Source organism: Phyllobates terribilis, unplaced genomic scaffold, assembly GCF_046119375.1.
Source record: "Phyllobates terribilis strain yellow unplaced genomic scaffold, ASM4611937v1 Scaffold_1__5_contigs__length_1240528914, whole genome shotgun sequence".
NCBI classification, from domain to species: domain Eukaryota; kingdom Metazoa; phylum Chordata; class Amphibia; order Anura; family Dendrobatidae; genus Phyllobates; species Phyllobates terribilis.
The window spans coordinates 63,453,883-63,742,240 of NW_027362761.1; the positions used below are offsets into that span (position 1 = coordinate 63,453,883).

The 288,358-nt window shown below is 44.1% G+C and overlaps 2 protein-coding genes across 4 annotated transcripts; both read right to left on the reverse strand.

Moving 5' to 3' along the window:
- Positions 1–47,103: 47,103 nt before the first annotated feature.
- FBXO10 (F-box protein 10) lies at positions 47,104–216,925 on the reverse strand. Of its 3 annotated transcripts, none has more exons than XM_073651855.1 (12): positions 216,592–216,922; positions 183,094–183,186; positions 182,349–182,939; positions 176,749–177,603; positions 161,470–161,619; positions 157,801–157,937; positions 138,125–138,195; positions 103,682–103,834; positions 60,814–61,089; positions 54,786–55,096; positions 47,776–47,957; positions 47,104–47,466 (listed from the first exon to the last, which is right to left on the reverse strand). In XM_073651855.1, the coding sequence occupies exons 3-12, from the start codon at positions 182,931–182,933 to the stop codon at positions 47,289–47,291; spliced, it is 2,898 nt and encodes a 965-aa protein (XP_073507956.1). In that variant the 5' UTR covers positions 182,934–182,939; positions 183,094–183,186; positions 216,592–216,922; the 3' UTR covers positions 47,104–47,288. The 3 variants fall into 3 exon arrangements, with proteins under 3 accessions (XP_073507956.1, XP_073507963.1, XP_073507973.1); XM_073651862.1 differs by lacking the exon at positions 216,592–216,922 and adding an exon at positions 216,448–216,582; XM_073651872.1 differs by lacking the exon at positions 103,682–103,834 and having other exon boundaries at positions 216,592–216,925.
- Positions 216,926–257,320: 40,395 nt separating this feature from the next.
- Positions 257,321–257,951, reverse strand: TOMM5 (translocase of outer mitochondrial membrane 5). The gene is made up of 2 exons (XM_073651885.1): positions 257,701–257,951; positions 257,321–257,570 (listed from the first exon to the last, which is right to left on the reverse strand). Exons 1-2 carry the CDS (start codon positions 257,819–257,821, stop codon positions 257,536–257,538), a joined length of 156 nt encoding a protein of 51 aa, XP_073507986.1. The 5' UTR covers positions 257,822–257,951; the 3' UTR covers positions 257,321–257,535.
- Between the last annotated feature and the right edge of the window lie 30,407 nt (positions 257,952–288,358).

A 288,358-nucleotide genomic window follows, 5' to 3' on the forward strand; every position in this document is an offset into this window, starting at 1 on the left:
TCGCTAAGGCCTTTGTCAAGGAAATTGTCAGACTTCATGGCGTTCCTACTGACATTGTTTATGATAGGGGTCCTCAGTTCGTGGCTCGTTTTTGGCGTGCCTTTTGTGACAGGTTGGGAGTTCATTTGTCGTTCTCGTCCGGATATCATCCTGAATCTAATGGCCAGACAGAAAGGAAAAACCAGGATGTTGAGCAGTTCTTGCGTTGTTTTGTGGCAGACAATCAAGAGGGGTGGTCTGAGTTTCTGCCACTTGCTGAATTTGCTCTGAACAATCATACATCTTCTTCTGCTGGTTGTTCGCCTTTTTTTTTGTTGTTCTGGGAGACATCCGTCGTTTGGGTCGTTCTCCAAGTTGGGATCTGCCGTGCCTGAGGAGGAGAATTTTTCCGGTGATTTGGAGAGAGTTTGGACGGATGTGCGTGGTAATCTTCAGGAGGCCAACAGAAAATCTAAAGACTACTTTGATAGGAAACGACAGGAGGTTTTGTTTGCTGTTGGTGACATGGTTTGGTTGTCCTCTAGGAATCTGCGGTTGAGGATTCCTTCTAAGAAATTGGGTCCCAAGTTTGTAGGGCCCTTTAAGGTGCTTCAGGTTGTCAACCAATCTGCTGTTAGGTTGGAGGTTCCTACCTCCTGGAGAATTAATCCGGTATTTCATGTCTCTCTGTTGAAAAAAGCTGTTGTATCGGATTGTGACGCCTCTGCCTCTGTTCCTCCGGTGGTGGAGGACGGGGAATATGAAATTTCTCGCATCCTTAACTCTAGACAGTATAGAGGTAGTTTGCAGTATCTTGTGGCCTGGAAAGGTTTCGGACCCGAGGATAACTCTTGGGTGAGGTCGGATGATGTTTCCGCGTCCAGACTTATCAGAGCGTTTCACAGGAGATTTCCTGATAAGCCTAGTCCTAGGGGATCCGGAGGATCCTCTTAGAAGGGGGGGTACTGTTAGAACCTTGTTCTTAGGTTTTTTCCTTTGCTGGTCACATGACCTTGTTGGCCTATTTAATCCTGCTCCGCCCTTCTGGCTTTGCTGGACTTCATTGTTTAACTACTTTCTAGCTAGCCTGTGCTCTGTATCATACTCTGTTAGTTTGCTTGGTCTACGGACCTCTATGTTCTATATATTTTGTTTGTTCGTCTGTCTGCTACTATTTCTGTTAGGAGGTGTCCCATTTTCCTCCCAGTCCTTAGTACTTGTAGGGATTCCTTCCCCACATCTATAGGTCTCCGTACAGACTAGCTTAGGACTTTAGCAGGTCTGATCGCAGGATCAGGTCCCCTGTTACATCGTAGGGATTAAGCTGAGTTCTATCGTAGGGACAGATCTCCTCTCTTTCCTTAGCTCTGGTAGCAGAACATAACAGTCCTAGTATATATCACTCAATCACTTATATTCATCCCTGCTGTTATGGCTGAAATAGATCACTTTGTTACATGGTCAAATTTTAAAATCAATGCAGCGAAGTCTGAGGCCCTCGATGTCTCCCTCCCCAAATCCATACAGGATTCCATCCAGTCCAACTTTCCCTTTGCCTGGCCCTCACAGGGTATCAAATACTTAGGAATTCGTATTCATAGAGACCTCTCCCGTCTATGTTATCTTAATTTTGGGCCCTTTATTGAACAACTCCATACAGACCACGGTTGGCAAGTTAGAACTGTAAGATTCACTACGTGAACCACTGGTGTTTTGTGGAAAAGCACATGTACACTGTGTTCCAAATTATTATGCAAAAAGTGTTTAGGAGTGATAAGGTAAGAATTTTTTTGTTTGTCAGTTAAACTCATTGATGGTGATGTATGTCAGGGCTCTTTATATCACTGTAAGCAATTTCAGACACCTGTGCTAATTAGTTTGGCTGGTGTGTTCAATGAAAGGCAAGACTACTTAAGAAGGCTGTCCCACATTATTAAGCAGCCTACATTTTCTGCCAAAATGGGAAAGAAAAAGGATGTGTCGGCTGCTGAGAAGCAACAAATTGTGGAGTGTTTAGGTCAAGGCATGACTACAATCAACATTGCCAAGACACTTCATCCTGATCATCGCACAATCAAGAAGTATGTAGCTGATTCACAGTACACCCATGTGCGTGCTGATAAGGGAAAATTGAGGACTCTTTCCTACAGGCAATTGCGTCAGGTTAAAAGAGCAGCAGCAAAAAAGCCTTGTCATAGCAGCAGACAAGTTTTTGAAGCTGCTGGTGCCTCCAACGTCCCCCGAACAACAAGATGCAGGGTCCTTCAGAGGTTTGCAGCTGTGCGTAAGCCATCCTGTCGACCTCCTCTAGCCACTGTACACAAGCAGAAACGGCTCCAATGGGCCAAACAATACATGAAGACTGACTTCAAAACTGTTTTGTTCACTGATGAGTGCCGTGCAACGCTCGATGGTCCAGATGGATGGAGTGGAGGATGGCTGGTTGATGGACACCCCATGCAAACACGGCTACGGCGCCAACAAGGAGGAGGTGGAGTAATGTTTTGGGCTGGAATCATGGGGAGAGAGATTGTCGGCCCCTTTAGGATCCCTGAAGGGGTAAAGATGAACTCCATAATGTATGTGGAGTTTCTCCAACAGCACTTCCTGCCATGGTTCAAGAAGAAGAGCCGTGTATTCTGCAGCAAGATCATTTTCATGCATGATAATGCACCGTCTCATGCTGCACATAACACATCTGCATCTCTGGCTGATATGGGCATGAAAGGGGACAAACTTATGGTGTGACCCCCATGCTCCCCTGACCTCAACCCCATTGAGAACCTCTGGAGCATCATCAAAAGGAGTGTCTATGATGGCAGGAGGCAGTTCACCTCTAAGCAACAGCTCTGGGAGGGTATTCTGTCCTCATGCAAAACAATTGAAGCAGAAACCATCCAAAACCTGACAAATTCAATGGACGAGAGAGTTCAGAAGCTCCTTTCGAACAAGGGGTCCTATGTGCAAATGTAACATCACCTAGAATAAAGTTTTGAGTTGAAAACTGTTTGATTTCAGTTTGTAATAACCTGCTAATGCTTATAATTTCAAAAATGACCATTTTTTTGTTCTTTATTAAAATGAAAAGGTTGATCGAAGAGTGTGGGGGTTCTAAGAGTGTGGCAACCCAGTAGTCAGGATTATTTCGAATTCTGACAATCTGAGGGTCATGTTGCAGGTAGTGCAGCAATAAGGCACTCATGTGTCTTGCGCATCTAGGAGCCCCAAAATTATTTTCCGGGCTAGATGCAGCTAAAAAATATTATTAATTTGAAAGCTGGTGGAGCTTAGTATAGATGGCCTACTAGAATCAGTACTGCACACTGCTACAAGGCCCAAATAATTTTCCAGCCAAGATACAGATAAACATGATTAGTAATTTTAAATCTGGCGGAGTTTAGTATAGATGGCCTAATAGAATCAGTACTGCACACTGCTACAAGGCCCAAATAATTTTCCAGCCAAGATACAGATAAACATGATTAGTAATTTGAAAGCTTAAAACGGTTGGTGAGGTGATTTTAACAAATCATCAAGCTTTTACTCTCCCCAGGATGACACAGGGGTAGAAAAGTCGTTTCGGATCCATGATTTGTTCATCTTTATGAACGTGAGTCTGTCTACATTATCAGTGGAGAGCCGCGTGCGCTTATCTGTCAGCACACCACCAGCAGCGCTGAACACATGTTCAGACAGAACGCTGGCTGTGGGGCATGACAAGATCTCCAAGGTGTAAGTGGCGAGCTCCGGCCATTTATCCAGATTGGAAGCCCAAAAAGAGCAAGGGTCCAGTGACACAGTCATGGCTTCAATGTTTACTTGGAGATACTCCTGTACCATCGTATCTAGGCGTTGACTATGTGTCAGACTTCTTGTCTCCTCTGGCCTTGCAAAGGATGGGCTAAAAAAGTGGTGAAATTATTCCGCAAAATTGATGTTACCAGCAGATACTGTGTTTCTGTTACGTTTTGAGTGCTGAACACTCGACGGTCCCACGGTTGGCAAGTTGGAACTGTGAGATTCACTACGTGCACCACTAGTGTTTTGTGGAAAAGCACATGTAAGATTCTGCAACAGTCTCTGCTGATACTCCTGCATGCGTGCATCTCTTTCTATGGCAGGAATAATTTCTGCAAATTTACTTTTGTACCGGGGATCTAACAGTGTGGCAACCCAGTAGTCAGGATTATTTCTAATTCTCACAATTCGAGGGTCATGTTGCAGGTAGTGCAGCAAGAAGGCACTCATATGTCTTGCGCATCCAGGAGCACCAAGTCCCTGTTGTGTTGGTGGCGAGATAACAATCATGCTTCCTTCCTCTGCCCTCTCCCCCCAACCTCGCACAACAGAAATGTGATCAAGGTCTCCCTCATCTGATGAGTCTTTCATCAGTTCGTCCTCCACTTCTTCCTGGGCTCCTGCACTTTCCTCACTAGTTTGGCTGCTACCATGCGCCCTGGTAAAACCATCTCCCCCACCCTCACATGCCTGCCGCCTTGGTGCTGCCGACCGTCTGGACCTTGCAGATGTTAGTCCTTCCGCATACAACTCCTCCTCCTCTACTTCCTCCATCTCCTCTTGTGCCACCACCTGACTCCGAATTCTGTTTAACATGTGCTCCAGCATGTAAATCACCGGAATAGTCATGCTGATAATGGCATTGTCAGCACTAAACATCTTCGTCGCCATTTCAAAACTGTGCAGAAGGGTGCATAGGTCCCTGATCTGAGACCACTCCTCCAGCGTGATTTGCCCCACCTCTGGATCTCGTTGGCCCAGGCTATACGTCAGAACGTATTGCACCAGGGCTTGTCGGTGCTGCCACAGTCGCTGCAACATGTGCAGAGTTGAATTCCACCGGGTAGGCACATCGCATTTTAGCCGGTGAAGTGGCAGGCCCAACGACTTCTGTAGAGATGTAAGTCGCTGAGCTGCGGGATGCGAACGGCGGAAGTGAGCACACAGCGACCGTGCCCTCTGCAGAAGGCCATCTAGTCCGGGATAGTGGGCTAAAAATTGCTGGACAACCAGGTTCAACACGTGAGCCATACAAGGCACGTGTGTGACATTGCCCCGGCGAAGGGCCGCACCCAGGTTTGCAGCATTGTCGCACACGGCCTTCCCTGGTTTCAGGTCCAGTGGAGACAACCATTCATGAAACTGGTTCTCCAGAGCTGACCACAACTCCTCAGCTGTGTGACTCACATTTCCCAGACATTTCAAAGTAAAAACCGCCTGGTGACGTTGAGCCCTGCTGCCAGCATAGTAAGGAGGTGTGCAGGATCCCTTCTGCGCAGTTAGAAAGCTTGTGGCATGACCAGACAGGCTTTGGGTGCAGGTGGAGGACCGAGAGGAGGTTGAGGAGGCAGAAGCAGTGGAGGAACTTCGAGATAAAGAGGATTGACGCACAACTCGTGGGGACGGCAAGACTTGGACAGCAGCCCCTTGTCCTGCTATCACCATAGTTACCCAGTGCCCTGTCAGCGACATGTAACGCCCCTGTCCATGCCTTCTCGTCCAAGTGTCTGTGGTGAAATGCACCCTGTCACACAGAGTTTCTCAAAGAAGCGGTGATGTTGTGTGCGACATGCTGGTGGAGCGCAGGCACACCTTTCTTTGAGAAGTAGTGCCGACTGGGCATCTGGTACTGGGGCACTGCGACGGACATAAGGTCTCGAAAATCCTCTGTGTCCACCAGGCGGAAAGGCAGCATTTCTGTAGCCAAGATGTAGATGGTGAAATTCAACCTCTTAGCTTTCTCATGGCTAGGAGGAAATGGTCTTTTACTTGTCCACATCTGAGGGACCGAGGGCTGGCTGTTGTGCTTAGACGAGGTTGAGAAGGGTGTCCCCGGCAAACTGGCGGTCTGTGAGGAAGATGCAGGCGGACATGTTAGGTTGCCTTGATCCAAAGGTGGTGCTATCGATGTCGGACAGCGCTGAACACCAGCTGGTGTTTCCACCTCCATAGAAAATGATGACCTGCCAATCACGCTGGCTGTTGCGGGTAAAGAGGTGGCAGGTCTGCGTCCCAAAACAGGTGTGACTGCTGTCCCCCCAGTCACAGAGGATGAAGAAGCCGCGGATGCACAAGATGTGGCAGACGGTGGTTGGCCCGGCCGGCTAGGCCGCATTGTAGCACAGTGAGCTTCCCACTGCAACTTATGCTTCATATCCATGTGCCGGTTCATGCATGAAGTACTCAAACTATGTATTTCTTGGCCTCTGCTTAGCTTTTGCTGACAAATGTTACAGATAACACGAGTTGGGTCATCCATATTGATCTGAAAAAATGCCCAGGCTATGCAAGGCTTAGCACCCATGCGACCTGAAGAGCCACCACGACTTGTGGTCAGAGGCAGAGTTGTGTTTGAGGATGCAGTTGTTGACGTGCTTCCAGTACTACGTCTCTGTCCAGGAAGGCGCAACCTGACCTCGTCGTCACTAGCATCCTCCTCCACCTCCTCTGCTGACATCATCGACTTGCTGACTGTGGGTTGACAGTAAGTGGGATCTCCAACCTCGTCATCATCACCCTGTGTGTTATCAAACCCGTCGTCCTCAGAGCCAACCTCTTCCTGCCCTGACAAAAAACTAAAGTTGTCGCTCCAATCAGGTATTTGAGTCTCATCATCGTCTTCCTCATTGTCTCCACCAGCAGGAGTTACAGTTTGGGAACGAGGGTCTACATTATGGTCAGAACCTTCTAGATTCACAGAAGCTCTGGAGCCGACATCTGATTCCCAGGCTATAGTATGAGTAAACAGCTCTGCAGACTCAACAATCTGTTCTACCCCATACTCAGACGGGCAGCTGGAGACTTGGGAGCTGTGAGGAAGCAAGTGCGATTGGGGTGACACCTCTGAGGACTGGAGTATTTGTGATGTTGAAGTTGAGGTGGAGGAGAGCCCACTTAAAGGAGCACTTGATATCCTTTGAAGCACCTGCTGTTTTTGTGGCTCATCTTGAATTTGTAGCGATTGGCGTGGCCGTAAGAAAGAGATCTTATCACATTGTCCGCTAAAAGAAGTAGACATCTTAGTTTGGCTGGAAGATGGTCTTTCTTCTGCAGATGTTACTACCCCACGAACACAACCTTTTTTTCCCTTCCCAACACGTCTATTCCCCTTTCCACCAGCAGCAGGCCTTTTTCCACTCATTTTGGTGGTTAACTAATTGAGAACTCTGGAGTCGTTTGCACAAAAAACAATAGATGGGAACCGAGCAGAGCTGAGTGGCCAAACTGTGGTATTAGCCCAAAAGTATTGGCTGGCCTAGATGCAGATAAAAATTATTTTGAATTTGCAACCTGGTGGAGGTTAGTATAGATGGACTAATAGAACAAGTCCCACACACTGCTACAAGCCCAAGCCCAAATATTTTTTCAGAGCTAGATGCAGATAAAAATTATTTTGAATTTGCAACCTGGTGGAGGTTAGTATAGATGGACTAATAGAACAAGTCCCACACACTGCTACAAGCCGAAGCCAAAATATTTTTTCAGAGGTAGATGCAGATAAAAATTATTTTGAATTTGCAACCTGGTGGAGGTTAGTATAGATGGACTAATAGAACAAGTCCCACATACTGCTACAAGCCGAAGCCAAAAATTTTTCAGAGCTAGATGCAGATAAAAATTATTTTGAATTTGCAACCTGGTGGAGGTTAGTATAGATGGACTAATAGAACAAGTCCCACACACTGCTACAAGCCGAAGCCAAAATATTTTCAGAGCTAGACGCAGATAAAAATTATTTTGAATTTGCAACCTGGTGGAGGTTAGTATAGATGGACTAATAGAATGATGCTATGCCCAAAAGGTTTTACTTCACTAGGTGCAGCAAAAAAATTTGTATTCTATACACAGGTGGTGTAGCTTGCAACACAGATAGGCTACTCCTCTGACTAACACACACTGCAAGAGGCCCAAAAGGATTTGTTTTGCTAGATTTAACCAAATGCTGTGAAAAAAACTTGCACAGCACTGGCACAGACCTGCCTGGCAAAAAGTGATAGGAACTGATGTAACCTAGCCCTCAAAAGGACTGCAATTACAATTAGTCTTTACTCCCAACCTATCTATTTAAGAGCACAGACCTGCCTGATAAAAGTGATTGGAACTGATGTAACCTAGCCCTCAAAAGGACTGCAATTACAATTAGTCTTTACTCCCAACCTATCAATTTAAGTGCACAGACCTGCCTGACAAAAGTCGTAGGAAATGCTGGAACCTAGTCCTCAAAAGGACTGCAATCACAACTATTCCCTACTCCCAAGCTATCTGTAGATTTGTGCGAAAATTGGCTTGAAATTAACACTGAAAGTATAGCGCACACAGCAACAGCGGTGCCGTCTAACACGCAGCTGCAGCAGTGATAAAATGGTGGTGACGGGGAATATGGCTGGGTCTTATAGGGCATGGACATGTGACATACACTGCCAATGACACATGCCCTTGCTTGTGTGAAAAAAAGCACTTCGCTCCGTGTGTGCGCTGCTGATAGACTGACAGATTGCACCTCCCTACTGTAAATGCGGGAAAGAGAAAAAAAAATGGAGATCTTCATTATTTATGCAGAGATCCATCCCCTGCCCCTCCCCCCGCCCCGCTGTACACTCAAACTGCGTATTAACGTTAATTTTCAGCATTACTGAGAAAAAATCCAGTTATGATTTTGGGGCACGAACAGTTATCGAACATAACCTCGAACAGGTGAATTTTTTCAAATTGTTTGTGTTCGCCGAACGGCTCGAACACCGCCCAAAACAGCTCGAATTTGAGATTGGCGAACAGTTCGAGTCGAACACCGCTCATCTCTAGCAGTGACCATAATATGGTAAGTTTCAATGTAATATTTAATAAAACATTTCAAAGGGGAAATAAAAAAAACAACTGGACTTTAGGAAAGCTGATTACAACAAATTAATGGAAGAACGTAATTGTGTAGACTGGAACCATGTCATGGTACCTGGGGATATTGAACATAAATGGTACATGTTTAACGCACCACTCCAGCATTGTTTTTTTCAGCTCTGGATTGGCGCTTTAAATGTAACCACTGTCACGTTATGAGGTAATAACTCTGGAACACTTCAACAGATCCCACTGATTCTGTTTTTTTGTGTGGCATATTGTACTTCATGATAGTGGTAAAATTTATTTGCGATATGACTTGCGTTTATTTGTGAAAAAGACGGAAATTTGGCGAAAATGTAGCAATTTTTACATTTTTAATTTTTATGCCTTTAAATCAGAGTGATGTCACACAAAATACTTAATAAATAACATTTCCCACATGTTTATATGAGCACAATTTTGGAAACATAATTTTTTTTTTGTTAGGAAGTTATAAGGTTTAAAAGTTGACCAGCGATTTCTAATTTTTCCAAATTTACAAAACCATTATCTTTAGGACCACATCACATTTGAAGTGACGTTGAGGGGTCTATATGACAGAAAATACCCAAAAGTGACATCATTCTAAAAACTGCACCACTCAAAGTGCTCAAAACCACATTCAAGAAGTTTATTAACTCTTCACATGCTTCACAGGAATAAATGGAATGTAGAAGGAAAATATGAACATTTTACATAATTTGTCACAAATTTTACTTTAGACCCAAATTTTTCAATGTTAACAATGGTAACAGGAGAAAATAGACCCCAAAATTTGTGCGATTTCTCCTGAGCACACCGATACCCCCATCTGTGGGGGAAAACCACTCTTTGGGTGCACAGCAGACCTCGAAAGGGAAGAAGCACCATTTGACTTTTTGAATGTAAATAATTAGCGGCCCCTGATGTGCCTAAAAAGTGGAAACCCCCCAAATGTGACACGATTTTGGAAGCTAAACCCTTCATGGAACTTAGAGTGAGTATGGAAAGTATTCAGACCCCTTTAAATTTTTCACTCTTTGTTTCAATGCAGCCATTTGGTAAATTCTAAAAAGTTCATTTCTTTTTCTCATTAAACTACACTCTGCACCCCATCTTGACTGAAAAAAAACAGAAATGTAGAAATTTTTGCAAATTTATTAAATAAGAAAAACTGAAATATCAAATGGTCATAAGTATTCAGACCCTTTGCTCAGACACTCATATTTAAGTCACATGCTGTCCATTTCCTTGTGATTCTCCTTGAGATGCTTCTTCTCCTTCATTGGAGTCCAGCTGTGTTTAATTAAACTGATAGAACTTGATTTGGAAAGGCAACACCTGTCTATATAAGACCTCACAGCTCACAGTGCATGTCAGACCAGGGGTAAATGGAGAAAATAGACCTCACCATTTGTTGTGCCTCTTGAAGCTCATCAAGAGAATGCCAAGAGTGTGCAAAGCAGTCATCAAAGCAAGAGGTGGCTACTTTGAAGAACCTAGAATATAAGACATATTTTCAGTTGTTTCACACTTTTTTGTTAAGTATATAATTCCACATGTATTAATTCATAGTTTTGATGCCTTCAGTGTGAATATACAATTTTCAAAGTCATGAAAATACAGAAAAATCTTTAAATGAGAAGGTGTGTCTAAACTTTTGGTCTGTACTGTATATACTGCATTGGTCGGGAAGTCCTTCCCAACCATGACGTATATATACTGCAAATGTCGTGAAGGGGTTAATAAGACAAAAATAAACGGCATTCAAAATCTTGAAGGCTGAGAATACAGAAATAGCATTTGAAGAGTATGAAGATCGCAATAAGAAATGTAAACAAGAAATCAAGCTAGCAAAGTTAGCTACTGAAAAAAAATCACCAATGACATTAAAATAAATTCTCAAAAATTTTATAAATGCATCAATGCCAAAAAGAAAAAACGGATGGCATTGAGTCGATCCCTTAAAAGATTATAATAACAAGATAATTATAGATGACTAAGAAAAGGTTGAGATATTAAACAGCAACTTTTCATATATGTTCACCAAGGAACTGACTGTTCATTATTCGACAAGGCAAAAATCAAAGTTCACCACCTGATATAACTAGTATAACGCAAAAAGAAGTACGCCTGCGTCTGAGCAAATTAAAATTGACAATTCCATCGGGCCAGATGGCATTCATCCACGGATACTGAAGGAATTGAGCTCAGTAATTGACAGACCGATGTATCTCATCTTAGACTCTCTTGTAACCAGGTTGATGCCACAGGATTTGAGGATGGCTGATGTGGTACCGATATTTAAGAAAGGTAAAAAGATGGATCCAGGTAACTACCGTCCGGTAAGTCTGACATCAGTAGTGTGCAAAGTTTTTGAGGGCATTATAAGTGATGACCTGCAGAGTTATATTGCAGAGAATAATATAAATGACAACCGGCATGGACTGATGAAGAATAAGTCATGTCTAACCAACAAGTTGGGTTTCTATGAGGAGGTAAGTGCAAATCTGGATGTGGATAATGGAGCTGATGTAATTTATCTGGACTTTGCAAAGGCATTTGATACTGTACCACATAGCAGACTTATACTGAAGCTTAAGAAGCAGGGTCTAAGGGTAACTACAGGTGCTTCTCAGTAAATTAGACTAGCATCAAAAAGTAAATTTATTTCAGTTCTTCAATACAAAAAGTGAAACTCATATTATATAGTCATTACAGAGTGATCTATTTCAAGTGTTTATTTCTGTTAATGTTGATGATTATGGCTTACAGCCAATGAAAACACAAAAGTCATTATCTCAGTAAAGTAGAATAATTTACAAAAAACACCTGCAAAGACTTCCTAAGCGTTTAAAAAGTTCCCTTAGTTTGTTTCAGTTATCTCCACAATCATGGGGAAGACTGCTGACTTGACAGATGTCCAAAAGGCAGTCATTGACACACTCCACAAGGAAGGTAAGCCACAAAAGGTCATTGCTAAAGAAGCTGTCTGTTCACAAAGTGCTGTATCGAAGCATATTAATAGAAAGTTGAGTGGAAGGAAAAAGTGTGGTAGAAAAAGGTGCACAAGCAACCGGGATAACTGCAGCCTTGAAAGGATTGTTAAGAAATGGCCATTCAAACATTTGGGGGCGATTCACAAGAAGTAGACTGGTGCTGGAGTCATTGCTTCAAGAGCCACCACACACAGACGTATCCAGGACATGGGCCACAAGTGTCGCCTTCCTTGTGTCAAGCCACTCATGACCAATAGACAATGCCAGAAGCGTCTTACCTGGGCCAAGGAGAAAAAGACCTGGACTGTTGCTCAGTGGTTCAAGGTGGTGTTTTCAGATAAAAGTAAATTTTGCATTTCATTTGGAAATCAAGGTCCCAGAGTCTGGAGGAAGAGTGGAGAGGCACACAATCCAAGCTGCTTGAGGTCTAGTGTGAAGTTTCCACAATCAGTGATGGCTTGGGGAGCCATGTCATCTACTGGTGTAGGTCCACTGTGTTTTATCAAGACCAAAGTCAGCGCAGTCGTCTAGCAGGAAATTTTAGAGCCCTTCATGCTTCCCTCTGCTGACAAGCTTGTTGGAGATGGAAATTTCATTATCCAGCAGGACTTGGCACCTGTCCACACTGCCAAAAGTACCAATACCTGGTTTAAAAACAACAGTATCACTGTGCTTGATTGGCCAGCAAACTCGCCTGACCTTAACCCCATAGAGAATCTATTATAGAGAATTTATGGGGTATTGTCATGAGGAAGATGAGAGGCACCAGACCCAACAATGCAGACGAGCTGAAGGCTGCTATCAAAGCAACCTGGGCTTCTATAACACCTCAGCAGTTCCACAGGCTGATCGCCTCCATGCCACGCCACACTGATGCAGTAATTGTTGGAAAAGGAGCCCCAACCAAGTATTGAGTGCATTTACTGAGCACACATTTCAGTAGGCCAACATTTATGATGTTAAAATCATTTTTCAATCTGTTGTTATAAAGTATTCTAATTTACTGAGATAATGACTTTTGTGTTTTCATTGGCTGTAAGCCATAATCATCAACATTAACAGAAATAAACACTTGAAATAGATCACTCTGTTTGTAATGACTCCATATAATATGAGTTTTACTTTTTGTATTGAAGAACTAAAATAAATAAACTTTTTGATGATATTCTGATTTACTGAGAAGCACCTGTATATGCAGATGGGTAAGGAACTAGCTAAAAGACAGGAAACAGTCGTCGTAAATGGTACATTCTCTAAATGGGATATAGTCAGCAATGGAGTACTGCAAGGATCAGTACTAGGACTGACTCTTTTAAATCTCTTTATTAATGATCTTGTGGATGGGATTGAGAGTAAAGTGTCAGTCTTTGCTGATAACACCAAACTATGTAAGATATTAAAAATTGACCTTGATACTACAATATTACAAAATGATCTCAATAAGATGTCTGAATGGGCAAACACTTGACAAATGAGATTTAATGTAGATAAATGTAGAGTAATGCACCTAGGACGGAGCAATCCTATTGCTACATGTTAGAACCTTGCTCTTAGGTCTTTTTTCCTTTGCTGGTCACATGACCTTGTTGGCCTATTTAATCCTGCTCCGCCCTTCTGGCTTTGCTGGACTTCATTGTTTAACTACTTTCTAGCTAGCCTGTGCTCTGTATCTAACTCTGTTAGTTTGCTTGGTCTACGGACCTCTATGTTCTATATATTTTGTTTGTTCGTCTGTCTGCTACTATTTCTGTTAGGAGGTGTCCCATATTCCTCCCAGTCCTTAGTACTTGTAGGGATTCCTTCCCCACATCTATAGGTCTCCGTACAGACTAGCTTAGGACTTTAGCAGGTCTGATCGCAGGATCAGGTTCCCTGTTACATCGTAGGGATTCAGCTGAGTTCTATCGTAGGGACAGATCTCCTCTCTTTCCTTAGCTCTGGTAGCAGAACATAACAGTAAGTCCAGCCTGCAAATTCTCTAAGGAAAGATTTTTCTGTTCCATCATGGTGTCGGTTCAGGATTTGGCTCATCGCCTGCAGGGACTCTCTCTGGAGGTGGCCGAGCTCCGTCAGCACGTGAGTAGCTGTCCTGGAGCACATTTCTTGGAGCCTAAGGTATGTTTGCCGGATTTATTTTTTGGTGAACACCGAGAATTTTTTTCATTTAAAAATGCTTGCTTATTGTATTTTCGTTTGAGACCTAAGTCCTCTGGGGATGAATCCCAGCGCGTAGGGTTCATAATGTCACTTTTGCGCAAAGAGCCTCAGGAGTGGGCCTTTTCTTTGCAACCTAGTGATACATGCTTCAGATCAGTGGATAGTTTTTTTTCTGCTTTGGGACTATTATATGATGATCCTGACCGTGTCGCATCAGCTGAGACTGAGTTGAGACGTTTAAAACAAGGATCAGGTAATGTGGAAAAATATTGTACTCATTTCCGTCGTTGGTCTACTCAAACAGGGTGGAACGATTCTGCTCTGAAAAGTCTATTTCTTGCTGGGCTCAGTGAAAGGGTTAAAGACCTGCTAATTGCTTATCCTACACCTGAAGATTTGCAACAGGCTATGCAATTAGCTATACGGGTGGATAGAAGACTGCGTGCAAGGGTTAATGAGAGCAAATCCTCTGCTATGTCAGTTTCTGGTTATGAGAATGTGTGTACTAACAGTGGTGAACCGATGGAGATTGGATCGGTGGCACCTCGCTCTCAAGAAAAAGACCGTCGATTTTCTGAAGGCTTGTGTTTCTATTGCGGAAAATCTGGTCATTTGATTAAAGGCTGTGAGCTTCGTATGAAGAAAGAAAAAAAAAAGGTCAGTCACGCCCGTATTGCCTGTTTAAATTCCAAGGGTATATTTTTAGCTGCTTCCACGATTGCTCAGAAAAAATTAATGGAATTTCGGGTGTTTGTTGATTGCGGGTCTACTCTGAATGTAATTGATGGGGGATTCGTGGAAAGACTCAATTTAAAACCTGAACCTTTATCATCCCCCATTGCTGTGGTTTCTGTGGATGGTTCCCCTTTGAAGAATATTACTCTCAAGGTCTGTGAATTTCCTCTCACTATTAATGGTGTTCACCATGAGAAATTGGATTTGGTAGTGTTGAATAACTTGCCTTCTCCAGTAATATTGGGATTGCCCTGGTTAAAATTTCACAATCCTGTACTGGATTGGTCTACCAGTGAAATTAAATCCTGGAGCCATAAATGTTATGACAAGTGTTGTAACGGGCGTATTGCAGCTTTGGATAGGGGAGAATTGCCTGTTCCTATTCAGGATTTTTGGAGAGTTTTTTCTGAGAAGGAATCGCAGGTTTTGCCTCCCCATAGAGACTATGATTGTTCTATTGAATTTGTCCCTGGAGCGACTCTTCCTAAAAGTCGTTTATTTAACCTTACTATTCCTGAGAGGAAGGCTTTGGAGGAATACATACAGACAAGTTTGGCCGCCGGTCACATTAGGCCCTCTAAGTCTCCTGTGGCGGTTGGATTTTTTTTTGTAAAAAAAAAAAAGGACGGCGGTTTACGTCCTTGTCTGGATTTTCGTGAGATTAACAAAATTACTGTACGCAATCCTTACCCACTGCCATTGATTCCTGATCTGTTTAACCAGTTAATGGGGGCCAAGTGGTTCTCTAAAATTGACCTTAAGGGGGCATACAATCTGTTGCGCATGAAGGAGGGTGATGAATGGAAGACTGCTTTTAACACTCCTGTGGGTCATTTTGAGAATCTGGTTATGCCTTTTGGTCTTACTAATGCTCCTGCATTTTTTCAGAATCTGATTAATGACATCCTTAGACCTTTGATCGGTAAAAATGTGGTTGTGTATTTGGATGACATTTTGATTTATTCGCCAGATCTGGAGTCTCATTGGCGGAGCGTGCGTGAGGTATTACAGTTATTAATGGACAATTCGCTTTTTGCTAAGCTGGAGAAATGTGAGTTCGCTGTACAGAGAATTAGTTTTTTGGGCTACATTATCTCCAGCAAAGGTTTTGAGATGGATCCGGTTAAGGTTCAGGCTGTGCAGGAATGGCCTAGGCCTATTGGTTTGAAATCGATACAGAGGTTTTTGGGTTTCGCCAATTACTACAGAAAATTCATAAAAAAATTTTCTAGTATTGTCAAACCTCTGACTGATCTCACCAGGAAAGGTGCTGATGCGGTTCAGTGGTCTTCTGAGGCCATTGAAGCTTTTGTGTATCTCAAGGAGAGGTTCACCTCTGCTCCCATCCTTATGCAGCCTGATGTGACTAGGCCGTTTTTGGTTGAGGTTGATGCTTCCTCTGTGGGGGTTGGCGCAGTACTGTCTCAGGATAACGGGGATGGATTACATCCCTGTGCCTTTTTTTCAAAAAAATTTTCGGAGACTGAACTGAATTACGATATTGGTAATTGGGAATTATTGGCTATTAAACTCGCATTTGAACACTGGCGCCACTTCTTGGAAGGTGCGGAATTTCCCGTTCAGGTTCTTACGGATCATAAAAATCTGATATATCTTGATGCTGCCAAGCGCCTGAATGCCCGTCAGGCTAGGTGGGCACTGTTTTTCTCGCGGTTTAATTTCTCCGTTACTTACATCCCTGGTACTAAGAATGTTAAGGCGGATGCCTTGTCTCGCAGTTTTTCTCCCATAGTCGGTGCTGAGAAAGAGGAGAACATTTTACAAGAAGGTGTTGTGATAGCTGCTTTGGACTCCGTTTTGGAAAATGAGATTCTTAAAGCACAGGAGAATGCCCCTTCTAACACTCCTCATGGGAGGTTGTTTGTGCCTGGGACCTTTAGGAGAGATTTGTTTGTTGAGTGTCACGAATCTCGGTTGGCAGGTCATCCCGGAATCTCTGAGACCAAGAGACTGGTGGGTCGCAGTTTTTGGTGGCCTGGATGGCAGAAGGAAGTCATTAAGTGGGTGCGTCAATGTACTATATGTGCTAGATCTAAGTCCTCACATACTCCTGCTGCGGGGTTGCTTTGTCCTTTGGAGGTTCCCAGTGCTCCTTGGACACATTTGGCTATGGACTTTATAACTGACCTTCCCCCCTCTGAGGGTTTTACTGTCATCTGGGTGGTCGTGGACCGTTTTAGCAAGATGTGTCACTTGGTTCCTTTCGTCAAACTGCCCTGCGCTAAAACTCTCGCTAAGGCCTTTGTCAAGGAAATTGTCAGACTTCATGGCGTTCCTACTGACATTGTTTCTGATAGGGGTCCTCAGTTCGTGGCTCGTTTTTGGCGTGCCTTTTGTGATAGGTTGGGAGTTCATTTGTCGTTCTCGTCCGGATATCATCCTGAATCTAATGGCCAGACAGAAAGGAAAAACCAGGATGTTGAGCAGTTCTTGCGTTGTTTTGTGGCAGACAATCAAGAGGGGTGGTCTGAGTTTCTGCCACTTGCTGAATTTGCTCTGAACAATCATACATCTTCTTCTGCTGGTTGTTCGCCTTTTTTTTGTTGTTCTGGGAGACATCCGTCGTTTGGGTCGTTCTCCAAGTTGGGATCTGCCGTGCCTGAGGAGGAGAATTTTTCCGGTGATTTGGAGAGAGTTTGGACGGATGTGCGTGGTAATCTTCAGGAGGCCAACAGAAAATCTAAAGACTACTTTGATAGGAAACGACAGGAGGTTTTGTTCGCTGTTGGTGACATGGTTTGGTTGTCCTCTAGGAATCTGCGGTTGAGGATTCCTTCAAAGAAATTGGGTCCCAAGTTTGTAGGGCCCTTTAAGGTGCTTCAGGTTGTCAACCAATCTGCTGTTAGGTTGGAGGTTCCTACCTCCTGGAGAATTAATCCGGTATTTCATGTCTCTCTGTTGAAAAAAGCTGTTGTATCGGATTGTGACGCCTCTGCCTCTGTTCCTCCGGTGGTGGAGGACGGGGAATATGAAATTTCTCGCATCCTTAACTCTAGACGGTATAGAGGTAGTTTGCAGTATCTTGTGGCCTGGAAAGGTTTCGGTCCCGAGGATAACTCTTGGGTGAGGTCGGATGATGTTTCCGCGTCCAGACTTATCAGAGCGTTTCACAGGAGATTTCCTGATAAGCCTGGTCCTAGGGGATCCGGAGGATCCTCTTAGAAGGGGGGGTACTGTTAGAACCTTGCTCTTAGGTCTTTTTTCCTTTGCTGGTCACATGACCTTGTTGGCCTATTTAATCCTGCTCCGCCCTTCTGGCTTTGCTGGACTTCATTGTATATCTACTTTCTAGCTAGCCTGTGCTCTGTGTCTTGCTCTGTTAGTTTGCTTTGTCTACTGACCTCTATGTTCTATATATTTTGTTTGTTCGTCTGTCTGCTACTATTTCTGTTAGGAGGTGTCCCATATTCCGCCCAGTCCTTAGTACTTGTAGGGATTCCTTCCCCACATCTATAGGTCTCCGTACAGACTAGCTTAGGACTTTAGCAGGTCTGATCGCAGGATCAGGTTCCCTGTTACATCGTAGGGATTCAGCTGAGTTCTATCGTAGGGACAGATCTCCTCTCTTTCCTTAGCTCTGGTAGCAGAACATAACACTACATATACATTAAATGGGAGTATACTCGAGACTACAGAACAGGAGAAGAACTTGGGTATTCTGGTTACAAGTAAGCTGGGCAGCAGTACTCAATGTCAATCAGCAGGTGCAAAAGCAAACAAGATTTTAGGATTTAAGTTGTATAAAAAGAGACCTAAAATCCCGCAATCCCAACTTATTGTAACCCCTTTATAAATCTGGTGGGGCCATATTTAGAATATGTGATCCAGTTTTGGGCTTCATGTTTTAAAAAGGATATTCGAAAGTTAGAATAATTTCAAAGGCTGGCAACTACAGTTGAAACCTGAAGTTTACATACACTATATAAAAAGACACATATGCATGTTTTTCTCAATATCTGACATGAGATCATAATAAATCTTTTCCGTTTTAGGTCAATTAGGATTACCATAATTTTTAATATTTGCCAAATGACAGAATAATGAGAGAGAGAGAATGTTTTAAGGCTTTTTTTTATTACTTACTGCAAAGTCAAAAGTTTACATACACTAAGATTACTATGCCTTTAAACAATTCTGGACTGACCATATGATGATGTCATGTGTTTGGAAGCTTCTGATAGTTTTTTTTTTTGCCAACATCTGAGTTAATTAGAGACACACCTGTGGATGTATTTCAATGCAGACCTGAAACACACTGCTTCTTTGTGTAGCATCATGGGAAAGTCTAAAGAAATCAGCCAAGATATCAGGAAGAGAATTGTGGACTTGCACATGTCTGGCACATCCTTGGGTACAATTTCAAGATACTTGAAGGTGCCACGTTCATCTGTACAAACAATTACACGCAAGTACAAACAAGATGGAAATGTCCAGCCATCATACCGCTCAGAAAAGAGACCGGTTCTGTGTCCCAAAGATGAACGTGCTTTTGTCCAACATGTGCATATCAACCCAATTACGAAAGCAAAAGACCTTGTGAAGATGATGGCGGAAGCTGGAAATATTGTGCCAATATCCACAGTGAAACAAGTACTGTATCAACTTGGGCTGAAAGGCCACTCTGCCAGGAAGAGGCGATTACTCCAAAAGAAACCTAAAGTCAGATTAATGTTTCCAAATGCACACAGGAACAAAGACCTTAATTTCTGGAGACATGTCCTGTGGTCTGACAAAACTAAAATTGAACTTTTTGGGCATAATGACCATCGTTACGTTTGTAGGAAAAAGGGAGAAGCTTGGAAGCCTAAGAACACCATCCCAGTTGTGAAATACGGGGGTGGCAGCATGATGTTGTGGGGTTCTTTTGCTGGAGGAGGGACTGGTGAACTTCACAAAATAGATGGCATCATGAGAAAAGATTATGTGGCAATACTGAAGCAACAACTCAAGACATCTGCCAGGAAGTTAAAGCTTGGGCGGAAATGGGTCTTCCAAATGGACAATGACCCGAAGCTTACTGCCAAAATGGTAACAAAGTGACTTAAGGATAACAAAGTCAATGTTTTGGAGTGGCCATCACAAAGCCCTGATCTCAATTCTATTAAAAATTTATGGGCAAAGCTGAAAAGGCAGGTGCGAGCAAGGCGACCTACAAACCTGGATCAGTGACACCAGTTTTTTCAGGAGGAATGGGCCCAAATTCCGACCAACTATTGTGAGAAGCTTGTGGAAGGATATCCCAAACATTTGACCCAAGTCATTCAGTTTAAGGGCAATGGTACCAAATAGTAATGAAATGTATGTAAACTTTTGACTTTGCAGTAAGTAATAAAAATGTCTTAAAACATTCTCTCTCATTATTCTGGCATTTGGCAAATATGAAAAATTATGGTAATCCTAACTGACCTAGAACGGAAAAAGTTTATTGTGATTTCATGTCAGATATTGAGAAAAACATGCATATGTGTCTTTTTATATAGTGTATGTAAACTTCTGGTTTCCACTGTAGATCATTACAAGGGATGGAAGGCCTCTCCTATGAGGAGAGGTTGGAAAAGTTGGGCTTGTTTAGCTTAGATAAAAGACGCCTCAGAGGAGATTTCATTTATATGTACAGTACAGACCAAAAGTTTGGACACACCTTCTCATTTAAAGATTTTTCTGTATTTTCATGACTTTTAAAATTGTACATTCACACTGAAGGCATCAAAACTATGAATTAACACATGTGGAATTATATACTTAACAAAAAAGTGTGAAACAACTGAAAATATGTCTTATATTCTAGGTTCTTCAAAGTAGCCACCTTTTGCTTTGATGACTGCTTTGCAAACTCTTGGCATTCTCTTGATGAGCTTCAAGAGGTAGTCACCGGAAATGGTTTTCACTTCACAGGTGTGCCCTGTCAGGTTTAATAAGTGGGATTTCTTGCCTTATAAATGGGGTTGGGACCATCAGTTGTGTTGTGCAGAAGTCTAGTGCATACACAGCTGATAGTCCTACTGAATAGACTGTTAGCTGCTTTTTTCTTGCCATAATACAAATTCTAAGTAAAGAAAAACGAGTGGCCATCATTACTTGAAGAAATGATGGTCAGTCAGTCCGAAAAATTGGGCAAACTTTGAATGTGTCCCCAAGTGCAGTTGCAAAAACCATCAAGCGCTACAAAGAAACTGACTCACATGAGGACCGCCCCAGGAAAGGAAGTCCAAGAGTCACCTCTGCTTCTGAGGATAAGTTTATCCGAGTCACCAGCCTCATAAATCGCAGGTTAACAGCAGCTCAGATTAGAGACCAGGTCAATGCCACACAGAGTTCTAGCAGCAGACACATCTCTTCAACAATTGTTAAGAGGAGACTTTGTGCAGCAGGCCTTCATAGTAAAATAGCTGCTAGGAAACCACTGCTAAGAACAGGCAACAAGCAGATGAGACTTGTTTGGGCTAAAGAACACAAAGAATGGACATTAGACCAGTGGAAATCTGTGCTTTGGTCTGATGAGTCCAAACTTGAGATCTTTGGTTCCAACCACCGTGTCTTTGTGCGACGCAGAAAAGGTGAACGGATGGACTCTACATGCCTGGTTCCCACCGTGAAGCATGGAGGAGGAGGTGTGATGGTGTGGGGGTGCTTTGCTGGTGACACTGTTGGGGATTTATTCAAAATTGAAGGCATACTGAACCAGCATGGCTACCACAGCATCTTGCAGCGGCATGCTATTCCATCCGGTTTGCGTTTAGTTGAACCATCATTTATTTTTCAACAGGACAATGACCCCAAACACACCTCCAGGCTGTATAAGGGCTTTTTAACCAAGCAGGAGAGTGATGGGGTGCTACGCCAGACGACCTGGCCTCCACAGTCACAAGACCTGAAACCAATCGAGATGGTTTGGGGTGAGCTGGACCGCAGAGTGAAGGCAAAAGGGCCAACAAGTGCTAAGCATCTCTGGGAACTCCTTCAAGATTGCTGGAAGTCCATTTCCGGTGGCTACCTCTTGAAGCCCATCAAGAGAATGCCAAGAGTGTGCAAAGCAGTCATCAAAGCAAAAGGTGGCTACTTTGAAGAACCTAGAATATAAGACATATTTTCAGTTGTTTCACACTTTTTTAAGTATATAATTCCACGTGTGTTAATTCATAGTTTTGATGCCTTCAGTGTGAATGTACAATTTTCATAGTCATGAAAATACAGAAAAATCTTTAAATGAGAAGGTGTGTCCAAACTTTTGGTCTGTACTGTGTGTGTGTGTGTGTATGTATGCATGTATGTATGTGTATATATATATATATATATATATATATATATATATATATATATATATATATATATATAATGCTCAATAAAATAAAGGGAACACTTAAAGAACAGAATATAACTCCAAGTAAATCAAACTTCTGTGAAATCAAACTGTCCATTTAGGAAGCAACACTGATTGACAATCAATTTCACATGCTGTTGTGCAAATGGAATAGACAATAGATGGAAATTGTCAATTATCAAGACCCACTCAATAAAGGAGTGGTTCTTCAGGTGCGGACCACAGACCACATCTTAGTACCAATGCTTTCTGGCTGATGTTTTGGTCACTTTTGAATGTTGGTTGTGCTTTCACACTCGTGGTAGCATGAGACGGACTCTACAACCCACAGAAGTTGCTCAGGTAGTGCAGCTCATCCAGGATGGCACATCAACGCGAGCTGTGGCAAGAAGGTTTGCTGTGTCTGTCAGCGTCGTGTCCAAAGGCTGGAGGCGCTACCAGGAGACAGGCCAGTACACCAGGAGACGTGGAGGGGGCCATAGGAGGGCAATAACCTAGTAGCAGGACTGCTACCTCCGCCTTTGTGCAAGGGGGAACAGGAGGAGCACTGCCAGAGCCCTGCAAAATGACCTCCAGCCGGCCACAAATGTGCATATGTCTGCACAAACGGTTAGAAACCGACTCCATGAGGGTGGTATGAGGGCCTGACTTCCACAGATGAGGGTAGTGCTCACAGCCCAACACCATGCAGGACGCTTGGCATTTGCCACAGAACACCAGGATTGGCAAAGTCGCCACTGGCGCCCTATGCTCTTCACAGATGAAAGCCGGTTCACACTGAGCACATGTGACAGACGTGACAGAGTCTGGAGACGCCGTGGAGAGTGATCTGCTGCCTGCAACATCCTTCAGCATGACCCGTTTGGCAGTGGGTCAGTAATGGTGTGGGGTGGCATTCCTTTGGCGGGCCACACAGCACTCCATGTGCTCGCCAGCGGTTGCCTGACTTCCATTAGGTACCGAGATGAGATCCTCAGACCCCTTGTGAGATCATATGCTGGTGCGGTTGGCCCTGGGTTCCTCCTAATGCAAGACAATGCCAGACCTCACGTGGCTGGAGTGTGTCAGCAGTTCCTGCAAGATGAAGGCATTGAAGCTATGGACTGGCCCGTCCGTTCCCCAGACCTGAATCCGATTGAGCACATCTGGGACATCATGTCTCGCTCCATCCACCAACGTCACGTTGCACCACAGACTGTCCAGAAGTTGGCGGATGCCTTAGTCCAGGTCTGGGAGGAGATCCCACAGGAAACCATCCGCAACCTCATCAGGAGCATGCCCAGGCATTGTAGGGAGGTCATACAGGCACGTGGAGGCCACACAATACTGAGCCTCATTTTGACTTGTTTTAAGGACATTACATCAAAGTTGGATCAACCTATAGTGTGTTTTTCCACTTTAATTTTGAGGGTGACTCCAAATCCAGGCCTCCATTGGTTAATAAATTTGATTTCCATTGTTTGATTTTTTGTGATTTTGTTGTCAGCACATTCAACTTTGTACAGAACAAAGTATTCAATGAGAATATTTCATTCATTCAGATCTAGGATGTGTTATTTGAGTGTTCCCTTTATTTTTTTGAGCAGTGTATATATATCCCAACCTCTGATGATCCCCTGGGGCACCATTAACATTATCATCAAATGGAAAGAACATGGTTCCAAAACAAACCTGCCAAGAGAGGGCCACCCACCAAAACTCTCAGACCGGACAAGGAGGACATTAATCAGAGAGGCAGCACAGAGACTAAAAGTAACCCTGAACGAGCTGCAGAGTTCCCAAGCAGAGACTGGAATATCTGTCCATACTACCACAATAAGCTGTGCACTTCATAAAGGTGGTCTTTATGAAAAAGTCAGCAGAAAAAAGCCTTTACTTACACACAAAAATTGTAAGGCTCACATTGAGTTTGTCAAAAGACATGTGGGAGTCTCCCCAAATGTATGGAGGAAGGTTCTGTGGTCAGATGAGGCCAAAATGTAACTTTTTGGCCACCAAGGTAAACGCTATGTGTGGCTCCAAACCAACACAGCTCATCACCCCAAGAACACATCCCCTTGACTCGGACCAACTTTCCTGTCCCTGCTGCCAAAAAACATTCCCATCATCCCCAAAAACATCTCGAGTGTTGCTTTAGCAGTATGCTTTGGGTCATAGTCTTGTTCGAAGGTGACCTGCGTCCCAGTTTCAAATCACTGACAGACTGAAACAGGTTTTGCTCAGGAATATCCCTGTATTTCACACCATCCATCTTCCCCTAGACTAGGACCATTTTCCCTGTCCCTGCTGCCGAAAAACATTCCTACCACATGATGCTGCCACCACGTTTTACTGTGGGGATGTTTTTCGGCAGCAGGGACAGGGAAAATGGTCTGAGTGGAGGGGAAGATGGATGGTGTGAAATACAGGGATATTCTTGAGCAAAACCTGCTTCAGTCTGTCAGTGATTTGAGACTGGGATGGAGGTCCGCCTTCCAACAAGACAATGACCCAAAGCATACTGCTAAAGCAACATACTGGAGTGGTTTAAGGGGAAACGCGTAAATGTTTTGGAGTGGGCTAGTCAAAACCCAGACCTTAATCCAATTGAGAATCTGTGGTCAGACTTGAAGATTGCTGTTCACCAGAAGAACCATCTAACTTGAATGAGCTGCAGCAGTTTTGCCTTGAGGAATGGGCAACAATCCCAGAGGCAAGATGTGGAAAGCTCATAGAAACTTATCCAAAGTAACTTGCAGCTGTAATTGCTGCAAAAGGAGGCTCTACAAAGTACTGCTTTAGGGGGTGAATCATTATGTACACTGAAATTTTCAGTTATTTTGTCCCATTTCTTGTTTGCTTCACAAAAGAAGAAAACCAAATGATCACAGTTGTAGGCATGTTCTTTACATGAATTGATGCAAACTCTCAAAAAAAACAATGAAATTCCAGGTTGTGAGGCAGCAAAACAAGGTAGATGCTAAGGGAGTGAATACTTTTGCAAGCCACTGCAGTTCTGTGTTACATTCTGTTTTTATTTGATGTTATTTAATAATGTCTTTTCATAAATTAGAAGTAAAGCTTATTACTTTTATTGGCCTTTTATGCTTCAATTTTTTGCAGTTTTTTTTATTTTTTTTATAGGAGTTTAGTTCTCCAAGATGTTTGGATCAACTCCTCTGCCAAGTTCCTTCAATAACTCGTTGCTAGTGTGCTGAGAATTGATTCTGTTTTGAAAGCAAAGAAGGGCGGTCAGACTAAATATTGATTTGATTTAGATTTAGCTTTTTGTTCATTCACTTAGTATATTTTTTATCAATTAACAAAAGGCAGTTACCGTAACTTCTATTTTTTAAAGCATTCTTACTCAACATTTTGTCAACTCCTCCTAAAGATTTGCACATTTCTGTACTTAAAACACCACTCCAAGGTTTTGTTTTTTTGCATTGCAGTGCTGGAGTGGTGCTACCAATCTAATTTCCTGGCCATAGTAATATACTACTATACCAGCTGCCATGTGCATCTTTTATCCGAACCGCTCCAGCCGGTCTCCAGCAGTTTGTGACCTGCCAGATCACTCCAGGTTTGCTAGGTGAACTTGAAGACCGGGAGGTCACTTAAAAAGACGGACACCGCTGGATCAAAGGTCAAACGGCGTCCACAGTGTCTCCATCTGCCTCATGAGAGTGAATCTTTGGCCGAGGGTTCCATCTGAATCACATATTTCAGAGATTTACACAGAGACCCCATTGTAAGCGCTCAGCGTAATCTAAGTATACAGTAAAGGAAATAATTATTTGATCCCTTGCTGTTTTTGTAAGTTTGCCCACTGACAAAGACATGAACAGTCTATAATTTTAAGGGTAAGTTAATTTTAACATTGAGAGATAGAATATCCCCCCAAAAAATCAAGAAAATCACATTATTTAAATTCGATAATTTTTTTTGCATTTTGCAGTGAGAAATAAGTATTTGATCCCTCTGGCAAACAACACTTAATACTTGGTGGCAAAACCCTTGTAAGCAAGCACAGCAGTCAGACGTTGTTTGTAGTTGATGATGAGGTTTGCGCACACGTGAGGAGGAATTTTGGTCCACTCCTCTTTACAGATCATCTCTAAATCATTCAGATTTTGAGGCTGTCGTTTGGCAACTCAGAGCTTCAACTCCCTCCATAAGTTTTCTATGGGATTAAGGTCTGGAGACTGGCTAGGCCACTCCATGACCTTACTGTGCTGCTTTTTGAGCCACTCCTTTGTTGCCTTGGCTGTATTTTTTTGGGTAAATGTCTTGCTGGAAGACCCAGCCAAGACCCATCTTCAATGCTCTTACTGAGGAAAGGAGGTTGTTGGCCAAAATCTTGCGATACATGACCCCATCCATCTTCCCTTCAGTACGGTGCAGTCGTCATGTCCCCTTTGCAGAAAAGCACCCCCAAAGTATAATGTTTCCCCCACCATGCTTCACAGTTTGGACGATGTTCTTAGGGTTGTACTCATCCTTCTTCCTCCAAACACAGCGAGTTGAGTTAATGCCAAAGAGCTAAATTTTTGTCTCATCTGACCACAGCACCTTCTCCCAATAACTCACAGAATCATCCAGGTGTTCATTGGCAAACTTCAGACGGGCCTGCACATGTGCCTTCTTGAGCAGGGAGACCTTGGCGGGCACTGCAGGATTTTAAACCTTTATGGCGTAATGTGTTACCAATGGTTTTCTTGGTGACTGTGGTCCCAGCTGCCTTGAGATCATTAATAAGTTCCCCCGTGTAGTTTTAGGCTGATCTCTCACCTTCCTCATGATCAAGGATACCCCACAAGGTGAGATTTTGCATGGTGCCCCAGATCGCTGTCTATTGACAATCATTTTATATTTCTTCCATTTTCTTACTATTGCACCAACAGTTGTCTCCTTCTCACCCAGCGTCTTACTTATGGTTTTGTAGCCCATTCCAGCTTGGTGCAGGTCTATGATCTTGTCCCTGACATTCTTAGAAAGCTCTTTGGTCTTGCCCATGTTGTGGAGGTTAGAGCCTGACTGATTAATTGAGTCTGAGGACAGGAGTCTTTTATACAGGTGACTATGTAAGACAGCTGTCTTTAATGCAGGTAACGAGTTGATTAGGAGCGTCTAACTGGTCTGTAGGAGCCAGAACTCATAATGGTTTGTAGGGGATCAAATACTTATTTCACACTGCAAAATTCAAATAAATGTATCTAATTTATACAATGTGATTTTCTTGATTTTTTTTTTTGGGATATTCCATCTCTCAATGTTAAAATTAACCTACCCTTAAAATTATACACTGTTCATGTCTTTGTGAGTGGGCAAACTTACAAAAACAGCAAGGGGTCAAATAATTATTTCCTTCACTGTAAATGTGAGCTGAGCCTTACTGCGATCTTTGGGAGACAGAATGAACCTCTGCATAGGACACCGCTGAACAGATGCCAGACAGAGTCCAGAATAACTCTGCTGCCTCATTATAGTGAATGAACCTCGGGGGTTTCATCTGAATTACGTCATTCAGAGATTTAGATGGAAACCCCGATGTAAGGGCTCAGCGTAGAGAGCCGGATAAATGTGATCCCAAATGTTATGTAAAATGTTCTCAATAAAAGCTTCAACTCAATCCACAAAAAAGCAAGTTCCCACTCAGGTCCTTCATCTGTCAATGGAAATATATAGGGGGCTTCCACGTGACTGGTAGAACAAAGACTTTGGAAAAACGCTATGGCGCCTCGCCCCCAAAAGAAATCATGCAAATTCTGCGCTCTCAAATCCAAATGCCCCCCTCCCTTCTGAGCCCCAGAGTGCCTAAACTACAATTATCATCCACATATTTAGCATTTGGCATGTTTGTGACCACTATGTCTCCTACATGTGCCGTATACCATATTGCGCATGCGTACTACTTCATGAGAGACGCCGATGCCCTGCGTGACTCATTGCCAGCTGGTAATAATCTAGGTATTATTACTTCCATATATAATTGTATCAGGCCAACATTAATTACACATTTGCCCCTGAGGAAGCCACACTTGTGGTGATATGCATGGGGTCCGCTGCCCCCTCTACCTTATTACTGGCACAGGTTTTATATGAATGCATGGTCCATTATGGACTGTTTGACATCAGCTTTACAGTTCCTTGTCCTCTCAAGTTCTTAATCAACGGATTGCCATATTTATGTTTCACTTTATGTGTCACTCTTTATACAGTACAGACCAAAAGTTTGGACACACCTTCTCATTTAAAGATTTTTCTGTATTTTCATGACTATGAAAATTGTACATTCACACTGAAGGCATCAAAACTATGAATTAACACATGTGGAATTATATACTTAACAAAAAAGTGTGAAACAACTAAAAATATGTCTTATATTCTAGGTTCTTCAAAGTAGCCACCTTTTGCTTTGATGACTGCTTTGCACACTCTTGATGAGCTTCAAGAGGCAGTCACCCCCAGAGGGGTGTAATTTCCAAAATAAATAAATATTTTTATGAAAAAAAAAAGTACACATATTTGTTATTGCCGTGTCCAGAACAACCTGACCTATAAAACTGTCCCACTAGTTAACCCCTCCAGTGAACATCATAAAACAATACATAAAAAACTAGGCAAAAAACAATGCTTTATTATCATACCGCCAAACAAAAAGTGGAATAAAACGCCAATCTGAAATGGCACTCTCAAGTCCAGCAAAATCTGAACTCCAATATGGTGCTTCTACTCTTCTGAGCTTTGCACTGTGCTTCAGTACATGTCAGGGGTTCTTCAAATGTGACATGGCATCTGCAATCTATTCCAGCCAAAATTGCACTCCAGAATTCAATTGGTGCTCCTTCCCTTCTGAGCCTTGCCGGGTGCTCAAACAGTAGTTTCCACCACATATGGGGTATCGGCGTACTCGGGAGAAATTGCCCAACAAATTTTTGAGTCCATTTTCTCCTGTTACCCTTGTGAAAAAATAAAATTCGAGGTTAAATCTATATTTTTGTGGGAAAAATGTATTTTTTCATTTTCACGGCTCATGAATATAAAATTCTGTGAAGCACTTCCAGGTTCAAAGTGCTCATCACACCTCCTAGATAAATTCCTTGAGTGGTATAGTTTCCAACAAGGAGTCACTTGTGGGAGGTTTGCAAAGGAAGAGAACTAGTGGGCACATCCAAGCTATAGGGAGGATGGCTACCAGGGTCAGACTGGGGCACCGAGACACTGGAGAATTCTCCGGTGGGTCCAGGTCCTCGGCGGACCCCCAAGCAGGATGTACAGGGGGCCCGCTGGTTTCCAAGGATGCACATTCACTTGCAGTGTATTGCGATGCAGAAAGTCTGCACCGCAATAGTTTAACATGTCTGCCGACCTATCAGGGGCCTGCGGCTGACGTCAGTGCGCCCGTCGCAGGTGACACATAAAAGTGACCTCAATGGGTGCACTGACCGTGATGTCAGCTGCCAACCTCTGATTGGACATTTTAACTCGATCGCTCTGGATCTAAAGTGAGAGGATGCTGCGCGGCGCCAGGAGCGCAGGCAGGTAAGAAGATTTTTTTTATCTTTCTTTGTGGATGCGGCCAGGACCAGGAACATGGGGACCAGAGACATGGGGGCCAGGGCCCAGAGACACAGGGACATAGGGGCCAGGTACATGGAGCCTTAGACACGGGGGCCAGGGCCCAGAGACACAGGGACATAGGGGCCAGGTACATGGAGCCTTAGACATGGGGGCCAGGGCCCAGAGACACAGGGACATAGGGGCCAGGTACATGGAGCCTTAGACACGGGGGCCAGGGACCAGAGACATGGGACCAGGGACATGGGGGACAGTGACATGTCCCTGGCCCCCATGTCTCTGGTCCCTGGCCCCTTTGTCTCTGGTCCCTGTGTCTTTGGAGCTCATATCCCTAGCCCCCATGTCTCTGGTCCCTGGCCCACATGTCCTTGGTTCCCATGTCTCTGGTCCCTGGCCCCCGTGTCTCTAGTCCCCATGTCCCTGTCCCTCATGCCTCTGGTCCTTATGCCCCCATGACCATGGCCCCCATGTCTCTGATCCCCATGTCTGTGGTCCCCGGGCCCTCATGTCCCTGGCCACCATGCACAGAATTCCTCTGTAATTATATTAATTTAATTTCTTACACATAATCTTAATCTTATAAAGATGTATATATTCAGGATATCCCCTGGGTAAGAGACGGTAGATTTTCACTCTCCATAATTGAGCAATTCATTTTCTGGCCTGCAACAAGGTCTCATGTGAGAAGATGGAAATAGCTGCTGCTAAGTGGGGTCGGTCAAAAATGCCCAGTAAGCAGCATCCGGGGTCCAGTGGCACTAGGGTAGCCATGAGGTCATTTAGAAACTAAATAACTTTAATCCAGAAGGAATAGATATTTAAGTACTCTCAAGTACACTGCAAGCTGATGTTAATGTACTTTTATTTTTGGTTGGTTCACCCCTTTTAATGAATGAAATGGAGGAAGAGGAATTAAGACACCCTGCAGCTATTTTCCAGAGCATCTCAGAAAGTGGAATATTTATTATAGGTTTTATATTCTTACATAAAATCCTCAGTCTGATCAGAGATTTTATCCCGTTGAGTAATAAAAGTGAGCAGGCGTGTACAGTTAACATAGTAACGTAGGTTGAATAAAGACCTAAGTCCATCAAGTTCAACCTTATCAAACTAAAGATTGAAATCGACTTTTATTGGGGATGTGATCAGAGGACACTCTTGCTTGATGAGCTTAACCCCTTCACAACGGGGTCAATTTCTGTTTTTTTCCTCTTCTCATAGCCGTAACTCTTATTTTTCTATCCACATAGACATGAGGGCTTGTTTTTTGAAGGACGAGTTGTAGTTTTGAGAGACAATGTTTTATTGACTCCATTTTGGGATATATGTGACGTTTTGATCCCTTGTTACAGCATTTTTTGTGAAATTGCAGCAACCAGAAAAACGTAATTTTGACATTACATTTTTTTTTTTTATAGATCGGGTTAGTTATTTTTATATTTTGATAGATTGGACTTTTTTGAATGCGGTGATACCACATATGTGTATTTTTACTTTTTCTATTATAATTTTCAATGGGGGCTGATTTGAAATTTTTTTTTTTCATATTTTTTAAAACATTTTTTTCTTTACTTTTACTATTCTTCTTGGTCTTTTTAGGGGACTTGAAGATCAAATCATCTGATCACTTGTGCTATATACAGCCATGCCACAGCATGTAGTAAAAATCACGGTGTCCTTTGAAGCCCAACCACAGGCAGGGTTTCAGAGGGCCTCCGTAATGAAAAGCACTGGGGTGTTCATTAGACCTACGGCTGTCATAGCAATCATAGACAACCGCAATCACGTTAATGGCGCATGGAATGACGCGCCCACATGCCCATCACGTGTTAAATGCTGCTGCCAGACAACCCCTTGAAGTGATGTTTGTAATTCTTGATGTGCATCATATTACCAACATCTGCCCAATGTACTAGTGATTAAAACGTGTTTGCTGCATGTGTGCGATACATGCGCAGCGTATGTCTGATATGTGAGCAGTGTGTTTGCTGCATGTGTCAGATATGTGGGTGCGGTGTGCGCTGGGTATGTCTGAGTGATGTGTGCGTTTCATGTCTGATATGTGAGCAGTGTGTTTGCTGCATGTGTCAGATATGTGGGTGCGGTGTGCGCTGGGTATGTCTATGAGTGATGTGTGCGTTTCATGTCTGATATGTGAGCAGTGTGTGCGCTGCATGTGTCAGATATGTGGGTGCAGTGTGCGCTGGGTATGTCTGAGTGATGTGTGCGTTTCATGTCTGATATGTGAGCAGTGTGTTTGCTGCATGTGTCAGATATGTGGGTGCGGTGTGCGCTCGGTATGTCTATGAGTGATGTGTGCGTTTCATGTCTGATATGTGAGCAGTGTGTGCGCTGCATGTGTCAGATATGTGGGTGCAGTGTGCGCTGGGTATGTGAGTGATGTGTGCGTTTCATGTGTGATATGTGAGCAGTGTGTTTGCTGCATGTGTCTGATATGTGGGTGCGGTGTGCGCTGGGTATGTGAGTGATGTGTGCGTTTCATGTCTGATATGTGAGCAGTGTGTTTGCTGCATGTGTCAGATATGTGGGTGCGGTGTGCGCTGGGTATGTCTATGAGTGATGTGTGCGTTTCATGTGTGATATGTGAGCAGTGTGTTTGCTGCATGTGTCAGATATGTGGGTGCGGTGTGCGCTGGGTATGTCTATGAGTAATGTGTGCGTTTCATGTGTGATATGTGAGCAGTGTGTTTGCATGTGTCTGATATGTGTGCAGGGTCTGTGCCGTATATGTCTGATATGTGAGCAGTGTATTTGATAAGTGAGTGGTGTGGGTGTTGCCTGTGTCTGACATGTGAGCGATGCATGCGCTGCATGTGTCTGATATGTGAGCAGTGTGTATGCTGTATGTGTCGGATACGTGAGCCGTGTGTTTGCTGCATGTCTGATATGTGGGTGCTGTGTGCGCTGCATATGTCTTTGAGTGATGTGTGCGCTTCATGTGTCTGATATGTGAGCAGTTTGTGCGCTGTATGTCTCTGGTATGTGAGTGATGTGTGTGCTATATTTGTGTCTGATGTGAGTGATAGGTGTACCACTTAATAGAATAGGACCTGAAAAAGCAGCAGCTACGGAGCAATTCTATACATGAGTATAAATGATAATTTAATTATTTAGCCACCACTTGAGTACTATGCCATACTAGTGCGATCCACTAAGCAGCTTAAGTTTTATTGCTGCTCCCTAAATTAGAAAAATATGACAATGTGCAATGTGGCCCTCAGACTAAAAAGGTTGTGCACCCCTGCTCTAATAGCTGTGTCTACCAAGACTGGAAGTCAACCATATATTAGCATTTTTATTTTTACTATATACTTTAAATTAACATCTGGCAACAACAAGATCCATAAAATGCCACCATGATTGACTTAAAAAAATAAATAAAACTACAAACTAATGTAACTCCAGCCAAACGAAGATTTGTCCACATGATAAAAAGATGTGAAGCTTGGATGAAAATTAGTTCTACTTTACAGTGTTTGATCCAGTCCATTGTGTATTGAACTGTGGTGTTGCAATGACTAAAACCCTACAAAAGCATGTTTTTTTAACAAAAAAAATCCTTGAAGCTGAAAATCAGTTGATCTTCTAGCATTAAAAATATTCTAATAAACTGACAAAAGCAAATTTTTTATGCTTGTTATTTTTGAAACGGACATAAAAATAACACAAAAACAAGTGTATAAAATATAGCTTTAATGTATTTTCTCATTTTATATATATATAGTTTTCACAAATCTTTTTTCTTAAAAACAACATAGGCAAATGCTGTTCGTTTGACACAAGTCAAAGATATATCATGATTATAGAGGTTATAGACTTCAGTACAAAGGCTACATCAGATGAATGGAATGTATAATGCACAACACAGATGTTAGATTCTTCAGTAGACCCTTCCTTTCTGCACAAAGTTTCCTAAAATAGATATTTTAATCTCATGGTATGTGTTACAGTGGGTAAAGTTTTATTTTATTACTTTATGAAAACAGTAAGATAAAGCTGTATGAAAAATAGGGCTAGAGAGAGCAGCTAACCTTTAAATGGGGTTGTCCATTACTTTTCTACTTTTGACCTAAAAAAGAAAGTGGCTTCCCCACTACAAGGACATCAATGTAAGATCTGTGGGGGTCCGACACCCCCACTGATCAGCGGTTGTGGACTGTTTAGTGGCTGTTGCCGAAAACTGCAACTCAGCTTGTTTTGAAACAACTATGCTAATAACAATAGTAGACAGCCGCCCACCGCTCCTGTCCAGAAATCTCTGCATTATGGGCGTGCCTACATTTCTCGTGTTACTGTCAAACGCCAGTCACTAACATTTCGCTAGCCATACAGGCACAGCACAATTTACAATGCGTCCCACAGTATGAAGGGATGATTCGGAATGTACGGCACAGACTTGACCAGATGGAGTGAAGGAAATACCCACTGAAAACAAAATTATCAGCATGGTGAATGGTAACGGAGAGAAAAGCTGAAAAACTTTAAGAGGAGTATATTGGAAAGTTTGATAACTTTTAGAAGGTCGAGACCAACTTTGTTTATTCGGAATACCCAATTTAAATAGCGGCTCTGTCATGTATTCAACTTTTTGCTAAAATAGAAGGAAAAAAAAAACCATATTCATTTATTTTTATTTAAAGAGGTTATACAGGACAAATGTATTTTTTTTACTATGGGTCTAAGAACTAACAGGCAGATAGTTATTAACTACCTGCCCGTTGTGCACGGCGCCAATCTCTTCAGGCTCAGAGTAGTCACGGATTGCTCTTGCCGGCAACTTTGCGGCTTCTGCTGATATCACGTCGCTAGAGCAGCTGCTTCTCTTCCACTCTGCTCTGTTGACGGGGTGTGACTAGCGATGTCATGCTGACTGAAAGCTGGGTCCGAGCTGCGTAACTGCGGGAAGCCGGCTGTCAATTAGGATGACGCCAGCAGTCACGCCCCGTCGACAGATTAGCCCAGAAGAGGAAAAGCTGCTCTATTAACGTTGAGCAGCAATAGCAGGAGCAGTCCATGTAGAGGATTTCTGAAAATAGTTAAAGAGAACTTATCATCAGGATTACGCATATTTAAAATAAAGGTATAGCCATAATGGCGCTGCTATACTGATTCAATAGATACCTTCGGTGAAGAAATCCACAACTTGTTTGTTGTTTAATCATCATTAGAAGTTAGGGTTTCCTAAGCTTTTGGCGCATTAGGGCGGTACTGTGGTTAGAGTATTTGGCTCCGCCCCGGCCCCTCCGCTACCTCTGGTGTCTGTATCTTCTTCCTGTTTTAAATTTCGCGTCAGTGCCGTCCTAACCGTGGGTGGCACTTGCGGAGATCTCCCGACAGTCTTCAGCAAAATGATGGTGCATGAGCAGATTGAGCTGAGATCTGCGCAGGTGCCGTCATTTTCCTGAAGACTGCTTAGGAAACCAAAACTTCTAATGATGATTAAACATCAGGCTGCGGATTTCTTCACTGAAGGTATCTGTTCAATCAGTATAACAGCTCCATTATGGCCATACCTTTATTTTATTAAATAAAAATGAAAACGATTGGGTATGTGGCAGTTAGGTCCCTAAAATCAGATCTTGAGGATAGCATGGTACCTACAGACGATGTTTTGATTGTTTATATGCCGCATGTCCAATGCCAAGAAGCGATAAATATGTATGTCATTATTTTTCCCTTGTATAGGCATCTATTTCGTGCTTTACTGCCAATGATTTAATCAAATGTAACTTCCAAACATTGTGTAAATCCAGCCTTGCATAAAGTGGCAACCTTGACATAACATGTCTGGCGGATTCACCTACATATAGAAATGCCGAACAACGCTAAATGGCCTTTATTACCTTAAATATCCAGTAGGACTGCATGTAAAATTAAAGGTTAACTGTACCTTCAGGTAAATTTTTAAACCAACTATCCTTTTTGTGTACATGAGGACTAACACTATTTCTGGTCTTTGCATGACTGATATCATGCATTTTCACTAGTTTAACGTGCTCTCATCATTTATAATTGAGTCTAGCTGCAATTATGTCCCTCATACACATCACAAGAGTGATGGATTCCGGCTCTTCATATCTTAGCTAACAAACAAAAAAATAAAGTATGCAGCAGAGTAGGTGTAAAGCCAACTCTGGATGAGGTAAAAGACTGTCTCCCTCAGGCTCGTCTCACTCTACTCCTCCCCTCTCTATAGACTAACATAGGAGGTGTAACCCGACTCCTCACTGTGCTAGCAGTTCATCTGGTCTTGAACAAGAGGGATATTAGCTGTTTTTTCAAGAGTGGATGATGAGTCCAAGGAGGTGGGGACTCATAAGTGGAAAAAGATTAAGATTTCTCTGATAAGATTACAAAGTTTATGTTTGCCTGTACTAATGATTTATGAAAAATAGAGATCTGTTTTAATCTATTTAAAAAATATGGAGGGGGGGGGGGGGGGGTGCATGCCTCTAAGGACTTGATCCACCAGTTACCAAGTCAAAAAATAAAGGAGAGTGAGACACAGCACATCAAGTGACATGAACCTTTTATTCACCCATGCATTTCATTGGATGTGCTGCTTCACTTTCCATATTTTTTGACTATTGGTGAGTGTAGGATAAAGTCCTTAGAGGCGTGCACCCCCACTTTCAAACTGCCTGTGCTGCTGCCTTCCCTTTAACTAATCTGTCTTTATTTCAATGTAAAACCCCAATTCCCAAAAAGATGGGATTCTTTGTAGAATGTAATGAAAACAAGAATACAATGATTTGGAAATCTTTAATAGCAATATTTTATTCACAGCAGAACATAGAACACAGATCAGAAGTTGAAAGTTAGACATTTTTCCATTTCATTTGAAAAAAAAAAAAAATTTAAAAATTGATGGCAGCAAGACAGCTCAAAAAAGGTGGGACAGGGCCACATCTGCCATTATGCAGCATCCATTCTTCCTTTTACAACAGTCTGTAAACGTCTGGGAAGTGAGGAGACCAATTGTTGGAGTTTTGCAAGAGTAATATTGTCCTTGGAGGAACAGTTATCCATTTGGGAGTTTTTGCCCAGAGAAGAATGTGTTGATATATGGTTTCTTCTTTGCATGAAAGAGCTTTAACTTATATTTGTGCATTGCATGGTGATATCAGTTCTGTTTTAAGGTAGTGCCACCTGAGGGTCCCTTGTGCACATAGATTTCTCCAGAATCTCTTGATATTATGTACTATAGATGGTGGGATATTCAAAGGCTTTGTAATGTTATGTTACGGAACATTTTTCTTAAATTGTCCCACAATTTTCAGAGGCAGTTGTTCAGATTCATCAACCTCTGCCCATCTTTGCTTCTGAGAGACTCTGCCTCTCTAACATGTTCTTTAAATACACAGCATGTGACTTAGTAGAAATTTCACCCTCCAGCTGTTTATTTCACTAGTATCACTTATTCTTCCAGCTTTTTGTTAACCCTATCCCACCATTTTTGAGATCCTCAATTTCTAAAGGAGTGAATTTTTTCAAATGAAATGGAGAAAATGTCTAATTTTCAACTTCTGATATGTGTTCTGCTGTGAATTAAATATGGCTATTAGATTTCCAAATTATTGCATTCTTGTTTATTTACATTTTACATTGCATCCCAACTTTTTGGAATTGGAGGTTGTATTTTGATCTTTGAAATATCTTTTCTTCTTAGTTAATGTAAATTTCACAGCAATATTATATAATTTAAACCCACTTCTCCAAATTTATACTCTTACTGTAGAAATATTTAATAATTTCACTAGCATCAGAAAAACTAAAATTGTAACATTTCCTGATCATGTTGGGCTGAATATTCAAAATAGTTGAGGCTTTATAACAGCCATGGCTAATGTCATAACCGGTTATATTGGAGGTTTGGATTTGTCAGAGTATGGTTTCATCCGGATATGAGACATATTAGCTATAATGTATTTTCAAACACAGCCAGTATTGTATTCTTGAATATTCAGTGCTCCAGCTCAGAGACATACATATTTTTGACGTGAAACTAACTTTTTCATTATATCAGCAGGCCCAGCTCCAGGTTTTTGTGGGCCCTCAGTGAAAGAGTCTCGGGGGCCCCTTTAACACATACCAAGATTCATGATACACAGATACGGTACAACACAGGGTCCAGCCTGTCCCCTCATCCTTCACACATGCAGACATGCACACACACACAGTACGCAGACATGCACACACACACAGTACGCAGACATGCACACACACACAGTACGCAGACATGCACACTACGCAGACATGCACACACATACACACAGTACGCAGACATGCACACACATACACCACGCGGTACACAGACATGCGCACGCGCGGTGAGAAAGCTGGGAACAAGCCTCACTCACCTCCCCCCTTGTCTCCCGTCCAGCTCTTCCGGTATGTAGCTGCAGTACACAGACATGCATGCACACAATACGCACGCACACAATGCGCGGTGCGCAGATATGCGCACACGCGCTGGGGCAGCTGGCAACAAGCCTCACTCACCTCCCCCCGACATGTCTCCCGTCCAGTTCCTCTGGCATGTAGCTGTGGAGGGCACGCTGCTTGATGGCCGTCACTTAAACAGATATGGCCAGGCGCAGTGCACTGGGCTTCTGTGTCTGCTAGTAATGATGCGGCCCGGCCACGTCATTTTAAGCCGACACAACCGCACAGTGCACTGAGCGCGGCCATTAGTGATGAGCAAGTGTGCTCAGATAAGGGGTTAAAAAATAGGGGAAAAATAGGTTAGAGTTGCAGCAGCTGCATGTCGCGCGTCTGTTCGACAGCCGCAACACATACATGGATTGCCTAACAAACAGGCAATCCATGCATGTGTTGTGGCTGTCGAAACAGACGCGTGACATGCTGCTGCGGCAACTTGAACCTATTTTTATCGGTCGACCATGACAGCACCACGAGAGAGGGGATCCGCCCATCAAGGACAGGAAACCTACAGGCTTAAAATGGGCGTCCCTCTCGTTCGCCTCAGTTTGGTTTCCTGTTCTTGATGAAGGGAACCTATTTCCAGCTCGTGGAAAACCGGATGGCGACGACTGTCGAGCAGCACCCCTATCTGGGATCTGCAGCTCCAGCGTCTGCTATGTGGGTGCAACCCTATCTGGGAGTGGCACAGCATTCTTGCACCAGATAAGCAGGGGGTTGCGCCCCTATCTGGGGTGGCAGCCCTTTCATCATCTGCTTCAGCCAGGTTTGCGCCCCTTTCTGTGGAGGAGTCTGCCCCTGGACTGGTCCGGACTGCGCCCCTATCTGGGGTGGCAGAGCCCACCATCGCTCTGAAGACAGGCGGGTTGCGTGGGATGCCGTCCCCATCGACACCCAGCAGGCTGGATATCCGACGCTGCGCCCCGATCCAGGGTAGCAGGCCCGTTGATCTTGGCAGAGCCTACCTGGAGCGGCGGCGACTGGAGCTTCCCGGCGCAAGGCTCGTGCGGGCGCACACTTCCGCCTCCTCCTGTAAGTTGCAGCCCGATGACGTCACCGTGCGTCGGGGCGATCACGTGACCGGGACCCGGAAGTCCAGTCACGTGCACCTAATTGTAAGTGTGGTATTAACCGCGGCGAGGGGGCGCCAAGCGTCCCTGTGCAAAAGAAAAAAAAAAAAAAGGGGGAATGTATTCAATTAAAATCAGGTGGCTGAGGGGTGGAACAGGTGCTACTTAACTGGCCCAAGCACCACTGTTCAGGGCTTCCCAGCTTCGTTCTCCCTATCATGGAGTCCGATAATGAGCAGCAGTAGCAGCAAGTTCAGCAGCCGCCATATCCACCATCTCAGCGGCTGTTTGAGGAGCCCCAAAAAGTGCATCGCCCTCGTGTTACTGGTAACGCCCGGTCCTCAGGAAAGTGAGGTTCAGCGTCTAAGTCCAGTCATCACGGTTCCAGCAAGATGGACGAATCTGCAGCCTCCAGGGACGATCCCCGGGCTGAGAAGGGTCCTTCCTCCAAATCGGTACCAGCCCTTTTGAGCCACCTGGGTAAGTGATCTTCGAGAAAGTTCACTTAGTGATGGAGTATCCCTTCTCCCCTTCTATTTTTAATAGGGGAAGAAGTGTACCTCCAAGACCAAGCATGTTCAATGTGCATTGTGTAACACCGTCCTTCCCGACTCATATCCCAAAAAATTATGTCAGTCCTGTATAAATCATACGCTAGCAGAGGAGACCCCTAGCTTGACCTCAGGATTAAAAACCTTGGTCAGGTCTGAAATTGGTAAAATCCTCTCTAAAAAGACTAAAGTAAAGGTGGATACAGACCAGGAGATCTCCCCAGCCCCTGATGACTCTCTGTCGTCGGCTTATGATTTGGACTCGGACGACTCAGCCTCTTCATCATCCACTTCCTCAGATAGTGGTGCGGGTCAGCATTGTTTCCCACTTAATGGAGTTGATGGCTTGATTAAAGCAATTCGATCACCCATGGGTATTACAGAGGCCAGACCAGAAAAATCAGTCCAGGATGTAATGTTCAGGGGGCTGGGACAAAGAAAAAGAAGTTTTCCCTTTAACGATAAAATTCAGGACTTGATACGTAGAGAATGGAAAAGGCCAGAAAGAAAGGGTGTTTTTCCTCCGTTCTTTAAAAGAAAATACCCCTTTGAAGACTCAGCTTCTTCTTCCTGGGAGAAAGCCCAAAAAATAGATGTGGCTATATAGCTAAGGCATCTAAGCGATCCTCTCTCCCCTTTGACGATATGGGGGCTCTTAAGGACCCTTTGGATAGGAAAGCTGACACCTTTCTCTAAGGGACCTGGGAAACGTCTGCGGTGGCCTTAAAGCCAGCGGTTGCCGCTACTTGTACTGCCAGGTCCCTAATGATATGGTTGGACCAACTTGAATCCCATTTGAGAAATAACACCCCCAGGAAGGAGATTTTATCAAATATATCACTCCTACAGGGGGCAGCAGTCTTCCTGGCGGATGCCTCGGCGGACTCAGTCAGATTGGCAGCAAGGTCAGCCGCCATGTCCAACGCAGCCCGTACAGCCTTGTGGCTTAAATGTTGGCCAGGTGATATTCAAGCAAGAACGAGACTCTGTACTATTCCATGTGAAGGAGAGCATCTTTTTGGGCCTGTTCTGGACGAACTTCTGGATAAAGCCAGTGACAAAAAGAAAAGAAAGGTTTCCCTAGCTTGTCTGCCCACGCTTATAAACGTCCTTTCCATAGGAGAAGGTTTCTACGAAAAAGACCGCAGAAGGGTCACTAGAAGTGGGAAGACCGCAGACCGAAAGGTAGAGGGCTCCTATTTGGCTCTTCTCCTTCTAACCGGGGACCCCGGAAACCGAGTCAATGACTCGCAGCCCAGGTAGGGGGGAGGCTGTTGGGCTTCTTACCTGCCTGGACAAAAATTTCTGCTAGTAACTGGATCCTTGATCTGGTAGGTTCGGGTCTGAGGTTCACGTTTCGGCAGATTCCTCGTGGGAGATTCATCTTGACCCCAAACCGTCCCTCGGCATTAGAGCAGACGGCCCTACAAGTGGAAATCCTGAACGTGGTCCATAAAGCGGTCCTAGTGGAGATCCCGACAGCAGAAAAGGGGCTAGGATTCTACTCGCCTCTTTTCTTGATTTCTAAGCCTGATGGTTCTTTTAGGTGCATTATTAACCTTAAAGCCCTTAAGTTTTTGTTAGTTCCCACCTTTAAGATGGAATCCATTAAATCTACAATAAAGTTACTTTTTTCAGGCTGTTACATGGTAGTATTAGATCTAAAAGACGCCTATTACCATGTAGCTATACACATGGATTTCCAGAAAGACCTTAGGGTGGCTTTGATCATAGATGGAGAAATTAAGCACTTCCAGATTAGGGCCTTACCGTTCGGTCTGGCCATAGCCCCCAGGGTATTTACTAAGATTATAGCGGAAGTCATGGCTCATGTCAGGGAACATAATATTTTAATTATCCCTTACCTGGATGATTTCTTAATAGTTGGAGACTCAGCCTCCCAATGTTATAATCACCTAAAATTAGTATCCTCCATCTTAGAAAGTCTAGGCTGGATCCTAAATCTAGAGAAGTCCAGGGTTGTGCCTTCAAAAATACAGCAGTTCTTGGGTATTATGCTGGATTCAGACCTTCAAATAGGTTTCCTCCCGGAAGCCAAGAAACAAAAGGTTAAAATCCTGGTAGAGAAAGCATTATCAAACCCAGTCATGTCCCTTAGAGCTGCGATGTCCTTGTTGGGTACCCTGTCATCTTGCCTTCCCGGGGTTCTGTGGGCACAATACCACTCCAGGGTTCTACAGTGGGACGTCCTACATAATGAAGTTTTGTTAAATGGGCACTTAGGACGACGAATGTCCTTGTCACCCCAATCACTTGAATCCTTGTGGTGGTGGGTGAACGAGGCGAACCTGTCACGAGGAGTTCCCTGGGTATTTAGAGTCACTAAAATAATTGCAACAGATGCAAACTCCCGCGGGTGGGGGGTTGCCCAGGGGTCCTGGTCAGACACGGAAAAGGGCTTTTCCTCCAACGCTAAAGAACTGCTAGCAGTGGATAAAGCAATTAATCATTTCTTGCCTTTCCTTCATGATAAAAACGTTAAGATCCTTTCAGATAATAGGATAGCGGTAGCTTACATGAACCATCAGAGGGGTACACGTTCTGGATCACTGATGAGAGTGACGGATCGTCTTTTTCAGATTTCGGAATGCCATCTCCTTTCCTTAACGGCTCTCCACATCAAAGGAAAAGAAAACAAAGGCAGACTACTTAAGCTTTTCTATCTGAGGCAAGGCGAATGGGAACTAAAGCAGGACATTTTTTCCCAAATAGTCCGGAAGTGGGGGCTTCCGGTGGTAGATCTCTTCACAACAAGGCTAAATCGAAAGACAGAGCTCTTTTGCTCCCTAAATCCCAGAGAAAACCCCCTGGCAGTGGATGCTCTCCAAGTGACTTGGGATTTCAGTCTGGCCTATGCCTTCCCCCCACTGAATCTTCTTCCCTTGGTCCTAAGAAAGATCAGAGAGGACAAGGCGAGGGTCCTTCTGGTCACCCCCTTTTGGCCCAGGAGGCCCTGGTTCTCATGCCTGAGGAACATGTCAATCTCCGATCCTTGGGTCCTGCCCGAAATTCCGGATCTCCTCAGCCAGGGTCCAATAGTTCATCCTCAAGCCCCTGGCTTGACGGTGTGGAACTTGAGAGGTCTCTGTTAGAATGCAAAGGATTCTCCCAAAACCTAGTGGCTACATTAATGTGTAGTAGAAAACCTGTCACTACCAGGATTTACGCCAGAACTTGGAAGAAATTTTTATCGTTCTCTGGTTCTACAGTTGGTGAGGGGGTGCCAATTGGAAAAATCTTAGCGTTTTTACAGAAGGGCCTTGAGGTGGGGGTGGCAACAAGAACCCTTAAAGTCCAAGTCTCTGCCTTAGGTGCCCTATATAACTGTGACCTGGCAGGAAATGACTGGATTTCTCGCTTTATCAAAGCTGCGTTTAGATCCAGGCCTGTTATCAAAAGCAATTTAGCACCCTGGGATCTAAATTTAGTTCTCAAAGCATTATTTGGTTCACCCTTTGAATCAATAGATTCAGCATCCCTTAAGGCCATCTCCCTTAAAACAGCGCTTCTAATAGCTCCAACACCTGCTAGAAGGATTAGTGACATCCAGGCTCTGTCTTCAGCTTTACCTTTCGCTCAGATCCTGGACAATAGAATTATTTTTAAAACCGACCCAGCATATCTCCCTAAAGTAGCTTCCCGTTTCCATAGACTCCAAGAAATAATCCTACCCTCGTTCTGTCCTAATCCAAGTAACCAAAAAGAGGCAGAATTCCATACCTTAGATGTAAGAAGATGTGTGATTAAGTACCTGTCGGTCACCCAGACTTTCAGGAAAGATAGTTCCTTGTTTATCTCCTACCAAGGGGTTAGAAAAGGGCTTAAGGTTGCTAAGTCCACCATAGCTAGGTGGATCACGGAAGCTATTACTGTAGCCTATGTCTCCAGCGGGGAGGAAGCGCCACAGGGGTTGAAAGCTCACTCTACCCAAGCGGTGGCGACCTCGTGGGCGGAGAAGACGGGTGTCTCGATGGAAGACATATGTAAGGCTGCTACCTGGTCTTCTCCATCTACCTTCTATAGGCCCTATAGACTGGTTTTGGGCGTTTCATCTGACCTCACATTTGGAAGAAGGGTGCTCCAGGCTGTGGTCCCTCCCTAAACGTCTTCATCTCTGCAATTCTCTCGTGGTGCTGTCATGGTCGACCGATAGTCATAAGTTACTTACCGGTAACGGGATTTTTCGGCGACCATGACAGCACCCTTATATTCCCTCCCTTCACTTTATAGGAGCACTCCTCGTTTATTAATTATAATTTTCTCAATTAGTGGTGTTGTATAAAAATATTATTTTCATGACTGTTTACTATGTCTACTAACCTGGTGGTCCTCTCAATGCTCTGTAATCCAAACTGAGGCGAGAGAGAGGGCCGCCCCTTTTAACCCTGTAGGTTTCCTGTCCTTGGTGGGCGGATCCCCTCTCTCGTGGTGCTGTCATGGTCTCCGAAAAATCTCGTTGCCGGTAAGTAACTTATGACTTTTAAGCAAGCCGAAGATACTCGATTAGCACCCAAGCATGCTCGGATAACCCCTTAGCCAAGCCCGCTCGCTCATCACTAGCGGCCATGTCTGTTTAAGTGACGGCCATCAAGCAGCGGTGAACAACAAACAAGCGGCCATGCACAGCTGCTGGGGGAACGGCCCAGGCCCACTGCCCCCGGACCGGAAATGGATGCCGACGCGGTGTCCCCGACGGTGAGTGGGTCCCGGCACTTGCCTAGGTGCTGACGCCGGCCTTGTATATAAGGACTATAATGCTGATAATCTACATAAAACATGAAATCTCCAGTTAATCTATTAAAGTCACTCTTTTCACAAAGGAAATTTGAAATATAGTTGTATAGAGAAATATATATCTATACCGATTTATTGCAACTTGTCTGTGACATCAGACGTCATGATATGAAAGGTACCTGTAAATAAGTAAATTAGGTGGTGCCATACATTGAATACACAATTAGCATGCATATGTTCATTTGATCCATTAAAAGAAGGGACTAGCTACGACCACATATATGCGATGTGTGGGAGGGGGCCACTGAGTGGTCTTTTTGCACTAATTTTCCTCCCACACATCCCATATATGTGGTCGTACCTAGTCCCTTCTTTTAAAGGATCAAATAAAGTATTAATAATTTTACATTGTGGAAGCTGGATTTTCTTTACTTGCAAGTGTGTATCTGGCAGAGATGGTTCTCTGTGCTTCACTTCACGAATCAACTGGGACTATCAAGGGTGAGCTAAAATAACGGTCTTGTTATACATCTGCATATGTTCATGTCTTCCAAAAACAGTACCAACAAAACAAATTAGATATTATATTTGGCTTTTCATTTTTACCACCAAAAAAGTATTATACAAAAAATGTGACTCTATATGGCACATATGACTTTGTGATCAATATTATTTCCTGCCTGAGATCTTCTACAACTGGTATTGAGTATCAGTCCTGCAAATAAAATGGCCTTTGTACTTGTCATCTAGGGTACACGTAAACAACAACAACAACACTAGGATTATGTAGGTTTAATATAGCGAATGATGGGACTCCTGCCAAAATAAATGTACGATCATTGTATAAGGGCTTCAGAATAAATAGATTGTATCCAAATTTAGCTGGTCCATTACTATACTTCCTAGACATGGAAAAAGTGCTCATAAGTATCATATTTGTTGGTATCCAGCAAATTAAAGATGTTATTAAAGCCTGTAGGTGAATAATGCCGCCAGAAATGTATCATGAAAGGGTAGTAAGAATGCTGCATCTAACAGACTAGATGTACAGTACAGACCAAAAGTTTGGATACACCTTTTCATTTAAAAATGTTTCTGTATTTTCACGACTATGAAAATTGGACATTCACACTGAAGGCATCAAAACTATGAATTAACACATGTGGAATTATATACGTAACAAAAAAGTGTGAAACAACTGAAAATATGTCTTATATTCTAGGTTCTTCAAAGTAGCCACCTTTTGCTTTGATGACTGCTTTGCACACTCTTGGCATTCTCTTGATGAGCTTCAAGAGGTAGTCACCGGAAATGGTTTTCACTTCACAGGTGTGCCCTGTCAGGTTTAATAAGTGGGATTTCTTGCCTTATAAATGGGGTTGGGACCATCAGTTGTGTTGTGCATAAGTCAGGTGGATACACAGCTGATAGTCCTACTGAACAGACTGTTAGAATTTGTATTATGGCAAGAAAAAAGCAGCTAAGTAAAGAAAAACGAGTGGCCATCATTACTTTAAGAAATGAAGGTCAGTCAGTCCGAAAAATTGGGCAAACTTTGAAAAGTGTCCCCAAGTGCAGTTGCAAAAACCATCAAGCGCCACAAAGAAACTGGCTGACATGAGGACCGCCCCAGGAAAGGAAGACCAAGAGTCACCTCTGCTTCTGAGGATAAGTTTATCCGAGTCACCAGCCACAGAAATCGCAGGTTAACAGCAGCTCAGATTAGAGACCAGGTCAATGCCACACAGAGTTCTAGCAGCAGACACATCTCTACAACTACTGTTAAGAGGAGACTTTGTGCAGCAGGCCTTCGTGGTAAAATAGCTGCTAGGAAACCACTGCTAAGGACAGGCAACAAGCAGAAGAGACTTGTTTGGGCTAAAGAACACAAGGAATGGACATTAGACCAGTGGAAATCTGTGCTTTGGTCTGATGAGTCCAAATTTGAGATCTTTGGTTCCAACCACCGTGTCTTTGTGCGACGCAGAAAAGGTGAACGGATGGACTCTACATGCCTGGTTCCCACCGTGAAGCATGGAGGAGGAGGTGTGATGGTGTGGGGGTGCTTTGCTGGTGACACTGTTGGGGATTTATTCAAAATTGAAGGCATACTGAACCAGCATGGCTACCACAGTATCTTGCAGCGGCATGCTATTCCGTCTGGTTTGTGTTTAGTTGGACCATCATTTATTTTTCAACAGGACAATGACCCCAAACACACCTCCAGGCTGTGTAAGGGCTATCTGACCAAGAAGGAGAGTGATGGGGTGCTACGCCAGATGACCTGGCCTCCACAGTCACCAGACCTGAACCCAATCGAGATGGTTTGGGGTGAGCTGGACCGCAGAGTGAAGGCAAAAGGGCCAACAAGTGCTAAGCATCTCTGGGAACTCCTTCAAGATTGTTGGAAGACCATTTCCGGTGACTACCTCTTGAAGCTCATCAAGAGAATGCCAAGAGTGTGTAAAGCAGTCATCAAAGCAAAAGGTGGCTACTTTGAAGAACCTAGAATATAAGACATATTTTCAGTTGTTTCACACTTTTTTGTTAAGTATATAATTCCACATGTGTTAATTCATAGTTTTGATGCCTTCAGTGTGAATGTCCAATTTTCATAGTCATGAAAATACAGAAAAATCTTTAAATGAGAAGGTGTGTCCAAACTTTTGGTCTGTACTGTACTTTGGTAGGTCCTAGTGTCTTCCATCTAATCTAATGTCCTTATCGCAAATAGCTGATGAGATAGTAATGATGCATTGCTTTCCAGTGGTTACTGAAGTAAAACATGAGCATTTTCTAGTAGTCAAAGGATAGTACAGAAGATGCTGCCATTATTGTGACAACGTCCTTCCACTCTTGCTGCAAGCCTGGTTGTGACAGTAGCAACCCTCTGACTACTCTGAGTACTGGAGACGCCTCTTGTACATCCTTCAATATACGGCCTCGCAGGTGGGTTTTCTAACTTCCATGTAACGTCTGGCCTGCAAGAGATAAGAATTTCATGAATAAAACACAATGATGCTCATTCACATACTCTACAACTGCTCGGTACCACAGTTAATGCAATAAGTGGAGGATTAAAGTTGTACTCCCATCTCATCATTAGGATATATGCCATATACTTATCAGTTTGAGCTTGATGTCTAAAAACCCCAACAAATCCGTTGCTTTAACTTTTTTCCCGCACAGTGCTTGGCTAAGAGTATTGCAGTGCTGGTAAAAGTGTGAAACTAGTAATGCATCCTCTGAATCAAAAAACACATGATCACTTCAGGCACTAGAATACCTACTTTTTCTTGTAAGTGAGCAGCTTGTTATGTTGAACGATGCAGTCTTCATTGTTAGACACTTGTTGCAAGATGTTTTGTCCGGATTTTCCTTGAAATATGAGGTTTTCCTGTACAAGACTTTTGGTTTGGTCGAGGAGTGCAATGCCATAGTCATGAAGAGACTGAATCCTGTTTCTGGTCACCTAAATATAATATAGAGGCAAACTATTATCTTTACATTAGCATTCAAAATCTGCACACAAATATGAGCAGCGGTTCATTTTATGGAACTCCAGTTTGGAGGTGCGTGGGGTAATATATTAAAAACAGCAGAATCTGCTATGAAATTTGTTATCCATGTGTCTTACCAGCTGAGCTGCAGTGGCATCTATATACTTTACTGGGCAGCACACAAAAAATAGAAAAGACAGAAAAACAGACAGAACCAATGTTTTCTGAACATTTGATTAAATCCACTGAAGTACTTCTAAATACACTGTGTTCAGAATTATTAGGCAAATGCGTATTTTGATCACTTGATACTTTTTCTACATGTTGTCCTACTCCAAGCTGCATAGGCTTGAGAGCCAACTACTAATTAAGTAAATCTGGTGATGTGCATCTCTGTAATGAGGAGGGGTGTTGACTAATGACATCAACACCCTATATAAGGTGTGCTTAATTATTAGGCAACTTCCTTTCCTTTGGCAAAATGGGTCAGAAGAGAGATTTGACGGGCTCTGAAAAGTCCAAAATTGTGAGATGTCTTGTTGAGGGATGCAGCAGTCTTGAAATTTCCAAACTTTTGAAGCGTGATCACGGAACAATCAAGCGTTTCATGGAAAATAGCCAACAAGGTCGCAAGAAGCGTGTTGGCCAAAAAAGGCACAAAATAACTGCCCATGAATTGAGGAAAATCAAGCGTGAAGCTGCCAAGATGCCATTCGCCACCAGTTTTGCCATATTTCAGAGCTGCAACGTTACTGGAGTATCAAAAAGCACAAGGTGTGCGATACTCAGGGACATGGCCAAGGTAAGGAATGCTGAAAAACGACCACCTTTGAACAAGAAACCGAAGATAAAAGTTCAAGAATGGTTCAAGAAATATCTTAAGACTGATTTCTCAAAGGTTTTATGGACTGATGAAATGAGAGTGACTCTTGATGGGCCAGATGGATGGACCAGAGGCTGGATCAGTAAAGGGCAGAGAGCTCCACTCCGACTCAGAAGCCAGAAAGGTGGAGGTGGGGTCCTGGTATGGGCTGGTATCATCAAAGATGAACTTGTGGGACCTTTTCGGGTTGAGGATGGAGTGAAGCTCAACTCCCAGACCTACTGCCAGTTTCTGGAAGACAAGTTCTTCAAGCAGTGGTACAGGAAGAAGTCGGTAACGTTCAAGAAAAACATGATTTTCATGCAGGACAATGCGCCATCACATGCATCCAACTACTCCACAGCGTGGCTGGCCAGTAAAGGTCTAAAAGAAGAAAAAATAATGACATGGGCCCCTTGTTCACCTGATCTGAACCCCATAGAGAACCTATGGTCCATCATAAAATGTGAGATCTACAGGGAGGGAAAACAGTACACCTCTCTATACAGTGTCTGGTAGGCTGTGGTGGCTGCTGCACGCAATGTTGATCGAAAACAGATCAAGCAACTGACAGAATCTATGGATGGAAGGCTGTTGAGTGTCATCATAAAGAAAGGTGGCTATATTGATCACTAATTATTTTGGTTTTTGTTTTTGCATGTCAGAAATGTTTATTTCTAAATTTTGTGCACTGATACTGGTTTACCTGGTGAAAATAAACAAGTGAAATGGGATTATATTTGTTTTTTATTAAGTTGTCTAATAATTCGGGACAGTAATAGTTACCTGCACAAACAGATATCCTCCTAAGATAGCCAAATCTAAAAAAATCCCACTCCAACTTCCAAAAATATTAAGCTTGGATATTTATGAGTCTTTTGGGTTGATTGAGAACATAGTTGTTGATCAACAATAAAAATAATCCTCTAAAATACAATTTGCCTAATAATTCAGAACACAGTGTAATGGTATAACACATATGAAGCATCCACAAACGTCTGTCTCTATACAGGGGTTTAAAGGACTAACATACACCTGTCCAGGGGTATGGACTGCATTAAGGCATTATAAGGCTGTGTGCCCACTATGCGTTTTTTTAAGCATTTCCACAGCGGCAATTCCGCTGCAGAAACGCTTAAAATCCGCATGTGCTGTGCACATGCTGCGGAAATTTCCACTGCGGATTATCATTGCGGAAAAATAAGCAGCACTACCAATTATTTTGTGTAATCGCTGCGTTTTTGCCGCCATTGACTTGCACTGAATCGCATAATAGCCGTGCACATGCGGATATTAAGCGATTCAATGTGCGGATGGTACCAGGGTTTGGAGAAGAGGAGTCTCTCCTCCAGACGCGGGTACCATAGTAACTGTAAAAAAAAAAAAAATAATTAAAATAAAAAATATACCTTCTGATGGTCCCCGGTCTCCTCAGCGATGCGTCCTGGCTTCCCGGCAGCTCGCGATGGTTTAAAAAGGACCTGCCATGACGTCATTTAGTCATGTGGCGGGTCACGCGACCGCCGACGTCGGCGGTCGCGTGACCCGTCACATGACTAAATGATGTCATGGCAGGTCCTTTTACACAACCGCGAGACACCGGGAAGACCGGACGCACCGGAGAAAAGACAGGGGGCCATCAGAAGTTAAGTATAATATTTATTTTTTTACCATTCTTTTACAGTCCCACTATATAAATCCATGCCATTTGCATGGATTTATATAGTGTGACCAAGTTGTCAAGCACTTTTCCAAGTGATGCTAAAATCGCTTGGAAAGCGCTTGACAACCCGCATGCGAAATCGCATGATCAAAACGCTTCACATCCGCTTGTCCCTGGCAGGAAAAACGCATGTAAAATCCACATGCGTTTTTTTTGCCAGGGAGATGCAGAAACACTCAGGAAAATTCCAGAGCATTTCGGCATTGTGGGCACTTAGCCTAAAAGGTGTTTGAAATGGTCCAGTTGGACATGCTTGTCTGCACAGTGCAACTTTAGGGCCAATTTAGATGTCAGTGACCCTTCTTAGTCAGTGTCATGCATTTTTTTTTTTTTTTTTTACTCAGAGCTTGGTCAGTGTATAATTTTTTATCAAAGTTTCATCAATCTCTCTCCAATGAAAAAAAGTGTCTCATAGTAGTCTGTGAAAACAGCATCCTAGTGCTGTCCGATAAAGTTGGTGAGCTTGATCCGAGACTTGGATCAAAATTGGACATGTCTCCATGAGTTTGCGCTGACCACTCGGTCTGCAAACAATAAATGTGAACAGAAAAATAGAGACTCTTCAGACTATATTATAGATCCCCTCCTAATTAAATATGAACCTACAGCAACATAGAGGGAGCATGTGATCATGTATCCAAAAAAGATGGTTTATTTAAATTTATAAAATACATAAAGAAAGTCTATATTATAAATATTTTTTATATATACCCTGTGTGGTTATATCACATTTATCTTTTTTGTAGTGATCTGCCATCCACTTGGTATCAGATAGAAATCTGCAGGGGAATTTAGCATGTACGCTTAATTAGTTGACTTTTGATATTTATAGGGGTATGAGGTGGCTATTTAGCTGATGTACAGTCATGGCCAAAAGTATTGAGAATGAGACAAATAGTAATTTTTCCAAAGTTTACTGCTTCATTTTTTGTAATGGCAATTTGCATATACTCCTGAATGTCAAAGAGTGATCAGCTTAACAGCAATTACTGTACTTGCAAAGTCAATATTTGCCCAGAAAATGAACTTTAACCCCCAAAACACATTTTAACATCATTGCAGTCCTGCCTTAAAAGGAGCAGCTAACATCGTTTTAGTGATTGATCGCCAGCCCTGTCCTCATCAACACCCACACCTGTGTTAATGGATCAATCAGTCATGATTAAGTAAGAATGACATCACTGGACACTTTAAAAGGAGGCTGGTTCTTGGTATCATTGTTTCTCTTCAGTTAACCATGGTTGTCTCTAAAGAAACACGTGCAGCCATCATTGCACTGCACAAAAATGGCCTAACAGGGAAGAGTATCGCAGCTACAAAGATTGCACCTCAGTCAATAATCTATCGCATCATCAAGAACTTCAAGGAGAGAGCTTCCATTGTTGTCCAAAAGGCTCCAGGGCGCCCAAGAAAGACCAGCAAGCGCCAGGACCGTATCTTAAAACTGTTACAGCTGCGGGATCGGACTACCAGCAGTGCCGAGCTTGCTCAGGAATGGCAGCAGGCTGGTGTGAGTGCTTCTGCACGCACTGTGAGACGGAGACTCTTTGAGCAAGGGCTGGTTTCAAGGAGGGCAGCAAAGAAGCCACTTCTCTCCAGAAAAAACATCAGGGACCGACTGATATTCTGCAAAAGGTACAGGGAGTGGACTGCTGAGGACTGGGGCAAAGTCATTTTCTCTGATGAATCCCCTTTTCGATTGTTTGGGACATCTGGAAAACAGCTTATTCGGAGAAGAAGAGGTGAGCGCTACCACCAGTCTTGTCTCATGCCAACTGTAAAGCATCCTGAAACCATTCATGTGTGGGGTTGCTTCTCAGCCAAGGGAATCGGCTCACTCACCGTCTTGCCTAAAAACACAGCCATGAATAAAGAATGGTACCAGAATGTCCTCCAAGAGCAACTTCTCCCAACCGTCCAAGAGCAGTTTGGCGCCCAAAAATGCCTTTTCCAGCATGATGGAGCACCTTGCCATAAAGCAAAGGTGATAACAAAATGGCTCATGGAACAAAACATAGAGATTTTGGGTCCATGGCCTGGAAACTCCCCAGATCTTAATCCCATTGAGAACTTGTGGTCAATCATCAAGAGACGGGTGGACAAACAAAAACCAACAAATTCTGGCAAAATGCAAGCATTGATTATGCAAGAATGGACTGCTATCAGTCAGGATTTGGTCCGAAAGTTGATTGAGAGCATGCCAGGGAGAATTACAGAGGTCTTGAAGAAGAAGGGGCAACACTGCAAATATTGACTTGCTGCATTATCTCGTTCTGTCAATATAACCTATTGGTACTCATAATATGATTGCAATTATATTTCTGTATGTGATATAAACATCAGACAAACACTAATAAAAACCAGAGGCCAGCAGATCATGTGAAAATATAATTTTGGTGTCATTCTCAAAACTTTTGGCCATGACTGTACATATATGTCCTCCAGCTGCTGATGTGCTAGTGCACCTACTGCTTGTATACTCACCCTTCTACTTGTTTTTAATGTTTATGTGTATGTCCATTTAACTGAATAAAGGATTTATTTTTATTTATGGCTTATTGCTCCCCAAAGATATGATATAATGCTAGGTAATAATCAAAAAATGACCGCACAATATAGATGGTAGAACCCTTAAAGTGTCAATATGAAGGCTACAATATAGTATTTAAAGAGGGTCCAAAAGAATACCAAATTATTGTAAATAAAAATAACTGCTACATGTACAGAGAGGAAAATAAGTATTTGATACAGTGCCGATGCTGCAAGTTTTCCCACCTACAAAGAATTGAGAAGTCTGTAATTTTTGTAGATGGGAAAATCGACAGTTTATCAAATACTTATTTTCCCCACTGTATATAGCAAAAACCCTGCAAACAATTATAATGAACAGATATGTTGTATGTATAGTAAGTAGAACTGCCAGCTGATAAATCAAGTTTACACTAATTATGGGTTGCTACCAAACAAACTGGCTATATGTGTGTAATAAAGTCAAACACAGGGCTAAGCTAGAGATAACATGAATATATGTAACTACAAATATATTATTTACCTTTGGCCATAATCGGAGTGTGGGGCACTGATACACCTCGATGCGCGTTTCACAGCCGCCTGCGGTTTCATCAGGGCAGTTCTACCATCCACATTGTGCAGCCATTTTTTGATTACTACCTGGCATTATATCATATCTTTTTTTTTAATTATTATTATTATTAATTTATTCCATGTTGTGCTTTTTATGTCTTGTTTCTCATGTTATTTTTCCATTTTTGGATATAAGGAATTTGCTTTTCTTGTATTATATACTGCTATTTTCTTTATGTATATTATAAATTATCTTGTATAAATTTCAATATACAATCTTTTTTGGATACATGGTCACATGCTCCCTGTAGGTTCATAATAAACGTGAACAGACCCACAGAAGATAATAGGTATTACTTGTGAAAACTACGGATAGAACTACAAGAAAAAAAATGATGTCTGAGTCCTTAGACTCTATAAAGTTTACACTACCTATTGGTTGGGTCAGTTTTTTTGTCGCATTTTGGGTCACGCCTCTTTCATTGAAGAACCACAAACCCTTGCTGCTGACCTAGCCCCCTTGTTGAACAAGTAAGAAAAAGTAAAACAATGTAATGTAAAACATTTCTGAATAATCATGTGAGCAATTGCATGGATGAATTTTACAGACACTACATAAGGATGCAGCCTGTATCTGAAGTAGCAATCAGAAGCTACAAATACATGTATTCAGAATTCTAAAAGGATATGGAAAACTTTGGTTACAGACACTGCTGTTAGAAGAAGCTCTCTGATGGATTTCACTTTTTATTCATTCTGCATTCTACAATGCACAGAAATGCATAGAGGATGTAGAAGCCAAACTGTCCAAATTTCTTTATGAAACCCTAATGCAAAAACATATGCCTTTAAGAAAAAATAAATAAAAACCGTCCCCCAAACTAAAGGTGTTCACAACGTCTAAAAATCTCAGCAACAACCTATATCGAGTCCAGAATTTAATTGCTTCTCAGAGAACTGGCTGATCCCAAGTAGTGTTGAGCGAATTTGTTATCTGCGTGACAGCGTGGCAAATCAGGGATGTTCATGGGCGGAGCCGATTTTTTGGCGCGAACAAGCCGGATCCCCGAACACGAACCCGAAATTGAAATGCCGAACAAATTCGCTCAACACTAATCCCAAGGACTGTACCTTCATGTCAGCAGTCTGTATGAGCTGTAGGCCACAACCACGATTTCCTATGATATCATTCTCTGTGATGGTCCCATCCCCCTTGGAGATAATGCCGTGACTTCTGTTGTCATAAATGCCGTTTCCACGCAACTCCACTCTGCAGCCTGTTTCCACGTGGACACCACTCAGTCTGTTGCAAGAGATGCTGTTATTTCCAATGCGTACAAGCTGAGTGCTCTGAAATACTGCCACTCCACTGTCATGGTTGGCATGTACGGCATTAGCTATGATATTCAGTGCTTCACTGCTCTTAATGTAGAGCCCCGCAGCTGCAACAGAGAACAACACCGTTTACTAAAATTCAGGCAAAAAAGGAGAGAAGAAAATGCAACATTAGAGGCTATTACTGATTATGTCATACTCATGGCAAGTCGCTTTCAATCATGTGTTGTCCTACAAATAATGTAGTTTTTGTCTCTAGCCCTAGGCTGTGTTTAAAAAAGTGGATATAATTGTATCTCGTCTAGGCAGTGCTCTGTAGACTCTAGACTGATCAATTGTAGAAAACTACAATTAATTTCATCAGCAGCGCAAATGTACAGGTGTTTAGCTCACATACTGTAGAATTGCCTAAACTGCATATAATAGTATTCACTTATCAGGCTGAAACAGGACAGACTGTGCAGGGCTTGCTATATAAAATAGGAAACCCCTTTTAAAGAGGACCTGTAAATACCGTATATACTCGAGTATAAGCCAACCCGAATATAAGCCGAGGCACCTAATTTTACCACAAAAAACTGGAAAAACATATTGACTTGAGTATAAGCCTAGGGTGGGAAATGCAGCAGCTAGTGGTAAATTTCCTCATCCTGGTATGCAATGTCCACTCATCACCAATCCTTGTATGCATTGCCCACTCATCACCATTTCTGGTATGCATGGCCCCCTCATCACCAATCCTGGTATGCATGGCCCCCTCATCACCAATCCTGGTATGCATGGCCCCCTCATCCCAAACCTGGTATGCATTGCTCCCCTCAACCCAATCCTGGTATGCATGGCTCCATTCAACCCAATCCTGGTGTGCATGGCCCCCTCATCCTCAATCCTGGTATGCATGGCCCCATCATCCTCAATCCTGGTATGCATGGCTCCCCTCAACCCAATCCTGGTGTGCATGGCACCCCTCATCCCCAACCCTGGTGTGCATGGAACCCCTCATCCCCAACCCTGGTGTGCATGGAACCCCTCATCCCCAACCCTGGTGTGCATGGAACCCCTCATCCCCAACCCTGGTGTGCATGGAACCCCTCATCCCCAACCCTGGTGTGCATGGAACCCCTCATCCCCAACCCTGGTGTGCATGGAACCCCTCATCCCCAATCCTGGTATGCATGGCCCCCCTATCCTGGTATGCATGGCCCCCCATCACTGCACACATGAAAAAAATAAACACTTCTACTCACCTTCCTTCCCTCTGATCCAGCTCTGCATCCTGTTCTGCCAGCAGCTGATCTCAGCATGTGAGCAGATCATGACATCACTGCCATGCGCCCTCACACTCTGCTATCAGCTGTGGGGATATTCACTCCTCTCCACGCCGGGACTATGGGCGTGGAGAGGAGTGAATATTCATTCTCCTTAATAGCGCACACTGTTAGTCGCAGCCACAAGCTTCCTGCTGCGGCTCTGCAATCACGTGTGCAGCCGGCTACCACTACTGCCTGTGCCCCGCTCCACCGCCGCCCCCCCCCACCAACACTATCCACAGCCGGAATGTAAGTATATACTTGAGTATGAGCCGAGGGGAGCTTTTTCAGCATAAAAAATGTGCTGAAAAAGTCGGCTTATACACAAGTATATACGGTAGCTCAAAATGTGAATAGTTTTTGCTCTTATTTTATTCTTGCTTCTCACAATGATGTGTTTTGTTTTTGTAAATCTGCCATATCGCTCCAGAGATGGGGACTTTTTATTTAGTGCCAATTTTTATGGTCTTTAGCAAAAGGGCATGGATTACAGGATTAGTCGGGGGCGTGTCTTTAGGCTGCTCTGCCTTATTATCCTGTGAGCACCACCCCTTTGTAAAGACCATAAGGCTGTGTGCCCACTATGCATTTTTAAAGCATTTCCGCAGCGGCAATTCCGCTTAAAAAACGCTTGGTAGAAGGCCTGCCATGTCCCCCAATGATAATCCGCATGTGCTGTGCACATGCTGTGGAAATTTCCGCTGCGGATTATCATTGCGGAAAAATAAGCAGCACTACCAATTATTTTGTGGAAGCGCGGCGTTTTTGCCGCCATTGACTTGCATTGGAATGCATGGAATCCGCATCACTACATCTGCAGATGCGGAATCCATGTGATTCAATGTGCGGATAGTACCCGGGTTTGGAGAAGAGGAGACTCTCATCCGGACACGGGTACCATAGAACCTGTAAAAAAAGGAATAAAATAAAAAATATACATTATACTTACCTTCTGATGGCCCCCGGTGTCCTTAGCGATGCGTCTCGGCTTGCCGGCAGCTCGCGATGGTCTGAAAAGGACCTGTCATGACGTCATTTAGTCATGTGACGGGTCACGCAACTGCTGACGTCGGCAAGTCCCTTAGTGTACCGCGAGCCGCTGGCAAGCCAGGACGCATCGGATAAAGACACCGGCGGCCATCAGAAGGTAAGTATATATTTATTTTTTACCATTCTTTCGGTCACACTATATAAATCCATGCCGGTTGCATGGATTTATATAGTGTGACCAAGTTGTCAAGCACTTTCCAAGTGATGCTAAAATCGCCTGGAAAGCGCTTGTCAACCCGCATGCGGAAATGCATGTGAAGAACGCTTCACATCTGCATGTCCCTGGCAGGAAAAAAGCATGTACAATCCGCATGTACGATCCGCATGTGTTTTTTCTGCCAGGGAGATGCAGAAACGCTCAGGAAAAAATCCGGAGCATTTCTGCATCGTGGGCACATAGCCTAAAAATTAGCACCAAATAAAAAAGCCCCTATTTCTGGAAATGTATAGTGGATTTAAAAACAAACAAACAAACAAAGGGCCAAAAACTGCCCACTTCTGACCTGTCCTCTTTAAGAGTGTTTGTCTATATTTGTACAGTGACTAGTAACAAGGTAAGGTAGTGTCAAATGCTAATGAATTGTTTACTGGCTTATTATCCTGTGGTGTGAGTCTTTCCTATTGGACTACTTTTTAACTTGTACGAGAAATTTTACTAATCCAATCAGGGCCGGCGTCAGCACCCGGGCAAGTTGCCCGGGCCCTGAGCAGGCAGGGGGGGCCCACTCACCGTCGGGCACCCCGGCGCGCTATGGGACCCGTGAGCGGTGGTGCCGGTGTCAGCGCCCGCTGCCTCCCGCTGGCTCAGGGCCCCAGCACAATACTTACCTCTCCCCGTGCCTCCGCAGCAGCTCCGGTCTCTTCCGCGGCTGCTGCACTGTGACATCTCAGGTCAGAGGGTGCGTTGTCGTCTTTCCACCTCGCTCTCTCCTGAGTCGTCACAGCGCAGAGCGGGAAGATGCCGGCGCGGGTGAGGGGTCCGGAGCAGCGGCAGCAGGTGAGAAGTGAGGTGAGTATTTGATTTTTTATTTTTTTATATATGTATGGAGGCATGGGGCATTATATGGGGGTGTGACATCCTGCATGGGGCATTATATGGGGGGCGAACAAGTGACCTCCTGAATGGGGCATTATATGGGGAGGGGGAAGGTGACATCCTGCATGGGGCATTATATGGGGGGGGGGGGGGGAGGTGACATCCTGCATGGGGCAATTCCTGGGGGGGGGGGGGGGAGAGGTGACATCCTGCATGGAGCATTATATGGGGGGGGGGGGGGGAGAGGTGACATCCAGCATGGGGCATTATGTGGGGGCCAGTATTCTGTATGGAGCGTTATATGAGGACCAGTATCCTGAATGGAGTGTTATATGGGGACCAGTATCTTGTAGGGAGCGTTATATGGGGGCCAGTATTCTGTATGGAGTTTTATGAGGGGGCCAGTATCTTGTATGGAGCGTTATATGGGGACCAGTATCCTGTATGGAGCGTCATATGGGGACCAGTATCCTGTATGGAGCGTCATATGGGGACCAGTATCCTGTATGGAGCGTTATATGGGGACCAGTATCCTGTATGGAGCGTTATATGGGGACCAGTATCTTGTATGGAGCGTTATATGGGGGGCCAGTATTCTGTATGGAGCGTCATATGGGGACCAGTATCCTGTATGGAGCGTTATAAGGGGGCCAGTATCCTGTATGGAGCGTTATATGGGGACCAGTATCCTGTATGGAGCGTTATATGGGGTCCATTATTCTGTATGGAGCAATATATAGGGCCAATAATGCTGTATGGAGGACTATACCTTCCGGTCTGCACTGTGCGCTGCGAGGATTCTCCAGTTTCTGAGCCATTGTAGAATTTGCAATAGATATCGCTCATGTAATGTAAGAAGTGAAATCTTTGGCACTGTACTATATATATATACAGTACAGACCAAAAGTTTGGACACACCTTCTCATTTATAGATTTTTCTGTATTGTCATGACTATGAAAATTGTACATTCACACTGAAGGCATCAAAACTATGAATTAACATAGGGGTCATTGTCCTGTTGAAAAATAAAGGATGGTCCAACTAAACGCAAACCGGACGGAATAGCATGCCGCTGCAAGATGCTGTGGCAGCCATGCTGGTTCAGTATGCCTTCAATTTTGAATAAATCCCCAACAGTGTCACCAGCAAAGCACCCCCACACCATCACACCTCCTCCTCCATGCTTCATGGTGGGAACCAGGCATGTAGAGTCCATCCGTTCACCTTTTCTGCATCGCACAAAGACACGGTGGTTGGAACCAAAGATCTCAAATTTGGACTCATCAGACAAAAGCACAGATTTCCACTGGTCTAATGTCCATTCCTTGTGTTCTTTAGCCCAAACAAGACTCTTCTGCTTGTTGCCTGTCCTTAGCAGAGGTTTCCTAGCAGCTATTTTACCTGCTGAACAAAGTCTCCTCTTAACAGTTGTTGAAGAGATGTGTGGCATTGACCTGGTCTCTAATCTGAGCTGCTGTTAACCTGCGATTTCTGAGGCTGGTGACTCGGATAAACTTATCCTCAGAAGCAGAGGTGACTCTTGGTCTTCCTTTCCTGGGGTGGTCCTCATGTGAGCCAATTTCTTTGTAGCGCTTGATGGTTTTTGCAACTGCACTTGGGGACACTTTCAAAGTTTTTAAAATTTTTTGCACTGACTGACTTTCATTTCTTCAAGTAATGATGGCCACTCGTTTTTCTTTACTTAGCTGCTTTTTTCTTGCCATAATACAAATTCTAACAGTCTATTCAGTAGCACTATCAGTTGTGTATCCAACAGACTTCTGCACAACACAACTGATGGCCCCAACTCCATTTATAAGGCAAGAAATCCCACTTATTAAACCTGACAGGGCACACCTGTGAAGTGAAAACCATTTCCGGTGACTATCTCTTGAAGATCATCAAGAGAATGCCAAGAGTGTGCAAAGCAGTCATCAAAGCAAAAGGTGGCTACTTTGAAGAACCTAGAATATAAGACATATTTTCAGTTGTTTCACACTTTTTTGTTAAGTATATAATTCCACATGTGTTAATTCATAGTTTTGATGCCTTCAGTGTGAATGTACAATTTTCATAGTCATGAAAATACAGAAAAATCTTTAAATGAGAAGGTGTGTCCAAACTTTTGGTCTGTACTGTATATATTTCTCTGCGGTATCTGTGCATCATGAATCGTGGTATGTGTTAAAGGGGCCCACTGAGACTCTTTCGCCCGGGGCCCACAAAAACATGGAGCCGGCCCTGAATCTAATGGATAGTGCAAGATTTTGTAGTCTCTAAAGTCAGCAAGTCTTACACCACACTTACCTACCATGTAGGATAGAAGAAATATTTACCCTTTGCTTACTATACTTTTCAATAAATTGCTCTGAAAAATATGAACAACCGAAAAATCATTTACATTTATCTAGTCTCTTCCCACCTCACCTCCATTGTGGTTAATACTGTTGGACTCAACAAGTGCTACATTTATTGGCCTCCGTGATGAGAAGCGATCATCTTCACTATCCAAGTCATTTTCCCAGCTTGCTGCTTCCCCTTCATCATTAAAATTTTCATGTCCCGCCTGGTTAGCAGGATAGTCGCAGGCATCATCTTTCCGACAGAAAACAGCTACTCCATAAATGCTGTTGTGACCTATTTGGTTGCTAGTGATGTGAGGAAGGCTCGAAGACATAATCCACACTCCACAGCCTTTATTACCTAGAAAGCGTTAGAAAAAAAAACCATTTACATACACTACATCAACCACAATGAAGATTTTCATATAACTACTGCAATGTAGACTCATTTCTATGTAGTATATAAATGTGTATTTGTGCCTTTATGTATCATCCTTTTCACTTACCGTTTATGCTTTTAACATATAGCATCTTTTGCCCTGACCAATAAATGCATAGATATATACATTGTATGTACTGTATCTACTGAACAATGTATCCTCAGAGGTCATAACTCGTAATAATACATTTTTATAACCAATTCAACCTCTTAGCGGTTTCATTTGTACTCTTTCTAAATTACCAGCCAGCCAATATAGCAATTTCTAGTCCGATACCATTTAAAAGAAGATTTCTAAGGCTCAATGCCATTTTCGTCAAGCACCCTTTCTCGACTTCAAGTCATTGTTTTCCCACTGAAAAGGCACTCTTCTGCCTTCTTACATTACTTCACTCTTGCTCAATTACAACCTTTAAGGTTCTATTCTGGTAATAGGAGGTATGATAATACAATGCTAGAACAATTTTCCCGTGTTTTTCTAAACAGCTGCCTCTCTACTAGATGAAACTGTACATTCTGTTTCTGCACCAGCACTTGGGCTCTTTTCATCCAGGAAATATATTATGGTCATCATTCAACACCATGTGAGGTTTGCTTATCTGGTACAATTAGGCTTGTTCAGGGTGGCAGAGGACAACATAATGCAATCACTGTCTAGACAAAACGTAACCGGCTGAGAAGACTGCCTCAATGTTCATTATTCTTGTCTTCTCAGTAAGAAATTGGACATTAACTGTAGAAAAACAACATGGATCGCACATCTGAAAATCACACATTGATCCAATGCGGCTATCAATTTTTTTTCCAAAACTGAACTGAGGGTTTTAGTTGAACATTCTGATCAGACTGTATGAAGCCCACTACCACATCACAGTAAACCTCAGTGGGTCCCTAGCCTAAAAGGTGCGGCGCCATGTGCCAACCGCCGCCGGAACGACAGCACCCATGCTGCAAGGCAAAGTCCCTATGGCTCCAGGCCACCACACCCCAAGTGTTTTTAAATTAGCAGGAGACTGCAAGAGGGCTTCCGCTTATGTTTTGCTCTCAGCTTGCAGCCTGAGAACATGTGGAAGGTGAGTTTTTTTTCTACTTGGTGTTAGTGCTGTGTGGCGGCCATTGCTCTTGTGATGGTGTGGTCTGGATCCTTGGCCTTATAGTATACATGTCAAATTCCAGCCCGTGAGCCAAATCTGGCCCGCAGGGGGGTTACATTTGGCGCATGACACCAGAGCCGCCACCCCTATGTGGGGCCATTATTCTGTATGGAGGACTATGTGAACGCCATTATACTGTATTGAGGACTATGTGGGGCCTATTATTCTATATGTAGGACTATCGGTGGGGGCCTATTATACTGTATGGAGGACTGTGTGAGGCCCATTATTCTGTATGTAATACTATGGGGGGCCCATTATTCTGTATGAAGGACTGTGTGGGGCCATTATTCCGTACGGAGGACTATGTGAGGCCCATTATTCCGTATGTAGGACTATGGGGGGCCCATTATTCCGTATGTAGGACTATGGGGGGCCCATTATTCCGTATGTAGGACTATGGGGGGCCCATTATTCCGTATGTAGGACTATGGGGGGCCCATTATTCCGTATGTAGGACTATGGGGGGCCCATTATTCCGTATGTAGGACTATGGGGGGCCCATTATTCCGTATGTAGGACTATGGGGGGCCCATTATTCCGTATGTAGGACTATGGGGGGCCCATTATTCCGTACGTAGGACTATGGGGGCCCATTATTCCATATGTAGGACTATGGGGGGCCCATGATTCTGTATGGAGGACTATGCGAGGCCCATTATTCTGTATGGAGGACTATGCGGGGCCCATTATTCTGTATGGAGGACTATGCGGGACCTATTATTCTGTAAGGAGGACTATGCGGGGCCCATTATTCTGTATGGAGGACAATGCGGGGCCCATTATTCTGTATGGAGGACTATGTGGGGCCCCTTATACTGTGTACTGGTTGGCCCGCGACTTTCTCCAATTTTTTCATTTTGGCCCTCTGTGTATTTGAGTTGGACATCCCTGCTTTATAGCATGGGTGCTGTGGAGCACCAGGTGGCTCCCCCTGCTGGTGCGCCATCACTCTGGTGGTGCGCCGTCACTCTGGTGGTGGACGGCACATGTCGCAGCACATTTTAGGCTAGGGACCCACTGAAATCTTTGCTGTGATATGGTAGTGGGCTTCATACAGTCTGAACAGATTGTTAAACTAAGAACCTCATGTCCAGTTTTGTAAATTTTTGCCTAGCTGCATTAGATCAATGTATGATTTTCGGATGTACGGCCAGTGTCTTTTTTTCTATAGTTATGAAATATATTTACTGTTGATACTGTTACTATGTTTTTTTATTCAAACCAACTGGATATGCAATCTCTTAACAATAATATAATATATAATATTTTGATGTTTAAGATTTACTGGAGACCTATCACTCTTGTAATCCCTCCCTACTAGCGGACACCATAACCACTGTAGATGAAGTAGTAATGGGTTAAACAGTCTGCTGTCTATCTATAGGAAACCAAACAGCTTCTAATAGTGCTATTGATTTGCTATAAATAAACTGCTAAAATGTCATTTCCTAGAAAAAAAGGTGCTACACAAACATCTAGGCTTAAAAAGAGGTTCCATATAAAAAACAAAATTATTATGAAATGTGCCTAACATAATAAAAAACACCTTATAAGCTTAAATGGCTCAATTACCCAAAGTGCCTTGATTTTCAGATTTCTACTCCTGATTCTTACTGAAATGAGCCAGTTAGACAGCAGTCTTTATATATTTCACAGATGGTGCATTTGTCAGGGCACAGAACAGGGGTGGATGTCTGGACATTAAGGAATCATGGACAACAAGTACATTAGTAAGTTGTATTAAGGGACCAAGAAGCTGTCTGTCATTTGGAAATGGACAGGCGGGCATACTATACAGCACTTCATATGTAGTGCAATGCATTATGTGAGCGATTTATGGATTGCATGTTCAAGACCCCTTTAAATATTGTTAAAATAATTTTAATAAGTGCATAAAAAAATGTATCAGTGAACACTAACAGTGAAAATGAAAAAATGCTAGAATTGCTGTTTCTTTTTTTGCTTATCCTGCCTCCAAAAAACAGTATTAAATTAATAAAAAAAATAAAACGCTAGCTCCTGGGATGTGCTGACACAGAAACAATTTGTTTTGTCGAAAGCAAAAGTAGTAAAAAACTATATAAATTGGGTATTGCCATAATAGTACTAAACAGCAGTATAAAGTTCTGCCGAAATTGTTCCCCCCCAAAACATTTTTTTTAAAAATTCCTAGAAGTTCTACAATACATTCATTATATGTATTGTATGCGCTTGGTCTGCAATAAACAAGGTCAAGCTCATGTGCGTATTTTTTTAGTTACTAAAGATAGAAATAAATTTGGCCAAGCTGGCAGTTTTCAGCCCAACATATTAATTTGGTTAAGTCAGCTACTAAGGGAATATATCCTGCTGACTTAGTATAACACAGCTTTACGTCAACTGCAAACACGGCTAAGTACTTCACTTCAAACACTATAGGATTTATAAAACACATTAAATAGCATCGGTCCCATGACAGAACTTCAGAGTGCACTATTAAACCACTTTCTGCACATAATCTTTTCAAGAGTTTTCTATCAAAGTATTATCTGGACAAATTAAAGGAAACTAGACAGTAGGTTTTTACATATGGAAAAAGTAGTATGGCTGAATTAGTGCTTGTCCCTCTAGTACTTATTTTACTTGATGGACCTAGGTTTTTATTCAACCTACATTACTATGTTACTCTCTTATATAGCGCAATCATATTCTGCAGCGTATTGCAAACACTGTCATCACTGTCCCTATTGGGGCTCACAGTATAAATTCCCTATCAGTAGGTCTTTGGAGTCTGGCAGGAAACCCACATGAACATTGGAGAACATGCAATCTCCTTAAGCCCTTTCTGATGTGATCAGTAATAGTACGTCCTTGTGCCCTGGGCCTATTGGGCCAGGGACGTACTATTCTTGTACAGTACAGACCAAAAGTTTGGACACACCTTCTCATTTAAAGATTTTTCTGTATTTTCATGACTATGAAAATTGTACATTCACACTAAAGGCATCAAAACTATGAATTAACACATGTGGAATTATATACTTAACAAAAAAGTGTGAAATAGCTGAAAATATGTCTTATATTCTAGGTTCTTCAAAGTAGCCACCTTTTGCTTTGATGACTGCTTTACACACTCTTGGCATTCTCTTGATGAGCTTCAAGAGGTAGTCACCGGAAATGGTCTTCCAACAATCTTGAAGGAGTTCCCAGAGATGCTTAGCACTTGTTGTCCCTTTTGCCTTCACTCTGCGGTCCAGGTCACCCCAAACCATCTCAATTGGGTTCAGGTCTGGTGACTGTGGAGGCCAGGTCATCTGGCGTAGCACCCCATCACTCTCCTTCTTGGTCAAGTAGCTCTTACACAGCCTGGAGGTGTGTTTGGGGTCATTGTCCTGTTGAAAAGTAAATGATGGTCCAACTAAATGCAAACCGGATGGAATAGCATGCCGCTGCAAGATGCTGTGGTAGCCATGCAGGTTCAATATGCCTTCAATTTTGAATAAATCCCCAACAGCGTCACCAGCAAAGCACCCCCACACCATCACACCTCCTCCTCCATGCTTCACGGTGGGAACCAGGCATGTAGACTCCATCCATTCACCTTTTCTGTGTCGCAGAAAGACACGGTGGTTGGAACCAAAGAACTCAAATTTGGACTCATCAGACAAAAGCACAGATTTCCACTGGTCTAATGTCCATTCCTTGTGTTCTTTAGCCCAAACAAGTCTCTTCTGCTTGTTGCCTGTCCTTAGCAGTGGTTTCCTAGCAGCTATTTTACCATGAAGGCCGGCTGCACAAAGTCTCCTCTTAACAGTTGTTGAAGAGATGTGTCTGCTGCTAGAACTCTGTGTGGCATTGAACTGGTCTCTAATCTGAGCTGCTGTTAACCTGAGATTTCTCAGGCTGGTGACTCGGATAAACTTATCCTCAGAAGCAGAGGTGACTCTTGGTCTTCCTTTCCTGTGGCGGTCCTCATGTGAGCCAGTTTCTTTGTAGCGCTTGATGGTTTTTGCAACTGCACTTGGGGACACTTTCAAAGTTTGCCCAATTTTTCGCACTGACTGACCTTCATTTCTTAAAGTAATGATGGCCACTCATTTTTCTTTACTTAGCTGCTTTTTTCTTGCCATAATACAAATTCTAACAGTCTATTCAGTAGGACTATCAGCTGTGTATCCACCAGAGTTCTGCACAACACAACTGATGGTCCCAACCCCACTTATAAGGCAAGAAATCCCACTTATTAAACCTGACAGGGCACACCTGTGAAGTGAAAACCATTTCCGGTGACTACCCCTTGAAGCTCATCAAGAGAATGCCAAGAGTGTGCAAAGCAGTCATTAAAGCAAAAGGTGGCTACTTTGAAGGACCTAGAATATAAGACATATTTTCAGTTGTTTCACACTTTTTTGTTAAGTATATAATTCCACATGTGTTAATTCATAGTTTTGATGCCTTTAGTGTGAATGTACAATTTCCATAGTCAGGAAATTACAGAAAAATCTTTAAATGAGAAGGTGTGTCCAAACTTTTGGTCTGTACTGTATATCGTGATCGCGCCCGCACACAAGCGGTGCGATGGCCACCGGGTGTTAGCTCACCCGATGCTATGTGCTGGGACTGGTCCCGCACCGCTCCCAGCACATTAACCGCGATCGAACTTAATCTCAGCATTCCGGGAGCAAGAGGAGGCAAGCGTATTTACCTCTTCTCCGGCGTACAGCGATGTCTGAGCCGGTTTCCAGTGGTTGTCATGGTGATCTGGATGTCGTCATGACAACATTCGGGTCACCAGACAGCAAGAAGTTACTTTGATCATGCGCAGTGCGCGATCAAAGTAACTTCTCCCTCTGCAGCTCTCCTGAGCTATACAGGAGGTCAGAATGTAAAAAGTGAAAGTCCCATAGTGGGACAATGTGTAAAAGTAAGAAAAGTGTAAGAGAGTGAAAAAAAAAAATTGTAAAAATATAAAAAAAAAAAAAATGAAATAAAGAATCCAAAAAAATAATATTTATGGGTACAGTATTTTTATGAAAAAAACCCCCCCAAAACAATAAAAGTACACATGTGGTATCGCCACGTCGGAACAACCTGACCTATAAAACTGTCCCACTATTTAACCCTTTTAGTTAAAAAAATGCAATAAAATGCGACCAAAAAGACGAATGTAAATAAAAATGGTACCGCTGAAAACGTCATCTTGTCCCACAAAAAACAAGACGCCATACAGCTCCATCAGCCGAAAACTAAAAAAGTTATACCTCTCAGAATAAAGCGATACAAAAAAAATATTTTCCTATTAAATAGTTTTTATTGTGTAAAAGCGCCAAAACATAGAAAAACTATATAAATGCGGTACCGCTGTAAACGTACTGACCATAAGAATAACGCTACCTCATCAATTTTACCACACGTAGAACGGCATAAAAAAAAGCCCAAAAAAACAATTCCTGAATTGTTGGTTTCTGTTTATTCTGCCTCCCAAAAATCTGAGTAGAAAGTGATCTAAAAATGTCACATGCCCGAAAATGGTACCAATAAAAATGTCAAATTGTCCCGCAAAAAACAAGCCCTTACATGACTGTCGGCCGAAATATGGAGAAATTATAGCTTTCAAAATTTGCCGATGCAAAAACTAGTCTTTGCAACAAAAAAAAAAAAGCGTCTTTTAGTGTGTGACATCTGTCAGTCATAAAAACCCGATATGAATCTGGTATCGCTGTAATCGCACTGACCTGAAGAATAAAGTCGTCTAATCACTTATACCGCACGAGGAACGGCGTAAAAAATAAACTCAGGGGTTAGGGTTGGGCTAGGGTTAGGATTTTTTCAAAATTAAAGAAAAAAAAGAAAAAAAATTAAAGAAAAAAAAATGACGATGATATGGTTTTGAGCGCAAGTGCTCGCTACTTGAGTTTGCATCAGGGGGTGCTCGGGTATGCACCCAGTATCACGGGTGCTCGAGTGACATGCTCGAGTCTCTGCCCCATATGCTTCGTGGACAAAAAACCTCGCGGGGATTGCCTGACATGCACAAGCGTTCCCAGCATGTTCTTTTTTGGGTGTCTAACAACCGTGAAACATGCGGGGCGGGGACTCGAGCACCCGCGATACATGGTGCATACCAGAGTATCCGATGCAAACTCAAATAGCGAGCACTTGCGCTCAAGACTAATGACAACTTATTCAATATGATGACCTAATGTTATCAAATTCTGTGTCATACCCCTGGGTTCAAAATGTTCACTATACCCGTTGATAAAATCCTTGAGGGGTGTAGTTTCCAAAATGGTGTTACTCGTGGGGGGTTTCCACTGTTTAGGCACATCAGAGGCTCCCCAAATGGTACATGGCGTCTGCTAATTATTCAAGCAAATTTTACATTTAAAAAGTCAAAAGGCGCTCCTTCCCTTCCGAACCCTGCCACGCACCCAAACAGTAGTTTTCCCCCACATATAGGGTATCAGCTTACTCAGGAGAAATTGCACAACAAATTGCATGGTGCAATTTCTCCTGTTACCCTTATGAAAATGCAAAATTGGAGGCTGAAAAACATTTTTGTTGGAAAAATGTGAACATTTTATTTTTACGGCTCAATGTTATAAACTTCTGTGAAGCACCTGGGGGTTCGAGGTGCTCACCACACATCTAGATAAGTTCCCTAGTTTCCAAAATGATGTCACTTGTGGGGGGTTATCACTGTTTAGGCACATCAGGGGCTCCCCAAACGCAACATGGCATCCGCTAATTATCAAGCAAATTTTACATTCAAAAAGTCAAATGGCACTCCTTCCCTTCCGAACCCTGCCGTGCGCCGAAACAGTGGTTTTCCCACACATATGGGGTATCAGCGTGCTCAGGAGATATCGCACAACAAATTTTGTGGTCCATTTTTTCCTGATACCCTTGCGAAAATAAAAAAATTGGGGTCTAAAGTAACATTTTTGTGAAAAAAAGTTAAATATTAATTTTTTTCTTCCACATTCCAAAAATTCCTGTGAAGCACCTGAAGGGTTAATAAACTTCTTGAATGTGGTTTTGAGCACCTTGAGGGGTGCAGTTTTTAGAATGGTGTCACTTTGGGGTATTTCTTGTCATAAAGACCCCTCAAAGTCAGTTGAAATGTGATGTGGTCCCTAAAAAAATGGTTTTGTAAATTTTGTTGGAAAAATGAGAAAATCGCTGGTCAACTTTTAACCCTTATAACTTCCTAACAAAAAAAAATGTTGGTTCCAAAATTGTGCTGATGTGAAGTAGACATGTGGGAAATGTTATTTAGTAACTATTTTGTGTGACATATCTCTCGCATTTAAGGGCATGAACATTCAAAGTTTGAAAATTGCGAAATTTTCAACATTTTCACCAAATTTTCTATTTTTTCACAAATAAACGCAAGGGATATCGAAGAAATTTTATCACTAACATGAAGTACAATATGTCACGAAAAAACAATCTCAGAATCAGCGGGATCCGTTGAAGCGTTCCAGAGTAATTACCTCATAAAGTGACAGTGGTCAGAATCAGGCTCGGTCTGGCCTGGCGGGGCGCCGGGAAATTTCCCGGTGGGCCCCGGGCCCCTTGCAGAGGGAACAAGAGAATAAAAAAAAAATAAAAAAAAAAAGTGGTCGTGGGCCCTTTAAGGGCGCACGCACTTTCACCGACGCGATGCCCAGGACAGTAGCGGGAGGGGCCTCACCTGGGAGCAGGAGAGCAGGGGCTGCACTGCAGCGTCACACTCAGCAGACAGGGCCGTACGTCTGCTAAAAGTGACGTCACAGCGCGCCCTGCACTGCAGTCTCCCGCATTAGGGGCGCGTCTGTACACTGTATGGGCTGGAGATAAGCCAAGGTACTGTAATATTTGTGTTTGTATGGATTTTTATGTATATGCTGCCTGCATGTGTGTGTGTACAGTGTGTGTATATGCCTGTGTGTGTGTGTACAGTGTGTGTATATGCCTGTGTGTGTATATGCCTGCATGTGTGTGTATATGCATGCATGTGTGTGTACAGTGTGTGTATATGCCTGTTTGTATATGCCTGTGTGTGTACAGTGTGTGTATATGCCTGTGTGTACAGTGTGTGTACAGTGTGTGTATATGCCTGTGTGTGTATATGCCTGTGTGTACAGTGTGTGTGTATATGCCTGTGTGTACAGTGTGTGTATATGCCTGTGTGTACAGTGTGTGTATATATGCCTGTGTGTACAGTGTGTGTATATGCCTGTATGTGTACAGTGTGTGTATATGCCTGTGTGTGTACAGTATGTGTAGTGTGTGTATATGCCTGTGTGTACAGTGTGTGTATATGCCTGTGTGTGTACATGCCTGTGTGTACAGTATGTGTACAGTGTGTGTATATGCCTGTGTGTGTACAGTATGTGTACAGTGTGTGTATATGCCTGTGTGTACAGTGTGTGTATATGCCTGTGTGTGTACAGTATGTGTACAGTGTGTGTATATGCCTGTGTGTATATGCCTGTGTGTGTACAGTGTGTGTATATGCCTGTGTGTATATGCCTGTGTGTGTACAGTATGTGCCTGTGTGTGTACAGTGTTTATATGCCTGTGTGTGTGTATATGCCTGTGTGTGTACAGTGTGTATATGCCTGTGTGTGTGTGTACAGTGTGTGTATATGCCTGTGTGTGTACAGTGTGTGTATATGCCTGTGTGTGTGTACAGTGTGTGTACTGTGTGTGTATATGCCTGTGTGTGTGTACAGTGTGTGTATATGCCTGTGTGTGTGTACAGTGTGTGTATATGCCTGTGTGTGTACAGTGTGTGTATATGCCTGTGTGTATATGCCTGTGTGTGTGTACAGTGTGTGTATATGCCTGTGTGTGTGTAGTGTGTGTATATGCCTGTGTGTATATGCCTGTGTGTGTACAGTGTGTGTATATGCCTGTGTGTACAGTATGTGTACAGTGTGTGTATATGCCTGTGTGTACAGTATGTGCCTGTGTGTGTACAGTGTGTATATGCCTGTGTGTACAGTGTGTGTATATGCCTGTGTGTGTACAGTGTGTGTATATGCCTGTGTGTATATGCCTGTGTGTGTACAGTATGTGCCTGTGTGTGTAGTGTGTATATGCCTGTGTGTACAGTGTGTGTATATGCCTGTGTGTGTACAGTGTGTATATGCCTGTGTGTATATGCCTGTGTGTGTACAGTATGTGCCTGTGTGTACAGTGTGTATATGCCTGTGTGTGTACAGTGTGTATATGCCTGTGTGTGTGTGTACAGTGTGTGTATATGCCTGTGTGTGTACAGTGTGTGTATATGCCTGTGTGTGTACAGTGTGTGTACTGTGTGTGTATATGCCTGTGTGTGTGTACAGTGTGTGTATATGCCTGTGTGTGTACAGTGTGTGTATATGCCTGTGTGTATATGCCTGTGTGTGTGTACTGTGTGTGTATATGCCTGTGTGTGTGTACAGTGTGTGTATATGCCTGTGTGTGTGTACAGTGTGTGTATATGCCTGTGTGTGTACAGTGTGTATATGCCTGTGTGTGTGTACAGTGTGTGTATATGCCTGTGTGTATATGCCTGTGTGTGTGTACAGTGTGTGTATATGCCTGTGTGTGTACAGTGTGTGTATATGCCTGTGTGTGTACAGTATGTGTACAGTGTGTGTATATGCCTGTGTGTATATGCCTGTGTGTACAGTATGTGCCTGTGTGTGTGTACAGTGTGTATATGCCTGTGTGTGTACATTGTGTGTATATGCCTGTGTGTGTACATTGTGTGTATATGCCTGTGTGTGTACAGTGTGTGTATATGCCTGTGTGTGTACAGTGTGTGTATATGCCTGTGTGTACAGTGTGTGTACTGTGTGTGTATATGCCTGTGTGTGTGTACAGTGTGTGTATATGCCTGTGTGTGTATATGCCTGTGTGTGTATATGCCTGTGTGTATATGCCTGTGTGTGTGTACAGTGTGTGTATATGCCTGTGTGTGTGTACAGTGTGTGTATATGCCTGTGTGTATATGCCTGTGTGTGTGTACAGTGTGTGTATATGCCTGTGTGTGTGTACAGTGTGTGTATATGCCTGTGTGTATATGCCTGTGTGTGTGCAGTGTGTGTATATGCCTGTGTGTATATGCCTGTGTGTGTGTACAGTGCGTGTATATGCCTGTGTGTATATGCCTGTGTGTATATGCCTGTGTGTATATGCCTGTGTGTATATGCCTGTGTGTGTATATGCCTGTGTGTGTGTACAGTGTGTGTATATGCCTGTGTGTATATGCCTGTGTGTGTGTACAGTGCGTGTATATGCCTGTGTGTATATGCCTGTGTGTATATGCCTGTGTGTATATGCCTGTGTGTATATGCCTGTGTGTGTATATGCCTGTGTGTGTATATGCCTGTGTGTGTACAGTGTGTGTATATGCCTGTGTGTGTGTACAGTGTGTGTATATGCCTGTGTGTATATGCCTGTGTGTGTGTACAGTGTGTGTATATGCCTGTGTGTATATGCCTGTGTGTACAGTGTGTGTATATGCCTGTGTGTGTACAGTATGTGTACAGTGTGTGTATATGCCTGTGTGTATATGCCTGTGTGTACAGTATGTGCCTGTGTGTGTGTACAGTGTGTATATGCCTGTGTGTACAGTGTGTGTATATGCCTGTGTGTGTACATTGTGTGTATATGCCTGTGTGTGTACATTGTGTGTATATGCCTGTGTGTGTACAGTGTGTGTATATGCCTGTGTGTGTGTACAGTGTGTGTATATGCCTGTGTGTATATGCCTGTGTGTGTGTACAGTGTGTGTATATGCCTGTGTGTGTGTACAGTGTGTGTATATGCCTGTGTGTATATGCCTGTGTGTGTGCCTGTGTGTGTGCAGTGTGTGTATATGCCTGTGTGTATATGCCTGTGTGTGTGTACAGTGTGTGTATATGCCTGTGTGTGTGCCTGTGTGTGTACAGTGTGTATGTGCCTGTGTGTGTGTACAGTGTGTGTATACAGTGTGTGTTTATATGCCTGTGTGTGTGTGTATATGCCTGTGCGTGCGTGTGTGTGTGTATATATGCCTGTGTGTGTGTATATGCCTGTGTGTATATATGCCTGTATGTGTGTGTGTGTGTGTGTGTGTATATGCCTGTATGTGTGCGTGTGTGTATATGCCTGTGTGTCTATATGCCTGTGTGTGTCCATTGTGTATGCCTGTGTTCTTATGTGTCTTCACACGTGTGTTTGTGCTTCCCTGCGTGTCTGCATTTCTGTGTGTGCTTGCCTGTGTGTGTACGTGTCCCCATTTCTGTGAGTATGTGTATCTGCGTGTGTATATTAGGGCTCTTTCACATGTCCTGATATTTACAGGACTGGAGATATCCGTGTCCACCTGTGTGTCAGCCGTGTGACACATACTGGCGCTTGGGAATCAGTATACAGTTAGCGCTGTTCCCAAGAGCCGGGTGCTGAGCGCTGCCCTCATCATAGATCCCTGCAGGCGCTGTGATCAGCAGCAGCGGGGTCAATGATGAGAGTAGTAGTCTACTCCCGCCGTGTCCGTGTCCAACTATAAAAATAAGAATAAAATAAAAAAATCCTTATACTCACCTCTCCTAAGTGTCACCTGCTGTAATCCGTGCGAGCGCTCACGCCAAGGAGAATGACTCCTGCAGCGAGCTTGCTCCAGAGCTGCGCTTAGTGAATGACAGGGCACCGCTTGTTGAGCGCAGCTCCGGAGCCCACTCGCTGCAGGAGACATTCTCCTCGGCGTGAGCGCTCGCACGGATTACAGTGGGTGACACTTAGTAGAGGTTAGTATAAGGTTTTTTTTATTTTATTCTTTTTACAGTTGGACACAGCTTGTATAGACTATTACTCTCATCATTGACCCTGCTGGTACTGATCGCAGCGCCTGCAGGGATCTATGATGAGGGCAGCGCTCAGCGCTCTTCCCAAGCACCGGGTGCTAACTGTCATCAGTGTGCGGGACTTTTTGCGGTCTGGACAGCAGGTAAAAAACAGACATGCCAGCGTGTTTTGCCCACGGACACCACATGGTCTGTGGAAAGTGGAAACATACTGACATGTGAACATACGCATTCATGTGAATGGGTCTACGTGTGTCAGTGTCTCTGGTATGTGTGGAAACGGTCACAGCATGTACTGACGTGTGAAAGAGCCCTTAGTATGTGTCTGTGTGTGCTTGTTTTTGTGTGTGTAAGCGCGCTTCTGCATGTCTGTGTGCTCTTCCGAAGATTTATTATATTTGGAGAGAGATGGGAGAGAAATTCTAGGAGACAGAATGGGGAGATGTGTGAAGAAACAGTATGGTGAACTAGGGGAGGGGTGGGAATGGGTGCGGGAACAGAATGGGGAAAGGATGTATAAGACAGTATGGAGAGCGGGGGAATAGTGTGAGGAGACAGTATGGAGGGAGAAAAGTGTGAGGTGACACAGCACAGAGACTAGGTAGTGTGGGGGAAGGTATAGAGATGCGGCAGTATGGGGGAAACAGTGTGAGGGCACAGCAAGGAGGGAACAGTATGCTGAGGAGGGGGAGTGTGATGAAGGGGCACAGTATAGAGACTGGGCAGTATAGGGGGGACACAGTGTGAGAGGACAGTGTGAAGAGGGGGCCCAGTATGGTAAGGAGAGGACAGTGTGGAGAGCAGGTACCATAAGAGGGGTAGAGTGTATATCATGTTTTGTGCAGGGAGCATTGTAAGAGTTAGGTTTATTCAGGGGCTCAGTGTAGATATTTTTATTCAGGAGCATTATAATGACACTGCTATCTTTAAGGGCATCGTGTGGGGATGTGCTGCAGAAGACCGGAGAAGATGGAAGTCTGCAGAGACGAGCTGTGGATGAGAAAAGTCATCATGGAGACTGGACAAGAGGTAAGATACCTGGATGTAAATGTTCATTTGTGATCCTGCCTGCGTCTTATCAGTACTGTGGTTCCTGTATGGTCCGCAGTCTGATGATGATGACTGATAACTCCCAGTATCTCTATTGTTAATTACATACTGGGAGTTGTAGGTTTATGTGATACAAAGATATATGGGGCTGACCTGACATTACAAATGATGGTGGTTCAGATGATGTATTCATGTACTGATGAGTTTGTGCGCGTCTGCGTGTTTGTGCGCGTCTGCGTGTGTGTGCGCTTCTGCGTGTGTGTGCGCGTCTACGTATCTGGAATAATATGTATTTTGTAAGATGCGTGTATGTAAGAGTCCATTGTGGTGTGTAATAACATTCATATGCTTGAGGCACCTTTACTAAATCTATTAGGACTTGCTCACATGTGTTAGGGAATTCCATTTGTCTTTCCACATTTAGGAACAGACAAGTGAAATTTGCTAACCTTGTCATAACCATAGGGTTGTACTTGTATGGAGCGGGTTCAGGAGCTGAGCCTGCTCCATACCAGGCAGATGTCGGCTGTGTTACATAGCCGGTGTCTGCCTGTAACAGCAGTGATCAGAGCTCGCCTTGATTGCTGCTGTTTTGAGTATTTAAGTGCCCTTGTCAATCACTGACAGCGGCATTTAGATAGCACGATGGCCGGGGCATGCAGTCACCTGCTCCCTTCAGCCCCCTGTGACGCAGTTGCAGGTTGCTGGTGGGTTGCCAGTAGTGCTGAGTGAGCGTGGTCGGACAAGGTGTTATCTCAGCATGTTCGGGTGTTATCCAGGTATCTTGTAGTGCTCTGCTAATATGCTCGAGTCCCTGCGGTAACATGTTTTGCGGCGGTAGACAGAAGCAACACATGCAGTGATTACCTAACAAACAGGCAATTCCTGCATGTGTTGCGTCTGCCTGCAAAACATGCTACCCTGGGGACTCGAGCATATTAGCAGAACATTACAAGATACCTGGATAACACCCGAGCATGCTGGGATCACACCTTATCCGACCACGCTCGCTCAGCACTAGTTGCCAGGTGCTGCTGCCATGTTAGTCGTTCAATGAAGCTCAGCCTGGGGTTGGGCTCCATGGAAGTGTCACAATCCAGGTGCCGGACGTTATTGCAGCACGCTCACTTTGTAGTTCGCGGTGACTGTAATGTCTCCCTCCTTGCACCGACCTTATAACAGGAAGCGAGTGGCGACAGGGAGAATAAAACATAATTTTCTCTGTGTAGCCAACGCTTTTCCATTAAGCTGTCTAACCAGGCTTTAAACCCTATTTACCTGCAGATTACCCCTATATCTGCAGATAAATAGCGTTTTTCAAGGTGACAAGTTACCATTAAAGGGACTCTGGCAGTACGGAATGACTGTTCGAACAAAGTCCTGCCACTCAGTGCTTCACAGCGCGGCCAATCATGTAACTATAGTGCATTATAGAAAAGCATAACAAGTAATAAAACCGTTTATGGTGGGCTGTAGTGTGGGCCCCTAGAGTCAGTTCCCCTGGTGGGCCCTGGGCACCCCAGTACGACCCTGGTCAGAATTGTAAAATTTGGCCCGGTCATTAATGTGCAAACCACCCTCAGGGGTAAAGGGGTTAAAGATGTTGCTATTTGCGGACTTTGAACCAAGGACCCCAGTACTGTAAAGCAACAGTGCTAACCACTGAGCCATCGTGCTATGGAAAAATTTTACTTTTTTTTATATAGAGATGTAATGTTCCATTCATGAGATATCTAGCATGGAAGAAATTCTATTAGGCTTGAAGTGCACTTTGAACATGTCAAAGCACCTTGAAAAAGACTGCTTCTTCCATATACACTGACATGCCCCAAAGGCACTTACAGTCTGATTTGGATATATGGTAGCTTCTATGCTAAATTCTTCATGGCTAACTCATTATAAGGTATCATTTTTAGTGCCCTTTCAGCCAAATAACTACCGTATTTTGCGGATTATAAGATGCACCGGACCAAAAGATGGTGGGGTGGAAAATAATATATATATATTTTTTTAAATAAAATGGTGGTGTGTCTTATAGTTTATTTTAATGGTAGCTTAACTAGGGGGAAGGGGGGTGGTCTGCCTACGTGTGTGTATAGCCCAAGACCTGTCAATCCAGGGCAGAGGCGGGGACAAGCCATCTCAGTCCCTGGTGATTTTTAAATAATGTTGTTCTCTGAAATGCGTTTCAGAGTCACACATACCAGGCTGAGTTTATACAGCCATTGCCTGATTCACACTGCCCTCGGATAGGGCAGCATGTATCAGGTTCACTTTAATATTTTTACAACATTTTTGGTTTCAGATATATTTATCACTAGATATTTTGAGTACAAGAATTTAAAATGCTTTGTAGAGTGACTAGCGTGTATGTGGTGAGGACGTGTCTCCGGAGAGCTCCCGCTGCCCTCATCCTGTAAGGCACAGCCTGAGGCACAATTTCGAGGAGAAATGACTGGAGCCCAGTGGATGACTGTTTCTGGAGGCTCGACGAGCCTTTTCTGGGCTGCAACAATGGAGATGACCCGAAGCAGAAAGATCAGCAGGGAGGATGAAGCGGCGCCATCATACATCCAAGATGGCGCCCACACATTCTGTGGAACAGGGGAACAACATAATGTCCCCAAAAGGATCTAGATTTGTTGCATTAGTTTAAGAGGAGGATGTCCTTATGGCACAGCATCAAACTCCCAGGTGCACAATAATGTAGAGCCGATTTCCAATCATGCAGAGAGCACCCTTTGTGAAAAACCCTTAGGGGAACCCCCATCTCTAATGGATGTTTTGAACACTGTTAACAAATGTAATTCCACACTGGCCACGATAAGGCCAGGTAGGCTATGTTCAGGAGGCAATTCTGTTAGATGCGCAAAAAATGGCGGAGCGCGCAACTGCTGTAGAGGAGAGAGTTAGGGGATGCCCTTCCACCTATCCACAGAGACATTCAGAGTCACAAACAAGCAATTGCAGCTTTACTGGCCAAGACTGAGGATCTGGAAAATTGCCAAAGGCGTAACATTATCAGGCTGGTGGGTGTCCCTGAAGAGGTGGAATGGAGAGATCGGATAGCTTTCTTTGAAAAAGTGTCTGCTAGATACATTCGGCAAAGAGGTCCTCACTCCTCTGTTTGCAGTGGAAAGGACCCACAGGGTTCTCATGAGACTCGGCCCAATGGGCAGACCTTCTAGGCCTATCTTGCTTAAAATTCTACATTATTAAGACTGGGATATCATACTGAGGAAGGCAGAGGAGAAACAGGACATATCACTTGGAGAGCAGAGGGTATCCTATTTTTCAGACTTCTGTGTGTAAGTCCAGCGTAGAAGATCCCTGTACATAGACATTAAAAAAGGAATGAGGTCATTTGGGTTGCAATATTCCATGATTTACCCAGCAAAACCGAGTGATTGCGCTGGGTTCCACTTTTTTCTTTAAATCCCCTAAAGACGTTCTGAAACAGCTGGACTCTCATGAACGGCAGCTCCAACAGGAGGTTCGCAAGCTAAAAGGGGCTGAATTTATTTAAATTTTTGAGAGCATTGGTGGCTTGGTGACTTAAAATGTGTGGTGATTAAAGTCTTTCTAATGTGCTTTCTCCCTGACAGGTTCAATGTGAAAGTTGCGAGTAATAGTGTGTTGTGGTTAATGATGCATATATGCAAGCGATATGATTTATCTTTGCGAATAAGGACAAATTTATAGAGCACACAATCATTATTCAGGTAAAGGACTAGAGTTTAGCGTCCTACCACAAAAATGAATTAATAGCGCAATATCAAGCGGTGGAGTACTCCAAACACAATATATGAAGGAAAAGAAAAAAATGGAGTAGCAATAAACCACCAATAAATATAAAAATTCATAATTTATTGAAAAATATTATTAAAATGATTACCATCAATACATACACTACAGTTCAAAAGTTTGGGGTCATTTAGAAATTTCATTATTTTTGAAAGAAAAGCACATTTTTTTTTCAATGAAGCTAACATTAAATGAATCAGAAATATACTCTATACATTGTTAATGTGGTAAATGACTATTCTAGCTGCAAACGTCTTGTTTTTATTGCAATATCTACATAGGTGTATAGAGGCCCATTTCCAACAACCACCACTCCAGTGTTTTAATGGTACATTGTGTTTGCTAACTGTGTAAGAAGGCTAATGGATGTTTAGAAAACCCTAGAAAACCTTTGCACAAGTATGTTAGCCCAGCTGAAAATGATTTGGCTGATTTGAGAAGCTATAAAATTGACCTTCATTTGAGCTAGTTGAGAATCTGGAGCATTACATTTGTTTGTTCTATGAAACTCTCAAAATGGCCAGAAAAAGAGAACTTTCATGTGAAACTCGACAGTCTGTTCTTGTTCTTAGAAATGAAGGCTATTCCATGCGAGAAATTGCCAAGAAACTGAAGTTTTCGTACAACGGTGTGTACTACTCCCTTCAGAGGAGCGCACAAACAGGCTCTAACCAGAGTAGAAAGAGAAGTGGGAGTCCCCGCTGCACAACTGAGCAACAAGACAAGTACATTAGAGTCTCTAGTTTGAGAAATTGACGCCTCACAGCTCCTCAACTGGCAGCTTCATTAAATAGTACAAGCAAAACGCCAGTGTCAATGTCTACAGTGAAGAGGCGACTCCGGGATGCTGGCCTTCAGGGCAAAGTGGCAACAAAAAAGCCATATCTGAGACTGGCCAATAAAAGGAAAAGATTAATATGGGCAAAATAACACAGACATTGGACAGAGAAAGGTTTGAAAAAAGTTTTATGGACAGACGAATCAAAGTTTGAGGTGTTTGGATCACACACAAGAACATTTGTGAGACGCAGAACAACTGAAAAGATGCTGGAAGAGTGCCTGACGCCATCTGTTAAGCATGGTGGAGGTAATGTGATGGTCTGGTGTTGCTTTGGTGCTGGTAAAGTGGGAGATTTGTACAAGGTAAATGGGATTTTGAATAAAGAAGGCTATCACTCCATTTTGCAAAGCCATGCCATAACCTGTGGCCAGCGCTTGATTGGAGCCAATTTCATCCTACAACAGGACAATGACCCAAAGCACACCTCCAAGTTATGAATGAACTATTTAGAATACAAGCTGCTTGCTTCTTCCCCATCTGTAATGGAGTGGCCAGCGCAGTCACCAGATCTCAACCCCATTGAGCTGTTGTGGGAGCAGCTTGACCGTATGGTACGCAAAAAGTGCCCATCAAGCCAATCCAACTTGTGGGAGGGGCTTCAGGAAGCATGGGGTGAAATTTCTCAAGATTACCTCAGCAAATTAACAGCTAGAATGCCAAAGGTCTGCAATGCTGTAATTGCTGTAAAGGGAGCATTCTTTGACGAAAGCAAAGTTTGAAGGAGAAAATTATTCTTTCAAATAAAAATCATTATTTCTAACCTTGTCAATGTCTGGACTATATTTTCTATTCATTTTGCAACTCATTTGATAAATAATAGTATGAGTTTTTCATACTTTTTACATAATTGTCTGGGTGACCCCAAACTTTTGAACGGTAGTGTAGATATGTCAGATAATGAGGAACAAACAGTGGAGAGCGAAAGTTAGATCCAATATTGCAAACTACAGGGTGGACCATTCATATGGATACACCTAAATTAAATGGGAATGGTTGATATCAACTTCCTGTTTGTGGCACATTATTATATGGGAGGGGGAAAACTTTTCCAGATGGGTGGTGACCATGGCGGCAATTTTGAAGGTGGCCATTTTGGATCCAATTTTTTTTTTTTCAATGGGAAGAGGGTCATGTGACGCATCAAACTTATTGAGAATTTCATAAGAAAAACAATGGTGTGCTTGGTTTAACGTAACTTTATTCTTTCATGAGTTTTTTCCAAGTTTATGACCACTTATAAAATGTGTTCAAAGTGCTGCCCATTGTGTTGGATTGTCAATGCAACCCTCTTCTCCCACTCTTGACACACTGATAGCAACACCGCAGAAGAAATGCTAGCACATGCTTCCAGTATCCGTTGTTTCAGATGCTGCATATCTCGTATCTTGATGGTATGGTGTGGTATATGGGGCCATTCTTCATCAATGGAAATCTCAATGCCACTGGATATCTGAAATTGCTACATGATGATGTGTTGCCCTCTTTATGCACTGAAGATGGCACGTTCCCTAAGTTTTTCCAACAAGGTCCGAGCATTCCTACATGAATAGTTTCCTGGAAAGTTGATTGGTTGTCGTGGGCCAGTTGAATGGCCACCAAGGTCTCCTGATCTGACCCCCTTAGACTTTTATCTTTGGGGTCATCTGAAGGCAATTGTCTATGCTGTGAAGATACGACATGTGCAACATCTGAAACAACGGATACTGGAAGCATGTGCTAGCATTTCTTCTGTGGTGTTCCCATCAATGTGTCAAAGGTGGGAGAAGAGGGTTGCATTGACAATCCAACACAATGGGCAGCACTTTGAACACATTTTATAAGTGGTCATAAACTTGTAAAAAACTCATGAAAGAATAAAGTTACGTTAAAACCAAGCACACCATTGTTTTTCTTATGAAGTTCTAAGTTTGATGTGTTTTCCCATTGAAAAAAATAAAGTTGGATCCAAAATGGCCAACTTCAAAATGGCCGCCATGGTCCCCACCCATCTGGAAAAGTTTTATCCCTCCCATATACTAATCTGCCACAAACAGGAAGTTGATATCACCAACCATTCCCATTTAATTTAGGTGTATCCATATAAATGGCCCACCCTGTATACTGCAATGTGCAGCACCTACACAGCCAGTCTCAACATGACATGTAAAACAGAAAGTACTATAGCCATGAGTATGAGGTGAGGCAGAAGGAGTATTTTAAAAAATGGTATTGCTTACCCATGGTAGCGAGGGATCACTGAAGTGTTCAACTACTGGCCGAATTTTGTATAGACAATCAAAGTTGGGATTGTCTCAGTGAGGACACTACGCATTATCATTATAATGCAAACATTTTTGGATTGCTGCAAATTGTGTCCTTGTCATGGCCATACGGAATGTGTGCTGTAGAGAATATCAGTACTCCAGTATTGCCGAATCTCTGGTTTTCTGACTATGTCCATATGCAGCACAATGCCCCAAAATGTCATCATCTCTGCTGCATTTACAGGGGTCCATCTGGCGTATGAGGACGTGGGATTTTGGGTGAAAAATTGATGGGCACACAAATTTGTCTGAGCCACGATAAGATTTATTATTTCCTTTCTGAAAAACAATTTGATACTGCAGGCCTTACTGAAATTGACTTTTTCAAATTCAATTCCTTAGCGGCCAATGAAATCCAGAATAACAGGCTGATAATTTTTTTGGGGGGATTGTATGGGTGCAGCCCATATAGGATCGATTGCTAGATTGAGAAGAGCAAGAGAAATAGAAGAATGTGGGATCTTCCTCACTGTCTGAATCTGTGTCGGAGGCAAGGAAAGTGTATGACTCCTCTGGTGAATAGCGTCTTCTTGATGAATGGGCCATTTTTATTTTATTTTTCAAATCACTGGGGATGTGTGTGTAAGTGGTGCTTTTACATGTTTATTGTGTGGGGCTTGTGTAAGGGGTACTATTTATTATCAAAAGTAGAGAGGAAAAAAACCTAGAGAAGAAAAAAAGGAAAAATTTAGAAAAAACACATAAAAGAAGAAAATTAAAAGAAAAATTAGATGTAGAAAAAGAAAAGTTTGTATAAAATAAATTACAGTGACATTCACTACACTAATGCCCTATCTATAAATTTACCTGGTGCCAACTATTCTTTTTTTTTTGCAAAAGAAAACCGTACAACCGTATGTCACCAACACTGCAACGTACGCTCCCCTAATGCGCTAGTTAAGAAATTATCCAGCGATAATTTTTTTTTTATGCAAAAGAAATAAGGTACCTCTTGCTACCTATAAAATTACTCTGTAAGATTATTTTTTTCTCTGAAACAAAATCAAACACTGACATCCGCTACTCTAATGCGCTACCTTCACAGATCAGTCACACAGCAGCTAGCAGCACATAGCACAGGAGGCAGCAGACAGATCGCAGCACAGGAGATCAGGGGAAAGGAGATCGCAGCACAACGGGATATCACAGGAGGCAGGAGATCACTGCACAGGGGATATAGGAACAAGAGGCACAGCGCTGCACTGAATCGCAGGGGGGTATCACACTAGCCACCAATGAATCTCTATCCCAGCTACACAGGGGGGATCTCACAAACGCTCTGCACGCCAACACTGCACAGGGGATATAGGAACAAGAGGCACAGCGCTGCACTGAATCGCAGGGGGGTATCACACTAGCCACCAATGAATCTCTATCCCAGCTACACAGGGGGGATCTCACAAACGCTCTGCACGCCAACTCTGAGGTAAAGATGGCTTGCAGAGCAGTGATCGCTATTTTAGATTAACCCCTTTGGCGCTGAATGGTCAGAAACTATTGATCAGCCAATCAGCGCCAAAGAGGTTAATCAGGAGAGGTGACATCGTGACCACCCCATTGGTGATTGGTGCTGTGTCAGACAGCACCGATCACACCATGTCACTTTTTTTTTTCCAAACTTTATTGTCACATTGCTGTGATTGGCTGGTCAGAACTGACCAGCCAATTACAACGTTCGACGATGTGGGGGGGAGTGGGTGGTGGTAGAGACCCCTGGGGTGACGTGTAGGGATGGCCTGCTGTTAGAGACAGCAGCTATTTTAGCGCGGTGACCAGAAATACCAGCGTCGTAAATATACTGCGCTTTGAAGGAACACAGCTCCTGCAGCGCCGTGTATATATATGGCGCATGTCTGGAAGGGGTTAAATGGCAAAAATGCTAAAAGCCTTATGTCTTTCATGTATAATTCCTTGTTACTAAAAATCCTGGGAAACCCTATGGCTACAGTTAAATCTAGTTGGTGAGAGGCATACGGGACATATTACTTCAGGAGTGGGATGATATTTTATAGTCACCAGGGAAAATATTGATAAATACAGCTCAAAGCGGATCCCAAATATTTCTCATACACAGAGTACATAGAACTCCAAAAAGTACTATACAGGATGGGCCTCAGGACGGATGACTGTTGTCCATGTTGTAGGGAAGATGGTGTAGACTGGGTCCATATGTTCTGGTCCTGCTCCCATTTGGTTGGGTTGTGGGAGGATGTGGGTAGATTGATTTTTAGGTCTTTAAAATTCAAATATCTCTTAGCCCCAAAGTGTGTGTGTTGAGCTATGTGGTAGACATTGAGAATTCATTCCCACTACAACTGGCTATAGCTAAAATACTGTATCAAACCAGAAAGTCCATAGCTAAACACTGGTTGGCAAGAACTGCTCTATCAATGGAAGAGGTTGTGAGCTGCTTAAAGGCGTTGTCCGGTCAAAAGTGATAAGTCTGCACTCTGTGTGACTGCAGCCTTATGAATCCCCCCAGCGCAGGCACTGTGCTTTGTGGGGATTCGCCGGTATGAGACTCGGTAACCGAGGGTATGTATGTGTTATACATATCCCCGGGCAGAGGGCGTGGCCTCGCTCTCCATACACTTGTATTGAGGGAGGCCTCGCCTTCTAGTCGGACGTGCCCACTGGCCATCCACATCACTAGACAGGGGCGTTGCCTCGCTCCATACACATGGAAGCTGAATGGCCTCGGGTATGTATAACGTATACATAGCCTCTGGTCCCGGGTCTCATACCGGCGAATCCTCATAGTGCACATTGCCTGTACACAGAGTGACTGCAGACTTATCAGTTTTGACAGGACAATCCCTTTAAATGAGACCATTCTGATGGAAAAAAGATGTACATCAAAAGGGGGGCCATTGCGATATTTGGTAAACAGTGGGGGGACTGGTTTAAAATGGCCAGCAGTAGTTGAGGAGGTACTTGCAAGAGATGTCATATTTAACTTACTTATCCTTTAATAGTGACCTACTATTTCAGATATGAAACACCTTACTGTATGTGGGTTCAGATAGGTGTGAGGGAAGGTTGGGAGGGAATTGGGCATTGTATTCTTGTCATGAACAACGATGTATATAAAACTGTACTTAATTTCTTGTGATTTTATAAAATGATTATCTTTATCAACCGTTTTGTAAGTTGTAAAAATTTGCTCAATAAAAATATTTTCATTAAAAAAAATGCTTTGAAACTTTTTAACTATACTTTTATCAAGATACTACAGTGCTGGCCAAAAGTATTGGCACCCCTGCAATTCTGTCAGATAATACTCAGTTTCTTCATGAAAAAGATTGCAATCACAAATTCTTTGGTATTATTCTCTTCATTTAATTTGTCTTCAATGAAAAAAACAGAAAAAGAATTGTCCTAAAGCCAAATTGGATATAATTCCACACCAAACCTAAAAAAGGGGGTGGACAAAAGTATTGGCACCCTTTGAAAAATCATGTGATGCTTCTCTAATTCGTGTAATTAACAGCACCTGTAACTTACTTGTGGCACCTAACAGGTGTTGGCAATAACTAAATCACACTTGCAGCCAGTTAACATGGATTAAAGTTGACTCAACCTCTGTCCTGTGTCCTTGTGTGTACCACATTGAGCATGGAGAAAAGAAAGAAGACCAAAGAACTGTCTGAGGACTTGAGAAACCAAATTGTGAGGAAGCATGAGCAATCTCAAGGATACAAGTCCATCTCCAAAGACCTGAATGTTCCTGTGTCTTCCGTGCGCAGTGTCATCAAGAAGTTTAAAGCCCATGGCACTGTGGCTAACCTCCCTAGATGTGGACGGAAAAGAAAAATTGTTGAGAGATTTCAACGCAAGATTGTGCGGATGGTGGATAAAGAACCTCGACTAACATCCAAACAAGTTCAAGCTGCCCTGCAGTCCGAGGGTACAACAGTGTCAACCCGTACTATCCTTCGACGTCTGAATAAAAAGGGACTGTATGGTAGGATACCCAGGAAGACCCCACTTCTTACCCCGAGACATAAAAAAGCCAGGCTGGAGTTTGCCAAAACTTACCTGAGAAAGCGTAAAACGTTTTGGAAGAATGATCTCTGGTCAGATGAGACAAAAGTAGAGCTTTTTGGGAAAAAGCATCAACATAGAATGTACAGGAAAAAAAAAGAGGCATTCAAAGAAAAGAACACGGTCCCTACAGTCAAACATGGCGGAGGTTCCCTGATGTTTTGGGGTTGCTTTGCTGCCTCTGGCTCTGGACTGCTTGACCGTGTGTATGGTATTATGAAGTCTGAAGACTACCAACAAATTTTGCAGCGTAATGTAGGGCCCATTGTGAGAAAGCTGGGTCTCCCTCAGAGGTCATGGGTCTTCCAGCAGGACAATGACCCAAAACACACTTCCAAAATCACTATAAAATGGTTTTAGAGAAAGCACTGGAGACTTCTAAGGTGGCCAGCAATGAGTCCAGACCTAAATCCCATAGAACACCTGTGGAGAGATCTCAAAATGGCAGTTTGGAGAAGGCACCCTTCAAATATCAGGGACCTGGAGCAGTTTGCCAAAGAAGAATGGTCTACAATTCCAGCAGAGCATTGTAAGAAACTCATTGATGGTTACCGGAAGCGGTTGTTCACAGCTATTTTGGCTAAAGGTTGTGCAACCAAGTATTAGGCTGAGGGTGCCAATACTTTTGTCCGGCCCATTTTTGGAGTTTTGTGTGAAATGATCAATGATTTGATTCTTGCTTCATTCTCTTTTGTGTTTTTTCCTTGCAAGCAAATTAAATGAAGATAATAATACCAAAGAATTTGTGATTGCAATCATTTTCAGGAAGAAACTGAGTATTATCTGACAGAATTGCAGGGGTGCCAATACTTTTGGCCAGCACTGTATTACATTTATTTAAAAATAAATTTTCCAGCAGACATTACAAATAAAGCAAACTCTAAGGTTGTGTTATGACTAGTGTTGAGCGATACCTTCCGATATCAGGAAATATCGTATCGGATTGGATCGGGCCGATACCCAAAAAGTATCGGATATCGCCGATTCCGATACCGGAAACCAATGCAAGTCAATGGGACACAAATATCGGAATGAAAATAAACCCTTTCTTTCCTTGTAGGTTAATTCTACATGAAGGAAAACAACTAAGAATAATGTAGAATGACATGAAAAGCCGGCAATTCATCAGCGGCATACACCGGTACCCGACAATTTACAACAGAAAGAATAGAGCTTCACACATAGATTAGATAGATAGAAACATGTCAGTCACATATATATGAAGTACAGTGACAGTGTTGCTTACTGTACTTGTCATTTAGTGTAAAGGATTTATTAAAAAAAATATTAGTGTTTTCGTGCACCGTCTCTTTAAAAAAGCCGGCCGGCAATTCAGCATCTGTACCCGACAATTTATAACAGACAGAATAGAGCTTCACACATAGATTAGATAGATAGAAACATGTCAGTCACATATATAAGAAGTACAGTGACAGTGTTGCTTACAGAACTTGTCATTTAGTGTAAAGGATTTATTTAAAAAAATAATAGTGTTTTCATGCACCGTCTCTTTAAGAAAGCCGGCCGGCAATTCAGCAGTGGTACCCGACAATTTAGAATAGAAGGAATAGAGAATCACACATAGATTAGATAGATAGAAACATGTCAGTCACATATATATGAAGTACAGTGACAGTGTTGGTTACTGTACTTGTCATTTAGTGTTAAAATAAAGGATTTATTTAAAAAAAAATTGGCGTGGGGTTCCCCTTAATTTTAGGCTCTAGCGGAGGTTAAGCAGACAGCTGGGGCAAATGTTTGAAGCCTGGGAAGGGGGTAATACCCACGGAGCTTCCCAGGCTACTAATATCAGCCCCCAGCTGAATACCTAGCCTTTACTAGCTATTAAAATGGGGGACCCCCCCAAAAAAATGACGTGGGGTCCCCCCTAATTTAATAGCTAGCAAAGGCTAGGCAGACAGCTGGGGGCTGATATTAATAGCCCAGGAAGGGAGCCATGAATATTGGCCCCCTCCCAGGCTAGAAACACCAGCCGTCAGCCGCCCCAGAAATGGCGCATCCATAGGATGCGCCAATTCTGGCACTTAGCCTCGCTCTTCCACGCTGCCCTGGTGCGGTGGCAGGGGGTAATAGGGTTGGGGTTGATGTCAGCTTATAATGCCAGCTGACATCAAGCCCAGGTTAGTAATGGAGAGGCGTCTATAAGACACCCCCATTACTAACCCCATAGTCAAAGTTAAAAGAAAACACAAACACCCAGAATAAAGTCCTTTAATTGAAATAAAGACACAATTCTTTATTGTTCTAAATTAAACCATACTTACCATCACGCCCATTCCAGCTGAAGCCAACGATCTCCTGCAATAAAAGAAAAATAATAAAGCAACCTCATCCTTACCTTTCGATGGTTCCCAGGACAGCTCCAGCTCTGCTACATCGAGATGACAGGCTGGACCGCAGCAGAAAGCTGCCATCCAGCCTGTCATCCCGCAGACACTGAGAAGGCAGGCATGCTTGCGCTCCTCAGTGTCTCTCTGTGACGTCATCCAGATGAGCCGAGTTCATGTCCAATGAACTCAGCTCACCTCATGCACGTCACTGACAGCGTGGGAAAATTCTCCTGCACTCAGCGCTTCAGCGTGAGAATTCTCCCACGCTGTCAGTGACATACATGAGGTGAGGTCATGTCCAATGAACTCAGCTCACCTCATGCACGTCACTGACAGCGTGGGAAAATTCTCACGCTGAAGTGCTGAGTGCAGGAGAATTTTCCCACGCTGTCAGTGACGTACATGAAGTGAGCGGAGTTCATTGGACATGACCTCGGCTCATCTGGATGCCGTCACAGCCAGACACTGAGGAGTGGAAGTATGCCTGCGCTTCTCAGTGTCTGCGGGATGACAGGATGGATGGCAGCGTTCTGCTGCGGTCCAGCCTGTCATCTCGATGTAGCAGAGCTGAAGCTGTCGTGGGAGCCATGGAAAGGTAAGGATGAGGTTGCTTTATTATTTTACTTTTATTGCAGGAGATCGTTGGCTTCAGCTGGAATGGGCGTGGTGGTAAGTATGGTTTAATTTAGAACAATAAAGAATTGTGTGTTTATTTCAATTAAAGGACTTTTTTCTGGGTGTTGTGTTTTTTTAAATACTTTACTAGAAATTCATGGTGGTCATGTCTAATATTGGCGTGACCCCATGAATTTTGGGCTTAGGGCCAGCTGATAATGCCAAGCTGGCCTTAACCCCTTTATTACCCAGTGAGCCACCGCACCAGGGCCCTGGATGAGTTGGGTACAGCGCCAGAAGATGGCGCTTCTATGAACGCGCCATTTTCTGGGGCGGCTGCGGACTGCAATTTGCAGCGGGGGTGGCCCAGAAAGCTTGGGTCTCCCTGCGCTGCGGATTCCAGCCCCCAGCTGCCTAGTTGTATCTGGCTGGGCACAAAAATAGGGCGAAGCCCCACGCATTTTTTTTTAAAATTATTTCATGAAATTCATGGAATAATTAAGAAAAAAAGGGCTTCCCTATATTGTTGTGTCCAACCAGGTACAAATAGGCAGCTGGTGGTTGGGGGCAGCCCATTCCTGCCTGCTGTACCTGGCTGGACACAAATATAGTGCGAAGCCCCACGTCAATTTTTTTTTAATTATTTCATGAAATAATTTTTTTAAAAAAGGGCTTCCCTATATTGTTGTGTCCGGCCAGGTACAAATAGGCAGCTGGTGGTTGGGGGCAGCCTGTTCCTGCCTGCTGTACCTGGCTGGACACAAATATAGGGCGAAGCCCCACGTCAATTTTTTTTAAAATAAGTCCTTTATTTTAACACTAAATGACATTTGAGGAGTTAATAAAGATGCAGTCCCTAAATTATTATTTATTTTTTAATTAATTTTTCCCAAAACTTTTGACGTGGGCTTCGCCATATTTTTGTATGCCAGCCAGGTACAGCATCCAGCTTCTATGAACGCGCCATTTTCCGGGGTGGCTGCGCACTGCAATTTTCAGCGGGGGGAGGGGGGGGGGCAGAAAGCTTGGGCCTCCCTGCGCTGCAGATTCCATCCCCCAGCTGCCTAGTTGTACCTGGCTGGACACAAAAATAGGGAGAAGCTTCACGTATTTTTTTTTTTTAATTATTTCATGAAATTCATGAAATAATTAAGAAAAAAAGGGCTTCCCTATATTGTTGTGTCCAACCAGGTACAAATAGGCAGCTGGTGGTTGGGGGCAGCCCGTTCCTGCCTGCTGTACCTGGCTGGACACAAATATAGTGCGAAGCCCCACGTCAATTTTTTTTAAATCATTTCAGGAAATTCATGAAATAATTTAAAAAAATTGATGTGGGGCTTCGCCCTATATTTGTGTCCAGTCAGGTACAGCAGGCAGGAACGGGCTGCCCCCAACCACCAGCAGCCTATTTGTACCTAGCCGGACACAACAATATAGGGAAGCCCTTTTTTTCTGAATTATTCCATGAATTTCATGAATTTAAAAAAAAAAAAACGTGGAGCTTCGCCCTATTTTTGTGTCCAGCCAGGTACAACTAGGCAGCTGGGGGCTGGAATCTGCAGCGCAGGGAGGCCCAAGCTTTCTGGGCCCCACCCGCTGCAAATTGCAGTCCGCAGCCGCCCCGGAAAATGGCGCGTTCATAGAAGCGCCATCTTCTGGCGCTGTACCCAACTCATCCAGGGCCCTGATGCGGTGGCTCACTGGGTAATAAAGGGGTTAAGGCCAGCTTGGCATTATCAGCTGGCCCTAAGCCCGAAATTCATGGGGTCACGCCAATATTAGACATGACCACCATGAATTTCTAGTAAAGTATTTAAAAAAAACACAAACACCCAGAAAAAAGTCCTTTAATTGAAATAAACACACAATTCTTTATTGTTCTAAATTAAACCATACTTACCATCACGCCCATTCCAGCTGAAGCCAACGATCTCCTGCAATAAAAGAAAAATAATAAAGCAACCTCATCCTTACCTTTCCATGGCTCCCACGACGGCTCCAGCTCTGCTACATCGAGATGACAGGCTGGACCGCAGCAGAACGCTGCCATCCAGCCTGTCATCCCGCAGACACTGAGAAGCGCAGGCATACTTCCACTCCTCAGTGTCTGGCTGTGACGGCATCCAGATGAGCCGACAATGAACTCGGCTCACCTCATGTACGTCACTGACAGCGTGGGAGAATTCTCCTGCACTCAGCGCTTCAGCGTGAGAATTTTCCCACGCTGTCAGTGACGTGCATGAGGTGAGGTCATGTCCCATGAACTCGGCGCACCTCATGCACGTCACTGACAGCGTGGGAGAATTCTCACGCTGAAGCGCTGAGTGCAGGAGAATTTTCCCACGCTGTCAGTGACGTGCATGAGGTGAGCTGAGTTCATTGGACATGACCTCGGCTCATCTGGATGACGTCACAGAAAGACACTGAGGAGCGCAAGCATGCCTGCGCTTCTCAGTGTCCGCGGGATGACAGGCTGGATGGCAGCGTTCTGCTGCGGTCCAGCCTGTCATCTCGATGTAGCAGAGCTGAAGCTGTCCTGGGAACCATGGAAAGGTAAGGATGAGGTTGCTTTATTATTTTACTTTTATTGCAGGAGATCGTTGGCTTCAGCTGGAATGGGTGTGGCGGTAAGTATGGTTTAATTTAGAACAATAAAGAATTGTGTCTTTATTTCAATTAAAGGACTTTTTTCTGGGTGTTTGTGTTTTTTTTAAATACTTTACTAGAAATTCATGGCGGTCATGTCTAATATTGGCGTGACCCCATGAATTTCGGGCTTAGGGCCAGCTGATAATGCCAAGCTGGCCTTAACCCCTTTATTACCCAGTGAGCCACCGCACCAGGGCCCTGGATGAGTTGGGTACAGCGCCAGAAGATGGCGCTTCTATGAACGCGCCATTTTCCGGGGCGGCTGCGGACTGCAATTTGCAGCGGGTGGGACCCAGAAAGCTTGGGTCTCCCTGCGCTGCAGATTCCAGCCCCCAGCTGCCTAGTTGTACCTGGCTGGACACAAAAATAGGGCGAAGCGCCACACATTTTTTTTTTTAATTATTTCATGAAATTCATGGAATAATTAAGAAAAAAAGGGCTTCCCTATATTGTTGTGTCCGGCTAGGTACAAATAGGCAGCTGGTGGTTGGGGGCAGCCCGTTCCTGCCTGCTGTACCTGGCTGGACACAATTATAGGGCGAAGCCCCACATAATTTTTTTTTAATTATTTCATGAATTTCCTGAAATAATTAAAAAAAAATTGACGTGGGGCTTCACACTATATTTGTGTCCAGCCAGGTACAGCAGGCAGGAACGGGCTGCCCCCAACCACCAGCTGCCTATTTGTACCTAGCCGGACACAACAATATAGGGAAGCCCTTTTTTTCTTAATTATTCCATGAATTTCATGAAATAATTAAAAAAAAAAAACGTGGAGCTTCTCCCTATTTTTGTGTCCAGCCAGGTACAACTAGGCAGCTGGGGGATGGAATCTGCAGCGCAGGGAGGCCCAAGCTTTTTGCCCTCCCCCCCCCCGCTGAAAATTGCAGTCCGCGGCCGCCCCGGAAAATGGCGCGTTCATAGAAGCTGGATGCTGTACCTGGCTGGCATACAAAAATATGGCGAAGCCCACGTCAAAAGTTTTGGGAAAAATTTATTAAAAAATAAATAATAATTTAGGGACTGCATCTTTATTAAGTCCTCAAATGTCATTTAGTGTTAAAATAAAGGATTTATTTAAAAAAAAAATGGCGTGGGATCCCCCATAATTTTAGTCTCTAGCGGAGGTTAAGCAGACGGCTGGGGCAGATGTTTGAAGCCTGGGAAGGGGGTAAAACCCACGGAGCTTCCCAGGCTACTAATATCAGCCCCCAGCTGAATACCTAGCCTTTACTAGCTATTAAAATGGGGGACCCCCCAAAAAAAAATGACGTGGGGTCCCCTCTATTTTAATAGCTAGCAAAGGCTAGGCAGACAGCTGGGGGCTGATATTAATAGCTCAGGAAGGGTGCCATGAATATTGGCCCCCTCCCAGGCTAGAAACACCAGCCGTCAGCCGCCCCAGAAATGGCGCATCCATAGGATGCGCCAATTCTGGCACTTAGCCTCGCTCTTCCACGCTGCCCTGGTGCGGTGGCAGGGGGTAATAGTGGTGGGGTTCATGTCAGCGCCAGCTGCCATGAAGCCCAGGTTAGTAATGATGGCCGTCTATATGACACCCCCATTACTAACCTACAAAGTGTTAAAAAGAAAAAACACACTACACCCAGAAAAAAATAATTTATTTGAAATAAAACACCATTTTATTTAATTCTTAGTTTACTAAAAAAAAATAGTTACCTGTCCACGTTCCTGCGCTGATCTCCCATGCACAGCTGTCACATCTGGAGATGGTGACAGCTGTGCATGGCTGCTGTAAGCTCACGCTGCCGGGAACACGTCCGCTCCCGGCAGCGGGAGCCACTGACTGAGGTCACCGGAGTGCATTCAGGCAGCGCAGCTCCGGAGACCTCCTTTACGGCAGTGCTGTACCGTGGGAATTTCTCACGATACAGCAGTGCCGTAAAGGAGCTAACCGGAGCAGCGCTGCCTGAACTCCGGTGAACCCTTACGGCCCCGTCATTCTAGCGGCGGCAGCGGTTCAGAGCGGTCACATTCTATGTGGCTGCTCTGAACTGGAGATCTTCGTGGGACACTCGTGGACTACTACGGAGGGGTAAGGATAAGGTTGTGGTTTATTATTTTATATTTTATTACAGGAGATCGATGGCTTCGGGGAATTAGGTGTCTAGGTGAGTATAGGTGTAGTTTTTTATTTTTTACTTTATTTTAGGTGGCGATCGGCGGGGACAGGTAATGTATGAACTAATTTCTTTTAGGTAACCACTGGCCACCAATGACATGTATTTAACATTTATTGGGGCACAGTAGGGCAATTTATATAGCAGGATCAGGCTGATGGGAACTACTGCTCCCATCGAGCTGATCCTGCTGGCAGGAGTGGACGGGGGACAGACATAGGCCGATGGGAGTAGTAGTGTCACATCGGCCTATGTCTGCCTGCACGCACACACACCCGCACACACACCCGCACACACACACCCCGCACACACACACACCCCGCGCACACACACACCCCGCACACACACACACACCCCGCACACACACACACCCCGCACACACTAATCATGACGGGTCGGGAGGTGAGGCTGACCTGTGCGGCCGTGGGAAAGTTGATGTGAGTTCATGCAGTCAAGCATGAACTCACATGAACCCTCTGAGGGCACCGCGGCTAATTCAAATGAACAGCTGATCGGCATCACCTGATACCTCAGCTGTTCATTTGAAATAACCGGCGGGAAAGCGCAGCACAGAACGGGAAAGCCGGCGGTGAAGTCTTTTCACTGCCGGCTTCCCCGCCCGGGTCCTTCGCTCCTTGGTGCTGCGCTCCCCGCCCGGTCCTAATTTACGATCGGGATGGGAGGTGGCGAGGGGAGCGGAGGATCGGGGTGGGAGGCTGCGGGGAAGCAGTATGGGGCTGCGTGATTGTTTAAAAGCCGGCGGCTTTTTACCGCGCGCCGGCTTTTAAACAATCAGGAGAATTCTCCCACGCTGGGATGGCATTCTGATGACAAGCTGGATCGCAGCTGAGCGCTGCCATCCAGCTTGTCATCCTTCAGAGACACTGCAGAGCGCAGGCATTATGGGAACTTCCGATTCCGGTATTCGATATTATAAAAGTATCGGAATTAAGTATCGGAATTCCGATACAGTGAATATCGGCCGATACCCGATATTTCAGTATCGGAATGCTCAACACTAGTTATGACATTGTTTTTACATTTATGGGAAAGTGTTTGTTCTCATACGGTGTAGCCATGTCATGATTTTGCGCCGGCATTTTTCTGTGATTTTGGAGAATCACAGAATGAATACATAACAAATACTTGTGAATTTGCCCTAAGAGCAACAAAAAGCATTGACAGGTTCGCTTGTGTAAACTAACTTTCATCTGTAGTAACTGCAGCATGCACAGTATTTATATGTACTATAAACCTAAAGTGCCTGCCATCCATTAGTTGCAGCAGCTCATAATAACATTAGTAAACATTAAATTAGAAAACTAAAAGACAGGTATGTTTTTAAAGTGTTAGTATGGCAAAATCCCAGTTCAATAAACAGCATAAAAAAATTAAAAATGTGCAGTTTTTCCAGCACTCCATCATTACATGTAATTGTGAGTACACGCTTAGGGTGCTTTCACCGTTCGGTGGCCCCATTAGGGCTTATGTCCGAACCCCACCAGATTCGGATGTATGAGCCGACGGAGCCATAGACTATAATGGTGCTGACAGAGTTGTGCATGATTTTCGGGTCTATACGCTTACTGGAGGCAGTGTCCTGAACGGGCCGCACTCTGCTGGGCCTGTAGTGCATCTGGGATTAGAAGATCTCAGAGATTAGCTAAGTACAAGTCCTCTTTGAACTCTACAGGGCCATTCATGAGTTACACAGGTTTATGGCTTCCTGTGGTATGGAAGGGGTTAAGAGTTCCTTGTTGTAACTCTGCTGAGTTTTTCTATTGGCTCTTGTGTCAGCTGATGCTTGTTGGAACTACGCCCCTTTCATTATTTAAATTTGCTACTGACTTTCTCACATGTCAGCTATAGAATTACTATTCTGTTACCGACTGCTCTGTAGAAGGTGTTCTTGGAGAAACTGTTGTGCTTCTTTGAAGTTTGTGGATTTCCATTTGTTTGTGTGTTTTACCATGTCGGTCTCATTCCCTGTGTCGTCTTTCCCGTAGCAGTAAGACTAGTATGTCGCACCATTGCTGGCACCCCTGCATGGTATCCCCTTCTCGCTCCATGTAGGGACGCTGGCTTACTCACCACCCCAGCCCTCAGCGCGGTCCCCCGATGTGCTCCTGCCTCCGGTCACTTCCTGGTATGCACGCCGCACTGTGTCTCGGCGACGTGCCTAGTGTGCACGCTCCCCTGTTCTTAAAGAAACTGTTGTCTTTCTTTGAAGTTTGTGGATCTCCATTTGTTTGTGTGTTTTTCCATCTGCCTCATTCCCTGTGTTGTCTTTACCGTAATAGTAAGACTAGTGTCTTACTCTCCTGCACACTAGCCAGGGCATAGGCACATGATGGCGAAAGGGAAGGAAGAGGGCAGGGGAGGGGTGCTAGACACGTCTAGGGCGATCGGGAGCGCAGGTTTCAGCATAAGGTGAGTGTTGAGGGGTCACCATCTTCCCCCTCTCCTTATCGCAGGGCTTTCCTTTACCAGCTTCCTCACCCCCTCCTGCTGTGTTGCACACTGGGCATCGCCCTTCCCTGGCATGACAGTCGGACACTCAGAAGTAGTAAACTGCATCTTAGTGTGCACCTCCATTAGGCATACATGCTCAAAAACGATGCACGGCAGAGCGCACGTTCATTCTGTCAGCATCATTATAGTCTATGGCCCTGTTGGCACATACGTCCAAATCCTGTTTTGCGGGGGAGTTAGGACATAAGCCACAACGGTGCCACCGAACTCAGAGACACATCAGTCTAATGTTGAATAATGTCTAATCCATGCAACATTTCGAAAAAAGGTGTCAACTATTATTATTAGCGAAGTGGGCAATGTGTATTCAATCAAGATAGCAAAGGAAGAAGATCTACATGAACAACTACATTAGACACCAAGTACCTCAAATCTACACTTTAAGAATTGCCACCTGAAAGGTTCAGAGATGGTCTTTCAACAAATCGCCAAGTACCAGTGTCATCTTCAACAGTAAAAAGAGGACTGCTACATAGTGTCTGAGTTGTCTTAATCAAAGTAAATGTACTCAGGAGGAGAGTTTGATGCCTATAGTGGATGTAATAGTTACAGAGTAAAGGTTGAAAAAAAAAGACAAAATGTTTATCAAGTTCATCCGAAAGGCATGGCGTATAGGCACTGTCACACTGGAGAATTTTGGGTCCACCATGCTTACATGATACTAGCTGCGGAGTCTGCACTTAAACATTGAGAGATAGAATATCCAAAAAAAAAAAGCACATTAAAGGTAATGGAGTGGCCTACCCAGTCTGCAGACCTTAATCCCATAGAAAACTTATGGAGGGAGTTGAAGCTCTGAGTTGCGAAGTGACAGCCTCAATAGCTGAATGATTTAGAGATGATCTGCGAAGAGGAGTGGACCAAAATTCCTCCTGACATGTGTGCAACCCTCATCATCAACTACAAAAAACATCTGACTGCTGTGCTTGCCAACAAGGGTTTTGCCACCAAGTATTAAGTGTTGTTTGCCAGAGGAATCAAATACTTATTTCTCACTGCAAAATGCAAATAAATTTATCTAATTTATACAATGTGATTTTCTTGATTTTTTTGGATATTCTATCTCTCAATGTTAAAATTAACCTACCCTTAAAATTATAGACTATTCATGTCTTTGTCAGTAGGCAAAATTACAAAAACAGCAAGGGATCAAATACCGTATATACTAGTGTATAAGCCGAGTAACCTAATTTTACCACAAAAAACTTGGAAAACTTATTGACTAGAGTATAAGCCTAGGGTGGGAAATGCAGCAGCTACTGGTAAATTTCCCCATCCTGGTAAGTATTGGCCCCTCATCCCCCAATCCTGGTATGTATGGCACCCCTCATCCCCCAATCCTGGTATGTATGGCACCCCTCAATCCTGGCATATATGGCACCCCTCATCCCCCAATCCTGGTATGTATGGCATCCCTCATCCCCCAATCCTGGTATGTATGGCATCCCTCATCCCCCAATCCTGGTATGCGTGGCCTCCTCATCCCCTAATCCTGGTATGCGTGGCCCCCTCATCCCCTAATCCCGGTTTGCGTGGCCTCCTCATCCCCTAATCCTGGTATGCATGGCCCCATCACAGCACACACACAAAAAAAAAAAAACTTCTTATACTCACCTTCCTTCCTCAGCGCTGCGTCCTGTCTGCCAGCAGCTCATGTCAGCATCTGAAGCACAGCGCGTGCTCTCAGACACTGATGTGAGCTGCTGCTGCTGGCACATTCACTCATCTCCACGCCGGGACCATGTGCATGGAGAGGAGCGAATATGCATTTTAAGTAGCGGGCAATGTCAGGAGCCGCGGCTCAGCGCTCCTCCGTGCCCGCTACTAAATCATGGTACCCTTAACTCAATATTTTATACAACATTTTAAGGAAACCACTGCAAACGATTTCTGTAACTTTCAATGAGACTTTTGCACCTGTCCACAGATATTTTGGCCCACTACTTACGAGCAAACTGCTCCAGCTGTCTCAGGTTTGAAGGGTGTCTTTTCCAGACAGCATGTTTTAGCTCTTTGCACAAATGTTCAACAGGATTTAGAACAGGATTCTTAGAAGGCCACTTCACAATAGTCCAATACTTTGTTCTTAGCCATTCTTGGATGCTTTTAACTGTATGTTTTGGCTCATTATCCTGTTGGATGAGGCATCACCTGCAACTCAGACCAGGCTTTTTGACACTGGGCAGTACATTTGGCACCAGAATGCCTTAATAGTCTTGAGATTTCATTGTACCCTGCACAGATTCAAGACTCCATCTGCCAGATGCAGCCCCGAAACACAACTGAGCCTCCTCCAAGTTTCACAGTAGGTACAATGTGTTTTTCTTTGTATGGTTCATTTTTGCATCTATGAACATGGAGCAGATGTGACTTGTCAAAAGGCACCAGTTTGCCTCATCTGTCCTTAGGATATTCTCCCAGAAGCTTTTTGGCAAATTGCAGTCTAGCTTTCAACAGAGGTTTCCTCCTCGGTCGTTTTCCACAAAGTCCATTTTCACCAAGACAGCGATGGATGGTGTGATCTGACACTGATGTTCCTTGACCTTGGAGTTCATCTTTAATCTCTTTGGAAGTTGTTCTGGGCTCTTTGGTTACCATTCCTATTATGAGTCTCTTCAAATTTATCATCAATTTTCCTCTTGCAAACACATCCAGGGAGGCTAGCTACAGCCACATAGACCTTAAACTTCTGAATATGTGCAACTGCAGTAACAGGCACATCAAGCTGTTAGCAGATGGTTTTATAACCTTTACCTTTAACATGTTTGTGTATAATTTTCATTCTAATCTCCTGAGACAACTACTTAGCTTTCTTTGGTCAGTGCTTAGCATTGTACGCACCATGATACCAAACAGAACAATTACTACTTTTTACTCTTTAAATAGGCAGGCTGACTGAATACAAGTTTGTAGACACAAGTGATGCCTATTATAGGACGCACCTTAGTTTAACATGTTCATATGGTCAAATTATTTAAATTTTTTTTCCAAGGGTATCATTATTTTTATCCAGGCCATTTTCATTAGTTTGATTTTTATTTTTTTCCTGCTGGACCACAATTCAAAAGCAATGTTGATTTTCATTAGCTGACATTCAGTAAATTTAAATTGAAAATTACTTTTGTCAGTTTGAAGTTATTTCAGTTACAATTGTAGGTTTTTCTTACTTTAATAGAAGGGTACCAACAATTTTGTCCCTGTCTGTATATAGAATATATTATGACGACATTGCATTACATCACATGCAAGCGAAATCGGCAGTTAACATCCTGTTTACACAGGCCAACATAATACTATGCATACAGAACGATCGTTAATACGGATACGCACACTAATTACTACATTATACAGATAAAATTTATGTTATATATACGTAAATATCAGGCACAAACACAATGAACATATGCTAGACACATGTCACATACATGCCTGAAACACACTGACACATGCCACATAGGCGCCAGTCAGACACTAGATATAGTCAGTATAGTCTTTAAACATTAAAAACATGACACCTATCATTACATTTTGCCCTTAGCGCTGCTCAAATAAGCTCCACCACTTCTCAGCTAGTCTTCATGCATCTGTGTCACTAAGCCACGCACCCTTTTGTATTGACTACCTGTGTTATACATTCCCATTTCACATGTTTTCACTATAGTGCCCGCCACTACATTTAACATGGACCTCCCTCCCCTTCTGTGCTCTTGTCCAGCTGATATCTGCCCCTTCCCTTATGCCTACATTACCCATAACTAACTGAGGGCACCCTCCCAAAATTAGCCACTCTCAGTAAGTGTGAGGGTGACAGTATGCATCTCATTAGAGGTAATATAAGTAGTGGGTGGAGAGGGTCTCAGTCACTCCTAACTTAATGATGGCCTCTTTCAACATCACTCATATAAACTCTAACTCAATATGTCCTCCCCCCACACTTTCCGCCAGCAATTAGACAGTGGGATTGGGATATCTTTCTACGTATTGACATTATGATGCAATAACAGGGACTTTTTTTTATTTTTTTTTTATCTCCCACTGATCCTTGTGCAGCAGTGCAGTCCACAGATCACACCATATTTGAAAGAGAGGAATATTATGTCTATTAAGACTGAGGAGGTAGAGCCGGAGGGCAAAAACAACCCTAACTCTGCTTGGCTGTTCTGCTGTCCGTGTCAGGCTGAATAACCGCAGCAGCGCCACCCTCCAGGTTTTACAACCTGGGAAAGAATGGCGATAGTAATCAGATGACCGGAGCAGGTCTGAAGTGAGCAGCAGCAGGTTTTATAACTGCAGCACTGCTTTCCCAGGTTGTCCGGAGAAGAACAATGAGCAGCAAGTGAGCTGCTGCCATACTGTAGTGCCGGCCAGTGGTGATGATCCTCCTATGGGCCAGTCCGATGCAGAGTATAGGTACATCCGTACTACATAATCAACTCTGCTCTGAAAGAGCACGTTTTTCCTTCCGATCCCAAGTGTTGATTGACTGGATCAACATTCAGAACAAGAATTTTACATAAATATTTATGTTCTTTTTTTTTTAATAAAAAAAAAAAAAGTGTCTAATTCTTTTTTTGAAACCATCAACAGTTCCCAATGTAACCAGCGTCTGAGGTAGGCTGTTCCACAGATTAATAGTTCTCATGATAGTAAAGAAGCCACGTCTCCTCTGGAGATTGAACCATTTTTTCTCTAGATGAAGAGAATTCGAGTTCCTAATTGTCTTTTGAGGTGATTTTACATGAAACCGCTTTTGACTATATTTTTGTATGGGCCATTTATGTATTAGTACAAGTTAATCATGTACCCCCTTAAACGTCTCTTCTCAAGACTTAATAAATGCAATTCTTCCTCATAACCAAGATTCCTCATACCCTTTATCAGTTTTGTGGCTCTACTTTGTACTTTTTCTGCCTCCATGCCACCCTTTCTATGAATTGGTTCCCAGGAAAAAACTGCATATTCCAGATAAGGTTGCACTAACGCTTTGTAAAGTGGTAGTATCAGGGCCTTGTTCAGCAGGTTCATACCTCTTAATACATGACCATGTTATGCTGGTCTTAGAAGCCGCTCATTATCATTGAATGCTGTTATTTAGTGTGCGATCCAAAAATACACTTGCTTGTAGCTAAAAGTACAGTTCTCTACAAGTGACTCTCCTAGTTTTACTTCTCCTAGAACATATGATGCTGGCACATTATTAGTACCCAGTTGCATAAATTCACATATATACAGTACAGACCAAAAGTTTGGACACACCATCTCATTTAAAGATTTTTCTGTATTTTCATGACTATGAAAATTGTACATTCACACTGAAGTAACTCCAAGTAAATCAAACTTCAGAGAAATCAAACTGTCCACTTAGGAAGCAACACTGATTGACAATCAATTTCACATGCTGTTGTGCAAATGGAATAGACAATAGATGGAAATTATTGCCAATTATCAAGACACCCTCAATAAAGGAGTGGTTCTGCAGGTGGGGACCACAGACCACATCTGAGTGCCAATGCTTTCTGGCTGATGTTTTGGTCACTTTTGAATGTTGGTTGTGCTTTCACACTCGTGGTAGCATGAGACGGACTCTACAACCCACAGAAGTTGCTCAGGTAGTGCAGCTCATCCAGGATAGCACATTAATGCGAGCTGTGGCAAGAAGGTTTTCTGTGTCTGTCAGCGTAGTGTCTACAGGCTGGAGGCGCTACCAGGAGACAGGCCAGTACACCAGGAGACGTGGAGGGGGCCGTAGGAGGGCAACAACCCAGCAGCAGGACCGCTACCTCCGCCTTTGTGCAAGGAGGAACACTGCCAGAGCCTTGCAAAATGACCTCCAGCAGGCCACAAATGTGCATGTGTCTGCACAAACGGTTAGAAACCGACTCCATGAGGGTGGTATGAGGGCCCAACGTCCACAGATGGGGGTTGTGCTCACAGCCCAACACCGTGCAGGATGCTTGGCATTTGCCACAGAACACCAGGATTGGCAAAGTCACCACTGGCGCCCTGTGCTCTTCACAGATGGAAGCAGGTTCACACTGAGCACATGTGACAGATGTGACAGAGTCTGGAGACACCGTTGAGAGCGATCTGCCTGCAACATCCTTCAGCATGACCAGTTTGGCAGTGGGTCAGTAATGGTGTGGGGTGGCATTTCTTTGGAGGGCCGCACAGCCCTCCATGTGCTCGCCAGAGGTAGCCTGACCGCCATTAGGTACCGAGATGAGATCCTCAGACCCCTTGTGAGACCATATGCTGGTGCGGTTGGTCCTGGGTTCCTCCTAATGCAGGACAATGCCAGACCTCATGTGGCTGGAGTGTGTCAGCAGTTCCTGCAAGATGAAGGCATTGAAGCTATGGACTGGCCCGCCTGTTCCCCAGACCTGAATTTGATTGAGCACATCTGGGACATCATGTCTCGCTCCATCCACCACAGACTGTCCAGGAGTTGGCGAATGCTTTAGTCCAGGTCTAGGAGGAGATCCCACAGGAGACCATCCGCAATCTCATCAGGAGTATGCCCAGGCGTTGTAGGGAGGTCATACAGGCACGTGGAGGCCACACACAATACTGAGCCTCATTTTGACTTGTTTTAAGGACATTACATCAAAGTTGGATCAGCCTGTAGTGTGTTTTTCCACTTTAATTTTGGGGGTGACTCCAAATCCAGGCCTCCATTGGTTAATACATTTGATTTCCATTGATTATTTTTGTGTGATTTTGTTGTCAGCACATTCAACTTTGTACAGAACAAAGTATTCAATGACAATATTTAATTCCTTCAGATCTAGGATGTGTTATTTGAGTGTTCCCTTTATTTTTTTGAGCAGTATATATAGAGCCTTTAGACATTATGAGGCTGGTATCCTTATTTAGGAAAGGAATGTCAGAATGGATGTGTGATGTTAAAATGATCATTTTAAGAGAATAAGGAGAGACAGAGAGAGCTCACAAGTTAAAATATATTCAAATCACTGGCCACCTAGCCTAATGGACAAGGTTATTTCAACATAGCTCCTCCCTGCTGCTGCTCAGATCAAGCTGCGGCATCAGGCTGGGAGGACGGATAGGGAACAGGCTGGGGACTCAAATGCTGTCTTACTCTTTAGCTGGTCTCAGACTGCTCATTTTAATATAAGGATTATACAGCCATTCTGAAATGGATTTTCAAAGTACTGTGCATCATGTTGCAGTCATTACAAAATCTAGAACATGTCAGATATGTTTACCATATATAGTGTTTCCTTCAATAAGACCTTTGCCTCGTTCTCCCACAACCACTCCATCAGAATAGCCACAGCATATAAGGTTACTTCTAAGAACTGGGTCACCACCTCTTCGAATGTCCACACCACCCCACTGATTTTCACGGATGACATTTTCTGTCAAAGAAAAAAAACAACAACATTTCTTTGGAATGAGGGCGTAACATTGTAAGGCCGTGCACAGATGTCTGTATTTTATGGTTCCTTGATGAACTACAATGCCCGGACTGACTGTTGGTCTACTAACATGACGTAAGAGTTTCATAGGAACTCATGAGGTTGTAATTTCAAGTTAGAAGACTGGTAATCAGTCCAGACATTGCAGTCAGTATACAATCCATGAATTGTGCCTTTCTGAACGTGTCTTGAAGGCAATAAGTATACTTTTAAGAAACTTTGTAAGGATACCCAACATACAACTTTGTATTTTAACAATAGATAGTTTCATGGCAATAAGAGCAAAATAGTAAGGATTGTTGAGGTTGTAACATGGCACGGATTAGGTAAGGAAGGCAGGGCACCTGTAACATCATTTGGTATCAGGGCTGCCACCAGGAATTTCAGGGCCCCATACTGGCAAAATTTTCGGGCCCCCTTGAGACTTCGCCCAGGCTCCACCCTAGCTCCGTCTCCACCTCTGCTCTCACCCCTACCTCTTAGAAAAACTCCACTTCTGCACCACATCCTCACCAATCACACACGAATAGTTCTCATTGAACACCAGATCACATACATAGCCAGCAGCTTTTGTTTTGGCCAAAAGATATTTTAAGCCTCCACCACGACAAGGAGACTCTTCTGGCCGGGCCCTACTCTACTCTAACCTATTAAACAATTGTTAAAATATCCAATACTCTTTAGGAATATTTTTACTTATTTTTCTTTAAGGGAATGTGTCACGTACATTTTTTAAAATGACCAATAATATCACATACAAGAGAAAAAATACCGTCACGCCATGACTGGACCACATATTACCACCACATAATGAAAGAATAATACCACATACAAGGAATACCGCCACACCATAACCAGACAACATATTACCATCACACAGTGACCCAATAATACCACATACAAGGAACAAATACCCCCACACCATGGCCAGACCACATATTACCACCACATAGTAACCAAATAATACCACATTCAAGGGAGAAATACTGCCACACCATGACCAGATTACATGTTACCACCACATAGTAACCGAATAATACCACATACAAGGAGCAAATACCACCACACCATTTCCAGATCACATATTACCACCACATAGTAACTGAATAATACCATATACAAGGAACAAATACCGCCACACCATCATAAGACCACATATTACCACACATAGTGACCTAATATTACAATACTGATCATTAATAAAAAAAACACAATACTAATATTACCATAAGTGCCATTATACACAGCTCTGTATATAGTGTCAGTGTACAGGTAATACAGGGATCACCAGTGAGATTATACAAAGGAGCTCTGTACATAGTGTATAGTGTACAGGTATTACAGTGAACATCAGTGATATTTTACACAGGAGCTCTGTGTATAGTGTACAGGTAATACAGTGAACACCAGTGATATCATACACAGGAGCTCTGTACATATTATATAGTGTATAGTGTCAGTGTACAGGTAATAAAGGGATCACCAGTGACATATACAGGAGCTCTGTATATGGTGTACAGGTAATACAGTGAACACTAGTGATATCATACATAGGAGCTCTGTACATATTATATAGTGTATAGTGTCAGTGTAAAGGTAATAAAGGGATCACCAGTGACATTATACACTGGAGCTCTCTATATAGTGTAAGTGTACAGTTAACACACTGACTCACCAGTGACGTCTCTAGTAGAAGTCCTTCATCTTCGCTTTTCTTCTTCATCCAGCGCAGACTGCCATCACTCCTTCCAGCCAGGACTCGTCTCTGCATAAAATAACAGTTATCTAGAGCACATTCCTCACTTTTTCCCTTTCTACTCAGCTGAAAACAGACGTGTACCCACCATTAATATATCATTAGTTATTATGCAACCCACCATTCCAAATATAAATTGCCACCACTAACTATAAATAGCCACTTTCCCCACCTAATATATAAATTAGTTAGCACCCATACTCTTTCCACCAATTCAATCAGTCACACTCCTGCAACCTCAACGCCCTCACTCTGTACATCATTTGCAGTCCCCCTCCCCCTCACTCCATCATTTGCAGTCCCCCTCACTCCATCAGTCCCCCGTTCACCCCTCACTCCATCATTTGTAGTCCCTCGTTCCCCCCTCACTCCATCATTTGCAGCCCCCCACCCCATCATTTGCAGCTCCCCCTCACCTCCCCTTCGCACCATCATTTGCAGTTCCTTGTCCCCCCCTCACTCCATCATTTGCATCCCCCTTACCCCATCATTTGCAGTTCCTTGTCCCCCCTCACTCCATCATTTGCAGATCCCCCTCGCTCCATCAATTGCAGTCCCTCATCCCACTCTCATTCCATCATTTGCATCCCCCTTCTGCCATCATTTGCAGTCCTCCCTCGCCCCACAATTTACGCCCCCCCCCCTCACTCCATCACTTACAGCCCCCTACTCACTCCATCACTTACAGCCCTCCCTCACCTATTTAATTAATTTTAGAAAGAAAAAGGAAAAAAAAAAGTTTGATCATACTTACTATCACCTGCAGGCGCAGCTTGGCTTGTGGTGTCCGACTCCTGGCAACGGCGCTAGGTGCTTTCCCGGAGCTCCTTCATACTTCTCCAGACTTCTGGTCAGGTGACGACGGCCAGCCGAAAGCGGCTCCCCGGCGCTGGGCACTTTGTTACAGCATTGGGCCCGGTGAGCAGAAGCACAAGGGCCCTCCCCTCTATACTGCTGCTCACCGGGCCCCATACAGAAGTAAGGGCAGTAATGCCCTGATGGCGGCCCTGTTTGGTATCAGTGACGACATATAGGTTCTTTATTTTATTATAAGAAGCATAAGGTAAGAACTGAAATGTAGAATCAATGGATATGCAAACTACATTGGCATTATTTCAGCTCACGATTCATAAAAATTCACTAACAGGAAGTGGAAATGATGTTACTCAGTTCTCCAATACCCTCCAATTATAGGGAGTCTGTCAGCACAAAATGACTGTTCAAACCAAGCACAGGCATTTGGTACACCTTGGACAAGGTCAAACAGTTCCCTGCACCTCCCCACCTACTTGTTTTATATTTATGTTCCCTCTGCTCTGGGTCCTGTAAACCCAGAGCTCTCAATCAAGGAAGAGGGATCAAATATAGTTAAAAAACAAAGTGGGAAGGTTCACTGAAGTGGATGGCCACTCCAAGGGTGCTCTGAGAGCCTAAGCTTGAACAGTCATTTCGTGCTGAGAGACTCACTTTAACCCCATTACGGTCAATGACGGGGATAACTTGTCATGGCTGGATGCTAGTTCACACACCAGGACGGGTTACCCCTGTCATGACTTTGAACTGTCACTGCGTGTAAACACACAGTGACAATTCATTGCCGACAGCTGTCACGGACAGCTGAGCGGCAATGGAAGAGGTGCCCATGCCGGCGGTCCCCGCACCCAGATCGGTCAGTCAATCTGACTGACTGATCACAGCATGATCGCGCAGGAGAAGCTGAAATATCAGCGTCTCCTGCCCGATCACAGCAGCAGCTCAGCGCTGCCAGTGGCTGAGCTTCTGCACGAAACAACCCCTGGCTGTTAACCCCCTAGATGCCGCGATCGCAGCATTCAGGAGGCAGGAGGAGGGACGCGAGCTCCCTCTGCCTTCAGATAAGCGCCCTCGCGACATCATCGTGGGGGCCCGACCGTTGCCATGGTGACCTGGGGTCGTCATGACGACCCCCGGGTCACCAAGCTGCTTCTGAGACCATGCTTAGAGCATGGTCTCAGAAGTATTCTACACAGGTACAATGTACTTCAATCTAGTGCATTGCAATACATTATACCTGTGGAAAAAGTGAAAGTCCCATAGTGAAACTAAGTTAGAAAGTTTTAAAAAAAAAACTAAAAAAAATTTTCTTTAAAAATCTAAAAAAAAAAAATTGGTAAAAAATAAAATATATGTAAAAAACGAAACAAAAAAAAGCACACATATTTGGTGTCGTCTGGAACGACCCGATCCATAAACATGTCACACTAGTTACACCTTTCAGTGAACAACGTAAAAAAAAACAAAAAAAAACAAACAAAAAAAAACACAGGGGAAACTAGGTCTTTTCATCATACTGCTGGAAAAAAGTGGAGTAAAATGCAATCAAAAAGACGGATGTAAATAAAAATGGTACCACTGAAAATGTCATCTTGTCCCGCAAAAATCAAGCTGCCATACAGCTACATCAGCTGAAAAATTAAAAAGTTACAGCTCTCAGTATACAGCAATGCAAAGATAATTTTTTTTTCTATTAAAAGTTTATGTAAAAGCGCAAAAAAAAGAAAAAAATTACATAAATGTGGTATCGCTGTAATCGTACTGACCCGAAGAATAAAGCTGCCTTATCAATTTTACCACACAAGTAACAACAAAAAAAATTTTTTTGTTCATTCTGCTTCCCCAAAAATCAGAACAACAAGCGATCAAAAAACGTAATGTACCCAAAAATGATACCAATAAAAACGTCAACTTGTCTTGCAAAAATCAAGCCCTTACATGACTGTCGGCCCGAAATATGGAAAAATTATAGCTCTCAAAATATGGCGATGCAAAAACTGTGTCACAGCAGCCAAACATATATAAATATATAAATCTGGTATCTGTGTAATCACACTGACCCGAAGAACAAAGTCTCCTAATCAGTTATACCACATGAGGAACGGCGTAAAAAATAAATAAAACCAATTCTTAACCTGCTGTTGATTTATTAATTTTGCCTCCCTAAGATTGTAGTATTGCACAGCTCACATTTATCCTGCGCTCTGCGCTGAGCGCTTACACCGGGGTTCCCATGTAGAGATTCCCTATAATGAGGCAGATGGAGGCACTGTGGACGCCGTCTGACCTATGATCCGGTGGTGTCCATCTTTTTAGGCACAGATAAAAGTGCGGTCAGCCACAGTTTTGTGCACCTCTGAAAAGAAGGACAACGCTGAACAGAGGCCAGACGGAGTCCAGAGTAGCTCTGCTGTTTCATCTCATTATAGTGAATGGATTCCTTGGGGCTTTCATCTGAATCACGTCATTCGGAGATTTCGATGGAAACTCCAAAGTAAGTGCTTAGAGTAGAGCGCTGGATAAATGTGATCCCAAATGTTATGTAAAATGTTCCCAATAAAAGCTTCACATCAAAAGCCCCACTCAGGTCTGTCATTTGTTAATGGAAATATAGGGGGCTTCCACGTTACTGGTAGTACAAAAGCTCTGGAAAAGCAAAATAGCTCCTCGCCCCCCCAAAAGAAATTCAGCAAATTCTGCACTCCCAAATCCAAATCCCCCCTCCCTTCTGAGCACCACATTGTGTCTAAACTATATTTAGCGTCCACATGTTTGGCAGGGGTATGATTTCCAAAATGGGGTCACTTGAGGGGGGATTCTGCTCTTCTAGCACTTAGGGGCTCTGTATATGGATTCCGCAAACTATTTTAGGAAAATCTGCGCTCTAGCAGGCAAATAGCGCTCCGTCCCTCCAGAGTCTCACCGTGTGGCTAAGCAGTACTGTACAGCCACATGTGGGGTATTGCCATGTTCAGCAGAAATTGTTTGACACATTTTGGTGCCATTTCTTTTTACCAATTTCCCCATGTGAAAATGTAAAATCTTGGGCTAAAACAAAATATTTGTGGTAAAAATGTAATTATTTTTTCTTCACTGCCCAATGGTATAAAATTCTGGGACACATCTGTGGTGTCAATATGATCACTGCACCCTTAGTTGAATTCATTGAGAGGTGTAGTTTGTAAAATGGGGTCACTTTTGGGGGATTCTGCTGTTTTGGCACCTAAGGGGCTCTGCCAATGTGATATGGCATCCTCAAACCATTCCGGCAAAATTTGGATTCCAATATGGTGCTTCTTCTCTTCTGAGCTTTGCACTGTGCCTCAAAAGTAGTTTTCGACCACACATGGTGTATTGGCGAACTCGGGAGAAATTGCACAACAACTTTTGAGATCAATTTTCTCCTGCTACCCTTGTGAAAATAAAAAATTTGGGACTAAAAGATCATTTTTGTGGAAAAAAATAGATTTTTTATTTTCACAGCTCTACGTTATAAACTTCTGTGAAGCACCTGGGAGTTCAAGGTGTTCAGCAGACATCTAAATAGGTTTCTTGAGGGGTCTAGTTTGCAAAACGGGGTCACTTGTGGTATGTTTCCACTGTTTAGGCACATCAGGGGCACTCCAAACGCAACATGGCGTCCGCTCTCGATTCCAGCCTATTTTGCATTCAAAAAGTCAAACGGTGCTCCTTGCCATCCGAGCCCTGTCGTGCACCCAAACAGTGGTTTTCCCTCACATATGGGGTATTGGAGTACTCAGGAGAAATTGTACAACAAATTTTGAGGTCCATTTTCTCCTGCTACCCTTGTGAAAATAAAAAAAAATTGGGACTAAAAGATCATTTTTGTGGGAAAAAATTGATTTTTTATATTAACAGCTCTACATTATAAACTTTTGTGAAGCACCAGGGGGTTCAATGTGTTCACCACACATCTAAATATGTTCCTTGAGGGGTCTAGTTTCCAAAATGGGGTCATTTGTGGGGGGTTTAAACTGTTTAGGCACATCAGGGGCTCTCCAAACGCAACATAGCGTCCCCTTTCGATTCCAGACAATTTTGTGTTCAAAAAGTCAAACAGTGCTCCTTCCCTTTCAAGCCCTGCCGTGCGCCCAAACAATGGTATTTCCCCACATATCACATATCGGTATACTCCTGAGAAATTGCACAACAAATTTGGGAAAGTTAAATGTTCATTTTTTCCTTCCACATTGCTTCAGTTCCTGTGAAACACCTGAAGGTTTAATAAAACTTCTTCAATGTGGTTTTGAGCACCTTGAGTAGTGCAGTTTTTTGAATGGTGTCACTTTTGGGTATTTTCTGTCATATAAATCCTTTAAAGTCACTTCAAATGTGATGTGGTCCCTAAAAAAAATAATTTTGAAAATTTTGTTGGTCAACTTTTAACCCTTATAAACGTTCTAATAAAAAAAATTATATTTCAAAAAGTGAAATGATGTAAAGTAGACATGTGGGAAATGTTAGTTAACTATTTTGTGTGACATATCTCTCTGATTTAAGGGCATAAAAATTAAAATTTTGAAAATTATAAAATTTTCAAAATTCTTGCCAAATTTCCAATTTTTTCACAAACGCAAGTCTTATCAAAAAACTTTTACCACTATCCTGAAGTACAATATGTCATGAAAAAACATTCTCAGAATCAGCGGGATCCATTAAGGCGTTCCAGAGTAATTACCTCATAAAGTGACAGTGGTCAAATTTAAAAAATAAGGCCTGGTCATTAACCTACAAAGCAGCTCGGTCCGTAAGAGGTTAAAAGGAAAATACGCTTTTGGTGTTTTTCCTTTTCTACATATTTTATTGGCTGGTAAAATAGAACAGATGTAAAAAAAAATGCAATCTGTGGTTTAATCACATTAAAAATTATTAAAATGATGTCCCAAATGGTCATTAATAAGTGTTGAGCGAGTATGTTCTATTAACCCTTTCGTCGAGTATGCTCGGGCCGAGCTCCGAGTATTTATAGCTGCTCGGTGATATGGTTGAATTGCTCCCGTGTGCATGATTTGCAACTGTTTGACAGCTTTACTACATGTGAGGAATGTCTATTTCTTACACATTCCTCACATGTAATAAAGCTGTCAAACAGTTGCAAATCATGCACACGGGAGCAATTCAACCATATCACCGAGCAGCTGTAAATACTCGGAGCTCGGCCCGACCATACTCAGAACAGAACATACTCGCTCAACACTAGTTGTAATAATGAGTATGTGCAGGAAAAATGTTATTTTTCTAAGGATGCCATTCATGTTCCACCTGTCCTTTAAAAATACATTTAGAAGAGAATAATGTTCCTGAGGGCTTTGAGAACAAGTATCCAGCTGAATGTTACTGACCTACTTACTGCTAAAGTAATCTGCAACAAGCTATATGATGGGAAGCTGGTATCAAACCACTAGGCCTGCCTACTCTTGTTACGAGCCGATTGTTGTGCCTGTACTGCTGGTGCAGTCTTCTCTGCAGAGAATACACGCTCGCCATCCCAGTAATTTGCTACATTTAAAGTATGGCTTGTTTTCAGAGAATCCAGTCAAGGCTGCTAGATCAGAAAAGCTTGCATGAATCAGTCTACAACAATAAAGCCTTGCTAACAAGAGACTTAAACATCACACATGTCATTCTAGGGCTTAGAATAAATTCCTGTGCTGCAGCTACTCAGACGTGAAGAATTCTTACAGATGTAATGGGAGCTTTTCCCTGAGTACAGGAATTGGCATCTCATTTAGAAAAGCAATTATACTAAGATGGAGGATCAAATTTCCCATGAAATCCAGTTAGCTGCTGCACTGGTACATTGTCACCAATGGAAAGCTGGTGTTAATAAGAATATAGATATTAGTGAAAGTTATTCTATCTAAATACATAAATAAGGGGTGTCAAACTCATTTTCAACGAGGGCCATGTCCACATTATGGTTGCCTTCAATGGGTCAATTGTAATTGTAAGGATTCATCCAGATGTCCATGCAACATGGTACGAGCACGGACTGCAATGCACAGACTGGCCAGGGGCTATAAGAGAGCTGTACCTGCATAGTAGGGCTAAGAGAGCTGTCATTGGGTAGTCGTGCTATAAGAGCAGTACCTGCATAGTAGGGCTAAGAGAGAGGTACCTGGGTAGTAGGGCTAAAAGCGCTGACCCTGGGTAGTAAGGCTAAGAGCTGTGCCAGACCTCAGAGTTCAAGATGGACTGCTCTCTATGTCAAATACTGGCTTTGTCTGCTCTGATTCAAAGATGGAACAACACATTTTGGCTGAGTGCGTTCACACAGTGTGTGCTGGCTGAGTGCGTTCACACAGTGTGTGCTGGCTAAGTGCGTTCACACAGTGTGTGCTGGCTGAGTGCGTTCACACAGTGTGTGCTGGCTGAGTGCGTTCACAGAGTTCACTTTTTGTGATAGCTGAGTTCTATCACTGCGATCGCCGTTTGTGCAGGCCAACTGCTATCACTGCGTTCACCATTTGTGCAGGCTTACTGATATCACTGAAATCACAGTTTGTTGCAGGCTGACTGAGATAACTGCGCTCACCATTTGTGCAGGCTGACTGAGATAACTGCACGCATTGTTCACTCATAAAGATGGCCCTCACTACTTGTGCTGGCGCCACCCTCTATGGTAAGTGTTGGCTGCATCATGTAAGATTCCAAGATCGCATCAGCTCCAAGTGTCGACTCTGCCCCCTCTGCTAAGCACTGGCAGTGTCATGGTAGAAGGCAGTCAGTACTTGGTAGAGGGGGTGGAGCTGGCACAGGGGGCGGGTGCCATCTTAGATTTTGAGCTATGGTGCACATTTCAACACTGCTCTGACTGGCTCTCCGTATGGGGGAAAGTGGAGATCCAGTCCTTCTGTGTGTCCTGACCTCGCGGGCCACAGAGAATGACATGGCGGTCACCTTCTGTGACATTTATGGCATAATAAAAGTATATACCATAGACAAAGTACAACTTCTAATTACAGGACTCTTATCTCCAAAAATCAATACTTTAATGGTATGTTCAAACTGAATTTTTTTACGAGGATTTTGAAAGATTCTGCTCCTAAATCCATATTTAAAACAGTGTCAAATACTTTTCCTATTAAAATCAGTCGGAAACTTATTCAGTGTTTCTTTTCACGTTAATTTTGAACATTTCACAGTAAAACTAATAGGAAGCTTATTCAAACAGTATATGAAGCTTTTTTTTATGTGGCTTTGCAGTAAAATCCGCTTCTAAATCCTCGTAAAAAAAACTGTGGCTACTGCCCCCGCCACGTTGCATGTACATAGTGAACCATTAGAACTTGCCTGTCTCTGCTCCTCAGCTGCTTGCCACTACTCTTCTGTGTGTGGCTGCCCACAAATAGTTAAAGAGGTTGTCCGGGCTTTTTACATATTTAATGTGTGTATCTAGGCTGCAGAATGCTGACAATTTGCAATATACTCACTGTCAGCATTCTGCCCCATTGCCTAGCAACCACTCTTTGGGTGTGAGCAGCTCCTCTAGAATCAAAAGAGAGGTGCTCACATGCCAGTCTAGAGTTTTCCTGTCTGGAAGAGACTGGACGTAACATCACAACATACACCATGCCCCCAGTCTCTGCCAGACCTTCAGTGTCCTGATGATATGAGATGACCACTGACTCAGCCCACTTTGCCTGTATTGGTGAGGGGCCAACACTTTCAGACATGACTGTATATATGACAGGAAGTTGTATAGGATGGGACAGGAGAATGGAGCAGGAAGGAGAGACCTAGTGTGGGCAGGGGGCAACAGGGAAGAAGCAGGGAAAATTATGTGTTAGGGAGCAGTAACCTTGTAAGCCCTGTTAAACATCTAGAGAAAAGTTTTATTATTATAAGTTTTCCGTATTTAAAAGGACATGTTGTGGGAGGGGCTTATTGGAAAAGGGATGGGGCTTAGCATTCAATATCACAGTAGGGATGTCTTAACTGTCAAGAAGGCAGGAACTGCAGTGTAATCTAATTGGTAAGTGGCATGTGTGAGTGACCCTCATCTAGTGGGCGAGTGACATGTATCTGTGTGAGTGAGTGACATGTGAATTCCTTTTGCTGTCAGTGATGGTCCCTGCTAAATGGGATGAATCATAATGTAGGCACACCTAAATAGATACCACTATTTAATAGGTGTGTGCTAATTTGTGACCATCAAAGCCACATGGTAGTGCTGGTCTGAAAGTAGCTCCTGCCAATTAAAGGGGTTGTATCAACTTTGGTAGTTATCCACTATCCATGAATGTGGCAGTGGCGTGCCACAGTATATGTCACTTTTTTATTTGATCAAAGTTGGGAGGTATGGGGTGGTTGGGAATTGGATGTTTTGCAACTAGTAGTTCGCCCCCAGGTACATTTCGTCCCCAGCATTTGGCCCCCAGGATGTTTTGCCCCCGCACATCTCACCCCCACACATATCACCCCAGTTTGAAACGCCCGGGGGCGAAACGTGCGGGGGCGAACAGATGGGGCGAACTGCTGGGGGCAAAACTTCCTATAACAGGGGAGGTCCCTTTTCCTCTCCATGGTGCAGGCCTGGGGATCGCATGCATGTCAGCACTGTGTGATGGCGTGAGACAGCTGATTAGACCAAGATGTGCAATCATCTGTTATTATCAGTGTAATTGTATCTTAGGTGTCCTGCCTGTATGCATGTCTTAGTAATAAGGTATCACAAATAACCGGTTTGTGTCTCTTAGTTTCTGGACGCCTTCTGCCTTCTCTGCAGGAGGTCTCTATCACTTCCATAGTTCACCACAATTATAAAGATGTGTTCCTCGTTACCTTTTTTTTTTAACAAATAGCATGTAAATAAATAAATATGTATACACACATACATATGTTAGAAATTCGGGTGCTGTCTATATATTATATACATACACACACACACACACACACACACACACACATACACATACACATACACATACACATACACATACACATACACATACACATACACATACACATACACATACACATACACTTTCAAACATGTACGGGGCAGGCAGCACGGTGGCTCAGTGGTTAGCACTTCAGCCTTGCAGCGCTGGGGTCCTGGGTTCTAATGCCACCAGACAACATCTGCAAGGAGTTTGTATGTTCTCCCCGTGTTTGTACGGGTTTCCTCCGGGTTCTCCAGTTTCCTCCCACACTCCAAAATCATACTGATAGCGAATCTAAATTGTGAGCCCCAACGGGGACAGTGCCCATAATGTCTGTAAAGCACTGTGGAATTAATGCCGCTATATAAGTAAGCAAAATAAATAACACACACATATATGTAAATATATTTTTCCACGCTATTTGTTAAAAAAGAAGTAGAGTTAGAAACTTTTTAACTGTTTTGGGTGTGTGATACCGTATTTTTCGGACCATAAGACGCATCTAGGTTTTAAAGGTGGAAACTAGGGAAAAAAAATATGAAGCAAAAAATGTGGTAAAATATTTAACCATTATCCTTTTGCCTTTGAGAACTATAACTCCCAACATGTCCTGCAGCTCCTATGGCATGCTGGGAATTATAGTTCACCACGGGAGTGGTACATTGCTTTTATTTACTCTTACTTTTCTTACATTAGAACTTAGTACTGCTTGCCTTTTAACAGCTTCTCCAAGTACAACTCCGGTTGTCTCTGTCGTCGCTCTAAACAGGAGGAAGTGAGCGGTCTTCCGTCCAGATCACGAGCAGCAGTAACGTATTGAAGAGGCAGGATAAAGGGGACTGCACGTTGTGCTGTTCTGTGCTACCTCTTTATTACATTACTGCAACTCGCGAGCTGGGCAGGAGACCACCCACTTCCTCCTGTCTAGGGCGGCAGCAGTGAATTCATGGCTGCTGAAGACAACAGTGGCACGACTGAGGCGTTGACAGACCTACTGTTGCCGGCTCCTGTGACCCTGCTCCACTGCCGACGTCCCCCCTCCCCACAGCAAGCCAGGCTACATTCGGACTTTAAGATGCACCCCCATATTTGGGGGTAAAAAAAAGTGTGTCTTATAGTTATAATACCCATGAGAGATGATTATATATATTACAAGTACTGCAAGCAGTATCCGCTTATTTGAGGCCGACACCAAAGCGCTGTTGACCATGATTTTTTGCCTGCTTCAAATACAGTGGAGAACATAAGTATTTGATACACTGCTGATTTTGCAAATTTTCCCACCTAGAAAGAATGGAGAGGTCTGTACTTTTTATCGTAGGTACAATTCAACTGTGAGAGACAGAATCTTGAAAAAAATTCCAGAAAATCACATTACAGGTTTTTACATAATTAATTTACATTTTATTGCATAAAATAAGTATTTGATACAATAGAAAAAACAGAGCTTAATATTTGGTACAGAAACTTTTGTTTGCAATTACAGAGGTCAGACGTTTCCTGTAGTTCTTGACCAAGTTTGCACACACTGCAGCAGGGATTTTGGCCCACTCCTCCATACAGATCTTCTCCAGATCTTTAGGGTTTTGGGGCTGTCGCTGGGAAACATTGAGTATCAGCTCCCTCCAAAGATTTTCTATTGAGTTCAGGTCTGGAGACTGGCTAGGCCACTCCAGGACCTTGAAATGATTCTTACGGAGCCACTCCTCATTTGCCATGGCTGTGTGTTTCAGGTCATTGTCTTGCTGGAAGACCCAGCCACAACCTATCTTCAATGCTCATACTGAGGGAAGAAGGTTGTTGGCCAAAATCTAGTGATACATAACCCCATCCTATCCTCCCTTCAATAAGGTGCAGTCGTCCTGTCCCCTTTGCAGAAAAGCACCCCCAAAGTATGATGTTTCTCCCAACATGCTTCACGGTTGGGACAGTGTTCTTGGGGTTGTACTCATCCTTCTTCCTTCAAACATGGTGAGCGGAGTTTATACCAAAAACTTCTATTTTGGTCTCATCTGACCACATGACCTTCTCCCATGCCTCCCCTGGATCATCCAGATGGTCATTGCGATCTTCAAACGAGCCTGGACATGTGCTGGCGTGAGCAGGGGGACCCTGCGTGCCCTGCAGGATTTTAATCCAGGACGGCGTAGTGTGTTACTAACGGTAATGTTTGAGACTGTGGTCCCAGCTCTCTTCAGGTCATTGACCAGGTCCTCTCAAGTAGTTCTGGGTTGATTCCTGACCTTTCTCAGAATCATCCTTAGCCCATAAGGTGAGATCTTGCATGATGCCCCAGACCGAGGAAGATTGACAGTCATCTTGTGTTTCTTCCATTTTCTAATAATTGTGCCAACATTTGTTGCCTTCTCACCAAGCTGCTTGCCTATTGTCCTGTAGACCATCCCAGCCTTGTGCAGGTATACAATTTTGTCCCTGGTGTCTTTAGACAGCTGTTTGGTCTTGGCCATGGTGGAGAGGTTGGAGTGTGATTGATTGAGTGTGAAGACAGGTTTCTTTTATACAGGTAATGAGTTCAAACAGGTGCAATTAATACAGTCAATGAGTACAGAGTAGGAGGGCTTCTTAAATAAAAATTAACAGGCCTGTGAGAGCCAGAATTCTTGCTGGTTGGTAGGTGATCAAATACTTATTTCATGTAATAAAATGCAATTTAATTATTTAAAAATCATAAAATGTGATTTTCTGTTTTTTTATTTTTAGATTCTGTCTCTCACAGTTGAAGTGTACGTACGATAAAAATTACAGACCTCTGAATTCTTTGTAGGTGGGAAAACTTGCAAAATCGTCAGTGTATTAAATACTCATTTTCCTCACTGTGTGTATAATATACAGTACAGACCAAAAGTTTGGACACACCTTCTCATTTAAAGATTTTTCTGTATTTTCATGACTATGAAAATTATACATTCACACTGAAGGCATCAAAACTATGAATTAACACATGTGGAATTATATACTTAACAAAAAAGTGTGAAACAACTGAAAATATGTCTTATATTCTAGGTTCTTCAAAGTAGCCACCTTTTGCTTTGATGACTGCTTTGCACACTCTTGGCATTCTCTTGATGAGCTTCAAGAGGTAGTCACCGGAAATGGTCTTCCAACAATCTTGAAGGAGTTCCCAGAGATGCTTAGCACTTGTTGGCCCTTTTTCTTTCACTCTGCAGTCCAGTTCACCCCAAACCATCTCGATTGGGTTCAGGTCTGGTGACTGTGGAGGCCAGGTCATCTGGCGTAGCACCCCATCACTCTCCTTATTGGTGAATAGCCCTTACACAGCCTGGAGGTGTGTTTGGGGTCATTGTCCTGTTGAAAAATAAATGATGGTCCAACTAAACCCAAACCGGATGGAATGGCATGCTGCTGCAAGATGCTGTGGTAGCCATGCTGGTTCAGTATGCCTTCAATTTTGAATAAGTCCCCAACAGTGTCACCCACAAAGCACCCCCACACCATCACACCTCCTCCTCCATGCTTCACGGTGGGAACCAGGCATGTAGAGTCCATCCGTTCACCTTTTCTGCGTCGCACAAAGACACGGTGGTTGGAACCAAAGATCTCAAATTTGGACTCATCAGACCAAAGCACAAATTTCCACTGGTCTAATGTCCATTCCTTGTGTTCTTTAGCCCAAACAAGTTGCTTCTGCTTGTTGCCTGTCCTTAGCAGTGGTTTCCTAGCAGCTATTTTACCATGAAGGCCTGCTGCACAAAGTCTCCTTTTAACAGTAGTTGTAGAGATGTGTCTGCTGCTAGAACTCTGTGTGGCATTGACCTGATCTCTAATCTGAGCTGCTGTTAACCTGCGATTTCTGACGCTGGTGACTCTGATAAACTTATCCTCAGAAGCAGAGGTGACTCTTGGTCTTCCTTTCCTGGGGCGGTCCTCATGTGAGCCAGTTTCTTTGTAGCGCTTGATGGTTTTTGCAACTGCACTTGGGGACACTTTCAAAGTTTTCCCAATTTTTCGGACTGACTGACCTTCATTTCTTAAAGTAATGATGGCCACTCGTTTTTCTTTACTTAGCTGCTTTTTTCTTGCCATAATACAAATTCTAACAGTCTGTTCAGTAGGACTATCAGCTGTGTATCCACCTGACTTCTGCACAACACAACTGATGGTCCCAACCCCATTTATAAGGCAAGAAATCCCACTTATTAAACCTGACAGGGCACACCTGTGAAGTGAAAACCATTTCCGGTAACTACCTCTTGAAGCTCATCAAGAGAATGCCAAGAGTGTGCAAAGCAGTCATCAAAGCAAAAGGTGGCTACTTTGAAGAACCTAGAATATAAGACATATTTTCAGTTGTTTCACACTTTTTTGTTAAGTATATAATTCCACATGTGTTAATTCATAGTTTTGATGCCTTCAATGTGAATGTACAATTTTCATAGTCATGAAAATACAGAAAAATCTTTAAATGAGAAGGTGTGTCCAAACTTTTGGTCTGTACTGTATATATTGTAGTGCGGCGGTGTTCACACTGTGCGGTAATGAGGCAGTGACCCAAGGAAAGTCCAACTTAAACATCTTTATTTGCCAAAAACTCACAACTCAAATACAAAAGGTGTCCTCCGAATCTTAGCCGGGATAGCCACAAAGTCCGTGTAAACCTGTTGCCGTGGGAGAGCGCCGCGCCATGTCACTTAGAGTGTATCAGATATGTTGCCTTCACAGGCTTCACACAGGTTGCAGAGCTTCCTGCTCTGCTGCTAGAAATCCCAACATTGACACACCCAAACCTTTTCTGCAGTTTTTTAAATGGAATCTGTGGCCATGAGCCACTTGTAAGACCTGGCTGGAGGGAGTAAACTGCCCCACTGCAACCTGTAGATCACTCCCAAAATAAAAGCCCATGCCGGGTTTTCATAAATCCAACTTAGACAAACAGTTTGACCAAGTCCAAAACTTTACTTTTATTTTGCACTGCAACCACAGCTGTTCCCGTGATTGCAATGTACTCCAGCGGGTTAAATATGCCTCTATGCATACTGACATGGATGCAGGACTGGTCCTGTGAATCTGTTCATTCAATTATATTTTGCCATATCATAGGCTGTGCAGCACAAAATCACTATATACTGCTATGACAATACATGGCATAAAGTAAGTGAGTAGGGTCACAATGTAACTCGTAGGGTACTTCAACAAGCAACTTGCAAAATTTAGGACAACTCTAAATTAACTGCATTACCACCTCTCAGGCAGTCGACAACCTTTTAGGTATCCTATGAACATCAGAATTTAGATGCAATTGTTTAGTATAGTATTTACCGGTCAACTTTTCGACAGTTTCTGACTCCCTTTTCCCATTTTCTTCCCCGCCTTTCCTGTATCCTTCCCTTTTTCTTCCTCCCCTAACCCTGTTATTCTGTTTATACCTTCATCCCAACTACTTATATTTCTTTGTCCTACTCTCCCAACCTTGTTATATTACGGTTAATTATTATTAAAATTATTATTACTTTTTTTTTACAGTTATGTATGAAAATGTATTTAGTTATTGTTAAACCTAATAAAAAAATATTAAAAACAACAACTTGCAAAAAGTTCAAGCTTCTTTTTTTCAAAAATTCCTTTTCACAGTACCTCAGGGGTTGCATTGTGACCCCATCCACCTGCATCATGCTATGTGACCTTTGTTGAGTCCAAAATGTTGTGTGGCCCCAGTATAGTATACGTTCATACATACATACCGACATACATACATGATCTGTTATCTTGTATATCATTACGTTTGCTGATATACACTACCGTTCAAAAGTTTGGGGTCATTTAGAAATTTCATTATTTTTTAAAGAAAAGCACATTTTTTTTCAATGAAGCTAATATTAAATGAATCAGAAATACACTCTATACATTGATAATGTGGCAAATGACTATTCTAGCTGCAAATGTCTTGTTTTTATTGCAATATCTACATAGGTGTGACGCGCCCCTTGGGCCGTGTGTGTGGGAGAATACCCGGAGTCGGGTCTCTGTGTAAAGCTGGGGGTTGTAGTCTCCGTGGCGGCGACCCGGTCCCGAGGCTCAGGGTGGTCAAACAAGTGGCAGATCTGTTTACTTGGTTTTGGAATGTTTAAGTGTCCGACTACGCCACCCGTGGATTGCGGTCACTGAGAACCGCCGCTGCGGGCAGACCGCTGAGGCTGATGTTGTGTGCGCAGCAGGGGGTAGTATAACTCCCCACGGGAGGAGTATAGCCTCAGGGCAGTGAGTGCAGATGGTGGGGGTGATGGTGCGCGGGAGCAACAGTAATGACTCAGAGTCCAGTGATGCAGTCCAGGGTCTTTACTCACAGTTTTACACTCCAAGCCACTTCTGCAGGTAATGGCTGCCCACGTCGTGCTGTGCTCACCAGGTGAGGGGCTCGGCCAACTCCCAGGTACCTTTGGAATGCTTTTCAGGACCCCCTTCGTGTGTCCTTTCTCTGGCCTGTTGTACCCCACAATTGACCACATTTCTGTCCTGCTGCCTCGGGCCTTGGCGGGCAAACGTATGTTCCGTTTCCCTGGGTCCTATATGGTGCCATCCTAATGGGTGTAGTGAGGGGCCGTGCACGTACAATGTCACGGCCTCCGGTTACTAGCTGAGGGTAGTTGCTCTCCTCCATTAGATGAGGGATCCGGTTCCCTTTCTTGGCCTGACCCCCCTACTCTGGTAGCGGCGGGCGTGCGGTGGCGGCTGGCCGGTCCGCACCCCTGGGGTCCCTTCACTCCACTGCTGGAGCCTCCTCCGTTCCTCTCCTCTCCTTTCTTCTCCTCCAGGCTCAGGCCTTAAGACTTGGCCTGCCTGCGGAGCAGAGCCCATGCAGAGCCTCTGCTCCCAGCCTCCTTCTCTCTCTGCTCTCTCTGACTGAACTGAACCCTGATCTAAGATGGTGCACCTTATATATCTCTCTCATCAGTGCACCCAGGATCTACTCTCCCCACCCACACACTACCGGGTTCCCCCTTTCTAGGTGTTCCCTCCCCCCACTCCAGCCAGGGACAGGGGCAGTTGTGCTCACTCTTGGGAGCATTGTCGCCCTGTCCCCCGGAAATGTGGTGTAGTGCATGTGGGTGTTAGGGTCCTGAGCCACACTCCATCCTTACCTGGAAGTGAGACATCACACCTCTGGGTGAGATGCAATAACTCTGTAGCAACCGAACCCTCGGGGCGCTACAGGTGTATAGAGGCCCATTTCCAACAACCACCACTCCAGTGTTTTAATGGTACATTGTGTTTGCTAACTGTGTAAGAAGGCTAATGGATGTTTAGAAAACCCTTGCACAAGTATGTCAGCCCAGCTGAAAATGGTTTGGCTGATTTGAGAAGCTATAAAATTGACCTTCCTTTGAGCTAGTTGAGAATCTGGAGCATTACATTTGTTTGTTCTATGAAACTCTCAAAATGGCCAGAAAGAGAGAACTTTCATGTGAAACTCGACAGTCTATTCTTGTTCTTAGAAATGCAGTCTATTCCATGCGAGAAATTGCCAAGAAACTGAAGATTTCCTACAACGGTGTGTACTACTCCCTTCAGAGTAGAGCACAAACAGGCTCTAACCAGAGTAGAAAGAGAAGTGGGAGGCCCCGCTGCACAACTGAGCAACAACACAAGTACATTAGAGTCTCTAGCTTGAGAAATTGACGCCTCACAGCTCCTCACCTGGCAGCTTCATTAAATAGTACATGCAAAACGCCAGTGTCAACGTCTACAGTGAAGAGGCGACTCCGGGATGCTGGCCTTCAGGGCAAAGTGGCAAAGAAAAAGCCATATCTGAGACTGGCTAATAAAAGGAAAAGATTAATATGGGCAAAAGAACACAGACATTGGACAGAGAAAGATTGGAAAAAAGTTTTATGGACAGACGAATCAAAGTTTGAGGTGTTTGGATTACACAGAAGAACATTTGTGAGACGCAGAACAACTGAAAAGATGCTGGAAGAGTGCCGGACGCCATCTGTCAAGCATGGTGGAGGTAATGTGATGGTCTGGGGTTGCTTTTCAAAATGGGAAATTTTCAAAACAGTCCTACATAGTCACTGTAGAAGGTACATACCTTATGGGAATAAAAGGGCTAGGAATAGGAGGAAGCCAATGTGGCTAAATAAGGAAGTCAAGAGGGCAATGAAAAACAAAAAAAGGGCTTTCGGTAAACTTAAACAAGAAGGCAGCGAGGAAGCGCTAATATCTTATAGGGAAAAAAACAAAATCTGTAAGAAACAAATAAGAATAGCAAAAGAGGAGACAGAGAGACTAATTGCCAAGGAAAGTAAAACGAATCCCAAACTGTTCTTTAACTATATAAACAGTAAAAGGATTAAAACTGATGGCGTTGGCCCATTGAAAAATAACCTGGGTAAAATCATAGAGGGCGATGAGGGTAAAGCAAACCTACTCAATAGCTTCTTCTCCACTGTTTTCACAAAAGAAAACAATTTACCGGAGGAAATGCAGAGTGATAAAGTAAACCCTCCGCTAAATATCACCCACCTAACCCAGGAGGAAGTTCAGAAACGCCTAAATAATATCAAAATAGACAAGTCACCAGGCCCAGATGACATACACCCCCGGGTACTAAAAGAATTAAGTAATGTGATAGACAGGCCGCTGTATCTTATATTCAAGCACTCTTTATGGACAGGGACTGTCCCACTAGACTGGCGCCAAGCAAATGTGGTACCAATATTCAAAAAGGGGTCTAAAAGTGACCCTGGGAACTATAGACCAGTCAGCTTAACGTCTGTTGTGGGTAAATTGTTTGAAGGATTTCTTAGAGATGCTATTGTAGAATATCTTAATGATAATAACTGTCTAACTCCATATCAACATGGATTCATGAGGGATCGCTCCTGCCAAACAAACCTGATCGCCTTCTACGAGGAGGTGAGCTCACAGCTGGACCGGGGAGAGTCAGTGGATGTTGTATACCTTGACTTCTCCAAAGCGTTTGATACCGTGCCACACAAAAGGTTGGTATATAAAATGAGAATGCTTGGTCTGGGGGATAATGTGTGCAAGTGGGTAAATAGCTGGCTGAGTGATAGAAAGCAGAGGGTGGTTATCAATGGCGTAAGCTCAGGGTGTGTCAGGGTTACTAGCGGGGTGCCTCAAGGGTCTGTCTTGGGCCCTATATTATTTAATATATTTATTAATGATCTAGTGGAAGGGTTGCATAGTAAAATAGCAATATTTGTAGATGATACTAAACTTTGTAAAGTAGTTAATACAGATGAGGACAGGGCACAGCTACAGGAGGATTTAGATAAATTGGGGAGTTGGGCTAAAAAATGGCAAATGGTGTTCAATGCCGATAAATGTAAGGTCATGCACATGGGAAAGAAAAACAGCAGTCACCCATACATATTAAATGGGAAACCGTTGGGGAAATCTGACATGGAGAAGGACCTGGGCGTCTTGGTTAATAGCAAATTAAATTGGAGTGCCCAGTGTCAGGCAGCAGCTGCGAAGGCAAATAGAGTCATGGCATGCATCAGAAGAGGAATAGGGGCATATGATGAGAACATTGTTCTTCCTCTGTATAAAGCGCTGGTAAGGCCGCACTTAGAATATTGTGCACAGTTCTGGGCTCCGGTGCTCAGGAAAGACATATTGGAGCTAGAGAGGGTACAAAGGAGGGCGACTAAGGTAATAAAGGGAATGGAGGGACTAGAATACCCAGAGAGGTTGTCAAAATTAGGCCTATTTACATTGGAAAAGAGAAGGCTTAGGGGAGACCTCCTAAACATGTATAAATACATCAGGGGGCAGTACAGAGATCTCTCCCATGACCTGTTTATACCAAGGATGGTGACAAAGACGAGGGGGCACACTATGCGTCTGGAGGAAAGGAGGTTCCTGCACCAGCATAGAAGGGGATTCTTTACGGTCAGAGCCGTGAGACTCTGGAACTCTCTGGGAGAGGAAGTGGTGATGTCCCACTCACTTAATGAGTTCAAGAGAGGCCTGGACGCCTTTCTTGAGAACAATAAAATTACATCTTATGCTTAGTTAATTAATCCATGGATTTAATCTGACTGCCAGATTGGTGTCGGGAAGTGAATTTTTCCTCAATGATGTAAATTGGCCTATACCGCATGGTTTTTTGTTGCCTTCCCCTGGATCAACGCTGCGGAATAGCTGCAGTGCACAAGAAATAGGCTGAACTGGATGGACGCTTGTCTTTTTTCGGCCTTATAAACTATGTAACTATGCTTTGATGCTGGTAAAGTGGGAGATTTGTACAAGGTAAATGGGATTTTGAATAAGGAAGGCTATCACTCCATTTTGCAATGCCATGCCATACCCTGTGGATAGCGCTTGATTGGAGCCAATTTCATCCTACAACAGGACAATGACCCCAAGCACACCTCCAAATTATGCATGAACTATTTAGGGAAGAAGCAGGCAGCTGGTATTCTATCTGTTATGGAGTGGCCAGCGCAGTCACCAGATCTCAATCCCATTGAGCTGTTGTGGGAGCAGCTTGACCGTATGGTACGCAAAAAGTGCCCATCAAGCCAATCCAACTTGTAGGAGGGGCTTCAGGAAGCATGGGGTGAAATTTCTCAAGATTACCTCAGCAAATTAACAGCTAGAATGCCAGAGGTCTGCAATGCTGGAATTGCTGCAAAAGGAGCATTCATTGACGCAAGCAAAGTTTGAAGGAGAAAATTATTCTTTTAAATAAAAATCATTATTTCTAACCTTGTCCATGTCTGGACTATATTTTCTAATCATTTTGCAACTCATTTGATAAATAAAAGTTTTCATGGAAAACACAAAATTGTCTGGGTGACCCCAAACTTTTGAACGGTAGTGTACATATGTAAATACACATATGTATAGTGAGATGTACTGTTTATAGAACTTGCTTTACATATACAGTGGGGGAAATAAGTATTTGATCCCTTGCTGTTTTTGTAAGTTTGCCCACTGACAAAGACAAGAACAGTCTATAATTTTAAGGGTAGGTTCATTTTAACATTGAGAGATAGAATATCAAAAAAAAAAAAAAAAATCAAGAAAATCACATTGTATGAATTAGATACATTTTTTTGCATTTTGCAGTGAGAGATAAGTATTTGATTCCTCTGGCAAACAACACTTAATACTTGGTGGCAAAACCCTTGTTGGCACAGCAGTCACACGTTGTTTGTAGCTGATGAGGGTTGCGCACATGTCAGGAGGAATTTTGGTCCACTCCTCTTTCCAGATCATCTCTAAATCATTCAGATATTGAGCCTGTCGCTTGGCAACTCGGAGCTTCACCTCCCTCCATAAGTTTTCTATGGGATTAAGGTCTGGAGACGGTCTAGGCCACTCCATGACATTAATGTGCTTCTTTTTGAGCCACTCATTTGTTGCCTTGGCTGTATGTTTTGGGTCATTGTCTTGCTGGAAGACCCAGCCACGACCCATTTTTAATGTCCTGGCGGAGGGAAGGAGGTTGTCACTCAGGATTTTACGGTACATGGCTCCATCCATTCTCCCATTGATGCGGTGAAGTAGTCCTGTGCCCTTAGCAGAGAAACACCCCCAAAACATAATGTATCCACCTCCATGCTTGACAGTGGGGATGGTGTTCTTTGGGTCATAGGCAGCATTTCTCTTCCTCCAAACACGGCAAGTTGAGTTAATGCCAAAGAGCTCAATTTTTGTCTCATCTGACCACAGCACCTTCTCCCAATAACTCACAGAATCATCCAGTTGTTCATTGGCAAACCTCAGACGGGCCTGCACATGTGCCTTCTTGAGCAGGGGGACCTTGCGGGCACTGCAGGATTTTAAACCTTTAAGGCGTAATGTGTTACCATTGGTTTTCTTGGTGACTGTGGTCCCAGATGCCTTGAGATCATTAACAAGTTCCCCACGTGTAGTTTTAGGCTGATCTCTCACCTTCCTCATGATCAAGTTTACCCCACGAGGTGAGATTTTGCATGGTGCCCCAGATCAATGTCGATTGACAGTCATTTTGTATTTCTTCAATTTTCTTACTCTTGCAGTTGTCTCCTTCTCACTCAGCGTCTTACTTATGGTTTTGCAGCCCATTCCAGCTTGGTGCAGGTCTATGATCTTGTCCCTGACATCCTTAAAAAGCTCTTTGGTCTTGCCCATGTTGTGGAGGTTAGAGCCTGACTGAGTAATTGAGTCTGTGGACAGGAGTCTTTCATACAGGTGACCATGTAAGACAGCTGTCTTTAATGCAGGTAACGAGTTGATTAGGAGCGTCTAACTGGTCTATAGGAGCCAGAACTCATAATGGTTTGTAGGGTATCAAATACTTATTTCTCACTGCAAAATGCAAATAAATTTATCTAATTTATACAATGTGATTTTCTTGATTTTTTGGGGGATATTCTATCTCTCAATGTTAAGATTAACCTACCCTTAAAATTATAGACTGTTCATGTCTTTGTCAGTGGGCAAACTTACAAAAACAGCAAGGGATCAAATAATTATTTCCTTCACTGTACATATGTGTGTGTATTGACATATGTATATCAGCGTATGTAATGATAGGAGATCAAAGATTACATATAAACTGTAGGTACTGTATATATGTAATGTATATATGTACGTATATAGCGTTAATGTGGGGGACATGCAACAGTTTTATTAGAATTCTAGATGGAAATGTGAGGCGGAGGCAATAGATGTTGCACTTTCCAGGATCACTGCTCTATTACTTCCAATGCTCGAATGAATGACAGAGGTCTGTGCTGGGGCTGATTAGTAACAACCAATGAGTGTGCAGTGGGCGGGCAGGTGGGTGGTGCTGGACACTTAGGCAGGGTGGTGCTAGCTCTGGCTGTGAGGACAGTGAAATGCATCATGGGTTTGGTTGGAAAAAAGCCCAGGAACTTGCCTAACCAAGAGCAGAGCATGTAAATAAACTGCATGCAGGAAAAAAAGTTAAATTCTGGAGTAAAGAAAGGTAGAAACAAAACACTACATTTATTGGGGTGATGTATAATACAGCACAGATTAGTTTAAAAAAAATTTGGATTTCGGGGTCGGACAACCTCTTTAAAGGGAATCTGTCACCCCTTTGGAGTTATCAGACCTCTACTATGGCCATACAGGTTATAGAAAAGTAAATCTATACATACCTGTATGGCCCATAGCAGAGGTCTGATTACAGAGAAAAGCGCTTTTCTCTGCATTCTATTTTGTACAGGCTTGGCGTCCGGGGGATGGGAAGTAATCCCCGGCTATGTGGTTATTATTCCCCCAAATCCCGGCCTATATGCTTAATTATCATATTTCCCCCTCCCCTGCACATCACAGGACCCTGTGACTGCACTGTGCTCCCTGACTTCCCGGGCATGCGCAAAGTGCCGCTAACATGGATGTTAAAAGGTTTAAAATGTAATCAGAAATATTTCATTTTTTCCAAGGAAATTTACAAAATGTAGTTTTATAGGGACCTATTCAGTTTTGAAGTGACATTGGGGAACCTATATATTGGAAAACCCAAAGAAGTTATACCATTTTAACCACTTCGCGCCAGAGCCTGTTTTTGCCTTCGTGACCGGGCCAATTTTTTCAATTCTGACCACTGTCACTTTATGAGGTAATTACTCTGGAACGCTTCAACGGATCCCCCTGATTCTGAGAATGTTTTTTTGTGACATATTGTACTTCAAGACAGTGGTAAAATTTATTCGATATCACTTGCGTTTATTTGTGAAAAAAATCGGAAATTTGGCGAAAATTTAGAAAATTTTGCAATTTTCATGCCCTTAAATCAGAGCGATATGTCACACAAAATAGTTAATAAATAACATTTCCCACATGTCTACTTCACATCAGCACAATTTTGGAACCAAAATTTTTGTTAGGGAGCTATAAGGGTTCAAAGTTGACCAGCGATTTCACATTTTTACAACAAAATTTACAAAACCATTTTTTTAGGGACCACATCTTATTTGAAGTGACTTTGAGGAGCCTTTATGACAGAAAATACCCAAAAGTGATACCATTCTAAAAACTGCACCCCTCAAGGTGCTCAAAACCACATTCAAGAAGTTTATTAACCCTTCAGGTGCTTCACAGGAATTTTTGGAATGTGGAAGAAAACAATGAACATTTAACTTTTTTTCACAAAACTGCTACTTTAACCTCAAATTTTTAATTTTCACAAGGGCAGCCAAAAAAAATGGACCCCAAAATGTGTTGTGCAATTTCTCCTGAGCACGCTGATACCCCATATGTGGTGCAAAGCCACTGTTTGGGCGCACGGCATGGCTTGGAATGTAAGGAGCGCCATTTGACTTTTGGAATGGAAATTTGACTGGAATCGATAGCGGATGCCATGTTGCATTTGGAGAGCCCCAGAGGTGCCTAAACAGAGGAAACCCCCAACAAGTGACCCCATTTTGGAAACTAGACCCCTTAAGGAACTTATCTAGATGTGTGGTGAGCACCTTGAACCCCCAGGGGCTTCACAGAATTTTATAATGTTGAAGTGTGAAAATAAAAAAACACATTTTTAACACAAAACTGCTACTTTAGCCTCAAATTTTTAATTTTCACAAGGGCAGCCAGAAAAAATGGACCCCAAAATGTGTTGTGCAATTTCTCCTGAGCACGCTGATACCCCATATGTGGTGCAAAGCCACTGTTTGGGCGCACGGCATGGCTCGGAAGGTAAGGAGCGCCATTTGACTTTTGGAATGGAAATTTGACTGGAATGGATAGCGGACGCCATGTTGCATTTGGAGAGCCCCTGAGGTGCCTAAACAGAGGAAACCCACAACAAGTGACCGATTTTTACAATCTACTCCTCTGTATAAATTAATCTAGTGGTGGGAAAATAAGTAGATAGGTAAATGGTCACTAAACCCATAGATGAATTCCCACAGAGGTGTCATTTCCATAATGGGGTCACTTCAGGGGGGATTATGCTGTTCTGGCACTTTTCAGAGTACCAGAGCTAAAGAATCCCCCCTGAAGTGACCCCATTTTGGAAATGACACCCCTCTGGGAATTCATCTATGGGTTTAGAGACCATTTTAACTCAATGGATGATTTCCAGAAACAAGCACGCAATGGAAGGTTTAGATTCTGGAGAATCCCCCCCTGGAAATTAAGTGAGCTCTACTCGAATGTGTCATTCACTAAATGAACCAAATGTTTGAATGACAAATTGGGATACATTTTTACAGTTTAAAAACGTGGTTCTGTGTGGAAGATTTTAAAGCAGTCAGTGACGCATAAGGCTGGCAATGATGGGCATTGTGGGCAATAGTAGCAGTATCACGCCTCATTCCTCTCTTAGTACATACACGACATCTTTTCTGGGGGTTCCTTCTTGTTTCCGTTGCTGGAATAAGTGCAATAAAATGTCGCTCAGTGAGTCTTTTCACATCCTCAGATTCTAATGGATGAGCGGGGCTAACACTTTGAAAGACAAGATTTTCAATTACCTTTTCTTGATAATCAAGAAAAGGATCTGAATTTCCTGCTTTTTTGTACAACACAAAAGAATTGTATGTGGCCACCTGAAACAAATAAATAACCAACTTTTTATACCAGGTATAGGACTTTCTTGATACCTGGTATGGCTGTAGAACCTGGTCTGCAAGGTCCACACCCCCCATGTGTTTGTTGTAGTCAATGACTGACACAGGTTTTTGCTTCGCAGTTGTGGATCCTAGTTCTACAGTGGCCCTTGTGGCATCTGTGTGGATCGAGCTGAGGACAAAAATATCCCTCTTATCCCTATATTTCAGGGCAAGCAGCTCTCCGTTGCGTACAGCCCCTGACTGCCCCTTTTGAAACTTTTGGTTGACCAATGGTTGTGGAAACCCCTGACTGTTTTTACGGATGGTCCCACAAGCCCCGATGTTGTGTTCAACCAGACTTTTAAATAGGGGTATGCTGGTGTAATAATTGTCCACATATAGATTGTAGCCTTTTTGAAAAAATGGACTTATCCGCTCCCAAACAATTTTTCCAGATGTCCCCAGATAAGTAGGGCATCCTGGTGGGTTTAGTTGGCTATCTTTCCCCTCATATATGCGAAAAGCGGATGTGTATCCGGTTGAACTTTCGCACATTTTATAGATCTTTATTCCAAACCTTGCCCTTTTAGATGGGATAAATTGCTTGAGGTGCAGTCTTCCTTTGAATTTTACAAGGGACTCATCTATAGAAATATTTTGTGTTGGGGTGTAGAGGCTTAAGAATTTTTCTGACAAATTTTCAATGATGGGTCTAATTTTATATAACCTGTCATGTTCTGGGGCATTTCTGGGCAGGCATTGACTATTGTCATTAAAATGCCAAAACCGCATGAGCATTTCATAACGGGTCCTAGGCAGAACGACTGAAAACATAGGGGTGGCTTGAACAGGGTGGTTGGACCAGTAGGATCGAATGCTCGTTTTTTTAACAAGCCCCATGGCAAATGTAAGTCCTAAAATTTTTTTTATTTCCGGGACATTAGTTGGTGTCCATAAATTTGCCCTAGCATAGTAAGATCGGGGATTTTGGCTTATGAATTGGGATGCATATAAATTTGTTTGCACGACAATATGCTCTAGCAAGCTGTCTGTAAAAAACAAAATAAAAAAATGAATTGGTCCAAAAATCTTCCACCTCCACATTTATACCAGGAATGGCGTTGAAATCAGGGCTGAATGGAGCAGCCGAATCCGAAGCCTCCCATCTGGGAAATGCTAGATCATGTGGCAAAACCCCTTGTACACTGGCGTGTGCCAATTCACTGGTAGCAGGGACAGCGCTTGTACTGGGCAGTGTTCCCTGATTTGGAGACGTTTCTCCAGTAGCGCTATTTGCCCCTATTGCTGTACTGGTCCTTGGGCTTGAGGATGGAACAGAATCACTGCTCATTTCTGAGCTCTCAGTGTCACCGCTACTAAAGCCCTCAAAATCCATATCTCCATCTGAGATTGCCCTGTCATCACTATCAGAACACAGCAGGGCATACACCTCTTCTGCAGTATAAGTCTGACGGGCCATTTTATTTTTAGATTTTTTGACTGGACTGAACAGACCGGACTGAAAGGACGGAACCGGACTGGACTGAACGGAAAGGACTGACTGACCTGACAGGACTGACTGACCTGACAGGACTGACTGACCTGACAGGACTGACTGATCTGACAGGACGGACTGACTGATCTGACAGGACGGACTGACTGACCTGACAGGACTGACTGACTGACCTGACAGGACTGACTGACTGACCTGACAGGACTGACTGACTGACCTGACAGGACTGACTGACTGACCTGACAGGACTGACTGACCTGACAGGACTGACTGACCTGACAGGACTGACCTGACTTGACAGGACTGACCTGACTTGACAGGACTGACCTGACCTGACAGGACTGACCTGACCTGACCTGACAGGACTGACCTGACTGACAGGACTGACCTGACTGACAGGACTGACCTGACTGACAGGACTCACTGACTGACAGGACTCACTGACTGACAGGACTCACTGACTGACAGGACTCACTGACTGACAGGACTCACTGACTGACAGGACTCACTGACTGACAGGACTCACTGACTGACTGATCTGACAGGACTGACTGATCTGACAGGACTGACTGATCTGACAGGACTGACTGATCTGACAGGACTGACTGATCTGACAGGACTGACTGGACTGATCTGACAGGACTGACTGGACTGATCTGACAGGACTGACTGGACTGATCTGACAGGACTGACTGGACTGATCTGACAGGACTGACTGGACTGATCTGACAGGACTGACTGGACTGATCTGACAGGACTGACTGATCTGACAGGACTGACTGATCTGACAGGACTGACAGGACTGACTGATCTGACAGGACTGACTCACTGATCTGACAGGACTGACTCACTGATCTGACAGGACTGACTCACTGATCTGACAGGACTGACTCACTGATCTGACAGGACTGACTGACTGACCTGACAGACTCACTAACCCTAGCTCTTACTTTCTTTTTTATTTTATTTTTTTCACTTTTACTGTGGCAAGGCTGACAGCTCTTGTCACAGTGTTTCTCCTCTGCTCTCTCACTGAGATCGGAGGAGAAACAATGTATTTATCAGGCAGATCGCCCGGGAAAGTTTGTTGCTAAAACAAACTTCCCTGGTGAGCTCTCTGATTGGCTCAGGTCTCGATGATGTCAGCGTCACACCAGCCAATCAGGTCTCGATGATGTCAGAGGTCACAGCACCGGGATCCCCGCCGCTGGCAGGTATGTGGGGGGTCCCGATCGCCGACCACCGGCTGTCACTATCTTTTAAATGCCGCGATCGCTATGGATCGCGGCATCTAGAAGATAGGAACAGGTTAACATCATGGGGACCTGATCCAACCGCTCTGAACCAGTACCGCAGCGCTAGCAGGACCCTGGGGGTCCTGAGCGCTGCGGGACCACCCACCGTTTTTAAACGTCGGCGCTGCACAGAGCCCAGGCAGCGCCTGTCAACATATTCAAAACTGCTGTCATGTAGTTTATTAACCCTTCAGGATCTTTTCAGGAATTAACACAAAAGGAAATGAAAATTGTTATTTTTACATTAAAATATTGCTAACATCCAAAAAGGGCACTATAGCTGGCAGAGTCTAAGGCTGTTACTTGGCCTTGGATAGCACAGGCAACCATAAGGACCAAAAAAAAATTTAATCTCAGGATGATGATGTAAAGAGGGAGCCCTCATGTACTGTTACAGATATACAGGTGCATCTCACTAAATTAGAATATCATCAAAAAGTTAATTTATTTCAGTTCTTCAATACAAAAAGTGAAACTCATATTATATAGAGTCATTACAAAGTGATCTATTTCAAGTGTTTATTTCTGCTAATGTTGATGATTATGGCTTACAGCCAATGATAACACAAAAGTCATTATCTCAGTAAATTAGAATTAACAAAAACACCTGCGAAGGCTTCCTAAGCGTTTAAAAGGGTCCCTTAGTCTGTTTCAGTAGGCTCCACAATCATGGGGAAGACTGCTGACTTGACAGATGTCCAGAAGGCAGTCATTGACACACTCCACAAGGTCCCAGAGTTCTAATTTTCATTTGGAAATCAAGGTCCCAGAGTCTGGAGGAAGAGTGGAGAGGCACACAATCCAAGCTGCTTGAGGTCTAGTGTGAAGTTTCCACAATCCGTGATGGTTTGGGGAGCCATGTCATCTGCTGGTGTAGGTCCACTGTGTTTTATCAAGACCAAAGTCAGCACAGCCATCTACCAGGAAATTTTAGAGCACTTCATGCTTCCCTCTGCCGACAAGCTTTTTGGAGATGGAAATTTCATTCTCCAGCAGGACTTGGCACCTGTCCACACTGCCAAAAGTACCAATAACTGGTTTAAAAACAACAGTATCACTGTGCTTGATTGGCCAGTAAACTCATCTGACCTTAACCCCATAGAGAATCTATGGGGGATTGTCAAGAGGAAGATGAGACACCAGACCCAACAATGCAGACGAGCTGAAGGCTGCTATCAAAGCAATCTGGGCTTCCATAACACCTCAGCAGCGCCACAGGCTGATCACCTCCATGCCACGCCGCATTGATGCAAAAGGAGTCCCGACCAAGTATTGAGTGCATTTACTGAACATACATTTCAGTAGGCCAACATTTTGGATTTTAAAAACATTTTTCAAGCTGTTGTTATAAAGTATTCTAATTTACTGAGATAATGACTTTTGTGTCTTCATTGGCTGTAAGCCATAATCATCAACATTAACAGAAATAAACACTTGAAATAGATCACTCTGTTTGTAATGACTCTATATAATATATGAATTTCACTTTTTGTATTGAAGAACTGAAATAAATTAACTTTTTGATGATATTCTAATTTAGTGAGATGCACCTGTATATGCCATTGTCATGATTGACAGCAGCATCTGAAAAGTTAAACGGCAATGGTTGGTGCGAACACTGATCTTGGCTAATGTAGCACAGTGTCAGCTATATTGTACAGCTGACAGCTGCTGCGTTTTCACCCAATTTTTTAAGTAAATATATTTCTAAAGGTGCTATTCACAGGAAATTCTCACCAGATGTACGTAACAACCCATCCAATCCACACAGGTAAAGAAATCAAACCATAGATGTCTATAAATTAAGTTGTGTGTAATAATGAGAAATGACACAGGGAAAAAGTATTGAACATATGAAGAGAGGTGCAAAAAGCTATGGAAAGTCATGACACCAGCTGAAATCTATCAGTAATTAGAAAGCAATGCTGCCACTTAGTGAAAAATAATATCAGCTGTTTCAACTGATGGCCTATAAAAAGGTGTCTCATTACTAAGGTAGCACACAAGAAACATCTCATGATGGGTAAAACTAGTGAGCAGTTTTTAAGACCTTCACAACCTTATTGCTGCAAAACATACTGATGGCATTAGTTACAGAAGAATTTCTAAACTACTGAAAGTTCAAGTTAGCACTGTTGGGGACATTATCCGGAAGTGGAAAGAACATAATTTCACCATAAATCAGCCACAACCAGGTGCTCCTGGCAAGGTTTGAGACAGATGAGTGAAAAGGACCAGCCAAGGACCACCTGTGGAGAGCTACAGAAAAAAATAGAATCAGCAAGTACAATTGTTTTAAAGAAAACTATAAGTAATGCACTCAACGTAAATGGCCTGTATGCACGCTCACCACACAAGACTCCATTGCTGAACAAAAAGCATGTTGAAGCATGTTTACAGTTTGCTCAACAACATTTAGACAAGCCTGTGAAATACTGGGAGAATACAGTCACTCTTTGGATGCCATAATACACACCAAGTTTGGAGGCCAAAAGGCAATCCATATCACCCAAAATACACCATACCAACAGTGAAGTTTGGAGGTGGGAACATGATGGTGTGGGGCTGTTTTTCAACACAAGGCACTGGCAAACTTCATATAATTGAAGAATGGAGAAATAAACCGAGACATTTCTTGATAAAAAACTGCTGTCATCTACCAGATGAAGATGAAATGAGGGTGGACATTTCAGGAAGACAATGATCCCAAACACACAGCAAAGGAAACTTTCAATTGTTTTCAGAATAAGAAAATAAAGCCGCTAGAATGGCCCAGCCAATCACAAGACCTGAATCCAATAGAAAATTTATGGATGGAACTAAAGCTCAGAGTAAATAGAAGAAGCCCACAAAACATTCAGGATTTGAAGAGTGTGTGAAAGAATGGGCCAAAAATCACACCTGAGCAATGCATGCGACTAGTTTCTCCATACAGGAGGCGTCTTGAAGCTTTCATCACCAACAAAGGCTTTTTTACAAAGTATTAATTAAATTTCAGTAAGCGTGTTCAATACTTTTTCCCTGTGTCATTTCTTATTATTACGCGTAACCTAATTTATGGAGATTTATGGTTTGATCTCTTTGCCTGTGTGGATTGGATTGGTTGTTATCGACATCTGTTGAGAATTTCATGTCAATAGCATTTGAAGAAATATATTTACTTAGAAAATTGGTGACATTTGCAATACTTATTTGACCTGCTGTATTTGGTATCACTGCGTCTGTAAAATTCTGATCTATCAAAATATAAAATAAATTAATTTGATTGATAAATGGTGTAACGGAAAAAAAAAGCCAGAATTAAGGCTTTTTTGGCCGCCGCAACATTGCAATAAAATGCGATCAAAACACTGTATCTACCCAAAATGGTGTCTGTAAAAATGGCAGTTCAGGGTGCAAAAAATAAGCCTTCACACAGCCCCATATCTCGAAAATTTAAAACATTATGGGTCTCGGAAAATGGTGACACAAGCAAAAAAAATTTTTTTTTTTTTTAAAGTTTCCAAATTTCTTTCACCACTTATTAAATAATAAAAAAACAAGGAACTATACATGTTTGGTATTTGTGTAATAGTACTGACATGGAAAATCATATTGCCAGGTCAGTTCAGTTTTACCGTATTAGAACATGGTAAATAAAAAACCCAAAACACAATTGTGGAATTGCACTTTTTTTGCAATTTCAACACACTTTGAATTTTTTTTCCTGCTTTCCAGTGCATCGCATGATAAAATGAATGGTGTGATCTCGCAAAAAACAAGCCCTCATACGGTTATGTGCACTGAAAAATAAAAAAAATTATAACTCTTGGAAGAAGGGGAGGGAAAAAACGGAGAAAAAGCAAGAGAAAAAAAAAACCCCCGGTAAATAGCCCGGCCATGAAGGGGTTAATAATGTAAAATAAAACAGATGCCTAATTCTACTCAGCAATGGATATATGTGTTGGTCATTGAGCACTTAAAGATGTATTGGGTAGCACCAATGAGAGTGCATCTGTAACACGATGTTGTGCTCCAGCCATAACTGGCAGGATTACAGATATACTGCCAGGATTTTAGTTATACCTTAGAAGCTGCTGAATTCCAGCATATAAGGGGTTTGACAAAGGCAAAACTTCACCTCTGCCAGATCAATGGCACAATCACAAGATGTTAATGGGGTACCATTCTATAGCATATTATAAAGTATCTGCACCCCAAAATGCTGCCAATAAAAACTACAAGTCATCCTGCAAAACCATAACACTTCTAGGGCTACATTGAATGAAAAAGAAAGGCTCTTGAAATGCATCCAAAATCACACAAAACCGAAAAACAGGCCTTAAAAGGCCAAAAATAGGTTGGTCGTGTATTCATATGAAAAACATAATGTTATCAAAAGCAGTCAATAGGCTAGCTATGTATAACTCATATATTCAATACTGCATACCTGTGATTTGACCTCTTCCATTTTCATTCACGGCAATGCCAGCAGCCAGGCCTTGAAAGATATGGTTACCACTGTCAACAAAAAAATATGTATTCAAATTAGGATGCATACAATGTATAGTCCACATACCCTAAAAGCACATGTTAGAGAGTCCTACATTATGTTATTTGTTTACAGGAATTGTTGAGGTCCAACAAATTTCCAATGCATTTCAATGGTACAATCATTTAATTCAAGATGCATGAAAAGAATGATTAAAGTCTGGCAGGTATTAATAGAAAGTCATAAAGCAATTTACTGACCATCCCAGTTCATGCTGCTTGACTAATAGAGCAGAAATCTCAATTACAATTTTGGAAACAAACAGTTTCAAGATGGTGTAAATAATAAATTAAACCTCATGAATACAAATTTTTGACAGCATTCTTTTAAGAGTAAATCAAGGTGTCCTTTTAAAACTCAGATGTACATAGTTAAACCTAAAGTGAAAGAGGACAAACACACAATATACATGTAAACATATATATGCCTCTATATAGGATTTACAGATATTATATTATATATACATAGGGCAGCTCGGTGGCTCAGTGGTTAGCACTGCAGCCTTGCAGCGCTGGGGTCCTGGGTTCAAATCCCACTAAGGACAACATCTGCGAGGAGTTTGTATGTTCTCCCTGTGTTTGTGTGGGTTTCCTCCAGGTTCTCCGGTTTCCTCCCACACTCCAAAGACATACTGATAGGGAATCTAGATTGTGAGCCCCATTGCAGACAGTGCCGATAATGTCTGTAAAGAGCTGTGGAATTAATGCCGCTATATAAGTGAGTAAAATAAATAAATAAATACATATTGTGCATCTGGTTTTAAAAATGAAGCGATTATCTCATAAATTGGCCAATTCATATGAGACTAGAAGCTGCGATTATCTGATCACCTGTGTTACACATAGGCGCTCATAGAATCCCAGCGATGACAATCACAGGGGTCTCCTGCAGACCCTAGGTTGTCATCCCAACCCATCGACGACCCGCGGTCATGTGACACGGGCGCCGATGGGCAGGACTTATGACCTCCTTCTGCCGCAGCCATGTTAAATGCCGCTGTCAAAGACTGAGATTGACAGCTGCATTTAATAGGTTAACAGCCGCGGGTGGATGGCGATTCCACCTGTGGCGGTTAGGGGCACATGACAGCTGTATAGATCAGCTGTCATGTCCCCGGAAAGGTGCAGGTTCATCGCCGGAGCCCACACCAAAGGGAGAGACACGACATGTGCCGTACATGTATGGCACATGTCAAGAACCAGGATGCGGATTTCTTCCCTAAAGGTATCTATTCAAATCAGTATAAAAGCGCCATTAAGGTCATACCTTTATTTTAACATACTAAATCGTGATGACAGGTTCCTTTTAACTCCTTGAGCTCCTAATGTCACTTCTGAATTGTACAGGGCACAGGAAGAATTGCAGAGAATACTACCTTGGAGGTCCTTTCCTTCAGCTTGTAGCCAAATTTTTTTCAATTATTTTTAAGGATCCTTTATCTACCACTTATTCTGTCATTGGTTCCACAAGAGCTGGATCATCACCAAACCCGAGCAGTAAATTATCAACCAGTTCCACCACATGCCAAACCCTGGCACCAGAAAGACTGGAAACTATTCAGTCTTGGCAACAATTTATTCTCGAGAATAGAATCCCCTACCAAGCAGTCTTAGAGCTCTTTCACACGTCAGTATCTCTGGTACGAGTGGTGACAGTTTCCCCACGTACCGGAGACACTGACAGATGGAGACCCATTCAAATTAATGGGTCTGTGTACACATCAGTGTGTTTTTGCGGACCGTATGTCCGTGTGCTCCACACAGAGACAAGTCCGTTTTTTGCGGACACATGGTCCACAAAACGTACCACACGGATGACATGTACTGGCGCCTGGGAATCGCGCTGTTCCCAATCGCCGGTGCTGAACGCTGTCCTCATAATGGTTCCCTGCCGGCACTGTGATCAGCATCAGTAGGGACCATGATGAGGGTGGTAGTAGTAGTGTACTCTCAGTGGCCCCAGCTGTAAGAATAGAATAATAAAATCCTTATACTCACCTCTCCTAGGTGTCCCCCACTGTCATCCATGAGAAAGCTGCAGAGAAGCCGAGAGAATGAGCGGCTCCGGAGCTGCAGCTCAGGAGTGGTGCCCTGTTACTCACTGAGCGCAGCTCCAGAGCCGCTCATTCTCCCTGACTCCTCTGCAGCAGCGGTCGCATGGATGACAGCGGGGGACACCTAGGAGAGGTGAGTATAAGGATTTTATTGTTTTCTTCTAAATTTTACAGGTGGGGACACTGAGAATACACTACTACTACCCTCATCATGGTCCCTGCTGGTGCTGATCACAGCGCCAGCAGGGAACCATGATGATGGCAGCGTTCAGCACCGGCGCCTGGGAACAGCGCTACCTGTAGAACTTGATTCCCAGGCGCCCGTCCGTGTGATCCAGTACACGGATGTCACACGTAAAACACACACGGACATCTCCAGTACCGGAAATATCCGGACGTGTGAAACCGGCCTTACCCTTACCTACATTACCATCCCCCTGCTACTAATTGGGCTGTTTTCCCAGCTGTTAGGAAGAGCAGAATCCAATACAGTTGCCATGTCTGAAAATGACACACTTGCATTATAACCCAAAGTGGCAATTTTGTTTGGGAGTGCAGAAACAGGAACAGCCTTCTTTCCTTTCTTACATTAACCCAGTGATTTGCCTGTTCCTCCTGACACTTCTCTACTCCCCACGTCTACCCAACTAATTGCTTGCTCAGTTGAAAAGTATGCTCCTCTTAAACCGCACCTGTCAGCGAGATTGTGCTCAGTAAACTACATACACGGTCAGGTGGGTGACATAACACTGATTAAAATGAGACCTTGGTTGATGAAATCCTTCCTGTGGTTCTTTTGTAATCTTTACTTTCAGTTTGGAGAAAATGATATGCTCGTGGTTCGGGGCGGCCTGTGGGGTGGGCTCTATCTGGTACTCTGCTTACATATTCATCTGTATGCTCTTATGACAGCTCACTATACCTTCATTTACCTGCCTCCTATTTTACCCAATGCATCTAGTAGTGCGGGGCTAGGTAAAATAGGAGGCAGGTCAGTGAAGGCACAGTGACCTAGTGACCTGTTATAAGAGCATACAGATGAATATGTAAGCAGAGCACCAGATAGAGCCTCCCCACAGGCCGCCCCGGAGCAGGAGCATATCATTATCTCCAAACTGAAAAGAAAGATTACACAAGAACCACAGGACGGATTTAATCAACCAAGGTATCATAAAAAGTCAGTGTAATGTTGCCCAACTGACAGTGTATGTAATTACTGAGCACAATCCTGCTGACAGGTGCGCTTGTTAAGTCAACAAGTCAGGAGGACCAGAGCGCGGAAGTGGAAGACGAGCTGGTGGATGATGGAGTCACTGACCAAACCTGGGAAAGTGCCATGCAGAACGAGGCCAGTAGCGTAGAGGGGGAGGGATCCGCAGCACTGCAACTGGCAGGAAGGAGCAGTGGGGTGGCCAGAGGGAGAACGCGGGCAACTGTTCCCCAGAGCACCCACATGCGTCAAGTTCCCAGGCCAAGGGTTAGGTGTTACCCAGTTTGGCACTTTTTTAAAGAAACCAGGGGTGAGGAACCTTTTTTCTGCCAAAGGACCATTCGGTGGTCGTACAACATCAACTTAAAATGTATCTATATTTGGTCAAATGTTTAATTATTCACCCCTAATGTAATGGTTTCTCTTTGGCGAAACGTGTAATGTTAGGTGGTATTGATGATGTTGATTCTCACAACTGCTATTCCAGATTTGTGTCGGTCTCGAGCGCAGTCAACTGTTTAAGATAAGTTTTGTAAAGAACTCGCAGCAGTAAATTGATCCACATACATAAGTATACTGCTTTGCATATCTACTTAAAGAGTGGAAATTCATCACGTTACATTTATGGAACTTAAGCTGTGAGAGGTCAGCAGTATATATCACATAGGAGACTTGACACTGCTGTAATCATCACATAGGGTAACCTGGGGCTGCTAAATATACACATCACATAGGAGACACTGGAACTGCTGTATATACATCACATAAGAAACACAGACTGCTGTATACACATCCCATAGGTGACACGGAGACTGCAGTATTCATCACATAGGAGACACAGACTGCTTTATATACATCACATAGGATACACTGGGGGATTGATGCATATACAGTACAGACCAAAAGTTTGGACACACCTTCTCATTTAAAGATTTTTCTGTATTTTCATGACTATGAAAATTGTACATTCACACTGAAGGCATCAAAACTATGAATTAACACATGTGGAATTATATACTTAACAAAAAAGTGTGAAACAACTGAAAATATGTCTTATATTCTAGGTTCTTCAAAGTAGCCACCTTTTGCTTTGATGACTGCTTTGCACACTCTTGGCATTCTCTTGATGAGCTTCAAGAGGTAGTCACCGGAAATGGTCTTCAATTCACAGGTGTGCCCTGTCAGGTTTAATAAGTGGGATTTCTTGCCTTATAAATGGGGTTGGGACCATCAGTTGTGTTGTGCAGAAGTCAGGTGGATACACAGCTGATAGTCCTACTGAGTAGACTGTTAGAATTTGTATTATGGCAAGAAAAAAGCAGCTAAGTAAAGGAAAACGAGTGGCCATCGTTACTTTAAGAAATGAAGGTCAGTCAGTCCGAAAAATATGGAAAACTTTGAAAGTGTCCCCAAGTGCAGCTGCAAAAACCATCAAGCGCTACAAAGAAACTGGCTCACATGAGCACCGCCCCAGGAAAGGAAGACCAAACTAACCATCACATGGGAGACGCTGAGTCTGCTGTCTTCAGTGGGACGGGAGTCTGCCCAAAGAGTACGTACTGATGCTGGCATTGGCCAGCATCAGGACATAATACTTCATTGCATGCTATGCAGCAATCTGTAATGGACGCTACATATGGGCTGAGTAAAGGGCCGGCAAATCGTGACTGCCAACCTGAACACTGCGGTCCCCGGGAATCCGCCCGGGGTCCGGAGAAAAGAACAGAATCTGCCTGCGGGCCTGAAGTTCCCCACCCCTGCTCTAGATGCAGTAAAAATGCTTGACTATATGGAGTGGCCCGTCCTAATAGCTGTACTAGAAAAGTATGGAATAGGACCAAATTTTGTCCAATGAAAAATGATTGCTTGGTTATGCCAAGAAGTCGAGGATTTCAATTAATAAGCCATTATCTGATCAAATTCTCCTCTTAAGAGGTACAACACAGGTCTATCCTCTCTTCCCGTTTGCTTTAGTGATTGAACCTGTATCTATACTTATCTAAGGCAAGATAGGTTCACTGGGATTCTTGCATGTGGGAGGAAGAATAGAAATTCACTATATGAAGATGACCTAATGTTGTACCTGTCAGATATACAAAAGGACAGGCACCATAACCTTCAGCTTGTAGACAAATTCAGGCTCTGTTAATTGGATACAATCAACAAGAATGTGCTCAGATGAGGAGGAATTGGGTAACATTGAGTCCTGTGAAATGGTAGAAAAGGCTCATCCTTTAAATATTTAGGTCTTCTCATGCTACATTTATTATTAGGGTGCTTTTACACTGTGTTCAGGCACCCGTTCAGTAGCTCCGTTGAAGCTTACGTCTGAACCCGCAGCAAAACAAGATTCAGGGGAATGCACAGCTGGGGCCATAGACTATAATGGGGACGGCAGAGCGAATGTGTGCTCTACCGTGCATCATTTTTGGGCGTGTACACCTACTGGAGGCGGACACTCAGACACAGTCTACTACGTCCGAGTGTCCGCCTCCCGGCATAAGCCCGAATCTCATTTTGCTGTGGGTTCGGATGTAAGCACCAATGGAGCCACTGTGGGTGCCTTAACGCAGTTTGAAAGCACCCTTATGTATCATATTCAAACAGCTGTGTAATTTGTTACCGTATTTTGCGGATTATAAGACGCATCGGTTTACAAAACGCACCCCAAAGTTTGGGGAGGAGAATAGGAAAAAAAAAGTCTTTTTTATAAACCGATGCGTGTTATAACCAGCTTACCTTGGGGGGCTGAGGCGTTGGTGAAGCGTAGTCCCAGGTGGCAGGGTCGAGGCAGGATGGGGTATTCGGAAACGGGAGTCGGGAGATTGCTGCTGCCGGAACTCCCATTTTCCCAACGTCCACCGCATAGAAGAGTATGGAAGGTGCGGGGCTCCGGCTTTTACAACATGCCAGCAGAGCCCCAGCACCACCGAACACCTCCTACTACAAGCATGTGGCCCGCAGCCATCTCCCGACTCCTGCCTCTGTCGGGAGGCAGAAACTTCCGGCAGCAGCAACCCTGGGACCATGCTCCACCAACGCCGGTAAGCAAGTTCGGATTATAAGACGCACCCCCATTTTCCTCCCAAATATGGGGGGAAAAGTGAGACTTATAAGCTGAAAAATACGGTAATTGAATTGGTATTTTGTTATATTGGGAGAAAAATGGAAAACCTTCCCTTTTCCTTCATTATGGGGTTTGTGTGAGGGGTGGAGTCTTTCTGTTCCTGATGTCAGGGCTGTGGAGTCAGAGTCGGTGTCCATTTTGGTGGAGTCGGTATAAAATGGACCGACTCCAACTCCTAAAACATATAATTAATTGGGTACAGTAGTTCAATGCATTTTCTGGGGAATAGTTATGTCATAAGAATTTGGAAAAGATATGAAATGTCCTATAAATGTCTGTCCTATTCCTGATCTAAGAGTCTAGACTTTTAGCTGAGATGAATCTGTGCTACAGTAAATTTATCACTTAAACATGAGCCATGTATGAGGGAGTCGGAGTTGAAGTCAGTGTCATGGAAACTGAGGAGTCTGAGTTGGAGGTTTGGCTTACCGACTCCACAGCTCAGCCTGATATACAAGGTTACTTATTGGCCTTGCAGCTTTGGAACTGGTGATGTTCAGAGGATAGCCCGATAATACAGGATGTCTTACAATCTGGTTTCCGCTCCTTACACTTTACTGAAACTGCCCTTATTGAAGTCTCTAATGATCTACTAACAGTTAAATCTGATGGTCACTACTCCCTACTGATTCTCCTGGATCTGTCTGCGGCATTCAACACTGTGGATCACCAGCTCCCTCTCACTATGCTCCAATCAATCGGCCTCAAGGATACTGCGCTCTCTTGGTTCTCATCCTACCTCTGACTGCTCCTTCACTGTATCTTTTGCTGGCTCCTCTTCCTCTTACTGTGGGGGTTCCCCAGGGTTCAGTCCTACGCCAATTCTTCTTCTCCTTATATGCTGCCCCTATTGGACAAACTATCAGTAGATTCGGTTTTCAGTACCATTTATATGCTGAGGACAACCAATTATACACAGTCTCCTGACATCACCCCTGCATTTCTACAAAATACCAGTGCTTGTCTTTCCGTTGTCTCTAACATTATGTCCTCCATCTATTTAAGACTGAATCTGTCAAAAACTGAACTCCTTACGTTTCCTCCCTGTACTAACCTACCTATGCCCGATATGGTCATTTCCTTGTGTGGTTCCACCATTATTCCCCAGCAACATGCTCGCTGTCTTGGGGTCATATTGGATTCAGATTTTTCATTCACCTCTTACATCCGATCACTCGCTTGATTCACCTACACCTCAAAAACATCTCTAGAATTAAACCTTTTCTTACCTTTGACTCTGCAAAACTCTTTCTATTGCTCTTCTTCATGCTCGTCTGGACTATTGCAACTCTCTACTGATCGGTCTCCCTCTTTCTAAACCCTCTCCTCGCCAATCCATGCTGAATGCAGCTGCCAGGTTCATATTCCTTCCAACCGCTACACCAATGCCTCTAAGCTGTGCCAGTCATTGCACTGGGTGCCCATCCGCTACAGAGTCTAATATAAAGTTATCACTCTCATCCAGAAAGCTCTCCACAGTTCAGCACATTCCTACCTTTCCTCCCTCGTCTCAGTCTACCATCCTACCAGTGCCCTCCATTCTGCTAATGATCCAAGACTATCATCTTCAATAATCCAAATCTCCCACTCCCACAAGACTTCTCACGTACTGCGCCAATTTTTGGAATGCACTACCCAGGACAATTCGATTAATTCCCAATACCCACAGTTTTAAGCATGGCCAAAAAACTTTTCTTTAGACTGGCTTATCGCCTCATCTCACTTATCAAACTATTCCTGTTTTGCCCTTACAAAATTTTCTTCCAAATCAGGACCTTTGTAGCATCTGTTCAAACACCCTCCATGCACTTAATAGCCCTCTGTGTCTGTACTTGTACAAATACTGGCAGGAGACTGGTTCATGTAGCGTTATTTGAATATCTATTAAATCGATGGCTGGACCATAAAATATAAGCACTTTTTACCATTCACCTTTCGTGTCTCCCCTATTTCTAAAGACTGTAAGCTTGTAAGCAGGGCCCTCACTCCTCTTGGAATCTGTTGAATTATGTGTTGTTCTGTAATGTCTTTATTGTCTGTACAAGTCCCCTCTAAAATGTAAAGTGCAGCGGCATATGTTGGCGCTATAGAAATAAAAATTATTATTATTACCTGTACTATCTTCGCCTTCTATCACTGAGGCCTGCTACATCCTGCTGTATATTGGTATTGTGACCAGGTATTGGTCAGCAAGTAGGCTAGTTTTTCTCTAATATTTTTGTATTTGATGTTCTTTTCTGTGAATTACTCTCTTAATATCTCTTTCTATCACAATTAAATTGTAAAGGCACACACTGTATTTGATGTTTAGAATGTGAAATTTACTTTGAAGGCTCAAGTAACACATCAGAAGACAGACTGCTAATAATTATAATTGCTTTTATAAAGCAATGATGCTATGCACAATGCTGGACTGTCCCATCCTTCCTCCACCCCCACATTTCTGTGGCGGAGAAGACCCAATTACAAGGCATTATACATTGCTATATGCTTTGGCCTTTCAATGTAGAATTAATCCTAATCATTTGTTTGTGTTTTTATCGTCTTGAAGAGAACATTTGTATACAGTGGTATTATGTATTTACTTAATGGCACAGTCTAGAAATATGGAAATGCAAATATATTATAGCATTTCTCCAAAGAAAAATAGCAAAGAAGTTTTGCATCCTATGGAGATTGAACCTTTTGTTCTCCAGACTGTGGGAGTGCCCTCTTGTCTTTTGAGGGAATCTAACATGAACAGCTTTTGACCTTATTTTTGTATGGGCCAATTTTGGGATTTATAAATATCTCTGGTGCTTCTTGCATCATCTAACAGTTCTCTGCAACTTGATTTCAATAAAGCCTGGATGGAAGGAAATGCCGCCGAGATGGCAGATGACACCCGTTTCAACAGTTGGTCTATGCTCTACCTGCTCGCTGTGTGCACTCTTTTAAAATGTGCACTGACAGTTCGCTCTCTTGCCGGGTTGTCACTTATCAGAGCCTGTGAGGGAGCGCACTGTCACAGCGCATTCAAATGAATATAGCGTTGTCAGCAGGGAGCTCATATTTAACATGGTTCGGAATTGACAACTGATACATGTTCAATAGAGCAGAACAACCCCTAAAACGGATGTCCCTGATAACGCTTCGTTCCAGGATGGGGAAAACAGCTACAGCAGTGACTGGAGCCCTGGCCCCCTGACAAGGTCCTGTTGGAGTATTCCAGCATTCACTAGGGATAAGCAAACAAAACACGATCAAAATGAAACAAAAAAAAAAAAAAGCTTTTTGGAGATACGGAATGGTATCTAAAAGTGGATATTGCTGGTACCCCTGAGTAAATTGAAAATTTAAAAAGGTGATTTTCTCTTGTTCCTAGTTAGGATCTTGCAGTGGGTAAAGTAAGACAGGCTGGTGGACGTTTTCTGTGTAAATGCATACTGCTTTATAGTATGGAATGACTTCATACAGTTGTAAATGTGTGATGTTGCTTGTTCTTATGAAAAGAGAATATTTGATACTGTCATTTTTCCATTGTTGATCTTTTAATAAACAGCAATACTGTACATGTGAAAATGAACTATGGCTTACAAAGTATGTTACTTTTCTTGTATCCTCTTTATGTTGTATATTGTTTGAAGAAAAGAAAAAAAAAGAAGAAAAGATAGCAAACCATCTGACTACTAAAAAGAAAGCTGTCAAAAAAACTAAAAACACCACAACAGCTACAGCAACCAAACAGCTCTTCAGACTCACTTTGAATTGATGAATTACATTTTTCAAAAAAGACAACAGAGGATGCTAAAGTTTGTGAGCAACACATTGTTCAGCAGATAACTGATTGAGTCTACAGATGGTTATACACATGAAATAGTTGTGGGCTGAAAGTTCATTAAGTAGTCAGATAGATCTGATCACTTCCCATTACAAAAGAGTACTTGGCAAAGCACTAATGTGTTTCAATGGGGAGAGAGGATAAATCTATTGCCAGACACCTCTGGCAGCGGTTTATCTGCCCTGAAAACAAAAGGGATAGAGAGCCCGGAAGCCCCGAAACACATTAGATGTATGAGGGCTTTAATGGTGTCCGACATTCTGTGCCTTTGGGCTCCTAATATGTAAATTTGGTACTAGTAATAAGCCATAATGTATGTTGAAAGTACATGGTCAGTATCCAATTTTTAGGACAGTTTATTTACACTGCTATTGACAATATATTTGTATCCTGGCTGTTGAAATTGTCCTCTATAAAATAAGCAGATCACATACAGGTGCATTTCACTAAATTAGAATATCATCAAAAAGTTAATTTATTTCAGTTCTTCAATACAAAAAGTGAAACTCATTATATAGAGTCATTACAGAGTGATCTATTTCAAGTGTTTATTTTTGTTAATGTTGATGATTATGGCTTACAGCCAATGAAAACACAAGTCATAATCTCAGTAAATTAGAATACTTTATAACAACAGCTTGAAAAATGATTTTAAAACCCAAAATGTTGGCCTACTGAAATGTATGTTCAGTAAATGCCCTCAATACTTGGTTGGGGCTCCTTTTGCATCAATGCAGCGTGGCATGGAGGTGATCAGCCTGTGGCACTGCTGATGTGTTATGGAAGCCCAGGTTGCTTTGATAGCAGCCTTCAGCTCGTCTGCATTGTTGGATCTGGTGTCTCTCATCTTCCCCTTAACAATACCCCATAGATTCTCTATAATAGATTCTCTATGGGGTTAAGGTCAGGCGAGTTTGCTGGCCAATCAAGCACAGTGATACTGCTGTTTGCAAACCAGGTATTGGTACTTTTGGCAGTGTGGACAGGTGCCAAGTAGTGCTGGAGAATAAAATTACCATCTCCAAAAAGCTTGTCAGCAGAGGGAAGCATGAAGTGCTCTAAAATTTCCTGGTAGACGACTGCGCTGACTTTGGTCTTGATAAAACACAGTGGATCTACACCAGCAGATGACATGGCTCCCCATCACTGATTGTGGAAACGTCACACTAGACCTCAAGCAGCTTGGATTGTGTGCCTCTCCACTCTTCCTCCCGACTCTGGGACCTTGATTTCCAAATGAAAATTGGAACTCTGGGACCTTGTGGAGTGTGTCAATGACTGCCTTCTGGACATCTGTCAAGTCAGCAGTCTTCCTCATGACTGTGGAGCCCACTGAAACAGACTAATGGACCTTTGTAAATGCTTAGGAAGCCTTTGCAGGTGTTTTTTGTTAGTTATTGTAATTTACTGAGATAATGACTTTTGTGTTTTCATTGGCTGTAAGCCATAGTCATCAACATTCACAGAAATAAACACTTGAAATAGATCACTCTGTGTGTAATGACTCTATAGGAGTTTCACTTTTTGTACTGAAAACTGAAATAAATTAACTTTTTGATGATATTCTAATTTAGTGAGATGCACCTGTATATTGGCATAACCAGGATCAGTTCAGTCCTACAGGCTGCCTATCAAAAAATCCGGTTTCCACATTCCAAGCAGTGTTCTCAAATGTGCAGTGTGTCTGGGCTGTGGAAATAACATCTTATATGATTGCTATGGAAACGTGCAACATCATAGCATCTCGAATTTAGTTTGACATTCAAGTGGAGCAGGCACCAGGGAAATACTCTGATCTTTGTCTTTCTGTGTACCTGTAATTAAAGTGAATCTGTTGGATCAATCCTCCTAAGCAGTCTATAAGCAGTCTATATCTATAGGAAGCTGAATAAAATGATACCTTGATATATCTACGATCCAATATCTTGTGCAGAGAAATCCAAGTTTTTCTTAAAGGGAACCTGTCAGCAGGATTTTGCTAAGTAAACTACAGGCAGTGTCATGTTGGGGTTGCTGCACTGATTAATATGATACCTGAGGTGAAGAAATACGTCTTGTTGTTCTTATGTAATCTGCGTCTGCAGTTATGAGTTAATGATATACTTGTGCTCAGGGGCGGGACTGTAGGCAGGGTCTTTTCTTGTTGCTATGGAGATCTATGGGCCAGACATAGATCTCCCTGAGAATCTGCCTCCACGGCTTATTTAACATGAAATGGGAAGTTACCAGTGTGAGACGTAGATAAGAAGAGCATACTGTCAGTTATTACATGTCTCGCACTGGTAACGCCTCTTTTCATTTAGAATAAGCTTTGGAGGCAGATTATAAAGGAGATCTATGTCCAGCCCATAGTTCTTAACAGCTTATTTACATATTAAGAAAAATGTGGATTTCTCTGGAAAAAGACATTGAATTGCAGATATCAAGGTGTCATTTTATTCAACTTCCTATGATCTGTATGCCCATATGGACGGCTTAGGAGGGTTGATCCTACTGACAGTTTCCCTTTAAAGATAACTGCTGATAAAAGTCACTATTAGATCATTAGGCTGTTATTTGTAGCATATATACACTGCTCAAAAAAATAAAGGGAACACTCAAATAACACATCCTAGATCTGAATGAATGAAATATTCTCATTGAATACTTTGTTCTGTACAAAGTTGAATGTGCTGACAACAAAATCACAAAAATCATCAATGGAAATCAAATTTATTAACCAATGGAGGCCTTGATTTGGAGTCACCCCCAAAACTAAAGTGGAAAAACACATTACAGACTGATCCAACTTTGATGTAATGTCCTTAAAACAAGTCAAAATGAGGCTCAGTATTGTGTGTGGCCTCCACGTGCCTGTATGACCTCCCTACAACGCCTGGGCATGCTCCTGATGAGGTTGCGGATGGTCTCCTGTGGGATCTCCTCCCCGACCTGCACTAAAGCATCCGCCAACTCCTGGACAGTCTGTGGTGCAACGTGACGTTGGTGGATGGAGCGAGACATGATGTCCCAGATGTGCTCAGTCGGATTCAGGTCTGGGGAACGGGCGGGCCAGGCCATAGCTTCAATGCCTTCATCTTGCAGGAACTGCTGACACACTCCAGCCACGAGGTCTGGCATTATCCTGCATTAGGAGGAACCCAGGGCCAACCGCACCAGCATATGGTCTCACAAGGGGTCTGAGGATCTCATCTCGGTACCTAATGGCAGTCAGGCTACCTCTGGCGAGCACATGGAGGGCTGTGCAGCCCTCCAAAGAAATGCCACCCCGCACCATTACTGACCCACTGCCAAACTGGTCATGCTGAAGGATGTTGCAGGCAGCAGAATGTTCTCCACGGTGTCTCCAGACTCTGTCATGTCTGTTATATGTGCTCAGTGTGAACCTGCTTTCATCTGTGAAGAGCACAGGGCGCTAGTGGCGACTTTGCCAATCCTGGTGTTCTGTGGCAAATGCAAAGCGTCCTGCACGGTGTTGGGCTGTGAGCACAACCCCCATCTGTGGATGTCGGGCCTTCATACCACAGTCATGGAGTCGGTTTCTAACCGTTTGTGCAGACACATGCACATTTGTGGCCTGCTGGAGGTTATATTGCAGGGATCTGGCAGTACTCCTCCTATTCCTCCTTGCACAAAGGCGGAGGTAGTGGTCCTGCTGTTGGGTTGTTGCCCTCCTATGGCCCCCTCCACATCTCCTGGTGTACTGGCCTGTCTCTTGATAGCGCCTCAAGCCTCTGGACACTATGCTGACAGAAACAGCAAACCTTCTTGCCACAGCTCGCATTGATGTGCCATCCTGGATGAGCTTCACTACCTGAGCAACTTCTGTGGGTTGTAGAGTCCGTCTCATGCTACCACGAGTGTGAAAGCACAACCAACATTCAAAAGTGACCAAAACATCTGCCAGAAAGCATTGGTACGGAGATGTGGTCTGTGGTCCCCACCTGCAGAACCACTCCTTTGAGTGTGTCTTGATAATTGCCAATAATTTCCATCTATTGTTTATTCCATTTGCACAACAGCATGTGAAATTGATTGTCAATCAGTGTTGCTTCCTAAGTGGACAGCTTGATTTCACAGAAGTTTGATTTACTTGGAGTTATATTCTGTTCTTTAAGTGTTCCCTTTATTTTTTTGAGCAGTGTATATAAACTAATGCAAGAACAATACAGATTTCCTACTTATCCCTGAACCCAAAGGAAGGACAAAAGGAAATAAAAACAATATTTTGCTGTCCAGATTGTTGGACTTGCATTTTAAATGTGATTTTCTCTCAGAAAGAACATTAATTTCTTGCATTTTTTTAAAGGCCCTCTGAAAAATGAAATGTAGAATCTGATACATTTCTATGGGCAACTACTCCCCTTTTCCTTTCTACTTCTGATACATTTCCCCTATGTATCTCATAATCTGTACGGAGTAGATCATGTGCAAGCTTGGCCACCACTTAATACTCTATCTCCTATTAGCGGCTGGCCATATTAGAGACAGTGGATGGAACAATGATAGCTCATAAATTTTATTTGTGGCAAAACCTTTAAAAAGGAGTGCGACAATCTTGAAAGTAAAGTGGTGGCTTTGTCTTGTTATAGATTACTGAATACTGGATTCTGCACTACATAGCAGAATAAGAATGTATTTGAGACTTATCTGCTGTATCCATCTAGAGTATTATTTCTGCTATGATAATCCTAATGATCTAAAAAAATGATAATTGGTTTTATTTTGGTAGTATATTAGATTTATTTTAACGTTTTGTTCCTTTGGCAGAAGGGCATTAATGATCACATGCTCTGACATGTTTACCAGTATAAGACAGATCACCTTCCTTTGTAACTTGGTACCGTCTTGAATGAAGTTTTAATTAAAAAGTCGTTACAGCTTAAAGTAAAGGGCATATTCTCTTTCAAAGGCATTGGCAGAGTAAAGATGAAGGCTTCCCATCGACACTGGAGTTTCTTATTTCAGTGACAATGAGTTCTGCTGGGCACCACTGGTGCAGTAATTGCCAATACCCACCACAATGGCATAATAAGTAGAGCACTCATTTCTGAATTAGTGCACTGCTTAACATAGGACCTGAAGCACATTCAGTGTATCGCAAATATATCACAAATGCAGCTGCTAATAAGAAAAGCAAGCACGCCTTCAAACAATTTGTTTTTCATGCTCGGCAATGCCTCAATAAAAGGCCAGTCTATTATAATAATGGAGTATGATAAATTAATCTGCTTATAATGAGCCAGAAATATCATGTTTAATTTACAGGTGATAAATTATAGATACACAGGGGTCAGTAGCCACAATAGCTTCCTTTTTGATAAGTAAATCTGCTTTTATATGTACCATGTTCTACATTTACGACCAAGATCTATCCAAAACAGCATCACCTGTCGTATACCGTGTTGACCTTCAAGAAGACGGAGTGTCTCCACTGAAATGTGTGTACGTTGAAGGACTTATAATTCACAAGAAGGCGCATCTACTTTTAAAAGACCCATCACTTGATATAACAGCAGTAGGAATATGCTCCTAAAGCATAGTAATGCTTTTCTCTCTCTCTAAATCAAGGTTTTACACTCTCGTATGTGGAAGATCAAGGTTACAAAACATCTGCATCTATAGTTGTGTACAAACATTTGCTTAACAGCTAAATGTTCATATCATCAAAACGGAATAAACAATAAAACTAAACACTGGTGATCCACCCACATAATATGTAGCTTTCTTTCTTTACTTTTGATATTATCTTCAGCTATTCTCTAGAGGAACATCCAGCTTGTACTATTTGCCAAAGCACCTTACACGGTTCATTAGATTACAACATACTACAGCAACAGAGTCTCACCGGTATTAGTACATCATTTATAAATAGCCTGTATGAAGAAAACAACTTTATACTAACATTCAAGCTGACAAATCATTTTATCTATAACACTATAATAAAATATGCACACTACTCTAAAGAAAATGTTGCTACAGTCACTCTGCGTGCCATAGATGTAGCGCTGTATTATAGAGTTACCCTCCCTACAAGTAATGAGCCTTAATTCAACCCATTTATAATTAAGCCAAAATCAGCTCGCCTGCTTTTCACTCATGAGGGGTAAAAACCTTGACACAGTGTTTGCAGACTGAGTGTCTGGTTTGGCTTCTTATCTTAAGTCATGTGGCAAGGCTCGTTAAAGGGTCCATATTGATGTTTAGGATTGCTACCTCCATCAGGTGACACTAGAGTTCCTGTTCCTTCTCTCTGAAGAGGCTTTTCGCACATTTAAGTTCTCAGAACAGCTTTGCATGGCCTATAACCCTTCTTACACCGACTTGGGAATCTACAAAATAAGAAACTTTACCCCTTAAACCCGCTGTTAGAGGTCTGTCACCAAGCCAAATTAAATCTCATGCTTTGCACTGATGAGGGTCAAACAACCAAAAAAACGTGTCCGCAAAAGGAGTTTCTGGTTTGGCTTCTTATCCTAAGTTATGTGGAAAGGATCTTAAAAGGGTCCATATTGACTTATAGGATTGCTACCTCTAATAGGTGGCACTAGAGTTCCTGCCCTCTTTGTTGCTGAGGAGTCTATTTGCATAAATAAGTTTAAGACATACTTCTGGAAAGTGTGTTTATAGCTAGCATTCCTGACATTCTCTTGTTCTGGCCTCTACTATTGGAGGAGAACACACCTAGTCATTACACAAGCACATAGATATACTGTGCAAAAATGTGAATTTATTTCCATTAAATGTGTTCAAGATTGCTTCGGAAAAAAGAGCAAAGTAGCTCATAGTAGCCAAATCAGAGACCAGTCTGTAGACTGTACAGTTTTGGAGTTTTTGACCCTCATCATTACAGAAAAGGTACTGCTTGGCTCAATGAGAAGCTTTAGATGTAGCTCAAGAGGGATACTGCCTCTGAATAAGTCTCCATACAGAGTTGGGTCTCTTTACGGAGCGCCAGTATTCCTCCTTAGCTGTGTCTGAGACCTCTCCTTCAAACAAAATAAAAGAGCTGGTTATATTGACACAATAGGCTGCAAAACGGAAGCGCTATACTGGATATCTCCTATGTTTCTTCTCAAACATAGGCAATTGCGGAAAAGTTTCTAAAGCACAACAGAGGCAGCAAAATCATCTTTCCTTTTTATTTGCATCACAGTTTTTTAAAAAGGTGAAATTATATTAAAACATAATTAAAAAATATTATTCTAAATATAATTAAAATATTCCTGATTGGCTATAAAACATTAAGGATTAGGATTAATAACTATTTCTAAAGCACTGCACTGCATGGAGTGTTAAAGTCCAGCTGAAATACTGATGTCATGACTACAGAACACGACTACTGCAGCCAGTCATTGGACTCAGTGATCTCATGTTGACTACATCGGCCTGACCACTGAGCCCATTGACTGGCGGCAGTAGTCATGTTCTGCCGTCTTTATATCAAAGCTGCAGCTATGTCAATAAATACTGGGGGCAGCGATGGCGAGGCAGCACTACCACAGAGGGTAAGTAAGGCTCATTTTGTTACTGTAAAATAGAGGAGGCCTGTGCACTATAAAAAAGCCTGAACAAAACCATTTAACTACTGTCCATACAAGTTTTCACAACTTTATTCTGCTCCAATTTTCACAAATTTATTATTGTTTGAACAAACACTAAAAGTGTATTCACATGACCATATAGAGGACTTACTCTACTGTCTGGATTACGGCTACAATTACCAACCTGACAGCGGGTCTACTGACCTGAACGAACAGCTTTATAGGCAAATATGATGATCTTATTAGGAAACCAGTGGTCAAGATTGTGGCTGTAACCGAATGTAAAATATTACAACCAAATCATCATGAGAAACTAGCCCACCTGGAGTAAAATAATAAAAGATCAACAAATTTCATCTGAAAAATCCTAATATCCCTCTCCCAAAGTATCTATCGCTCAAGCTACTGATGCAATTGCTGTAAGTAAGCTAACTTATATCAAAATAAAAGATAAGGACTACAGTTCTAAAGCAATGGACAATCTTCATTGCATACTCTTGGTCAATGAATTATCAGTACCTTCCATTCATCTTACATTATTACAGTTTTCTTTTTTCATTGGTCAGACTTATCTGATCTTCATTTGCCCAATTTGGTCAAATTGTGCAAATCGGGCAAGATAATCTAAAAGTACACCTGGCATGTTGGAAATGGTATCTGATCTGCAGGCAGGATGTTATAGGGCAGTAGGAACTGAGTAGATTGATATACATTTTTGTGGGGAGAGTTTAATTAAAACCTACACTTTGTTCCTTGAAATCCATGGTGTTTCTTTGCACACAAGTCCTTGTGAATGATTGATAGACTGACCTGTATGACACAGCACAGAGATAGCTGTCAATCACTAGTAAGACCGCCCACTTGACTTATATGCATACAAATCCCAGGGATTTCAATGAATAAAATACAAGTTATGCTGAATCTTTTCCCACAAACCCTCATATCATTATATTTAGCTTCTCCATCTCTATTCCATATGGTCCACAGCATGTACATGACAGGTTCCTTTAAGGCCTGGACTCTAGTGGATTGTCAATATTTACTAATAAGCACGTTACTTAAACTTAACACAATTAATAAATGTAAATTTTTGTTCACATGTCACTGTAAGATGATACTACTTCACTATAAATATCACATATACAAGATGAGACAAAAAAAAAACAAAAAGCATAGAAAAAAAAAAGCGTAGTCTCTGGAAATAAACATTTATCACAGGGATACTCCAAAGTTGGATAAACGTACAGCTGATATAAGAGGTATATAAATCCTAGTTAAAATTCCAGGTTTATGCATGTTAAATTGTCATACCAAGAAGAATTGTAGAACTTTCTGCACTTTGATGTCACCCAAGTCCATTGAGAAACAAACCAAAATAATTTTAAGGGGGGAAATAAATATAACAAAACTATAAATAAATATGGTGGCAGAAGTGTGATAACCCCCTTATAATTGGATAAGTGGCTGTGTTCAGAATTAGCCAATGTTAAATAGTGCCATAATTTAAAGTAATTCTCATTAGCCCCATATAAGGTTTAGCTGTTCTAGTAAGTTTTTACTGCCATTTCCTTAATTGCATTTCAGTTTGTTTTTCAATTGAATTGTACAGATTATGGGCGACATCAACGATGGAAAATGTTCCGAAATGATTCTTCTTTCATTGCAAAAACCTGGCATTTTAACCGGGGTGTGTAGACATTTTATATCCGCTGTAGCTAGCTCCGTCTTCTTCAGAGCATGTTTGTGAAATGAATGTTGTAAGCACCCACGAAATACAGTCAAAGAAACAGAAAGACCATAATGAGACCTTAAGAACATACCTCACCACAGGGTTCCCATTGTACAATATATAAATGCCAGCTTCTTTATTCCCATAGATCTGATTGCTGCGGATGCTCCCTTTCCCGTTGCCTAGGACAACTATGCCAGAGCGGAGGCCACTGTGTATCCTGTTACACTGCCAGTAACATTATGTTCAAGAAGGTAAAGAAAACACAAAACATGAATTATTGCCATCATATACCTCATACTGCTACAGAACACACTGTGCACTTCACCAGATAATCCACTTCAATGGGAACAGATGATACTAGTTCCTGCTGGTTCAGTTTCTTACCTTACATAGCCTATGTGTGGTAGGTTTGCCATCTGCATTATATTAACTCTGGATTGTGACATTTTGGTGTAGTAATTATCATATATTTAAGTTTGGACATATTTGTGAATGGTCGTCACCTAAATATCTCATCAGTTATACAATCACACAATTTCTGTTAACCTCTGCCTGCCCTTTGCCATACATATGTGTACATACACAGCATAATAGGCAGCTTGTCTGAAGAATAACAACAGACAGGCATAACACACTGCACTACTTAATGAGTAACTAGACTTTTAAGGAACTTTTTAGAATAAGCTGTCCTGTGTGTACATGAGAAATAACACTTTTTTGTCCATTACATGACTTGTATCCTGCATGTTCACCAGTTTCCCCTCTGCTGGCTCTCTTAGTTTGTAATTGACTCTGAGCTGGTTGGAGTAGACAAACTGCTATGATCTCTACCATACACAGCACACAGAGGAATTCCTGCTCTTCAAGATCACAGAGATGCAGCAGTAAATTACACAGCAGTTCTTGAGAAGTGTAGATGTGAATCCAGCCCTGGTGTAAGGCAAGACTTGCTAGAAAGCTCAGCACAATTATTCTGCATCTCACACTGCTACTCACTCCTCCATAGAGCATAATCGGATGTATAAATGGACAAATCACTGTGCTGGAAGTCTTTCTGGTCTTTGGAAAGACGGACAGGAGCAGATTTTCAGAATGGATGATAATTTCAGATGCCAGGAGGCAGAGGAACAAGTGGCTCATATGTGGAGAAAAGGAGATTTCTCTGATAAGATATATTATAAAGTTTTATATTCAACTACACCATTGATTTATGCAAAGTTTGTGATCAACGGATGTCGTGTTAAAATTCCTTTGTGGAACTAAATGAATATTGTAGAAAAAAAAGGGGTAAATAGCCCTCAAAAACCTATATGGTATCGCCAGAATCATAACAACCCATCCAATGAAACAATAGGTTATTTATATCGTACATTATGCTCCATAAAAAAAAAAAAAAAAAGATACAAAGCAATAGCTGTCTCCCCAAAAATGAAATAAAAAATTATCAAAAAGTCATTTGCAACCAGAAATAATACCAATGAGAAAAAACCTGATCAAACTCACTTGTTTACTTCTACGCCGCTCCAGCAACACCATTTTAGTCGTCCTGTAGTGACTACTATTCGTATGCAATCGCTACACACAGTTAGGGTATGTGCACACGATCAGTGTTCACTGCGGATTGGACGCAGCGCAAGTGCACTGAGTGTAACCCGCAGCGGCCAGATGTTACAGCATAGTGGATGGGATTTATACAAATTCCATGTCCACTATATGTCTGCGGATCACATGCGGCGCGTCTTTCCAGACCGCAGCCTGTCAATTTCTCCGGCGGGTCCGCATGCGGGCTTTCCCCATAGACCTAATCTCTATGGGGAAAGTCTGCATGTGAGGAAAAAAAAAAAAGAGGCTGGCGCTCATTTGCATAATTTCTCCGCAGTCGGCTCCGGACACACCCTTACTGGTTTCAGCATTCTCTCTCTTACTATGATACATCAGAGCTTGGTACAGTGCTCCGGATAGCCCCCTTTATGGCTAATTGTCTCTTCAGAGAGGAAGAGAACTCGAACTCTAGGGCCACCTACAGAAAGTAGCAATCCTAATAGTCAATACCGACTCTCCGAAACCGGCTGCATCCTTAAGAGGTTAAAAATTGACAACGCAAAGAATATTGACAAAAATAGCACTACAGCATCAATTTCCTGGTAGCTCATTTAATGCCTCTAATTTTCTGCTATTATTGTATGTCCTGGATTTTTTACTAATATAAATACTGTGTCTCCTGAACACTTCCAGGTACCTATGAAAAGGTATTCCTCCGCTTAGAACTCCTTGTAACAAAACTGCGTCACTGTGACGTCCATTGGCATATATTCATGATTCTTCCATCATACAACCAGGGCTGTGCAGTCGGTGTCCATTTTGGTGGAGTCGGGGTTGGTGTAAAATGGACCAAAGCCGACTCCTAAAATATATAATAAATTGGTACAGAAGTACAATGCAGGATGTGCTGTAAATGTTTTCATAAGAATTTGGGAAAGTTATGAAATGTCCTATAAATGTCTGTTCTATTCCTGATCTAAGGATCTCTGCTTTTAGGTGAGATGAATCTGTGCTGCACTTTATGTACACGCTGAGTAGTGAGGCAGGGCTGTGGAGTCGGAGGTGGAGTCGAAGGTTTGGCTTACCCACTCCACAGCCCTGAACACCACTGCAGACAAAATGCTTTAGCAGTCACAGTATTCAGAGAACAGCAAAACAAAAATCCTTTGCTGAAAAATAAAGCCTGCCTACAACAAAATAGCGTCAAAGTACTGGGGTCTGCTAGAGAACGTCAACTCCTAAGGCAACTGTCAAGGAAACCAACTACAAGCAGATAATGGTGAGATATGAAACATGGTAGCAGATGCCACGTAGGGCCGTGGGCACAATGCTATGAAGAAAATTGAACTTAGATTGTTAATATCTGTGCTATATTATCTGTCAAATGTACAGCTACAGGCAAACATGACTGTATGAACAATGCAGTCACTCCTTTATTTCTCAAAATGCATTGTTCTTGAAACTATGTGGGTGAGTTATATGCTACCCAAGCCTTCAACGAGAACCTATCAGTCGCTTCATGCTGCTCAATTCATGGGCAGCATGAATTAGAGGCTAGCTGCACGGTTGCAGCCAGGTAGGCTTTTCTCTTTGAAGATCCGGCAGGGGACAATAGGCAGACAAAAAAACTAGTGAAGCGACTCATCAGTCTGGCTTCTCCCTGCACTGGTTTAGGTGATGGTGGGGGGGGGGAACCTGTCAATCACCTGGAGTGTCGAGGAGAGAGACCATCCTGGACTGCACCAAATTAGTTTTGTATCTCCCTTTAGTCCCTAGCTGGCTCTTTAAACTATGTTTTCTCTGAAACACTGCAGCACTTAAGAGAAAAACATAAGTGGCTGCAAACATGCATGGTTTGGGCAGCATGAATTGACTGACAGCTTCCCTTTAAAGTCTCCCCCTCTCTGACTTTTCACTATAGTAGGTCATCAGGAGATAGCAAGAGCAAGACACAGTGAGCTATGAAGTTCAAAAATTGCAGGCTTGCTCAATTCACTTGTATTTAGCCAAGTACGTCTAGTCATAATGTAGACATGCAGGCACCGGATTATCCTGACAGTGTACAGTGAGCACGCTATGAGAACTCAGAAGTCTGCAGCCACACAAAGTGACTGAAGACTTCTAGCAAAAGACCGGACAATCTCTTTAACCTCTACCCACATGAGAGTCTAGTACTGCTTTTAACACACACACATTTATGTGTAATTTCACATACCAGTATAACAGGATTGGCTCCTTTGCGGATATCCACTCCTGCTTCTGTGTTGGAATGGATGTTGTTGTCAGCTATGAGACCTCCTGCTGCTAGACGCAGAAAGACTCCTGATGCTTTACAGTGGTAAACGTCATTCCTCAACATAACAATCTGGAAGGGGAAATATGAAAAAGTGCTGATTGAACCTTCAAAGGGTTGTCAACTTTATCTTTGTGCTCACAAGCATGTTGGGGACTTGATTCTAGGACATTTACTATTATATAAGTATTACAGGTTCTCTGTAGCAATAAAAGAAAAATCATCTCACTCACAGAACAAGGATCCCTCAGCGCAGATAAGGCCTTGCAGTACGACAAGAGTTCACATGCAGGAAACATGTAGAAATCCAGCAAAGGGGTCCTTAAAATAACATCTTTATTGAAGATTTATTAAAAACCCAATATGTAATAGCATAAGTGTTTCTGACACAACGGCCTTAATCATGGCATACATAGTTCACACTGAACTCTTCAGCTATATGTCATGTCCTGCAGGGCTGTTTGGTAAACCACACCTATTACCGTTGGGGTATGTGCACACGGTCCAGATTTGCTGCGGTTTTACACTGCGTTTTTATGCAGCATCAAAATCGCAGTGGCCAGATGTTACAGCATAGCGGATGGGATTTCTAGAAATCTCATGCCCACTATGCGTTTTTGTGCTCCTGCGGATCACCCACAGAAACTGACATGAGGCGAGTCTTTCCAGACCGCAGCATGTCAATTTCTCTTGCGGGTCCGCATGCAGATTTTCCCCATAGACTTGCATTAGATGAGGAAAATCCGCGTGCGGAAAAACCGCATGTGTGCTTCAATAGCGTTTCCGCAGCGGAAATGCACACAAAAACGCTACATGATGATCAATAACATTTATTTAAAAAACCCTATTCTCTGAAACTCTGCAAATTTCAACATGAAGACATGAAAAATGCATGCATAAAAAAAGCATAAAAAATCTGGACCGTGTGCACATAGCCTTGGAAAGCTAATTAACCCTTTATTCACCAGATTGTTATCTCCTAGTGATCACTCGCAAGAGCACATTCAAACAAATCATGCGTGTACAATGACTTATAAACACTGTCACCCATGCAAAATTGCAATATTCAATAATATGCACAATACACACAGCATTAAAACAAGATAAAGAATGTAAATGTAAAAAATATACAAATATATAATAGAATATACAAAATACATACAAAAAACTGCAGTCCCCTGGCTACTCGTAATGGTGTAGGATGTCATGCCCGACGGTACGCTGGTTTGGAGCATGTAGATCCTCCAGGTCTCTCTATTAAAGGGGTTGTCTGGTCCAAAAAAATAAGTCTGCAACTACTCTGTGTGACTGCAGACTTATGAATCCCCCCAGAGCAGGCACTGTGCGCTGCGGGGGTTTACCGGTTTCTGACCCGGGACCAAGTCTAGTGACGCAGACAGCCAGTTTGTGTGACAGAAAGTGTATGGAGAGTGAGGCCACGCCCACTGCCTGGGAGTATGTATAACACATACAGTGGTGGCCAAAAGTATTGGCACCCCTGCAATTCTGTCAGATAATACTCAGTTTCTTCCTGAAAATGATTGCAATCACAAATTCTTTGGTATTATTATCTTCATTTAATTTGCTTGCAAGGAAAAGACACAAAAGAGAATTAAGCAAAAATCAAATCATTGATCATTTCACACAAAACTCCAAAAATGGGCCAGACAAAAGTATTGGCACCCTCAGCCTAATACTTGGTTGCACAACCTTTAGCCAAAATAACTGCGAACAACCGCTTCCGGTAACCATCAATGAGTTTCTTACAATGCTCTGCTGGAATTGTAGACCATTCTTCTTTGGCAAACTGCTCCAGGTCCCTGATATTTGAAGGGTGCCTTCTCCAAACTGCCATTTTGAGATCTCTCCACAGGTGTTCTATGGGATTCAGGTCTGGACTCATTGCTGGCCACCTTAGAAGTCTCCAGTGCTTTCTCTAAAACCATTTTATAGTGCTTTTGGAAGTGTGTTTTGGGTCATTGTCCTGCTGGAAGACCCATGACCTCTGAGGGAGACCCAGCTTTCTCACACTGGGCCCTACATTATGCTGCAAAATTTGTTGGTAGTCTTCAGACTAAAAGCTCTACTTTTGTCTTATCTGACCAGAGAACATTCTTCCAAAACGTTTTAGGCTCTCAGGTAAGTTTTGGCAAACTCCAGCCTGGCTTTTTCATGTCCTGGGGTAAGAAGTGGGGTCTTCCTGGTTATCCTACCATACAGTCCCTTTTCATTCAGACGTCAACGGATAGTACGGGTTGACACTGTTGTACCCTCGGACTGCAGGGCAGCTTGAACTTGTTTGGATGTTAGTCGAGGTTCTTTATCCACCATCCGCACAATCTTGCGCAGAAATCGCTCGTCAATTTTTCTTTTCCGTCCACATCTAAGGAGGTTAGCCACAGTGCCATGGGCTTTACACTTCTTGATGACACTGCGCACGGAAGACACAGGAACATTCAGGTCTTTGGAGAAGGACTTGTAGCCTTGAGATTGCTCATGCTTCCTCACAATTTGGTTTCTCAAGTCCTCAGACAGTTCTTTGGTCTTCTTTCTTTTCTCCATGCTCAATGTGGTACACACAAGGACACAGGACAGAGGTTGAGTCAACTTTAATCCATGTTAACTGGCTGCAAGTGTGATTTAGTTATTGCCAACACCTGTTAGGTGCCACAGGTAAGTTACAGGTGCTGTTAATTACACGAATTAGAGAAGCATCACATGATTTTTCAAACAGTGCCAATACTTTTGTCCACCCCCTTTTTTAGGTTTGGTGTGGAATTGTATCCAATTTGGCTTTAGGACAATTCTTTTTGCATTTTTTCATTGAAGACAAATTAAATGAAGATAATAATACCAAAGAATTTGTGATTGCAATCATTTTCAGGAAGAAACTGAGTATTATCTGACAGAATTTCAGGGGTGCCAATACTTTTGGCCACCACTGTACATATCCTCCGGGCCCTGGTCTGAAACAGGCGAATACCCACAAAGCGCAGTGCCTACGCTGGGGAGATTCATAAGTCTCCAGTCACACAGAGTGACTGTAGATTTATCGATTTGCACTGGACAACCCCTTTAAAATCAACTTTCTCTTATGATCACCTCCTCTAACTGGTCTGTACACTTTTACTATACCTATTATTTTAAAAAGAGTCTGTGTTGCCTTCATGATGATAATCTACAAAATGCTTTGAAGCTGCAGAGTTTTTCAACCATAACTTATTATTAGCATCTGATATATGTCTTCTTGTATGGATGTTTAAAGAACCTGTTGCACAACCTACATATTGCAGGTTGCAACTGGTACATGCCATCAAATAAACCACGAAAGTGATGTTGCAATTAATGTACAGTGGGTACGGAAAGTATTCAGACCCCTTTAAATTTTTCACTCTTTGTTTCATTGCAGCCATTTGGTAAATTCTAAAAAGTTAATTTTTTTTCTCATTAAAGTACACTCTGCACCCCATCTTGACTGAAAAAAACAGAAATGTAGAAATGTTTGCAAATTTATTAAAAAAGAAAACTGAAATATCACATGGTCATAAGTATTCAGACCCTTTGCTCAGTATTGAGTAGAAGCACGCTTTTGAGCTAGTACAGCCATGAGTCTTCTTGGGAATGATGTAACAAGTTTTTCACATCTGGATTTGGGGATCCTCTGCCATTCTTCCTTGCAGATCCTCTCCAGTTCTGTCAGGTTGGATGGTGAACGTTGGTGGACTGCCATTTTCAGGTCTCTCCAGAGATGCTCAATTGGGTTTAGGTCAGGGCTCTCGCTAGGCCAGTCAAGAATGGTCACAGAGTTGTTCTGAAGCCACTCCTTTGTTATTTTAGCTGTGTGCTTAGGGTCATTGTCTTGTTGGAAGGTGAACCTTTGGCCAAGTCTGAGTTCCAGAGCACACTTGAAGAGGTTTTCATCCAGGATATCTCTGTACTTGGCCGCATTCATGTTTCCTTCAATTGCAACCAGTCGTCCTGTCCCTGCAGCTGAAAAACACGCCCATAGCATGATGCTGCCACCACGTTTCACTGTTGGGATTGTATTGGGCAGGTGATGAGCAGTGCCTGGTTTTCTCCACACGTATCGCTTAGAATGATCACCAAAAAGTTCTATCTTCATATCATCAGACCAGAGAATCTTATTTCTCATAGTCTGGGAGCCCTTCACGTGTTTTTGAGCAAACTCTATGCGGGCTTTCATATGTCTTGCACTGAGGAGAGGCTTCCGTCAGGTCACTCTGCCATAAAGGCTCGACTAGTGGAGGGCTGCAGTGATAGTTGACTTTGTGGAACTTTCTCCCATCTCCCTACTGCATCTCTGGAGCTCAGCCACAGTGATCTTGAGGTTCTTCTTTACCTCTCTCACCGAGGCTCTTTTGCTACGCTTGCTCGGTTTGGCTGGATGGCCAGGTCTAGGAAGACTTCTGGTGGTCCCAAAGTTCTTCCATTTAAGAATTATGGAGGCCACTGTGCTCTTAGGAACCTTGAGTAATGCAGAAATTGTTTTGTAACCTTGGCCAGATCTGTGCCTTGCCACAATTCTGTCTCTGAGTTCCTTGGGCAGTTCCTTTGAGCTCATGATTCTCATTTGGTCTGACATACACTGTGAGCTGTGAAGTCTTATATAGAAAGGTGTGTGCCTCTCCAAACCAAGTCCTATCAGTTTAATTAAACACAGCTGGACTCCAATGAAGGAGTAGAACCATCTCAAGGAGGATCACAAGGAAATGGACAGCATGTGACTTAAATATGAGCAAAGGGTCTGAATACTTATGACCATGTGATCTCTTTTTTAATAAACTTAGAAAAAGTTCTACATTTCTGTTTTTTTCAGTCAAGATGGGGTGCAGAGTGTACTTTAATGAGAAAAAAAATGAACTTTTTAGAATTTACCAAATGGCTGCAATGAAACAAAGAGTGAAAAATTTAAAGGGGTCTGAATACTTTTCGGACCCACTGTATGTTTTGATTTTATACTCTTTGTTTGTAACCATAGAAATGAATTTATTAAAAAAATTGCAGCATGTACATCTAGCATGTCCACATTTATGAACACAAACAGGCGGTAACCATACTTGCAGATTTGGATTATTTGTAGTAAATAACGTTGGAGAGAGGATACTTCCAAGTGTTGGCACTCTTGGCTACATAGTTTACAGGCAATTTTAATACAGTATTCAGCTTTTTATCTTGCAATAGCATGGGAATATTTATTTTTAGGATGTTTTTAAATTATGTAAACGCCTTAGTATAGCCGGTAGCAAACTTAATAGCTTTCTTGATTCCATCTATACAATAATTCTTGTCTTTTAATATGTCGGATCTATCTAGAATATTTACTACTGCATCTGCCCTGTTTAGCATCCATATTGGATACAGTCTTTTACGTAAATTATTGCACAAACACCCAGATTCCCATTTCCACTTATTAGTTATTAGGATCAGAAGTATTCCTTTTGATTCTAATAAATTCGCCTACAGGCACTTTTGACTACATGGGAAGGATGATGAAGTTGCTAGTAAAGTGGAGTAGGTATCTGTATCTTTTACATAGGTGGAGACTGATATACCATGTATTGGATGACCCGTTAAGGTGATATCTAAATAGTCAATATTGTTTATTTGTGCATTGTTGTAAAAAGATGAAGACCGCACTCCATTTTAAAAAATTAGAAAAAGTGATTTAATAGCCCATTGGGGCTTCAGCAACGATTCGGCTCCAAGTATGAGCCTTTCTCAAGCTAAGTAAGGAGGAAAATTTGCATACGACCTTACAAGTAATCCCTGAACATCTGCAATATTTTCCCTTTAGGAATAATAAAGCTCACGTAGCGATTGAGTTTAATCACTATGAAGCCCCAAACTAACCTGTACATTCCAGCTTAAAGGAGTTGTCTGGGTACAGAGTATTGATTACTTAATCGCCTGGATAGCCCCACCCATATATGACACCTAGCACCAACATCAAACATCTGTTATTGGCTCCAATGGCTGCCAGATGTAAACACTTAGAATGGATCTAGAAAGCAAAGCTCCATTCATTGTGTACAGTCATGGCCAAAAGTTTTGAGAATGACACCAAAATTATATTTTCACATGATCTGCTGGCCTCTGGTTTTTATTAGTGTTTGTCTGATGTTTATATCACATACAGAAATATAATTGCAATCATATTATGAGTACCAATAGGTTATATTGACAGTTAGAATGAGTTAATGCAGCAAGTCAATATTTGCAGTGTTGCCCCTTCTTCTTCAAGACCTCTGTAATTCTCCCTGGCATGCTCTCAATCAACTTTTGGACCAAATCCTGACTGATAGCAGTCCATTCTTGCATAATCAATGCTTGCATTTTGCCAGAATTTGTTGGTTTCTGTTTGTCCACCCGTCTCTTGATGATTGACCACAAGTTCTCAATGGGATTAAGATCTGGGGAGTTTCCAGGCCATGGACCCAAAATCTCTATGTTTTGTTCCATGAGCCATTTAGTTATCACCTTTGCTTTATGGCAAGGTGCTCCATCATGCTGGAAAAGGCATTGTTGGGCGCCAAACTGCTCTTGGACGGTTGGGAGAAGTTGCTCTTGGAGGACATTCTGGTACCATTCTTCATTCATGGCTGTGTTTTTAGGCAAGACTGTGAGTGAGCCGATTCCCTTGGCTGAGAAGCAACCCCACACATGAATGGTTTCAGGATGCTTTACAGTTGGCATGAGACAAGACTGGTGGTAGCGCTCACCTCTTCTTCTCCGAATAAGCTGTTTTCCAGATGTCCCAAACAATCGAAAAGGGGATTCATCAGAGAAAATGACTTTGCCCCAGTCCTCAGCAGTCCACTCCCTGTACCTTTTGCAGAATATCAGTCGGTCCCTGATGTTTTTTCTGGAGAGAAGTGGCTTCTTTGCTGCCCTCCTTGAAACCAGCCCTTGCTCAAAGAGTCTCCGCCTCACAGTGCGTGCAGAAGCACTCACACCAGCCTGCTGCCATTCCTGAGTAAGCTCGGCACTGCTGGTAGTCCGATCCCGCAGCTCTAACAGTTTTAAGATACGGTCCTGGCGCTTGCTGGTCTTTCTTGGGCGCCCTGGAGCCTTTTTGACAACAATGGAAGCTCTCTCCTTGAAGTTCTTGATGATGCGATAGATTGTTGACCGAGGTGCAATCTTTGTAGCTGCGATACTCTTCCCTGTTAGGCCATTTTTGTGCAGTGCAATGATGGCTGCACGTGTTTCTTTAGAGACAACCATGGTTAACTGAAGAGAAACAATGATACCAAGAACCAGCCTCCTTTTAAAGTGTCCAGTGATGTCATTCTTACTTAATCATGACTGATTGATCGCCAGCCCTGTCCTCATCAACACCCACACCTGTGTTAATGGATCAATCACTAAAACGATGTTAGCTGCTCCTTTTAAGGCAGGACTGCAATGATGTTAAAATGTGTTTTGGGGGTTAAAGTTCATTTTCTGGGCAAATATTGACTTTGCAAGTACAGTAATTGCTGTTAAGCTGATCACTCTTTGATAGTGTTGAGCGATACCTTCCGATATCAGGAAATATCGTATCGGATTGGATCGGACCGATACCCAAAAAGTATCGGATATCGCCGATTCCGATACCGGAAACCAATGCAAGTCAATGGGACACTAATATCGGAATGAAAATAAACCCTTTCTTTCCTTGTAGGTTAATTCTACATGAAGTAAAACAACTAAGAATAATGTAGAATGTATTATGCGAAAAGCGGGCAATTCATCAGCGCATACACCGGTACCCGACAATTTACAACAGAAAGAATAGAGCTTCACACATAGATTAGATAGATAGAAACATGTCAGTCACATATATATGAAGTACAGTGACAGTGTTGGTTACTGTACTTGTCATTTAGTGTAAAGGATTTATTTAAAAAAATAATAGTGTTTTCATGCACCGTCTCTTTAAGAAAGCCGGCCGGCAATTCAGCATCTGTACCCGACAATTTAGAATAGAAGGAATAGAGAATCATACATAGATTAGATAGATAGAAACATGTCAGTCACAAATATATGAAGTACAGTGACAGTGTTGATTACTGTACTTGTCATTTAGTGTTAAAATAAAGGATTTATTAAAAAAAATTGGCGTGGGGTTCCCCTTAATTTTAGTCTCTAGCGGAGGTTAAGCAGACGGCTGGGGCAGATGTTTGAAGCCTGGGAAGGGGGTAATACCCACGGAGCTTCCCAGGCTACTAATATCAGCCCCCAGCTGAATACATAGCCTTTACTAGCTATTAAAATGGGGGACCCCCCAAAAAAAATGACGTGGGGTCCCCCCTAATTTAATAGCTAGCAAAGGCTAGGCAGACAGCTGGGGGCTGATATTAATAGCCCAGGAAGGGAGCCATGAATACTGGCCCCCTCCCAGGCTAGAAACACCAGCCGTCAGCCGTCCCAGAAATGGCGCATCCGCCAATTCTAGCACTTAGCCTCGCTCTTCCCACTGCCCTGTAGCGGTGGCAGTGGGGTAATAGGGCTGGGGTTGATGTCAGCTTATAATGCCAGCTGACATCAAGCCCAGGTTAGTAATGGAGAGGCGTCTATAAGACACCCCCATTACTAACCCCATAGTGAAAGTTAAAAAAAACACAAACACCCAGAATAAAGTCCTTTAATTGAAATAAACACACAATTCTTTATTGTTCTAAATTAAACCATACTTACCATCACGCCCATTCCAGCTGAAGCCAACGATCTCCTGCAATAAAAGAAAAATAATAAAGCAACCTCATCCTTACCTTTCCATGGTTCCCACGATGGCTCCAGCTCTGCTACATCGAGATGACAAGCTGGACCGCAGGAGAAAGCTGCCATCCAGCCTATCATCCCGCGGACACTGAGAAGCGCAGGCATGCTTGCGCTCCTCAGTGTCTCTCTGTGACGGCATCCAGATGAGCCGACAATGAACTCGGCTCACCTCATGCACGTCACTGACAGCGTGGGAGAATTCTCCTGCACTCAGCGCTTCAGCGTGAGAATTTTCCCACGCTGTCAGTGACATGCATGAGGTGAGGTCATGTCCAATGAACTCAGCTCACCTCATGCACGTCACTGACAGCGTGGGAGAATTCTCACGCTGAAGCGCTGAGTGCAGGAGAATTCTCCCACGCTGTCAATGACGTGCATGAGGTGAGCCGAGTTCATTGGACATGACCTCACCTCATGCACGTCACTGACAGCGTGGGAAAATTCTCCTGCACTCAGCGCTTCAGCGTGAGAATTTTCCCACGCTGTCAGTGACGTGCATGAGGTGAGCCGAGTTCATTGGACATGACCTCGGCTCATCTGGATGCCGTCACAGAGAGACACTGAGGAGCGCAAGCATGCCTGCGCTTCTCAGTGTCTGCGGGATGACAGGCTGGATGGCAGCGTTCTGCTGCGGTCCAGCCTGTCATCTCGATGTAGCAGAGCTGAAGCTGTCGTGGGAACCATGGAAAGGTAAGGATGATGTTGGTTTATTATTTTTCTTTTATTGCAGGAGATCGTTGGCTTCAGCTGGAATGGGCGTGATGGTAAGTATAGTTTAATTTAGAACAATAAAGAATTGTGTCTTTATTTCAATTAAAGGACTTTATTCTGGGTGTTGTGTTTTTTTTTTAAATACTTTACTAGAAATTCATGGTGGTCATGTCTAATATTGGCGTGACCCCATGAATTTCGGGCTTAGGGCCAGCTGATAATGCCAAGCTGGCCTTAACCCCTTTATTACCCAGTGAGCCACCGCACCAGGGCCCTGGATGAGTTGGGTACAGCGCCAGAAGATGGCGCTTCTATGAACGCGCCATTTTCCGGGGCGGCTGCGGACTGCAATTTGCAGCGGGTGGGGCCCAGAAAGCTTGGGCCTCCCTGCGCTGCGGATTCCAGCCCCCAGCTGCCTAGTTGTACCTGGCTGGACACAAAAATAGGGCGAAGCTCCACGTCAAAATTTTTGGGAAAAATTAATTAAAAAAGAAATAATAATTTAGGGACTGCATCTTTATTAACTCCTCAAATGTCATTTAGTGTTAAAATAAAGGATTTATTTAAAAAAAAAATTGGCGTGGGATCCCCCATAATTTAAGGCTCTAGCGGAGGTTAAGCAGACAGCTGGGGCCGATGTTTGAAGCCTGGGAAGTGGGTAATACCCACGGAGCTCCCCAGGCTACTAATATCAGCCCCCAGCTGAATACCTAGCCTTTACTAGCTATTAAAATGGGGGACCCCCCCCAAAAAATGACGTGGGGTCCCCCCTATTTTAATAGCTAGCAAAGGCTAGGCAGACAGCTGGGGGCTGATATTAATAGCCCAGGAAGGGTGCCATGAATATTGGCCCCCTCCCAGGCTAGAAACACCAGCCGTCAACCGCCCCAGAAATGGCGCATCCATAGGATGCGCCAATTCAGGCACTTAGCCTCGCTCTTCCACGCTGCCCTGGTGCGGTGGCAGGGGGTAATAGGGTTGGGGTTCATGTCAGCGCCAGCTGCCATGAAGCCCAGGTTAGTAATGATGGGCGTCTATAAGACACCCCCATTACTAACCTACAAAGTGTTAAAAAGAAAAAACACACTACACCCATAAAAAAATAATTTATTTGAAATAAAACACACAATTTTATTTAATTCTTAGTTTACTAAAAAAAAAAAAATAGTTACCTGTCCACGTTCCTGCGCTGATCTCCCATGCACAGCTGTCACATCTGGAGATGGTGACAGCTGTGCATGGCTGCTGTAAGCTCACACTGCCGGGAACACGTCCGCTCCCGGCAGCAGGAGCCACTGACTGAGGTCACCGGAGTGCATTCAGGCAGCGCAGCTCCGGAGACCTCCTTTACGGCACTGCTGTACCGTGGGAATTTCTCACGATACAGCAGGGCCGTAAAGGAGCTGACCGGAGCTGCGCTGCCTGAACTCCGGTGAACCCGCTTATGCAGTGACGGGGCTGCTTTACGGCCCCGGCATTCTAGCGGCGGCAGCGGTTCAGAGCGGTCACATTCTATGTGGCTGCTCTGAACTGGAGATCATCGTGGGACACTCGTGGACTACTACGGAGGGGTAAGGATAAGGTTGTGGTTTATTATTTTATATTTTATTACAGGAGATCGATGGCTTCGGGGAATTAGGTGTCTAGGTGAGTATAGGTGTAGTTTTTTATTTTTTACTTTATTTTAGGTGGCGATCGGCGGGGACAGGTAATGTATGAACTAATTTATTGTAGGCAACCACTGGCCACCAATGACATGTACTTAAAATTTATTGGGGACACAGTAGGGCAATTTAAATAGCAGGATCAGGCTGATGGGAACTACTGCTCCCATCGAGCTGATCCTGCTGGCAGGAGTGGACGGGGGACAGACATAGGCCGATGGGAGTAGTAGTGTCACATCGGCCTATGTCTGCCTGCACGCACACACCCGCAGACATCGCACAGACACCGCGCGCACCCGCACACACATCGCACAGACATCGCGCACACCTGCAGACATCGCACAGACACCCCGCACACACTCGCTGACACCCACACACACACCAATCATGACGGGCTGATGGTCTGGGAGGTGAGGCTGACCTGTGCGGCCGTGGGAAAGTTCATGTGAGTTCATGCAATGCAGTCAAGCATGAACTCACATGAACCCTCCGAGGGCACCGCGGCTACTTCAAATGAACAGCTGATCGGCATCACCTGATACCTCAGCTGTTCATTTGAAATAACCGGCGGGAAAGCGCAGCACAGAACGGGAAAGCCGGCGGTGAAGTCTTTTCACTGCCGGCTTCCCCGCCCGGGTCTTTCGCTCCCCGCTCCTTGGTGCTGTGCTCCCCGCCCGGTCCTAACTTACGATCGGGATGGGAGGTGGCGAGAGGAGCGGAGGATCGAGATGGGAGGCTGCCGGGAAGCAGTATGGGGCCGTGTGATTGTTTAAAAGCCGGCGGCTTTTTACCGCCCGCCGGCTTTTAAACAATCAGGAAAATTCTCCCACGCTGGGATGGCATTCTGATGACAGGCTGGATCTCAGCTGAGCGCTGCCACCCAGCTTGTCATCCTTCAGAGACACTGCAGAGCGCAGGCATTATGGGAACTTCCGATTCCGGTATTCGATATTGTAAAAGTATCGGAATTAAGTATCGGAATTCCGATACCGCGAATATCGGCCGATACCCGATATTTCAGTATCGGAATGCTCAACACTACTCTTTGACATTCAGGAGTATATGCAAATTGCCATTACAAAAAATGAAGCAGTAAACTTTGGAAAAATTACTATTTGTCTCATTCTCAATACTTTTGGCCATGACTGTAGAGGCCGCTGATGGGATATGCTTAAGATAGGAGTTGTGGTAGAGTACCTGTCAGCAGTCGCTACACAATGAACGGAGCTGTGCTTTACAGATTTGCTCAAAGCACAGTGGCTCAGTGGTTAGCACGGCAGCCTTGCAGCACTAATGTTCTGGGTTCAAATCCCACCAAGGACAACATCTGCAAGGAGTTTGTATGTTCTCCCCGTATTTGTGTGACTTTCCTCCGGTTTTCGCCCACACTCCAAAGACATATTGATAGTGAATTTAGATTAAGATCCCCAATGGGGACAGTGATAATACCTGTAAAGCGCTACAGAATATGATGGTGCTAAATAATCAAAGAATAATAAATAATGTGTTTACATCTGACGGAGTAGATAACAGCTGATTGATGGGGGTGTTGCAACTCCACCAATCTGATATTAATGACTTATCCCACGGAGAGGTCACTAATAGGTTGTGCCCGAAAAACCTCATTAATTCTGCTGATCCTGCACATAATGCAATCTGTCCCTATGTTAATACATATATTGCATATACAGTACAGACCAAAAGTTTGGACACACCTTCTCATTTAAAGATTTTTCTGTATTTTCATGACTATGAAAATTGTACATTCACACTGAAGGCATCAAAACTATGAATTAACACACGTGGAATTATATACTTAACAAAAAAGTGTGAAACAACTGAAAATATGTCTTATATTCTAGGTTCTTCAAAGTAGCCACCTTTTGCTTTGATGACTGCTTTGCACACTCTTGGCATTTTCTTGATGAGCTTCAAGAGGTAGTCACCGGAAATGGTCTTCCAAAAATCTTGAAGGAGTTCCCAGAGATGCTCAGCACTTGTTGGCCCTTTTGCCTTCACTCTGCGGTCCAGCTCACCCCAAACCATCTCGATTGGGTTCAGGTCTGGTGACTGTGGAGGCCAGGTCATCTGGCGTAGCACCCCATCACTCTCCTTCTTGGTCAAATAGCCCTTACACAGCCTGGAGGTGTGTTTGGGGTCATTGTCCTGTTGAAAAATAAATGATGGTCCAACTAAACGCAAACCGGATGGAATAGCATGCCGCTGCAAGATGCTGTGGTAGCCATGCTGGTTCAGTATGCCTTCAATTTTGAATAAATCCCCAACAGTGTCACCAGCAAAGCACCCCCACACCATCACACCTCCTCCTCCATGCTTCACGGTGGGAACCAGGCATGTAGAGTCCACCCGTTCACCTTTTCTGCATCGCACAAAGACACGGTTGTTGGAACCAAAGATCTCATATTTGGACTCATCAGACCAAAGCACAGATTTCCACTGGTCTAATGTCCATTCCTTGTGTTCTTTAGCCCAAACAAGTCTCTTCTGCTTGCTGCCTGTCCTTAGCAGTGGTTTCCTAGCAGCTATTTTACCATGAAGGCCTGCTGCACAAAGTCTCCTCTTAGCAGTTGTTGTAGAGATGTGTGTGCTGCTAGAACTCTGTGTGGCATTGACCTGGTCTCTAATCTGAGCTGCTGTTGACCTGTGATTTCTGAGGCTGGTGACTCGGATAAACTTATCCTCAGAAGCAGAGGTGACTCTTGGTCTTCCTTTCCTGGGGCGGTCCTCATGTAAGCCAGTTTCTTTGTAGCGCTTGATGGTTTTTGCAACTGCACTTGGGGACACTTTCAAAGTTTGCCCAATTTTTCGCACTGACTGACCTTCATTTCTTAAAGTAATGATGGCCACTCGTTTTTCTTTACTTAGAATTTGTATTATGGCAAGAAAAAAGCAGCTAACAGTCTATTCAGTAGGACTATCAGCTGTGTATCCACCAGACTTCTGCACAACACAACTGATGGTCCCAACCTCATTTATAAGCCAAGCAATCCCACTTATTAAACCTGACAGGGCACACCTGTGAAGTGAAAACCATTTCCGGTGACTACCTCTTGAAGATCATCAAGAGAATGCCAAGAGTGTGCAAAGCAGTCATCAAAGGAAAAGGTGGCTACTTTGAAGAACCTAGAATATAAGACATATTTTCAGTTGTTTCACACTTTTTTGTTAAGCATATAATTCCACATGTGTTAATTCATAGTTTTAATGCCTTCAATGTGAATGTACAATTTTCATAGTCATGAAAATACAGAAAAATCTTTAAATGAGAAGGTGTGTCCAAACTTTTGGTCTGTACTGTATAATGTTATATTATACGTATAACAGCAGTGGTACTGGGATGAGGGCTGTGGATATTTTCTAAGGAATATCTTGTTTTAAGGGCTCATTCATACATCCATTTTTCACATGTGTTCTATGTTTTCCACTGATAGAACACGTACCCATTATAGTATTTGGAATGGTCTGTATTTTTTGGGTGATGGTGTCTGCAAAAAATAAATAAATAAATAACGGAAACATGTCCATGTTTTGATCAGGTCAAAATTACCCATACAAGTTTATAATTCCATGAAAAAAAAGAAATAAATAAATCACTGGATTGTATAGGGTAGAAGAAGCTGTACAATTCTTATTTTTCTTGGCATATGAGAAAACGAATGATGAGATACACAGATGAAATTCTGATCCGAAACATTGATGAAAATTGGATTGTGTTGTTACGTACAAATAAAAATCACCGATGTCTGAATGAGGCCTATTTGTTTCATAATGCAAGCGTTAACAGAAAATGTATTCCATTCCCAGCACATGCAGTTGCATTTACCATTATGGTCTCATGACCACCTGTAGTATCTGAGCCGCACACCTGGGCTTGTTCAGCCTTTCCATGGGGACATGTGCACATCCAATACTAGTTATGGGGATTATTTTTTTGGTCTACTTTTTGGCACTAAAATGTCCTTTTATGTATTATGCATGGTCATTTCACCTTAATTCCAAAAATTAACATCAGTCCACTTACCTTGCTATTTTGAATGCACCTTACTGCATAGGTCAGGTCCCTAAATATACAACCTTCCAGTCTTGCTTGTCCCTGTGAGCAAATAAAGATGCCACCTTTACCATCTCTAAAAAGGCACTTCCATACAAGACATCCTTGAACTGAGTTGGCAATGGTTTGCAATTCCTTGTCCTTTTGTAGCTCTTGGTGCAAACTTTTCAAGGCCATGTCATTCTGCAGAGCGAGGAGCCCATTAGTCTGTGGCCTGCAGTGTAGAGATTTTGCTAGCATGTGACTCAGTCCATGAGAATGATATGACAATTTGTACAGTGACTGGTCATCGTCTTCGTTCTCACTGATTGTGCTCAATTCACTGTCACTATAATCTGTATCCAGAGTCATGGCCTCTCCATCCTTGCCCATGTAAAAGTTTCCATTCAGTTCGTTTTCCTTGTCATTCGTGTGATCCTCTAATATTTGGGATTTTGATTGAGGATGCGAGTGGCTTTGGTCTCCATTAACTAAGATCTCACATGTCCTCATTTTTGCACCGGGCGACCCAACAGCTGAATAATCAGTATTCCCAGGCAGAGAAGACTCAGAAGCCATGTATAGCATAGCCCTTGACTTGGCAGAGGCAGAGAGATGCTTACAAGCCCAGTTTTTGTCAGAAGTGGGTGATCCCTCCACAGTCACAGAGGCATTTTCACTGTTGACAAATTCACACTTCTCAAGCACACTAAGTGCCACGTTGTGGAAATGTATGCTGGACTGGTTAAAAGTGCAAAATTTAATCTGGCATGTTCCGGGAGCGTGGATCTGTAGTTGCCCATTCTCAAAGTTGCAGTTGTCAAACTGGACATAACCAATCGACGTCTAGTGAAAGAAAAGAAGAGAAACAATGCACTTTATTTATAGGTTTACATTACTGAAAAAAAGGTGGTCAAACAGTATGCATAAGCCGTATCTTAAAAGTACCCGGCAATGACTGAAGGGTTGTTAGCTCTAGAATAGGAGACCTCAATCTTGCCTTCCACTTTTTCCTCCCCAAAAATGCCATTGGATTCCAGCAGAAGGAGGAATGCCATTTCTTTTGGGATGTTGAATTTGGAAATAGAAAAGTCTTTAGAGAAAAATGCCAGAAAAAAACAAACATCACACCCAAAGCACATGCTAGAAAAGAAACACAAGCTAGAAAAACAAAAGAAAAAAAATGCCCTAAAGCAAATCATGTGTCATGAGATATTTATATATTCTCACAGCAAGGATCATACTTAAGGGTGAAGAAAAATGCTAAATTTGGCAAGTACGCTTAGTATGACTGGCCTTTATCTAGTGGAGTATGAATCAATAAATGATCATTGTGGAGTTAGGCAGTTAGATGGCTTTTGTGTGGGTATGAGGGAACCGTGGATGTTCAGGTTCAGCCGAACTGTAGAAAAAAAAGTTTGGTTCAGGTACCAGAACGGTCCCAGAACTTCATCCCAATCCCAATTCAAGTCAATGGGGGGCACAAACAGCTGGCAGTTCCCACGCGGTCCTCTGAAGTAAAAGCGTGGGAAATATATCGGCTCTGACTGATGGTAAACTTACTGTAGTCACACAGAGGACAGCGTGGGAACTAGCGGCTGTGACGTCAGTAAGGTTACCCCTGGTCAAAACCGCTGTTTCCCACGCTGTCAAACAGCGGGTCTGACCGGTGGTAAAGTGTAACCTTACTGACGTTAGCGCCAGTCACAGCCACTGCTGGGTATTGCGGACGGCTGTGAGACCCAGCAGTGTCTGCTGCAGTTAGTGCCTATGAAGCTCTGTTGGACGGGGCTCGTCGTGGGGCTTTGTCCGGCCCCTCCCACTTGCCCTGGTGCATTGGCAAATGGGGCAATATTTTGGGGTTGATGTCAGCCTGTGAATTGACAGCTGACATGAAGGCCAGAGGTTAGTAATGGGGCGGTGTCTATCAGACATCCCCATTACTAACCTGGTAATTGAATAGTTAAAAAAACGATGAAGTCTCGTCTTGAAAACTTTCGACGGACATCGTAAGAAATTACACTCTTGGATTACAGTTGGAATTTCCTGGATTTCTTTTTAATTAATAAATTGGTAAACGAGGGAGTGGGGGCAGTCTTTATTCAAATAAAAAACACACAGACTCACAGGAAAAACAATATTTTAACTATTCACTTAACGGGATAGTATTGGGGGTGTCTGATAGACACCTCCCCATAACTAATCTGGGCTTGATGTCAGCAGTCAATTCACAGCTGACTTCAACGCCAAAATATTACCCTGTTTGCCAAAGCACCAATGCAAGCGGGAAGAGCCGGGCAAAGCGCCAGAATTGGCGCATCTAACGGATGCGCCTTTTCTGGGGCAGCTGCGAAAGGCCCAATAACTATGGGCCTTCACAGCCTGAGAATACCAGCCCCCAGCTGTCTGCTTTTCCTCGGCTGGTTATCAAAAATGGAGGGGACCACCACAACGTTTTTTTTAATTTATTTAAATAATTGAAAATAAACAACGTGGGTGCCCCTTTATTTTTGATAACCGACCAAGATATAGCAGACAGCTGAGGGCTGCAGCTGTCTGCTTACCTCACACTGATGCACCCTGAGCCTGCAGCACAGCTTGAATTTCTTTGGAACTTGATTGGGGCTGCTTATCCACCATCCAGACTATCCTGCGTTACAACCTTTCATCAATTTGACTCTGCAGGCCATGTCCAGGGAGATTAGCTACAGGGACATGGGTTGTAAACTTCTTGATAATGTTGCGTACTGTAGACAAAGGAACATCAAGCTCTCTGGAGATGGACTTGTAACCTTGACATTGTTGATATTTTTCAACAATTTTTGTTCTCAAGTCCTCAGACAGTTCTCTTCTCCTCTTTCTGTTTTCCATGCTTAGTGTGGCACACACAGACACACAAAACAAAGATTGAGTCAACTTCTCCCCTTTTTATCTGGTTTCAGGTGTGATTTTCATATTACCCACACCTATTTCTTGCCACAGGTGAGATTGAACGAGCATCACACCTTGGAAAGGTGCCAACAACTTTGTCCGGCCTATTTTTGGGGTTTTGTGTAAAATTATGTCCAATTTGCCTTTTTTTTCTCTGTTTTTTTGTGTGTTGTTCCAATACAGACAAAGGAAATAAACCTGTGTATAATAAAACATATGTGTAATTGCTGTACTTTTCTGGGAGGAGTACTTCATTTTCTGGAACAATTTCAAGGGTGCCAACACATTCGACCATGACTGTATACTACAGTTTTTTCTACTGCATAGAATTACTGTTAGGCTGTGTGCCCACAATGTGGATTTAATGCGTTTGGGGGCAGCATTTCCGCCGTGGAAACGCATTAAAATCGCTTGGTAAGAGGTCTGCGGAAATTTCCGCTGCGGATTATCATTGCGGAAAAATCCGCAGCACAACCAATTTGGGAGCGATTTCACAGAGAAATTGCGCCCATTGACTTGCATTGAACCGCATTATGCGGTTCAATGCGCGGATGGTACCCGGGTCTGGAGAAGAGGAGACTCTCCTCCAACCCGGGTACTATGGTACCTGCAAATTAAAAAAGAATTATAAAGTAAAAAAAAAAAAAAAAAAAATCAGTCATCTCTCCAGCGGCCCCGGTCTCCTCCCGGCCGCGTCCTCTCTCCTCGCAGGACCTGCGGTGACGTCATTTAGTCAGCTGATGATCACACGACCGCTGTATTCAACTGAGGAGGCATACGCCTTCCTTGCCTCCGATACAGATAGTGAGGGAGAGGATGCCACCTTCCTCTACTTTTCCTCCTCTTCTTCCTCCAGTGATAACGAACCCCCCCACACAGACGCCCCAGGAAAGCAAATGAGCCAGCGCCAACCATTAGTGACCTCCTATGGACCTCACCTCCCAAAAATTATGAGCTACAGATTCCTGATTTTGTGACCTAATCAGGAATCCAATTTGATACTGCCGGCCTCACAGAAATCGACTTTTTCAGAGTCTTTTTCTCTGAAGACTTCGTAAATCTCATGGAGGCCTACTATTTTGGCACCTCAAGGGCTCTGCAAATGCGGCATGGCGCCTGCAAACAATTCCATCAAAGTCTGCGCTCCAAAGCGTCACTCCTTCCATTTGGAACTTGGCAGTGCGCCCAAACAGGAGTTTTCTGCCACATATGGAGAATCATTGTACTCAGGAGAAATTGCACAATAAATTGTACAGTCCATTTTCTCCTGCTATCCTTGTGAAAATAAAATAATTTGGGGCTTAAGCAACAAAAAAAAACACATTTTTTCATTTTCACAGTTCAACGTTGTAAAATTCTGTGAAGCACCTGTGGATTCAAGGTGCTCACGATACATCTACATAAATTCCTTGAGGGGTTTAAATTTAAAAATGGGGTGTGGGGGGGGTTTCCACTGTTTAGGGACATCGGGGGCTCTGCAAACACGACATGGCATTCAGTATCTATTCAAGCCAATTTTCCGTTCCAAAATACAAAACAATGCTCCTTCCTTTCCGTGCGCCCAAACAGTAGTTTTAAACCACATATGGGGCAACGGTGTATGCAGGAGAAATTGCACAACAAATTTTGGGGTCCATTTTCTCCTTTTACCCTGGTGAAAAAAAAAAATTTTGGGGCTAAAGTTAAATTTTTGTGGGAAAAAGTAAATTTTATTTTTTTCTTCCACATGGCTTTAATTTCTGTTAAGCACCTAAAGGGTTAATAAATGTCTTGAATGTGGTTTTGAGCACTTTAAGGAGTGCAGTTTTTAAAATGGTGTCACTTTGGGGTATTTTCTGCTATATAGGACCCTCAAAGTCACTTCAAATGTGATGTGGCCCCTAAAAAAAATGGCTTGTTGGAAAAATGAGAAAATGATGATAATCTTTTAACCCTTGTAACTGCCGGACAAAAAAAATGTATGTTTTAAAAATAATGTTGATATAAAGTAGACACGTGATAAATGTTATTTATTAAAATATTCTGTGTGACATAACTCTCTCGTTTAAGGGCACAAAACTTAAAAGTTTGAAAATCGAGAAATTTTGGCCAAAATTCCAATATTTTCACAAATAAACGTAAAAAACATTTTGACTTAAATTTACCACTAACATGAAGTACAATGTGTCACGAAAAAATAATCTCAGAATTACCGAGATCCGTTGAAGAAGCATTTCACAGTTATTACCTCAAAGTGACACGGGTCAGAATAGTAAAATTGGCTTGGTCGGGAAGGTGAAAACAGGCTCGGGTGGTGAAGGAGTTAATGATGAATGCCCAGTCCCCTCTGTTTTCAGACTTCAATTAACTCCTTTGGAGGCATTTGTCCCCAAATACCAATGTGAACTTCAATCAGATCTGGTTATCGAGGACTTTTTTTTTTCTTCCCATGAGGCTAAGAATTTAACCTGCCTGTGACATCTCTCCAGACTCCGCAACTTTCTCTCTTTTGGTCTGCTCTGTTGACTGCTGAGGTCATGCTTATTGACAGTTGGCTCCTCCGTGCCCTAACTGCGGGGAGCCGGCAGTCAATCAGCATGACATAAGAAGTGACGCGCCGTCAAGCCAGAGAATATGTGAAATATTGTGTTACACATTCAACAAAGGAAAATTAAACTCACCTTATACATTATTGGTGTGAACCAAGCAGGCATAAAAACCAAATTGCATAGTCGAGAAGTAGGACACTGCTGGTCAATGCAGACAAGTAAAGCCACATCTCCAAGCTTTCCTTGGCCCATAATCTCTACAGGAACTTTTAGAATAATCTCATTTTGCTCTTCATATACACCTGGTTGGAGCATAATCCGGTCATAAATGTTAGCCGATGCTACGGCAGTCCTGAGGTTTTCAAACTCACAGCCATAACCAACATAGAGAACTCTTCTATCCTTCTTTCTCCTAAACAGATATAAGCAGTTGGAGGACTCCAGGTCCTGAGCGTTCTTTGTCCAGGTCCTGGAGGCTACATAATGCTGTTTGAAAGCTTCTCTCCATGACCTTGGTTCTACTTCAGGCTTGATAGGCCAGTTAGGATGTCTACATTCTGAACACCCCAAGCATATTTGTCGCCATCTGGTATTGTCCAGACTGATTATAAGGTCATGCCATGACCTGCAGACCAAGCCACATCGTCCGAGGTCACGCAATGGCAAGTATGCTAAAATCAATCGCCAGAGTTCAAGTGGTAGCCCACCAATCTCCATAGTACCCTGTAGAAAACAAAATACAATACATAATGCTATAAATATATAACATTTATTTCATTTACAATCACTGTGTGTTTAGAAAATTATTGTAAAATTCCCCAAATCTCATCATTCTGAATTCTGATCACATCTTCTGGTGATATGGTTGGTACTTTACCTTTCTTAAAGTCTTCTGTCTTTACTTCCATCTTTCAGCTTCATCCTCATTTTGTGTTCTTCAGTCCTAACGCTGGTTCAATTAATATATTTTCTAGTCAGCAAAGATAAAAGGAGCATTTTAGCCACCATAGAAGTATAAACTCAAGATAAATTACACAGCACAGAAGTAGCGAAGAAATGCATCCTATATAATTAACAACTACTCTCTTTGTAGTTTCTCTTGCACAACACAATTGATTTTCATTGAATAAAAGATATGTATGGTTTTATAGTTGTGTCTAAAAAGTGATAAAAAGGAATATATCATTTTTCAAATGGCCACCTTTTGACCAGTGTGGCCTCTGATATCAGGTTCTGTGTTAGGCCACATTCACACGTTCAGTATTTTCCATCAGTATTTATAAGCCAAAACCAGGAGAGGAATAATCAGAGGAAAAGTATAATAGAAACACGTCACCACTTCTGTATTTATCACCCACTCCTGGTTTTGGTTTAGAGATACTGAGGTAAAATACTGACCAAATACTGAACGTGTGAACGTGGCCTTACTGACATCATTGCTTACCAGTAGGAGCTATGATGCCAGTAATACAGCACATGACTTCTCACCCCACTGATTTGTTGTAGTAGTCACATAGTGGCCACTTGTTAACAAAGACCAAAAGCATGACCAAAGCCTCTGTACTGCATAGCCAAGTGAAGAGAATAGGCAAGTATAGCTTATTGTGATACATTTTCACAACTGCTGAGGTTTTTAATTTATTATTGTATGGCCACGGTCACACGTTCAGTATTTGGTCAGTATTTTACATCAGTATTTGTAAGCCAGAACCAGGAGTGGGTGATAAATCCAGAAGTGGTGACGTGTTTCTATTATACTTTTCCACTGATTGCTCCTCTCCTGGTTCTGGCTTACAGATACTGATGTAAAATACTGAATGTGTGAACGTGTGAATGTGGCTTGATAACATCTTTGAAGAACACAGTTATTTTGTCAACATAACTATATAAAGGCTTTTTTATTCATGGGACAGGTTGTAGTTTTCATTGACAACATTTTGGGTGAAAAATTACTAGCTTTTATTCTATAATTTGGAGAGCGCTAATCAAATAACAGCATTTCTAGTATTGTCTTTCAGTAATATTATTACGATGTTTACTGGGCAGGATAAATAAAGTGATAACCTAGCGCTAGTCATTACAATTGTGATTAAAATTGTGTGTTTATTTGGAAAAATGGAAATGCTTGAATTTTTAAGAGTTTTCCTTTTAACCGATGGAACCTTTCAAAATTTACAAGGGTTTTCCACTTTCAGCAAAGTGGACCCCAAACACAGGAAGCCAGGTTAAATAACAAAGAGAGATTGTTCTAATCTTCTTCCTCTAGCTCCGATCTCTGTGGTTGGACTGCAGCAATGACATATCGACAGCGCTCATCACCACTCAGCTCATGCTGTCTAAATTGTCAGAGCCGCTGAGCTCAGGGACTGACTGCAGCGGTGATGTGCAATTTCAATGTGACATCATCACTGCAATAAAAACACAGAGAGATTGGAGTGGGGGTGGGTGAGTGCCATATGGCTTTTTTATTTTGCATGCCAAAGTTTTTCTGGTCCACTTTGCTGAAAGTGTTAAACCCCTTTAAGAATAGCTTTGAGGAGCTTCCACAAGTGTTTTAATATCTTCTCTGTAAACCGTGACTGACTTATTGTTATTCAGAAGTCATCCCATTTGTTCCTGACTGCACATCTGATTCCCAAACAATATTTCACTTCTATCAGAAAAATGGGCAAGGGAGGATAAGTGATAACTTGATCATTAGGGTTTCATTGATGGGAGACGCATCAATAGGCAGAACGGGGAACTTCTATCCCCCATTAGAATGGCGTGGCAGTGTGCATGCTCAACCGCCGCTCCATGCATTCCCTATTGATCTGCTGAGTGCTGCTCTCAGCCCCATAGAGAATAAATAGAGTGACTGTTGGGCATAAAAGTGTCCCTTCAAAAAAAAAAAAAAATTCCCCATTCTGCAGATTGGTGCGAGTTCCAGTGGTTGGACCCCAACCGATGAGTAAGTTATCACCTATCCTGTGGATGGGCAATAACATCTTTTCAATTTTTAGGCCTGGTATGATCCTAAAATCCCCCCCAAAAAATGTACATGTATTGATTTATATGTCCCATTCATTATAATGTAATATCTGACTATTGTGGTACATTACAACAAAAATGATACCAGTGAAATTAGTCTTATGAATGCTCTAATTTCAAGAGAACCAGATATAGGAAGAAAGCTCGTCTCACCAGTGTCAGCCCGATTGACCGGTCTCTTGCTCTACACAAATTCAAATTCAATTTTCTGTGAGGTTTCCTATTGGAGGAGGCTGATGGACAGGTCTGGTAACTGCTCCTCCACCAGCAGCCATTGTATGGACAGGAGAGCTGTGCAGTTTGAGGAAAGCTGCAGTAACAAGAGCTGGAGGAGAACCTGCCATACCTATATAATAGTGCCACCTCATGTCCCCACTCATCTGCTATAATAAAGATAATGTGGCCGACCCCGGTAACTCATTCTGCAGCCAGCACTAGTCAGGGTAATACCTCGGATAGAAGAGGCAAACTGTATCATTTTTAATGTAACCCAATTGAAAAAATGATTTTTAGCCCCAATTGTAAACATTTAAGTTAAAAAAAAAAAATCAACAAATTGTCCACAAAGGTGGACAACCCCCAAGTCCATACAGAGTTGGATAACCCCTTTGACAAGGTCTCTCTGATCAAGTGTTATTTTACAGTTTATCATTTATACTTTTTAGAAATTTCTACTTAGGTTATGGAAAGTAAAATGTTCTAGGCCGTAGACTATGGCCTCTTCTATTTGTCTCAATGTGACCCTTACCTGTGATCTCAGGAGGCCAATGTGGAAAAGTCTCTGGTTATACTTGATAATGAGACTTGTTTACAAGTGAGTGTTATAATCAGTGTACTGTGCCTATTGGGGCTTCTTGCTCCCTTGACATGCCTTTCATTGTGAAAGAAATGAAGGGATATCTTAATAGCCAGAATTAAATCATAGCAATGTTTCCGTTTTTCTGTCCACATGCTTAAAGCGGTTGTCCCCTTTAAAAAAACAAACAAACAAAAACAGCGGTGAATCTCTGGTTTTGCTCCCAGTGTTCAGTATTGGCTGCAGACGTCATGTTGACAGCTCAGCGGCGCAGGCACCAGGAGCAACACTTCAAACCATCACATACATAATTAGTTTGGATTATGGAAAAAAAAACTTATGACACTGAAAATGCAGTGTCATTTAATCTGCAGGCAGCATGTTAGAGGTATATAGGGTGGCATGTAAAAGTATGGGCACCCCTGATCAAAATTACTGTTATTGTGAACAGTTAAGCATGTTAAGGATGAAATGATCTCTAAAATCGCTAAAATTAAAAATGACACATTTCCTTTGTAATACATATTTTTTATCTTTATCTTTTCCATTTTAAAAATTACAAAAAGGAAAATGGGCCGATGCAAAAGTTTGGGCACCCTGAATAATTAGTAACTAGTAGCACCCCCTTTTGAAAGTATCACAGCTTGTAAACACTTTTTGTAGCCAGCCAAGAGTCTTTTAATTCTTGTTTGAAGGCTTTTCATCCATTCTTCCTTACAGTTCTGTGAGATTCCTGGGTCGTCTTGTATGCACTGGTATTTTGAGGTCTAGCCACAGATTTTCAATGATGTTCAGATCAGGGGATTGTGTGGGCCATTGTAAAACCTTCATCTTGCGCCTTTTGAGGTAGTCTATTGTGGATTTTGACGTGTGTATAGAATCATTATCCATTTGTAGAAGCCATCAAATTTTATTGAATCCATTCTTCTCTCTACCTGTGAAATGTTCTCCGTGCCACTGGCAGCAACACAACCCCAAAACATGATTGATCAGTGCTAAATGATTGGCAAGATGTTCTTTTTCTGGAATTTTGTGCCCTTTTTTCTCCACACCTACCTTTGATCATTGTTGCCAAATAGTTCTATTTTAACCTCATCGGTCCACAGGACTTGTTTCCAAAAGGTATCAGGCTTGTTTAGAGGTTCTTTTGAATACTTCTGATGCTGAATTTTATGGTGAGAACGCAGGAGAGTTTTTCTTCTGATGACTACCCAATGAAGGCCATATTCGCGCAGGTGTCTCTGAACGGTAGAACAATGTACCACAACTCCAGAGTCTGCTAAATCTTTCGGAAGGTCTTTTGCAGTCAAGCGGGGATTCTGATTTGCCTCTCTAGCAATCCTACAAGCAGCTCTCACTGAAATTTTGCTAGATCTTCCAGGTCTTATCTTGACCTCCAATGATCCTGTTAACTGCTATTTCTTAATTACATTTCGAACTGAGGAAAGGGCAACTTGAAAACGTTTTGTTATCGTCATATAGCCATCTCCTGCTTTGTAGGCCTCCACCATTTTTATTTTCCGAGTGCTAGGCAGCTGCTTAGAAGAATCCATGGCCAGGGCTGTGGAGTCGGTAATCCAAACCTCTGACTCAGACTCCGACTCCTCAATTTCCATGACACCGACTCCGACTCCCTCATACATTGCTCATGTTTACGTGATAAATTTACTGTAGCATAGATTCATCTCAGCTAAAAGTGTAGACCCTTAGATCAGGAATAGGACAGACATTTATAGGACATTTCATAACTTTCCCAAATTCTTATGAAAAAAGTATTCCCCACAAACTGCATTGAATGACTGTACCCAATTTATTATATCTTTTAGGAGTTGCAGTCGGTCCATTTTATACCGACTCCGATTCCACCAAAATGGACACCGGCTCCAACTCCGACTCCACAGCCCTGCCCATGGCTGCTGTTTTTTTGCCACAAGGTTAGAGGAGGCTGGGTTTTTATAAAGCTGGGAAATTTGCATCACCTGGCCTTTCCCAACTATGATAGTGAACAAGCCATAACCCTAACAGGCTAATTAACCCCTTTACCCCCGAGGGTGGTTTGCACGTTAATGACCGGGCCAATTTTACAAATCTGACCACTGTCACTTTATGAGGTAATACCTCTGGAACGCTTCAACGGTATCCCGCTAATTCGGGGACTATTTTTTCATGACATATTGTACTTCATGATAGTGGTAACATTTCTTTGATATCACTTGCGTTTATTTGTGAAAAAAAATCGGAAATTTGGTGAAAATTTCACAATTTTCAAAATTTAAATTTTTATGCCCTTAAATCAGAGAGATAAGTCACACAAAAGTAGGCATTAGACCTACTGGTAATAGGGTTTCCAGGAGTCCTTCATAACAGCACCATCAGGAGGTCGTCCTTCATATCCTTGATAGGGACAGGAAACACACAAGAGGTTAAAAGGCCCCTCCCTCCACCCCAACTCCAGTGATTTTTCAAGTACTACACCAGGAAGGATGCAACTCTATTTCATTTGCCTTTCAACAAGCTATGTTAATTTCACATAGCCGTTTCAGGAATATTTAGTGAGGGAATATAATGGGTTCTGTCATGAGGGCCTCCTGGAAACCTTATTACCGGTAGGTCTAATGCCTACTTTCCAGAACGCCCCTCCTGACAGCACCATCAGAAGAATACCAGAGTGTACATTTTAGGGTGGGACCACTGCCTGGAGGACCTTCCTACTGAAGGCCATCTTTTGGCCTGATAGAATGTCCAATTTATAATGTTTACAGAAGGTGTTCAGATTTGTCCAAGTTGCCACTTTGCAGATTTGGTCCACAGATGCCCCTGCTCTTTCTGCCCATGATGCGGACATAGCCCTGGTAGAATGGGCTCTAATATTTTCTGGAGGGGACTTCCCCTCAGCTAAATAAGCTAGACTAATTACTGATCTGACCCATCTTGCTAATGTAGATTTTGTTGCTTTTTTCCCCTTATTTTTTCCCCCAAACTGTATGAATAGGTTGGAATCTATGCGCCAGTCCTTTGTGACCTCTAAGTATTGTAGAACTACTCTCCTGACATCAAGTGAGTGGAATGCTAATTCCTGATCATTCTTATTGTCCTGACAAAAAGAGGGTAGGACCACCCCCTGATTCATATGGAAAGCGGTAACTACTTTTGGTAAAAAAGCTGGGTCTAACCTGAGGATAATACAATCGTCTAGGCATTTCAGGTATGGGTCTATGGTTGAGAATGATTGAATCTCCCCCATCCTTCTTGCTGTGGTTATTGCGACTAGGAACACTGTCTTAAGTGAGAGGAATTTTATGTTCAATTCTATGAGAGGCTCAAAGGGCTTGTTGCATAGGCTCTTTAGGACCATGTTTAAATCCCATGGGGGATGTGGGATTTAATTGTTGGTCTTAACCTTGTTGTAGTCTTAATGAATCTTTCTACCCATGGATGGTGAGCTAGCGGATAATCCATGAAAGCGCTCAATGCAGCAATCTGTACTTTCAATGTGCTGGGTCTTAGACCTTTTTCAAACCCTGTCTGCAAGAAATCTAGTATTTTAGGGAAGTCTGGAACGGAACTCTCAGATGCTGGTTGATACTGTGAACAGAATCTCTTCCAGAATTTGTATAGATGGCCGATATTACAGGTTTCCTACTACACTGCTCAAAAAAATAAAGGGAACACTCAAATAACATAGCCTAGATCTGAATGAATGAATGAATGAATGAAATATTCTCATTGAATACTTTGTTCTGTACAAAGTTGAATGTGCTGACAACAAAATCACACAAAAATCATCAATGGAAATCAAATTTATTAACCAATGGAGGCCTGGATTTGGAGTCACCCCCAAAATTGAAGTGGAAAAACACACTACAGGCTGATCCAACTTTGATGCAATGTCCTTAAAACAAGTCAAAATGAGGCTCAGTATTGTGTGTGGCCTCCACGTGCCTGTATGACCTCCCTACAATGCCTGGGCATGCTCCTGATGAGGTTGCAGATGGTCTCCTGCGGGATCTCCTCCCAGACTTGGACTAAAGCATCCGCCAACTCCTGGACAGTCTGTGGTGCAACGTGACGTTGGTGGATGGAGCGAGACATGATGTCCAGATGTGCTCAATCGGATTCAGGTCTGGGGAACGGGCGGGCCAGTCCATAGCTTCAATGCCTTCATCTTGCAGGAACTGCTGACACACTCCAGCCACATGAGGTCTGGCATTGTCCTGCATTAGGAGGAACCCAGGACCAACTGCACCAGCATATGGTCTCACAAGGGGTCCGAGGATCTCATCTCGGTACCTAATGGCTGTCAGGCTACCTCTGGCGAGCACATGGAGGGCTGTGCGGCCCTCCAAAGAGATGCCACCCCACACAATTACTGACCCACTGCCAAACCGGTCATGCTGAAGGATGTTGCAGGCAGCAGATCGCTCTCCATGGCGTCTCCAGACTCTGTCACGTCTGTCACATGTGCTCAGTGTGAACCTGCTTTCATCTGTGAAGAGCACAGGGCGCCAGTGGCGACTTTGCCAATCCTGGTGTTCTGTGGCAAATGGCAAGCTTCCTGCACGGTGTTGGGCTGTGAGCACAACCCCCATCTGTGGACGTCGGGCCCTCATACCACCCTCATGGAGTAGGTTTCTAACCGTTTGTGCAGACACATGCACATTTGTGGCCTGCTGGAGGTCATTTTGCAGGGCTCTGGCAGTGTTCATCCTTGCACAAAGGCGGAGGCAGCGGTCCTGCTGCTGGGTTGTTGCCCTCCTACGGCCCCCTCCACGTCTCCTGGTGTACTGGCCTGTCTCCTGGTAGCGCCTCTGGGCACTACGCTGACAGACACAGCAAACCTTCTTGCCACAGCTTGCATTGATGTGCCATCCTGGATGAGCTGCACTACCTGAGCAACTTCTGTGGGTTGTAGAGTCCGTCTCATGCTACCACGAGTGTGAAAGCACAACCAACATTCAAAAGTGACCAAAACATCAGCCAGAAAGCATTGGCACTCAGATGTGGTCTGTGGTCCCCACCTGCAGAACCACTCCTTTGTTGAGGGTGTCTTGATAATTGCCAATAATTTCCATCTATTGTCTATTCCATTTGCACAACAGCATGTGAAATTGATTGTCAATCAGTGTTGCTTCCTAAGTGGAAAGTTTGATTTCACAGAAGTTTGATTTATTTTGAGTTATATTCTGTTGTTTAAGTGTTCCCTTTATTTTTTTTTGAGCAGTGTATTTTGCATGGTTGAGATTACAGAGTCTGATAGGCCCCTAGATCTCAGGATCTGCCTTTCAGGGTCCATGCCGAAAGCTGAAGAAACTTCACATCGGGATGGAATATCGGGCACTGAAACAGCAAGTCCTGCCTCTCCGGAAGGATTATTGGATCCTCCAGGGACATTTTCTTCAGTAAGGGGAACCAACTTCTCTTGGGCCAGAAAGGTAGGATTATTATCACCCTGGCTCGGTCTTGATTAATCTTCTTTGGCACCCACGGTATCAAGGGTAAAGGAGGGAATGCATATGTTAGATTCATGTTCCATCTTTGAGATAAAGCATCTATCCCTGCTGGTCTGTCTTCTGGATTGAGGGAGAAGAATTTTTCTGCCTTTGCGTTTTTCCGTGTGGCGAAGAGATCCCATTGGGGAATGCCCCATCGATGTGTTACGTGACGAAACACCTCCCAGTTCAACTCCCATTCTGACTGTAGAACAGTTTCTCGACTGAGGAAGTCTGCTACTGTATTGTGGGAACCTTTTAGATGCACTGCAGATATTGAAAGGACCGATCTTTCTGCCCACTGGAAGATTTTTCCCGCAAAGGATTGTAGAAGATGGTGACGTGGACCGCCCTGATGTTTGAGGAAAGCCACTGATGTCATGTTGTCCGTTAAAACTCTGACATGTTGACCTTTTAGATGTTTTTGACACCTTTTCAACGCCTCCCAGACGGCCTGAAGCTCTCTCAGATTTGATGATCTGGGACAATCCTGCGTCCCCCAGGTCCCTCTCAGGTATTGACTGTTTACGTGAGCCCCCCAGCCTCTGCTGCTCACATCGATAGTGAGAGTCACGAATGGGGTTAATTTCCACATGACTCCTTCCTGTAGGTTGGCCTTAGAGGTCCACCAAGTCAATGATCTTTTGGTTACCTTCGATAAGGAAACCCTTTTGTCCAGATCGACCATCTTCCGATTCCAGGTTGATAGAATTTGTTGCTGCAATTGTCTCGAATGGAATTGGCTTCCGATATGGAAGCTGTCATGAGACCCAGGATTTTCATACATTCTCGAATGGCAACTTTCGTCCTCCTCCTGAATTTCTTGATCTTGTCCCTGAGCTCTGTCTGTTTCTTTTCCTGCAGAAACGCCATTTGTTGTTCTGAGTCTAGGAGGATTCCCCCACAAAAAAATCTTCTTTTTTTCTGGAACAAGATGTTATTTTTCCCAGTTTATAATCCAACCTAAATTTCTTACGGTCAGGATGGTTGATGTTAGGTTGGTTTTCAGCTGCTGTGAACAGTCTGCCAATACCAGGAAGTCATCTAGATACTGAATGATTAATATTCCTTGTTCCCTGAGGAACGCCATAACTTTGGCCATCAGTTTGGTAAAGATACGTGGAGCTGAAGATAGGCCAAACGGAAGATAAGTGAACTGGTAATGTAGAATGGTGTCTCCTTCTTTTAGTGCAAACCGTAGAAACTTTTGACTGTGACGGTGAATTGGGACATGATAATAGGCCTCTGAGATCTATTGTACACATCACGATGTTGTGTCCGATTAAGGGAATTGTCGACCTGATTGATTTGTTTAGAGACTTCAGATTTATTATGGTGCGATAATCGCCCCCGGGTTTTTTTTATTGAAAAAAGACCCACGTAAAAGAACAGGAACTGTTCTGCTTCTGGTACTGGTATCACTGCTCCTGAGTTTATCAGTTTTCTCACGTCTGTTAGCAGTCTTTTGGAGACCTGGGCGGATTGGGTTGTTGTCAGGTGAAACCTTCCCTGCGGGATCTGTCCGAATTCTATCTTGTAGCCCTGTGCGATAGATTGGAGAATCCATGGGCTGTTGGTAATCTTCATCCATGCTCCGTGGAAATGTTGGAGTCTTCCTCCTACTTTCCTGGCGTCATCTTCTACGTGTGTAAGCACTTGTAGTGGGAAGGGGATTCCTCAAGATACCTCCTTTCTGGTAGCTACATCTACCTGACTTCCCTTTTCCAGAATACTCTGGCTTTTGCTGGTAACAAGGTTTCCAAAAAGAGGACACCTTCTTAGGTTTCTCCTCCGGAAATCCCTTTTTTTTCCATCTGAGGCTTTCTCCAGTATTTCATCCAATACTGGACCAAACACCCGGAGACCTGAAAAGGGAATGGCACACAATTTACTTTTAGAATGACTGTCTCTTGACTAGGTTTTTAGTCATATTGCTCTTCTGGATGCAGTAGAAAGTGCCCCATTCCGAGCAGCAAATCTTATTGATTCTGCCGAAGCGTCAGCGACAAACCCTGTTGCCATCTTAAGTAGTGGAATTGAGTCGAGCATCTCTTCTCTGAATGTCTTCCTCCTCAGGTGGTCTTCCAGCTGTTCCAGCCATATGCTCATGGATCTTGCCACTGAAGTGGATGCAATATTGGCTTTTATTGGCTGTTTCCCAGGTTTTAAGGAGATGGTCTGCCTTCCTATCCATTGCATCCTTTAGAGATGACGAATCCTCAAACGGGATGGATGTTTCTTCCGCTACCCTAGCAATCGGTATATCAATTTTTGGGGTTTCGTCCCATAATTTTATATCTTCTGGTTCAAATGGTAGGCGAGTTCTGAAGCTTCTGGGAATTACTAGATTCTTCTCTGCGTCCTCCCACTCTTCAAGGATCATTGCCTTAATGTGATTATTCACGGGAAAATCCTTATTCCTGCGGGTTCACAACCCCCCAAACATCTCATTCTGCACTGATGATGGTTGGTAAGTGTCTTCTATCTGCATAGTGTATCGGTATAGAGATATTTTTTCTTCTCTTCTGGGGGGAAAGTGATAGAGTCTTCCCTGTCCTGATTGGGGGCAGAAAAATCCGACAACTCTTCTTCCCCAGAACTGGACTCCAGCTCCTGACGTGGCCTCTTGAGACGGGGCGCACTCCGAGGAGCGACTAAGTCTGTGACAGTACTCAGCACTTCCCCTCTTACTATGGCTCTTAAGTTTGACACGAAGGAGGAATGTTCTTCTTTGATAACTTTAACAATACAGGTAGAGCATAACTGTTTCCCGTATGTGTCTGGTAGCTTCTTGTTACAGATGGCGCATCTCCTTTTCTTAGGAGCTGATATCGTGTCTTTTTTAGGGGTCTCCTTGTCCTAAAATGACAAGGAGCACAAGACTTTACTACCGCAGACAAATAGGAATGTGGTGAGTGTTATGATCTGCTACAAGCACTAAGGAAAGACAGGAGATCTGTCCCTACAATAGAACTAAGCTAGATCCCTACGATGTAATGGGGAACCTGATCCTGCGATCAGACCCGCTAAAGTCCTCAGCTAGTCTGAACGAAGACCTATAGATGTGAGGGAGGGATCCCTACAAGAACTAGGGACTGGAAGAAAGATGGATAAGTCCTAGCAGAAATTGTAGCAGTAAAAAGACAAACAAACAACATAGAACATAGAGGTCAAAAGACCTAGCTAAACTGACTGAGTAAGGTAACAAAGCACCTGGCTAGCTTAAGAGTAGAAATTACAATGAAGTCCAGCAAGGCCAGAAGGGCGGAGCAGGATTAAATAGGCAAAAAAGGTCATGTGACCAGCATAATAGTAAAAACCTAACAGGAGAGTTCTAACAGTACCCCCTCTTCTATGAGGATCCTCCGGATCCCCTAGGCCCAGGCTTATCAGGAAACCTCTTGTGAAACGCTCTGACAAGTCTGGAAGCAGAAACATCATCTGCCCTCACCCATGAGTTATCCTCGGGACCGAAACCCTTCCAAGCGACGAGATACTGCAAACTCCCTCTATACCGTCTAGAATTAAGGATGCGGGAAATTTCATATTCCCCGTTCTCCACCACCGGAGGAACAGTGGCAGTGGCGTCTCTATCTGATACATAAGCTTTTTTCAATAGAGAAACATGAAACACCGGATTAATCTTCCAGGAGGTATGAACCTCCAACCTAACAGCAGATTGGTTAACTACCTGAAGCACCTTAAAGGGCCCTACAAACTTGGGACCCAATTTTTTAGAAGGAATCCTCAACCGCAGATTCTTAGAGGACAACCAAGCCATGTCACCAACCGTAAACAAAACCTCTTGACGTTTCCTATCAAAGTACCTCTTAGATTTTTTGTTAGCCTCCTGAAGATTACCACGCACATCAGTCCAAACTCTTTCCAAATCACCGGAAAAACTCTCCTTCTCAGGCACAGCCGATACCAATTTGGAGAATGACCCAAAAGACGGATGTCTCCCAGAACAACAAAAAAAAGGCGAACACCCAGCAGAAGAGGATGTATGGTTGTTAAGAGCAAATTCAGCAAGTGGCAGAAACTCAGACCACCCCTCTTGATTGTCTGCCACAAAACAACGCAAGAACTGCTCAACATCCTGGTCCTTCCTTTCTGTCTGGCCATTAGACTCAGGATGATATCCAGATGAAAATGACAAATGAACTCCCAACCTGTCACAAAAGGCACGCCAAAAACGAGCCACGAACTGAGGTCCCCTATCAGAAACAATGTCAGTAGGAACACCATGGAGTCTGACAATCTCCTTGACAAAGGCCTTAGCGAGTGTCTTAGAGCAGGGCAGTTTGATGAAGGGAACCAAGTGACACATCTTGGTAAAACGGTCCACGACCACCCAGATGACCGTGAAACCCTCAGAGGGGGGGGGAGGTCAGTAATAAAGTCCATAGCCAGATGTGTCCAAGGTGCACTAGGAACCCCCAGAGGGCAAAGCAACCCCGCAGCAGGAGTATGTGAAGACTTAGATCTAGCACACACAGTACATTGACGCACCCACTAAATGACCTCCTTCTGCCATCCAGGCCACCAAAAACTGCGACCCACAAGTCTCTTAGTCTCAGAAATTCCAGGATGACCTGCCAACCGAGACTCATGACACTCAACAAACAAATCTCTCCTAAAGGTCCTAGGCACAAACAACCTCCCATGGGGAGTGTTAGATGGGGCATTCTCCTGTGCTTTAAGAATCTCATCTTCCAAAACGGAGTCCAATGCAGCAATCACAACACCTTCTTGTAAAATGCTCTCCTCCTCCTCAGCACCGACCATGGGATAAAAGCTGCGAGACAAAGCATCAACTTTAACATTCTTGGTACCCGGGATGTAAGTAACGGAAAAATTAAACCGCGAAAAAAAAAGTGCCCACCTAGCCAGACGGGCATTCAAGAGCTTGGCAGCATCAAGATAGATCAGATTTTTATGATCAGTGAAAACCTGAATGGGAAAATCAGCACCTTCCAAGAGATGACGCCAGTGTTCAAATGCGAGTTTAATAGCCAGCAATTCCCGATTACCAATATTGTAATTAAGTTCAGTCTCAGAAAAATTTTTTGAAAAAAAGGCACAGGGATGTACTCCATCCTTGTTTTCCTGAGACAACACCGCACCGACCCCCACCGAAGAAGCATCAACCTCAACCAAAAACGGCTTAGTCACATCAGGCTGCATAATGATGGGGGCAGAGCTGAACCTCTCCTTTAGAAACACAAAAGCTTCAATGGCCTCATTAGTCCACTGAACCGTATTAGAACCTTTCCTGGTGAGATCGGTCAGTGGTTTAACAATAATAGAAATTTTTTTAATGAATTTTCTGTAATAATTGGCGAAACCCAAAAACCTCTGTATCGATTTCAAACCAATAGGCCTAGGCCATTCCTGCACAGCTTGAACTTTCACCGGGTCCATCTCAAAGCCCTCGCTGGAGATAATGCAGCCCAAAAAACTAATTCTCTGTACAGCGAACTCACATTTCTCCAGCTTAGCAAAAAGCGAATTGTCAATCAATAACTGTAATACCTCACGTACGCTCCGCCAATGAGACTCCAGATCAGGCGAATAAATCAAAATGTCATCCAAATACACAACCACATTTTTGCCGATCAAAGGTCTAAGGATGTCATTAATAAGATTCTGAAAAAATGCTGGTGCATTGGTAAGACCAAAAGGCATAACCAAATTCTCAAAATGACCCACAGGAGTGTTAAAAGCAGTCTTCCATTCATCACCCTCCTTCATGCGCAACAAATTGTATGCCCCCTGGAGATCAATTTTAGAGAACCACTTGGCCCCCACTAACTGGTTAAACAAATCAGGAATCAATGGCAGTGGGTAGGGATTGCGTACAGTAATTTTATTAATCTCGCGAAAGTCCAAACAAGGACGTAAACCGCCGTCCTTTTTTTTAACAAAAAAAAATCCAACAGCCACAGGTGACTTAGAGGGTCTGATATGACCGGCGGCCAAGCTCGTCTGTATGTATTCCTCCAAAGTCTTTCTCTCAGGAATAGTAAGATTAAATAAACGACTTTTAGGAAGAGTCGCTCCAGGGACAAATTCAATGGTACAATCGTAGTCTCTATGGGGAGGCAAAATTTGCGACTCCTCCTCAGAAAAAACTTTCCAAAAATCCTGAATAGGTACAGGTAATTCCCCTTTATCCACAGCAGCAATGCGCCCGTTACAACACTTGTCATAACACTTAGGGCTCCAGGACTTAATTTCATTGGTAGACCAATCCAGTACAGGATTGTGCAATTTTAACCAGGGCAACGCCAAAACTACTGGAGAAGGCAAATTATTTAATACCACCAAATCCAAATTTTCTTGGTAAATACCATTAATAGTGAGGGGAATTTCATAAACCTTGTGAGTAACACATTTCAAGGGAGAGCCATCGACAGAAACCACGGCAATAGGGGATGACAAAGGTTTGGGTTTTAATTTAAGTTTTTCCAAGAATCCCCCATCAATCACATTCAGAGTTGAACCACAATCCACAAATACCCGAAATTCAATTAATTCTTCCGGAGCTGCGGTAGTAGCAGAAAGAAATACACCCTTAGTGTTTAAACAGGCTATACGAGCGTAACTGACCTTTTTTTTTTTCTTTGTTCATACGAAGCACACAGTTCTTAATGAAATGGTCAGATTTGCCGCAATAAAAGCACAAACCTTCAGAAAACCTGCGGTCTTTTTCCTGAGAGCGGGGTGACATCGCCCCAATCTCCATCGGCTCTCCAGTGTCAGTACAGACCCTCTCAAGACTCGGAGCTGACATGGCAGAGGATTTACTCTCATTAACCCTTGCACACAGTCTCCTGTCCACCCGTATAGCTAATTGCATTGCCTCCTGCAAGTTTCCAGGTGTAGGATAAGCAATCAGCAGATCCTTAACGCTTTCACCTAGCCCAGCAAGAAACAAACTTTTCCAAGCTGAATCGTTCCACCCCACCTGAGCAGACCACCGACGGAAGTGAGTACAATAATTTTCCACATTACCTGATCCCAGCCTCAAATGTCTCAATTCCGTCTCAGCTGATGAGACACGATCAGGATCATCATACAACAACTCCAAATCAGAAAAAAAACTATCCACTGATCTAAAGCATGGATCACTAGGTTGGAGAGAAAAGGCCCATCCCTGAGGTTCTTTGCGCAAAAGTGACATTATGAACCCTATGCGCTGTGATTCATCACCAGAGGATCTGGGTATCAAACGAAAATACAATAAACAAGCATTTTTAAAGGAAAAAAAATCTTGTTGTTCACCAAAAAATAAATCAGGCAATCGTACCTTTGGCTTCACAAAATGCGCTCCAGAACAGCTACTCACGTGTTGTTGGAGCTCGGCCACCTCCAGAGAGAGTCCCTGCAGGCGTTGAGCCAAATCCTGAACCGACACCATGATGGAAACTGGAGGTCTTTCCTTAGAGAATTTTTTATTTTTTTTTTCCGGCTGGACTTACTGTTATGATCTGCTACAAGCACTAAGGAAAGACAGGAGATCTGTCCCCACAATAGAACTAAGCTAGATCCCTACGATGTAATGGGGAACCTGATCCTGCGATCAGACCCGCTAAAGTCCTCAGCTAGTCTGAACGAAGACCTATAGATGTGAGGGAGGGATCCCTACAAGAACTAGGGACTGGAAGAAAGATGGATACCTCCTAGCAGAAAATGTAGCAGTAAAAAGACAAACAAACAACATAGAACATAGAGGTCAAAAGACCTAGCTAAACTGACTGAGTAAGGTAACAAAGCACCTGGCTAGCTTAAGAGTAGAAATTACAATGAAGTCCAGCAAGGCCAGAAGGGCGGAGCAGGATTAAATAGGCAAAAACGGTCATGTGACCAGCATAATAGGTTTTTTCTAACAGGAGAGTTCTAACAGTGAGAAGAGGGGAAGTACTCAGTAACTTACTTGGACTGGAGGTTCAGTTGGAATGTCAGAATGACCAGTGGTTTGATCTGACAAGACTGGTGAGCTGGTTGACTGATAACCTTAGTCCCATCCCCCCTTAAATAGCTTTTCTCACCAGTCTTCCATCTGCATCGTCAGAAAAAAAGGTGTTTCGCCTTTAATTTTCAGTTTGGCGCCATTATTTTCAAAATTTCCTAAGTGCGTTTCACTGTGGAACGCACGCCGGCTACTAGAGGTTCGTGTATCGCTCCCTCTGAAACCGGAAGTGCTGTCTCCGCCATCTTGTGGCACATGCTGGAGCTGTGCGCAGGTCTGCAGCCGCCGGAACCCAGAGCCCCCTTTGCGGGGGAGACGGTTCCACTCCTACTGAACAAAAGCTGACGGACCCCTGGTTTCAGCGGCGTGTTGGCCTCCGGACCCTGGCAGGAGGGAGGGGAGGAGTGCGAGGACCCCGGCCCGATCCTCCTGCGCCCGGCTTCAGGAACTCCTGTTCCCGGTAACGTAATCCTCTTATGTGTCCGTCCCTGATAGGGACAGGAAAAACACTGGAGTTGGGGTGGAGGGAGGGGCCTTTTAACCTTTTGTGTGTTTCCTGTCCCTATCAAGGATATGAAGGACGACCTCCTGATGGTGCGGTCAGGAGGGACGTCCTGGAAATAGTTAATAAATAACATTTCCCACAAGTCTACTTTACATCAGCACAATTTTGGAACCAAAATTATTATTTGCTTCACAGAAGTTTATAACATGGAGACGAGAAAATAAAATAAAAAAATCAAACTTTTTCCACAAAAATTATCTTTTAGCCCCCAATTTTTTTATTTTCACAAGAGTAAGAGGAGAAAATTGAACCTAAAAACTGTTATGCAATTTCTCCTGAGTATGCCAGTACCCCATATGTGGGGAAAATACACTGTTTAGGCGCACGTCAGGGTTCAGAAGGGAAGGAGAACTGTGTGACTTTTTGAACGCAAAACTAGCTGGAATCAAGAGCGGACGCCATGTCGCATTTTGGGAGCCTCTGATGTGCCTAAATAGTGGATACCCCCGCCCCACAATTGAACCCAGAGGTACGACAGAATTTGATAACATTAGGTCATCATATTGAATAAGTTGTCATTGGTCTTGATTGCAAGTGCTCTCTACTTGAGTTTGCATCGGGTACTCTGGTTTGCACCATGTATCATGGGTGCTCGAGTGACATGTTTGAGTCCCTGCCCCGAATGTTTCACGGTTATTAGACACCCCAAAAAAAAACAACATGTGGGGATAGCTCGTGCATGGCAGGCGATCCCAGCAACGTTTCTTTGGCCGCGAAGCATATGGGGCAGAGACTCGTGAATGTCACTCGAATACCCGCGATACTCAGTGCATACCCGAGCACCCAATGTAAACTCAAGTAGAGAGCACTTGCGCTCAACACTGGTCGTCATATCGTTCTTTTTTTTCTTTACTTTTGAAAAAATTCCAACCCTCACCCCAACCCCAGCCCAAGCCTAACTCCAGCCCAAGCCTAACTCCAACCCAAGCCTAACTCCAACCCAAGCCTAACTCCAACCCAAGCCTAACTCCAACCCAAGCCTAACTCCAACCCTAGCTCATCCCTAACCCTAGAATTTATTTTTTTACGCCGTTCCTCGTGTGGTATAAGTAATTAGACGACTTTATTCTTCGGTTCGGTGCGATTACAGCGATACCAGATTCATATCGGGTTTCTATGATTGACAGCTGTCACACACTAAAAGACGCTTTTTTTTTGCAAAGACTAGTTTTTGCATCGCCATATTTTGAGAGCTATAATTTTCCCATATTTTGGCCGACAGAGTCATGTGACGGCTTGTTTTTTGAGGGACAAGTTGACGTTTTTATTGGTATCATGTTCGGGCATGTGACATTTTTTAATCGCTTTCTATTCCGATTTTTGGGAGGCAGAATAAACAAAAAACAGAAATTCCGGAATTGTTTTTTTGGTTGTTTTTTTTTATGCCGTTCCGCGTGTGGTAAAATTGATAAGGCAGCTTTATTCTTCGGGTCAGTATGTTTACAGCGGTAGCACATTTATATCGTTTCTTTATGTTTTGGCGCTTTTACACAATAAAAACTATTTTCTAGAAAAAAATAATATTTTTTGCATCGCTTTATTCTGAGAGCTAGACCTTTTTTATTTTTCGGCTGATGGAGCTGTATGGCGGCTTGATTTTTTCCAGGACAAAATGACGTTTCAGCGGTACCATTTTTATTTACATTCGTCTTTTTGATTGCGTGTTATTCCATTTTTTGTTTGGCGGTATGATAAAAAAAAAAAAAAAAAAAAAAGCAAAAATAAAATACTTTAACGTGTTCACTAAAGGGGTTAACTAGTGGGACAGTTTTATAGGTCAGGTCGTTCCGGACGCGGCGATACCAAATATGTGTACTTTTATTGTTTTTTTCATAATAAATAAATATTATGGGTACAATATATTTTTATTTTTTGTGGATTATTTTTTTCATATTTTAAAATTATTTTTTTTTCACTTTCCTGCACTTTTTTTTTACTTTGACATATTGTCCCACTATGGGACTTTCACTTTTTGCAGCCTGATCGGCTGTATAGCATAGAGAGCAGCAGCTCCCTATGCCATGCAGCTTGTCAACGCTGCACACAGGAAGACCTTACTTTGGTCATGCACTGCGCATGCCCAAAGTAACTTCCTGCCTCCTGGTGACCCAGATGTTGTCGGGTCGTCATGACAACATCGGGTCGTCATGACAACATCGGGTCGTCATGACAACATCCGGGAGTCGCTGCAGACATCGCTGAACCACTCCCTGCACATAGCACCGGGTGTGAGCTGTGACAATCAGCTGACACCCGGCGGTGATCACCCCGCATCGCTTGTGTGCGGGCGCGATCGCATTATGCGTAATAGTACGTAGCTGGTCCATAAGTCCCAGAGCACAGCTACGTACTATTACTGACGTCGTCGGAAAGGGGTTAATGTCTGAAACCTTAGTCAAAGTTATCTGAGCACAGGTCCCCATGCCCTCCAACCCAGCAGCATTCACCTATGTATGATTAAACTCCCTGCCTAACCAGCCCTGTATAACGTAATTCAGTTAAATAAATGCTTTAAAAAAGCATTTATAATGTCCCCGTTTCTTATGCTAATGAGGGCTTTGACTAGTCAATGGAGAGTTAATTGCCCCAGACTAGTTGTCCCTCTTTCCATGTTATCACGCCTCATCGCCAGCTAATGAAAATTTGCGCACGCGCCCCTCATTTCTGTAGCGACACTGCGTCTCTGAAGCCGGGTGTACGCTTCCCGGCTTCAGAGGTGCACTGCGCTCATTAGCATAGGAAAGGGGGACATTCTAAATGCTTTTTTAAAGCATTGATTTAACTGAATTACATTATACAGGGCGTTTAATCATACACAGGTGAATGCTGCTGAGTTGGAGGGTATGGGGGACCTGAAAGTATCCCTTTAAGGTCTGAAACCTTGGTCAAAATTATCTCAGCACACAAATCTCCAAGGGTGCCAAAACTTTAGCATTTGCCAATTTCACTTTTTGTAATTTTTAAAATGTAAAACATGAAAGTATATATATATTTTTTGTGCCTAAAATACAAAGGAAATGTGCCATCTTTAGGCATTTTAGGCTGGGTGCCCACTATGCGTTTTTCAAGCGTTTTTGCAGCGGAATTTCTGTAGCGAAAACGCTTAAAACATGCTTGGTAATACGTGCCCCATGTTCCCCAATGATAATCCACATGTGCTGTGCACATGCTGTGGAAATTTCCGCTGCAGATTATCATTGTGGAAAAATACGCAGCATGTCCATTAATTTTGCGGACACGCAGCGTAATCGTCGCCATTGACTTACACTGGACCGCGTGACATCCGCATCACTGCATCTGCACAAGCGGATATCACACAATTCAATGTGCGGATGGCACCCAGGTCCGGAGAAGAAGAGACTCTCCTCCAGACCGGGGTACCATGGTACCTGTAAAAAAAAAGTATTTAAAATAAAAAATAAAGATTATACTTACCTTCCGATGTCCTCCCGGTGTTTTCTCCCCTCCGTCTGGTCTGCTGTATGGGTCGTGGTGTTGTGAAGGACCTGCCATGACGTCATTGAGTCATGTGACCTGTCACATGACTCAATGACGTCACCGCAGGTCCTTCACACCACCGCGAGCCGCCTAAGACACCGGACGCGGCAGAGAAAACACCGGGAGGACATCGGAAGGTAAGTATAATCTTTATTTTTTACCATTCTTATTCTTTTTTTAAACTAACTTGGTCACACTACTATAAATCCATGCCGGTTGCATGGATTTATATAGTACTAGCTTTTACCCGCGGCTTCGCTCGCGTGGAATTTGGTCTGTCACATTAAGTTTCGTGACAGATCATTTTAATAGTAAAAAAAATAATCTTATTTAGTTACTCGTACATCCAAAATTTCAGATGTCTAACTTCAAAACTGACGGATTCCATACAATCTTTGAACCCCTATAATATGAAGAGGGAAACTCCTGAGGGTGGAATTATCAAAATTCCTTTCTTAGTGCTCATTTAAGCTATAATAGAACCTATCTGCAAATTTCAAGATGCTAAGTTCAGTGGTTTCGGCTGTGCGTTGACTGCTAGGTGTGTCAGTCAATCAGGTTTACAGTTTTATATAATCTTCGCCTGTATGGTGTGTTTATAAAAAGTAGCCCTATGTCCTTCCCCAGGCTTGAAATTATCCATATCAAATTTCATCACAAACGGATTACTAAACACTGATTAATAAACAGGACGGACTGAAGTTACTTGCGTTTAATATTGTTCGTGTTAGTAAAGAATTAGTATGTAATTGGAATAATGGACATCTGCAGGTAATTTATCTATGTGTTTTTACTGCAATAAACTCCTGTAAACTATGTTATTTGATTTCTTTCGTTCAGCGAAAATATGTAGATTTTGCGATTTAGAAACACGTGAGCAAGCTACGTATAGCTGACCGTGGGAAAAACAGGGCATGCCTAAATGTATCCCCGCTACCTATAATAATAAATGTGTACAAATATGTTAGGGGACAGTATAGAGACCTTGCCCGGGATTTGTTCAAAAGGAGGGATATTACGGTAACAAGAGGGCACTCACTAAGACTGGAAGAGAAAAGGTTTCAGCACCAGCATAGGAAGGGGTTCTTTACGGTAAGAGCAGTGAGAATATGGAATTCACTGAGTGAGGAGACGGTAATGTCGGATTCACTACACCAGTTCAAGCGGGGACTGGATGCTTTTCTAGATACCAGGCAGATTTCTGCATATACTTAAAAATAGAATAAAATAGTAGGTTGATGCAGGGATTTATTCTGACTGCTGGTTTCAGAGTCGGGAGGGAATTTTTCCTCAGGTGAAGATTGGCTAAATCATTTGGGGTTTTTGCCCTCCTCTGGATCAACTTTAGCAACTACAGAACTTACAGGTCGAACTTGATGGACGCAAGTCTTTATTCGGCTTTACAAACTATGTACTATGTACCTTCAAAGTTTGCCCTTGCGATTTATTGATGGTCATTGAAAATGCAACTTTAAGTGGGAACTGCAAACGTTTGAAATTAAAGGGTAAGTTATTGGGTATTATTGAGATGCGTGGTATAAGAATATTTTCACCCTTAGCTTCTCCAGTTAAAATTGTGGCCTTTACAATGTGCCTGCCTAGTTCAGTGACTCGCAATCTAGTGCCATTACATAATCTCGGGGCGTCCAAGTTGCGCATTAACAAAACGGGTATACCGACCTTTAATTCGAGCTTATGAGATGGGACCCCGGATAGCTCCAAAGAGTTAAACTCCACGGGGTAGCTCGTACAGTCTTCAGATGACATGACTGTGTCGATGGAGTTGTAGGTTGTTGCATCGCTGGTTACTTGGTCCAAGATAATTTTATTGATTTTCGCAACGGTTTCATTTCTTGGTGCTAGTATAGTTCTTTCACATAGCCAATTTTCATCGTGGATGTTTTGTTGCAAATTTGGAAAAACTTGAGCAATAAGTGCGTCTTCCGAATCCACAACATGACAAAATTGGTTAGTGAATAGAACCATACCTTCTTCGTCAGTTTCGATTCGACCTTCACCAATCTCGAGCAGTTTCTCAGCGTACGCGCCCGACACTAGATCACTGAATAACTGGACACGCATGTTGGTGGTGAGGTGCAGCTTTTCAACTTTGGTCCATAAATATGAGGATTTCAGACATGCGTTAATTTCGTCTGCTGCAGTGCCTCGCTCGATGACAGGCAAAGTTTGCCTAAAGTCCCCAGCCAATAAAACAACCACACCACCCATTATTGTTTGTTTACTGTGTAAGTCTTGTAGACAACGATCAAGAGCTTCGATGGCGCGTTTGTGTGACATTGTGCACTCGTCCCACACGATTAGTTTGCACTGTTGCAACAGGAGGCCACGGGCGCTGCTCTTGCTGATATTACGCGATGGGGTTTCTTTGTTCACCAGATTAAGAGGTAATTTAAAGACTGAATGTGCCGTCTGTCCACCGCTTAGCAATGTTGCAGCAATTCCAGAGGAAGCCACAGCTAATGCAACGTTATGACCGCTACGAATTTTTGCTAAAAGGAAATTAAGCTAGAAAGTTTTTTCTGTACCACCCGGGGCATCAAGGAAAAAAAGTCCGCCTTCACCATTCTCAACTCGTCCTACTATTTTGTGATAAATCTCTCTTTGATCAGGTAGCAAACGTGGCTCAGTTTCGCAAACGTGAGCGTCTAACTGGTTGGTATCATAGCTTAGCTCTTTTATCAACTCGTTCGACAGCTCTCCTCTACGCCGCGGTGAGGGTAGACCAAAATCGGACAATTTCTTTCCAGAAATTATTAATATTTTGTCCTCGATAAGCCCCAACGCCTCATTGAAACAGAGATCATCGTTAACGTGATCCATTCTTTCAAATCTGTGCATGATATCCTCTGATAACGCAGTTTTATACTTGTGCCAGAGTTGTAGGGGATTGGATAAACCGCAAGTGCATATCAATATGGCAAACAGCTCTCTTATTTGCGCCGGGAAGCGACATAGCACGGCCTCTTCTAAGGTGGTATCCCAGTGGTTATCTTCCAACAACCCCATCTTCTCACACAGCTACCGAAAAGTTGCAAGTTCTTGACCTTCAAATGTTTTTAAATCCGAGAAGTTGGTTGGACCCCTTATTACATTCAGCAGCATACGCAAGCAATAACATTCAAAATTGCTAACGTGCACCGTGTAAATGCGACCTAGAGCGTCTCCTGCCTTCACACCTGGCCAACCATCGACAGGTGTTCCTTGTAAACGACGTTTCCATTGCTTCCGTGCCACATTCCAAGTATAGTAGTGAGGCACGTCAATGTAAAGTAATGTTTTTGCAAACGTATCACTTTGGCACAACAGGAAAAATGCAGTTAGTGTAGTTTTAGGTGGTGCTTCTAATCTCTCTCTAAAATAATTTTCCGTAAAGTAAACCCTCTCGCCATTGGGTAAATGAATCGCGAGATGAGTGACGGTTGGGTGTCTCTCGTGCAGAGGCAGACCTAAAATCCGCCACGCTGCTTCGTTACTACTAACATATCGGCCGGTTTTAAAGGTCTGCACCTCATCTCTTGGGTCAATGTTAACATTCCCTTGCTGGCGGATGTTAAAAATAGCCTGGTCGCTACCCTTATTAATATATTTACAAATATATTTTATCGCCTGTACCGTATTACAGAACTCTACATTTAAATGAGAATTAAAATTTTTTGATAAGAGTGGAGAATATGGGACCACCCAGCTATTGTCCACCAATATTTCCTCTGTTCCTCTACGGGTTTTTATAATCGTCGTGCGTCCACCATTCTCTGGTGCTCTGCGCCTGTACAAAGGATAACCTTTGTCATTGGTTTGAGTATCTTTTAAAAGCTTCCTCGGATATTTTTTGGTACATTTTCCTTCCTTCATGCATGGCGATGAAGAATTGAATGTACCACATGGCCCGTGAATCATATTCTTTGTCACTGTATCATAGAGCTTTTGATCGGTTTCTGGGTTTGGTATCTCAGCACATATGATTTCGTCAATTTGGTTCGGATGCAATTTTTCCTTTAACCACAGAAGTGCACATGAGGCAAACCTCGCTTTTGCCACTCGATCGAGTACATGAAGCATTGCATATCACCAAATATGTTACCTTTTGTAAGTAGAGCTACCAACTTCTGTACTTTTATTCTAAATACTCGAGCTGTTAAGTCATGTCTGTCCGTTGAATTTTGACCAGCCATAAGCTCTTTGGTGATTTCTGGCCAAGCGTGGTTGCAAGTCATTGTAATAAATAAATCAGGCCTCCCATAATTACGTACGTACGTGAACGCATCTTGTGTGTATTCGTGTAGGTATCTCGGGCTATTTACAAATGATGACGGGAGAATCACCATCTGACCTAAGTTATTTGGATCCAAATCCGCATCATTTCTTATTGAATCTTGCAAGTGAATATAATTTTCTGCGCGCAGTTTTATTTGATTTAAAGAAATTAAGCTTAAGCGCTCACTTTCTATCTTTACATACATGTCGACCAGAAACTGATGAAGTAGGAGCCTACACTTAAGCATCAAATAAAAATCGCTGCGACGGACCATCAAGTGAAAGGCATAAAAATCTTTGCAGGACACCTTTTTGCTTGGCATTGCTTGTTTGGTAATTGGATTTATCTGAGGAATATCAATGCTGTACCCCTCTTGTCCTTTCCAAAAAATTATTGGGTACTCGAGAGCGTCATAGAATCTATGTGTATCGGGAACCCCAGTGAGCATGCCATAGAGCGGCTGCACAACGATGTCCCGAGACATAGCTTGTTCGCTACTAACTATTACAGCAGCTATTTCATTTGTAGTAGGGGCATTGAATCGTCTCTCATGTTGACCACGTGGTACACGGTCTGGGTGAATCACTACTTTGAAATGATCGCCATTGATCATTCTGTCTCTAGCCGTTTTAAATTCATGCACCAATATGTTGTGGTCGTGAAGTACTCGTAATTTTTTAACTATGTTTCTATCTACGCTTTGCACGCACTCAGTACGCCTGTTGATTTGTTCTTCTTCGTCACCTATGAAATAAGCTTGTAAAAATTGTGGTTGCGAAATGGACGTAGGAATTAAAGAACCGATACGGTGGTATACTTGTCCTTGTATTGTAAAGGTTAGGCAAAACCCTGGCATTGAGACAATTTGATCTGCTCCAAAAGAAGTCATATGAAAGCACATGTTGTATTTTCTTATATTATTTAGAAAAAGGCGAGATTCATCAGTTTCATTAGAGAAAAGCTCTTTTAAAGGTTGAACTGGCTCGTCTATATAAGGAAGAGCTACTTTCCCGCCCAAACAACACATACCTGCTGCTTCCTCTTTCCACTTAAGAGCTCCGCAATATTTGCAATCTATGGTCATTGCTTCTATTTTTATAAGCTTGTGAGTTTCATAATCAAGAGTCTCGTCATACTCAAATGCAGCTTTATTAAACAATATCCATGTATTTCTTGTAAATGTTTGACGTCGCTGTGCTGCCCTTTCAGCAACAGTGTGTCTGCGAGATTCGGCCATTTCATAAGTTTCAGTGGCTCTTTGGGACGCCATGTAAGTCGCTTGCTGCTGACGTCGAGCTTGGGACTGTTCTGGAGTTTCAGCAGCCCGTTGAGATGCCAGATACTCCGCATGCTGTTCACGTCGGGCTTGGGACTGTTCTTGAGTTTCAGCAGCCCGTTGAGATGCCAGATACTCCGCATTCCGTTCACGTCGGGCTTGGGACTGTTCTGGAGTCTCTGCAGCTCTATGTGCCGCACAACGCACCGCCTGCTCAAGCCTTCGTTGCTCGGCTCGTTGAGACGTCTCATCACGTCTAATTATTTTCATAGCTCGGGCTTTATTAGAGCTTTGCGAAATGTTAGACTTACGCTTTCGCTGCATTTTTATAAGTACTAATTACAAAATAGGTACTTAGTAAAGTTCAAACAAAATACTAAAACAATCTAATTAGTTATATTACGATCGCTGTACAGACGATATCAGTTGTATATGACTGGTCTATGAGGAGCAGCTGTGGCGCGGTTACCCATAGCAACCATTCCCAGTGCTCTGTGGGAGCTGAGAGCAGCCTGCTGGTGCTGTGGGTGACATGCTGCGCTGCACACACACAGGGCTGTGCTGCACACAGGAGGGGAGGACGCCATTTGTGTAGCGCTGCTGCCGGTGCTGTCAGGCTGCAGTGTGTGCATCCTCCATGGAGCCGCGCACAGGTTACTGCCCCTCCCCGTGTGTGAGTCACTTCCCCTCCGCCCAGGTGAGGCGCTCGGAACTTTCCCGGCTGCAGCAGCTGGCGCAGGTGAGCGCATGTTTTATTATACGGTGTTATGTGGAGGGACAATGGCGGCGGGGACCCCCTGTGTGAGGACAATGACGGCCCGGTGCCCCCGGGCAACCTGCAGGAGGAAGCCTCACACTCCCCCCGGGCTGTGGGCGCGAGCAGGCCGTGCTGCGACGTGTAGTTCCCTAGTAACCTGTTCCTGACATATGGGCTGTTTTCTGGGCTATTTTTTTTTTTTTTTTAAGTCTGAGAAAATGTCATAAATTATCCTTCTCCCTTCAGCTGTTTCCAGAGTGTAATGTATCAGGGTGAGCTCATGACTGACAGCTGCCAAAGTTTCTAGGAAATGTCAGTCCCTGGGGGTCGTGTGTGAACCCCCTGTGCCACACTTGTACCTGGCCACGGTATATGATCACCCCTGTATTCTGACTGTGGACAGGCGGCAACTGTGACCTCACTATACAATGATCCACTATGGGCAAATTATTGTATTATCAATCTCTTCTGACTGCTGTAAATCAGCCATTTAAATATCACCTGTGTATGTGTGTATATAAGAGTTTGATAAATATACTAAAAAGTTTTATAAATATACTAAAATGTGCATTGTAAAATAGTATCTAATTTAATTAAATTTATGGTTCACAATTTTGGTCATAGTGGCTTCCACATAAAAGGTAGATATATTCTGTCGTGGACTTTTATTTAGAACTATTCAAGACAAACAATTCTACGGTACATCATCTTTGTGTAACTCCAACGGTTTAGGCAGCGTACGCCAAGATAGCTCTCAGAGGCCAGATTTTTTTCCGACTTAATTGACATGTATCGTTATATTACGACCAAAATTGCATAAAATCATTACAAATTGTAGCCTATATGTTATTCCGATGTATAATCTATATTACTGTAAAGTTTCATGCAAATCCGTCCAGTAGTTTTTTCGTGAAAGAGTAACAAACATACATACTCACAAACTTTCGCATTTATAATATTAGTAGGAAGTAGGATGAACAAGTTGTCAAGCACTTTCCAAGTGATGCAAAAACGCTTGACAAACGCTTCTACCTGGCGGGAAAAAGGCATGTAAAAACCGCATGCGTTTTTCCTGCCAGGGAGAAGCGGAAAAAATATGCAGCATTTCTGCATCGTGGGCACATAGCCTGAGGGTATGTGCCCACGTAGCGTTTTACAAAGCGTATATGCTGTGGAATTTCCGCAGCGTAAACGCTTGTGAAACGCTTGGTAATCCGTCCCCCCACGGTCCCCAATGAGAATCCGCAATTTCAATGCCCATGCTGTGGATTTTTCTGCAGCGTTTTGATGCGCTCAAAAATCCGCAGCATGTCCATTAATTTTGCGTTTACGCATGCGGAATTGCCTTGTCAATGCAATAAAAAACGCAAGGCAATTCCGCATGTCCCAAACGCTTCTAAAATGCGCGAAAAAAGCTTGCCAAATTCCGCAAGCGTTTTTCCGGGAAAGGACATGCAGAAATGAAGCAGAAATTTTCCGCTTCATTTCTGCAACGTGGGCACAAAGCCTAAGAGATCATTTCATCTTCAACTTGCTTAAGTGTTCACAATAACAGTAATTTTGAACAGGGGTGCCAAAACTTTAACATGCCACTGTAGTTGTGGCACCCCAGGGGTCTGGTTTCCACAGTAACAAGCAATGTTATGTCTGAGAGCAGGTGGGAGGTCTCTTGGCCAGGGATCCTGTGCATGCCACACCTCCTGCCCAGTCTTGGGAGGGGAAGACCTTCCCCTATATAAACCCGGGGCTGAAGCAGGGTTAGTCAGTCAAGGAGAGTAGAGACAAGAAACAGTCACAGGAAGAAACAGCAGAAGCTCAGTGGGAGCAATACTACTACAAGTCAGGGGCTGGCAGCTGCAGAGCTCGCCCTGACTGAGAAGCTTTCTTACCGGACCCGGCGTCCGAGGCTGTGGGGACTAATCCTTACCCAGCAGCAGAAACCGACCGGCAGGGGATTGCAGGTCCTCTGGCCCAGAAACCCGAAGGCACGGTCACACGCGTGGGACCAGCGCCGCCATCGTGGAGCGGAAGCCATTAGAAGGCCCCGAGTCACCGGCCATACGGGTGAGCACCACACGGTACACTCAGGGACGTGGGCTACTTATATCCGCTTCTAGCAAGGTAGCCAGAAGAGTACAGTCAGTTTGGGAGGCCTACAACTCCGCCTGGCCAGGGGAGATCCCATCTGCTCAAGGACTGACCAGGCCCCGTTCGCTAGCAAGTACTCCGGGAGGGTCTATCGTTGTTACCAGTAAAGACCCTGAATTACACCGCACCGTCTCTGAGTGGTTCCTGCTACCCTCATCTTCCACGTCGGCTGCCCTGAGGCCATACCCCTCCCGTTGGGGGTTATACTATCACGCTGCACAATTCTACACCGGCCTCAGCGGTCTGCCCTGCAGCGACAGCTCCATAGCTGCAAATCAACGGGTGGCGTAGTCGACACTCCAATAACATCTATCAAGACTGCCACACACTGAGTTGACTCCCTGGGCACGGACCGGGTCCCCGCCACTCGGAGACTACAACCCTCATCTGATCCGGTTCCGGGTAAGCCCCCGTGCGCGAGACGCTGCGCGACACAGCAGGCCCAGGGGCGCTTCATAGTAAGTTCCATTGATCCAGACCCCTTCAGGTGGTAAAGCTACTATGCCAAGAGACATTACTTCCTCCTTTAAGGATTTTTATACCTCCCTATACTCTATCGACAAATCTAACCCTGAATCTAGTTGGGCTGATTTCCAGGAACGGTATCCAAGAATACATTAGGAGTTCTGGTCTTCCATCATTGAAGAGTGATGACACCACTGTTCTCGAAAGCCTAAGGCTGTGTGCCCACTATGCGTTTTTAAGGCGTTTCCCGTGGAAACGGTTAAAAAACGCTTGGTAGAAGGTCTGCCATGTCCCCCAATGATAATCCGCATGTGCTGTGCACATGCTGCGGAAATTTCCACTGCAGATTATCATTGCGGAAAAATCCGCAGCACGTCCATTAATTTTGCGGAAATGCGGCGTAATTGCCGCCATTGACTTGCATTGAATTGCTTAATATCCGCATGACTACATTTGCACATGCGGATATTAAGCGATTCAATGTGCGGATGGTACCCGGGTCTGGAGAAGGGGAGACTCTCCTCCAGACCCGGGTACCATAGTACCTGTAAAAAAAAAAAGAATTAAAATAAAAAAAAAAACATTATACTCACCTTCTGATGGCCTCCGGTCTCCTGTACGGTGCGTCCGGCATCTTCGGCGGCTCATGGTGGTGTAAAAGGACCTTCAATGACGTCATTTAGTCATGTGACGGGTCACGCAGCCGCTGACGTCGGCGCCGTCAAACACACCGGAGAAGGAGACCGGGGGCCATCGGAAGGCAAGTATAATGTGTTTTTTTTTTTTTTTTTTTTTTTACTATTGATGCTGCATTTACAGCATCGTAACTTGGTCACACAACATAAATCCATGCCGGTTGCATATATTTATATGGTGTTACCAAGTTGTCAAGCACTTTTCCAAGTGATGCTAAAATCGCTTGATAACCCGCATGCAGAAATGCATGCTAAAACGCTTGACAAACGCTTCTACCTGGCAGGAAAAACGCATGTAAAATCCGCATGTACAATCCGCATGCGTTTTTCCTGCCAGGGAGATGAGGAAAAAATCCAGAGCATTTCTGCATTGTGAGCACATAGACTTATCTCGGAGCTACAGCTTAAAACACTAGTCAAGAATTCTCCTACAGGTAAAGCCCTTGCTCCCGATGGCCTCCCCTGATAACACTATAAAAATTTGGCTCATATTTTTTTTCCTCCCTTCCTTTCCCCCAGACGTCTGCATGAGCTATTAGACTTCCATTCACCCAACAGAGGCAAAAAATGCACCCCAAATTTTGGGGTGGAAAATAAGAAAAATGTTTTTTAAAATAAAATGGTGGGGCGTCTTATAATCCGTTTTAACTGTAGCTTACCTGGGGTGGGCAGCGGACCGGGGTCACAGGAGGCAGGGTCACACTGCAGGAGGCCGGCTGCGGCAGGAGTGTAGTGATGCTACAGTGCCTGGGCGCTTATTAGATGTCGGCGCCGGTGAGGGAGGATCCTCTTTCCCATTCAGTTTCCTGCGATGGACTTCGGGAAAATGGCTGACGGAGGTGGCGCATGTGCAGATTGAGATCTCGGGAAACGAGATCTCGCCTTCCAAGATCTCAATCTGTGCATGCGCCACCTCCAGCGGCCATTTTCCCGAAGTCCATCGCAGGAAACTGAATGGGAAAGAGGACCATCCCTCACCGGCGCCGACATCTAATGAGTACCCAGGCACCGCAGCATCACTGCACTCCTGCCGCCACCGGCGCCGATCCTCCCGGTAAGCTCACTTCGGATTATAAGGCGCACCCCCATTTTCCTCCCAAATTTGGAGGAAAAAAGTGCGTTTTATAATCCGAAAAATACGGTACTTTTTGTACAGAACAATTCAGTAGACTGTACTTTCATATAATCATTGCAAAAACAATACATAGCCAACATCTGCAGCTGTTAAAAATTTAGACATGAGTAACATTTAAAAAAATCTAAAGAAAAAATTATTATTTGAAACTCCCCCATCTCACCCCACATTTAAAAAAAACAAACAAAACAAATATATTAGGCTTTGCTGTGTCCGCAAAGATCCAATCTCTCACAATCCTAAAATATTTAACCCATAAATCCATAAGGTACACGCGGTAGAGAAAAAAAATACAATGCAGAATTTAAAGAAAAATAAGATGCAACAAATAAGATCAAACATTGTTTGTAACCCAGAATGGTAGCAATGAAAACAACAGCTTGTCACGCACAAAACAAGCCCTCCTTCAGCTCCATCAACAGAAAAATAATACAAAGATATGGGACTCGGAAAAAGCAACACAAACCAATTTATTATTTTTATAGAAAATTCAGAATTTTTGAAAGACTTTAAAAGTAGTAACTAAATTCTATATAAACGTTTGGCACCGCTATAATCGTACTGACCTGGAGGTCATTTTAGACACACAATGAGCCTTACTGCACATTCAACTTTGATGTAGTCATCAATCAGCTGAGAGGCAGGCGCTCAGACCATAGGGCAGATAAAGAGTTAGGGTATGTGCACACGATGCAGAAATGAAGCAGAAAATTTCTGCATCATTTCTGCATCTCCCTGGCAGAAAAAACGCAAGCAGATTGTGCATGCGTTTTTCCTGCAGAATACATGCGGATCCACATGCAGATTCACATGCGTTTCCGCATGCAGATTGACAAGCGCTTTCCAGGCGATTTTAGCATCACCTGGAAAGTGCTTGATAACTAGGTCACACTATATAAATCCATGCAAACAGCATGGATTTATATAGTGTGACCCGAGAGCGTGTATATACTTACCTCCGATGGCCCGCGCTGTCCTGCTCACTCCGTTCTCCTGGCTGCCGGCAACTTTGAATTGAAAGACCTGCCGTCGTCAGCGTCACGTGACCCGTCACATGACTCTGACGTCACCGCAGGTCCTACAACTCACTGCAAGTGCCGGGAACCAAGCGGGAGCGCTGCGCGGGCTGACAGAAGGTAAGAATACATTTATTTTTTATTTTATTCTTGCTTTTACAGCTTTTTTAATGGTACCTGGGTGTGGATGAGACTCTCCTCTCCTCCACACCCGGGTACCATCCGCACATTAGAACGCACCAATTACGCAAGTACAAATGCTGTCTTGCGGAATTGGCGCGTTCTAATGCAAGTCAATGGCGGCGAAATCGCCGCGTTTCCGCAAAATTAATTGACATGCTGCGGATTTTTGACCGCAGCGTTAACGCTGCGGAAAAATCCGCATCATGGGCACAGCACATGCGGATTTCCATTGGGGAACATTGCTTCCCTTCTACCATGCGTTTTTCATGCGTTTACGCAACTGCAAAAACGCCGCGGAAACGCATGAAATACGCATCGTGTGAACTCAGCCTTACAAACTCTCCCACCATTCTATCCAAAAGAGCTCACTGATGGGTTTTCAGTTGACTCATTCTGCAGCCAAAAATAGACTGGGCGCAGTCAGACGGCCGTATAAATCAGGCTGAGATCGGAATGCAGTGCACGGACTGGCCGGTGGCTCTTCATGTATTTATATACAGCGGTCCAGCTCAGGTCGGGAGTGCCGCCGGCCAGTCTATGGACGGCATTCCGATGTATACGGCCGCCAGACTGCGCCCGAGTACAGAGGTTATACTGCAAACTGCAAACTATTTTAATGAAACCCAATTACAAAAATGATTTTTAGCCCCAAATATATGAATTTAATAAAAATGGTCCCCAAAGGTGGACAGCCCCTAAAATGTGCTACTGAGATAACACAGGTAAGGAAAGGTTTCCTACTACATGGAATGTGGCAGTCACAGAGCTAGAAACAGCACATTCCAGGTTAATTTAAAGGCACAGCACCATGTATATAGGGCGCTCCCTACCTATGCCCACCCTGCAGAGCAGAGTACATTACAGCGTGCTCACATACATAGTCCAGCAGAGTTCAGGCTCTGCACACACTTGCCGCTCCTGCGGTACCTGCGCCTCCAGCATCACCACACACCATGCGCAGAGATGCCGCCCGGCCGGCACCACAGCTCTCCCGCCTGCAGACAGCTGGAGCAGACGCCGCCGCATCACAAGCGCCCCCCGCCAGGAAACTTCCACACACACGGAGCCTACCTGAGCCCGCCACTCTGCACCGCAGCCGCTACTACCATAGAGTCGGGCTGGAGAAGAGGAGCCCCTCCTGTTGTTTCCACTCAGCACCATAGAGACTTGAGGGAGCGAAGGAAAGAGTCGTAAAGATGAAAGGAGGGAGCTGTGCGGCTCATGTAACTCCATCATGTGGTAGTCACCCAGAATTCACAGCACTATCGGCACAGACAGCAGGAGTGGTGTATCCTGTCAGTGCTAGGATTGTACAGCTCTGTGGGAAGATGGCTGACAGAGGCAGTGTGTGGGATTGCTCATCTCCAGGGGAGCCGAGTCCTGCAGTTGTAGGCTGCTTACAGTGTGTTCTCATCATTATTCTGGTTATTTCTAGAACACTGTGCCAGAGGTAGATGCCCCCCCATAACCCTGCCACATGCCCAAATGATCCTATAACACTGTGCCAGCGATAGATGCCCCCATAACCCTGCCACAGGCCCAAATATAACACTGTGCCAGCGATAGATGCCCCCATAACCCTTCACAGGCCCAAATGCTCCTATAGCACTGTGCCAGCGATAGATGCCCCCATTACCCTGCCACAGGCCCAACTGCTCCTCTAACACTGTGCCAGCGATAGATGCCCCCATAACCCTTCACAGGCCCAAATGCTCCTATAACACTGCACCAGCAAAAGATGCCCCCATAACCCTGCCACAGGCCCAAATGCTCCTATAACACTGTGCCAGCGATAGATGCCCCCATAACCCTGCCACAGGCCCAAATATAACACTGTGCCAGCGATAGATGCCCCCATAACCCTTCACAGGCTCAAATGCTCTTATAGCACTGTGCCAGCGATAGATGCCCCCATAACCCTTCACAGGCCCAAATGCTCCAATAACACTATGCCAGCGATAGATCCCCCATAACCCTGCGACAGGCCCAAATATAACACTGTGCTAGCGATAGATGCCCCCATAACCCTTCACAGGCCTAAATGCTCCTATAACACTGTGCCAGCAATAGATGCCCCTATAACCCTGCGACAGGCCCAAATGCTCCTATAACACTGTACCAGCAAAAGATGCCCCCATAACCCTTCACAGGCCCAAATGCTCCTATAACACTGTACCAGCAAAAGATGCCCCCATAACCCTGCCACAGGCCCAAATATAACACTGTGCCAGCGATAGATGCCCCCATAACCCTTCACAGGCCCAAATGCTCCTATAACACTGTGCCAGCGATAGATGCCCCCATAACCCTGCGACAGGCCCAAATATAACACTGTGCCAGCGATAGATGCCCCCATAACCCTGCAACAGGCCCAAATGCTACTATAACACTGTGCCAGCGATAGATGCCCCCATAACCCTGCCACAGGCCCAAATGCTACTATAACACTGTGCCAGCGATAGATGCCCCCATAACCCTGCCACAGGCCCAAATGCTACTATAACACTGTGCCAGCGATAGATGCCCCCATAACCCTGCGACAGGCCCAAATGCTACTATAACACTGTGCCAGCGATAGATGCCCCTATAACCCTTCACAGGCCCAAATGCTACTATAACACTGTGCCAGCGATAGATCCCCCATAACCCTGCCACAGGCCCAAATGCTACTATTATACTGTGCCGATAGATCCCCCATAACCCTTCACAGGCCCAAATGCTCCTATAACACTGTACCAGCAAAAGATGCCCCCATAACCCTGCCACAGGCCCAAATATAACACTGTGCCAGCGATAGATGCCCCCATAACCCTTCACAGGCCCAAATGCTCCTATAACACTGTGCCAGCGATAGATGCCCCCATAACCCTGCGACAGGCCCAAATATAACACTGTGCCAGCGATAGATGCCCCCATAACCCTGCAACAGGCCCAAATGCTACTATAACACTGTGCCAGCGATAGATGCCCCCATAACCCTGCCACAGGCCCAAATGCTACTATAACACTGTGCCAGCGATAGATGCCCCCATAACCCTGCCACAGGCCCAAATGCTACTATAACACTGTGCCAGCGATAGATGCCCCCATAACCCTGCGACAGGCCCAAATGCTACTATAACACTGTGCCAGCAATAGATGCCCCTATAACCCTTCACAGGCCCAAATGCTACTATAACACTGTGCCAGCGATAGATCCCCCATAACCCTGCCACAGGCCCAAATGCTACTATTATACTGTGCCAACGATAGATCCCCCATAACCCTTCACAGGCCCAAATGCTCCTATAACACTGTGCCAGAGATGGATGCCCCCATAACCCTGCGACAGACCCAAATGCTACTATAACACTGTGCCAGCGATAGATGCCCCCATAACCCTGCCACAGGCCCAAATACTACTATAACACTGTGCCAGCGATAGATCCCCCATAACCCTGCCACAGGCCCAAATGCTACTATTATACTGTGCCAACGATAGATCCCCCATAACCCTGCACAGGCCCAAATGCTCCTATAACACTGTGCCAGAGATGGATGCCCCCATAACCCTGCGACAGACCCAAATGCTACTATAACACTGTTCCAGCGATAGATGCCCCCATAACCCTGCCAAAGGCCCAAATGCTACAACACTGTGCCAGTGTTAGATCCTCTATAACCCTGTGACAGGCCCAAATGCTCCTATAACACCGTGCCAGAGATGGATGCCCCATAATTGCAAAACAACCGCTGTTGAGCCATCCTTTGATGCAACCTATACATCCAGCTATCGCCCCATATCGCTGCTCCTATTTGCCTCATAACTCCTCGTACAGCATGTCCACATTGAACTTTCCTTTCACCTCTCACCCAACTCACTCTTCGACAATCTGCAATCTGGCTTCGTTCCCCACCACTCCACCGAAACTGCCCTTACCAAAACTTAAAACTACTTATTCACCTCCAAAGTTAACAGACAATTCTCTATACGCCTCTTTTAGACCTTTCCACTGTCTTCAATACAGGCGACCACTACCTCTTGCAACAGATCCTCTCTTCCCTCAGCATCATAGACCTTGCCCTCTCCTGGATCTCCTCATGCCTTACTAACCGCACATAGTCTCCCATTCCCATACTACCTCCTCCTGCCCTTTTTCTAGTGTCCCTCAAGGCTTTGTCTTAGGACCCCTACTCTTCTCCATCTATACCTTTGGCCTGGGACAATTTCTAAAGTCCCATGGCTTCAAGTACCACCTATACAATGATGACACTCACATCTACCTCTCTGCTGTCCAGAAGCTCAGAGAGTCTAATAGCCATATCCTTCTCCTAATCAGGCATCCTAAAGCTCAGTGTGGACAAAACCGATCTCATCGTCTTTCATCCATCCCACTTAACTCCTCTACCCAATCTATCTATCACAATAAATGACCACACTTTCCCATGTACCGGATGTCCACTGTCTCGGAGTAACCTTTGACTCTTCCATGTCCTTCAAACCGCATATCCAAGCCATTACCAGCCCCTGCCTTCTCCAACTCAAAAATATTTCCAGAATCTGTCCCTTCCTCAATCAACTAAAATGTTAGTTCATGCCTTCATCATCTCTCGCCTTGACCATTGCAATATCCTCCTCTGTGGCCTCCCAGCTAACACCATTGCACCTCTCCAGTCTGTCCTTGAGGCCATTGCCCCACTATCAGTATTTGGTCAGTATTCGGTCAGTATTTTTTCTCAAGAGTGGGAGCCAAAACCAGATGAAGAAAAATCAGAGAAAAGGTATAATACAACCTGTGAGGAGCTGCCCACTTACTAAAGACTATGATACTTTTCCTGCAACGAACCACCATTTTTGTCAATATTATTATTATGTATTATTAGTGATTTACTTGTTATGTTTTATATAGTTCTGCTTACTTGTCAGTATGGAAGATTCACTTGTAAAATGTCCAGCATTCCACTAATCTCATCTTTATCTCAGGAGTCCATTGTTTCAACAGCCAATGGTCTCATTAGGTGAGTGTGGATTGAGACACAGTGGAGCCGTCACCACAGGGGGTCTTGCAGGCAGTCTCAGATGAAGGCTTCTAGAAAATTCTTCATTGCTAGTCGGACTGAGAGCTGGGTGGTATCACGGGCTGCGGTCGTGATATCCATCATCCGAAGGAGCATATGCTGTGACTGCCAATATACCGGCGGGAGATACAAAAAGCTGTGGGCCAACCAAAAGTTGGGGGACAGTGGGTATCACCTGGTACGAGGCAGTGGAACTACTGATCCCAGGTTGGAAACTCAAGGACTAAGAGAATTGCCTGTTGGACATTTACCTGGAATTGCTGTTCACCGTGGTCGGAAGGAATAAAACTAATTGCATCGATAACCTGCCTAGGTGATTATTAAAATCCACAAGCGCACATCTTTACAAGTGGTGGCAGTGGTGGGATCACCTATCTCTGGAGAGCATACCAGGGAAAGTTACCGAGCGGTGACTTGGCAGAAGAGATGGCAGACTCCATCTACAAGAGGCTCAAGAAGGAGGAGCTGAGAACTCTTTGCTCTGGGAGACAGCTAAAGTGGTTGCCAGAAGATAACCGTGCGACCCTAATACAACACTTGGACGATTGGGACCGTGAACAGTCACAGGAGGAGGTCAGTTCAGACGTGGAGGAGGGCATCACCGTGGAGGGACCACAGCCCAGGGCTGTCATCCAGATGGCAGAGGATCAACCAACTGAGTTGAAGCGGCTGCTGGACGCGCTAGGAGAGCGGGCCACGGAGATGGAGCGGGCGGCAGTGCTAAGCAAATATCTGGGTGTGCATGTAGCGATACCCCCACCCGCCCCAGTGCAGAGGACAATGGATAACAGGAGAGAGGGGCCTACATCTTTAAGGTACCGAGATATACCACAGTTTAATGAAGACACCTCAGATATTGATGAACATGAACGTGGTCGGAAAACCCCTGGCAAAAATTATGGAATCACCGGGCTCGGAGGATGTTCATTCAGTTGTTTAATGTTGAAAAAAAGCAGATCACAGACACGGCACAAAACTAAAGTCATTTCTAATGGCAACTTTAGGGCTTTAAGAAACACTAAAAGAAATCAAGATTAAAAATGTGGTACTCAGTAAGGGTAATTTTTTTCAGACCAAGCAGAGGAAAAAATTATGGAATCACTCAATTCTGAGGAAAAAATTATGGAATCACCCTGTAAATTTTCATTTCCAAAACTAACACCTGCATCAAATTAGATCTGCCTGTTAGTCTGCATCTAAAAAGGAGTGACCTTGGAGAGCTGTTGCACCAAGTGGACTGACATGAATCATGGCTCCAACACGAGAGATGTCAATTGAAACAAAGGAGAGGATTATGAAACTCTTAAAAGAAAGTAAATCATTGTAGTGCCGGCGTCCCTGCCCTCTGCTAGGCAGGGACGCTGCTCCCCTCACCGCTCTGCTCCGTGCCCGGCTTCCTCCTCCTGCTCTGCTCTCAGCGCGCGCTCCTTCCCGGCCCCTGTGCTTAGGGCGCGCGCGCTCCCCTCCTCTTAAAGGGGCCGCGCGCGCCGCCCTAAAGAGTCCCCGGCCAATGGCCGGAGGACTTCATCATATTTAAGGCACCTCCTCCAAAATGGAGGTGCCCGAGCAATGTTGTTTGCACCTGTGTCTCACCTGTGCTTCAGCCCTCAGGTCCCGTTGCCAGTTTCCTGCCAGTTTCCTGCCAGTTTCCTGCCAGTTTCCTGCCAGTTACCTGCCAGTTACCTGCCTGATTCCTGCCTGAATACTTGTTACCTGTCTGCCAGTCTGAGGTCCGACGGTCTGCCTTACTACTCCTGTCAGTCTGTCTAAAGGACCAGCCTGCCCGCTCACCTGGGAGCGCATATCAGCTACCTGCCTGCTTGCCTGAGGTCCGACGGTCTGCCTTACTACTCCGGTCAGTCTGTCTATGGACCAGCTTGCCCGCTCACCTGGGAGCGCATCTCCGTTACCTGCCTGCTTGCCAGCCCGGAGGCTCCGTTGTCACGTGCTGTGACCACCAGCTATCTCAGAGACTCTTGCCCGCTCACCTGGGAGCGCATCTCCGTTACCTGCCTGCTTGCCAGCCCGGAGGTCCCGTTGTCACGTGCGGTGACCACCAGCTATTCCAGAGACTCTTGCCCGCTCACCTGGGAGCGCTTCTCCGTTACCTACCTGCCTGCCAGCCCGGAGGTTCCGCCGTCACGTGCCGTGACCACCTGCTATTCCAGAGACTCTCGCTTGCTCACCTGGGAGCACACATCTACCATCTGCCTGCTAGCCTACCCGGAGGCTCTGCCATCACAGGTCGTACCTACCCCTTACCCAGAGACTGCCCTGATCACTTGCCGTAACTCCCTGTCCGTTCACCCAGAGACTGCCACCCGCTCCCTTACAAGGGCCGCCCCCTTGTATAGTAGCTCAGAGGTTCCGCCTCCCGGACCCGTTACAGTTTGCTCGGGCCATGGAACCCGGTGGCACCCAAGCTCCCTCGCTCTCGGACCTCTGTCTTGAACTGTCCCGTCAGAGGTCCCAACAGGAGGCCATCCTGGGTCACCTGCGGAATGTTAATACTCGCCTGAACACTCTGTCTGATCCACCAACAACCTCCGCCAGTGCCATATCTTGCAATCCGGCAGCTCCGCTGCCCACTAATACTATGGTATCCTACCCCGGACCCCGGCTTTCTGCACCTCCTCGCTTCGGAGGCGACCCCGTCCAGGCTCGGGGCTTCTTAAATCAGTGCACCCTGCATTTTGAACTTTTGTCCTACCAGTTTAACTCCGACCGGGCCAAAATTGCCTTCATCATGTCCCATCTCACCGGGGAGGCCCTGGCCTGGCTGAATCCTCTATGGGAGAGAGGAGACCCCCTGGTGTCCAACTTGCCTGCTTTTCTCACGGCTTTCCGGAAAGTCTTCGACGAACCCGGACGGAAGACCTCATCTGCATCATCGTTGCTACGCCTCCGTCAGGGGAGTCTCACCGTGGGCCAATATGCCATACGGTTCCGTACCCTTGCCTCGGAGCTGGCCTGGGATAACGACGCTCTGGTTTCCGTCTTCTGGGAGGGTCTGTCCGGCCGTATTAAAGATGAACTTGCCGGTCGGGACATTCCTACCACTCTCGATGACTTAATAACTCTTGCCACCCGGATTGACCTACGGTTCCAGGAGCGTGCCAAAGAGGTCACCCGTGAGAGAAGGATTCCACGTTTAGCTCCTACTTTCCAGAAACCCGTCATTCCCTCCATCTCTCCCCAGGTACACTCTCCTGAGCCTATGCAGGTCGACCAGACCAAGATGGTCAAAACCCGTCAGGACTCACGCCGTGCCGAGGGGAGCTGCTTCTACTGTGGCAGTAAGGAGCACCGGATCCGTGCCTGCCCGGAGAGGTCGGGAAACGCCTGTGTCTAGGTTCGCTCAGAGAGGTCCACCTAGACAAGAATAAATCCTTTCCATCCCTGCTGTTGTCAGTTTCGATCATCTACGGGGAGAACCGTTATTTCGAACTAGCCCAACTTGACTCTGGAGCAGCCGGGAACCTTATTTCACAGTCCCTGGTTGAGAAATACCGCATCCCCACCAAACCTCTGGCTGTACCCTTGTCTGTCGCTGCCGTGGATGGGGGCCTCTTACCTCGCCCCATTCAACTCATCACCGAATCCATTACCCTGCAGGTGGGAATGCTGCATTCTGAAAGTATCTCCTTTCATGTTCTGCCTGGACTCTCTCACGCCCTCTTGCTAGGTTTGCCCTGGCTCCAGAGACATGCACCCGTGCTAGACTGGCAAACCGGAGAGGTCCTTCGCTGGGGACAAGACTGTCATAAAACCTGCCTGGTTCCCGTCCATCCCGTCCGTCCCTCTCCTACCCCAGCTAATCTACCTGGACTTCCGATTCCTTATTGGTCTTATGCAGATGTCTTTAATAAAAAGGAGGCAGAGACATTACCACCACATAGACCATACGACTGTCCCATCGATCTGCTACCCGGTACTACTCCTCCCCGTGGGCGTATCTATCCTTTATCCGCTGCTGAGACCCGGTCAATGTCCGAATATATTGAGGAGAATCTGGCCAGAGGATTCATCCGGAAATCTACCTCCCCGGCGGGAGCAGGCTTCTTTTTCGTCAAAAAGAAGGACGGCTCTCTCCGTCCCTGTATAGACTATAGAGGCCTAAACCTGATCACGGTGAAGAATAAGTACCCCCTTCCGCTCATTCCAGAATTATTTGATCGTCTGAGGGGGGCTAGGATCTTCACCAAACTGGACCTTCGTGGGGCGTACAACCTGGTTCGTATTCGTCAGGGGGATGAATGGAAGACGGCATTCAACACCCGGGACGGCCACTATGAATACCTGGTAATGCCCTTTGGTCTCTGTAACGCTCCTGCCGTCTTTCAAGAGTTGGTCAATGACATCTTCCGGGACCTTCTCTACTCCTGCGTAGTGGTGTACCTGGACGACATCTTGGTCTTCTCTCCGGATCTCCAGACTCACCGGAGGGACGTTCGTCAGGTCCTGCTCAGGCTAAGGCAGAACCATCTCTACGCTAAATTTGAGAAGTGCCTCTTTGAGCAGACCTCGCTTCCGTTTCTGGGCTACATTATCTCTCAGACCGGCCTACAAATGGATCCTGAGAAACTGTCTGCCATCGAGAAATGGCCCCGACCGGAGGGGTTGAAGGCCATTCAGCGATTCCTGGGCTTCGCCAACTACTACCGCCTCTTCATACCACACTTCTCTTCCCGGACGGCCCCAATTTCTGCGCTCACCCGTAAAGGTACTAATCCCAAAGAGTGGCCACCCGAAGCAGAGGAGGCCTTTCTTTCCCTTAAACAGGCCTTCTCTTCCGCCCCGGTGCTGCATCGCCCAGATGGCAACAAGCAGTTCTTCCTGGAAGTTGACGCCTCCTCCTCTGGAGCCGGAGCGGTACTTACTCAAAAATCATCTTCCGGGAGGATGGTAACTTGTGGCTTCTTCTCTAAACTCTTCTCCTCCTCTGAGCGCAACTATTCCATAGGAGACCGAGAGTTATTGGCCATCAAACTGGCATTGGAGGAGTGGCGTTACCTGCTCGAGGGGGCTCTTCACCCGGTAATAATTTACACTGACCACAAGAACTTGGCTTACCTCCAGCATGCCCAGAGACTTAACCCGCGCCAAGCCCGGTGGTCCTTGTTTTTTGCTCGTTTTGATTTTGTCCTTCATTTTCGCCCGGCTGACAAAAACGTCAAGGCGGACGCCTTGTCTCGATCCTTTCTGGTGTCTGATCTCGAGGAGGATCCGAAACATATCATCGATCCCGCCAGAGTAATGCAGGTGGCTCCCGTGAGTCTAAATCGTCTTCCTCCTGGTAAGACGTTCGTACCAGTACCTGATCGGGAGAAGATCCTACACTGGGGTCATTCGTCTAAACTAGCTGGCCACGCCGGTCAGAAAAAGACCCTCCAGCTTATTACCCGGCACTACTGGTGGCCTAACCTGCACAAGGATGTAATAGACTTTGTTTCTGCCTGTGTGTCCTGCGCCCGCAACAAAGTTCCGAGACACCTGCCGGCCGGCCGCCTCCTACCTCTGCCAGTACCTGCTGCCCCCTGGCAGCATATAGCGATGGACTTCATTACTGATCTGCCCGTCTCTGCCGGTTGTACGGTCATTTGGGTGGTCGCTGACCGCTTCTCCAAGATGGCTCACTTCACTCCACTGCCAGGTCTTCCGTCTGCACCCGAGCTGGCTAAAGACTTTATCCGCCACATCTTCCGTCTTCATGGCCTGCCCCGTCACATCGTGTCGGATCGTGGGGTACAGTTCACTTCCCGTTTCTGGAGAGCCACTTGTAAATTGCTGGACGTCACCCTGGACTTCTCCTCCGCTTACCACCCACAGTCTAATGGTCAAGTGGAGCGGATCAATCAGAACCTGACCAGTTACCTTCGGCACTTCGTTAATGCCCACCATTCTGACTGGGTGGATCTCCTGCCATGGGCCGAATTCTCGTACAACAATCACGAGAGCGAGTCTTCCTCCAAATCCCCATTTTTTGTAGTCTACGGTCAGCATCCTCGGATCCCGTTTCCCGTCTCCACCTCGGCGGACAATCCGGCTGCGGAATCTCTTGTTAACAAATTTTCCTCCATATGGGAGAGTACCCGGTCCGCACTCCTTCTGTCATCCGAGCGTATGAAAAGACACGCTGACAAAAAACGTCTGGACCCTCCTCAATTCCGCCCTGGGGATAAAGTCTGGCTCTCGTCCAAATATGTCCGGCTCAAGATCCCTTCCTATAAGTTAGGGCCTCGGTTCATCGGCCCACTGGAGGTCATCAGTCAGATCAACCCGGTGGCCTATAAATTGAAACTCCCGGCCAACTTACGGATCCCTAACTCCTTCCATGTGTCTCTCCTCAAACCTGTGGTGCTTAACTCTTTTTCCAAGTCTACAGGTACGCCTCCTGCTCCGGTTTCTGCTGAGGACGAGTTTGAGGTAGAGAACATTCTTGCCACCAAAAGGGTAAGAGGAAAGACCTTTTTCCTGGTAGATTGGAAGGGGTTTGGTCCTGAGGAGAGAACGTGGGAGCCCCGGGAGAACATCCATGCCCCTCTCATCCTAGCTAAATTTCTGTCTGGCCTAAAAAAGGGGGGGCCTAAAGGGGGGGGTACTGTAGTGCCGGCGTCCCTGCCCTCTGCTAGGCAGGGACGCTGCTCCCCTCACCGCTCTGCTCCGTGCCCGGCTTCCTCCCCCCGCTCTGCTGTCAGCGCGCGCTCCGTCCCGGCGTCCTCCTCCTGCTCTGCTCTCAGCGCGCGCTCCTTCCCGGCCCCTGTGCTTAGGGCGCGCGCGCGCGCGCTCCCCTCCTCTTAAAGGGGCCGCGCGCGCCGCCCTAAAGAGTCCCCGGCCAATGGCCGGAGGACTTCATCATATTTAAGGCACCTCCTCCAAAATGGAGGTGCCCGAGCAATGTTGTTTGCACCTGTGTCTCACCTGTGCTTCAGCCCTCAGGTCCCGTTGCCAGTTTCCTGCCAGTTTCCTGCCAGTTTCCTGCCAGTTACCTGCCAGTTACCTGCCTGATTCCTGCCTGAATACTTGTTACCTGTCTGCCAGTCTGAGGTCCGACGGTCTGCCTTACTACTCCTGTCAGTCTGTCTAAAGGACCAGCCTGCCCGCTCACCTGGGAGCGCATATCAGCTACCTGCCTGCTTGCCTGAGGTCCGACGGTCTGCCTTACTACTCCGGTCAGTCTGTCTATGGACCAGCTTGCCCGCTCACCTGGGAGCGCATCTCCGTTACCTGCCTGCTTGCCAGCCCGGAGGCTCCGTTGTCACGTGCTGTGACCACCAGCTATCTCAGAGACTCTTGCCCGCTCACCTGGGAGCGCATCTCCGTTACCTGCCTGCTTGCCAGCCCGGAGGTCCCGTTGTCACGTGCGGTGACCACCAGCTATTCCAGAGACTCTTGCCCGCTCACCTGGGAGCGCTTCTCCGTTACCTACCTGCCTGCCAGCCCGGAGGTTCCGCCGTCACGTGCCGTGACCACCTGCTATTCCAGAGACTCTCGCTTGCTCACCTGGGAGCACACATCTACCATCTGCCTGCTAGCCTACCCGGAGGCTCTGCCATCACAGGTCGTACCTACCCCTTACCCAGAGACTGCCCTGATCACTTGCCGTAACTCCCTGTCCGTTCACCCAGAGACTGCCACCCGCTCCCTTACAAGGGCCGCCCCCTTGTATAGTAGCTCAGAGGTTCCGCCTCCCGGACCCGTTACAATCATCACACAATGTTGCAAAAGATGTTGGTTGTTCACAGTCAGCTGTGTCTAAAATCTGGACCAAATACAAACAACATGGGAAGGTTGTTAAAGGCAAACATACTGGTAGACCAAGGAAGACATCAAAGCGTCAAGACCGGAAACTTAAAGCAATATGTCTCCAAAACAGGAAATGCACAACAAAACAAATGACCAACGAATGGGAGGAAACTGTAGTCAATGTCTGTGACTGAACTGTAAGAAACCGCCTAAAGGAAATGGGATTTACATACAGAAAAGCTAAACATAAGCCATCATTAACACCTAAACAGAAAAAAACAAGGTTACAATGGGCTAAGGAAAAGCAATCGTGGACTGTGGATGACTGGATGAAATTGATATTCAGTGATGAATCGCGAATCTGCATTGAGCAAGGTGGTGATGCTGGAACTTTTGTTTGGTGCCGTTCCAATGAGATTTATAAAGATGACTGCATGAAGAGAACATGCAAATTTCCACAGTCATTGATGATATGGGGCTGCATGTCAAGTAAAGGCACTGGGGAGATGGCTGTCATTACATCTTCAATAAATGCCCAAGTTTACATTGATATTTTGGACAGTTTTCTTATCCCATCAATTGAAAGGATGTTTGGGGATGATGACATAATTTTTCAAAATGATAATGCATCCTGCCATAGAGCAAAAACTGTAAAAACATTCCTTGAAAGAAGACACATAAGGTCAATGTCATGGCCTGCAAATAGTCCGGATCTCAATCCAATTGAAAATCTTTGGTGGAAGTTGAAGAAAATGGTCCATGACAAGGCTCCAACCTGCAAAGCTGATCTGGCAACAGCAATCAGAGAAAGTTGGAGCCAGATTGATGAAGAGTACTGTTTGTCACTCATTAAGTCCATGCCTCAGAGACTGCAAGATGTTATTAAAGCCAGAGGTGGTGCAACAAAATACTAGTGATGTATTGGAGTGTTCTTTGGTGTGTTTGTTTTTCATGATTCCATATTTTTTTCCTCAGAATTGAGTGATTCCATAATTTTTTCCCTCTGCTTGGTCTAAAAAAAATACCCTTACTGAGTACCACATTTTTAATCTTGATTTCTTTTAGTGTTTCTTAAAGCCGTAAAGTTGCCATTTTAAATGACTTTAGTTTTGTGCCATGTCTGTGATCTGCTTTTTTTCAACAACATTAAACAACTGAATAAACATCCTCCCGAGCCCGGTGATTCCATAATTTTTGCCAGGGGTTGTAGAAACAAGTGCACAAATTCTGCATTTATCACCCACTCCTGGTTTTGACTCCCACTCCTGAGAAAATATACTGACTGAATACTGACCAAATACTGATAGTGGGGCCGTGGCCTAACTCTGCTGCCCGACTAATCCATCTCTCTCCTCGCTGCTACCATGCTTCTCCTCTCTACAAATCCATTCATTAGCTTCCAATTCCCCACAAATCTAGTGCAAACTGCTAACATAGACCTACAAGGCCATCCATAATCTCCTCAATATATCTTCGAACTAATCTTCCAATATATTCCCACACGTAATCTCCAGTCCTCACAAGACTTCTTTGTCTCCTCTGCTCTCATATGTTCCTCACTCAATAGCCTCGATGACTTCTCCCGAGTTTCCCCCATCCTCTGGAATTCTGTGCCCCAGCACGTCTGATTATCCACCACATCTGGAACTTTCAGACGGAATTTAAAAACCCATCTCTTCAAGAAAGCTTACAGTAACCCAGCTGCCACCACCGGACCTCCTGTAACCACCTTAACCTACTGTCTCCTTCACCATTACCCTGTAGGCTGTAAGCCTGCAAGCGCAGGGCTCTCTCCACTGTTTAAAAAAAATGCAGCACAGCACTAAAAGTTGTAACACAATCACAGTGCATGAATAAATTTAGTAAAACCACATCAGTTCAAATTGTAATGCAAAATAAGCTGTATTCACAACTGTATTATGGTTTCTGCTAGGCCCTGTTCACACTGTGTATCTGCAGTTGGTCATTTTAAATGAGCACGGTACGTAGCAGACTACGTTCCTGTGTCCTGAAAAGAGGGACGCTTTCAGAAAAAAAAGCACACATGGATTTCATTTGAACTCCGTGTCATTATGGTCTATGGCTCCGTCAGAGGTTTGTCTGGATCCTATTTTTAGAAGAATTCAGGCAGAAACCCTGGATATACTGCAGAAACACAGTGTGAATAGTGCCTTGTAAATGGAAACCAAAAGTCAGTGCCAGATCTATATTACTATGGACACTAATGGTGCACAATATATTAATTGTACATGCCATAACACAAAAACCTTATAGAAAATGGGACACAGCATAGGCCCTACCTAGACTATTTAAAAAAGTAAAACGGTATTTATAGATAGAGCACTATTCATATATACCATGGCAATGGGAAATTATGCTAGATATAATAAATATGCAAATTGCCTCTTCACAGGGGAAGAGGACTTGAACTCTATTGCCATCTATTGGAAGTAGCAATCCTAAAAGTCAATATCAGCCCTTTAACAAGCCTTGCTATATGACTTAGGCTATGTTCACCACATCTTGTTTTTTTCAGCATTTTTTTATGTGTTTTTTTTAATGCAAATTTTCAGCTGCGTTTTACAGTACCAGCAAAGTCTATGAGATTCTCAGAAAATACATGCATACATCTTGTTTTTTTTCATCAGGATTTTGTGCTTTGCATTTTTTTTGCAAAATAGAGCATGTCACCTCTTTCAGTGTTTTTTCAACGTTTTTCACCCATTGGAAGTAATGGGTAGTGAAAAAACGCCTAGTGTGAACATAGTTATCAGGTTTTGCTGTGTTTTTAGTGAAAATAAGCAAGTACAATAGTATGTGAAACACATTTATTTTATGATTTTACCATCTTGTCTTCGTGAGATGGTAGTTTGTATTAGGAGAGTTTAATTAAATTAGTGATGTGTAAGGTGTAAACATTGGCTAAGCTACATGTGAGATTTAACAATACCTGTGGCCCAGGGAGGTGTGAAATTGAACAATGCCTGAGCAACTGAATGGCAGATCATAGTGTGAAAGTAAATAGTGTAATACAAACTAAATGCACTGCCAGTGTCTTTGGTAAACTATTCCTGAACAATTCACCTCCTCCACTGTTATACCAAAACCAGGATGAGATTTTTTTTTCACTGAACTTTATGTACATGCATAAAAGAGACAAAAGGACAGTGAAAAAAAAAACGCAGCAAAAAACAAGCAAAAATCAAGAAAAATCTTGAACAACCTCCTGTCAAGAGACCAGGTTTTGCTGCAGAAAAAAAACACTGAAAAAACCGTGATGTGTGAACATAGCCTTAGGATAAAAGCCAAATCAGAATCTCATTTTGCAGTCGGTTGTTTATGGATATTGCCCCTACTCAGTGCAAAGCATGAGATTTGATTTGTCTGTATGAGAGGCCTCTGACTTGGAGCTAAGGGATAACTTCTCTCCGTGTGGAGAGTGACATGCCCCAAAACATGTTTCTGCAAATTGAATTTTTGGTTTGGCTTTTATCCCAAGTCATGTGATAAGGCTCGTTAAATGGTCAATATTGACTTTTAGGATTGCTACTTCCAATAGGTGGCATACCTTTAATGTCTAACTTTTGTACACTTGTATTATTATATTTTTAAAACCAAAAACATAGGGTTTTTCATAAATACTGTCCTCATCTGAGTGTAGGATAAAAGGAGACCAGTGAAGCAGAAACTGACAAGTTTATCAAAGTAGCACACATTGAATAATAAATGTGGTGTATCTTTCTTGATATGTTAGGGACTTTTTTCTTCCTTAGTTTAAATTCCCATAATGAATTTTTGACGCTGCAAATTTTCACTGCACAAAAACCGCAGCGTCTTACAGTTCTAGCAAGGTGGATGGGATTATAGAAAGCTCATGCCTGCTGTGCTTTTTTTTTTTCTAAAGTAGTGTAATCTGACCTGTGGTGCGTCTTTAGAAATCCGCAACACATCAAATTCTAGATATTTGTAGCAAAACGTTATACTCATTGATTCTTTGTATTATTTTTGTTTCCTTTCCCTTTTTGCTTTTAAACATCTGACCAATCATGGCTCTTTAATTATATTCCCTGCGTCACTAATGCTGGGCGCCGCCATGTGTGTGCTTGTCTCTGTCACTTGTGCTTCTTGGCGGCATAACTGCATGCAACTGTGTGTCTCAGTGAGGCCATGGATGACGATGTATCCCAGATCACCGCCTCCTGTGCACTCTCAGCGGCAACTGATGATCATTTATCAGACTTCTTTGGCATGGTCATTGGTTAATCTAATATATAAGGCCCTTCCTCCCCTTTCACGCTACTCCTTGAGAAAGCAATATATAAAACAAGCGTTGGGGTGCAGGGGAGTGGGAGGTCTCAAATCAACATGACTGAAGGTCGGCATTAAAGCACCACTCCAGCTGTTTTTTTTTATTGCAGTGTTGAAGTTGTGCTTCTAATGTAAGGCCCTTGCATCTAGTCTGATACTTTCTCTCTGCCATCTTCACCTTCTGGTCCGTCTTCTGCAGTTTGTGACCTGCCAGATCCAGTGTTTGGTTCATTCTGTCTCACATAAACTTGTATTGAGAGCTTGTGAACTGGTACCACATACAATCCTCCAAAATGCCTTGTTATGCTAACCATTAAGATTTCACTACCAAGACACTAAGGAGCATAAAAACATTCACATTACATTATTCATCCTCTACTAATTTTACAAGTGGAACAGTGCAGTTGTGGCGCCCCTGAGGATTCAGTCGCCACAGAGGTACTGCACCTCACCCAGAGGTGTGGTATCTCCTTCTCTCAGGTAAGGATGGAGTACTGCCCAGGACCCCAACACCTGCACTCAACACTACACTACTCCAGGCCGGCTGGAGGGGCATTATGCACTTCTGCTGCCCCGTCCCTGGCTGCAGTGGGGGGAACCAAGAGTGAGGGGGAACCATGTAGTGGGTGTGGGTGGAGGACGCAGAACAGGGGAGCACTTAAAGAATATATATAAAAAGGGAAGCCATCTTAGAGTAGTTAGTTAGTCGGTGAGAGAGGAGATGAGAGGAGCAGTCTGAGGAGCAGTCTGAGGAGCAGAGTCTCTTCAGGAGCTCTGCTCCAGAGTGGGGCCTAGTAAGAGAGGCCCAGGAGTGAGAGGGGAGACAGGGAGGAAGGCTCCAGGAACGGAAGGGATCCCAGGGGGTACGGTGAGTGCAGGACGGCACCCGTACGCCCGAATCTGCCAAGTGTCAAAGGGATCAGGCCGCAAGAAGGGAACCTGTCCCTGGGCTAGCCGAGTTACTCCAGGTCTCGGCTGGAAAACCGGAGGCTTCTGCACTTTCATGGTACAGTTGCCACAACCGCACCTAAGCCGCCGTGAAGGGCACCAAGTAGGTCCGGGAACTTCAAGTTTCCCAGAGGGATCTCAGAGTACCCGATCGGGACTTTGTGTGGCGGGGCGCAGGGCAGGAAGGAGAAGACCCAATGCGGGAAGTCGGCTAAGGAAGGAACATACAGAAAGGGGGTCCTGTTAAGTGCTTCTGATATACTTGAGGGAATGCTGAACCCCTTCCTGGTAAAAGCAGTGCGGCGTGGGAGATGGTCACCTGTACAGTGCCACCTAAAGAACTGTGAGTAAACTCGGATGACTGCACCCCACTGCTTCTGTCAGTTATTTCCGCCACGTTACCGCACCTGCACTACAACGCCCAGCATCACCATCTGCACCTACACTGCACTATGGCTGTGCTCTGCCTGTGGAGAGCCGCACCAACTCAGCTGCCCTAACATCTGCCCCAGAGGTCTGCAGCAGCGCTGGTACCCATTTCCAGAAACCACGGGTGGCGTCACGAGCCAAAACTGTTAACAAAACCCCTTTTTAAAGAGTGACCCCAGGGTACGGGCCCGGGAGCCGACTGCCGTGACATCCCACAGAAGTCACAGTCAGGTAGATAACGTTCTGGAGTTTGCTAAACCAAGACTCCTGTATTTGGCTGCCAGATAGAGAAGCATGATTCATCATTTGACAGAGCATGCTTCCATTACTCCACAGCACAGTGATAATGTGCTTTACACCACTCCAATCCAGACCTGGGCAAAGTGCGGCCCACGGGCAAGACAGCCGAGGGGCTGATAACAGTGGCCCACGGGCCGCACTGTGCCCTTCCCTGCTCACACACACGCCGTCACCTTTGTATCAATCCGCGGTGAATGCATTTGTAGCACCCCGAGGGCTCGGCTGCTACAGGGGTATTGCACCTCAGACCAGAGGTGTGATATTCCACTCCCGGGTAAGGATGGAGTGTGGACCAGGACTCGGTAGGCTGCATGCACCACACACACCCCATTTCCGAGGGACAGCTCAATGGTGCTCCCACTAGACAGAAGTGCAGGCACGACAGCATCTGTCCCTGGCTGGAGTGGGGAGGGGAAAGTACACCCAGTGGTGTAGGAGCAGATAGGGGTGGGTCTCTGGGCATAGGTAGGAGCCCATTGGTTGCTAGTCACCTGGGCTCGAGTGTTAGAAGGAGGTATATAAGGTGGGCACCATCTTAGATCAGTGTGCAGACTGAGGAGAAGTGACAGGGAGCAGAGCTGCTTCATGGGCTCTGCTCCACGGGCAGGCCTTGTCAGGAGGCCGTAGCCAGAGAGAAGGAACAGAAAAGAAAGTAAGAAAGGAAACAAGGAACAGGAACACAGAGAAAGGCCCAGAGACACGAAGGCAGAAGGAATCCCAAAGGCCCAGGAGATTGCGGGTGAAGGGTTGGCAGAGCAGGGTACCGGAACCCAAATTGGTGGAGGCAACAGATTCCTCAGCCAAAGACCGGAGGTTGTGACCACATCTTGGTGCGACCCCTCACTACATCCCCCAGGAAGGCATACCACATAGGGTCAGGGAATCCGGAGATAGGTTTCGCCAAGAGAAGGCCCGAGGGAGCTGGACAAAGGTGGGTCACTGGTGAGGACGGCCAGAGAAGGGAGCCCTGTGCCACGCTCTGGAATTGCCTGGGAGTTGGTCGAGCCCCTTGCCTGGTGGACGCAGCACGGCTTGGGCAGTCATCGCCTGCAGGATTGACACGAATAACAACTGTGAGTAGAGCATTGGAAACTGCAACCACACGTCTCTGTGTTTCATCGCCACACCAGCACCATCAGTACTGGGACGCTCACACCATCACTCCCATCATCCACACTAGCTGCCCTGAGGCAATACTTCTCCCGTGGGGAGTTATCCCATACTTGGCTGCGCATACAACATCAGCCTCAGCGGTCTGCAGCGCAGCGGCGGTCCCCACTGACCGCAATCCACGGGTGGCGTAGTCGGACATTTGTCACATTACTAAGACTGCCACTGGTTTGACCGCCCTGGGCACGGACCGGGTCACAGCCACGGAGGACTACAACCCCCAGCGATCCGGCTCCGGGTATCCCCTGCACAGCACAGGCCCAGGGGGCGCGTCAACTTTGGCGTAGTCGGCAGGATCTTTATCAACCCGCCACAAGCAGGTATTGCGTGCCTGAAGAAGATTGTACATGTACCTTGAAAAGAAGTCTCCCGCCATTTCCAAAAGTTTCCCGCCATCCGGAGTCGTTTCCCGCCATCCGGAGCCGATTCCCGCCATCAGACGCCATCTTGGACCGTTTCCCGCCATCTTCATCCGTGTTTCCCGCCCTGGCAGAGCGGACGCCATTATGTGCGCACCAAAAGACAGCAGGAAGCCGCCTCCCATCGTGGGCCAGGCCCCGGGGTGGCGCCAAAGAGGGAGCCCGCCCCCACCAGCCATGAATGCAGCAGTGGAGATGTCCATCAACGTGGGGGGGCTGCCCCTAAAGGTGATTGTCAGCAGATGCCCCCAAGACCACCCCCCATGGGGGCGGATAGGAAAGAAAATTGTGGGGTCGGGTGCGGCCTGGATCAGTCTGGACCTGCTGCACCCGGAGATGGAGGGAGCAACGAACCCCACCAGCACCCTGGCCCGCAGCCTGCTGCAAGCGGAGCCACCTTGCAGCCTGACAGAGTTGCTGGCCCAGCTGCCTAGAGACCCGGACTGCGCACGAGCTGCGCTAGAGGACCTAAACCAGAGGATGGTCCGGGCGCAGCGAGATGTGTTTTCCGGGTGGAAGGAGGAGTTGGCCCAGCAGCACGAAAACAGCCAGCGGAGGACCCCGCAAGGACCGAGCAGCGTGCCTACTGCTGAGCGCGGTGAAGAAGGACCGGCGGTGGCAGACGACGCCGCGGAGGAGGCTGTCAAGACCAAGGCAGGTAACGGGGACGACACCACCCCGAGCCCTGAGGCCGCAAGCCTGCCCCCACCCTCCGATGCGGGACCCGAAGCCCCGGGGACCGTACCTGAGACCACGCCTCCACCGCCTCCAGCTAGGCCTCAGGCTGCAAGCGTCGCTGACACGCCCCGCCCCGCGCTGTGCCCTCTGAACCCGGGCGCCGTAAAGCAGGAGACGTCACAGGCCGGGACGCAAGGCCCAGTACACCCGGGCGCCGCTGCCCCACCAGCGCCCCCTGCCTTAGCGGTACCACTCGGACCCCGAGTACCAAGAGGGCCCGGACGGGTCTGAAGATTACGAGGAAGGAGCATCAGGAGGACACCGTTACCAATAAACGGTAAATGGAACTGTATATAGTTACCCGTAAGGGTATAGAAACTGTTGCTGAGTGGAGTGTGGTCCCCGTTGGGACTAATGTGGAGCTGTTCCATGCCAAAGTTGCCCTTATAACCTTTACCAGGCTGAGGACTGTGAACAGCCATTCCCCCTTTACCAACCGGCCGAGGACTGGGAACGGCCAATCCCTTGTAAATAGTTGCGCTTCTTAAAGCGCCCCCTACTGGTTTTATACAAAAACTGCAACGTCTACCTCAAGATTAGCTGGACTGTTGCACCTTTTCCTGGTCGCAAGTTGCACGGCGGCCAGAGCTCAAGAATGTGTTTTTGAAGAAAATGTTTTACTTGAAAATGTCTTAAATTGGAAAGTTTAATTTGCTGCTAAAAGAGCCTATAGTATTTTCCGTGTATGAAGAAAGTCTTATAATGTTTTCTGAAGATGTAACCAGTAACGTTAAAAAGAAAAGAGTACCTCCCATAAAGGGATGAGTAAATAGTTAATGTCTTATATACGAATGCATTCTAAAATTTTTGTATGTTTAAATTGTTTTGCTCTTTTCCAGCCCGAGGACGTGCTGTGATTTACCAGGGGGGAATGTAGCACCCCGAGGGCTCGGCTGCTACAGGGGTATTGCACCTCAGACCAGAGGTGTGATATTCCACTCCCGGGTAAGGATGGAGTGTGGACCAGGACTCGGTAGGCTGCATGCACCACACACACCCCATTTCCGAGGGACAGCTCAACGGTGCTCCCACTAGACAGAAGTGCAGGCACGACAGCATCTGTCCCTGGCTGGAGTGGGGAGGGGAAAGTACACCCAGTGGTGTAAGAGCAGATAGGGGTGGGTCTCTGGGCATAGGTAGGAGCCCATTGGTTGCTAGTCACCTGGGCTCGGGTGTTAGAAGGAGGTATATAAGGTGGGCACCATCTTAGATCAGTGTGCAGACTGAGGAGAAGTGACAGGGAGCAGAGCTGCTGCATGGGCTCTGCTCCACGGGCAGGCCTTGTCAGGAGGCTGGAGCCAGAGAGAAGGAACAGAAAAGAAAGTAAGAAAGGAAACAAGGAACAGGAACACAGAGAAAGGCCCAGAGACACGAAGGCAGAAGGAACCCCAAAGGCCCAGGAGATTGCGGGTGAAAGGTTGGCAGAGCAGGGTACCGGAACCCAAATTGGTGGAGGCAACAGATTCCTCAGCCAAAGACCGGAGGTTGTGACCACATCTTGGTGCGACCCCTCACTACATCCCCCAGGAAGGCATACCACATAGGGTCAGGGAAACCGGAGATAGGTTTCGCCAAGAGAAGGCCCGAGGGAGCTGGACAAAGGTGGGTCACTGGTGAGGACGGCCAGAGAAGGGAAGAGAAGGGAGCCCTGTGCCACGCTCTGGAATTGCCTGGGAGTTGGTCGAGCCCCTTGCCTGGTGGATGCAGCGCGGCTTGGGCAGTCATCGCCTGCAGGATTGACACGAATAACAACTGTGAGTAGAGCATTGGAAACTGCAACTACACGTCTCTGTGTTTCATCGCCGCACCAGCACCATCAGTACTGGGACGCTCACACCATCACTCCCATCATCCACACTAGCTGCCCTGAGGCAATACTTCTCCCGTGGGGAGTTATCCCATACTTGGCTGCGCATACAACATCAGCCTCAGCGGTCTGCAGCGCAGCGGCGGTCCCCACTGACCGCAATCCACGGGTGGCGTAGTCGGACATTTGTCACATTACTAAGACTGCCACTGGTTTGACCGCCCTGGGCACGGACCGGGTCACAGCCACGGAGGACTACAACCCCCAGCGATCCGGCTCCGGGTATCCCCTGCACAGCACAGGCCCAGGGGGCGCGTCACATTGGAGGAGGAGGGGCCGCCACCTCCCTCTTCCACCAATCAGCGTTAGAAACAGCTGACGCGATGACGTCAGCCCGCGCACTGCAGAGAGTCAGTGCATTGCAGACAGGAGCGCCAGGGGAACGGGGAGTGAGGTTAGTATATGCTGGACACGGGTGGCTTTAATACTGGACACGGGGGGGGGGGGGCTTTAATGTTGGACACGGGGGCTTTAATGCTGTACACAGGGGGGGCTGCTGTACACATGGGGAACTATCATGCTGTACACGGGGGGGATTTAATGCTGGACACGGGGGGCTTTAATGCTGGACACCCTAGTGCTGTGTTGGGCTCATTCTGGACACACGAGGGCTGTGTGGGGCTCATGCTGGACGCGCAAGGGCTGTGTTGGGCTCATGCTGGACACGGGGGGCTGTGTGGGGCTCATGCTGGACATGGGGGTCTGTGTGGGCTCATGCTGGACACGGGGGGGCTGTGTGGGGCTCATGCTGGACACGGGGGGCTGTGTGGGCTCATGACACGAGGGGGCTGTGTGGGGCTCATGCTGGACACGGGGGGCTGTGTGGGGCTCATGCTGGACACGGGGGGGGCTGTACGGAGCTCATGCTGGACATGGGGGGCTGTGTGGGGCTCATGCTGGACATGGGGCTGTGTGGGGCTCATGCTGGATATGGGGGGGCTGTGTGGGGCTCATGCTGGACATGGGGGGCTGTGTGGGGCTCATGCTGGACATGGGGGTGCTCTGTGGGGCTCATGCTGGACATGAGGGGGGTGGGTGGTGCTCATGCTGGACACGGGGGGGTGGTGCTCATTCTGGACACGGGAGGGCTGTGTGGGGCTCATGCTGGACACGGGGGGCTGTGTGGAGCTCATGCTGGACATGAAGGGCTGTGTGGGGCTCATGCTGGACATGGGGAGGCTCATGCTGGACATGGGGGGGCTGTGTGGGGCTCATGCTGGACATGGGGGGGCTGTGTGGGGCTGATGCTGGACACGAGGGGGGTGGGTGGTGCTCATGCTGGACATGGGGGGGCTGTGTGGAGCTCATGCTGGACATGGGGAGCTGTGTGGGGCTCATGGGGGGCTGTGTGGGGCTCATGCTGTATATAGAGAGACTGTGTGGGGGCTCAAGCTGTATATAGGGGGATGTCAGCACACTTAATTCTGCTTAATATTAAGTTATATTAATGTAATAATAATAATTATAATTAATATGGAGCAGAATTCATTTCAGACTATTGGTTCGGCCCTCCCCAACAGTCACAGTCTCTCATGTGGCCCCTCGGGAAAATGAATTGCCCACCCCTGCTCCAGTCAACACTTGGCATTGAGCATGCATGCTGCTAATTAGCCATGAAAACCCATGCCGTGAAGCTCCTGATATACAGTTTTATGCTGATGTTGACACCAAAGGAAGTTTTCAAGTTATTGTGCCAGCAGAGTGCACTATGCACTTCAACATTTGTTGAGTGTGCTCTAACTTTTTGTGGTCTGGCACTACGTGGCATAATTGATGTGCTTCCTAAACACTCTCACTTTTCAATAATACCAGTCCCTGACTGGAATAGCGTATCTGGCGAGGTACAACAGAGGCGCACGCGACTGAGAAGATGAGCCAAATTCATTAAGTGGCGCATCTTACTCCAGTGAGCTGTTCATAAAGACTGGCATATAAATCGCAAGTCTTAGTGAATCAACCCCTATATTATACAGTACAGACCAAAAGTTTGGACACACCTTCTCATTTAAAGATTTTTCTGTATTTTCATGACTTTGAAAATTGTACATTCACACTGAAGGCATCAAAACTATGAATTAATACATGTGGCATTATATACTTAACAAAAAAGTGTGAAACAACTGAAAATATGTCTTATATTCTAGGTTCTTCAAAGTAGCCACCTTTTGCTTTGATGACTGCTTTGCACACTCTTGGCATTCTCTTGATGAGCTTCAAGAGGTAGTCACCGGAAATGGTTTTCACTTCACAGGTGTGCCCTGTCAGGTTTAATAAGTGGGATTTCTTGCCTTCTAATTGGGGTTGGGACCATCAGTTGTGTTGTGCAGAAGTCTGGTGGATACACAGCTGATAGTTCTACTTAATAGACTGTTAGAATTTGTATTATGGCAAGAAAAAAGCAGCTAAGTATAGAAAAACGAGTGGCCATCATTACTTTAAGAAATGAAGGTCAGTCAGTGCGAAAAATTGGGAAAACTTTGAAAGTGTCCCCAAGTGCAGTTGCAAAAACCATCAAGCGCTACAAAGAAATTGGCTCATGAGGACCGCCCCAGGAAAGGAAGACCAAGAGTCACCTCTGCTTCTGAGGATAAGTTTATCCGAGTCACCAGCCTCAGAAATCGCAGGTTAACAGCAGCTCAGATTAGAGACCAGGTCAATGCCACACAGAGTTCTAGCAGCAGACACATCTATTCAACAACTGTTAAGAGGAGACTTTTGTGCAGCAGGCCTTCATGGTAAAATAGCTGCTAGGAAACCACTGCTAAGGACAGGCAACAAGCAGAAGAGACTTGTTTGGGCTAAAGAACACAAGGAATGGACATTAGACCAGTGGAAATCTGTGCTGTGGTCTGATGAGTCCAAATTTGAGATCTTTGGTTCCAACCACCGTGTCTTTGTGCGACGCAGAAAAGGTGAACGGATGGACTCTACATGCCTGGTTCCCACTGTGAAGCATGGAGGAGGAGGTGTGATGGTGTGGGGGTGCTTTGCTGGTGACACTGTTGGGGATTTATTCAAAATTGAAGGCATACTGAACCAGCATGGCTATCACAGCATCTTGCAGCGGCATGCTATTCCATCCGGTTTGCATTTAGTTGGACCATCATTTATTTTTCAACAGGACAATGACCACAAACACACCTCCAGGCTGTGTAAGGGCTATTTGACCAAGAAGGAGAGTGATTGGGTGCTACCCCAGATGACCTGGCCTCCACAGTCACCAGACCTGAACCCAATCGAGATAGTTTGGGGTGAGCTGGACCGCAGAGTGAAGGCAAAAGGGCCAACAAGTGCTAAGCATCTCTGGGAATTCCTTCAAGATTATTGGAAGACCATTTCCGGTGACTACCTCTTGAAGCTCATCAAGAGAATGCCAAGAGTGTGCAAAGTAGTCATCAAAGCAAAAGGTGGCTACTTTGAAGAACCTAGAGTATAAGACATATTTTCAGTTGTTTCACACTTTTTTGTTAAGTATATAATTCCACATGTGTTAATTCATAGTTTTGATGCCTTCAGTGTGAATGTACAATTTTCATAGTCATGAAAATACAGAAAAATCTTTAAATGAGAAGGTGTGTCCAAACTTTTGGTCTGTACTGTATGTGTTGTGACAAAGTCACCGGCAAAGTGTTAGAGAGGAGATGTGTAACACTGAGATTAATAGCTGCAGTAATTATACATAGGAAAAAGGTTCCAGCCTACGAGTGGGTTAATCAGCCATCTTAGTGCTAGGGTGATTAAACATCTGTAGAAAGGGAGGAACTCAGAGGATAAAATCACAGCCTTTTAGAGCATTTGGTGTGGGGAAAGCCTGGAGGTGAAAGCTCTGAGCTGTTTTGGTCATATGAAGGAAAGACAAACCTGGGATTGTTTGTTCCTGAAGCGGGTGTTACCCGTAGCAACAAGGACTGTGCCATACGTTATGGTTATGTTTTGTTTTTCCTGTTAGGGCAGGAAGGCCGTGTTTTTTTTTGCTAACATTGCTGTAGTTTATCCAGTGCTCTTAATAAACTCAGCAGATTTAAAGAGACAGTGTTCCTCTGTACCTCCATGTGCAACCAAGTGAGGCGATCTACTACAGTGTTTATATATTTTTTGTTTTTTTCTTATTTATTGGCTTGTTAAAGGCTTATTGTGGTCAAAATGTCTCTTTCTGCCTGCCTCATTACATAATATTTTGGGAACAGTTCTGGTGCCTAGGACCTTTCTTTTGATTTTACCTAGGCAATGGTGTGGAGAGTTACCCCAAGTTACTGTGAGTGATGCAGTAGAAACATATTTTGGGACAGCCGCATCATGAAAGTGTTACATTCAGTTTAAATGATCTTGTTGTGACTTATAGCTTAAAGAAGTTGTCCGGTACTTTTTTTTAAGTTGCCCAATGTATTCAGCATGTGGGCAGAAGTATCTCTGTAAATACCTTGTGTTGCAGATAATGCCTGTGAGCCGCGCTATCGCAGGCCGCTCACAGGCATCACGTGACCCCCGGCCGCAGCCGGCGCTGACATCCACTGACGTCACGACAAGTCCAGGCTGCAGCCGAGGCTCCCTTTTCCGCATTCCACCGGTGGCTGCTGGGTTGTGGGCGGGGAATAACCCCGCCCACAAACCAGCTGCCACCGCAGGGACCCCAGCGCTGAGTCACGCCTCACTTGTCGTGACGTCAGCGCGGGGTCACGTGATGCCTTTGATTGGTCTGCGATAGCGCCACTCGCAGGCATTATCAGCAACACAAGGTATTTACAAATATACTTATGCCCACATGCTGAATACATTGGGCAATTTAAAGAAAGTACGGGACAACTTCTTTAAATTTAATAATGTGCGTGAACATGGTAATGTACGTAGGTATATTTGAGTTTGGCACTAAAGAGCAGTATGGTGGTTCAATGGTTAGCACTGTTACTTTGCAGCGCTGGGGTTCTGGGTTCTATTCCCACCAAGGACAACATCTACAAGGAGTTTGTATGTTCTCCCCGTGTTTGTGTGGGTTTCCTCCGCGTTCTCCGGTTTCCTCCCACACTCCTAAGACATACTGATAGGGAATCTAGATTGTGAGCCCCAATGGGGACAGTGACGATATTGTCTGTAAAGCGCTGCAGAATATGATGGTGATATATAATCAAAGCATAATAAATAAAGAGCAACATCACATTTTGCAGCATTTCTGTCTGTGGCGGAATAATCAAAATATGTTGTTACCTACCCTATTGAGATCATTCTTATTGAATGATTTATGCTCCTCTATTACCTTTTGTAACACTATACATAGATACAATTGATACATACTCTCCCTATATGGATCTTTTTATACATTTTTAATTTGATTTAATATTTGTGAACAGTGATTTTAACTTTGCCATTTGATTGTATATAGTTCTATGTCAGTGGCGGCATAACCAAGAGTAGGAGGAGTCTTCCTACTTGCATGGATAAATAGCAACATATTATATTTGTTGTTTATTTCTTGTATTTATTGGCTAGACAAATGCCTACAGTAGCCAAAACGTCACTTTGTGCCTAATTCATGTTTTTGACTACATTGTAAATTTTGAGTGAAAGTCTGGTGCCTGGGATATTTTTTGTCATAAAAAGCTAGCATTCTCACTGCAAGAGAGAGAGAAACCGCCGAGCGCTGTTGGGCTGTTGCAGTTAGGACAAGAAGCAACTGAGAAGTAAAACAAAGCTCTGTAGTCTACATGGACAACTAAAGGTTTTTAAGGGGTCGCCGTGAATAAAGGTACGGAAGACCAAGCAACTCTGGAAAAGTGGGATAGCTGTAAGTATCTGTACGTGTTAAGAGATATGTGGTTCAGACTAAAAGGCTAGCCAGGAAAGAGGTATTTGATCCTATTGGCATGTAAGCCCTAATAATTTTTAAAAGAGGGGGCCAAGGTGGAGCCACACTAAGGTTTGTGTTCAGGAGTCATGTTAAGTCTGATGCAGGGGCTGGATAGGAAAGAGAGAGGTACATACCTTGCATACTTATCGCTTTTGTTGAGGTCGGGTCTGTGGAGCCCTCAGGAATCTATCAGGAGCAGTGCCCGCTCCACGGAAACTGAAGTATTGCTGGCAAAGAGTTAATAGGGAAAAATCTGGGTAAAAGGTGAGCCATGCTCAGTTGGCGCCATTTCTGGGGCGGCTGAGAGCCGATGTTTTTAGTGTGGGACGGGGCCAATATCCATGGCCACTTCCTAGCCTATTAATATCAACCCACAGCTGTCTGCCTAGCCTTTGCTGGTTATTAATTATTGGGGGGACCCCACTTCATTTTTTGGGGGGATCTCCTATTTTAATAACCAGTAAAGGCTAAGTATACAGCTATGAGCTGACATTAATAGCCCATGAAGCTCCATGTGTATTACTCCCTTCCCAGGCTATAAACATCAGCCCCCAGCTGTCTACTTTCCCTCAGCTGGTTAGTAAAAACTATGGGGGACCCCACGCCATTTTTTTCATTTATTTATTACTTAAATACATGCACAGTATGCTACACTCGCAAAGCATTGATTATATATCTCACTCACATATTTTTATCTATCTATATGTTTTTAAGAATATTTAGTTTGAAAACTATGTAAAAGCGAATATTAAAATCGCATTGCATTCGCATGTCATTCGTTTATTTTTTTCTTCATGTGGCCATTAAAGAAGCACTCCCATCAAAATTTTTATCCTCTTAATATATTGCAATCATCATATTATATAGCACTTATACTTACAATTGCTCATTTTGCCTTTCTACCCATCTAATTCTTATATTTTAAGTCTATGTCATCACATGATTAAAAACTGACTAGCTGAATCCTTCTAAGCTCAGTTTTCCCTGTATGAGTCATAAGTCACTGCAAAAGTCCTTGGCACAGGGGAAGAGAGAGCAGCTGGGTCAAGAGTTGAAAAGGGAAATTTGATATAATGTGATGATTGCAATATATTAGGAGGATAAAAACTTTGATGGGAGTGCTTCTTTAACTTGCATTGGAAAGCTTGGTCTGCAACACGGATCAAAGTAGGACATGTGTGGCGCCCTGACGGCTCGGTTGCCACAGGGGTATTGCACCTCAACCAGAGGTGTGATATTCCACTCCCAGGTAAGGATGGAGTGTGGACCAGGGCTCAGTTAGCTGCACACACATACACTCCCCATTTCCGGGGGACAGCTCGATGGTGCTCCCATATTGCAGGCACAACTGACCATGTGCCTGGCTGGAGTGGGGAGGGGGGAGAGAACCCAGTGATGTAGGAGCAGAAGGGGACTGTTTCTGGAGCATAGTAAGGAGCTCATTGGGTGCAGGTCACCTGAGCTCAGACACAGAGAAGCAGATAAAAGGTGGGAGCCATCTTAAGTCAGGGGAGAATCAGAGCAGAGTAAAGGAGTAGAGAGCTGACAGGGAGCCGAGGCTCAGCCTGAGCTCAGCTCCACGAGGCAGGCCTAGAGAGAAGGCCGGGGCCAGAGAGGAGAAGAGAAGAAGGAGAAGGAAGGAAGGAGAAGAGACAGAGGAGTAGAAAGGCTCCAGAAACAAGAAGGCAGAAGGGACCCTAAGAGAGCAGAACGGACAGCAACCGTTGCAAACCCGCGTTATATCGGGTGAAGGGTCAGGCTGTGGAAGGGTACCGGATTCCCAAGTTGGTGGAGGTAAATCATCCCTCAGCCAAGAACCGGAGGTCGTGATCATTTATTGGTGCGACCCCCCACCAAACCTGCTAGGAAGGCACCATATAGGATAGCGGGAAGCAGAGGCCAACGCTTACCCGACACGGTCCGTGGTAGCTGGACAGAAGTTTGGTCACTGGTGGGGCACGAGAGGCCAGAGAAAGGACAGAAGGGCATCCTGTGCCATACTCCTTAATTGCCTGGGGGTTGACCGAGCTCCTCACCTGGTGGACGCAGCACGGCTTGGGCAGTCATTGCTGACAGAAGTGACATGGATAACAACTGTGAGTAAAAACCCTGGACTGCATCATTGGACTGTGTGATTTCTACTGCGCTAGCACCATCACCCCCAGCATCCACCTACACTGCCCTGAGGCTACACTCTTCTCGTGGGGAGTTATCCTACCCCTGTGCTGCACACCAACAGCAGCCTCAGCGGTCTGCCTTGCAGCGGCGGTTATCTCTGACCGCAATCCCCGGGTGGCGTAGTCGGACATTCAAAACACTGATAAATAGACTGCCACAATTTGGTCTGACCACCCTGAGCCACGGGATCGGGCTGCCACTACTACCCCCATCAGCACCGTACACCAGAAGGCCCGGTTCCGGGTACCCCACGGCCCAGGGGGCGAGTCAGATGCCTCTGTATTTTTTAGTTTTTTATTGCTGACATTTGGTCCAAAAAAAAAAATTATTATTTATTATTATAGCGCCATTAATTCCATGGCGCTTTACATCAGGGCTGTGGAGTCAGAGTCCATTTTGGTGGAGTCGGTATAAAATGGACTGACTCCGACTCCTAAACTATATAATAAATTGGGTACAGTAGTTCAATGCAGTTTGTGGGGAATATTTTTTCATAAGAATTTGGGAAAGTTATGAAATGTCCTATAAATGTCTGTCCTATTCCTGATCTAAGGGTTTAGACTTTTAACTGAGATGAATCTGTGCCTCAGTTTATGTACATGATAAGTAGTGAAGCTCCTCCTCTACAGATAAGGGAAAAAAAAAAAAAACACACAGGGAAGGAATGCCTGCACTCATCTCAGAACTGCTGGAGTGAACAGGAAAGCAGGATTAAGGTAAGTACTTCTTAAAGCACATCTAAACTTTCAATAAACTGTGCATAAATCAATAGTCCAATATATGTTGTCTCTGTATGCTTAATGTTTTAGTTTGTTTTTCCTCTTAGCTCATAAAGTTATTTTATGTTTTATCTAAATGGCTTGATTATTGTATCATAATAATGATTAAAAGCCTGATGTTACCATTTTACTACAGTAAATTTATCACTTAAACTTAAACATGAGCCATGTATGAGGGAGTCGGAGTCGTGGAGTCGGTGTCATGGAAATTGAGGAGTCAGAGGTTTGGCTTACCGACTCCACAGCCCTGCTTTACATGTGATAATCGGTATACATAGCAAACAAGTACAATAATTTGAACAAAAATGAGTCGCCGACTGGTACAGGAGGAGCGAGGACCCTGCCCGCGAAGGCTCAGTCTACAAGGGATGGGTGAGCATACAGTGGGTGAGGGGAGAGCTGGTCGTACAGCGTTATGGTGGAACGTTACTGCAGGTAGTAGGCTTGTCGAAAGAGGAAGGTTTCCACAGTAGACGAGAGTCTGATATGTTGGGGCAAGAGTTCCAAAGTAGGGGGGATGCACGGGAGAAATCTTGTATGCAATTGTGGGAGGAGGAGATCTTGGGAGGTTGCGTGCAGGTAAGTACCGGGAGACTAGGTCACATATGAATGGAGGAGACAGGTTGTGGATGGCTTTGTATGCCAAAGTTAGGGTTTTGAACTAGAGCCTCTGGGCAATGGTGAGCCAGTGCAGGGATTGACAGAGGGGAGAAGCCGGCGAATAGCGGGGTGACAGGTGGATTAGTTGGGCAGCAGAATTTAGGATAGATTGGAGGGATGCAAGAGAGTTAGAAGGGAGGCCACAGAGCAGGGGGTTGTGGTTGCAGTAGTCGAAGCAGGAGAAGATGAGGGCATGCACTTGTGTTTTTGCAGATACATGGTTGAGGAATGTGCAGATATTTTTTGAGTTGGAGTCGGCAGCAAGTGGAAAGAGCTTGGATATGAGGTTTGATGGAGAGATCAGAGTCAAGGGTTACCCCGGGGCAGCAAGCTTGCGGGACTGGGGAGAGTGGGCAGCCATTGACTTTGATGGAAATGTCAGTTGGGGGGAGAGAATGAGATGGTGGAAAGATTATGAATTCAGTTTTATCCATGTTAAGTTTTAGAAAACTAGCAGAGAAGAAGGATGAAATGGCAGCCAGACATTGTGGGATTCTGGTTAGTAAGGAGGTGATATCAGGTCCAAAGAGGTAGATCTGTGTGTCGTCAGCATAGAAGTGATACTGAAAGCGGTGAGACTATGAGCTGTCCCAGGCCGAAGGTGTAGATGGAAAAGAGCAGGGGTCCTAGCACTGAATCTTGGGGGACACCGACAGATAGGGGATGAGATGAGGAGGTGGTGTGTGAGTGTGGCACACTGAGTGTCCAGTCTGTTAGGTATGAGGAGATCCAAATAGGGTCCATTCTGTGATGCCAAGAGATGAGAGAGTCTGTATTAAGAGGGAATGGTCCATTGTGTCGAAGGCAGATGACAGGTCCAGGAGGAGGAGGACAGAGTGGTGTTGTCTGGATTTGGCGGTTAGTAGGTCGTGGGTGACTTTAGTCAGGTCAGTTTCAGTGGAATGGTAAGGTCGGAAGCCAAATTGTAAGCGGTGAAAGAGGGAGCAGGAGGAGAGGTGGGAGGACAGTTCAAAATGGACATGTTCCAGTAGTTTTGAGGCATAGGGGAGAAGTGATATGAGGCAATAGCTAGACACAGAAGATCGGTCAAGGGAGGGCTTTTTGAGGATGGGTTTGATTGAGGCATGTTTTAAGCATGAGGGGAAGACACCAGTTGTGACAGGTTGAAGATGTAGGTTAGGGTTGGGATAAAGTAAGGTTTGGAATGAGGTGGGACGGGATTGGGTCAAGTTTACTGGTGGTGAGATGTGATTTGGAGAGTAAAGAGGAAAGTTGATCTTCCGTGATGGCGGAGCAGCTCGTTTTGGAGGAGGAGAGTTGAGTAGTTAAGAGCAGGGCCTGTGTGGACTTTAGGCAAAAGTTTTGCCTTATATTGTCAATCTTCTGCTTGAAGAATGAGGCAAAGTCATCAGCTGAGATCAGAGAAGGGGTGAGCTGGGGGACGGAGGAGAGAATTGAAAGTACTAAATAGCAGTTTTGGGTTGTGAGACAGGGATGATATGAGAGATAAGAAGTAGGTTTGTTTTGCTGCTGTGAGCGTGGACGTGAAAGTAGTGAGGAACTGTTTGAATGCGATGAGGTGCTCATTGGAGTGGGATCTTTTCCATCTCTGCTCAGCAACCCTGGAAGCCCGCCTGAGTTCTTTAGTCAGGCTGCTTTGCCAGGGTTGCCTGTTGATTGTGCGAGATTTGGTATGTGTGACGGGGGCGACCGATTCGAGAGCTGCAGCTGTTGTGGTGTTATATAAAGCGGCAGCAACATCTGCATCGTGTAAAGAATTTATGTCTGTAAGAGGGAGAAGGGATTCAGAGAGTGAGTGTGGGTCGAGTTGTTTGAGATTTCTGCGAGGGTGTGCAAGTTTACAGATGGGTGATTGGGGTCCTGGAGAGGAGAGGGAAGAGAATGTATGTAGGTTGTGATAAGAAAAAGGGAGAGGTGAGTTAGAAAGGTTAGATACTGAACAGAGGCGCGTGAAGATTAGGTCCAGTGTGTGGCCATCTTTGTGAGTGGCTGCGGAAGACCATTGAGCGAGGCTGAATGAGGAAGTAAGTGTTAGAGGCTTAGAGACAGCTGAATGGGAAGTGTCAATGGGGATGTTGAAGTCACCCACGATGATAGTGGGGATGTCAGCGGAAAGGAAATTAAGTAGCCAGGTAGTGAAGTGGTTGAAGAAGGTGGTGGTTGGCCCTGGGGGGCGGTAAATGACAGCTAGTTGGAGGGAGAGTAGATGCACACACAGTGCACCTCAAAAGAGGGAAGAGTAACGGAGGGCGGCAGTGGGATATGGGAGAAGGAGCAGTTATCTGACAGGAGAAAAGCAACTCCTTCGCCATGCTTGCCGCTGGGGTGGAGTGTGTGGGAAAGGAGGAATCCAACGTACAAAAGTGCAGCTGGAGAGGCTGTGTCAGAGGGGGTGAGCCAGGTTTCGGTGATGGCGAGGAAGGAAAGTTTATTAGTAATGAAAAGTTCATGAATGTATGAAAGTTTCTTGCAGACAGAGCAAGCGTTCCATAGAGCTCCTGTTAGAGGGACTGAGGAAGCGGGGGCTTGGCAGATGGGTATAAGGTTAGAAAGGTTGCAGAAATTTGTGATAGATCGTGGATGAGAGGTAGAAGTGACTGTGGGGATGTGGTGAGGGGGACCAGGAGTTGGAGAGATATCGCCAGCAGTGAGGAGGGGCAGAGAAAGTGTTAGCAGGTGAGAGCAAGACAGGGCATGAGGTGGCTGTCTGTGTTTGGAGACAGAGGATTGTATGTTGAGGAACAGGTAAGACGGATGGGGAGGATGGAGTGAGAGATGACCAGTTCCTTACCAGGTGTTGGGATTAGGGACGTCAGTAGGAAGTGAATGACTATAGGGGTGAGAGTGAACACTAACACAAAGATTGTGACTAAGTATCCAGTTACCTTCAGTTCCCTTCTGGTTCAATTCTGGTATAATTCATAGTTGTACACTTCTTCATAGCCGTACACTTCTATGTTGCACTTGTATGGTGCACTGAGCAGACTGACGTCTATGCATGTGAAAAATGATATTCATAGTAATGGGTCTGTAATCTATCCGCAAAAATAATGGGTAGTTCATGTAACTGAATCACAATGATGAAGTTTTGCCACAAATTGCAAGCAACTGTTGAGCCTTTGCTAATATGAAGACTCAGTGGGGCCTCACTCTATGAGGCTCATGGGCTGCTTTTCATATTAAGGTACTAAAATGCAGGTCACTCTATACAAATATAAAAATGTCAGCTAAAATGTATTTTTCGTCTTCGCTGTTCTTCGATCGAGAAGATGCAATATCTCTATGTTCACATTTGTCTTAAAAGTAAATAAATAGCTAAGATACATGATAAAATGCAGACAATTCCCCTCTTCCTAAGAACATTAGCGCTGTCTGCATAAAATGACATATAATGATTTTTTTTCCTTGTCTAGACCAGATTTTCTGCCATAGTCAGTAATTGCTGCTCATCTACAGCGATAATGAAAGGGTTTGATCTCATGCAAGAAGTGGCTCTTTTATAAAAAATCCGATTGCTAATTATGGTATTTCTAGATGATTGTAGGAATATACATGAAAAATTGTATTGACTGTAGTGAACATTGTAGAAATAGAACAGTAGCGGTTAAAATTTCTATGCACACAAGACATACGAACATTGTACATGAACCAAGCCTGGATTTTAAAATTGCATTTCGGCATGGAACATCAATGTGGGGATGCCAAATAGGTTAGACAAAAAAAAACAAACCACAATATGACACTTTAGAGGACCTTTCGCCAAATTCTTCATGTTGAACTGGCACATCATGTAATAGTAGATGCAGAGCAGAATAAAAACTCTCCGTTGCAGACTTATTAGCAGTCAAATATTTAGCACCTAATAATTTAAGTCAAAGTGGGCGTTATTAGCTTTTACTAGGGGTGTGTACTTCTGCCTCCTGCATGATGCTGACCAATCATAAGCAGGCAGCAACATAGAAGTGCAGAAAAACATCAGGGTCACAAGACAAAAGTCCACTTGTCCTGCTAGCCGGAGTGTGCAGCCTAAATGAGCACTGAACATACAGTATATTACACAGCACGGAACTGTGGAAATATTTACTCCAGTTAAGGATTTTCCACTTTCAGATAGCTGCAGCAGTGATGAGCGATGTCAACGAGATGTCTCTGCTGCAGCCAAAACAGAACAGAAATGGTGTGCTCAATGGAGAATGTAGATGATAAATTAGAAAGTGGCATGTTATCTCATTTGTTAAAGGAACCAGTATATCCATCTGGGCTCATAAGTACAGTTCTACTAGACCTCAGGATACCACTGCTTTTATATGGTGAGGTGCAGAGGCCTTTTCTGTTAAATTCTGCACAAACACAGCAAAACAAGTTGTAGCACACTCAATAGTCCTAAATGTCCAGAGGTATTGAATAATTCTCCAAGACAAGAGGCATGTCTCATACATGCAGCGCTAGTTGAGTGGTAAAAATGGCATTGCCACTCAGCAATGGGAGCTAATATGCCAGTGGTATGCCACATGACATGGCATGTGAACAAGAGCACAGCACTGGATTGTCAGGGGAAAAAGAAAAGATGAGAGACATTTAATTTTTTTTTATCACATCAGCAGCTTTTTTTAAATGAAAAAAAAAAAGGATAACCCTTTAAAGCCACATCGGCCTGTACTGTATATTTTTGGCACAGATAAAAAGGAAAAGTTTCTACTTGCGTGAGTGGAAACATCTTTGCTTTCAAATAAAGGCCGAATACTGCTCTGAGAAAGTCTTACAGCAGCTGCTTGTTACAACGTATCAGATTGGAGCACTACTGAAATGGAAGCCAAGAAAGGCGACAGATTCGTGTAAGCTGTAAGAACTAGTCCTGTTTTTTTTTTTTTTTTTCCATAAAATGTTTCTATTCATTGAAAGCAAGCTGCGTCTTTGGCTATAGTGAGAACTGTGTGTACTTCTAGTAAGAGAATCCGGCACAATATCAATGCCCCGAGTTCCCAAAGGCTTGTATGGGACTTCCTATCAACAGGGGTCACGGGTGCAATACCAAAACAAAGCAGTATGCAAAAATGTGGGACGATAGAAGGTGGCACTCAACGTCCCTTAAAAGTCCTTTTTATTAAACAACAAATGAAAACATGGATGCAGGAGTAAGTGGAACACGCATAGGACGACGGCCGTTTCACGCCTCAACAGGTGTATGAAGATAATTCAAGGACCTGTTGAAGAGCAGTGAGGCGCAAAACGGCCGTTGTCCCATTTACAAAAAGGAGGTGACAGCTCACCCTTCAGTTAATTCAATCCACAGGGAAGCCTGCGATCAAAGCCACTGTTTGGCGTGCGAAGAATGCAGGAAAGGAAGAAATGATCCAGCTTCCTGCCCAGAGCATGTATAATTTTTTTTTCTTTATTTAGAAGAAATTAAATAGACAGAAAAATGCACACCGACAATCTAAATGTGTGAAGGGGACTTGGGATTCTCATAGTAGCTTCGAACCAAGTTTAAGAGTGCATGAAGCACTCGGCGTGTATTTTCCTGTCCCTTTTTAATTTCTTCTAAATAAAGCAAAAAATTTTATACATACCGTGGATCAGAAGCTGGATCATTTCTTCCTTTACTGTGTCCCATTTACTCCTGCATCCATGTTTTAAGGTATGGTGAGTGCCACCTTCTATATTCCTATTATGTACTGCCCCCTAGCCCCCATCCACAACTGCAAAATGAAACTGAATGTTGGAGAGAAGACAGTGCAAGATTGGACCTACTCATTGTAGTTGTTCTTCTGCTCGCAATTATCTCTCCAAACCTTTTTGCTACAAGTTCTATAACTTTGAGATGAGAATGAGCTGAGAATGGAAACTATACACTTGAAATATTGGAAAAACGGGAACACATCGTAGCCCGATCCATGAGATTGTAGTCATTGTGAACACACAGAATGGCTCACACATGCTGAATGATTAAGCCACCAAATGTTAAATCCTTTTTAAGTGAGATGATTAAGAGGTTTTTTTATTATTTAAATGCAAAAATATGGGGTTAATCATTTTTTCACATTTGGGTTACATTAAAATTTTGCACTGTTTGGCTTTTACAGGCTCTTAGTTTCCCTTCACATTCAACAGATGATCTGTGTGCATAAATCAGCTGAGAGGAGCTCCAAAACAAAGCGTTAAAGGGGCTTTCACACCAACAAAGTACATTTTAATCAATAGAGCTGGGAATAATAATAAGTTCCACAATTGGATGTATTTAAAATAAGATGTTTCTGTGCTGAGATAATCTTATAAATGTGCCCCTGCTGTGTACTGTGTAATGGCTGTGTCTGACCGTGCAGGAACATGGTCTGATCATACCACAGCTCCTGGACAGGGGAAGAAACAAAAGAGTATACAGACATTACAGCAGGGGGTCACAGCTGATTCTTTCTGTGAGGTAAAGCATTTCCTTCCTTGTAAAACTTGTTTTACCTCACAGAATCAGATTTGATCCCCTGCTGTAATGTCTATACTGCCCAGGAGCTGTGGTATGATCAGACCATGTTCCTGTACGGTCAGACACAGCCATTACACAGTACTTATCAGGGGCACATTTATAAGATTATCTCAGCACAGGAACATTTTTTTTAAACACAATCAACTGTAGAACTTATTATTATTATTATTCCAAAATCTATTCATTAAAATGTATTTTGTTCGGGGGACAACCCCTTTAAGGCCCTCATACACATTAGGCTAGTGTTGGCTGTACCCGCTAATATCAACAGGTTTGACTGACAGTCTAACGTATATGGTGACGCAGGCCGAATGATGGGCGGTGGACATATCGATCATGCATGTTCGATTTTGGACTGGCCATCTCATTGTTCTCCCAGACATAAGCCATTGGCCAATGTGACAGCTGCTTTCTCATAGAGAACACAGAGCAATCGTCTGAACGAGAGCCCCTTTATATATGAGGGTTGGCTGAGATGGCTGCTGGCCACACAATCGAACAAAGCATGAAATGACTGACAGCCATCTAATGTGTATGGCCAGCTTTACAAATTCCCCATCAGACTGTCATAGCAGGCTAACTGATGATTTCTCATTTAACTCATTCTGAATGGACAGCACCACACAGAGGTTACAAAAGGCAAATGGTGCAACATTTTTAAGGAATCCAAATGCAAAAACTATTTCTTGCCACAAATAAATGAATTTAAGAAATTAAAAAAAAAAAAATGTTCCTAAAAGTGGACAACCCCTTTAACTTCCTACCAGGAAGCAGTATATGTGTTTGTCAAATTATTGCCTATGTACATATTAAATATTTATGTTAATTGTAGAAGCAAAACATTTCTAGATCCTAGCTTTACTCCCTTCCATCTGTTACACACACACACACACACACACATTAACACATGTGGAATTATATACTTAACAAAAAAGTGTGAAACAACTGAAAATATGTCTTATATTCTAGGTTCTTCAAAGTAGCCACCTTTTGCTTTGATGACTACCTATTGAAGCTCATCAAGAGAATGCCAAGAGTGTGCAAAGCAGTCATCAAAGCAAAAGGTTACTACTTTGAAGAACCTAGAATATAAGACATATTTTCAGTTGTTTCACACTTTTTTGTTAAGTATATAATTCCACATGTGTTAATTCATAGATTTGATGCCTTCAGTGTGAATGTACAATTTTCATAGTACTGAAAATACAGAAAAATCTTTAAATGAGAAGGTGTGTCCAAACTTTTGGTCTGTACTGTATGTCGTTTTTTCCGGTATCATGGATGAAAAGGGCCAATTTAAGTCTATGGGTCCAAGAAAAACACATGCAGCACACGGATGGCATTCATTTGCCATCCTTGTGTTGTCCATATTTAAAGGGGTTGTCAGGCACTTTAATCCTTAGGATAGGTCATCAATGTCTGATCAGTGGGGGTGCGACACCCAGTACCCCCGCCGATCAACTGCTCCCGGTGTTGGCAGTTGGAACTGCTCAATTAGGGATCTGCACAGCTCCGAAGACGGAATAGTGGTCGTGTATTGCACATCCGCCCCCTATTGATTTAAATAGATGACAGATGAGCAGTACCCGGCCATGTCTACTACACAGATAACATAGCTGTGCAGCTCCTTTAACTGAGAAGTTCCGGCCACTGCTGACATCAGCAAATAGTACTGGATGCTGCACCCCTGCAGATCAGATATTGATGACCTATCCTAAGGATCAGCCATCAGTGTTAAGCTATCTTAACACATTGCGTTTTTGCTGCAGCAAAACCTGATCTCTTGCCAGGAGGTTTGTTCAGGATTTTTCTTGCTTTTTTGCTTGTTTTTTTGGTGCGTTTTTTTCACGGTCCCTTTGTCTCTTTATGCATGTACATAAAAAGTTCAGTGGAAAAAAAAATCTCATACTGGTTTTGGCATAAAAAACGCTGAAAAACATGACACCTGCGTTTTTTTCACCACCCATTACTTCCAATGGGTGAAAAACAGCTGAAAGAAGTGACATGCTCTATTCTGCAAAAAAACATGCGAAGCACAAAATCCTGAACAAAAAAACCCAAGATGTGTGGATGAGATTTCTGAAATCTCATAGACTTTGCTGGTACTGTAAAATAGCAGAAAATTTGCATTAAAAAAATGCAATGTGTGAACATAGCCTTAAAGTCCCAGACAACGTCTTTAACAGTGCAAAGTATAGCAGAAGCTTTGTAATTTATAAACACACTGACACACGGACCGGACACTGATGGTAAAAACGGACACACGGACCGGACACTGATGGTAAAGACGGACACACGGACCGGACACTGATGGTAAAGACGGACACACGGACCGGACACTGATGGTAAAGACGGACACACAAACCGGACACTGATGGTAAAGACGGACACACGGACCGGACACTGATGGTAAAGACGGACACACAAACCGGACACCGCTACCATTTTTCAGACGAGTTTAAACCAGGACATGTGATTGAGGCAAGCAGGACTTATGGGCTCACTAAGCAGGACCGATTTAAACGGTTATTTCTAAAATACTGAAGGAGATGTCGTCTACTGGATAACCCCAGCTCAACCCACTGCAGTCAGGGCGGCATTGGGCACTTGTGTGATGTAGAGGCAGGCAGCAGGGCACTGCAGACTATAAGCACACCTCCGTGGGCTCCATATTGGCTGGCTGGGCTGCTCAGCACTAAATTGAAGCACTGATTGTGCTGACACATTTCCCTTTAGATTGGGGCTGCTAGAATTCCGCTTTACATGATGAATGCAGTACTGTCATTAGTTAATAGGGGTGAATCCTGCTGTAAGAAGTATGGACAGCATTCAAGTGACTGGTTCCTTTCCAGGGCCCGGTACAATAAACATGTGAATACTCCTTGAGACGTGTAGTAAGGAAACATTCTACTTTATTTAAAAAAAAAAGTCCTAGAAGGCCTCGGCTTGTGTCCGGATGCTACAGGTACATAGAGAAGGAATGGCGGCATGGCACTGGAAGCAATGGTCCCACCACATTCATCTTCATGCACAACACAGATCCTTTATGTGGGGCGTCTGCTGACAGGTGAGGTCCCTGCAGGAGGCAGCTGCTGCAGCCAGTGATCTTATCATATACTGTCCAGTTTCTTCAGAATAAAAGGAGCTGTCAGAAAACAGAATGGCCATATTAGTACTAGGAGCAGCAAGGCAGGAGGGAGGCTGCGCACCGCACCGATCGTCCGTGCACAAGGGAAGAGACTCGCACAACTATGGCACGCATGCGTGGTACTTACTGATCCTCAGAACGGCCACATAGATGAGGAAGTTCCGCACGGAGCTGATGACGTCCTGCCGCATCTTGGCCCGCAGCTCTTCTGGATCGGCTTTCGGCCCAATACCTTCTAGTCGGAACATGACTCCACTTCTGACAGGTCTCCTGCAGATGCCTGCGCTCAGTGCGCTGAGATACTGGAGGTCAGCCGCAAGAGACGCGAGAATTGGACGTAGTACGGGAGCCGTAGAGGGACAGTTCCCGGTGACATCACGTGTGTAGATAGTGCGCACGGCGCTACTAATATGTCACGTGACTGCTCGCAGTTCTTCTTGGCTTATTGCTGCCGGCAGCAGCCTGTCACGGCAAAGCTCCTATTGTATAATGTGAGGGTGAGGTGCCTCACTGAGCCATGGAAGATATACGAGATAGCCTGCGGAAAATGACCCCAATCAGCCCACGAAAACAGCCCTGACCTATTGACTTGGTATCTAGCAGGAAGATGGAAATATGCCACAGAAGGGGAGTAATGGCATTTATAGAAACCCCAGAGCAAAGCTGCCCTCTGCAGGCTGCCACCCGTCCAGGACTTCCAGGACAGGAGTTGTGCCCTGTTCTGAAAAGAAATGTAAGGCGTCTGTGATTTTTTTATTTAAGCTGAAGGAAATGATATTCATTATTTTTACTGTAATTCTTATTTTACAGTGAATGCAACTAATAATAATTATTATTGCATTCACTGTAAAATGATAATTACAGTAAAAATAATAAATATCATTTCCTTCAGCTTAAATAAAAATTATAATTATTATTTCTATAGCGCCTATATATTCCGCAGCACTTTACATTTTAGAGGGGACTTGTACAGACAATAAAAGACATTACAGAATAACAATAATCACATAAATCAACAGATACAAGGAGGAGAGAGGGCCCTGTTCGCAAACTTACAATCTAATGCGGGCCTGCCCAGCATACGGCCCGCCGAAGGTTGTTGTACGGCCCGCCGAAGGTTGTTGTACGGCCCGCCGAAGGTTGTTGTACGGCCCGCCGAAGGTTGTTGTACGGCCCGCCGAAGGTTGTTGTACGGCCCGCCGAAGGTTGTTGTACGGCCCTCCGAAGGTTGTTGTACGGCCCTCCGAAGGTTGTTGTACGGCCCTCCGAAGGTTGTTGTACGGCCCTCCGAAGGTTATTGTACGACCCGCCGAAGGTTGTACGGCCCGCCGAAGGTTGTTGTATGGCCCGCAGAGCTGGCCAGAAGATGCCGCTCTGTTCTCCTGTATAGTCAAATGTATTCGTGTCATGCAGCGCTGGGAGTGAGGCAGAATAGAGCGCCTTAGTACCCGCCACAACGTGCATGGCATGATGAGGTCAGCACGCTGCTGATGTCATCACACTCCTGCCGACACCAGCCCAGCAAAGGAGAAGAGACGGTGCGGCCAATAGTAAGGCTGCGTGCCCACTATACGTTTTCAAGCGTTTCTTCCGCAGAATTTCCGCAGTGAAAACGCTTGGTAATACGTGCACCATGGTCCCCAATGATAATCCGCATGTACTGTGCACATGCTTTGGAAATTTCCGCTGCAGATTATCATTGCGGAAAAATCCGCACCATGTCCATTATTGCGGAAACGCGGTGTAATTGCCGCCATTGACTTGCATTGGACCGCGTGACATCTGCATCACTGCATCTGCACATGCGGATATCACACGGTTCAATGTGCGGATGGTACCCAGGCCTGGCGAAGAGGAGACTCTCCTCCAGACCCGGGTACCATAGTACCTGTAAAAAAAAGAATTAAAATTAAGATTATACTTACCTTCTGATGTTCCCCGGACTCCTCAGCGTTGCGTACGATGTGTTGCGCGGCTCGTGGTGGTGTGAGGACCTGACATGACGTCATGGAGTCATGTGACAGGTCACGCGACTGCCGATGTCACATGACTCAATGACGTCATCGCAGGTCCTTCACACCACCACGAGACATCGGGGAGACCGGACGCATCGGAGAAGGAGACCGGGAGGACATCGGAAGGTAAGTATAATGTTTATTTTTTATTTTTCACCATTCTTATTCTTTTTTTTTTAACTAACTTGGTCACACTACTATAAATCCATGCCGGTTGCATGGATTTACATAGTGTGACCAAGTTGTCAAGCACTTTCCAAGTGATGCTAAAAATCGGTTGGAAAAGCGCTTGATAACCTGCATGCAGAAATGCATGCAAAAACGCTTGACAAACGCTTCTACCTGGCCGGAAAAACGCATGTACATTCCACATGCGTTTTTCCTGCCAGGGAGAAGCTTAAAAAATATGCAGCATTTCTGCATCGTGGGCACTTAGCTTAAATGCTCCATGAAGGAGCCGAAGATCAAATACCTTATTAATGTGGATGAGGGGGTCGGAGTTATAGTGAAGGCATATATTGGCGGTGACAGTTGTGAAAGGAGGCACAGTTTTATGAAAGACAGTTCTGGTGATGGGGTGCTTTGCTCAGAGGGGTGTGTGTGTTTGGAGGGGGATTTTGCAGAGGGGCAGCGTGCAGGGGGGATATTTTGGAGAGGGACAGTGTGCAGCAGGGCTGTGGAGTGGGTAAGCCAAACCTCTGACTACCAACTCAGACTCCACAGCCCTGCCTCGCTCCTGAGCATGTACATAAAGTGCAGCACAGATTCATCTCACCTAAAAGCAGAGATCCTTAGATCAGGAACAGAACAGACATTTATAGGACATTTCATAACTTTCCCAAATTCTTATTAAAACATTTACCGCACATACTGCATTGTACTACTGTACTCAATTTATTATATATTTTAGGAGTCGGAGTCGGTCCATTTTATACTGACTCCGACTCCACCAAAATGAACTCCGACTCCACAACTCTGACTCTGACTCCACAGCCCTGGTGTGCAGGGGATATTTTGCAAAGGGGCAGTGTGCGGGGGAATATTTTGGAGAGGAACACTGCAGAGGGGATATTTTGTGCAGGAAGCACAGACAATTATTAATTTAGGAGCGCAGCAAGGGAGATATTTTTATTTATGGGACAGTATATATTTATTTTTAAGGGCACCTTGTCGGGAAGTGCTGCTGAAGACAGAGTAGAGGTAAGTCTGCAGAGACGACCTCTGGGCATGAAATCTCATCATGGCGTCTGTGCTACATGGAGACAAAAGGGATGGCAGTGATCAGAGAAGATGTCATCTATAAGGTACCTGGGTGTAAATGTCTATTTGTGATACTGCATGCGCCTCATCAGTGCTGTGCAGTAGCGTAGCTACCATGGCGGCAGAGGGTGCGGACGCTGTGCACTTAACTATATCGGAGTGCACAGTGCTCCGATATACTTAAACCAGGGCTGCACAGCAAGCGACTCGCCGGATCCCTTCTCCCTGTGCTCCGCTGTATTCACGTCTCTTAGACGTGATGCATCTGAGTGACACTGCAGCACTAGGAGGTAAGGGAGCTATCATCATCTCCCCGCCCCGATGTGCAGTAGAGTGAAGAGGTTGCACACAGCTGACCTCATCACCAGGGCTGTGGAGTCGGTAAGCCAAACCTCCGACTCCTCAATTTCCATGACTCCGACTCCACGACTCCAAATCCCTCATACTTGGCTCATGTTTAAGTGATAAATTTACTGTAGCACAGATTCATCTCAGCTAAAAGTTTAGACCCGTAGATCAGGAATAGGACAGACATTTATAGGACATTTCATAACTTTCCCAAATTCTGCATTGAACTACTGTACCCAATTTATTATATATTTTAGGAGTCGAAGTTGGTCCATTTTATACCGACTCCAAGACTCCGACTCCACAGCCCTGCTTATCACTCTGCTGCTGTCATTGAGCTGCGGCGCAGAGGGGCAAAGGACAAGTTGTGCTTGCACGTTATGGGGCAGTGAGGAAAATTGTGAGGGAGCAGCAAGGGGGGTGGACCATATAGAAAAGTGTTGGGAAAGTAAGTAGAGGAGGAAGCAGGTGAGCAATATGGATGAGTGAGTTGGGTGGCCATATGGAGAAATAGGTGTTTAGTATGAAGAAGTGGGGGGACAGTATGGAGAGGTGGGAGCGTAGGAGACAATATGGGTAAGGGGGAACAGGATGGAGAATTGGGAGCGTCTGAGGGCCATATGGAGAAAAGGGAATGTGGTGGGATTGTATGGAGAAGTGGGGGGACCATATGTAGAAGTGGGGGACATTATGAAGAGGTGGGGGGAGCGTGGGTGGACCGTATGGAGAAGTGGGTGTACAATATGAAGAAGTGGGGGGACAGTATAGAGAGATGGGAGCATAGGGAACAATATGGAGAAATGTGGGTACAGAATGGAGAATTGGAAGCGTGTGGGTCCATATGTAGAAGTGGGAGTGTGAGGGGATTGTATGGAGAAGTAGTGGAACAATAAGAGATGGGAGCGTGGGGGGACAGTATGGAGAGCTGAGAGCGTGGCGAACAATATGGAGAAGTGGGACCATAGTATGGGGAAGTGTGGGCACAGTATGTAGAGATTGGAGCATGAGGGGACAGTATGGAGAGGTGAGAGCTTTGGGGACAATATGGAGACATGGGGGCACAGTATGGAGAAGTTGAATTAATGTACTGACAGTGCATCTGGTAATGGATTCATGTACTGACCGTGGTTCTGATCATATACAAATGTACCAATCTATAACTGATCAGAAGTTGTCACCCTGCTGAGGCGGTCACCTTTCTGCCACTGCCACCCTACCCCTACTGTAGCCGTCACCCTGCTGCCGCCATCACCCTGTTGCCGAAGTGGGAAAGGTAAGCACTTTATAGAGCCAAAACTTATAGTGACTTTAATTGTATATGAGGGATGTTAATGTGAAGGCACACTATCTTGTGGGCTGTATGCAGAGGAGGAAAAGTGTGGTTCTAGTGCTATATTCATCTACTGGTTCTGGTACTGCATTCATTTACCAACAGTAGCTATGGTGCTGCATTCATGTACTGATGGTGGTTCTGTGTATATGTGAGCTGTGGGCCCACCATACTGTGTATAGGGAAGCTGTGGGGCATTATATTGTGTATCAGGGAGCTATGGGCCCATCATACTGTATATAGGGGAGCCGTGAGGACGTCATACTCTGTATAAGGGAGCTTTGGGTTCACTATACTGTATATAGAGGAGCTGTATATTGGGGGACCCATTGGACATTATTAAATGTCAAGTGGACACTATTGAATCATTATTGTTATATGGGCACTCAGAGTATTGTAACCATCAAAGGGGCAAAATGTGGATACTTTTCTAGGGCATTTGCACAGTGCATTCATCTTTTTAAGGCAGCAATTTTACCATCTAGAGGGCACAACGGAGGCATTATTACTTTCCAACGGCACAGTGGTGACATTACTATGTGGGGCACTAAGATGAGCTCTGTTTTTGTACCACACAGCAGGTGCAGTAATAGTGACACATTTGACAGTTGAGGCTCAGTATTGGGGTATCAGCAGGATGAGGAGTTTGTGCAGGTTGGGAATAGATAGGGACAGGGCTGGATGTGTGAGAAGTCAAATGTGTTTTCTTTGTAATCTCTGCAGACGAGTCCTGGCTGGAGAAGTTGTCATGTTGGTCTGGGCCAGATGGAAAAGACGGGAAAATGAACTACTCCACCAGAGAAAAAGTCAGCTGTAAGTTACTATATACAGTGGTGGCCAAAAGTATTGGCACCCCTGCAATTCTGTCAGATAATCCTCAGTTTCTTCCTGAAAATGATTGCAATCACAACTTCTTTGGTATTATTATCTTCATTTAATTTGTCTTCAATGAAAAAACACAAAAAGAATTGTCCTAAAGCCAAATTGGATACAATTCCACACCAAACCTAAAAAAGGGGGTGGACAAAAGTATTGGCACTGTTTGAAAAATCATGTGATGCTTCTCTAATTCGTGTAATTAACAGCAGCTGTAACTTACCTGTGGCACCTAACAGGTGTTGGCAATAACGAAATCACACTTGCAGCCAGTTATCATGGATTAAAGTTGACTCAACCTCTGTCCTGTGTCCTTGTGTGTACCACATTGAGCATGGAGAAAAGAAAGAAGACCAAAGAACTGTCTGAGGACTTAAGAAACCAAATTGTGAGGAAGCATGAGCAATCTCAAGGCTACAAGTCCATCTCCAAAGACCTAAATGTTCCTGTGTCTTCCGTGCGCAGTGTCATCAAGAAGTTTAAAGCCCATGGCACTGTGGCTAACCTCCCTAGATGTGGACGGAAAAGAAAAATTGACGAGAGATTTCAACGCAAGATTGTGCGGATGGTGGATAAAGAACCTCGACTAACATCCAAACAAGTTCAAGCTGCCCTGCAGTCCGAGGGTACAACAGTGTCAACCCGTACTATCCGTCGGCGTCTGAATGAAAAGGGACTGTATGGTAGGATACCCAGGAAGACCCCACTTCTTACCCCGAGACATAAAAAAGCCAGGCTGGAGTTTGCCAAAACTTACCTGAGAAAGCCTAAAATGTTTTGGAAGAATGTTCTCTGGTCAGATGAGACAAAAATAGAGCTTTTTGGGAAAAAGCATCAACATAGAGTGTACAGGAAAAAAAAAGAGGCATTGAAAGAAAAGAACACGGTCCCTACAGTCAAACATGGCGGAGGTTCCCTGATGTTTTGAGGTTGCTTTGCTGCTTCTGGCACTGGACTGCTTGACCGTGTGCATGGCATTATGAAGTCTGAAGACTACCAACAAATTTTGCAGCATAATGTAGGGCCCAGTGTGAGAAAGCTGGGTCTCCCTCAGAGGTCATGGGTCTTCCAGCAGGACAATGACCCAAAACACACTTCCAAAAGCACTATAAAATGGTTTGAGAGAAAGCACTGGAGACTTCTAAGGTGGCCAGCAATAAGTCCAGACCTGAATCCCATAGAACACCTGTGGAGAGATCTCAAAATGGCAGTTTGGAGAAGGCACCCTTCAAATATCAGGGACCTGGAGCAGTTTGCCAAAGAAGAATGGTCTACAATTCCAGCAGAGCATTGTAAGAAACTCATTGATGGTTACCGGAAGCAGTTCGCAGTTATTTTGGCTAAAGGTTGTGCAACCAAGTATTAGGCTGAGGGTGCCAATACTTTTGTCTGGCCCATTTTTGGAGTTTTGTGTGAAATGATCAATGATTTGATTTTTGCTTCATTCTCTTTTGTGTTTTTTCCTTACAAGCAAATTAAATGAAGAGAATAATACCAAAGAATTTGTGATTACAATCATTTTCAGGAAGAAACTGAGTATTATCTGACAGAATTGCAGGGGTGCCAATACTTTTGGCCACCACTGTATAACTGTACTGTGATTACTTGTATGCTCTGCAGGACTGGCATCTATCAATATATGTAACCATATGGTGATAATATCAGTGTTGGTCTTTGTGTATAGATTCATTTTCAGAGTGTTCATATCCTGAGGATCCTCTATACCCATGATCAGGGTTCAACATCATAGTTGTACCCACGGTTACCTGGTTAGGGGCCCACTCAGATGTTTTGCCCCCCCTGAGCTGAGCCCCTAGCTACGCCTCTGGTGCTGTGACTCCTGTATGGTCCACAGCCTGATGATGACTGGTAACAACTCCCAGTATCTCCTTACCATTGTTAAAGACATTCTGGGAGTTGTAAGTTCATGTGATAAAATTGTATATGAGGCTGACCTGACATTGCAATTGATTGCTGTACTAAGCTGGTGATTTATTCATGACACTGACGGTGGTTCTGGTGCTGTATTAATGTACACATGTAATAATGCAAAACGTGCTTCATGGCTATGTTGAAAGTTAAAAAATCTCAAAACTTAAGAGTTTTGAGATTAATATGAGGATTTTGTGAGATTCTGCTAAGTTTCTGCTCCAAAAACTAAGCGTATGTTCACACGTATTTTTTGGATCAGAAACTGAGCAGAATCTCTCCAACTCCTCCTGGCGATATATTCATGTACTGTAAGTACCCCTTTAAATTTTTTGTGGCCTTTGGGATTGGTTTAGTATGGCATTGCAGCCTTTGGACCAAAAAATGTTGTGCACCCCTGATCTAATGTCTTCATATCAGAATCATGGGCTGTAGACCTGTATCACTTATAATCATAATGATTTATTATGGTTATGTGTCCGTAAATAATATCATCTGTCCGTGATTTTTTTTTATAAACTGTCAAGAGAATATTAAAATTTAAGTTGGCAACCCTGGCGCTCAGCTATTTTCATAGTCCAGTTGTAGTGCATTACAGCAGTAAAATAAGGCACTGTTTCCTTTTCCTTAAGATCAATGAAAATTCAGTCTTTGGGATCCATTAGCACAATGAAGGGGCTGCCATGTTCCTGCAAGCACCATGTACCAATCACTGGAGCAGCTCATCCATAGCCACAGCTGCACTATAAGTACCTTGTTGGTCCATGTACTGGCGTTTTCACCATAGGGAAAAAAAATTGTACGCCACAGTATGAAATCAGATGCACAAAGAGTTATTGTATAGGATTACAGATTTCTACAGGTGCTATATTAAATTTCAGTACAACTTTGCATGGCTGCTCGCACAATGGCATGTGGGAGATTACTTCAACATCCGGGGGTGGCATCACGTGACTGCTGCAGCCAATCAGTAGCCAGCTTTCACATTTTGGCAGCTAGCACAGATTTCCAGTTTGGACACAGTAGTGAGTGTTGAAGGTCGACATTGGATCAGTAGGTGAGCAGAGGATTTTTTTTTATTACCCCACCCTGGTCCCATTGAGATGGACTTTTAAAGTAGGAGAAAACCCCATTAATATTACCCTCAAGAGCACACCATGTGGAATACAATACAGATGCTCACTTATGTAACTTCCTCCATAGAAAGATGCATGTAAAGATTAATAACAGTCAGTAATATATCTGATAACGTTTAGTTATCTGTCATAACCAGACTGAAAATATGATTTTCTGCATGAACAAAATGATGGGACGTAACCTCTTATTCTGGAACATGAATGGCCTAAAGATGCACTAAATTAATTAAAGGGAACCTGACAGCTCATACAGTGGAAATGTAAAAGTTTGTGCACCCCCGGTCAAAATTACTGTTTTTGTGAACAGTTAAGCTAATTGAAGATGAAATGATCTCTAAAAGGGCCTAAAGTTACAGATGACACATTTCCTTTGTATTTTAGACAAAAATATACAGTACAGACCAAAAGTTTGGACACACCTTCTCATTTAGAGATTTTTCTGTATTTTCATGACTTTGAAAATTGTACATTCATACTGAAGGCATGAAAACTATGAATTAACACATGTGGAATTACAGTGGTGGCCAAAAGTATTGGCACCCCTGCAATTCTGTCAGATAATACTCAGTTTCTTCCTGAAAATGATTGCAATCACAAATTCTTTGGTATTATTATCTTCATTTAATTTGCTTGCAAGGAAAAAACACAAAAGAGAATGAAGCAAAAATCAAATCATTGATCATTTCACACAAAACTCCAAAAATGGGCCAGACAAAAGTATTGGCACCCTCAGCCTAATACTTGGTTGCACAACCTTTAGCCAAAATAACTGCGAACAACCGCTTCCGGTAACCATCAATGAGTTTCTTACAATGCTCTTCTGGAATTGTAGACCATTCTTCTTTGGCAAACTGCTCCAGGTCCCTGATATTTGAAGGGTGCCTTCTCCAAACTGTCATTTTGAGATCTCTCCACAGGTGTTCTATGGGATTCAGGTCTGGACTCATTGCTGGCCACCTTAGAAGTCTCCAGTGCTTTCTCTCAAACCATTTTATAGTGCTTTTGGAAGTGTGTTTTGGGTCATTGTCCTGCTGGAAGACCCATGACCTCTGAGGGAGACCCAGCTTTCTCACACTGGGCCCTACATTATGCTGCAAAATTTGTTGGTAGTCTTCAGACTTCATAATGCCATGCACACGGTCAAGCAGTCCAGTGCCAGAAGCAGCAAAGCAACCTCAAAACATCAGGGAACCTCCGCCATGTTTGACTGTAGGGACCGTGTTCTTTTCTTTCAATGCCTCTTTTTTTTTCCTGTACTTTTGTCTCATCTGACCAGAGAACATTCTTCCAAAACGTTTTAGGCTTTCTCAGGCAAGTTTTGGCAAACTCCAGTCTGGCTTTTTTATGTCTCGGGGTAAGAAGTGGGGTCTTCCTGGATATCCTACCATACAGTCCCTTTTCATTCAGACGCCGACGGATAGTACGGGTTGACACTGTTGTACCCTCGGACTGCAGGGCAGCTTGAACTTTTCCGTCCACATCTAGGGAGGTTAGCCACAGTGCCATGGGCTTTAAACTTCTTGATGACACTGCGCACGGAAGACACAGGAACATTCAGGTCTTTGGAGATGGACTTGTAGCCTTGAGATTGCTCATGCTTCCTCACAATTTGGTTTCTCAAGTCCTCAGACAGTTCTTTGGTCTTTCTTTTCTCCATGCTCAAATGGGACACACAAGGCCACAGGACAGAGGTTGAGTCAACTTTAATCCATGTTAACTGGCTGCAAGTGTGATTCAGTTATTGCCAACACCTGTTAGGTGCCACAGGTAAGTTACAGGTGCTGTTAATTACACGAATTAGAGAAGCATCACATGATTTTTCAAACAGTGCCAATACTTTTGTCCACCCCCTTTTTTAGGTTTGGTGTGGAATTATATCCAATTTGGCTTTAGGACAATTCTTTTTGTGTTTTTTCATTGAAGACTAATTAAATGAAGATAATAATACCAAAGAATTTGTGATTGCAATCATTTTCAGGAAGAAACTGAGGATTATCTGACAGAATTTCAGGGGTGCCAATACTTTTGGCCACCACTGTATATACTTAACAAAAAAGTGTGAAACAACTGAAAATATGTCTTATATTCTAGGTTCTTCAAAGTAGCCACCTTTTGCTTTGATGACTGCTTTGCACACTCTTGGCATTCTCTTGATGAGCTTCAAGAGGTAGTCACCGGAAATGGTTTTCACTTCACAGGTGTGCCCTGTCAGGTTTAATAAGTGGGATTTCTTGCCTTATAAATGGGGTTGGGACCATCAGTTGTGTTGTGCAGAAATCTGGTGGATACACAGCTGATAGTCCTACTGAATAGACTGTTAGAATTTGTATTATAGCAAGAAAAAAGCAGCTAAGTAAAGAAAAACGAGTGGCCATCATTACTTTAAGAAATGAAGGTCAGTCAGTCTGAAAAATTGGGCAAACTTTGAAAGTGTCCCCAAGTGCAGTTGCAAAAACCATCAAGCGCTACAAAAAAACTGGCTCACATGACGACCGCCCCATGAAAGGAAGACCAAGAGTCACCTCTGCTTCTGAGGATAAGTTCTTCCGAGTCACCAGCCTCAGAAATCGCAGGTTAACAGCAGCTCAGATTAGAGACCAGGTCAATGCCACACAGAGTTCTAGCAGAAGACTCATCTCTACAACAACTGTTAAGAGGAGACTTTGTGCAGCAGGCCTTCATGGTAAAATAGCTGCTAGGAAACCACTGCTAAGGACAGGCAACAAGCAGAAGAGACTTGTTTGGGCTAAAGAACACAAGGAATGGACATTAGACCAGTGGAAATCTGTGCTTTGGTCTGATGAGTCCAAATTTGAGATCTTTGGTTCCAACCACTGTGTCTTTGTGCGACGCAGAAAAGGTGAACGGATGGACTCTACATGCTTAGTTCCCACCGTGAAGCATGGAGGAGGAGGTGTGATGGTGTGGGGGTGCTTTGCTGGTGACACTGTTGGGGATTTATTCAAAATTGAAGGCATACTGAACCAGCATGGCTATCACAGCATCTTGCAGCGGCATGCTATTCCATCCGGTTTGCGTTTAGTTGGACCATCATTTATTTTTCAACAGGACAATGACCCCAAACACACCTCCAGGCTGTGTAAGGGCTATTTGACCAATAAGGAGAGTGATGGGGTGCTACGCCAGATGTCCTGGCCTCCACAGTCACCAGACCTGAACCCATTCGAGATGGTTTGGGGTGAGCTGGACCGCAGAGTGAAGGCAAAAGGGCCAACAAGTGCTAAGCATCTCTGGGAACTCCTTCAAGATTGTTGGAAGACCATTTCCGGTGACTACCTCTTGAAGCTCATCAAGAGAATGCCAAGAGTGTGCAAAGCAGTCATCAAAGCAAAAGGTGGCTACTTTGAAGAACCTAGAATATAAGACATATTTTCAGTTGTTTCACACTTTTTTGTTAAGTATATAATTCCACATGTGTTAATTCATAGTTTTGATGCCTTCAGTGTGAATGTACAATTTTCATAGTCATGAAAAATCTTTAAATGAGAAGATGTGTCCAAACTTTTGGTCTGTACTGTATATATATACTGTCATCGTTTACATATTAAAAATAACAGAGGAAAATGGGCTGATGCAAAAGTTTGGGCACCCTGCATAGGTACCTTGTAGCACCCCCTTTTGCATGTATAACAGCTTGTAAACGCTTTTTGTAGCCAGACAAGAGTCTTTCAATTCCATCTTTCCTTGGAAAATTCTTCCAGTTCTGTGAAATTCCTGGGTCGTTTTGCATGCATGCCACTTTGAGGTCTAGCCACAGATTTTCAATGATGTTTAGATCAGGGGGCTGTGAGGGCCATTGTAAAACCTTCAGCTTGCGCCTTTTGAGGTAGTCTATTGTGGATTTTGACGTGTGTTTAGGATTATTATCCATTTGTAGAAGCCATCCTCTTTTCAACTTCAGTTTTTTTACAGATGATGTTATGCTTGCATCAAGAATCTGTTGAAATTTCATTGAATTCATTCTTCATGTATATGCATCCACACATACATACATCCATGGGCAGCATGTATTAGACGCTGGCTGCATGATTTCAGCCATGTATGTTTTAGGCTGCGTTCACACATTGCTTTTTTTCCTGCTTATTTTTACGCGTGTGTATTTCCTGCTTTTTTTACCTGCGTTTTTTTACGCAGGTAAAAAAAGCACCTCCATTCACACACTGCTTTTTTTCCTGTGTTTTTTTACGGAGGATGCAGGAGAAATGAAGTGTGAGGATGGAGGATTACACCTGTATGTAATGTAATGTATGTGTCTGTATGTAATGTAATGTAATGTCTGTGTCTGTGTGTCCTGTGAGTGTCCCCCTAGCAGTGTATGTACAGACAGCTTCTGGCTGCAGTACATACACTGCTTTAAAACTATGGATACTCACCTATCCGATGGATGGGGGAGGCGTCCGCTCCGTCCCGCCGCTTCCAGCATCTGCCGGAGAACCGATCAGCTGACTGTAACTTGCCGGCTCCGGTCCCGCACTTTTGAGCATCTGAAGCGCTTCACGGCAGATGCTGGAAAGTGCGGACAGTCAGCGCTTCACGGCAGATGCTGAAAAGTGCGGGACCGGAGCCGGCAAGTTACAGTCAGCGCTTCACAGCAGATGCTGGAAGCGGCGGGACCGGAGCGGGCGGTGGCACCGGAGCGGACGGCTCTCCCATCCATCGGGTAGGTGAGTATCCATCCTGCGCCTCCATAAAAAAGCGATGGAATTACGCAGTGTGTGAACACCACTGCGTAATTCCATCGCTTATAATGGGCACAATAGGAGAAAGCGCAGGTGGCAGTTGCGTAAAGAATTGACATGTCAATTCTTTACGCAACTGCGATTACGCACTGCGTAAAAACACACAGTGTCTGAACGGCAAAGTGAATTTCCTATTCACTTTGCTGGCAGACACAAGGCACATTGCGTATTTTGAAAAAGCGCGCGCGAAAATACGCAATGTGTGAACGCAGCCTAACTGTGATTTAATAGACACCAAGGACCGAGCCTTATGGAAGACTAGTTATGTGGCTTCTCTCGTCTGCTCCCCTAGAATAATATGTCTCTAACTATATACACACGCGGAGAGACTTGTCACTCCAGGGCAGCAGGTGGGGAGACGCCTGTCCGACAATTCTCACGTGCAGCTTGGTCCCTGGCAGCTATTGACCTACGTTTTTCTCTGAAATGCTGCAGTGTTTCAACAGGCATTCCTCACATGTATTAAAGCTGTCAAACAGTCGCAAATCATGGGCATGGAGTGACTAAAACATAACACCCGAGCACGCTGAAGATACTCGGAAAACACCCGAGCATGCTTGTAAATCTCAAGTAACGAGCATGCTCGCTCATCACTAATAATGACGTAATCCATTACATAGGTAAGGTAAATCCATTGTACAAATTACCATGGTATAAATTACTGGTCTTACTCTGATCACATATTATATACAAGGTAAATAGCAAAAGTGGTCAGATAACATTATACAAAACTTAGTGGAATGACCTATAAAGTGACATGTGCTAAAAGTGGTAAGTGCGTAATGATTTATCAGAGTAAAATGCCTGTATGAAGAAAAAGGAAAGATGACCGGTAAGTACAAACTTCACTCTCACTGTGCCGTGCCCAATGCGCGTTTCGCCAGTGCTTTGACAAGCTTTGAATTTGTGGAATTTATGTCAGTCTCTAAACTTTTGGCCACAACTTTATTTTTAGATAACTTTATTAGATATTGTACATAATCAGATTATCACAGAAAAGTATATAAAAAAATATCATAATAAAGAAAGGCTAAGAAATTACATCCACAAAATCTCTAACAATAAAATATCCCTTTAGTAAAACATTATTAGAATAATATGCTAAAGATCTGATATAATAGTAGAAAGGGATATACAGATTAATCTGCTGCGCTGCTGGTCAAGAAGATATCCAATGGCGATGTTGGTGTTGAACAACGTGCAGTTTTATTAATCTACGCATTTCAGAGTTGAACAAACTCCTTCATCAGTAAAAAAAAAAAACCACAATCCGGGTGATGCACTATTTTGTTAAATGCATTTCAAACATATTTAACTAATGAAAGTATAATTGATTGCTGGCGGTATGGTCTACTAACAATTATACAAAACCTTCAAGCTATATGATCTAAGGTTAATTATTATGTACATGTTCTAACGTGACTGGTCTATTCTATCATCTCCTTGAGGGCCTTGTGGAGATTTATTCCTCTATATTTTTTTCTATGCCCATTTTTAGCTTTCTATATGTTATCTTTGTTCAGAAATTGATGTGCTAATTTTTATTATTAAAATAATATATTGATTACAGATGCAGGTGCAGTGTTTTTTTTTTGCATTCTTTCTATTAAAAATTGTGGATGTAAGAGCATACCTGAGCACTGCAATCCGGATTAACAGTCATTATTATTCATTGACTGCTATATCTCTCAGTGATAGCCATATTATTTTATTGATTAATATAAATATATATACATGTTTTTTATTTTTTAAAACATATTATTTTCCTTTTTATATTTTAGTCCCCTCAATTTAAACCATTTAAATAAGTATTTTTGTAAATACCTTATGTTGCCATATGTTCCTGTGAGAGGCGCTATCGCTGCTCGCTTAGTCCGCATCACGTGACCCCTCTCCTTTGCTTTCATTGGCTGCAAGCTCGCTGGATACAGGGCTGTAACGTTCGGTGAAACACCACCCACAGCCCAGTCAATCAGGGTTAGTGCGTGCGACTGGGTCACGCCTCGGTGATGCAAGGGAGTCTGGAATTTGACGACTGCTGCAGCCGGGGGTCACGTGATGCGGACTGAGCGAGCAGCGATAGCGCCACTCACAGGCACATATGGCAACATAAGGTATTTACAAAAATACTTATTTAAAAGGTTTAAATTGATGGGCGCATTATACATTGTAGTGGACCACCTCTTTAATGTGCCTGGGAGCCATTAGACCCAGAAGAAAGTAAATCAATACCAAAATCATTATACTCAAAAACACATCCAGAGTTTATTATAAGTAGACCTACAAATGATGCATACTGCAGAAACCATTACCACTCGTAAAATGATCGAACAATGGTTCTCTAAATTAGAGTTTGGAGTCATTTCATTTTTAGCCTATTTGGCCTCTACTTTTTCAACTTTCTTCAATCTTCTTATCTTCACCAGACATCTTGAGACTGCTACTTTTTTGCTATTTGCTGACAACAGTGACCATTGTTTTGTTCAGCTTTTTTTCCGCAGGCTAACGATCTTATTAAATAGATAAGAGTAGGAGATGCTTTGTCTGATTCACAGGCAAGCCATTATTGTTTTTTTATCTCTTACAAAAGAATAGGGATTTTAAGAAGAGGTTAATTAACTTCTAGTCTAGAAACAGTTCTGTAATCTATAGCTTATGTTCTTCTGGTAGGAAGTAGCAAAAGGACAAAGTCTACTCAATAGCTCTAAAATATTATGTGCATGTAGTTTTAATTACCAACAGTTTTTTAACACATCTTTTTATGACATAATAATTTTGTTTCTGTAGCGCCAACATATTCCGCAGCACTTTACATTTCAAAGGGGACTTGTACAGACAATAAAGACATTATAGAGTAACACATAAATCAACAGATTCCAAGAGGAGTGAAGGCCCTGCTCGCAAGCTACGATCTATGATATTCTTTTAATCGCTTGCTATTGGCAAATAGTAGTCAATAAATATAGACATAGAATTTCAGTAACCCGTGTTCTTAAGTAAATGTAGAATGCAAATAGCTTAAGGCTGTGTGCCCACGATGCGTTTTTCAAGCTTTTACCCTGCGGAATTTCTGCAGCGTAAACGCTTGGGAAATGCTTGGTAAACCTTCCCCCATGGTCTCCAATGAAATTCCGCACTTTCAATGCCCATGCTGCGGATTTTTCCGCAGCGTTTATGCTGCGCTCAAAAATCCGCAGCATGTCCATTAATTTTGCGGAAGCGCTGCGTTTTCGCCGCCATTGACTTGCATTAGAACGCGCCAATTCCGAAAGACTGCATCTGTACTTGCGTAATTGGCACTTTCTAATTTGCGGATGGTACCCCGGTGTGGAGGACAGGAGACTCTCCTCCACACCCAGGTACCTTAAAAGCTGTAAAAAAAGAATAAAATAAAAAATAAAGATTATATTCACCTTCCGATGGCCCCCGGACTCCTTCTCTTCGCTTGCCGACAGATCGCGCAGGACTGAAGGACCTGCGCTGACGTCACAGTCATGTGACGGCAGGTCCTTCAGTACAGCGTACCGCGATCTGCCGGCAGCCAGCACAGAAGCGCAGCAAGACTGCGGGGGCCATCAGAAGGTAAGTATAGGTTTATTTTTTTATTTTTAACCATTCCGGTTGCATGGATTTATATAGTGTGACCGAGTTGTCAAGCACTTTCCAAGTGATGCTAAAATCGGTTGGAAAGCGCTTGTCAACCCACATGCGGAAATGCATGTGAAGAACGCTTCACATACGCATGTCCCTGGCAGGAAAACGCATGTACAATCCACATGTACAATCCGCATGCGTTTTTTTCTGCCAGGGAGATGCAGAAATGCTCAGGAAAAAATCCTGAGCATTTCTGCATCGTGGCACATAGCCTTAAGGTTAACACAGCAATTCAAGGGGTTTTCTCATCAGTGACAACCTGTCAAAAAATATATCCTCTTGAGACATCAGCTGGTTGCCCCAAGTCTCACTCCTATCATCCTGAAAAGTTATCGTAGACATTTAGTTTCTTGTAAACCCATAAGGTATTACATTATTTGGTATCGAAATCAGGATTTCTATTACTTAGTATTGTTATCTGTTCTGCCTATATCTATATATCTATATCTGTTGAGTCGTTAAATGTGTGAATTCGATAACTAGAAGAAACCAAAGGATATTGTACTTAATATTAAAAGGTAGTGATGGGTTTATACTCGCATGATCTATCTACAAGCCAATCTGCGGTCATTTACTGGCCTGTTAACACAGGCAGATGAATGTTCTGTGCACACAGAACAATCATTAACACAATCATTCCATGCCTTGTAGGGATCGTACTCACTTGGGTGCGATGGGAGGCAAATAGGAGGCATGTTCCTTTAAATGTCCATAACGGTTTATTTGCTTCATAAACCGGTCAAAAGCAAAATGCAAACAAACAGCCTTTAGTTCAGGAAAAAACAAAGAAAACAGTCCTTTTAGCAAAGTCTTTGGTTAGCCAGCGCTATGGTCACACAGGTTGGTAGGCATCCAGTACATGGCTCAGTTTGGAGACAACCACACACAGGAGGCCTTCTCCCTCGAGACACACAGACCATGTGCCAAATAACAGCCTCCATTTCATAGGCTGTTAACCACACCCAGAGGTGAAGTTTTTGGATAGCTAGACCCGCTGATCTCTCTAAACTACCCGTAACCTGGGCCCAGTTGCACCAAACGATCCTCTTAGTGCTTACGTGCATTAGAGAAACACTCCGGGTTACATCACAGAGGCCAGCCATCTCTGTGATACATACCTCCCATCGACTATGCGACCATTAGCCAACTTACAGCCTGTAGAACATCATGTTATTGGCAGAAAATGTTATGTTTACTCACGATTATGTGGTGTCAACAACTTTGATTTTTAAGGTGGCTTAAAATTTTCACACCCAATAAAGTAGTTTTGTCTTGCTCTTTGAGTATTTGCTGGCTTGTTTAGATGGACCAATAGTCGGGGCCGAGCATTCTTCTGAATGCTCTTTTTTAGATTATTGGTTCGTCTTAATTGTAGAAAAGTCTCTAAAATTGCCTAGCTGGACTTTTGGATTGTCAATTTCATGGTGGATTGAGTTGTAAACAGAATTGGTTTGCCCGCTTAGCTCCTTGTGATCATCTCAATGGGATAAACCATTCCCTTTTTTCATCGAGTTTTTTAGATTCTCCGGACAGCAGAATTACAAAAGACATTCTCTCATAGGGAAAAGGGCCTCTGACTCCACTGTTTAAAAATCATTTATTACCACATGGATTGGACTCTTAGTGGAGAGCAACTGAGGATTCTCGTATACATCATGCACTAAGGGGTCACCCTCCGCAAACATTTGTAGAATGTAACCCCTTAAGGATGGAGCCTGTTTTGGTTTTCAAATCTAGCCTGATACTTTATTTGGTAATACCTGTACAGTGTCCATTTTAGGACATGATCAGATATCAAAATCAAACATCAGAATGATGTCAGTTTGAGGCTAAATACCCTGTCTGAGAACTGATTTTGATAAGTGATTCTGGCAAGTGATTCTGACGAGTGATTTTGATGAGTGATTCTGACGAGTGATTTTGATGAGTGATTTTGACGAGTGATTCTGACGAGTGATTCTGACGAGTGATTCTGACGAGTGATTCTGACGAGTGACTCTGACGAGTGACTCTGACGAGTCACTCTGACAATTGACTTTGACAAGTGACTTTTACAACTGTAATAATAATAATAAAAAATAAAGTAACTGGTCACTTATGGGACTTGAACCCAAAATTCTGTGTGCCAAAGCCAGTGCTGTAACCACTGAGCTATAAACTCAGTTGTTAAAACCTAGGAGTTCTATTTGGTTATATGATTTTCAGTGCAAACTTGTCTAAAACTCATTGGGACTTATGCACAGACTGCAAGCAAGCCAAATTCAAATGATGTTTGATTTTGATGTGTGAGTCTGATGTGTGACTTTCTTCAAACATCAGAATCACAATAACTTTTAGTCACCGTGAGTATTTTCATGGTTGATCTCATAAGACAAGCAAAGCTATCAGTTAGTATCACTTGACTGGATAGCTTAATGGTAAGGCATCAGTCTCTGAAACCACTTGTCAAAATCACTTGTCAGAATCACTCGTCAAAATCACTCATCAAAATCACTTGTCAGAATCACTTGTCAAAATCACTCGTCAGAATCACTCTTCAAAATCACTCGTCAAACATCACTTGTCAGAATCACGTGTCAAAATCACTCGTTAGAATCACTCGTCAAAATCACTTGTCAGAATCACTCGTCAGGATCACTTGTCAGAATCACTCATCAAAATCATTTGTCAGAATCACTTGTCAAAATCACTTGTCAGAATCACTCATCAAAATTACTCGTCAGAATCACTCGTCAAAATCACTGGTCAGGATCATTTGTCAGAATCACTTGTCAGACGGGGTATTTAGCCTCAAGCTGACATCATTCTGATGTTTGATTTTGATATCTGATCATGTCCTAAAATGGACACTGTATACCTGGTATCCCAGTGATTCTGAGATTTTTTCTTGACTTCTCTCTATTAGTGGTAAATTTGATGTGCCATTTGTAAATTTAAATTGACATGTTTTGTTTTTATTTTTTAAAATCTGAAATAAACCGAAAATTTGAAAGATTTTCCTTAAAAAAACAAACCCATAAAATCTTAAATGGCATAAATTTTAATACATTTCCCAGGCGGACTTCATCTCACTCAAGCTCTGTCCACTCTTGTGGCATAAAAACATTAATAGGTGAATAATCTTTGCACAACTCATAGTTTTAACTTTAAATAAGTTTTTAAATTTAGCAATATTGCAAGGTGTTTTACATCAGAACACTGGTGAGAACACTTTGATGAATAATTTATTTTTTTGCTAAAATTCAATGATAATCCACTTATTTCTGTAACACATCAGATGTTAATTGAGAGATAGCACTCCTGATTTATTACCTCTGGCTCTGCAGTTTTTAGAGATAGCCCATGTGTGCCAAACTGTTGTTTGAGCACATGGCAGGGCTCAGAAGAAAACAAGTGTCATTTGTTTGGGAGTGCAGATTTTGCTGGAATTGTTGGTAGTTGTTGCATTTGTAGAGCCCCAGAGAACAAAACAGTAGAAACCCCCAAAAAGTGACCCCTTGATGTAAACTATGCCCCCATTTTAGCGCCCATTATTTTTTGCCAAGCTTGTTTTACTGTGACGGCTCTCTAATTATTAGAGGGCTTCTTGATTTTAGAAACACCCTGCACATGATGTTATTTTTTTGCTTGGACATACAACAGGGCTCAGGAGTGTTTGAGCACCATGCATGTGTATTTTAGGCTTCATTTAGCATTTTGCACATCATAGTCAATTGCAGAGGATCTGAGGTAAAATATAAAAAAGAAATCTCATAGAAAATGAAAACATTTTGGAAACTACACTCCTCAAGGCATTTATCAAGAGGTGTAGTAAGCATATTAACGCAAAATGTGTTTTTTAAAAACTAATGCACAACGGAAAGTGTAAAGTGAAAACTGTAATTTTGCCACAAAAATGCTATTTCAGTGCCCAATATGCTCATGGATGTTATTGTGTCTCAGGGCTCTTTGCATCACTGAAATCAATCTCATACACCTGTGATAATTAGTTTGCCAGGTGAGCCCAATTAACCCCTTCGCAACCTTGGGATTTTCCGTTTTTGCATTTTCGTTTTTTGCTCCCCTTGTTCCCAGAGCCATAGCGTTTTTATTTTTTGGTCAATATGGCCGTGTGAGGGCTTATTTTTTGTTGGATGAGTTGTACTTTTGAACGACATTACTGGTTTTACCATAGCATGTACGGGAAAACGGGAAAAAAATTCCAAGTGCGGTGAAATTGCAAAAAAAGTGCAATACCACAGATGTTTTTTTTAATTTTCTTTACCACATTCACTGAATGCTAAAACTGACCTGCCATTATTATTCTCCAGGTCATTACGAGTTCGTAGACACCAAACATGTATAGGTTCTTTTTTATTTAAGTGGTGAAAAAAAATCCAAAGTTTGCTAAAAAAATATGGCGCCACTTTCCAAGACCCGTAGCATCTCCATTTTTCAGGATCTTGGGCCGGCTGAGGGATTATTTTTTGCGCGCCGAGCTGAAGTTTTTATTGATACCATTTTGGGGTAGATCCAATGTTTTGATCGCTCGTTATTGCATTCTATTGCAATTTTGCGGCCACCAAAAAACGTAATTCTGGCATTTAGAATTTGTTTCTCGTTACTCCGTTTACCGATCAGATGAATTATTTTTTTATATTGATAGATCGGGTGATTCTGAACGCGGTGATACCAAATATGTGTATGTGTTTTTTTTTTATTATTATTTTATTTTGAATGGGGCGAAAGGGGGGTGATTTAAACTTTTATATTTTTTTAATTTTTTAAAAACATTTCTTTTTCACTTTTTGCATGCTTCTATAGTCTCCATAGGAGACTAGAAGCAGCACTTGTCTGATCGCCTCTGCTACATAGAGGTGATGAACAGATCACCACTATGTATCAGAAATGCTCCTGTGCTATGAGCGCCGACCACTAGGTGGCGCTCAGCGATCAGCACATGACAATCACTGGAGTCTGCTGCAGACCCAGGGTTGTCATGCCCACCCATCAGTGACCCGCGATCATGTGACGGGGTCACCGATGGGCGGGGTAAGTAACGCGCTTCCGGTGCGGCATTTAACATGTTAACAGCCGCGGGTGGATCGCGATTCCACCCACGGCTGTTGCGGGCACATGTCAGCTGTAAGAATCAGCTGACATGTGCCCGGTTCAGTGTGGGCTCAGTGCCGGAGCCCGCACTGAACAGGGGGTGACAGCCTGGTGCGTACTAATACGCCCCAGGCTGTAAAGTGGTTGAAGGAAAACTACTTAAGAAGGATGTTCCATATTATTAAGCAGATCATAGGTTTCAAGCAATATGGGAAAGAAAAAAGACTTATCTGCTGCCGAAAAGCATCAAATATTGCAATACCTTAAGCGTGATCATCGTACTGTGAAGAGATTTGTGGCTGATACACAACACAGATGGGTTTGTGCAGATAAAGGCATAATGAGGAAGGTTTCTGCCAGACAAATTCTTTGGATTAAGATAGCAGCCACTAAAATACCATTACAGAGCAGCAAACAGGTATTTGAATCTGCTGGTGCCCCTGGAGTCATGCGAACCTCAAAGTTTAGGATCCTCCAGTTTCTTGCAGTTGTGCATAAACCTATTATTTGGCACCTCTAAACAGTGCTCTCAAGCAGAACCATTTGCAGTGCAGTGTGCATGAAGACTAATTTTAAAACAGTGTTGTTTACTATTGAGTGCCATGCAACCCTGGGTGGAGTAGTAGACAGTTGGTGGATGGCTACCCTGTCCTAACAAGGATGTGATGTCAGGAAGGAGGTAGTAGTATGGAGATAGGCGGCTTTTCTTGTGCTGCTGGCAATGTCCCATGAATGGATTTGAGAGATCAATAACGATAAAAATGATCTTATTTCGTGTGTAAAATCTACGCATTTCGAGGTTATCCAACCTCTTCTTCAGGATACAACGACATTGAAGATACAATGGAATCTGAACAGTTATATAGGTGCGCTGATATTTTGAAAAAAAAAGCACCAAAAAACCATATGACATTTCAAAGTTCAGTTACAGACGTACAAATAAATTGCATACAGGACACCATAAAAACATCATTATACAGACTCAATGTGTATGAAACTAAAAGATATACCGTACAGACCAAAAGTTTGGACACAACTTCTCATTTAAAGATTTTTCTGTATTTTCATGACTATGAAAATTGTACATTCACACTGAAGGCATCAAAACTATGAATTAACACATGTGGAATTATATACTTAACAAAAAAGTGTGAAACAACTGAAAATATGTCTTATATTCTAGGTTCTTCAAAGTAGCCACCTTTTGCTTTGATGACTGCTTTGCACACTCTTGGCATTCTCTTGATGAGCTTCAAGAGGTAGTCACCGGAAATGGTTTTCAGTTCACAGGTGTGCCCTGTCAGGTTTAATAAGTGGGATTTCTTGCTTTATAAATGGGGTTGGGACCATCAGTTGTGTTGTGCAGAAGTCAGGTGGATACACAGCTGATAATCCTACTGAATAGACTGTTAGAATTTGTATTATAGCAAGAAAAAAGCAGTTAAGTAAAGAAAAATGAGTGGCCATCATTACTTTAAGAAATGAAGGTCAGTCAGTCCGAAAAATTGGGCAAACTTTGAAAGTGTCCCCAAGTGCAGTTGCAAAAACCATCAAGCGCTACAAAGAAACTGGCTCACATGACGACCGCCCGAGGAAAGGAAGACCAAGAGTCACCTCTGCTTCTGAGGATAAGTTTATCCGAGTCACCAGCCTCAGAAATCGCAGGTTAACAGCAGCTCAGATTAGAGACCAGGTCAATGCCACACAGAGTTCTAGCAGCAGACACATCTCTACAACTGTTAAGTGGAGACTTTGTGCAGCAGGCCTTCATGGTAAAATAGCTGCTAGGAAACCACTGCTAAGGACAGGCAACAAGCAGAAGAGACTTGTTTGGGCTAAAGAACACAAGGAATGGACATTAGACCAGTGGAAATCTGTGCTTTGGTCTGATGAGTCCAAATTTGAGATCTTTGGTTCCAACCACCGTGTCTTTGTGCGACGCAGAAAAGGTGAACGGATGGACTCTATATGCCTGGTTCCCACCGTGAAGCATGGAGGAGTAGGTGTGATGGTGTGGGGGTGCTTTGCTGGTGACACTGTTGGGGATTTATTCAAAATTGAAGGCATACTGAAACAGCATGGCTACCACAGCATCTTGCCGCGGCATGCTATTCCATCCGGTTTGCGTTTAGTTGGACCATCATTTATTTTTCAACAGGACAATGACCCCAAACACACCTCCAGGCTGTGTAAGGGCTATTTGACCAAGAAGGAGAGTGATGGGGTGCTACGCCAGATGACCTGGCCTCCACAGTCACCAGACCTGAACCCAATCGAGATGGTTTGGGGTGAGCTGGACCGCAGAGTGAAGGCAAAAGGGCCAACAAGTGCTAAGCATCTCTGGGAACTCCTTCAAGATTGTTGGAAGACCATTTACGGTGTGAATGTGCAATTGTAATAGTCATGAAAATACAGAAAAATCTTTAAATGAGAAGGTGTGTCCAAACATTTGGTCTGTACTGTATGTGTGGATGCATATACATGAAGAATGGATTCAATGAAATTTCAACAGATTCTTGATGCAAACATAGCATCATCTGTAAAAAAAAACTGAAGTTGAAAAGAGGATGGCGTCTACAAATGGATAATAATCCTAAACACACATCAAAATCCACAATAGACTTCCTCAAAAGGCGCAATCTGAAGGTTTTACAATGGCCCTCATAGTCCCCTGATCTAAACATCATTGAAAATCAGTGGCTAGACCTCAAAGTGGCATGCATGCAAATGACCCAGGCATCTCACAGAACTGGAAGAATTTTCCAAGGAAAGATGGAATTGAAAGACTCTTGTCTGGCTACAAAAAGCATTTACAAGCTGTTATACATGCAAAAGGGGGTACTACAAGGTACCCATGCAGGGTGCCCAAATTTTTGCATCAGGCCATTTTCCTCTGTTATTTTTAAAATTGATATATATATATATATTTGTGCTGCTTCTACACAATAAAACACTTTATGTTGCCATAGTCTGAGAGCCATCACTTTTATATTTTTACTCTGACAGAGCTTTACACAGGCTTTTTGAGAGATGATTTAATGTTTTCATTTGGATCATTTTGGGGATTTTTTTTTTACTGCTTTTTATTCTGTTAGTAGCCACTGAAATTATCTCCTACTCAAGTGAGTTTTTTAAGAAAATTATATATATTTTTTTCTGCCTATAGAGTGTAACATACCTGGCGGCGTCCTTGCATGGTGGTCCATCTCCCACTGTGCAAGAGCGCGCACTTGATCTCCAGTCCAGTCCTGTCTATGTCTCCTGCCTTGCGGTATCAGTTCCCGTGTCTGAGCTGAGTCCTGTCTATGTCTCCTGCCTTGCGGTATCAGTTCCCGTGTCTGAACTGAGTCCTGTCTATGTCTCCTGCCTTGCGGTTTCAGTTCCCGTGTCTGAACTGAGTCCTGTCTATGTCTCCTGCCTTGCGGTATCAGTTCCCGTGTCTGAACTGAGTCCTGTCTGTGTTCTCTTGTCTGCCTATCCTGGAGGCTGTATTTCCAGGCCTGTCTGAACACGCTCCTAGCCTGTTCCTTCCGCCTTCTAGGGGCCGATTACCTAGATCCGTTCCTGTATCTTGTCTGTCCTGTCTGAACACGCTCCTAGCCTGTTCCTCCCGCCTTCTAGGGGCTGATTACCTAGACCCGCTCCTGTATCTTGTCTGTCCTGTCTGAACACGCTCCTTGCCTGTTCATCCTGCCTCTCTGGGGGCCGTATTCCCAGACCTGCTCCTGTATTCCGCTGCAGTGTCGGTCTCCTCTGTACACTCAGTTCCAGTCTGAACTCTCTCCTATCCTTTACCTGTTTTGCCTCTATGTCCGTTCCCTTCCTTTTTCTGCAGAGTCTGAACTCGTACCTAACTCCTGCTTGTTGTCTCTGTACTCCCGTTTGTGAGTTTGTGGTCCACTCGCTACTTCACTGCAAGTACCCTGTGGGTATCTGGCTCTGCCTTTCCCTTCCTGTCTGTTCCGTGTGAACAGAGCCCTGTCCCCCCTGCTCAGCCTTGCCTGCTCTGACTCCTTTGCTCACCGCTCCGGCGGTTCTAGCCTGCTCTGACTCCTTTGCTCACCGCTCCGGCGGTTCTAGCCTGCTCTGACTCCTTTGCTTACCGCTCCGGCGGTTCTAGCCTGCTCTGACTCCTTTGCTCGCTGCTCCGGCAGCCTTGCTCCGCTCTAACCCTTTTGCTCACTGCTCCGGCAGTCTCGCTCCGCTCTTATCCTTTTGCTCACTGCTCCGGCAGTCTTGCTCCACTCTTGCTCACCGCTCCAGGCGGTCTCGTCCTGCTTTACTCTTGCTCACTGCTCCGGCAGTCTCGCTCAGCTCTGACCCTTTGCTCACCGCTCCTGGCGGCCTTGTCCTGCTCTACTCTTGCTCACCGCTCCAGGCGGCTTTGTCCTGCCCTGTTCTCGCTCACCTCTCTGGGCGGCCTCACTCTGCTGTGTTTGTCCGCCACATCTGTGGTTCTGTTCCTGAGTCCCAGTGTGTACTGGGTCCTATCCCGCCAGTGTCCCTACCTGCTAGTGCCTCCCTGTCTGCACTCTAGCTGTGCTTGCCTGTACCCCTCTGCCTGTATTGTTCCTGAGTCCCAGTGTGTACTGGGTCCTATCCCGCCTGTGTTCCTACCTGCTAGTGCCTCCCTGTCTGCACTCTAGCTGTGCTTGCCTGCATACCCCCCTGCCTGCTTACCCGCCTGCCTGCATACCAGTCGTGCCTGCCTATACCCACCAGTCTGTGTGCCAGCCTACCAGTCTGTTCCTGTATTCCCCTGTGTGGGTCAACAGCCGTGTCCGGGGTCTGTCCTGGAGTAGCACCTGGTCCCTCTGCTCGGTTCCTCCTTGGTGCACTGGCGTCGTATGCCGTCGTGCGACCCTGGTCGGATCGGGTGAATACCTAGTTACGCCCCTCCAGGCATTCACTCTCCGGCACGGTCCAGTGGAATCACTACAATCACACGCACACGCCGCTCAGCCCGGGCGTGTGCATTACAGCATGCTCAGGCCATGGTTCCCGTTGAGCCCCACGGCCTTCGCTCTCTGAGAAGTTTTCCAGCGAATACATGCATTAAAATAAATAAATTTTTTTTTTCCTTAGCTGAGTTCCAGGCGAATTACGCACCGTCCAGATGGATCTATCAGCTCTCGTTCCTGCGGATCCGCCACGTTACTATGGGGATCCAAGACAGTGTCGTGCATTTGTGGAGCAATGCATGCTACACTTTAAGGCCTACCCTCTCTATTTTCCTTCCGATTGGGCTAAAGTGGCCTTTATGATTGACTACCTAGCGGGTGATGCCTTGAAATGGGTCACCCCCCTATGGGAAGCATGGGATCCTGTCGTCCTTGACCTGCAGGCCTTCCTGGTGGCCTTTCGTATGGTCTTCGAGGACCCTAACCCTGAAGCCCCTGCTGAAGCTTCACTTCCCAATATCCCGGAGCAGCCCCGACGGGTAATGTGTGTGGGTAGCGCAATAGTCCTCCAGCCCAATGAGACTACTGCCCACCCAGAATCCTCACAGGGTGACTACGCTTTCCGGAATACTTCTCCCAACCTCAAGAGGCAGTCCAGACGTGCTAGACGTAGAGGCAAGCCGTCACGCCAGGGTCTGTCCTCCCTGAGACCTCCTGACCCCAACCTTGAAGTCCCTACTGAAGCTTCATCTCCCTGTATCCCGGAGAAGCCCCAACGGGTAATGTGCGTGGGTAGTGCACCAGTTCTCCTGCCCGAAGAGACTTCTGCCCATCCAGACTCCACACAGGAGAACTTCCTGCACCCGGCATCAGATGCTTCACCCACTTTAACCGGTGTGCATGTCCAAGGATGCTCCAAAGCTGTGGTTACCTCAGAGTCTGTGCACCTCTACTACCTGGTGGAGGACCCCCTGTTGCCTCCTGAATCCTCCGGGATACCACTCGATGACAAATGGAGAGAGACTTCTCTACACCCGGTACTCGATACTTTGTCCGCTTCGTCCTGTGAGCCTGACAATGGGTACCCCAAAGTGGTAGTTACTCCTGAGTCTCTACACCCCTCCGACCAGGCGGAGGACCTCCAGTTGTCTCCAGAACCCTTCGGGGTGCTACCTGGTAGCGAAAGGACAGAGACTCTCCTATACTCTGTACCTGATACCTCGCTCGCTTCGTCCACTGAGTCCAACCTAGTGTACTCCGAAGCAGTGGTTACTCCCGAGTCTCTACACCCCTCCGACCAGGCGGAGGACCTCCAGTTGTCTCCAGAACACTTCTGGGTGCCACCTGGTGGTGAATGGACAGAGACTTTCCTATATCCTGGATCTGATACCTCGCTTGCTTCGTCCAGTGAGTCCGACCTAGTGTACTCTGAAGCAGAGGTTACCCATGAGTCTCTACACCCCTCTGACCAGGCGGAGGACCGCCAGTTGTCTCCAGAACCCTTCGGGGTGCCACCTGGTGGTGAATGGACAGAGACTTTCCTATACTCGGTACCCGATACCTCGCCTGCTTCGTCCAGTGAGTCCGACCTAGTGTACGCTGAAGCAGATGTTTTCTCTGAGCCTCTGCACTCTTCTGACCCGGCGGAGGACCTCCAGTTGTTTCCTGAATCCTCCGGGGTACCACCAGGTAACAAAGAGACAGTGACTTTTCCTCATTATGTACCTGATAACCCGTCTATTTCTTCCTGTGAGCTTGACAAGATGTACCTCGAAGCAGAGATTACCCCCAAGTCTCTGTCCCCCTCCAACCCGGTGAAGGACTTCCAGTTGTCTCCTGTACCTTCTGGGGTGCCACCTGAAAATATGTGGAGAGAGACTTCCTTGTGTGCTGTTCCTGGTACTCCACCCGTTTCGTCTGTTGCTGAGGATGGCTGGATAGGAGGTAGCATCCTAGCTAACCAGATGAGATCAGTTTTTCCTGTGGACAGTGGAAGTGATCTCCTTGAAGTGAACGACTGGTCCTCGAATTCCCTGCGGAAGATTCTGGCAGGCCTGAAGAAGAGGGGGCGTAAGGGGGGGGGTACTGTAACATACCTGGCGGCGTCCTTGCATGGTGGTCCATCTCCCACTGTGCAAGAGCGCGCACTTGATCTCCAGTCCAGAATGTCTCTCTGGCTTCCCTCCATGCTGTCTGTTTGTGTCTGTTTCTGCTGCTTAAGGGCGGCGCCCGATCACTTCCTGCTTTTTGCACCTGCTGTGGGTCACACCCCTTGTGCGTCCTCAGCCTATTGCTGTCTGTCACCTGGTATATAGCTCAGCTGCTCCCATCTATCCCGGCCTGAGCATAGTGTTTCATTCAGTGTGTGCTTGCACTCTGAAGGTGCCAGGTCCTGTTCTTTGTCTCCTGCTTTGCGGTATCAGTTCCCGTGTCTGAACTGAGTCCTGTCTATGTCTCCTGCCTTGCGGTATCAGTTCCCGTGTCTGAGCTGAGTCCTGTCTATGTCTCCTGCCTTGCGGTATCAGTTCCCGTGTCTGAACTGAGTCCTGTCTATGTCTCCTGCCTTGCGGTTTCAGTTCCCATGTCTGAACTGAGTCCTGTCTATGTCTCCTGCCTTGCGGTATCAGTTCCCGTGTCTGAACTGAGTCCTGTCTGTGTTCTCTTGTCTGCCTATCCTGGGGGCTGTATTTCCAGGCCTGTCTGAACACGCTCCTAGCCTGTTCCTTCCACCTTCTAGGGGCCGATTACCTAGATCCGTTCCTGTATCTTGTCTGTCCTGTCTGAACACGCTCCTAGCCTGTTCCTCCCGCCTTCTAGGGGCTGATTACCTAGACCCGCTCCTGTATCTTGTCTGTCCTGTCTGAACACGCTCCTTGCCTGTTCATCCTGCCTCTCTGGGGGCCGTATTCCCAGACCCGCTCCTGTATTCCGTTGCAGTGTCGGTCTCCTCCGTACACTCAGTTCCAGTCTGAACTCTCTCCTATCCTTTACCTGTTTTGCCTCTATGTCCGTTCCCTTCCTTTTTCTTCAGAGTCTGAACTCGTACCTAACTCCTGCTTGTTGTCTCTGTACTCCCGTTTGTGAGTTTGTGGTCCACTCGCTACTTCACTGCAAGTACCCTGTGGGTATCTGGCTCTGCCTTTCCCTTCCTGTCTGTTCCGTGTGAACAGAGCCCTGTCCCCCCTGCTCAGCCTTGCCTGCTCTGACTCCTTTACTCACCGCTCCGGCGGTTCTAGCCTGCTCTGACTCCTTTGCTCACCACTCCGGCGGTTCTAGCCTGCTCTGACTCCTTTGCTTACCGCTCCGGCGGTTCTAGCCTGCTCTGACTCCTTTGCTCGCTGCTCCGGCAGCCTTGCTCCGCTCTGACCCTTTTGCTCACTGCTCCGGCAGTCTCGCTCCGCTCTTATCCTTTTGCTCACTGCTCCGGCAGTCTTGCTCCACTCTTGCTCACCGCTCCAGGCAGTCTCGTCCTGCTTTACTCTTGC

Bases quoted from the DNA above. Each gene is read 5' to 3' on its own strand.
- FBXO10 (XM_073651855.1), bottom strand. From the start codon at position 182,933: ATGGAGATTGGTGGGCTACCACTTGAACTCTGGCGATTGATTTTAGCA. The intron at 138,196-157,800 runs GTATGTTCTTAA...TTTTGTTGACAG, and splicing joins AATGGGAACCCTGTGGTGAG to TGGTAACCATATCTTTCAAG. The intron at 103,835-138,124 runs GTATGCAGTATT...TTTCTTTGACAG, and splicing joins TGGAAGAGGTCAAATCACAG to AAAATGTCATCCGTGAAAAT.
- TOMM5 (XM_073651885.1), bottom strand. From the start codon at position 257,821: ATGTTCCGACTAGAAGGTATTGGGCCGAAAGCCGATCCAGAAGAGCTG. The intron at 257,571-257,700 runs GTAAGTACCACG...GTTTTCTGACAG, and splicing joins TGTGGCCGTTCTGAGGATCA to CTCCTTTTATTCTGAAGAAA.